The sequence below is a fragment of the Schistocerca gregaria genome, chromosome 3 (genome assembly GCF_023897955.1).
Source record: "Schistocerca gregaria isolate iqSchGreg1 chromosome 3, iqSchGreg1.2, whole genome shotgun sequence".
NCBI lineage: Eukaryota > Metazoa > Arthropoda > Insecta > Orthoptera > Acrididae > Schistocerca > Schistocerca gregaria.
In genome coordinates, this window is record NC_064922.1 from 844,073,304 (window position 1) to 844,361,661 (window position 288,358).

The 288,358-nt window shown below is 41.2% G+C and overlaps 2 protein-coding genes and 1 pseudogene across 7 annotated transcripts in view; 2 read left to right on the top strand and 1 right to left on the bottom strand.

Annotated features, from left to right (window-relative positions):
• Nucleotides 1–14,041, top strand: part of LOC126355621 (MTOR-associated protein MEAK7-like) — a 121,348-nt gene extending 107,307 nt beyond the window's left edge. The window contains exon 6 of the mRNA XM_050005984.1: nt 13,858–14,041. Within this exon, the coding sequence (XP_049861941.1) occupies nt 13,858–14,041 (184 nt within the window). The remainder of the gene's footprint in view (nt 1–13,857) is intronic.
• A 28,567-nt stretch (nt 14,042–42,608) lies between these two features.
• LOC126354738 (DNA polymerase subunit gamma-1, mitochondrial) lies at nt 42,609–185,349 on the top strand. Of its 6 annotated transcripts, XM_050004608.1 has the most exons (14): nt 43,096–44,095; nt 44,218–44,426; nt 49,215–50,694; nt 64,964–65,095; nt 76,654–76,995; nt 81,194–81,649; nt 100,173–100,428; nt 123,425–123,585; nt 126,069–126,297; nt 142,188–142,499; nt 156,947–157,167; nt 163,349–163,637; nt 175,077–175,368; nt 185,116–185,349. In XM_050004608.1, exons 3-14 carry the CDS (start codon nt 49,232–49,234, stop codon nt 185,190–185,192), a joined length of 4,230 nt encoding a protein of 1,409 aa, XP_049860565.1. In that variant the 5' UTR covers nt 43,096–44,095; nt 44,218–44,426; nt 49,215–49,231; the 3' UTR covers nt 185,193–185,349. The 6 variants fall into 6 exon arrangements, with proteins under 6 accessions (XP_049860563.1, XP_049860567.1, XP_049860562.1 ...); XM_050004606.1 differs by lacking the exons at nt 43,096–44,095; nt 44,218–44,426 and adding an exon at nt 42,609–42,750; XM_050004605.1 differs by lacking the exon at nt 44,218–44,426 and having other exon boundaries at nt 43,077–43,399.
• Nucleotides 185,350–206,558: 21,209 nt separating this feature from the next.
• Nucleotides 206,559–208,385, bottom strand: LOC126355622 (uncharacterized; annotated as a pseudogene).
• Between the last annotated feature and the right edge of the window lie 79,973 nt (nt 208,386–288,358).

Below are 288,358 nucleotides of genomic sequence, written 5' to 3' on the forward strand. Positions count from 1 at the left end.
CTAATGGAATGTTGTCTACTCCCGGGGCCTTGTTTCGACTCAGGTCTTTCAGTGCTCTGTCAAACTCTTCACGCAGTATCGTATCTCCCATTTCATCTTCGTCTACATCCTCTTCCATTTCCATAATATTGTCGTCAAGTACATCGCCCTTGTGTAGACCATCTATATACTTCTTCCACCTTTCTGCTTTCCCTTCTTTGCTTAGAACTGGGTTTCCATCTGAGCTCTTGATGTTCATACAAGTGGCTCTGTTTTCTCCAAAGGTCTTTCTAATTTTCCAGTAGGCAGTATCTATTTTACCCCTAGTGAGATAAGCCTCTACATCTTTACATTTGTCCTCTAGCCATCTCTGCTTAGCCATTTTGCACTTCCTGTCGATCTCATTTTTGAGACGTCTGTATTCCTTTTTGCCTGCTTCATTTACTGCATTTTTATATTTTCTCCTTTCATCAATTAAATTCAATATTTCTTCTGTTACCCAAGGATTTCTACTAGCCCTCGTCTTTATACCTACTTGATCCTCTGCTGCCTTCACTACTTCATCCCTCAAAGCTACCCATTCTTTTTCCACTGTATTTCTTTCCCCCATTCCTGTCAATTGTTCCCTTATGCTTTCCCTGAAACTCTGTACAACCTCTGGTTCTTTTAGTTTATCCAGGTCCCATCTCCTTAAATTCCCACCTTTTTGCAGTTTCTTCAGTTTTAATCTGCCCCTGGAATGTCTTACAATTTAAAACCTGGTGCCCAAATCTCTGTCTTACCATTATATAATCTATCTGAAACCTGTCAGTATCTCCAGGCTTCTTCCATGTGTACAACCTTCTTTTATGATTCTTGAACCAAGTGTTAGCTATGATTAAGTTGTGCTCTGCGCAAAATTCTACCAGGCGGCTTCCTCTTTCATTTCTTAGCCCCAGTCCATATTCACCTACTACGTTTCCTTCTCTCCCTTTTCCTACTACAGAATTCCAGTCACCCATGACCATAAAATTTTCGTCACCCTTCACTATCTGAATAACTTCTTTTATTTCATCATACATTTCTTCAATTTCTTCGTCATCTGCAGAGGTACTTGGCATATAAACTTGTACTACTGTAGTAGGTGTGGGCTTCGTATCTATTTTGGCCACAACAATACGTTCACTATTTTATTTGTAGTAGCTTACCCGCATTCCTATTGTTTTATTCATTATTAAACCTACTCCTGCAGACCTCTATTTGATTTTGTGTTTATAACCCTGTAGTCACCTGACCAGAAGTCTTGTTCCTCCTGCCACCGAACTTCACTAATTCCCACTATATCTAACTTTAACCTATCCATTTCCCTTCTTAAATTTTCTAACCTACCTGCCCGATTAAGGGATCTGACATTCTACGCTCCGATCCGTAGAACGCCAGTTTTCTTTCTCCTGATAACGACATCCTCTTGGGTAGTCCCCGCCCGGAGATCCGAATGGGGGACTATTTTACCTCTGGAATATTTTACCCAAGAGGACGCCATCATCATTTAATCATACAGTAAAGCTGCATGCCCTCAGGAAAAATTACGGCCGTAGTTTCCCCTTGCTTTCAGCCGTTCGCAGTACCAGCACAGCAAGGCCGTTTTCGTTATTGTTACAAGGCCAGATCAGTCAATCATCCAGGCTGTTGCCCCTGCAACTACTGAAAAGGATGCTGCCCCTCTTCAGGAACCACACGTTTCTCTGGCCTCTCAACAGATACCCCTCCATTGTGGTTGCACCTACGGTACGGCTATCTGTGTCGGTGAGGCACGCAAGCCTCCCCGCCAACGGCAAGGTCCATGGTTCATGGGGGGAGGTAAAAACATAAAGAGCAATGAATGACTATCTGTTCAAAACTGCTTGCCTGCTACGAGACTCATTATGGCAATTTTTTGTCGAACATTGTCACAGGCGGTGAAACTTGGGGTCATCACTTCGAACCAGAAACAAAGCGGCATCCATTTACTTGCGCCACACCACCTCTCTTCCGAATACAGCGTTCAAAGCTGCAGCCTCAGTAGGTAGTCATGGCGACGGTGTTCCGGGACTCTGAAGGAGTTGCTCTGTTTGAAGTGCCCACTCATGGTGTAACAATCAGATCAGAAGTGTGTTGTGCTACTCTCAGCAAACTGAAGAAACGACTACAGTGTGTTCGTCACCAAAAAAATGCAAACGAACTTCTCCTTCTCCATGACAATGCAAGGTCTAACACTAGTCTGCGCAACTGAAAAGAACTCATAAAACTTTATTGGACTGCTCTTCCTCATCCACATTACACCCCTGATCTCGGACCTTCCGACTTCCATCTGATTGGTGCAATGAATGATGCACTCTGCAGGAATCAATACATGGATGATGCGGAGGTTATTGATGCACCAAGACGTGGGATCTGACGTCGACCAGAAGAGTTGTACCATCCAGGCATACAGGTCCTCCCAATGAGGTGGCTTAAGGCTGTCGCACTGAACGGAGATTATGTTGAAAAGTAGAGTTTTGTAGCTAAAAGAGTGGCAAATAATATGGTGTATTCGTATCCTGAACTAAACCAACCCACTTTCAGAACCAAAAGGTGTTGCATTACTTGTTGAACGCCCCTTATATCTGATCAAAAATTTCAGGGCACCTATTAGTGGACGTTAATGTGGGGTGTATTCATCCCTTACATTCATCAGTGCTTGAACTTGGCTGGGGACATTTTCAACGAAGTATCTGAATGTTTGTGGATGAATGATAGCCCATTCTCTCTCAGGAGCCGAAACCATATAAGATATCCTAAAGGTGATCAGTTGAGTTCATGTCAGGACTCTTGGCAGGCCAGACCGTTGCAGGAATGTTAATGTCCACAAACCTTTGCCTTACAGAAGCTACTTTAGGACATGATACATTGTCTAAGGTGCCTCTTACGTGAGGAAGACATTTTTACCAGTTTTAATAAATTATTGTCTCTTATTGATGTATTCACGATAGTTAAGAAGTGCTGTAGTCCGTAGCAGGCCTTGAGTCGGAGATCATTTCCCACGCTGGCTAGGTGACGAACCGACCATATGTCGCGTGTAGTGGGGTGGGGTTCGGCGCTGGACCGTACAACAAGCGTCAACCTGGGAAATATACATGACGGGAAGTACCGCCATCTTGGCGCCAAAGTCACCGATTTTATTTATTGATACTTAATAATTAAAATCATTTATGACAACATGAATACTAGGAGGAGCCTCTGGATGTCTAAAACTATTTATCATAATTTTGCCTCGTTAAAATTCACACCCGTTCATTAACAAATGCATATCTTAGTGAGTACGAACTTGATCGGAAATCCACGAACTGTTTTTGACATCAGTGTTTCATTATTGATCTAATAGGAATAAAAGTGATATTGCGGCATTCTGAATGTTAATTTCAAGTAAATAGATACCCCAAAGTTGATCAACAGCAATTTCAGATAATTAGCTTCCACCGACACAGACATCCAATGCGCCAATGAAGAATCTGCACGGGACGACATTTACGAGAGCTGCACCGCGCACAGGTAGGAGGAAATCCGACGACACGACCCACAAAGGCGGATCAAGGAAGGTCCGACTTACACTCGAAAATTCCGGGTGCAAATGCTGTCCAATTACACTCCTGGAAATTGAAATAAGAAGACCGTGAATTCATTGTCCCAGAAAGGGGAAACTTTATTGACACATTCCTGGGGTCAGATACATCACATGATCACACTGACAGAACCACAGGCACATAGACACAGGCAACAGAGCATGCACAATGTCGGCACTAGTACAGTGTATATCCACCTTCCGCAGCAATGCAGGCTGATATTCTCCCATGGAGACGATCGTAGAGATGCTGGATGTAGTCCTGTGGAACGGCTTGCCATGCCATTTCCACCTGGCGCCTCAGTTGGACCAGCGTTCGTGCTGGACGTGCAGACCGCGTGAGACGACGCTTCATCCAGTCCCAAACATGCTCAATGGGGGACAGATCCGGAGATCTTGCTGGCCAGGGTAGTTGACTTACACCTTCTAGAGCACGTTGGGTGGCACGGGATACATGCGGACGTGCATTGTCCTGTAGGAACAGCAAGTTCCCTTGCCGGTCTAGGAATGGTAGAACGATGGGTTAGATGACGGTTTGGATGTACCGTGCACTATTCAGTGTCCCCTCGACGATCACCAGAGGTGTACGGCCAGTGTAGGAGATCGCTCCCCACACCATGATGCCGGGTGTTGGCACTGTGTGCCTATGTCGTATGCAGTCCTGATTGTGGCGCTCATCTGCACGGCGCCAAACTCGCATACGACCATCATTGGCACCAAGGCAGAAGCGACTCTCATCGCTGAAGACGACACGTCTCCATTCGACCCTCCATTCACGCCTGTCGCGACACCACTGGAGGCGGGGTGCACGATGTTGGGGCGTGAGCGGAAGACGGCCTAACGGTGTGCGGGACCGTAGCCCAGCTTCATGGAGACGGTTGCGAATGGTCCTCGCCGATACCCCAGGAGCAACAGTGTCCCTAATTTGCTGGGAAGTGGCTGTGCGGTCCCCTACGGCACTGTGTAGGATCCTACGGTCTTGGTCTGCATCCGTGTGTCGCTGCGGTCCGCCGACCACTGGCGACAACATCGATGTACTGTGGAGACCTCACGCCCCACGTGTTGAGCAATTCGGCGGTACGTCCACCCGGCCTCCTGCATGCCCACTATACGCCCTCGCTCAAAGTCCGTCAACTGCACATACGGTTCACGTCCACGCTGTCGCGGCATGCTACCAGTGTTAAAGACTGCGATGGAGCTCCGTATGCCACGGCAAACTGGCTGACACTGACGGCGGCGGTGCAAAAATGCTGCGCAGCTAGCGCCATTCGACGGCCAACACCGCGGTTCCTGGTGTGTCCGCTGTGCCGTGCGTGTGATCATTGCTTGTACAGCCCTCTCGCTGTGTCCGGAGCAAGTATGGTGGGTCTGACACACCGGTGTCAATGTGTTCTTTTTTCCATTTCCAGGAGTGTATACTGTACGTTACATATACTACATATACGGACTCGCGGCTAAGCCGAGTAATCACAGTATCAGATAGAAGCGAGTGGATCTTGCAATTGTCATGCTGATACGAACAATCATTGTCTCCAAACTGTTCCTCTACCGTATGCAGTGTAAATGCTGTAACATGTGTTCGTATCCTTCCACGTTTTCTCAAGCTCAGTAAGGGTAGCACACCCTAACCATGAAGAGCACCCCCATATCATAATCCATCTCCTCTGCACTTCACTGTTGACAGTACACATAACTGTTCTCTAGGCTTTCGCCAAACCAAAACTCCTCCATCAGAGTGCCCCAGGATATAACATGACCCATCCCTCCAAATAATTTGTTTCCAGTCATTCACTGTCCAGTGACGTCACTCTTTACACCGCCTCAAGTGTCGCTTATCAGTGCTACAGAAATGTGTGGCTTATGAGAAGCTGCTCGACCACTCCACCCCATTCCTTTTAACTTCCTACACCAAGTTGTTGTGTTAGCTGGACTGTCGTTAGCTCTTTGGTCCTCACGACCGTATCTTTCCCCTGATTTAGCGCAATTTTTACAACCATCATCCGCAATCCTCGACGGTTCCTAACCGGCAAACATGAGGTCTACTTGGTCTTCTTTAGCTGTGGTTCTTCCTTCGTGTTTTCACTTCACAATCACATCTCGAACAGTCAATTTGGGCAGCTTAAAAAGGCTAAAATGTCTCTGATGGATTTGTCACTCAGGCGACATCCATTATTCGAAGTCGTTGACCTGTCCTGACAGACCCCTTCTGCTATTACTGCTTCTCTGCTAGCAACACAAGACTCCTTTAACACCCGGTGTCCGCCTCTCGTGACATCAGGTGGTCAGTTCCGCACTATGTAGGAATGTGTGGACCCTTTCGATCAGATAGTGCAGTTTTGGCGCACTCATTCATTTTACAGTACTGTTCTTAGTCTTCATTTTATTGTTTTGATTTGTTTTCGTGACACAGTGCAAATGTTCAGTGGTTACCTGGGCAGCTCTTCCATTAAGTGTGCTTGTAAAAGAAAGCCAGATATCTGAAAGCGAAAGATAATTTAGGTTTTACAATACCTGTGTAAAGATAAAGCCTACCTTGTGTACAAATAAGAATATAATTTGTTAACCAGTTTTAATGCTTTTTTAACAGTGGTAAAGTCAGCTGTATTTAAGGAGGAAAATACATTAGTTTTTTACGTTATTTGGTACTTCGAGCGGAAAAGACATAATGACTAAATAAACAGACCCAATGTGTTCCGTTATAAATATAGTCCGATGAGTTCCTGCGTATAAATTGTTGCTATCAAATAATGCCGATAATTTGAGGTATTTCGACACCATTTTTCCTCTTGTTCCACGCCTCAGCAGTTTACCATAACAACTTTATTTATCAACGTCTGTTACATAATTTTATTTTATCGTTAATAAACTTTGATGATGCTGTCGCTTGACATTCCTTTGACGCCTAGTGTAAATTGGCTTTGTTGGGCAATGTATATAGAACTTACGAATTAGGATCCTAGTTTCTCTGTACATGCTGTAAAAGCTTATGTCACTTTGGATAGCATTTGTAAGCGTACCGCATCTACCTAGGTCACGTTGCCTGGTACCGGAGTCAGGCAGATTTTCGTTGAGTCCCGTAACAATGTGAGTTTTATGATTCGATCGCGCGTGCATTTTTATGTAGTCAGTGAACCGGTGCGTCACGCGGAGGCAGTCAGATCTTTGGGGTACAATGCTGCATTGAATATTATTAATAGAAAGTGTGGGATTAACGTAGACGAAAAGTATAGCATGGGGAACGTGATGAGGGGAAGGAAACTAACTAGTAATAAAGATGACAAGATAGTAATATGGATTTGTAAAAGAAGTAATGTTTTGATATGAAGTGACTGCAGCGGTTCCTGTAACAGTCTCGTGTGAACAATAGGGAAAGCTGATTTTCATCTACGACGTTTAATCTAAATTTTTTTGCGTTTTCGTGGGAAACAGTGGAGAACAGCCAGAATAATACTAAAACTATAGTGATGAGTGAACTGAAATTGTTGCAATTGAAATGTTGCCGAATAAAAAGAGACTTATTTTTGAAACTTCTTAATTCTGAATAACTGAATGTACATGTGAATTCTGTTATCTAACTGAACTGAGATGAATAATAAACAACCTATATTTAAATCAAAGAGGGAAACAGCATGGCACATGAGCACTGCTGTTAGCCTTCCCGTATTTACCGGTATGAGAGTTCTCTTCCTTCAACCAAACAGATTCTGACTGCCTTCATTAAACTTTCGACTGATAATTTTCTTGTATACTAGTATACACAGCATACTAAGCTACCTACAGTCATTGCTCGCCGTGTTTTGCCAGATGGTGGATGAAACGATGATATGATCACCATGTTCCAGAATTTGCCTTTAACGTTACATACGATATTTACACTTTTTACGACATGATATTCATGATATTGACACAACTCTGTGGGGATTTAACATTGAGAATGATAGCGGTGGGGCCTGATGATGATCTTTCACATTGATCGTAACATAATAATGGTGTATTAATACACCTGTGACGGTTCCTTATTAATACACTACTGGCCATTAAAATTGCTACACCACGAAGATGACGTGCTACAGACGCGAAATTTAACCGACAGGAAGAAGATGCTATGATATGCAAATGATTAGCTTTTCAGAGCATTCACACAAGGTTGGCGCCGGTGGTGACACCTACAACGTGCTGACATGAGGAAAGTTTCCAACCGATTTCTCATACACAAACAGCAGTTGACCGGCGTTGCCTGGTGAAACGTTGTTGTGATGCCTCGTGTAAGGAGGAGAAAAGCGTACCATCACGTTTACGACTTTGATAAATGTCGGATTGTAGCCTGTCGCGTTGCGGTTTATCGTATCGCGACATTGCTACCCGCGTTGGTCGAGATCCAATGACTGGTGGCAGAATATGGAATCGGTGGGTTCAGGAGGGTAATATGGAACAAGTGCTGGATCCTAACAGCCTCGTATCACTATCAGTCGAGTTGACAGGCATCTTATCCGCATGGCTGTAACGGATCGTGCAGCCACGTCTCGATCCCTGAGTCAACAGATGGGGACGTTTGCAAGACAACAACCATCTGCACGAACAGTTCTACGACGTTTGCAGCAGCATGGACTATCAGCTCGGAGACCATGGGTGCGGTTACCCTTGACGCTGCATCACAGACAGGAGCGCCTGCGATGGTGTACTCAACGACGAACCTGTGTGCACTAATGGCAAAACGTCATTTTTTCGGATGAATCCAGGTCCTGTTCACAGCATAATGATGGTCGCATCCGTGTTTGGAGACATCGCGGTGAACGCACATTGGAAGCGTGTATTCGTCATCGCCATACTGGCGTATCACCCAATGGTGTCCCATTGGTTACAAGTCTCGGTCACCTCTTGTTCGCATTGACGGCACTTTGAACAGTGGACGTTACATTTCAGATGTGTTACGACCCGTGGTTCTACCTTTCATTTGATCCCTGCGGAACCCTAAATTTCAGCAGGATAATGCACGACCGCATGTTGCAGGTCCTGTACGGGCCTTTCTGGATACAGAAAATGTTCATCTGCTGCCCTGGCCAGCACATTCACCAGATCTCTCACCAGTTGAAAACTTCTGGTCAATGGTTGCCGAGCAACTGGCTCGTCACAATACGCCAGTCACTACTCTTGATGAACTGTGGTATCGTGTTTAATCTGCATGGGAAGCTGTACCTGTACACGCCATCCAAGCTCTGTTTGACTCAATGCCCAGGCGTATAAAGGCCGTTATTACGGCCAGAGGTGGTTGTTCTGGCTACTGATTTCTCAGGATCTATGCAGCCAAATTGCTTGAAAATGCAATGACATGTCAGTTCAAGTATAATATATTTGTCCAATGAATACCTGTTTATCATCTGCATTTCTTCTTGGTGTAGCAACTTTAATGGCCAGTAGTGTATTAACAAGAATCAGCTGTGCAGTGCAAACCTATGATCAAGACGCAATAACTCACTTATCGTGTTCATTTACTTCTAGTTACGTCTACAAATGATGTATTCAGTTTCTTGAGTATATCGTTGCCCTTAACATTTCATATAAATTCTGTCCCTGTAATTTTCCAGTTTTGTCACCCAACACTGTCCATTCTTACACTAAAGAAACTAGTTGCTTAATGTCTGTTTCCCAGTCAATGTCGAGGGCTCCAACAAGAAATACTTCGGTTTCCTCTAGGACTGCTGCCCCATGACTTAAAGATGTGAAAGCGTCTATGTTTACTAACCAAGATTTAGTACATTGTTCTTGCTTTTATCCCTTCTGATTCTGCTGCCGCAGCTAGTACTTGAATTACTTAAACATGAATGAAATTATTCAGGACAATTTAATAATATAGTCCAAACTATTTTATTTTAAAACTCACCAATTTATTGACAGTAATGGTAGAAAGTCACGAGGGCACCTTTCTTACCGTTCGCTCTATCCCACGGCTAGCAGGAGAAGACGAGAAGCAGCTGCCGCTTCCTATCTTCACTTATTTCGTGACGAAAGAAAATCAGAGATGCCAACTGCCGAGTGAGCGCCTGTCAGTGCTAAGGAAGTACGTTACGAGTACAAAAACGAAAACTATACGTAACACAAAAAAGGATTACAAGAAGCATGGAAGGTGTAAAATGGAACGAAACCTGTGGAGAACACTTTAAAAAACCGGAAATCCTGCCACTTTCATGTGTCTATTTCTATGAGATGGAGCTGCTGTGTGAAAACACTTGCAATGAAAACCCCCAATCTCTTCCAAACAAACGAAAATATTCACTCCGACAACACAAGACAAAAAGGTAATTACCCAACCTAACCTAAACACCAGTGAAAATAAAAAAGGAGCCCTGGGGAAAGTTATTTGTAAAAATATTTCCACAGAAATTAAAGCCATAGATGACATGACAAAGTTCAAGTCAGCTTGTTCTCGATTTCCTTCTGGTAACAAACTGAATATTTTTACCTGTGCCCACTGATGTGTTACATAAATGTTACTAGCAATTAAGTACCTTAATGATCTGCTACATAGATGCTACTGTAATACCAATATCAATATACCAGTACAGTATGTGCTGCTTCTGCTTTTCCAATATGTTCTCTTTCCACTTGTGCAAAATATACCCTGTACATTATACCTTAATGCATATTTAATGTGAAAATAGTGCAACTAATGCAAAATTAAGTCACATAATATTATACACTCCTGGAAATTGAAATAAGAAGACCGTGAATTCATTGTCCCAGTAAGGGGAAACTTTATTGACACATTCCTGGGGTCAGATACATCACATGATCACACTGACAGAACCACAGGCACATAGACACAGGCAACAGAGCATGCCCAATGTCGGCACTAGTACAGCGTATATCCACCTTTCGCAGCAATGCAGGCTGCTATTCTCCCATGGAGACGATCGTAGAGATGCTGGATGTAGTGCTGTGGAACGGCTTGCCATGCCATTTCCACCTGGCGCCTCAGTTGGACCAGCGTTCGTGCTGGACGTGCAGACCGCGTGAGACGACGCTTCATCCAGTCCCAAACATGCTCAATGGGGGACAGATCCGGAGATCTTGCTGGCCAGGGTAGTTGACTTACACCTTCTAGAGCACGTTGGGTGGCACAGGATACATGCGGACGTGCATTGTCCTGTTGGAACAGCAAGTTCCCTTGCCCGTCTAGGAATGGTAGAACGATGGGTTAGATGACGGTTTGGATGTAGCGTGCACTATTCAGTGTCCCCTCGACGATCACCAGAGGTGTACGGCCAGTGTAGGAGATCGCTCCCCACACCATAATGCCGGGTGTTGGCCCTGTGTGCCTCGATCGTATGCAGTCCTGATTGTGGCGCTCACCTGCACGGCGCCAAACACGCATGCGACCATCATTGGCACCAAGGCAGAAGCGACTCTCATCGCTGAAGACGACACGTCTCCATTCGTCTCTCCATTCACGCCTGTCGCGACACCACTGGAGGCGGGCTGCACGATGTTTGGGCGTGAGCGGAAGACGGCCTAACGGTGTGCGGGACCGTAGCCCAGCTTCATGGAGACGGTTGCGAATGGTTCTCGCCGATACCCCAGGAGCAACAGTGTCCCTAATTTGCTGGGAAGTGGCGGAGCGGTCCCCTACGGCACTGCGTAGGGTCCTACGGTCTTGGCGTGCATCCGTGCGTCGCTGCGGTCCGGTCCCAGGTCGACGGGCACGTGCACCTTCCGCCGACCATTGGCGACAACATCGATGTACTGTGGAGACATCACGCCCCACGTGTTGAGCAATTCGGCGGTATGTCCACCCGGCCTCCCGCATGCCCACTATATGCCCTCGCTCAAAGTCCGTCAACTGCACATACGGTTCACGTCCACGCTGTCGCGGCATGCTACCAGTGTTAAAGACTGCGATGGAGCTCCGTATGCCACGGCAAACTGGCTGACACTGACGGCGGCGGTGCACAAATGCTGCGCAGCTAGCGCCATTCGACGGCCAACACCGCGGTTCCTGGTGTGTCCGCTGTGCCGTGCGTGTGATCATTGCTTGTACAGCCCTCTCGCAGTGTCCGGAGCAAGTATGGTGGGTCTGACACACCGGTGTCAATGTGTTCTTTTTACCATTTCCAGGAGTGTATTTTGCTATACACTGACTTATCTTACATCAGAATGGATCAATTGTGTGTTGCATGAATACCTGGACCATTAGTTAGGACTAAATTTTACGGAAACGCCGAAGATCTTACAGTGTGATCTTTGGAGGAAATACGACTTTCATTTCGCGAAACCTTATAGAGAAAGTCAAGAGAATCAACACTTGAGGCAAACTGCATCCTCTATCACATATTTACTGAATGGATCACAGTAGTACCCCAACAAGAGACCAGCTCAGACATCAGTTCAATTCCAATGCCAGTATCCCAGATATCGAGAGTCAGCTACGTACAGCAGTTGTTGGGCAGCTTATCTCAGCGGAAGATAATGATGATGATGATCGGAGGTGAGGGTATCATCTGGAGTGCCCCAGGGAAGTGTGGTAGGTCCGCTGTTGTTTTCTATCTACATAAATGATCTTTTGGATAGGGTGGATAGCAATGTGCGGCTGTTTGCTGATAATGCTGTGGTGTACTTGAAGGTGTCGTCGTTGAGTGACTGTACGAGGATACAAGATGATTTGGACAGGATTGTATAAAGAATGGCAGCTAACTCTAAATATAAATGAATGTAAATTAAAGCAGATGAATAGGAAAAAGAATCATGTAGTGTTTGAATACTCCATTAGTAGTGTAGCGCTTGACACAGTCACGTCGATTAAATATTTAGGCGTAACATTGCAGAGCGATATGAAGTGGGACATGCATGTAATGGCAGTTGTGGGGAAGGCGGATAGTCGTCTTCGGTTTATTGGTAGAATTTTGGGAAGATGTGGTTCATCTGTAAAGGAGACCGCTTATAAAATACTAATACGACCTATTCCTGAGTACTGCTCGAGCGTTTGGGATCCCTATCTGGTCGGATTGAGGGAGTACATAGAAGCAATTCAGAGGCGGGCTGCTAGATTTGTTACTGGTAGGTTTGATCATCACGCGAGTGTTACGGAAATGCTTCAGGAACTCGGGTGGGAGTCTCTAGAGGAAATGAGGCGTTCTTTTCGTGAATCGCTACTGAGGAAATTTAGAGAACCAGCATTTGAGGCTGACTGCAGTACAATTTTACTGCCGCCAACTTACATTTCGCGGAAAGACCACAAAGATACGATAAGAGAGATTAGGGCTCGTACAGAGGCGTATAGGCAGTCATTTTTCCCTCGTTCTGTTTGGGAGTGGAACAGGGAGAGAAGATGCTAGTTGTGGTAAGAGGTGCCCTACGCCACGCATCGTATGGTGGATTGCGGAGTATGTATGTAAATGTAGATGATGATGATGATGATGATGATGATGATGATGACGATGACGTCCCATACTCCGAGGAGCGTAGGGGACGATGCGGGACACCCGCACCGCCGTCTAGGTAAGGTCCTAGCGGAGGTAGTTTGCCATTGCTTGTTCTGACCGTAATGGGGATGAATGATGATAATAATGATGAAGACGACACAACAACACCCAGTCATCTCGAGGCACGGAAAATCCCTGACGCCGCCGGGAATCAAACCCGGGACCCCGTGCGCGGGAAGCGACAACGCTACCGCAAGACCACGAGTTGAGGGATGAAAACTCTCTTCCGATCGGAATCAGTGCAAACATCCAAAATCAAGGAGTGCACAACTTGCTGACAAGGGACCAGAACTATGCCAGCACTTGTTTATTTAATTTGTGTAATCGCTGAAATACCGCCTCACAACCATTCAACTGCGAAGTTTTATGCTCTCTCTCTCTCTCTCTCTCTCTCTCTCTCTCTCTCTCTCTCTCTCTCTCTCTCCCTTTTTTTTATTTTTATTTTTTTTTACTGAATGGGTCAGCACTTCCTGCCTTTTTTCCCAGCCCCCAGAAAACGTCTAACCTCCTCAGCATGGTGGTTACACTGAAGAGGCCTGCTGATTTCTTGTTTATTTTGTACCCAATCTGTGGTATAATGTTCATTTCAGCAACATATGTTCTTCTCGCTATTGCAGTTTTCACAAAAGTTAGCTTGCATGTGTTGTGTAAAGGTAATTGTACTAGGCGTATAGCTCACAGTCAGTCTTTCCACACTTTCCTGTCGAGTCTTCTAGAATCCAATTACACTGAATTCATATGTAGATCATTATTTACTCAATTGTCCCTTATTCGTGCCCGCAGGTCAAACCTGGACGCGCCGAGTTTGCTGACGATGGCAGGAGTGCGGCGGTACAGCGACGGCTTGCGAAGAGGTGTCGGTCGGGAAACAATACAGCAATTGTACAACACCGGACAACTGGAAGACCTAGAAGAAGACGAAGGCGACTCGATGGAGTCCGTCACCGAGTGGGTGCACATCTCGTGATCGCGCAGGAAACGGAAGTGTGTTCACCGCCCTGATACTTGTATTCGCAGAAACGCATCGACTCCTCTATTGAGGGAATTTTTTTAAACCACTTTAGCTTTCCTGTTTGCAGTGCTGTAATCTGTAATTTGTCTCGAAGATAGACCAAAAAGGTAGGTCACATAAAGGTCTCTAGCAAAAATTTGCTAAACATCTAACTGGTACTGCTAACACAGTGAAAGGAACTACAGGTAACCGCTCGCTTCAGAGGGGACTGTTGTACGCTTAACACACTCTCATCTACTATCGATATTAGGAGAGGGACTACGGTTATGAAACAGCAGCTACAGGGAAAAATGGAAGTGAAGTTTTTGCCGTGAAAGACGAAGTCACTTATTTGACTGAAAATATTATGCATGTCTGTGAAATTCATGAGAGGTATCGTTGACGTTAGACCAATGTGCATGTAACCTGAAACTTCAATTTTTGTACAGGTGTAACTGTGTGCTAATTTGTGGATATTCTTTACTGTTTTGCAGTTGTGTATTATTGCTCTCTCTCGCTGTGTCAGTAAAATTTCTGCTTCTTCCCTCACTTTTCTTTTTGTGATTGCCCTATGGGAACAGTGGGCTTCATTTCTTGAGTTGAATGTGTAAATAAATAAATAAAAAGAGTTAAAGTCATGTGTATATCCAATTAATTTTTATTGCATTGATTTATATATAGCAGTAGTTTTAGAGAGAGATCACTCTACAAGAAACGGAATAGCTCAGTGTTTCATGTCAATTGGACATCATCAGGTCTTAAACTGGCCATCAGTCTGACATCAATGCATTTGAATGTGGTCAGTTGGTAGGTTCCCGAGGTATGGGACACATCGCTTCCAAGATGCTGAATACTCATCCATGGTACTTTTCAGATACTGCCATGTCAGTTGTAGGGCAAATGGAGTTATTATGCATTTCTTTGTGCAGGTCGCATATATTCAGGGGCAAGTATACATTCAGGGGCAAATTTATTGTTCTGGTAAGTGGTTTTTCATGTGACACCTACCCTTCCTCAACCAGTGGTCCCTTAACCTATTGTTCTGTTAAGTGGTGTATTATCCTCTGGAGATAATCCACCCTTCTGAGTAACCCCCATCCAATTTCTCTCCAGCTGTTCCTCACCTGCCCCTCTGGGAAATCCCCAACAGTTCCTCCCCTTGCCGATAAAAGCACACTTTTGATGTGAAATTAATTGCCTAGTTAGTTAAATTGATCAATTAATTAATCCCTCTCCCTCTGGGAAATCCCCTAGTCCTCTCTCCTCCCCCCTTTCCGCCTCCTCTCAGCCACCTAGAAATTGGTGGGTAAAAACTTAGCCTCTGCTAGAGAAGAAGTATCTCAAGACATGAAACTGAAATCAATGTCAGTAATATATTGCTGCATATTCTTTATTTAATCAGTCTGCAAGATAAATGGCTCCTCTTTGGTGGCAAATAACTCAATTATGGTACCCCCACTCTTATGATGTTACCTTACATGCTATTGGTGGATACTGGTGCTCAAACTCCATACTGCATCAGTCCCACAACCCAATAGTTCCTAGCAATTATCGAGGTACTTTCAAGTGATTGCTTGCATATTTGATGATAAATATCTCATCAGATTGAGTGACTGTGTGAAATATTACAACTTGTGGGAAAACATTCGTTATATATCCAAGGTCCTATATGCACTGACAAGTGACTATACGAACACCTCCTTCCAGCACCACAACCCATACCTGGTGAAAACCCTTCCGATCATGTCTTCACACTGACTGCAGACCAGATGTGCTGGGAACCGTTGCTGCGCCTGCTACATTTTGTATTCTCATATGTGCAGGTTGCAAGAGAGGCCTGCACAGAGGGCTGGATCACGTGGCACCCCAGAAAGAAAGTCGCGCTAATCCCAAAACAAGGAGCCAGGAGGCAGCAATCCTTTGTGCCTTTGTGCCGACAGATAAGAGGTTCTAGGAAGCACTAGCTTTCTTCTGACACAAACATCAGATGTGATGTCCTGTTCTGACTACAATGCCACAGAGTGGCGGTGGGAATAACGTATCACAAAAAACATACCTAATAAAGACCGAAACATTCCACAAAGATCGCAAAAATCGTTGCCTAACAAGTATACTGTAAATAGACTCTGTAAAACAAGCACCTGCTAACAGCTCCGAGTAAGTGCATGGTGTCATAAAAATAGTTCCCTTACTGCCGGGACAGTTGCAGCAGTGCATCTGCTTTACATGACGTCAGGAAACCTTGTGTCCAAGCCTGCAGTAAACTAGTGAGTGATACCAGCGCCTCAAGCAACATTAGTGGGAACTACTGACTGGTGACAACATAAGAGTGATGTGGTCCGTTCCCATGTGTATAGACAGCCCCGTAACCCACACAAACACGAAATCAAATACTTACTGAACAGTAGTTTGCTATTGATTTACCCAGATGGAGCACCGAGCGTCGTCATCTGGACAGTCCAGCGATCACGGAGCAGAAGTCGGCGTCCTTTGATATTTGTAAATAAATGGTTCTGAGCACTATGGGACTCAACTTCTGAGGTCATCAGTCCCCTAAAACTTAGAACTACTTAAACCTAACTAACCTAAGGACATCACACACATCCATGCCCGAGGCAGGATTCGAACCTGCGACTGTAGCATTCGCGCGGTTCCAGACTGTAGCGCCTAGAACCGCTCGGCCACTCCGGCCGGCCTTTGATATTTTATACCTCAGGCTGAACATCAGCCAAAGCAAAATGAGAATAATGGAGCGTAGTCGAATTAAATCGGACGATACTGCGGGAATTAGATTAGGAAATGAGACGCTTAAACTAGTAAATGAGGTTTGCTATTTGGGGAGCAAAATAACTCACGATGGTCGAAGTAGAGAGGATATAAAATGTAGACTGGTAATGGCAAGGAAAGCGTTTCTGAAGAAGAGAAATTTGTTAACATCGAGTATAGATTTAAGTGACAGGAAGTCATTTCTGAAAGTATTTGTATGGAGTGTAGTCATATATGGGAGTGAAACGTGGACGATAAATAGTTCAGACAAGAAGAGAATAGAAGCTATCGAAATATGGCGCTACAGAAGAATGCTGAAGATTAGATGGGTAGATCACATAACTAATGAGGAGGTATTTAACAGAATTGGGGAGAAGAGAAATTTGTGGCACAACTTGACTAGAAGATGGAATCGGTTGGTAGGTCATGTTCTGAGGCATCAAGGCATCACCAATTTGGTACTGGAGGGCAGCGTGGAGGGTAAAAATCGTAGAGGGAGACCAAGAGGTAAATGCACCAAACACATTATGAAGGATGTAGGTTTCAGTAGGTTGTGGGAGATGAAGAAGCTTGCACAGAATTGAGTAGCATGGAGAGCTACATCAAACTAGTCTCTGGACTGAAGACACAACAACAACCTCAGAAACCACTTCTGCTCTGAGGCAAATGGCCACCGAGTTGTGGCTTCTGGTCGACCGCTTGCTGCAGACACTGCAAGACAAGCATGTGCGGCTTGGACATATAGTTGTAACTGAAATCCCACCCCGACCTACTCCCTCCAGCTAAAAAAATCCACTATACCGAATTCAAGACAGGGATGTTGTTGTCCATACACTTTAAATATCTTACGAAATATGGTGAGTCCTCCCTTTTATACGAGTTATTTTCGAAGACAGAAGAAATCGGCGCATTCACGAATTTTCACATCACTAAAGTATAGTTATTTGCTGTGAAAAACTTGTATAACAATATAGCACGGGGTATATATCCTCTAAGTATTCTCTCATCAGGTAAAAAAATACTGTTTTAGTCAGCTTAATATCTACTTATATGTAACTGACTTTTGGGTCATGACAGAGTACTAGGACCATGCTATTGCCTCTGTCACAGAATACTTCCTCACTTTCCAACTCTCTTAAAGTGACCAAATGCTTCGCCACCTAAGATGTCCCTTAAGGTAGCAGCACAAAGGAGTTGTAAATATTACGTTTATACTACTATCACTTTGTAAACTCGGTTATATAACTGATTTTACTACGACGGTCATCTCCCCCTGTGTAGGGGAGATTGAAATTTCGTTAAAAGATCTCGCACCAAAGAAAAAATGCCTGATTATTCCTCCAACTGGCGAATCATATTCGTGGTACTCTCGCCCTCGCTTCCACCCGCCCAGCGGTACGTCATTGACATCAAACTAACAGACTAAATTGATCACGAGAGTCACTTTGCATGATGAGTATTTTTTTTCTTGCACTCGGATTACACTCATCAGGTAACTCAGATGGGAATCCCTGGAGGGAAGAGGATGTTTTTTTTCCAGGAACGCTATTGAGAGCTGGCGTTTGAAATTGACTGCAGAAGGTTTCTCCTAACGCCAACATACCTTTCCCATAAGGACCATGAAGATAAGATACGAGGAATTAGAGCTCGTATGGAGGCACAAAGACAGTCTTTTCCCCGTTGATTTGAGAGTGCAATAGGAATGGAAACGACTAGTAGTGATATAGGGTACCCTCTGCCACACACTGCATGATGGCTTGCGAAGAATGAATATAGATGTAAATATAAATTTAGTCTACCTATTAAGATGTCACTCCTTCCGCTTGTAGACACACAAAACTCACGGAAGAATGTTGTAAACAGAGACAGAACTTTTGCTGCTGATTATCTCTCTGTGGAAACCTTCATAGTAACCCTAAATTTTCTCACTGCGTTCACTTCGCGATGTGGATGTGAGAGGTTGTAATATGTTTGAATCCACGTGATTGTCACGTGTACGAGATGTCCCCCACCAAGTCATAAACCCCTGCTAATTCTCTCGAAATCTCATTACGTTGAAACAGCACTTTCCATTAGAAGGCTGTCTAGTCGCCTACTTGTAACTGAGTAGGTAGGGAGCTATCACAACCAGAAAAATTAGCGCACCAACGTTCAGTAGAAAATTCAAAACCATGCAGAGTACACACGGACTGCACAAAGAAATTCAGAAGCATAATACCTGCACTTCATCAAACTGTCATCAAACTGTCTACAAATATCTCCCTGCCACTTGTCCTCACCTCCTTTATCGTATTCATATGATCACTACGCAAGAAATACGACGATGTAATGGTGTCAGGGTCTTCGTTGACAACACAGTCTGTCTTTCTCTCTCCCTCTCTCATCATTATTTTTACAGCATCCAATGGAGTAAAACTACAAACCATAAAAATCGCCAACATCACCTGGTAGAGAACTCAGTGAGATACACTCACGCTCATAAATTAGGGATAATGCTGATAAATGGTGAAACAACGCTCTGGTGGGCGGTTTGCGGGTTTAAATCACCTTGGGGTATGACCATGCGGTGCATTTGACCCGCACTCGTCGCACGGTGGCGCTGTAAGCAGTCCACATACGCAGAAGTGTGTTGGTGCATGCCTGAGTACGGTGCAGCGAGTAAGTGTGCAGACGTTATCAGACGTGCTAATGGTGACTGTGTGTTCAAAATGGCTCAAAGAACACATATTGATGGCGTTATTAGGGGTACAATACTAATACTAGGGCGACTGGAGGCTGGTCAAGCACAGCAGGTCGTAGCACGAGCCCTCCATGTGCCACAAAGTGTGATCTTAAGATTGTGGCAACGATTCTGGCACGCAGGAAACGTGTCCAGGCGCTACAGTATGAGACGTCCTCAGTGTACAACACCACAACAAGACCGATATCTCACCATCAGTGCCCGCAGACTGCCACAGAGTACCACAGGTATCCTTGCTCGGGACCTTACCACAGCCACTGGAACAGTTGTCTCCAGACACACAGTCTACAAACGACTGAACATTCGCCCGGAGACCTGCAAGGTGCATTCCATTGACCCCTGGTCACAGGAGAGCCCGTAAAGCAGGGTGTCAAGAACACAGTTCATGGTCATTGGAATAGTGGTCCCAGGTTATGTTCACAGAAAAGTCCAGGTATAGTCTGAACAGTGATTCTCACCGGGTTTTCATTTGGCGTGAACCATGAACCAGATACTAACCCCTTAATGTCCTTGAAAGGGAACTGTATGGAGTTTGTGATTTGATGGTATGGGATGGGATTATGATTTGTGCACGTACACCCCCTCATGTCTTTGACAGAGGAACTGTAACAGGTCAGGAGTATCGGGGCGTCATTTTGCACCAGTATATCCACCTTTTCAGGGGTGCAGTTGGTCCCATCTTCCTTGTGATGGATGATAACACACGTCCCCGCCGAGCTGCCATCGTGGAGGAGTACCGTGAAACAGAAGATACCAGGCGAATGGAGTGGCCAGCCTGTTCTCCAGACCTAAGCCCGATCGAGCATGTATGGGATGCTCTCGGTAGACGTATCGCTGCACGTCTTCAAACCCCTAGGACATTTCAGGAGCTCCGACAGGCACTGGTGCAAGAACAGGAGGCTGTATCCTAGCAGCTGCTCGACCACCTGATCCAAAGTTTGCCAACCCATTGTGCGGTCTGTGTTCGTGTGCATGGTTATCATATCCCATATTGATGTCGGGGCACATGCGCAAGAAACAGTGGCATTTTGTAGCACATGTGTTTCAGGGCGGTTTTCTCAACTTGACAGGGACTGATGACCTTAGCTGTTTAGTCCCCCTTAAACATCCCCCCCCCCCCCTCAACTTGACACCAATACTGTAGACTTACAGATCTGTGTCATGTGTGTTCCCTATGTGCCTATCCTATTAGGGCCCGTTTTGTGCAGTGCCACGTTGTGTGGCACCACATTCTGCAATTATCCTTCATTAATGAGCATGAGTGTACATTGGAAAGAAGCACTATCTGCGTGTTGACGCCGGCCAGTATGGCCAAGCGGTTCTAGGCGCTACAGTCTGGAACCGCGCGACCGCTACGGTCACAAGTTCGAATCCTGCCTCGGACATGGATGTGTGTGATGTCCTTAGGTTAGGTAGATTTAAGTAGTTCTAAGTTCTAGTGGACTGATGACCTCAGAAGTTAAGTCCCATAGTGCTCAGAGCCATTTTGCATGTTGACATGGACCACATGTACTGATCACATCATTTGTACTCTGGAGCAGGCAGTCAGTTATCAAAGTCACTTCCACAGACACATGTAAATTTTTTGTCACCTGTGCTGAAGGAAGACCAAATCCCACAGAATATCAATCACAACGAGAGGATTCTTGTGTTGTTGTTTCTTAAGCAGTTTGCTAAATTATTTTTTGCTGTAACACATCAAAGCAATGTATGACTACAGCTGTGTACACATCCATACATTCTGTTGTTTCTACCATCATTTTGAGATCTATGTCAAGTGCTAAACCGACATTGGCCTGTTTCGATCCATTGTCTCTCACAGAAAGCTGGACACCACATTGTGGAAAGTAAGCTGCTCCTAAAAAATACAGGATGGTTGTAATAAGAGACACAATCAGTGATTCTTATTGACAAAAATGTGGAAGACATCACAACATGTGGAAACTGGAAGAGTTTGCAGCTTTGTGAAGCGTTCCCAAACAGATCTCTGAAGTTGATGATCTCTACATTTAAACTCATGTTGCACAGTAATGGGACAGCAGATGTTTCGGTGTTCTATCTGTTCTTCCATTGCCTGAATCCCATCACCATCAAAATACATAGTCCTTAAGCTCTACAGACATGATTTGATTCAAGTTGACCACTCCCCAGGCTTAACTAATTTATTACAACAATATTTAAATAAAGGAATGTCATAAACTTTCGGTTACGGTCAGATCATTACAATAAATATAAGTAATAGTTGGTCTATAAATAAAAAATCCATCAATCTTGCCCAAGTGTCCTCACAATAAATGACAACAGATTGACCATAAGTATTGTTTAAAACACTATTTATGCTTTCTTGACAGAGGTGTCTTTTGATTATCTTTTCAATCGTGGCGTCCGCTAACACATTCTACTGACCACCTACAAATTTAACACAGTTTCTTAATAGCACTTACTATCAACATTTGAGTAAAGTTACTGCCAAAATAGTAAACTGATCATTAAATAACTACATAAGTGTGACAATATGAGGTATTGATTTTGTGTTTATTTACTGTGTAATTATGGCAAATTCATGTTCTGACAAACATTTGCATAATGAAACAGATATAAAAGACGCCATTAATCAATAAATAGAACAGGTACAGATATATAGCTTTGAGCGATGATAGCTATAATGCAGTGCTATCATTTGAGGTATCGTTTGTTGAAATCACATGAAGTCATTAAAGGTTGTTAACTCAGAGCGTCATTGTACAAATGTTTATTCGCTATGAATTATTAACTTTGTTATGTTATAAAGATATTGGAATATTGTTGAACTACAGAATGTGCGTAATGTTTCTCAGATCGCGGATGTATTGAGTTTTTCACTAATATTTGGCTGTAAATTATTATAGACTCTCAAAGAGCTGTAACTTAGCCATCTCTAGGACTCTCTGACACTCCGTCATTTCTTGGAGCATCTCTTCCACAAAGAGAATGCGAGTTACACCCGTCCAAATTCCCAGCTTCTGGATTTTACCCATTTTCGGCGATTCAGCTAGTCTTTGTTCATGGACTCGCTCATACCAGTCACCTAATTGGAGGACAGAACTCCCAAGGAGCGCCATAGGATCTGGTCTCATTTGCGTCCAGCTGCACAACAAATTCATCTTAACTCATACCAGTACTGGGTGGCCGATTAGCTTGTCTAAATGTATGTAACGCTGCATTGGATTAGACATGTTTCCTCAATAGTGGCGCCACCAGTTTCCTGTTGAACGTGCTGCTCAGAAGCGTACCTGATGCCTCCTATTGGCACCTGCAACAAGCTGTGTATCAACAGACTCTTTGTATTCAATACCATGTCCACAATATGTGAAGACCTTGTGGTATTTGTAAAAAGCCTTCAGACGAGAGTTCCCTTGGGTCGAGGGTAAGCAACACATGCGGCATAGACGTTCTGCTAGAAGCACAATGTAGTCAGCCTACAGCTGATATACAACACTCCTTCCTCATTAAGAAGAAGATGGCGAAACTATCTCATCAAAGGGTGCGGGTCCTGCGGTCTCTACTCCTCTCTACTCCCATTAGGGAAGTTGATGAAGCCACCAGGATAGAGCAGTGCTGATAGGCTTCCACAAGAATGGTGCTTCCACAGGGTGATGGCAGAGGTCCAAGGGGACACGGGGTTCAAGGGAGGCTTCATCCCAGTTCCAGGAGCCTCAGACTCGAGGTTGAGTAAGGCTGCCACTAAGGGTGGAGAGGAACTGGGCAGTGTTGCAAAGAGAAAATTCTTGAGATCTTTCGGCAGCGCACAGTTCAAACAGGCCTGAGCTGACCAGTGGCCCACAGAGGCAGTCATGTTACTAGCTGTTAAGAAGCCAGCAGTCAGTGGGGTCACAGCGGCACAGTACCATGAGGGGACTGGGAGACTGGACTCCACCAACACATGCGTCACAAGAATTAACAACAATAGATCCAGTGTCAGCTGGCTCTGGCAGCACTGGGAGGCTGGGAGCACAGCAGCTCCTACGCCATATGTGGGCAGCTGTCACTGGCTGAGCATGATCGGGTGTTCAGGGCACAGTAGATGTATGACGGTACGTGCAAGGAACGCAACTGTGTGTGTTAGTAGCGTAATAATGCAAGATGGAGCCGAGAGGGTGGAGAGGCGCTACGAAAAGGAGAGAAGAGACTAGAGATCCAGAAAGTTGTCAGTAAAGGTGATGCGCATAAGGCCACTGGAAGAAGTTGGCTGGATAGAGGCCAGTTAGCAGCAGGAGGTTCGTGGCTGTGATGCACACAAGAACCATTCGAAAAGTTGTGGGCTATGCAGACGCAAAGTAACGTATTGCTTTGCTGTCATCAGCAGGAGGATGCTGACCATGGCTGTGTCAGTGGGAAATGGCAGTGCATATTAGTGGGCAGAATCAGGCTCCACCATGGGAGGGCACCATCAGTTTCAGCAGTAGTGGAGCCAAGGGGTGACACTGTGACTGTGGACTGCATGTTTGGCAGTAGTGACAGTGTATGTCGCCCAGGAAAGGGAGACTTGCCAAGGCTGCACCATAGTGAAGATGAAGAAAAGAGCAGAATCAGGGAGCAGCTGGAAAAGGGCAGTGGGTGCACAGCAGTTGAATCATGTTGAGTTATGGCCCTGTGTGCAGAGCGCTGGTCATGATAATGTCATTGTGAATCCAGCATCAATCACAACTAAATTGAATATAAAATAGGACTGGAAAGCATGGTGTGCCACCATCATGATGGGTCATATTGAGTTGTGGCCCTGTGCACAGAGATCTGGTCATGATAATGTCATCGTGAATCCACCATCAACCACAACTAAATAGAATATAAAATGGGACTTGAAAACATGTTGTGCCACCATCATGATGAAGGCCGTTCATGGTTACATACTCATGGAAAAAGTGCAGGGTGACAGCGGCAGCATCTGGCTCTTGGCCAAAGGGAGCAGCAAGAGGCTGGCAACTGTGGTCAGGTACAATGAGAATGTAGGGACCTCAGAGAAGCGGATAATGTGTCCTGGGCTATGCCACCCTTATGAGGAAGACCAGCCACAGTTGCATCTTCATGGTGAAGGCACAAAATTGCATGGCAGAGTCAGGCACAACTGATGGGTGTGGTTGTAGGTGCCAGGCGAAGCAACACTGGCAGATGACCCATGAGCTGCAGCATGTGGACATGAACCTCATCAATAATGGATGTCCAGGTAGCGCAAACCTTGAAAGAAGAACTGACCATGCCCGTAATGTCCAGAGCAGCATCGGACATAGCTGTAGGTGTCAGAGAAATGTAGCCATCACTGCCAAATGTAGATGTTAGCATGTGGTGGAGGAATGTTGCACATGGATGGAAACTGTCAGGATGCACCATATTAAAACACAGCCATGATATTCAAGTGTTTTATTACTTCCAGCTACAGTGCTGCATTAATCTCTGTCTACATCACAGGGTCCCGCGATGCCGAGGACTCCACTTTGCTGTCTGCAAAACAGCTTGGTGCTGAAGGGCTACCTCAGTGACCCATGCAATGTACTGCACCGTGCCGGCCGTGTACAGTCACGGGGTTTTGACGACATCAGGATGCACCGGCAGCCGCCCCAGTGGCCTTCGTCCCCATTGCTTCAGCGCTGCTCACTGGGAGCCGCAGGGCAGCCCGCTGCATGCTTCCTCGCTGTCATGGTTAAGATAGTGGGCGATAACAAGCACCTGTGATCCGACAGCCAAATCTGTGACCCTCGCCTGAGGATGCCTCCGGCGTGTGTTGGGAGCCAAAAAGACTGCCCGTGGTAAAGAGCTGTCGAGTGGCCTGCCACTGGCTGCCAACAGGCCCCATGCTGGCCTCAGAGGGTCGAACCAGTGACCCGCTGTGGACCGGGATACTGCTGTCTGATCTGCTGCTGTGTGTAGCCAATGGTGTGACATGCCCCGCTGTCCAGGGGAGCTGCCACACTTGAATCCCCCTCGTTAGAAAACCAGCACCTATTTATACGTGGCTGTGCACCTTTGTTTTGCTAACACACTTCAACGAGTCATGTACTCATAACACCCAGGTTGCGCCAGTGGGCCCCTTCTGTCTGTAACTTGCGCCATGCAAACTGCTGCGTTTACTCTTTTCAGCGGTTCGACGGCCCTGTGGCCTCCATTCTACTTCGCAACCACTGGTCAGCGTAACCTACTGTCAACAGGCTCATGCCTTGCTGTAATTTGTGTGCTCAGAAATATTGCACCGAATCTAAGTTTCCTATCTTAAACGGTGGTGCCACTACAGAAGGTACTGGTGGGAAATCCGATGATGGATCAGCTCTGACACGTGGGCAAGCAGTAACAGCTACCTGTGACTAACCATCCCTGTAGGCGTTTTGCTACAGTTAGCTACACCAGTGATGAACTGCGCCTTGTGACATTGATGCATCACCAGCAGTGACCTCCAGAAACACAATGAGAATATCAAACAAACACTTGGTATTCAAATACACACAGTCCACAAACGTGTAAAAACTATATACACAGCATGAATTAGTTTATGAAGTACCCAACCCAGGCAAAAAGCAGTGTCTTCTGTAATGAGATGAGAGTGAAGTAGAAGAAACATTTGTATACCTGTAGTCAGTGTAAAGTCCTGTTTTTATCCTAATCACCAACTTTTAAAACTGGTGTTGGATGATGCACAATGTAGTAAAGATGGTTCCCAAGTTGAAGAAAGGAGCACTTTATTCATAGCACAAGTTCACAATAAAGTTTAGTTGTAATAACTACTGAAAGATAGTTCGCTCACTTGAGAATTAAGAAACAAATTTCTCTTGCATGATACTCATTCCAAAAGTAGGCTCATTCTGAGTTTGTGCAGGAGCGCCCTCCACGGGGGCTGCACTGTGAGAAATACCATGAAGCAGTGCAGAGATGGTGTGTTGTAGAGTAGAGCATTCAGTCTGATCTCAGTGGGAACCTACTGATAAGCTACAAGTGCATGTTTCCTCGATAGTTGAGCTGCCAGTTTCCTGATGCGCGTGCTGCTCAAAAAAAGTATCTGGTGTCATCTGGAGACGCCAGTAACAAGTGGAATATGAACAGACTGTCTGCATACACAATGCTCTTGTGATGTTTGTAAACAGTCTGTGGAGGAGAGACGCGTGCAACCCAAAGATAACCAGCTGACAGGATGACAATGTAGTACTGGCAGCTTACTGTAAGTGACCTACAGCTGATATACAGAAAGAAATATCACATATTTTCACCACATAAATTAATCGTTGTGTCCACATAAGTGTAAAATTTTCAGTTACCAGCAACCCTGAATGTATAATGTTAATATTACATTCCTTTTAAAATACACACCTTGTTGTCGTGGTTCAGGGCACATACCAATTACTATAAAAACACACACATCATGTTGTCAGATCACTTTATACTGATCATACATAATGAAATCATACTCCACATCAGTTTGTTATCATGATAGCTGTGCTGCATGCAACACGAAATGAACAATTTTTGTACTCTTAAGCACAGCAGTAGTATTATTTTCATCAAACTTTCACAACTATCTCATTTGTGCTTGAAATAAAATACGATTTTTTTTTCTAAATGCGTGCAAAAGAAACTAACAAGTGTTTAAGTAGATTATAATTTATTTTGTTTACAGTTATAGATAGCTTTTAGTTGCCAGATTGAGCCATAGAGACAACACTCTACTACTATTTTAAACCTTGGTTGTGTTTGTTGATGTATACATTGCGAATTCTTCTTGTATTAGCTTTTCCTGTGTGTAAAGGACAACTGGGGGCGCTTTCCACATAACATCCATAATTTCAAGCACTGTCTTTATAGTACTTGCTTTTGTGCTCCTATGCACAAGGTTGCCCCTTGTACAGTACAATAAACTACACAATTATTGTTAATAACCACTTTTTAGACGTTTTTTCGTGCTGTGTAACACTCACCTGGATCGCTGTGTGTATTAAAATGCCCACTTCCAGGAAGGCAAGTCATGCCAGTCCCATTTTGAATCCAGCTGGCAGTTTAACAATGAGAACAGGCATGCTGACCAGCCTGAATGTGGTTTCTAGGCAGTGAATACTATGTTGGTACCCATGTCCCACCTCAGATACACCCTGAGCAAACATTTAGAACACTTTCTCATTTTTTGACATAAAGTTTATTCTGGACACAGACAGATGGGTACACTGATACCATCCTGGGTGGTGATGAGGGGACTGACGATCTTAGGTGTTTCCTCTCCTTAAACCCATTATCATCAGCAGCAGCAGTGTACAGTGAAATACGCACATGGCAAAATTGTTAACACAAAAATCAAAAGTTCTGTGATGATGCTCTGAAATTCAGCTACAAAACGGCATTTAAATGAAACTACCTGGTAATGAGGAATGAAAGATTAGATTAGATTTGATTCAGTTTTCGTACCATAGACCCAATAAATGAGATGATTCTCGTGGGTGTGGAACATGTCAGAAAGTATAACATAAAAACATAAAACATTTGAGTATAATACTTACTACTCTGATCACTTGTCAGAAGATTGTCGAAATAGATGAATACAATATGGTACAATGGAACAGCTAATATTTACAGAATTAACACAATGTCAGAATGAAACATTATTATGCTACCATTAATAAATTTATCATACACAAAATACCTAATATTGACTGCTGTGACCAAGTGCTGTCAAAACTGAAATCTAACAGACATTTTTACTTAAGGTGTCTTAACAGTCTCTGTTAAGATATTTATCTACAGAGTAGAAGGAGTTGCCTATCAAAAAGTCTATCAAACTCTGTTTAAACAGTGCTTTATCTGGAACCAAGTTTTTAATGGTTGCTGCAATTTGTTGAAAATGTGTATTCCTGAATATTGGACCTCTTTTTGGACCAAGGTAAGTGATTTTAGGTCTTTACATAGATTGTTCTTATTCCTAGTATTGATACTAAGTATTGAGCTATTGGTTGGAAACAGAAATGTATTACTTGCAACAAATTTCATTAAGAAATAAATCTATTGAGAAGAAGTGGTTAGAATGCAAAGTTCCTTGTATAGATTTCCACACAATGTTCGTGAATTTACCCCACAAATGATTCTTATCATATGCTTTTGCACCCTAAAAACGTTTGCTCGGTTTGATGAGTGGCAACACAAAGTTAAAGTGATTTCATTCTTTTAGGCATGACTAAAAGTTGCGTAACTCAAGTGGCGCCATAGGATTGTGGTTGTTTTCATCCTCAACTTTACTCACACAATTCGAATGGTGGCCAAATGGCCTCACTTTCCTTGCATGTGGCAACCCAGCTTAAGTCACCCATGCAGCAATGCTCGTGCCACCCACAACAGAAGATCACATATGACTCAACAGTCACTTTTTGCACTCACAAAAGAGGTACTGCCTGTTATGAGACAGACAGTAGCTCTGTATTGCATTTACAACCTGAACCTATTTGGGTGGTGCAGAGCTTGTCTGATCTGTGGGTAGTCCCATGTGACTGTAGCAGTATGATGTTCTCTTACCCATCATCTTTCCCTATCACTCAGGAGGCTGTGCTCACCTGCTTATCTGCTGTCCCTGAACCATAAAGGTGTCAGAATTCTTCTCTCGGCAGGTGAGCACTTCTTTGCTTCATTTAATAACGGTGGGATAGCGGGAGAGTTACAGAACACAACAGGCTGTAACAAAATAAATTAGGGTTATGTTTTGCAGTAAGACACACGAATGGAGGGTAGCCCTGTTACAAGTTTTTCAACATGTACTCTCTAACCACTTTGCTGTTGGACAAAGAATATCAAATAAATCATAATAAAAAAACACCTCATGGGAAATGATAACTCATTCAATCGCTAGAGAGAGAGAGAGAGAGAGAGGAGGGGGGGGGGGTGGTTCAACGAGAGAATGATAAGGTGCTAGCCATGAAATCCGAATTACGAAAGCAGGTGCAGGGGTCGAACAAAAAAGCTTACTCATTAAATTTCACAATTCAGGATACTCACTGTAGAAACTGTGTAATGGCATAGTAGCAACCAAAATGACTGCTGCAAGTTACTGAATGCGAACTATGGCCACCCATATGGTTGGCCCTAACACAAGGCTGCTCATAAGCTCATAAAGACATGACTTGTATCACAAAATCGCGGTAAATTCAGCAATACTTTTGTCTCAAATATGAAGGTGTCTCACATTAGCAAACGAAGACTATGGGCTGTGACTGTCAGTCCTGATTGTAAACTCAGGTACTGATCTATAGTGCGCATCCACAGTTAACAAGTAGGTCCCTGCAGCCAAGGTGACAGAGAGAGGGAACGAACCATTGGTGCAGCTTTGTCCCAGGGGCAATCAGGTCTATTGATTCGCAGCTTGGGACACCTGTTTGAGTGTAAATTCTCCGAGCTAGGGAGAACTGCCAATCGTACATAACCCCGTGGCTTCAGCCAATATTCAAATGCAACAGCCAAGAACTGTAAAAGGAATTCGCCATTTTCATCATGGAGAAAGTGAAAATCACTCCATCTGATAGTCCTCCATGTAGGCAGGCACTTGTTGATACTAATTCGCTGAGGAAAATTAATGTAATGCCATAAAATTATTGGTTTAGTTTGATGAATTGTTTGTTTACAATCCGACTGGTCCCAGATTATTACCAGTGAGTTCAGAAATATGCAGGCAGCTCAAATCTGTGGTTGCAATTATCAAATTAATTTTATTTTGCTGTTTTTCTTTATGATATGTCGTCAAAAAGTCCCTGTGTTACAGGGGTTTACCCTTTTTCTGACAGGCTCTGGTACATGTTTCACATATTTGCATTGAATCAGGAGAGGGGAAACGAAAGTGCCTGTGAACAAGAAAACACTCCAGAGCATGCTATCTAGGAACGCCCTGGGTACGCAGACATGGTTACTGCTCTGTGGTAACAACTGGCTCATTTTGAGAGTGCCAGATAATAAGGAACTCCTGCATCGTGAGTCAGCCTGGCAGATCATTGGCAACATTACTGATGCAGCTTCCAAAAGAACCTGTAAGTGGGCTGCTTCTGTGTTGGCAGCGCTGTGTAGTGCTTTGCAGTGGATCTCTGACTGCATTTTCTTTGTAAGACTCTGTGGTGGTTGGACTCATTGTTGGAAGTTAATTGCCAGTAGTGTTGGGCAGTTGGAAGTTAGTCGCCAGGAGTAATGAAAGTGCTGTTGGGCAGTTGGAGGTGAATGGCAGGCAGTGAGGGATGTTAGATATGAGAAGCTAGCATTTATGGAGGTTAGTCTGAAGTGTTAGTGTAGGCTGACTATCTGTACATGTTCGACTTGAAGATTGAATATTATTCATGATTATATACGTTTTTACTAGATGTCAATGACGATTTATGTTTTTGTCTGAACTGGATGTCACATTATTAAGGTAAAAAATACATTATCTGCTTTGCAACAAAATCTTTCCTTTGATAACCACATGCCTATTAGTAGTTAGTGGCATAAGTAGTTAGAATCTTTTATTTAGCTGGCAATATTGACACATGCAGCATTGCAGTAGTTCCCATAACGAAGATTTTTGGAGAGTAAGTGCTGAATGAAATGTATGGGTTATTGTTCAGATTTCTTGTTAGTCATGGTCATTCTTTTTTGAGTAGTCAAATTGTGTTGCGCTATAATATATTGTGTGTCAGTGTTGGCATGATACGAATAAGTAAAGAGAAAGTAGATTCACTTGCATTTATTTCACTCAGCAGTTTAAGTAAAATATTTAATATAGAAGTTTCAGATCTAGGAGATGCATCTGAACTAAGCCACTCCCCCACTTCCATACAGTCTCTCCAGTGACTTCAGTAGTCGCCTACCATAGTAACGAGTGCTGTGATTGGCTAGAGGGGTCCTGCCATGTTTCCAGGCCAACACACTCTCACAAACATATTGAAACACATACAAATGCTGGATTTACAGTTAAATAACTTGAAATTAAATATATATTACTACGCCTGGACCATAAAAACGCTCTTACACACATTATTAAATGCATAAAAAATCAAATAAACATATATCAAAGGAATAGAAACAAAAGTAGGCCAGTAGCCTAATGTCTCTGTGATTTCTAAAACACAGTAAATATTTGACCAAATTCTTCATGAATAGTACATATCGAATATAAACAAAGATATAGACGAATAAATATATTTATAAGCATGCTGCTACCGTTTTTTCGTGTAACTGTGGAGTGCTTATGGCCTGATGCAATCAATAGTAATTGGCCACATTGACCTCCAATAACTCCTGTACTATTCAAGTAACATGCCTGTAATTCAAACCAATTCAGGTTTACACTAATAGCTTTCTCAAGACATGTTGATCGACACAATTGGATTAACCATTTAGATTTTGGAAATTCGTTGCTGGGTGTTACTTGTATAATTTCCACTAGGATACTAAACTTTAAACTAATAAAGATATTGAAAATCTGACTACACCATCAAAATCGTCATGGAAATAATGGTAATGCACGTATTTCTTTTTAAGGTATCGTGATTCCTCTGGCTGTTATTAATTTCTACATGAACTTTGAAATGTCTGCCATTATGGTTTCACAAAGTCCGCCATCTTTGGCGCTTCTGGCATACAAATCTCCTTCATCGACACAAAGCCCATTCCTTGACACAGTTGCAACATGGAATTCCCAGCCACACAGTCGGCCAGGACCACACGCTGGAGCTACCTCTCTTGCTCCAGCTAATGTTCGGCACCATGTGGTTGCAGATGAACCCCAGCTTGCCGAGCAGCCCATGCGGCCACGCCAACTCCGGACTTAGAATAATTTCAGGGCGCTAAAACTCGCCTTTTGCCTCATAAGAGACATGAAAGGGAAGGAGTGGTTGGGAAGGGATTGAGACAGGGTTGTAGCCTATCCCCAATGTTATTCAATCTGTATATTGAGCAAGTGGTAAAGGAAGCAAAAGAAAAATTTGGAGTAGAAATTAAAATCCACGGGGAAGAAATAAAAACTTTGAGGTTGGCTGATGACATCGTAATTCTGTCACAGAAAGCAAAGGACCTGGAAGAACAGTTGAACGGAATGGACAGTGTCTTTTAAGGAAGATATAATATGAACATCAACAGAAGCAAAACGAGGATAATGGAATGTAGTCTAATAAAGTCGGGTGATGCTGAGGGAATTAGATTAAGAAATGAGACACTTAAAGTATTAAAGGAGTTTTGCTATTTGAGGAGCAAAATAACTGATGGTGGTCGAAGTAGAGAGGATATAAAATGTAGACTGGCAATGGCAAGGAAAGCGTTTCTGAAGAAGAGAAATTTGTTAACATCGAGTATAGATTTAAGTGTCAGGAATTCGTTTCTGAAAGTATTTTTGTGGAGTGTAGCCATGTATGGAAGTGAAACATGGATGAAAAATAGTTTGGACAAGAAGAGAATAGAAGCTTTCGAAATGTGGTGCTACAGAAGAATGCTGAAGATTAGATGGTTAGATCATATAACTAATGAAGAGGTATTGAATAGATTGGGGAGATGAGAAATTTGTGGCACAACTTGACTAGAAGAAGGGATCAGTTGGGAGGACATGTTGTGGGGCATCAAGGGATCACCAATTTACCGTCCACACTTGAAGGGTAAAAATCACAGAGGGAGACCAAGAGATGAATGCACTAAGCAGATTCAGAAGGATGTAGGTTGCAGTAGGTACTGGGAGATGAAAAGCTTTCACAGGATTGAGTAGCATGGAGAGGTGCATCAAACCAGACTCTGGACTGAAGACCACAATAACAACAACCTTCTTGAGCATACTACTGCCTGGCACAGCAGGCTTTCCTACAAGATAGGTTTTCCACACTAACTCAGACCTGCAAATCTTCTCATCAGCAACATTTGTTGTTTCACAGATTTAAAAAAATCTGTGAGCATTTTTGTTGCCTCTGTGCTAAATTCATGTTGAATGACTTTATATGTAGATTTTCCAGAAGGCGCTAAATCACATTGACAACAAATGGGGTGCCCTGCTATGAGTAGGTAAGAGATCACATGTACTTGCCAGAAAACTAAAACTTAGGAAATGTGCACCAGGTTTCTGTATTAGAGATAGTGTTGGTCACATTCTGTTCAACAGTAAAGACAAAATTCTACTAGACTGACCGAGCATGGAAGATGAAAGGAGCTGGAGACTAAAAAGGAAAGTTTCCACCTCTCCTGAACATACCATGAATTAATCTCATTCATATGATATTAAGAGAAAAGGACCTTTGGTGAACATACCAAGGATGAAAGCCATTCTTATTTTATTAAATACGATGTTCTCCATAGAGCAAACACAGGCAGAAAACTGACCTTACTTGAAGTTTTGACTATCAATAAACACTAATTGCAGAATCCTTACCTAGTCTTCAATTGTAAAATACAGTTCCATTATTCACCTTTGCTAAAAGAACAGCAGCCAGCTAAAATTTTTCAGGCTATAATATAATATTTCTGTTGTATGTAGTATAAGTGTCACCCACTGACCAACTTACTCCTTTGTACCCTATGCCCCCTCCCTTTTGCTTGTTTATCACACTCACTAGTGGTTTGTCCATATAACATATCTGTCTGCACCAGTATTTACTTGTGTGCTGTTTTGGCGTATACATTTTTATACTTTTAATCTTCGAGCACAATCTAATATAAGGTAGCTTTGTTCATAGCTTCTCTGTGTATTTCACTATGCATGTGTCTTTTGTATAGATATATAATCATAAAAGGTCACATATCTTTGGAAAAACAATCTTTGTAAGGCTACAAAGCGTCAGTGATGTTGTATGGACTATCTATTTAGTATTAATTTGTGTGAGGATGACCTAAAAGCTGTTGTGGAACATCAGTACTGTGTATTTCAGTATTTGATTATAAATTCCACTTTGTTTGGTTGGAAATACTACACACATTGCTTTGAAATCATTTATGCAAAAATAAATATATGCATCTGCAGCTCATGGTCTAGTTGCTAACGTTGCTGCCTCTGGTTCACAGGGTCCCAGGTTTGATTCCCAGCTGCGTCAGAGATTTTCTTTGCAATTGTATGGACGCTGATAACTGCGCAGTTCAGCACACCACAAGCGAAATATCTTCACCATCATTTATGGAAAGATATTATTATATTTTCAATATTCAACACTACTTTGCTTTATAGCTCACCCTCCGCTGAGCTGTGCAGTTAATTGAGGTGCCATCTGCTTACATTCTAAGTTTCTGATTAATGATAATAACAAATAATTTGTATAGAAAATAAATTATATTTGTCCAAGTACTGATCCTTCAGGCACACTGTGTCTGACAGTTTGTGGTCTGGTGTGTAACTGACCTTATTTACCCCACTAGCATGTCTGATTTATCTACATTGGTACCCATTCATTATGCACTCATTTCCCTTGAATTGTGTACTGATAAAGTTTGTGCATTACCTTGGAATGATTTGTGTTGGAAAATGTTTTAGAGAGCTCACTAAAACATCCATGAGTCTTCTGTTGTCAGTCAAGGATATCAGAACATCTTCCACTACATTTGTTGTTGCTTTATGTTTATTGCTTCGACATTTCTGAAATCATGTATTAATAATTGTAATATTTTAAGATGTGTTACAGAACCTCCCATTCTGTTCCTCATTACTATTATTGTTTTATAGGCATTTACAAAAGTGGAAGTCTGTGATATGAGCCTGAAATATCCTAAATTTTTTTTCTTTTGCTTAAATACTGGCCCAAATTTATTTAAATACTGGCCCTACTTTACTCGATTGACAAATTATCTCTGTCTATTACTTCTTTCAGCACAAGCGTTAAATGTTGCAATGGAATTTCCCCCTCTTTCCTTTGCAAGATATGACGTATTTTCGACATTTAATACATTCAGTGTGCTTCAACCTTTTGTCTCAGTTGGTGTGATGCAAGAAAAGTTATTTTCTGCATTGTACAAAACTCATTTGGTTTTTTTATTTCATGTTGTTGGTTTACAAAATAGGAGGACGCAAGGGAATAAAATTGTACCATGCATACTGAAAACTGTTTCGTCTTTCACTGCCTGGAAATACATAGTTGAAACACAGTCTAACATAACAGCTGTGAAAGTTTTTGCCGTTTGACAGCTGGATCGACACTAATGCTCCAAACAACGAGAAAGTAGAACGTCAGATACGTCGTTTTGTATCCCTCTCCTAGGTGGTTTACGAAATGTTTGCATTATTTTTTTACCTCTAAGAATTTGTGTAATATCAGAAGACATAAGTGTTTCGAAAAATGATTCTAAAGTAATTGTAACTAGGGATGAAAATCATGAATCCAGTGGCATGCTACAACACATTCGTGAAGAAATAATTGTGACGTTAGATAGAGCTGCAGCTTACCACTTTGATAACAAAAGAACATAAACACACAGATTCACACGCAAGAAGCACAGACATGTAGCTCTATGTCGAAAAGGGACCGATGCAACTGTCAGATAGTGAGAGAAAAATGCTGTGCGTGTAAACCCTAAGTCCTCAGAACCAATAACACTGTCAGAAGTGTTGCCATATGTTAAATTTGCTATTACACATTTCATCAGCGAATTGTTGTACCTTATGCTTTAAAAAGTGGAATATACTGTCACCCCCACGTTTTGTTTGTATGCCTTCCACGTACCCTTGTAATGTACCCACTGATGGAAGCATAAAAAATTCTGACAAAGCCTGAATGCCTGAGTGCTAAAATACAATAAATTTAGAGCAAACAGCTTATTTTCGGCTTTCCATCTTGTAGCCTGCTTCTCTTTCAATGGCTTGCTGATCTGGCTTAACAACAAGTCAAGAGCATCTTTTCTTTTTTTTTTAAAAAAAAAAAGATCAGGATCCTTTAGTCTTCAAAATTTGCTTGTCCTTCTTCACTTGATCTTTCTGATACAGTTTCTGTTACTACCTGTGCTTAATATGATAGGCACTTTCCTTTTCCCATAATAGTTTCACACAAAGTCTAGTTATCTGCACATTCTGACACTTCACACGCTTTTCCAAGACATGAATAACTGAACTTGAAATAACCACTTAATCATCAAAGCAGGTCTATGTAGACGATTCGGATGAATCTGGCACTGATATATGGAGAGTTGAACTATCTGTTTCTGTGCCATAGGACTGTTTTACAGCTTTAGGCACATTGTCGAACCTTTGTGGCAGTTTCCTTTTCTTCGTCATTGAGGTGGATTATTTGGATGTCAAAGAGTGTGGGTACAGCATTCCACACAAGTTTATACTGTCTGCATTCATGAACTGGTTTGGTTCGAAGTGTAGCGAACAAAAGTTAACATTATTATAAAGGTAAACAGGATCTTTTTTCATAAGATCTTCTCATCTGCTATTCACTAGCCATTTTCTGTTCCTAAAACGAAACATTAATCATTAATACACATATAATTTGCATGTGACTCCTGACAATAGAGCTTAGTAACATGATGGTACATATCTCTCAGGATTAAATTAGATTAGATATATTAGATTAATTATTCATTCCATAGACCCGCAAAAGAGGGGATCCTCCAGGGTGTGGAACATGTCAGATAAACACATTACAAAAATGTAATTAAAAAAACTTGAGTTCATTGATTCTTAGTCAATAAACAGTAAAATTATGCACATGAATTAAAATTAAACTTCTAATATTTACAGGTTGAATACTTACATCTGCTTTCATTAAATCCATCATTCACACAGTAGCTAGTTACTTGGCTATTACAACCAAGTATTGTCAAAAATTAAAGTAAATTATTCATTTCAATGATCCTCAGTTAAAACAGTCAAATTATACACAAGATTTAAAATTAAACTTCTACTATTTACAGACTTAAGACTTACATCGGCTTTCCATACATCCATCATTCACACAGTAGGTAGTATGTGGCTGTTACAACCATGTATTGTCAAAAATTAAAGTATAATAAATTTTCATTAAAATGGTCTACTGCACTTGTTGAGAACTTCAAGGATGGAATAGTAGGAGTTGGCCTCCAAAACTCTTTTAAATTATGTTTAAATTGTGCCTTGTCTGAAACTAAACTCTTAATGGTTGCTGGTAACTTACTGAAAATATGCATAGCTGAATACTGGACTCCTTTCTGGGCAAGAGTAAGTGATTTTAACTCTTTATGTGCATTGTTCTTATTAGTAGTATTGATACTGTGTACTAAGCGGTTAGTTGGAAAAAGAGATGTGTTATTTACAACAAACCGGATTAAGGAATAAATATACTGAGAAGTGGGATTAGTAAGCTCAATTCTTTGAATAGGTTTCGACATGACGTTCTTGGATTTACACTATACATGACTCTACAATTTTCTTGTCAGTTTGTGGAGTTACCCAAAAATATGATACCATATGACTTAATGAAGTGAAAATTAGCAAAATATGCCAATTTTTTTAAAAATATTTATATCTCCTATGTCTGACATCATTCGCATTGCAAACACACACTTGTTTATGTGCTTTAGCTGTTCATTATTATGTCGCTCCCAACTGAATTTATAATCAAGTTGTAATCCCAGGAATTTTACACTCTCAACTTCTCCTATTTCCATGTCATCATATTTTGTACACACACTAGAAGGAAATCTCTTGGAAGTTCTGAACTGCATATAGTGGGTCTTTTCAAAGTTTAATGACAGTGAATAGGCTATGAACCACTTATTAATGTCAGTAAAAATTTGATTATCTGCCCTTTCTAAATTTATATTTGATTTACTATTTATTGCGGTATTTGTATCATCTGCAAATAAGATAAACTTGTCATCTGGTAATGTAACAGATGACAGGTCATTAATAGACACAAGAAAAGTAGTGGACCTTGTATGTAACCTTGGGGAACACCACATGTAATTTCTTCCCAGTCAGATGATGTCAGATTACCTACTGCTGCAGTGTTACATAATGATGCCCTTTGTTTTCTATTAGTAAGATATGACTGAAATCACTTTGTAGCACTACCAGTGATGCCATAATATTTTAATTTACTTAAAAGAATGCCGTGATTCACACAGTCAAAAGCCTTTGATGGGTCACAGAATATGCCAGTTGCCTCTAATTTGTTGTCTAATGAATTAAGGACATTTTCATTGTAAGTGTAAATAGCCTTCTCAATATCAGAACCCTTATGAAACCCAAACTGTGACTCTGACAGTATGTAATTTTGACTAAGGTGCTTAAGTAGACACTTGAACATAACATTTTCAAAGATTTTTGAAAAAGCTGGAAAAAGTAAGCTTGGTCATTAATTTGACAGCATTTCTTTGTCCCCTTTCTTGTGGAGAGGTATAACTTCAGCATATTTAAGCCAGTCCAGGAATGTTCGTGCGATAAGCGATTGTTTACACAAATAAGATATGACTAAGCTCTTTTATTAACTTTGTTGACATGTTATCATAGCCACTAGCACCCCGTCTTCAGGCCACTAGTGGCCCACCAGGACCATCCGACCGCTGTATCATCCTCAGATAGGAGAGGCATGTGGTCAGCACACTGCTCTCCCAGTTGTTATGATCATAATCACTAGAATGCTTTGATTTCAAGGATTATCATGGATTCTGTTTCTTTGGATGAAGTAAGTGTCAATTCCATTTTACTGAGATTGCTTGAGTGTACTGGTCTCAGGTATTCCATTGCATTATTTACTGAACCTGACAACCCTATGCTATCAGTAACAGAGACAAAATACTTGTTTAAATGGTTTGCAACACAACATGCATTTGTTACCAGGGTTTCGTTTATTTTTAGAGCTATTTGTTCCTCCTCATTTCTGGTCCTACCTGTCTCAGCCTTATCTATATCCCACATTGTTTTTATTTTATTGCTGGATGTATTTATCTTCTTCTCATAATGCAGGTGTTTAGATTTCTAGATAACCTTCTTAATATATCGCAGTAATTTTTGTAATGAGCTATAATGCTAGTATCAAAGGTGTCCCTACGTATCAGATAGAGTTTCCTTTTTGTCTCACATAATATCTTCATCCCTTGTGTGATCCATGGTTTCTTATTAGACTTTTCCTTAACTTGAGTTACTTTCAGGGGCAAACAATTTTCAAATAACGTGCTAACTTTAATAATAATTGTTTTGTATTTTCCATTTGTGTATTGGATACTGTAAACATCCATCCAATTAATTTCTTTGAGAAATCTCCTAAATTTCTCCGTTTTTGTCTGTTTTATTGGCCTTCTGTACTCAGTTCTGACAAATGTTTTACCCTGTCAATTTTCAAAATTTAATGTTATGTGTGGCATGTCATTGTCAGATACCCCATTTGCTACTGGTTTTGTAATGTGGTTTAGTTGCATAGAATTATCTATAAAGATATTATCAATGGCAGTCTTAGAACATTTGTATACCCAAGTTGGGAAATTTATACTAGAAATTAAATTGAACAACAATGTAACTGATTTCAGTAACTGTTCACTGACAGTGTTTTTCAAGACATCTATATTAAAATCACCAGAAACCAACAAGTTCTTTGTTTTTTAATTTTAGATGAGATAATAAATCTTCAAGACCGTTTATAAATTGGTTGGTGCTCTGTATATGGCTACTATTATAAAGGACCTAATAGGAAATTCTATCTCTGTTGCACATGCTTGTAAGTGCTGCTGTAAGCAAAATTGATTAATGGCAATATTCTTAAATTTAAAACTATTTTTAACAAATGGGGCAACTTCGCTGTTCTCCATATTTTGTTTACAGAAGTTAGAGGCTAACTTAAATTCTGTAAGGTTTAACATATCTATATATACCAGTGGTCACATGATGTTCAGAGAGACAGATTGTATCAACTGGATTCGATGGCTCTAATTCATCAATGCACATAAGTAGTTCTTTAATTTTCCTTCTAAGCCCTTTAATATTTTGATGCACTAAATACACTCCTAGAAATTGAAAAAAGAACACATTGACCCCGGTGTGTCAGACCCACCATACTTGCTCCGGACACTGCAAGAGGGCTGTACAAGCAATGATCACACGCACGGCACAGCGGACACACCAGGAACCGCGGTGTTGGCCGTCGAATGGCGCTAGCTGCGCAGCATTTGTGCACCGCCGCCGTCAGTGTCAGCCAGTTTGCCGTGGCATACGGAGCTCCATCGCAGTCTTTAACACTGGTAGCATGCCGCGAAAGCGTGGACGTGAACCGTATGTGCAGTTGACGGACTTTGAGCGAGGGCGTATAGTGGGCATGCGGGAGGCCGGGTGGACGTACCGCCGAATTGCTCAACACGTGGGGCGTGAGGTCTCCACAGTACATCGATGTTGTCGCCAGTGGTCGGCGGAAGGTGCACGTGCCCGTCGACCTGGAACCGGACCTCAGCGACGCACGGATGCACGCCAAGACCGTACGATCTTACGCAGTGCCGTAGGGGACCGCACCGCCACTTCCCAGCAAATTAGGGACACTGTTGCTCCTGGGGTATCGGCGAGGACCATTCGCTACCGTCTCCACGAAGCTGGGCTACGGTCCCACACACCGGTAGGCCGTCTTCCGCTCACGCCCCAACATCGTGCAGCCCGCCTCCAGTGGTGTCGCGACAGGCGTGAATGGAGGGACGAATGGAGACGTGTCGTCTTCAGCGATGAGAGTCGCTTCTGCCTTGGTGCCAATGATGGTCGTATGCGTGTTTGGCGCCGTGCACGTGAGCGCCACAATCAGGACTGCATACGACCGAGGCACACAGGGCCAACACCCGGCATCATGGTGTGGGGAGCGATCTCCTACACTGGCCGTACACCTCTGGTGATCGTCGAGGGGACACTGAATAGTGCACGGTACATCCAAACCGTCATCGAACTCATCGTTCTACCATTCCTAGACCGGCAAGGGAACTTGCTGTTCCAACAGGACAATGCACGTCCGCATGTATCCCGTGCCACCCAACGTGCTCTAGAAGGTGTAAGTCAACTACCCTGGCCAGCAAGATCTCCGGATCTGTCCCCCATTGAACATGTTTGGGACTGGATGAAGCGTCGTCTCACGCGGTCTGCACGTCCAGCACGAACGCTGGTCTAACTGAGGCGCCAGGTGGAAATGGCATGGCAAGCCGTTCCAAAGGACTACATCCAGCATCTCTACGATCGTCTCCATGGGAGAATAGCAGCCTGCATTGCTGCGAAAGGTGGATATACACTGTACTAGTACCGACATTGTGCATGCTCTGTTGCGTGTGTCTATGTGCCTGTGGTTCTGTCAGTGTGATCATGTGATGTATCTGACCCCAGGAATGTGTCAATAAAGTTTCCCCTTCCTGGGACAATGAATTCACGGTGTTCTTATTTCAATTTCCAGGAGTGTATAATTGGCATTTCACATTTACCAAGATGAAATCTGGAGGAAATAAAATTTCTGTTGATTACTGTAATTTTTTAACCAACAGCTGTGTTCGCTGATCCATTGTGCCAGGATTATGCTGTTTTATTTAATTCTCAAACTGAAGGTTTGTTTCAATCATTACTTCTCTCATAACTGGACTTCGTTTTGTCCTATCTATCCTAAAAAAGGTGCTGCTCCAACACCTATGACCACTGGTATATTACCACTCACGGCAGTGTCTCCCCACCCCCCACCTTACATTTCCTGCTATTAGCCCAGCCAGTTTACCCTTCCCTTTCGTGTTGAGGAGTCCTTGGAAACAAAAAAAAGACAGATGTGTTGTCTTCTTCTTGTTGTTGCTGTGATTTATTCCACTACAGACGCTCCCGTTTGTAAAAACTACTGTACAGCAACAAAATAAACAACTACTATTCGCTTTCACTTTCACAACCGCATGGAAGTTTTACATACGGAGCGCTTGGTGCGGTGCTGGCGCAGTAAGCAACAAAATCGACGCGAAGTGTCGCGACTGTTTTGTTAGATAGTGGTGGAAATATCTCTACTCTGCTTGAACAACACTTAAGCTATGTGAAGATAATGTATTTCGGAGAAATATGTAATGGGCTTTCAAATTACCGTTACCAGTCACAAATGGCTTCAAATTATTTCGGAGAAGTCAACTCTCTGCCCGATGAAGATCTTTGCTGGAATTAATGTTAGAGCGTTGGGATAGGTGTGAGAATGTAAACAAAACATTGAAGAAGCTGGAGCTGATTGGGAAAATAAGCGTCATTTCGGTGCATGCAAAAACTTGTTGACATCTTTGTTGACGGACACGGTGAAACGTTAGTTTGAGCTATAGCTACCATCTTACGTTAGTGATTCTTCAAACTGAAAGGTTTAATTTTTTTAGATGTTTTATTTGCTGCTACAGAAAAGAAAGAAAATCTCAAGTCGCGGTTTTTGCCTGTACTATGACCGAAAAATAATTTTCGGAAAGTTTATTATAAAAGGAGTAATCTATGCAATGACCGCAGAAATATCGCCAAAAATCAGATTGAAGATAAAAACTTAAGAAAGAATGATAGCACTTTGAAACTTTGAGAGTAATTTCATTAGCCAGAATAAATATAATAATATCGCCGACCATAGACTCATTTTAATTATAGTCATTCGTCTTATAATCAAAGAAATGAAACGATGCCGCTGGTGCCGCGAATATTGTTTTGAACCAAATCAGGATACTTTTTGTCATTTCATGTAAACTTTGTTAAATTAAGAATGGTGTATGCCTTTACTGTTAATCATAATGTTGTCCAAATAGTTCATGCCCAAATTAAAAACCCTGGCATGAAAAGATGACTGCTTCAGATATTATTTAGTTAATATCATGGTTCGTCATGTGTATAAAATTAGGACGGGTATGAAGATGAAATAATGTTTACAGATATATTTTATCATACTCATCTGTATTAACACCATATAAAACAGAATGTAAATACGTGATGGCAAGATTCGTTATAGAATGTAACATTTGCCTACAGCACGGTCTTTGATCCTTACCAAGTAGAATTACATTAATACTTGTTTCGTAAATCGTGGATGTGACATTTCGTAATGCTGTGGAACGTATTAGTTTAACCTAAGTTAAATACACCGAGAAAGTTCAAAGAAGGGTAGCACGTTTTGTATTATCGCGAAACAGGGAGACATTCACTGGCGTGATGCCTGCTTCACGGGGAGGACGTCATTAAAACAAAGGCGTTTTTCCTTGCTGTGGAATCTGCTCACGAAATTTGAATCATCAACTTTCTCCTCCGAATGCGAAAATATTTTGTAGACGCCGACCGACATAGGGAGAAACGATCATCATAATAAAATAACGGAAATCAGAGCTCACACAGAAAGGCATAGGTGTTCGTATATACCTCGTGCTGTTCGAGATTGGAATAATAGAGAACTATTGTGAAGGTGGTTCGATGAACCCTCCGCCAGGCACTTAAGTGTGATTTGCGGAGTATCGATGTATATGTAGAATTGTACGTAACATTATTTATTGTCACAGTTCATGAAATCTTTGATCGATTAAAATAGCATAACTAGGGCCACTACCAATATGTCAAGTTTTTTCATTTTTATTTATCTTCATACATCGAAGGATCACCTCTCAATGGTGCAGGATTTGTCAGGGTAATTCTAATCAAGACAGTAGATTAAAATATACAACATAATGTGTGTTTTGAGGGTGGGACTTGTAGTCATATGTGGCCTTGCTTAAGGAACTATTCCCAGCAGTTGCTCTTGTGATTCAGGAAAACCGAAGTCAGAATGTCCAGACAGAGCAGCTCTGTCCCCCCAAATATGAGTTCACTGTCTTAGCAGTAACACTGAAACCAAAATAAACTGAAAGAACAAACATTAAGACTGCAGTTTCCATATGAAGACATTTCATGAACCTCATACAGACTGCAGCAACTATGAACTTTACATGTAGGCATATATACACATGGTATGATATTAGGTGTGTATTGCAATATATATTGTTCTATTTTAATTTCAGACTAATATTTTACAGCTCAAGGCAATTCTTTATTCTTTAAAACCACTTACTGAACATAAATCTACCACGTGTTTTCTGACATTGGGATAATTGTCATTTCTCAGTCTTTATCTTTTGCCCATGAAAAAGACACCATCTTTACAACTCAGTCATTTTTCATGGGAACAGGAGAGTTTAATTTGGGGCAAGAGGTAGCAAAGGGCTAAAAATGGTATAGTTTCTGTAAGGTGTTCATAAACCCTAAGACTTATTTTAACATTACTGCATGTTGCAAAGTGGTGCTTGTCTGCTGTTAACTTTCTCCAGCTTCTAATATACCTAGTTAGCTATAGATGTATGGTAGCACATAAAAGTATTTTGTAGAAAGTGGCAGTTACAATTGCATAAAGATAAGTAGGCAATAGGAAAAAAAAACTGACAGTGGACATCTGAAAAGTATATAATTACCATCTATTTTGTAGGAAACTATATTTAGTTTAAACAAAGTTATCTTACATCAGAACACAAAAGACAATTCTTCTGGCTCAGAAGTAATTGATGGGTCTAAATACACAGAAATGAAACAAAACTGTTCAGCGTCTGAAGAACAAATCAGTATTGTATTGCACACTCATGGTTTTGATCACAGCTGCACATCTATTGGGAAGTGAATCCACAAGCTTTTGTAATAGATTAAGGGGGAGTTCTTACCATTTGTCCAGTAAGGCAGCAGCAAATTTATCCTTGTTTGAGTAGCTTCTGTGACAAACATGTCAATCCAATCCAACCAATTGGATTTAGATATAGGCTCTGGTTTGGCTATGGCAAAAGTTTGAATTTCTCATGTGAAAAGAATTATTTTAAATGGATGAAGGTGTGTTTTGAATTATTCTCCTGATGAAATATGCAGTTATATGGTGTATTGTTTCTCCCACATGGAACTACATTCTTTTCTAAAATGCCAGTGTATATTAAATGATCAAGTTTGCCTTCTGTTTGGATTAGACGTCCAATCTCAGTCTAGAAATACATCCCCACACCACGATGCTGTCACCACCATGCTTAATGGTCCATACTGGGTACTTTTTGTTACCCCTTTGGTTGATGTATATATTGCACTCTGTCAGAAGAAAATTTATTAAATTTACTTTCAAAACTCCATTAGACCTTAAACCAAGTTTGATGTTTCTTTGCAAATTCTGCCGTGGCCTTTCTACATTTTGAATTTATGGTTCTTGTCTACCATTTAAATCACCTTCTACTAGGCAACATTTTATAGTAGAGACATGTACATTCACTCCATGATGATGCTTTAGATCATACCTAATTTGTCATGCTGATTTTCTTGGATCAGCAGCCAACTCTTTACGAATCGGTCTGTGCTCCCTTCTTGTTGTTCGAGGGTGACCTGACCTGGCTACTGTTCCTTCCTGTTCCACAAATTTATTAGTTGTTGTTCCATGCCATGCTCTCTGGCAACACTAAACTGTGATTGCCCTTCTTCAAAGCGTGCAGAACAGCTTGTCTCATGTCAACTGAGTATTCTTTGCATTTCGGCATGCTTCTAGTTGTTTCTATAAATGGACAAACACATTCTAAGTAACAATAATTAGTGAATACCATACCACCAAAGCAAATTACAAAATACTTTTCTGCATAAAAGAATGTATGCTTACATTGTTACTCTGTGACCTTTCTTGTTTCTAGATACGTAACCACAGTTGTATTAAGCTATTAGTGTAGTGACACAGTTCTGTGTGCTTCTGTTGTGACTGCGCGCTAGCAGTACTGATGACATAATACCACAACTACAAAATACTTCTGAGCACTACTGTCGCTACAGGTTATGTGGAGTCCTCAGTGAACATGTAGAAGTTCTTGTTTTTGTGGGTATAGTGATGTTATCACGAGAGATCTGAGAGCCATTCAGCATTTTGGTGTAATTAATATATGCATGTCTCTGCAACTTGAGTCATTTATTCCACAGCTTGAAATGTGAGAGTTATCAGAAGTTAATGCTTTCTGAAGATTACAGAGTATGCAGTCGATACTGTTATCAAGTTTATCTGAGCCTTTGATTCTTTTTATGCTCTCTCGTTCTCACAGGTAAAGGTATTGGTCAGTGGCATGCACTTGAGTGACATGGGGGTACATGTCAGATATAATAAAGTTTGAAAGGAAGCAACTGAAACTGGATACTGTACAGCCAGTTAGCTGCATGTGAAATGGTAAAACAATGCTGACAACTGAATGGATCATTTTGCTCTCATAATTTTGCCACACCTCCACTGAAATCCATTGGACAGTATGTAGAGCAGTTCAGAAGCCAGCCTGTCACCACGTGAACTGAAGACTATTATGTATTTATAGTTAACTTAAACAGTTGAATATTAGTTGAATTAGTTTCACTGAAATGAAATGAATAGGTGATGAGGATGAGATTAATGAAGGTGCAATAACATGAATTTAAGTCAATGACAGAAGATCAGCAGATTGAGTTCACAGTATGATGTGTATGTCAAAACATGAAAATTTGTGCCAGACTGATACTTGAATCCAGATTTCCTGCTTTTTGCCAGCAGTTGGGTTAACCATTAACCTGTCTGTAGAAGCCTTCCACTGCCAAGTCACAACATATTCATTACACTGTGGATTTAGCAGCTCTTACTGGATTTTACTAACATCATTTTATGTCATTGCTGCTCAATTGATTTCACCCCAGTTGACTCCATTCATTTACTTCCAGTGGATGTAATTGAGATATCAATTATGGCAATATAAGCTATGGTTCTCTGCAGACTCCTTTCCTCAAGTGGTGCCATTCTCATTCTCAGTGTTTGAAAGTCATAGTGACAATGAGAGTCTGTAGGTATGGTCGGTCAGCATAATAATGTGGCTGCCCCCCCCCCCCCCCCCCCCCTCCATGAAAAGTTTGGTTGTGAGTTCCAGTACTCCGTAAATTGTCAGTAGTCATGATATGTTCATAAAGGCTTTTAGATTTCCTTGAATCATATATTGCATTTCCTGAAATACCAATGTCGTGTTCCTTCTTCATCAGATCCTTAGTTGAAGTCTCCTGAAGCGAGTTCAATGTTTAAAGAACATGCAAAGCTGAGTGGGTAACAACAGTACTTGTGTTTTGAAGGCTGCCATGTCTCTTATGGTAAACAGTTTCTCCCAGTAGAGTGCTGGCTCCATTAGAAAAGATGTAATTGTTTGCACAAACATACAACCAACATGACCACTGCTTTCACTTTTCACTCTTATTCCACCAGCAAGATTTACAAGCCTACTGTATTTTCAGTCTTAGCAAGTCTACACCTGGTATACATTTTCTCATTTCCATATCATTGCAAACTGCCATGTCACTCTCCGATGAAATCCTTTATAAAATTCGATGTCTTTCACATGCTTTCATCTCCCTGTTCTTGTCTAGAGCAACACAGAAATCTGAAGTGTTGTGAGTGGTTCACATTTTCATGTATGCTTTCTGATCCAGTACCGCCTGTTGTACAGTATATTCCAGTAATCCCCTGGCTAACTCTGAGGAACAATATCTCACATACTTACGATCTATCTATCTTTCTTTTTTTTTTTTAACAGAAAATTTATGTTTTAATGCATCTTTAATGAGTTATGCACATTAATGAGGGGCTTTTGTTATGGTACACAATACAACATATCCAACTTACATTTTTGGTGTTACAGTGCTTTGAAACCTAAGTGAGTCCTGTATTTGCATACAGGAGAATGATGACTCAAATCTCTGTCTGGCCATTCAGATTTAGGTGTTCTGTGGGTTCCCTAAATTGCATGAGGGAAATGCTAGGATAGTTCCCTTTAAAAAGGTACTGCGGAAATCATTCTCCATACTTCCCTAATCCAAGATTGTGCTCCATCTCTAATGACCTCTTTGTCAAAGGGATATTAAACTCTAATCGTCCTTCCTGAGTGTGCCTTAACAGTTGTTGTTTACCTGTGAGATTTTGGTTCCAGTTTGGATTTTGGCAACATTGGCTAAGTTTAGCAGCATCGTTCTTATGGCCATTGTGTCTACATGGTTTATTTATTTATTTTAAGTATTCTTGGTCTACCTCTGTGAAAACGTGTCAAGTGTGTGGTGTATTTTACTTCAACAGCCTCCAGAGCTTACGTTTGTGACTTGATCAATAATACATGGATGATCTTTGCTGTGAAGGTATGAAGCTTGCAGTGATTGTAATGGTGCTAAGGGCAGACTTTTTAAATAGCTGTTGTAAACTGATTTGCATGAGCCTTGAATAAAATACAGTTTTTGTACACTAGTTATCATTCATCTTCAGATGCTGGTGGTGTGTGTGTAATCCATAAATTACAGATTTCCTTTTAAAAAAGCTTTATCATATAAATTGTTTTTCAGTAATTGACCCATCATTCCTCAGTATTTGTCAATGAGATAACCTATAAGGTCGCATACTGGTAAGATAGTGGATTCACGTTCAAGAGGACAGCAGTTCAAATTCTCATCTGGCCACCAAGATTTACATTTTTTGTAGATCTCTTAAATAATTGGACAAATGCAGAAATTGTTTCCTTCTCTTTCTTTCCTTAATTTCACCTCATACTAGTCCCTAATGACCTCATCGTTGATCAGATGTTAAACTGTAATCTTCTGTACTTCCCTCTACTAAGATCCTGAAATGATCTGTACATAGATGTTTTTTGTGCATTTCCTTGCAAGAAGAGTATTACAATAAGTTTAACTAATAATGATATTACATTTTCTTACAGGGAGACACTGATCCAGTATGAGAAAGCATGGAGAGCACATTATTTTGTTGTGCTTACAAAAACTTCTTGCAAGCCGCATAGTGTCTCATGTTGAGTTACCAGTTCTAAACAAGAGGTACTGTAGTGCTTTCTGTAAACTAAGCAGTCATAGAGCAGTAGCAGCAGATGCAAATCACTCCGAGGAACCAGCTGATGTATCAAGGAGACTGAAGGCAGCAGAAAAGTGTCATTCCAGCAAGTCAGGTGGATTAGCAGGAAGGCCAGAAATACTGCAAGAAACACTAGGAAACTCTGAAAGCACCATTCAGCTAAAGAGCTTAGACTTAGCATTGTCAGAATGTCTGGAAGAGAATGACAAGAATTTGAACTTGTTTAACAGAACTCAGTATTCTATTGTAAATAAAGATGGGCTTAATAATGACAAAAATGATAAGTTACACAACACTGGGAAAATTAGAAGTGTTTTATCAGAAATAGCTTACACCTCCAAACGCAAAAATATTAAAAAAATGATCAAAGTTAAAAATTTGGATTCAGATACGCTTTTGGTTTGGGGCAAAGACTCTCATCCAGGTGATGCCTATAGTACAGAGTCTGCTGCAATTCATCCAGCAGCAAACTCATATCAAGAAACAAGTGCTACAGTGCCGCAGAATAGAATTTCGAGATATAGTTTCAAACGTGTTGCAAAGAACGTGAAAATTGCTCATAAACTATACAAAAATGAGGGAAAGAAGTGTAAAGGTATTACTCCTGGGCAACGAGAGACAGAAATAGGTAACACGAACTCTACCAAATTAAAGAAGACAATTTCAAAAAGGAGCACAACCACTAGTAAACGTTTCAATGATGTAAATATAGAAATGTTACCACAAGCACTGGGTGAACATCTGTTTGGAGCCAAACTAAACAGTAATAAACCAACACTTGAGCAAGTGGAATTATCTAGAAATGAACTTCAGAAACATAACTTACTGAAACTTAACTCGGGAGACAATGCAGTTGCCGTAGTGAATGACAAAGGTGGAGAAGTTTTTGAAGAGATGGAACTAAATGACTCTGTTTTGTCTAATGACACGGACAAGTTGCCAAAATCGGTCATTAGTGATATGGAAGGGAGTATGGGGAGAGAGAGAGAGAAAGCGTGTGACACCACACAGCCCGGTATAGAATCTTTGAAGCTGCCACCATTGCTTGGCAAAGACATTGAGGAACATTTCTGGGTGCTAGGTGAACAGCAAGCTGCACCATATCGGTCAATACTACTGAAGCTTGTGGAGGCAGCGAAACTGCTGCCCCGAAAGCCACAGCCTACCCAATGGCAGCTGCGAGCTGGATGGACTTGCTATGGCCCAGATGGGAGAGCCACACCTGTTGACTACCCACCAGAAGATGCACTAGTGTTTGATGTTGAAGTGTGCTGTGAGGAAGGCGTGGTGCCAACTTTAGCTGTTGCTGCTGCTCCTGAATCTCAGTCCTGGTAAGTGCCTTGTGAGTATTTTTTAAATGAGAACATTTAACATAATGGTTATATCTGTTGTGTCAGTAGTCATTGTGACATTTAACTGCAACACTTGACTGTGATATGCAGTATGGGCTCTGTTATGGTTTGAACACCCACATGATGAGCTTTAGCTGTTGTTAGGGCCAGAGTGAAAGAAAACTGAGCTGCAAGGTTTAAAAAATAATTCAGATGATCATGACTCAAAGTTGTGTGCACCATGTTCATTGTAAGGTGGAACATCATCTCAAATAATGCCACTACCACAGGTTTGGTGATGTCCAAGATTTGTTTTACTTGCTGGATTTGAATATGTTCCAGTTATTGTGGTCTGTATTGGAACAGTGGTTTTTGTCTTGTTACCTTCCTGTAGCAACTGAAGGAATTGGAGTTGCATTTAATTCAGTTCACCTTTGACAGTTCTATCCATTTAATGTCAGTGAATTCAGTTTAATGCAGTTGGATCCAAATCATGCCCCAGCATATGGTGAGTTTTCTCAGAAAAGTTCCACTCATCTACTTCTACAGATTACGGAAACCACTAAAATATGCACTTTTAAAAATTCTCCTCTGAACCTGCCTTGATGAAAGCACAGAGATTCTCAGTAAACCTTTTACTTTCAAAGAACTCATTGTAGCTTATAATAAGTGTGTCTTGCAAGTGAGGATTTGGATCATATATTGGATGAATCAGAACCTCACTGACAAACTTTCAAAGGTGGTAGTATGGACCAAAACAAGAAAAACACATACAGTAAACATAGACTCTAAAATACATATCTTAAAGAAATGTGAATGCTTGTTCAGTAAGAGAGACGTGTTTCACTGAAGTGAAGATGAAAAAGTGTTTGTAGCTCTTAAGCTATGCGCTGTAGAACTAAACCTGCAGAGTCCTCCATCCTGCCAAAGATTGTAATGACCCTAAAGATTACAAGCCAGTCTGTGTACTATCCCACTTATGGACATTTTGAATGAAAGCTGATGTATAGGTAAGTAGAGTGGGTAGAGCAACAGCTTTTGTCGAGAGTAGGTTTTCAGTCAGGAAAAGTTGCACTTTCCAAGACTTGTATTTTCTTCATTTTAGTGTGGAGGACTTGAAGGCACATCTGTACCAATTGGCTGTGGGCTGTGCAACTGATGATGGCCTGAGTTATCTTGTAGATGGGGATAACAATTTGCACAAATTATGTTGTTGCATACTTCAGCACATTTCAGTGGAGTAAGTTTAGGGATCCCTACAAATGACTGTATGGCTTGTGTAACTATAAAGAAATTTCATGTTTTTGCTGTGTTACATCGAGAACTTGAAATAAACAAATTACAACACTGGCAAATAACATCAGAGGCTCAGAACGATCAGACCTAGAGCGAATCTTGTCTTCTTGATGGGATATGCAGAACACAAAATATAATCATGGGTTAAATAAGTTCACACAGGGAGTGAAAAATGGCTAAGCGGGAATGGCTAGAGGACAAATGTAAGGGTGTAGAAGCATGTCTCATGAGGGGTTAGATAGATACTGCATACAGGAAAATTAAAGAGACTTATGGAGAGAAGAGAACCACTTGTATGAATATCAAAGGCTAAGATGGAAACCCAGTTCTAAGCAAAGAAGGGAAAGCAGAAAGGTGGAAGGAGTGTATAGAGGGTCTATAGAAGGACGATGTACTTGAGGACAATATTATGGAAATGGAAGAGGATGTCGATGAAGATGAAATGGGAGATATGATACTTCGCGAAGAGTTTGACAGGGCACTGAAAGACCTATGTCGAAACAAGACTCCAGGAGTAGACAACATTCCATTAGAATTACTGATAGCCTTGGGAGAGCCAGCTCTGACAAAAATCTACCATCTAGTGAGCTAGATGTATCAGACAGGCGAAATACCCTCAGACTTCAAGAAGAATATAATAATTCAAATTCTAAAGAAAGCCGGTGCTCACAGGTGTGAAAATCGCCGAACTATCAGTTTAATAATCACGGCTGTAAAATACTAACATGAATCCAATACAGAAGAATGGAAAAACTGGTAGAAACGGACCTCGGGAAACATCAGTTTGGATTCTGGAGAAATGTGGGAACACACAAGGCAGTACTGACCCTACAACTTGTCATAGAACGTAGGTTAAGGAAAGGTGAACCTACATTCTAGCATTTGTAGACTTAGAGAAAGCTTTTGAAAATGTTGACTGGAATACTTTCTTTCAAATTTTGAAGGTGGCAGGGGTCAAATACAAGGTTCAAAAGGCTATGTACAATTTGTACAAAAACCAGGTGGCAGTTATAAGAGTCGAGGGGCATGAAAGAGAAGCAGTGGTTGGAAAGAAAGTGAGATAGGGTTGTAGCCTATCCCCAATGTTATTCAATCTATATATTGAGCAAGCAGCAAAGGAAACAAAAGAAAAATTTGGAGTATAAATTAAAATCTGTAGAGAAGAAATAAAAACTTTGAGGTTTGCTGTTGACATTGTAATTCTGTCAGAGCCAGCAAAGGACCTGGAAGAGCGGTTGAACGGAATGGACAGTGTCTTGAAAGGAGGATATAAGATGAACATCAACAAAAGCAAAATGAGGAGACTGGAATGTAGTTGAATTAAATCAGATGATGGTGAAGGAATTAGATTAGGAAATAAGACACTTAAAGTAGTAGATGAGTTTGACTATTTGGGGAGCAAAATGGTCGAAGTAGAGAAGATATAAAATGTAAATTGGTAATGGTACGGAAAAGGTTTCTGAAGAAGAGAAATTTATTAATGTCGAGTATAGATTTAAGTGTCAGGAAGTCTTTTCTGAAAGTATTTGTATGGTGTTGGGACAGCAACCAACCACAAATTTACTTTGTCGCAACACATCAACATTTGTCTTCAAATAACAGCCACAGTCTCCAACCATGTCATCATATGACAAAATTGTATTTGTATGGAGTGTAGTCATTATGGAAGTGAAACATGAACCATAAATAGTTTAGACAAGAAGAGAATAGAATCTTTCGAAATGTGGTGCTACAGAAGAATGCTGAAGATTAGATGGATAGATCACATAACTAATGAGGAGGTATTGAATAGAATTGGGGAGAAGTTTGTGGCACAACTTGACTAGAGCAAGGGATCGGTTGGTAGGACATGTTGTGAGGCATCAAGTGATAACCAGTTTTTTATTGGAGGGCAGTGTGGAGGGTAAAAATCGTAGAGGGAGACCAAGAGATGAATGCAGTTAGCAGATTCAGAATGATGTAGTTTGCAGTAGGATGAAGAAGCTTGCACAGGATAGAGTAGCATGGAGAGCTGCATCAAAACAGTCTCTGGACTGAAGACCACCACCACAACAACAACAACAAATGCAGATGTTTACCTGCAAACAAATAAAAATAGCGGTATAATTTTAATTTTTCAGGGTGGTAATTAAAACTTTATGATCAGCCCTTCTATTCCACAGCCACTGTACAGTGAATGGTGAAGGGTGCATTGTACAAATATGAGTGAATGTGTTCTGCTGCATTCTCAAATTGAACTACAGGAAAAATTACTGTCTGTGTGCCTCTGTATACAGCCTGTATTCCCATCTTATTCTTGCGATTCCTTTGTGAGATAAAATTAGTGACAGCAACATGGTCCCGCAATCTTCTGTGGGTACAGGTTCATTAAATTTATCCAGCGGGATATCCCCTCCCCCCCCCCCCCCCTCCCATTTACCATTGACGTGCATCAGAGCAAGATCGGTGTGGTTATTAACAGATTTGCCATGATTAATTTAAGGGGTAGCTGGATATCCTACCTGTCACCACCTCATTAATCTGTGGGACACAATATGTGTAACCCAACTGCATGCATGTATGAAGGCATTTCGAAAGGTAAAGATACAATGACTCGCAGTCCTTAAATAGAACATGTACTTAGAAAGCATTAGTTACATCTTATTAACTGGTTTATTTGTTATTTTTCGACATAATCACCCCCATTATCCAAACATTTGTTAAGTCGGTGCACAAGCTTTTGCATCCCACAGTCATGGAAGGTTGCCGCCTGTTGTCGGAACCACATTTTAACTTCATCTTTGATCTCTTCATTGTCGTGGAATGATTTTCCACTAAGATGTGAGTTCAGGTAAAGGAAGACGTTGGGCACAAGGTCCAGGCTGTATGGCGGATGGTCCAATGCGTCCCATTTGAATTGTTTGAGTAGTGCTTTGGTTATGAGCGCTGTGTGAGGCCGAGCATTGTCTTGAAGCAAGCGGACTCCACTTGTCAGCATTCCCCTGCATTTGTTTTGAATTGCCCTTCGAAGATGTTTCAAAGTCTGGCAATATGCAGCAGCATTAATTGTCATTCCAGGAGGCATAAATTCCAACAGTAGAATGCCTTGTCTGTCCCAAAAAACAGAAGCCATGATTTTCTTCGCTGAAATCGATGTTATGCATTTCTTGGCTTTTGGTGAATTCGAATGGCGCCATTGCATTGATTGTTGCTTGGATTCAGGTGTATGGTGCTAAACCCATGACTCGTCACCTGGCCCAATGTGATCAAGGAACTCATCACCTGCTTCAGCATAGCGTGTGAGGAAGTCGAGTGCAAAGCCCATCCTTTTCTTTTTTTGTTCTTCCGTTAACAGTTTTGGAACCCAGCTCGCACACAATTTCATGTACACTAATTTGACAGTCACGACGTCATAAAGAGTTGTCATTGACACGTCCAGTATGATCTGATGCAATTCTTTCAATGTGAGACATCTATTTGCATGAATTACTTCTCCGTTCTCCAAAGAAGGGGATCAGAGATAATAGATGGCCTACCTGTTTTTTGTTCATCATGAACATTGGTCCTACCTTCAGAGGAATGATGACATCATTTCATTACACTTTGTCGGTTTATAATGTTCCCATAAACAGAAACAATTTCTTTGTGAATAACTGCTGGTCACTGACCTTTTGCATGAAGAAAACTTATCACGGAGCGCACTTCGCATTTGACGGGATTCTGAATCAGCACAGCCATTTTAAACACGACCTACTCCAACCAGAAGCAATGTTCAACTGCCGATCAACTGCGAGGAGAAAGCTAACGGTTCAAGGTTAACACCAGTGTTGCCAACTTGCTCGCCAAAACTCTTCTGTTCCTCTGGCGTACAATGTATCGTTACTTTCCGAAATACCCTCGTACAAGGGGCACTCAATAACTACTGGAACTTTTTTTTCCCCTGGAAGTAGGTTATTTTTGTTCAGGATTCCAATACATCATATTATTGCCACATCTTTTGGCTACAAAACCCTGTTTTTCAACATAATCTCTGTTCAATATGATGGGCTAATGGCACGTTTCTGGGAGGGCCTGTATGCCCACATGGTACCGTTGTACTGGTCGACGTCAGGGCCAACGTCTTGCTGCATCAATAACCTCCCCATCACACACATACTGCTTCTCAAGGGTGCATCCTTCGTTGGACCAAGCAGGTAGAAGTTGGGAGGTGTGAGATCTGGGCTGTAGGAAGGATGAGGAAGAACAGTCCAATCAAGTTTTGTGAGCTCCTCTCAGATGTGCAGACTTGAGTGAGGTCTTGCATTGTCATATGGAAGAAGTACTTCATTTGCATTTTTGTAGCAAAGAACATATTTAAGTCATTTATTCAGTTTGCTGAGAGTAAGGCAATAAACTTCAGAGCTGATTGTTGCACCAAGATGGAGGACATCGAACAGAATAACACCTTCAGAGTCTCAGAAGACCTTTGCCATTACTTTACCAGTTGGGCTGCTATTGTGTTTCTAGTTTGAGGTGATGAACCCTTATTTCATCATCTATGATGATCAACAAAACAATTGTCAAACAAGATGTTACATAACACAAAATTTGCATCTGGCTTTTACAAAGTATATTGTAGTGTGACATCTGAGTTGCTGATTGTACTGCCGTATTATAGCTTTAATTCAAACAATAACATTACACAGAAATGATTACAAATGGAGTTAGTTATGAATCCTTCCATGGCCAGGAATCTAGTGAAACTGAGAATTAGTCTTCAGAAAACAACAAATACAAGGCCACAACTTCAACATGGTCCAGAAACAATCACTATCCATTGTGGTGATTCTTCTGGAAAACCTGGAATTCTCAGAAAATTACATGTATTGCAATTGAATTTTTTTGGGTTTTATAAATCACAAATTTTAAAATACTTAATATTTCAAAGTTAGTTAATTATATGTGATTAAACCACTGCTTATGGCTGGTATGTATCTCAGTTGAGGGAAAAGGAAAGTCTTATTGTGGTATGCTGACCCCTCCTCCCCATCACCATCAATTTCCTTTAAATTATCAGGAAATTCTTCACGCCATCTACCTCATCACAACTGGAATTCTGAGGGAATTGTTTTTCCAAGTTTGAGTAGGTGACCTGTTAGTGCAGCATCCAGAGTTCATACATGTTAACTATACAGGGCCTGAGTGTTATAGCAAGAACAAACACTGTTTATGGAATATAGAGCAACGTACAAGATATGGGTTGTGCATAGCACTGAGCACATTGAGTGAACAACAGTAATACAGTGTAAAGAGTTGGGTTGTGCATAGCACTGAGCACATTAAGTGGACAACAATAATACAGTATAAAGAGTAGAGTAGGCTGAGCACTCATTTGTGATTATTTAAATATTGCTGTTTTTTTAATAAGCAGGCCTGTGAACTGTGTGGACGCACTCTCTGAAATCATCCCTTCTAGGTGGTGGGAAAACCACATGCATTCATATGTAAATAAAACACTAGGCACAGAAACATGCATGGTACAGAAAAAAAGCACTTGTACCATAAAAAAGAACAATTTTGATCTCACAAGGTACTGAGATTACGAGTCATGGAAAACACCCATGACCACGCTAACATCCCTTTCCTCACTCGACGGTGGCAGCGGCTGCTGCTGCAGCTTGTGACAAGTAGGCACCACCAAATAGTGGCGGAAGTGATCAGGGGTGCATTGGGGTGCCGTTCCCCCACTTGTGAGAGGCCACAGGGCAGGACCAGGGACAGTGTCTCCATAGTGATGCCCTCATCAGGGTCTGGGTTAGTGGCAGAGGCATCAGTGGGAGCATCAGAGATTATGGCCTCACAGGACCCAGCCACAGAGGTAACTGCGGCTGCTGCAGTGTCAGGTGGAGCAGGGGCTGCACCGGTGACTACAGTTGAGGAGTGGGAGCAGAGCAGGAACCCTAGACAGCGATGTGCCAGGCAGCGACCCCCTGTGGAGTGCGAACCGAACCGTCTGCAACACAGGAACAAGCATTGGTGGGGCTGGTGGTGGACTCTCCAGAATTCCCCGCCATTCCCGGCCACAGCTGGTTGAAGTGATAGGACATCTGCCTGTCAGGAATGCAGATGATGCTTAGGCACTGGCCCTAGTGACACTTGATTATGGCAGGAACCCAGTTTGGCTGGCAGCTGAAACCACAAGCGCACCTGGTTGGAATCATTGTGGAGCCAGCAACATGGGCAGACGTGGTGTCAGATGCAGTAGGTGAAGTAGGGTCTGTGCTTGGTGTCATTGTAGGAGCTCCACCGGACTCTTGTCCTCCACTGGAGCGAATTCGTATGAACTCAAAAAAATGGTTGAAAGCCGCTTCAGGGGATCTGCTAGATACATACTTCTGCGTCTGAGTTTTAAACGTCCGCACCATGCTTCTGGCCTCACTGTTAGATTGAGGATGAAATGGGGGAGCTGTGAGATGGTGAAAACCAATACCATGCCATAAAGATGCTAATTGTTGAGAAACAAACTGGAGACCATTATCGCTAACCATGGTATACGGAAGTCCCCGAATTGCAAAAGTTTTGGACAGGGCTTAAATATTGGCCACCATGGATGTGGATGGACAATGCGCCATGTAAGGGAACTTCGAAAAGATGTCCACTACAATGAGCCAATACTGATTTAGGAAGGGCCCAGTAAAATTGACATGTAGACATTCCTACAGACACTGCAGTGTGACCAGGGGGAAAAAAATGCCCGCAAAGCCTCATGTTGCTGAACACAGTGGGCACAAGTGGTGATAAGCTGTGTAATGTCCCCAATACACATGCCGCAGGCCAAAGTTTTGGTGCAAGAGGTCCCACAATGACGACATGGAGAAGCTGCAGTACATTACAGCGTAAGGAAGCAGGATTCACAACACAGGGAGCAGTGTCCTCCACAGCTGAGAAAAGAACCCTGTCAAATATAGAAAGACGATGATGGAGGGATAAGTAATTACACAAGTGGTCTGAGGCATGACCCAGGGCTTTTTCCAGCCAACCGTGCTGCACAAAAGAGAGGACCCAATTAGGTGCAGGATCTGCAGTGATAGCCAATGCTATTGTGGCTCTAGTGATGGGAAAACCATCGACTGATTCTCAATATCCGAATAGAAACAAAGCAACTCATACTGATTGAATGCCCGGTCCAGCCCAATCGGAAGGCAAGATAAGGCATCAGCGTTGGTGTGTTGCATTGTCTGCTGGTAATGGATCTTATAATGATAATGGGAGAGGAAGAGAGCCCACAACTGCAAACGATATGCTGCCTTGTCTGACATGGCAGCCATAGGGTTGGATCTTAGAACCATACAGGAAGATGTGAAATTTCTTGAGGACGAAATCAATTGGTAAAGCCTCCTTTTCAATCTGAGAATACTGCTGCTGAGTGGGAGTTAAAGTCTTAGAAATGTAATCAATGGGTCATTCAGACCAGTTCGTGTATTTGTGCTCCAACACTGTGCCGAGACTGTGCTCAGAGACATCTATAGCCAAGCCGAGATGCGGACCTGGCTGGAAAGTGGCCAAACATGGGGCAGAGTGGAGCTTAGATTTAAGCAGAGCAAACACTCAGTCACAAGCTGGGTACCAGAAAAAGGCACAGTTTTACACAAAAGTGCAAGCAGGGGCTGAGCAACAGTGGATGCATCTGGTAAAGTTAGTAGGTAACTTTATCTAGGAACACCAGCAGTTCCTTAACAGAGCTTGGCCATGGCAAAGTTGAAATTGTGTCAACATGGTGACACAGCTATGCTTGACACCTGTGTGAGAAAACTCCAATGCTAGACATTCACTTGACAGCTGAAAAAATTGAAATTTGACAAGATAGCACTTGAGACCCGCAGACTGCAAAATAGAAAACAATGATTAGAGATTGCTAAGGTGATCTTTGGTGGAAGTACCTAAAACAAAGATATCATAGAGGTGATGGAAGCAGCCAGGCACAGAGGCTGTCACCTGTTCTAAAAAATGCTGTAAAATTCGAGCACATTAGTGACGACAAAAGGCAAGCATTGATAGTACTATAAGCTGAATTGTGTGTTGACAATGAGAGGACAGCTAGTGGCTTCATTCAAGTGGAGCTGGAGATGCGCCACCAACAAATCAATCTCGGAAAAGTAGTGGCTGCCTGATAATTTTGTAAGCACCTTGTCAGAACAAGGCAAAGGGCATGTATCTATTATGGACTATGCATTAATCGGTAAACTGAAGTTGCACCAAAGGCAAAGCTTACACATCGGCTTAATCATGATGACCAGTGGTGTAGCCCATTTAGCAGAAGAAATAGGCCTAATGACATTGAGCAACATCAAATAGTCTAATTTGGCCATGACAGAGTCGCGCAACACGACAGGCACCTGTTGCGGAGCAGAGGAATTTCAGTTGCTGATACAGAACTTGATCTGACACTAAATTTGCTGTATTGGCAATGCAGAAACCGAAAGTGTTAAACGTATCCAACCTGAACAGGTCTGTGGTATGGCAATGATCCGCGAGGTGAGAGGGAGAACAACAGACTTGTAAGAGACAGGAGTAGAGAACTGACATAGGATCGGAATCTGCTGTTTATTGTACCTACACAACTTCTGTGAAACCTGGGTGAGTGGAGGGGAGCCTCAGTCCGCATATGTTGGTGCATTTACGAGTCACTGCTGCTCCTGTGTTCACTTGAATTTTTAGCAGTTTGTTAAACAAACACAAGCCAATAAACAATTTTTTGGGAAACAGTTTTTGTATATATACAGTATGTGTCCATTGGTACTACTGTACCCACCACATTTGAAGAAGAATTCCACAATGATCAGTGTGGCTTTTCTTTTAGCACTTGTTGCAGACTGCCCATTGCTTAGTGTATACAGCATGCTTTGTTTTTGTATTTTATTCATATTATAACATACATTTACAGATCATCCGATCATGCTGTACAGGAAACACGTCAGTTTTAGCCTTATGATATACATAATTCCCAAACACTGTTTTTTATCAGTACAGGTTGATATTGGTCATAGTAATATTATGATGTAACAGTACTTTATCTTTATATATGTATATAATATTATACACATTGCTATAATATTAAACAGTCACACTATTCAGATGATGATTTCATTTTTCCACTAGGAGATCATATAGTTTACTCTCCATGCTGCTTGTGTTGGATGACACAGTACAAGTAAGATGGCAGGAGGGGGGGTGGGGGGATTGGCGGCATGCAGCCACTGCTGCAACACGGCCTGTTGCTGCTGTGACCATAACTGACACTGCCCCATGCGACGCCAAGTTGAAGGTTGTATTGCTGTAATGGCTTCCCCACCATCCTGAACACTTGCAGTGTGGCAACTACTGATACCTGCCCCCATACAGCAATCTGATCACCTGTGGTTCTTGACACGTCAGAGGACTGTGTTATGGGATGAGAAGTTCCGCCTTATGCAAGACACCTTTTTTCTTTTGTTTCACCCAAACATGTTTCAGCACTTTTGTGCTATCGTCAGTGGGTTCTATTTTTATTTTTAACTGTAAATTTGTTATTAAAATATTAACATTTGCATTTTTTACAACATTATGTAAAAGTTGCATGGGTGAAACAAAAGAAAAAATGTGTCTTGCATAAGGCGGAACTTCTCATCCCATTTTCTTAGCAAGCACGGAGACAACAAGAAGAACTGTTCCACAAGAGGACTGTGTTATATTGAGCACATCCATAAGCATCGGATTCTCACACTGAAGTGCATTTTCGGAGACTTCCCTATCTGGGGCCAGACAAATAATAACAATCACACACCACATGATCTATGTAGGATTCGTGATGGGTACTAGTGACAAATTTACAGTGATGGCTCAACCCGCATAATTCTGTAGCGCAGGCTTTGCAAGATAGGTTTGGGCATTTCTGACAGTGGCAAAATTCTGCATGCATTGCAATGACGTGTATTCTGCCACGGTAATAGATTGAGAGAAGCTTCTACATTTTATCAAATGATAACCTGGCTGTTTCTTGCAAATGCCCAAGTTGACGCTACACTGATACATTCATGTCAAAAGTCAGGAAAGAAAGAAAGCCTTAAACAGGTTTGCATTGCCCGCGCAAAAAACCTGGAAATGTTGGCATAATTGTGGCTTGTAGGAGTCCCAGTCTTCAGCTGATTCATCATACCCTGGAAAGGGTGGCAGTTGCAATGGCGGGAGAGTAACGTGCCATGAACATGCAGATGCTACTTGATTGGAGTGGTGGCATGAGCCTGCTGTTGTTCTGTGAAAGCTTGCTGCTGGGCAGTGAGATGTTGGAGCATTTCTTCCATCAAGATGTTTGTTGGGTGATTTAGTGGTGACACTAAGATGTGGGGTAGACATAACCCTCACTTGTCATGATTTATGGAACATAGTACTTTATAGAGCAACATGTAAGATGCAGGTTGTGGGTAGCACTGGACACATTGACTGGACAACAGGAATACAATGTAAAGAATAGGCTAAGCACTTGTTTACGATCACTTAAATAATTCTGTTTCTTTGTCGGCTCACCCGAGCACACCACGGATCCAACACAGGTGGCCTCTAAAGTGGGCCTGTGAACTGTATGGATGCACGCTATTTGAAATCATGCACGTCATGCGCGAAGGTTCATTGCTGAGATGTGGCAAAAGTTATATAAACAGACAAGCGAATGCAATAAGTTGTTGTATACATGTGAAGCAAACATTAACAAGGAAGTCTTCACTTTATGCTTTGATTTTCAAAACCTTCCCTTTGTTGTATGAATAGCCTTAGTTATTCGTGACCCTGTGGTCTGCACTCTGTATATACTCTGCTAACAGCTGTGAAGTGAATGTCAATGTTAAGTTTCCTTCTCATTCCAGCTGTGTGTAGTGCGCAACAAAAATGCATCTGTGTGGTGGTATTAGTCTAATCTTGCCTTCACTGTCCTTGCTGAAGTGATACACGAAGCTGAAATATATTTCTAGGTTCTTCACTTTAAAGTGATTCTTGAAGATATGTAAGTAGACTTTCACATGATAATTGGTGCATATCTTCAAATGTCTGCCAATTCAGGTTTTTCAGCATATTTGTGATGCTCTTTCATGATTCAGCAAATCTGTAACCATTCATGCTCAATCTGCCCATTTTGAATAAATTCAGTGTTCACTGTTAGACTGGTCTGAATAACATACACTTTAGCGCTATTCTAATATGAGATGCAGAAATGTTTGTAAGTAGTCTCTTTTGTAGACTGGCTGCATTATTCCAGTATCATACCAATGAACCAAAGTCTGGCTTTATTTACCTATGAATGAGCCTACGTGATCGTTCAGTTTCATATCCCCACAAATTGTAATATTTTGATAATTATATCAGTTGAGCGATTGACTCATTGATATTACAGTATAGAATACTACTTTTCTACATTTTATAAGGTGTACAGTGTTAAATTTGTGAAACTTTAAAGCAAGTTACCAATCTTTGCACCACTCTGAAATGTGACTGAATATTTCTCTTTCCAGATACTAGTTCATTACAGATAAGTGTTTCATCTGAAAAAAGTCATATGTTACTATTAATATTGTCTAATATGTTGTTCATATACAGCATGAACAGCAAGGGCCAAAACACACTGGTGTGTGGCATGCAGGAAGCTAGGTTCACATCTATCGATAACTCTCAGTCCAAGCCTAAATACCAAGAAAGTGTTAGTCCAATCACAAATTTTGCTTAATACTCGATATTATTGTATATTTGATGATAAGCATAGGTGTTGAGCTGAGGCAAATGCTTTTCACAAGTGAAGAAACACTGTATCTACCTGTCTTGATCCTTGGCTTTCAGGAAAGTAGGAGAAAAGTGCAATCGAGTTTCACATGGTCGATGTTTTTGGAAGCCTTGAGCTCATAATATGCTGGAGCTCATAATATGTTGGAAGGTGTCATCTGGTGGATGCGTCTCCAGGATAAGGTGTGGTCATTGAAACTCTAAATCGTGATGATGGTGCTCTCCTTCCACCACTGTGCTAATGTATTTTGTTGCCATTGGGAACTCCTCCATGTTATTCAGTTCCAAAAAACATCTAGTCGACAACGCTAGATCCTACTTATATAGTGAGTCTGTGCAGCTCCCACAGTTTCTCCTTATTCTGTTCAGTGCAGACCAGATCTTACATTGCCCCTGCAAGACTGGTTGAGATTCAGGGCTTCATAAAGAAAAAGCTGTTTAGCTGCAGCATTAGACTACGATGATACCTTCCTTTGTTTATTTGTACTGCTTGCACTCTCACTGAGTGTGTGTGCTATATTTTCAGTAGAAAATTGTGAATGAAGCCTGTTTTTGTTATTTGTTTTGATGTTTTCATATTTCGGGCAACTTTTAAACTTCCTAATCAGAGCATATTCTTGTGCCAGGGGAGAAGTATTATGTGGTCATGTATTGGCAGCCAGAAAATTTGAATATTTCCATCTGGTCATGGTGATAATGTACATGGTCTTGATGTAGCTGTTTGTCAATAATTCTAGCATGAGCAGTGTTGAGCCAAACTGGGATGCAGTATTTTGCCACAGATTACACCAGTCCAAGGGCGAAAGTTCTCATGTTTGATGCATGTGAACCATTTGTAGTTAAACACCCTCTTTAAGATGATGATCCTAGTCCAAGATGATTCACATCTGCAGCATACCACAGGCATCACGTAGTGCTTGTGTGCTTTAACTAACTGTCAGTACCACTGGCTCCAGATTATTCTGAAATCTTTTGCCACTTATTGTGATTCTAAAGAATTGCTGTGCTGATCCTCACTCACTCATTTTAAAATAGTGATTAAAAAATTATCATGTGGAAATGCTGTTGTTCCTACTCTATTCTGACACCAGCCAAGCACAGTACAGAGTATTCAGACGACCTCTGTACTTCTGTGCATTAACCTTTTGCTAACAAAATTTAGATCACAAGAAATACTACTTGTTTATTTTGAACTGTTTGTTTTTCTCAGGTATGGTTGGGTGTCCCAGTCACTGGCAGAGGGCACTCATGGTTTCAAAGGGGCTGGAATGCGAGTGTCGCCTGATGATATGATTCCACTGGACTGTCGAACTCGTAGGATTCAGGGAAACAAACAAGGCAAGTAAGTTTGCTTCTGACTCAGCTATTTTCTCTTGTGTGCAGCCTCGTAAATAACTGTTTTTCTGATATATTGAAAGCTCTTTGGGATTCTGTGTCAGTACTTTTGTATAAAGAATGTTGCCTGTAACATGAAACCTGCTTTCTGTTTACACCACCTCGTACAGAAATGGAGCATATGCTTACTAGTTACTGAAAAGTACATATGGAGTATGCCTGCCAAATGTGTAAATGAGGAAACATATATTCTCTGGCTTTAATACCTTATAAAGTAGTTCCCTGATTAGACACTAAATAGTAAAGTGCAAAGGAAATAGTTATGGGAGCTGTTAGAAAAGAGAAGTTGATTCTTGTTGTCTCTATTGCAACAGTTTCATTTGCACAAAAAGTATTAATATTTGTTTTGTACTTTCTGTTTTGGCTTATAAACGTACTGTTTTGTACCGTCCTAAGACAAACATGTATATTTGTAATGAAAATGATTTTGTCTGTCTGTCAGAACTTTGCTATGTGTATATCTGAAACCAGCTGTGTTGAGTTCCTTGGAGGTGAAACATAGTAGGATGGGATTACTCAATTTGTTGCAGTTCTACTCCTTATATAATTTTTTTTCTTGTTTCCTGTAATTTACTAGTAGGTACTGTATTGTATCTGTAGAAAATATTGAAATTTTTATTGAGGTAATATTTTATTTGGACCTTTCATCCAGTAGTTCGTTCAAGATATGATGATTCCAGCGGACCATTTGGTTTCACAGGAAACCCTTTCTGTTTAGAAATATCGGTAATTGACGATTTTCACATGCCATGTGGTCGTACAAATGTTGTGAATTCACAAAAAGAAATAGCCCATTTGATAACCTTAATTTTGTTCTTTGCAATAATCAGTGTACTTTATCTAAAGAGTTATTAACTAAAAAATTATTCGTAACTAAATTTTGGCCCAACTGAAAATACCTCTGTTATTTGAACTTTTAATATTGTTTTATTCTCAGCTTTGCTATTGTGCTTTCTTTACCCTAATTTTGCTGAGTCAGAGAATACATTTGATTACCTGAGTAAAGTGCTAATTAAGAAAATTAGGAAAATTAAGGAGCTGGGAAATTTACAAGAAACTCGATAAACTATTGTGGAGGTCTATATTGTATCAGTGAAATAGTACAAGGAACTTTTATTGCTTTTAAAGTTATCTAGCATACAATTAAACAAAAATATTAATTTAATAGACTGACACTACTACTAAATTTGATCCTGCTATCATTACAAAATAAAATAAAATTACCAATTCCTCTAACTATTCTTAAACTTGTCTGTATATTTGACTGTCAGACAATAAGTCACCAATCTGCACCTAGCCATCACCTAGCTCACATTTCTGTATTAAAGTCATTTAGTAGCATTCACTACAAAGATATCATGTATTAATTTGTCTTATATTTTTTGTGAACTTATTTTGAGCTCATGGATGACAATTACTCACTTAACATCTCTATCAAAATTTGCATCTCAGTGGAAAAATTTGCAGTTAAAATTTGTTATTGCATAAAATACTGAGTGTAAAAGTCAGCCTTAGTTACTCATGTGACCACAGTCACTCAATGTGTATACTGTATGAATTTATTTGGAACAGACCAGCAGCAGCTGTCAGTGTAGCATTTTGTGTTTATAAACAGGTGAGAGCCCAATGACTGACTCCGAGAAACATTTGTAATTCTTTATCTTCTTTCATCTGGTAGTTGTTGAAGACTTATCCGTGTTCATAGGACAGGGATTTCCAACCTGGGGGTAATTACCACTTCACTCCCTCCCCCCCTTCCCCCACCCCCTCCGAAAAGGGTTGGATTGTGTTTTGGTCACAGAAGTAAATTATTTGTGAAATATCGTTGCTTTTATCACTATTTCATAAGATTGTAAAATTGACCATGTACAAGGGCTTTTTTTTTTTTTCCCAGCCGAGAAAAATGCTATGAATGCGAAATGTTACATATGTGTTATCTGAAGTCTCCTCAGTGAGCGTGCCAAGTTTCTGTCACTTCTGACACATGGCATAGCTGCAGGACAGTTACAAAATGGCATCAGTAGGTAACATAGGTTACAAGTAACATGTCATCATTGAATTTCTTACTGCAGAGAAAGAAACCATGGGAAATATTTACAAACACTTGTACTTTGTCTGTGGAGCATCTGCTGCTGACAGAAGTACAGTTAGTCACTGAACATGGAAGGTGAGGTCATCAGAAGGTGGTTCAGCAGAACTCCATGATTAGCATTGGTTGGGGAGACCATTCACTGCTGTCACACCTGACATGTTTCAGCAAGCTGATATAATTTGCAAGGACAGACGTGTTATGACTTGGCAGTTGGCACTGCATCTATGAATGCTGAGGTGAGTCACAAACAGTGAAGCACTGGCTCTGTCACCAGTACAAGGATTGGTACCGACAGGGCGTACATGCACTTGTTTCACGCTGGAGGAAGGCCATAGAACGGGATGGAGATTATGTGGAAAAATAAGTTGTGTAGATGAAACAGCATTCTTTCGTGTGTGTAATTCTCATTTTGTTCAATAAAGAATTGTTGAAGGGGGAAAAAAGTTACAATTACATTTTTTACATACTAGCATTAATGCATGACACACTGTGGTGGAGATCACAGCTTGTGAACTGAATGTGTGAACATCTTGTTTCTCACACAGTTCACCCAGTACACACCACAATACAGTGATTCTGTACTTTGTACCATGCATATACAACAGAAGAATTGAGACATATACTTCACATGTGCTTAAATATCTCATGAAAATTCCTTCTCCATGTTGTAGGTAATTGCTGCAATAGAACAGTAATTGTTTCATTATTCACTTCACAACAGACAAATGAACTGATTGAAAGACCAAACAACAGTAACTATGTAGTAGGTACTACACTGCTGCAGGGCCTACACAGTATTATTATTAGTGGCAGTGATCATACACAAAGTGTTGGCAGCCTGAAGTCTTCCAATTTCTGCCAGTTCAAAAATAAGGAGTCCAAGAATCAAGTGATATACAAAAAGTGTAGTCCATACATTTTAACTTCCTTGATTTTAAATGGGGGTGCAGGCTGTGGATGAAGCAGTTTTCGCTAGGGAGAGGAGTTGTGAGGAGGAAGCATGTTTTTTAACAAGTGTCTACCCTCGATATGGATAGTCAGCTTCTTTTCCAAGGAGTTGTAAGTAGTGTGCTTGTGAGGCACTGATGATTGCTTCATCATTCCTTAAAAAGAGACTGTTAGAAATAAGCTGTACCAATTGTCTTATTGACTCATTAGTTTGTGGTTTAAAAAAAATATATAAATTATCTTTTGTCATTTAGAAAGGAAGGTGTTCACAGAAAATTCTGCTTCATTCTAGGTTAGATGACAATGTTGATTGGGGGGGGGGGGGGGGAGGGGGGGATGGCAGCAGAGGTGCTAGCTAATATTTGCTTGCTTGCACTTCGGGCTGATGATCTCAGGAAGGTTGGGAGCATAAGTGAGGACTTCAATAAGGGATGTGCTTTGGCCAACAAACTGTCACTGTCTATGACTATCTGTTAGCAATCCTAAAATACTGTGTATAAATGGGTCATCACCAAAGTATTTTTAAATATAAATGAATGTGAAAGGATCTCAGACTTAAATCAATGGTGTTGCATCTGTTACTGAACTGTGAGACCACCTACTAAAACAATTTCAATTATGTAACTTCAATTTGTCATGTGCCGCCGAGAATTTGCAGTGACACAACCAGGTTAGTGCTGTCACAGAGGAAATGCCAAAAGATGAACTCCTTGATATCGATGAAGCACTGCTTCTTGCATGTTCCTTAAGTGATAGGAGGAAAGCTGAAATCTTTGAAAGGGATGGGGAAAGGAAGAGGGGTGGAGACGAGTGCTCCCAACATAGTGTGCGCCAAAAGTGTAGTCCTTTAAAGACCCAACCAGCTGAGATTTCAAAATCTGTTCACCTTTGAATAATTTAAGTAGCAATCATGAAACCAAGGAAAACATGTTGGGTGCATATTGAATAAAATTTTGCAGAACGGCCTGTGAGCAGCTTAGATAGGTAAATATCATATTGGAATATTTGGATATAAAGAAGCCATTGGAAGCTTGGGTTCCACAATTTTCACATTTCAGCTAAAGGCAAATAATAAGCCCATTTTACAGCTGTCTGTGGACATACAGTTTAATTTTGTAAAATCCCTAGCACTAGAGTAAAACACCATCTACCATTACCATACTTGCACAACATACTATAAAATTTCACCCACTCATGCGAAGTTGCTTTGTGACTCATACAGAAGAACAGAAATATAAGAAGGAATACTCCCAGCTGCTAGGCACAAAGGAAGTAACAAGACAAATAAAAAGAAATGTCCTTTCACTCACAAACTTGGAGGTCCTCTTCAATGACAAAACTGTGCAAAATATCGTCAAGCCAACTTGCACATCACAGGCATGAATCGCCAACTGATCTTGTACTTTCCTGGGGAGGAAAACCCTACCTCTGAAGAAATAGAGGAGGAAGATACACCTACTTGCAGAACCCTGTAGTCCAGTGGGTATGAAACCAGGTGTTCCAAAGTAATCACACCTAATGCAATAGTCATCTCTTGTCCTAAGATATGGGAATCCTTTAATGGATTATACGTAGCAGATTGCATAGTGCAGAACTGCAATTGCCAATGCATTCAATATCTCCAGTTGTTACACACTTGCAAGAAATGGAAATACATCCTCGAGACTTCTTGGATCTTTTCTATCTCACATTGGTACATTTCTACCTACCACTCAAGGAACAGATTTCAGTTCACTGAAGAGTAACGACTCTCATCTGAAAAAAAGTCCATTGCCAGATCATTGTGTTGAACACCCAGTTAAAAGCTGCTGCTGTCCGTATTTCCTTTCCTGCAATTACATTTTCTTTTTGTTATATCTGTACACCTCCATCTCGTATTCTCACCATGGCAGACATACTGCAGCTTTTTGCTCAGCTCTGAACATAGTTATTGTTGTTCAGTGACTGGGATGATCACGTTTCCATTTAGAGTACCCCCAGAGACTGCATGAAGGATATGCTCCTGGCAGATATTCTGTACCAGCATAATATTGTTTCTCTCAGCATTGGTGAACCCACACTTCTTTCAGTTTCTACAGTCATTGTCACACCTGGATCTCTCCTCCTACAGTGCACAACTTCCTCACCATCTAGAATGTTCTGTCATCTGAGACACATTCAAGTGACCACTTCCCATGCATGTCAAGACGTAATTCACACGTGAAGATATCCTCTCTTTGTCTTTGAATGTCATGGCATGGTGGAGAACTATATCCATTATAACCAAATGCATGCAAAAGTTGTCAAATTATCTAAGACAGCAAGAAAGCCTCTTGAATCTCTTGCATTAATTCTTTTAGCCATTTTACCCTCTTTTATGTTTGGAACAGGCTTTGACTCATTGCTGGGAAGGAAGTCCATCTTCCAGTGTCTGGTCTGACTGTTGAAAAAGATATCATCAAGGATCCTGTCAGTATCTCCAACACACTGGATTAGCACTTTGCAGAGATCTCGAGCTTCATCTATTACCATCCTGCCTTCCTATTTTGGAAGTGAGTGGTAGAGGCTCGGGAGACTCCATTTCTGATAGTTACGAATGCGGCAATACTGTTTTTACCGTGAGGGAGCTTGAGCATGCCCTTTCATCATTGAAACCCTCTGCCCCAGGACCAAACAACATTCACATTCATTTGTTGCAGCACCTATTTCCTGGGGGCAAGAGCTTTCTCCTCCATATGTGCTATTGTATCTGGAAGGACAGCATGTTTCCCACACATTGGTGTGCAGCCACTGTAGTCCCTGCACTTAAGCCTGGTAAGATCACACACCTTCCTTGCAACTATCAAGATTTTGACACTTCACTCACCTGTAGTATATCTGCAAGTTGATGGAATGAATGCCTGTTGGGGGACTGGTATGATGGCATGAGTCTCAGAATTTACTGCCAAATGTTCAGTGTGGCTTTTGTAGGCATCATTCTGCAGTTGCCCATCTCATCACCTTGTCGATTCACATAATGTACAACTTCCTGTTCAAGTTCAAGACAATAGCAGTAGTTTTTGTTTGTAAAAGGCCTATGACACATGCTGCATGGTGGACATCCTTTGTACAATGCTATATGGGACTTATGAGGCTGCCTCCTCCACTTTATTCAGGAATTTTCAGAAGGCCAAGTTTTTAATGTATGCTAGGGTTTGACTCCATTGGACACTAATATTCAGGTATTCAGGAGAGTGGTGTACCTCAGGGCTCTGTGCCGAGTGTAACCTTATACGCTACAACAATCAACCACATTTAATTGTCTTCTTCCAGGCATCTGAGGGTCTATTGTTGTCATTAATTTTGCAGTTTATTGCAGCTCTTGGCAGACCTATTTATTTGAGTGGTGACTTCACCACTATCTTGATCACATCAACTCTTAGACATACGGTTGTTTCCAGATTTCCACCAAAAAATGTTTGTACAGAATTCTGGCAGCAAAAGGAGTTTCATAATCCCAGTCCCCTTGCTCTTATGTTCATCAAAACCACAAAATTCTTGGGGTTAACACTTGTTTGTTTCCCCATATATCCTACCTGGCAGCCTGCGGTGTCCATTTTCCCAGTATCACACACCTTCCATGTGGCACCTCATGGGGAGCAGACCAGTCAGCCCTGCGTCTGCATTGATCCATAGTCCAATTGAGGGTGGAGTATGGATGTATAGTATGTTAGTCTGAATGACTGCCCTTCTTATGTTGCAGCATTCATTTGGGCAATGGTACATTTCCCAATAGTCCAGTTAAAAGTCTGCTTGCCAGAGTTGTCGGACTATCACTGTTTTTCCAGCACAATATTCCCCTCTTTATATACACTTGCTGATAGTACTGTGTGTCCAGACATCCATCTTGTGCCTTCTTTTTTGAGTACTCCCTTGACTAGCAGTATGAGACAGGATCTGCTTCTCAGTTTCCTCCCAGTCCTCAGTTTTGTATCTGCTTCAAAAGCTTCATGTCATGTTACCTGCTGTATGCTAAGGGGTGAGAGTCTTTTCCCTCTTTGGCTCATGCTCAGTGTCCATCTTTGACTACATCACTTCTGAAAAACACTACTCTGGTTTTGATAAGTTATTCTACATTTTTTAAGCTTCACATACTGCTTAGGACAGGACTTTCATTTATGTTGTTGGCTCTAAGAATGCCTACAATGTGGAAGTGTTTTAGGTATTGCCTTTTAGATGTGTGCTTGATTTTCTTCTGCAGAACTTCTCGCCTGTTATCAAGTCACACTGTCCATCTGGTGACACAGATTCTCTAAATGTGTTGTATGCTCCAATTTCCTCAGTGGTCGCAGAGCCTCAGTGCACTGCACACATACAACCCTTTAGTACCACAGATCCATGACCATCTTCACTCACTTACTGATGTGGTTGCCAACGTGTTGTTTGTATGAGTTCCTAGAAACATTGCCATGTCAGGAAATGAGGCTGCTGTTTCTGCTGCTAAGGTTCGAATTGTAGTACTGCTCAGGCCTTTCAGCTATTATGTTACCTTTTATAGTCACTGTATCACTATGCATAGGAACATTATACCATTCTGCCATAAATATTGGTCTTCTGTCCATAGGAACAAACTCAGAGAGACTTAACACTTCCTATGCCTTAGGGAACTTCCTCTTATCCATCTCATCATGAGAAGATGATTTTAGCTAGATTACACATTGGAGCAGTCTCTTCAGCCATTGTCATCTGATAAAGAATGGCCCCAAACACCTCTGCACTCACTGTAATGAACTATTGATGGTGTGCTACTGTCACTTTTTAAGCAGACACGGCACAGGATGGATAATACCTTTTCCTCTTTACTTTACATAGCAATATGGCAAAAGAGATTTAGTTTTTGACACTGTATGCTGGTGTCTTAGAATTTTTTATCAAGTCTCCTCTTAAAATGATAAATTATTCTTGTTGTTCATTTCACTTCTTCACTATAACTGCTTCTTTTAACTAGTGTTCCAGGTTCACCATCATTAGTTCTTATAGTTTTCTTCACTTAGGCCTACTAATATCTTTTATACTCTTATGTGTTGCCTAACTTCAATAATAATGGAGTGCCTTACTTGGGAAACAAAAGCTATTTATTTATTTATTTATTTTAAATAGGAAGATTTGTCAAGGAAAAATATCTTTGAGTAATAATCGAAACATTCTGAGTTCTTGGTCTAATTGCAGTTACAGCTTCCAATTTGAATGAAAATAATGAGCAGTGACCGCAGAAGACTTTCAGTGTAAGCAGTCACCCTCATTCGGCCAATGGCCTTGTCAAAGAGTGCAGAGGAGCTGATAAAGGTTCACGGACGCTCTTGCTCTTGAGGTAGGAAATTGTCCCTGTCAGGAGAATTGCTAATGATCAACACCATGAGGAGGCAGAATGCTACAGAAACCACTGTGTCAAAATACATAATTTGTACCCATAGGAAATGTGGTTTATAATTCATGGCTTGAGGAGTATAAATTTGGATCTAGATATTGAGTTTCATTCAAATGGTCCCGCCAAACTACCTGACCTAAATCATTTGAAGCAAATGCATGATTGGTTCCTTTGTCAAGACCATCTACTCTTACACCTACATCCATACTCAGCAGACCACTGCACGGTGCATGGCAGAGGGTACCCTGTACCACAATTAGCTGTTTCCTTTCCTGTTCCAGTCACAGGTAGAATGATGGAAAAATGACTGTCTATATGCCTCCGTGTGAGCCCTAATTTCTTGTATCTTATCTTCATGGTCCCTCGGCAAAATGTATGTTGGCAGCAGTAGGATTGACTGCAGTCAGCTTCAAATGCCGGTTCTCTAAACTTTCTCAGTAGTATTCTTCGAAATGAATGTCTTCTTCCCTCCAGGGATTCCCACTTGAGCAGTAACAAATCTAGCAGATTGCCTCTGAATTGCTTTGATGTCTTCTGTCAATCCGACCTGGTGCAGATCCCAAACACTCAATCAGTACTCAAGGATAGGTCACATTAGTGTCCTATATGCAGTCACCTGTACATATGAGTTACACTTTCCTACAACTTTCCCAATAAACCAAAGTTGACGATTCACCTTTCCTATCACAATCCTCACATACTCGATTCATTTCATATCGCTTTGCAACATTTTGATGAGCTATTTAAACAACATTACTTTGTCAATCAGGACACTACTAATGTTGTATCTGAACATTACGGGTTTGTTTTTCCTACTCATCTTTACATTTTTCTACTTACGAACCAGCTGCCATTTATCACACCCACTAGAAATTTTGTCTAGGTTATCTTGTATCAGCCTACAGTCACTAATCTTTGACACCTTCCTATACATCACAGCAGCATCAGCAAACAACTGCAGGTTGCTGCCCACCCTTTCTACCAGATCATTTATTTATTTATTTATATAGAAAATAGCAATGATCATATTACACTTCCCTGGGGCACTGCTGATGTTACTTGTCTCCAATGAACACTCACTGTGAGGACAACATACTGGGTTCTATTACTTAAGAAGTCTTCAAGCCAATCACATATCTGTGAACTTATTCCATATGCTCGAACCTTCATCAGGCTTGCAAAGGGGCACCGCATTGAATGCTTTTTGGAATTCTAGAAATGTGGAATCTGCCTGTTGCACTTCATCTATAGTTTACAGCATATACACTCCTGGAAATTGAAATAAGAACACCGTGAATTCATTGTCTCAGGAAGGGGGAACTTTATTGACACATTCCTGGGGTCAGATACATCACATGATCACACTGACAGAACCACAGGCACATAGACACAGGCAACAGAGCATGCACAATGTTGGCACTAGTACAGTGTATATACACCTTTCGCAGCAATGCAGGCTGCTATTCTCCCATGGAGACGATCGTAGAGATGCTGGATGTAGTCCTGTGGAACGGCTTGCCATGCCATTTTCACCTGGCGCCTCAGTTGGACCAGCGTTCGTGCTGGACGTGCAGACCGCGTGAGACAACGCTTCATCCAGTCCCAAACATGCTCAATGGGGGACAGATCTGGAGATCTTGCTGGCCAGGGTAGTTGACTTACACCTTCTAGAGCACGTTGGGTGGCACGGGATACATGCGGACGTGCATTGTCCTGTTGGAACAGCAAGTTCCCTTGCCGGTCTAGGAATGGTAGAACGATGGGTTCGATGACGGTTTGGATGTACCGTGCACTATTCAGTATCCCCTCGACGATCACCAGATGTGTACGGCCAGTGTAGGAGATCGCTCCCCACACCATGATGCCGGGTGTTGGCCCTGTGTGCCTCGGTCGTATGCAGTCCTGATTGTGGCGCTCACCTGCACCGTGCCAAACATGCATACGACCATCATTGGCACCAAGGCAGAAGCGACTCTCATCGCTGAAGACGACACGTCTCCATTCGTCCCTCCATTCACGCCTGTCGCGACACCACTGGAGGCGGGCTGCACGATGTTGGGGCGTGAGCGGAAGACAGCCTAACGGTGTGCGGGACCGTAGCCCAGCTTCATGGAGACGGTTGCGAATGGTCCTCGCCGATACCCCAGGAGCAACAGTTTCCCTAATTTGCTGGGAAGTGGCGGTGCGGTCCCCTACGGCACTGCGTAGGATTCTACGGTCTTGGCGTGCATCCGTGCGTCGCTGCGGTTGGGTCCCAGGTCGACGGGCATGTGCACCTTCCGCAGACCACTGGCGACAACATGGATGTACTGTGGAGACCTCACGCCCCACGTGTTGAGCAATTCGGCGGTACGTCCACCCGGCCTCCCGCATGCCCACTATACGCCCTCGCTCAAAGTCCGTCAACTGCACATACGGTTCACGTCCACGCTGTCGCGGCATGCTACCAGTGGTAAAGACTGCGATGGAGCTCCGTATGCCACGGCAAACTGGCTGACACTGACGGTGGCGGTGCACAAATGCTGCGCAGCTAGCGCCATTCGACGGCCAACACCACAGTTCCTGGTGTGTCCGCTGTGCCGTGCGTGTGATCGTTGCTTGTACAGCCCTCTCGCAGTGTCCGGAGCAAGTATGGTGGGTCTGACACACCGGTGTCAATGTGTTCTTTTTCCATTTCCAGGAGTGTATTATGTGAGGAAAGAGCAAGATGGGTTTCACACAAGTGGTGCTTTCTAAATCTGTGCTGATTTGTGGACATGAGCTTTTCGGTCTCTAGGAAATTTATTATATTTGAACACAGAATATGCGCTAGAATGCTGCAGCAAAGCAATGTTAAGGATATTGGTCTGTAATGTTGTAATCCTGTTCTCTTACCCGTTATCCTTTGTCCTTTTACAGTATCTGATTCTTCCCTCTTGTTTCCCCAGCAGAGTTAGTGCTCCATCTCTAACGATATTGTTGTCTACGGGATGTTAAACTATAATGTTTCCTTTTTTGTATCTATTTGTAAAAGACCTTAACATTACAGTCTGATCACATATGTAAGTTGAAAGTTACATGCTCTGTTAATTTGTTGCAGACAGTGCCCTCGGGTAGTCGTTGCACACCACGCGGCCTTTGACAGAGCTCGTGTGAGGGAACAGTACAGCTTCCGTGACACTGGCCTACGCTTTGTCGACACACTTTCACTGCATGTGTGTGTCAGCAGTGTGACAGATGAGCAGCGCATGCAGCTGCGGGCTGGCTTGGCAGAACATGAGCCATGGAGCCAGGTAGGATCCCTCAATGCATTGCAAGACATCGCCCAGCTCTACTGTCCCGACAAGCCGCCACCAGAGAAGAGCCTGAGGGACGTATTTGTAAAGGGTTCCTTGGATGATATTCGGAAGCAGTTTCCACAGCTCATGGATTACTGTGCAGGGTGAGTGGTCAGTCTACGAATGATGTTTTACATCTACATGTATACTCTGCACATCACATTTAAGTGCCTGGCAGAGGGTTCATTGAACCACCTTCACAATTCTCTATTATTCCAATCTTGTACAGTGCACGGAAATAACGAACACCTATATCTTTCCGTACGAGCTCTGATTTCCCATATTTTATCATTTTATCATGGTGATCGTTTCTCCCTATGTAGATCAGTGTCAACAAAATATTTTTTCATTCCGAGGAGAAAGTTTGTGATTGGAATTTTGTGAGAAGATTCCATCACAACGAAAAATACTTTGTTTTAATGATCCAGCCCAAATCCTGTATCATTTCAGTGACACTCTCTCCCATATTTCGTGATAATACAGAATGTGCTGCTCTCCTTTGAACTTTTTCGATATACTCTGTGAATCCTATCTGGTAAGGGTCCCACATTGCACATCAGTATTCTAAAAGAGGACGGACAAGTGTAGTGTAGGCAGTCGCCTTAGTAGATCTGTTACGTTTTCTAAGTGTCCTGCCAATAAAATGCAGTCTTTGGTTAGCCTTCCCCACAACATTTTCTATGTGTTCCTTCCAATTTAAGTTGTTTGTAGTTGGAATTCTTAGGTATTTTGTTGAATTTAGGGCCTTTAGATTTGGCTGATTTATCGTGTAACCGAAGTTTAACGGATTCCTTTTAGCACTCATTTGAATGACCTCACACTTTTCGTTATTTAGGGTCAACCTGCAAATTTCCAAACCATTCCGATATCATTTCTAAATCGTTTTGCAATTTGTTTTGATCTTCTGATGACTTAATTAGTCGATAAATGACAGCATCACCTGCAAACAAGACGGCTGCTCAGAATGTCTCCCAAATTGCTTTTGGGTATCTGGCTGAGTAGTTCTTTTGATTTCCGTGCATCATTTTTCAAATAATCATCCAGTCATCTTCCTCGTGAACTTTAAAAAGAGGGCCAGCTCCTTTTCCTTGAGATGTTAGGGAAGAGAAGAATGGGTGCATCTATGGGTCATTGTGTATTTAGAAAACTCGCACACATTGACCTTTGTTCTCCATACCTTGAGCCATTACCATCTGTCACTCAGAAATTCTGCACTAAAGACTCTGGCCATAGAGCTCAAATGCTCTCAGACAAGAAGAGCCTCACTGAAGAATTAAAACAGGTACTAATAGTGTTCTGATGGAATGAGTTACTCAGATTGACAAATTGAGTGGTGTTGCAGTCAAAATTGATGCCTGAAGAAGAGCTTGAGACTAAAAAAAAAGAAAGAAAAAAATCAAGGATTGCGTATCTGCCTTTTGCTGGCCCAGTCCCCTATGGTAATGAGGTGTTCACTGTATTTCTGTCCTGTTAATGTATATGTAATGTTAAGATGGTCTAGGTCTCTGAAATTCGGTGTGAATGAGTCACGTCTTACTTGGGATAGACTAGTAGAACAGTCAATGGGATGTGCAGAGAATATCTGCAGATCACCCAGCTAAAGCAACCAATAAAATCAGTTGTCACTGAGCACTGTCTTGAGTATAATCATCAAATGAAATACCAAGTTTCTGGGACAACTTGATCAAATATGTTGGAAAATTTAATGAACCAGAAGAAAGATTTCAATTTAAGCAAGGTTGGGATTTGATACTGAATCTCACCAGCTGTATCATCCATCAGAGCTATAAAATACCGAGAGAATGTTTTGTCATGGAATAACAATGTGGTCTTCAAAACCTGAATGAGCACCTAATGGCATGGTCACTTTTGATACTATTCACTAACGTACCTATTGAGGAGACTATGCTCATTCTACATGATTGGATCCCACCAGATATCTGTGATCTAGTGCGCTTCTGCCTGTCATCTACATACTTCACCTGGTGGGGAAAATATTACAAATAGTTAGATGAAGTGGCAATGGGTTCCCCGCTCTCCCCTGTAGCTGCGGACATCTTCATGGAAGCCTTTGAGCAAACGGCCCTAGCTTCTGCTCCGTTACGTCCCAGTTGTTGGCTACAATATGTAGACGATACATTTGTTATCTGGCCTCATGATGAAGCGGAATTAAGAAACTTCCTCCAGCACTTAAATAGCCTACACAAAAATATAAAGTTCACACATGAGACTGAAAACAATGGTACCTTGTCATTTCTGGATGTGGAAGTATACAGAGCCACTGAAGGTAAACTAGGACACAAAGTGTACAGGAAACCAATGCACACTAATCGGAACGTGCACACCATCCAGATCAAAAGTATTCGGTTCTGCATACGTTAACTGCCCAAGCCTACCGGATAAGCAATGAAAATATCAAATAATAATTAAAGGAGCTACAACTCATGTTTCGTGCCAGGGGCTATGATGACAACATCATAAGAAAGGTAGCTAAAACCAAAGGGAGCAGAACATGAGAAGAAGGCAAAGAAGAGTAGCTTCCACAGGTACACTTACTGTATGTAAAAGGCGTCAGTGAATGGCTAGGCAACGTCCTCCACTGACGAGGTTTCAAACTAATTTTTCGAAGGAGTCACAGGATCCACGAAATGATAGGTTCCTCCAAGGATGTAGTCAACAATCTTAACACTGCAGGTGTTTACAAACTACGGTGTGAGTGCGGAGCTGTCTACGTAGGAGAAACAGGGAGACCTGTCAGCTTACGAGTAGCAGAACACAAATGCTATGTACAATTACAACAATATAATAAATTGGCGATAGTGGAACACCACCATGACTGTGGACAACCTGTCAGGTTCCAGGAAGTCCGAGTACTGGTGAAAGAATTGTGGATGCGAGAATGCAAAATACGGGAGGCGATTGAAATTATTAAGCAGCCTGAGAACATCAGCAGAGAAGATGGCTACAAACTCCTGGCATCCTGGCTGCCGGCCATCCCAGTCCAACGGTCGCGGGGCAGAAGCTACACAGGACACAGACGTATCTGCACAAACAGCTGTAGAGCAACTGTCAGCAGTACAGACAATTGATACATGCTGTGGGTCCCTATTACAAGAAGGTTTGTTATTCCCTACTTCAGTTTATGGGTGATTTTGAATTGTTCCTGCCTACACTGAGAAGATATTTGTAATTAGACGCTTTCTGTACAGTACGAGCTTGATTCATGCTTCCCAGCTGGCCTCACCTTCAGTTGATCACTTATTGTCTTCTTGTTGCCTCCTGTGCTCTTCTAGCTACTGTTGCTTCCACTGTATTCTGTTTATTTAGTTTTCTGTTTTCGTATCTCTTTTAGATTTACCATTTTTTCTTTTCTTTTTTGGCTGCTTTTCACTCTTCACCCTCTTTCTTTTTTATGGTAAGGTGCTGGATTCACGTATGGGGGGAAGCTGGTTCAGATACTTGTCTGGTCATCTAGATTTATATTTTCCTTACTTTCCTTGAATTGTTTAAGGCAAATACTGGAATAGTTATTTTGAAAACACCCATGGATAGTGCTTTCTCCATCCTGTCCAGAACTAAAGAAGAATGAATCTGTTATGACTTCCCATCAATGGGATGTTAAACCTCACTCCCTTCCTTTCTCCCTTCTTTCTGTCATTCCTCATTTTCATCTCATCTTTCTGATATTTTTACTGTGTCCTATTCTTATCTTTTACTGCCATCTATGCCACCACTAACCACTATGGTTCTCAAATTTGATATATTGTATGTGTTCCATTGTTCATTTCACTTTTCTCTTCAATTGATGTTTCTACCTGGCAAGCTGACTTTGACTTTGTACATTATCCTCAAATTGCGTAGAAAACTCCAATAATCGTATCCTCTCTTTTTGCTGAATGAAAAAAATCTCTAGTTATGAAACCTAACATTCAAGAATGTTTTGTATGTGTCTGTATCTACATTTATTGGCAATTAAAAAGTATGTATCTTTATTTACTTAAATTTTCAATAGTTACTGTAAAACTGATTAATAGTTGTAGTTGTGGTAGTATGTATTATATTGTCTGTGAGAATAGAAGGAAATGTACGAGAGTTACTGGACATTGGGGAAAGGAAGAAAATCAAGTGTTTTATGTTGTTTATAAATTTGAATTTGTTCATTTCCTACACTAACTAATTGTTTCAGTAGCCTCTTCCGGCTTTAGTTTTAAAGGTAATAGTTGAAAACTATAATCTGATGAACAGCTGCATATTTGTTGCATACACTGTGTCAATAACACTAACACATTATTCCATTTGCAGTGATGTGTTGGCCACTTTGTCGGTACTGGAACAACTTCTACCACTCTTCTTGGAAAGATTTCCTCACCCAGTTACCCTAGCTGGGATGCTGGAACTGGGCACAGCTTTTTTACCTGTTGATGACTCATGGAATCGTTACATCATGGAAACTGATGCAACTTTTGAAGAATTGGATTCTGAGATTCAGTTCTTACTTGCAAAGTGCGCCAACACTGCATGTGAACTCATGCACAATGATGCATATCAGAGTGACACCTGGATGTGGGATCAGGACTGGTCACTGCAAGAGCTCAAGTTGAAACAGCAAACCAAGAGGTCTCGAAAGAGTAGGGAGAATGAAACACCTGTACAGCAAGATGATGATGTGAGGATACCAGAATTACAGAAAGAGAAGGCACAGCAGAGCAATAGTGGAGAGGGAGAGAAGGAAGAAGAGGAGGAGAGCTTTATTGTTAGGTAAGTATCCATTCAGTTTTTTTTGCAGGGAAAAAAGTTTGCTATCCTTGGATTTAGTCGTAATTTAAATTTAGTTTGCACATTACACTGTGTATCAACAGTTCTGTCATAATATATGGCCATCTCATTATAGTCATGTTGAAATTGTTTTCTTCATGACATCTTTCTGAAAGACCGGTTAAATGAACCAAGGGAGGAATAGAGAGGCAGCCCCATTACAGTTGTAACTAGTAGATTAGTGAGCAATGTATCTTAGAAGTATTGTTGGTAATTGATAACAGGTTTGTCATATCATTAGGTGACTTGTCTTTTTGCCTTTAAGTGCAGCTACCATTTTATCACGTGTGTATCATTGGAGGGTACATAGCCTTGATTAAATGTTCACCTTAAATTAGAATTTATCTTCGCATCTCAGTTAATTCACAATCACCGGCTGTAATACTGCAGACCCAATCTAACCATACTGATTTGTGTTGCCCATAGTTTCTTTAAATAGCAGAATGGCTCTATCTGCCTACCATGCTTCACAAAGCCAATACCCTGTTTCTAATGGGCTTGGTATGGCATGAACTATGATAGTTTTCCTTCTCCTCCTGACTTGTTTGATCTGCTTTTGTGTCAGGTTTGAAAATATTGTGTAATCATCTACTATGAATTACCTTTTGCTTTTGTCCCTGTTTGTTTTTCAGTTTAAGTTATGGAGTTAATGTCCAGTTTATCCTGTATGAAGTCCTATTTTCTATCATCACACGAATCTCAAAACTACTGCCATTTCACAGCACACTGTTGTTAAGAGAGTGCAATATCCTTTAGATGGAACACTGTTAAGAGGACATTTATTTTATAATCCCTTATCTGGTACAAATCACTGTTTGTTAGAGTGAGACACTGAGAAAGAAAGCCAAAAGATATTTGCTAACATTCTCGATGATGAAGAAAGAAACATTAAAAAACATCAAAACATAATTTGAACATGATGTAAAACTCGCACTCTTTTCTGTCCACCATTATATTGTAGACAAGGAATTGTGGAGTATTCCAGCCGTTTGGTTTGCTTATGCTGAATCTAACATAGTGACTCATCTGATTGTTAACACCAGTTAAGCATAGTGTTTTCCTACATGATTTAAATCATAGCAGTTTGGTATTACAAAATTTGACCTATCATCCACCTTCTGTAATAACCCTCCAGTTATTATTTATACCACTCACAGAGGATGTAAGTCAGGCTTCTATGGCAAGCATAATACACACCGATGTTCAGACATCACACCTGCAGCTACTCGAGGCAGCTATGTCACCTACTACCATCACCAGGTCCATCTTGTGTGCACAGCTCTACATTAGCAATACCTGATGTGGATAGCATCTTTATAAGGGGATGCACGGGCCTCCGGGCCCTCAGTTGTTAGACATGTTAAAAAAAAAGTAAAATACTTCCATTGTATTTTTGTGTACATCACTCGATGAGTCAATAAATTGTATCTCTTTTACAAGTGTGTGTTCCCTCATCTTCCTTGTTAGAATACCTCCAAATGGTGATATCGAGGGTCAAATTTTCATGTAGGTCAGATTCTGTGGTTTTTCTGTCATTTGTCTCTTCATGAAGGCCTCCAGTCACTTCTACTCCAACAGCAGGTGCATACAGCCGCATTCGAATAATTGTTGGCATTTTTCATGCAAGCTCATCTGCTGGTTTTTAACGTCCCCCCCTCCCCGTTTCAATCCCCTATTCAATCCCCATGCTGAACGCTCAGAAGACTGGGATTTTTATGAGAAGTGGATTCACCAACATTTTTTGGCATTCCAGATGGTCTATGCGGTAAGTCTGTAAGGTTCTTTTCTTATTGTGGAATAGATGTATTATTTACTGTGGCAGTTAGCTCATCTGCAAGAATCAGTGTCACCTTCTTTTGATGACCATGTTGTTTGCTGTCCTCCTATCACCACAAGCTTACACAAGTGGTCGCTGTGCATGTTGAATTCTACCAATGTCACAGACAGCTGCAACAGTTGTATTGACCTAAGGCGACTGAGCTGCATGGCCTCAGTCATAAGTGTCACATCATCATGACTAGGTCTCAGGGGTCTTATGTGGACACTATGGTCAGAGATGAGATCGTTCGTATGGGCCCAAATAAGGTGCGTCAGCGTGCCCTTCAGTTTGAGGACCATATGTTAGAAGAGGTTCTGAATGCTGTGCAGTCATTTGAGGTTTCATGGGCTGCCAATTAGGAGCTTGGAGTGATGCCACTGTCACTGTTACTGTTGTTGTCAGTGTGCAGCCCTAGTGCATAGAGCTTAGTGTGCTTGGGGAAGTGGAGGTAGCCGCAGTACAAACAAGCCAACCAGGCTGACACGAACAAACATGTTGTTGGCAGCAGGAAAGGTGAACGCTGCTTGCTTTGTTCCCCTCGTTTCATACAGCAAGAGTAAACAGTGTGCGTCAAGCGTAGGACATCTTGCCATAAAAAAAAAGAAAAAAAAATAATATAGCAGTGGTATGTTGATCTCTGTCTGCCCCACAAGTCATTGCAAGAATCAGTGGGCGTCGATATTTACTCAGCGTAGTCAATGGGTTCATCATTATCTGTAGGTAAGAACAAATTTTCCATTGAAATGCGGTTGGTGGATAAGCCACTGATCCTACGAGTCAACGCAGGGGCTGTAATGTCCTTACTTAACTCAGATATGTGTGCCAGGCTGGGGTCCCCCATCTTTGGCATGCATCAAGCATCAGTTGGTAAGCTATAACAAACAGCAGATTCGTATTCTTGACCAGTTCATGGCTGACAGTTCACAAGCCAGTTTATAACCACCCCCTACATGTCCAGTTAATTAGGACTTCAATTAATTGTGTATCTAAAGTTTCCTGTTGCTTGGGACAGGTATCTACTCTGAAGAATAAATGAAATCTCTGAAACGTAGATGCAGTTGCAACCAAATCGCCAATCTCAGTGTTTGCAGCAATGACGACAAGAAGGAAAACTCAGTTAAAGCAAGCAAATGTAAAATTGGGCTGTATGGAATTACAGAGCTTAGTTAAATTTGGATAATGTTATAAATTTAAGTAATGAAACAATGAAAATTAATGGTTGTCAACTCACTACATGAGCATAATTTGTGTCCATTGATATGAGGAACTTATGTAAGAGTGCTTGGTTTTGCTGCAAGGTGAAAACAGCACAAAATTGGTAAATACTGCCGTGGCATAATTTCAAATGGGTATGTCACAGTGACCAAATACCTTTCAGTTAAGTAGTAACTCATAGAAATTAATAATTGTCAAAGAACAACAATATCTCATCAGTAGTAAACAGTTAGGTAAATGAAAAAACTTCATGATCTTACTCACTGTGTTTACTCTCTTTAATTTTACTCAAGAGATATATATTAGTTTGAAAATTATCATAATGATTAGTGTCATTCGACAATCACTTTTCTCTAAGTTGCAGTTAAGAAATTTTCAGAACCAAAATTGAAAAAGAATAGATATGTTTTACTGAATCTTGCTCTGTTATGTGCTGTCTTCCAATTTGCTGTTTACAAGACTTGAGCATTTCTGTTAATTGTAGTTTTGCAAATTATTAAAATTTTAATTACTGTTATTTCTTTCATAAAACACTGCAATAGTTTTATCAATCATGAGGACTCTCTTGGATCATCAATACTTTATGGGATAGATCCTACTTAGGTATAGGTAAAATTTTAGATCAACACTTTAGTATAATTTGCTGTTATTCAAACACAGAATGATCTATATGTATGACCAAGGAATTAGTTGGATCTTACTTCAGGTTGAAATGTCATTGGTGTGATATAAGGAATTGTTCATTGATGTAGATGTAGATGTAGATGTAGACAACATGTGGCATAGGTTCTTCTTCTTGTAGCTCCATAACAAGCAAAATTAGGCCCACATACTTTAGCACCACTGCATTACAACTATTTCTCAACAAAAGAGCTGCTGCGTGACTCAACTGTCTTTCTCAGCACACTCCTATGTTCTCCTCTGCTCTGTACTGAATTGCTCGTGTGCCTAGTGCTAATGCAACTGTCAATTCACTATACTCTCAGACAATATAATATCCCCCCCCCCTCCCCCTGTCACCAGTCCTGTCCACCAGTCATCCTGGGATGCACAGACAGTGGTGTGCCCATGTCCCTCTCACTTTCGTATGTGTGTGTAGTTCTGAGCAGGTCAGGAAATTCTGGTGCCTGTGGTTTCCGCCCACTGCACCACCGTGAATGCTGGGATATATCTCCAGTCCCAGCATTGTGGATGGCAATGCCTGGTCTTTCCCATGCAAGGAAGGAGAAGTCTAGTAACCCACTGGTTACTATACCTACTGCCCACAGTGGACGTAAGAAGGCCCGCTATGCCAAGAGTCAAGTGTGTAAGAATTGAAATGGCGTACCTGCAACTACTGGAGGTGGCTGCCAGGGGCAGCCTTATCACCGACTGCCATCACCAGGTCCACTGTGCATGCATGGCACTATGCCAGTGACAACTGATATGGATAGCATCTCTATAAGGGCATGCATGAATCTCAGTCGCAGATTGTATTTGAGATGTGTGTAAGCTGCTTTTATAGTATTCTTGTTGAAGTCACTCCATAACCCAGTAAATTGAATCTTTTTTATAACCATGTCTTTCCTGGATTCCTAGCTAGAACACCTTCCTGTGTTCTTAAAAACTTTTGAGAAGTTAGCTTACAACAGATTATTGAACCACATTTCTATTCATTAAATTTTAACTGCAGCTCAGGTTGGTTTACATAAATGCTTCTCTACAGAGAAAGTAATATATATTCTCACGAACTCAAAGAAGAAAAAATACTCCATTGGCATTTCCTGTATCTTACTAAGACACTGCAGGCTGCTTCTGCAATTATGACTAGTGTTATTGGATCACATTGATAATTGTGGCTAATATGTACAGGTAAAGCAGAAACACAGCTATTTTGAAGAAGGAAAAACAGTAAATCTATCAGCTGTCGATGTACTGGAGAAGTTAAAGCCTATTTGGAATGGACATCAGTGTTATCTATAACTTGTATGTCTAAATCCAAATATTATTTATGATCCAATGGACCCACAGCATTGAAGATATCTCTTAGAGACATTATGTAATAATATGCAAATTGCTGCTATAAAAAAATGCCACAACAGAAATCTGGATTTTATGTCTAAATATTATTGTTGATTATGTTAAACAGGTTTGTTTATAGCAGTTTAACATAATGTTACCTGAGATTTCCATGACAAATACATTTTAAATTCTTCTTGAGTATTCTTCTTGGTTGGATCATTTGCTTCTGCAAATATTTTCAACAGCAAGACTTGTAGCTATCCTCATGTGCCTGTTGAAAAATGATGGGCTGATCCACTGTGCCATGCTTTTATATTCATATCATCAGTACTCCTGCCCACAAACAGTTGGTGACATTGTGGAGAAATGAGGCCATGCTCTGGAGGTACCAAAAAATATTGAAAAAAATCCTGCTTTTAGGAGTAGTGTGCTTAAAGAATCAGTAGAAATCTGATGTCAACAGAACCTTATAAACAAAGACCGTGATTTTCCCATAGCAAAGCGTTGAATCCTGCACTCGGCATACTGGGGGCACAGCACAAAGCTAAATATGAACCAGTGATGGTGTAGCAGAACTTTAGTCTCCAGAGCATGGCCCTAATAAGAATGCAAAAGTACTCAATAGATGACTAGCTCATCATTCCTCAGCTGAAGATAACAAGAAGTCACATTGCCAAACGTTTTTGGTGAACCAATAATTCGACCCAGCAGAACACTCGAGAACAATTTAAAATTATTACACAACAGTAATTGCTTGTTAATGCAGTTTGTAATAGCTGCTTCACTTTGTTAGTGCATATTTTAACTTGTCCCATGTCTCTGACAATTCTCATTCACAAAGTGATCTGCAGAAACTGACGAATCAATCAATTACCCATTAATTAATTATGCCTTACTTGTCAAAATACTATTTTCTGAAGTTAGGAAATGAAATTTCCTTTCTTGGAACATATTATTGAGAATGTATGTTTTATGTTGGTGTCATGATAATGAAAACATATCTTGATCACAGATGCATTCACATTAATGCATCTGCAAACTTACAATACTATATCAGCTTCGATTGAGCAAAAAATTTAGGTATTTGTGAGCTGTATATGTCAATTTTAATATTTGTAGGTGCTCACATAAAACACAAAATGTTCCAGTTCATAGTTATATCTCAACAGTGCTCAGTGTGTTTAAGAAAGTAACCACTTTCATGAGTCTTCTGGAATGTGGTACTATTTTTTGTGTTTTTGCATATTCAGTGTACTGCAAAAGTCTCATATCATGACAAAAACAAAAGGTATGGTAATGTTTCAGGAATTACAGTCTGCTATGTTGTATTTTAAAATGAAGATAATGTCTTCAAATACTGCCATACAATGCTTATATAAAAATTGTGACTAGTGGTAGCAACAGCAGCAGGAGTTTTTGCTTCCAAAACAAAACAATTGGCTTTTCAAGGCTCATTGAATATTGTAGACATTTTTATTTTATTTTGTTTTGAACATGAAACTTTGGTTTGTAGGATATTAAAACTGAAATCTGGAAACTAAATCAGATTTTGTGCGAAAGTAGCAATTTGAACTGAGAGGCTACTCTTTGTGTTGGTTCATTGCACCTAAGAAAATTTCCTTTTTTAGCCACGAAAATGTAGACTCTCCTTTAATGCAAAGAACATTTATTACTTTGATTACTTTCTTTAGCCCTTCACTCCCTGCACCATTACTAATAAATAATGCAAGAACAAGTTTCGTAGTGTGGCCACGATCAGAGTTACTGTTTTATACAGTTTCATTCCTTAACTTGGCTGCAACCACATCTCTGATTTCGTCTTAGTGTTACAACCTTCTGCTTCTGTTGCAGTCTTTCTGCTGACTAACTCTCAGTGAGCCTGTGTTCTTATCAGGCTCACTTTAACGTACATCGTGGGACTCCTGGTGTGAACATATCATTGCATATGGAAATGTTTTTTTGTCCCATACTGGATAATATGAGAAATGGTTTGTGGCTGTACTGCAGCACTTACCTTGAAATGTAAACTGAATCAGTTAGGTATTCAGCAATATTGATAAATTCTGTGTCTTATTTTTTCTCAGTAAACAGTCCCAAGTCAATGGAAAAAAGTACAAATTCCTCCTGCATATAACAAGGACAAAAGTATGTATGCACAAAGTTATGGACCAATATCTGTAATTTCAATCAGCTGTAGGTTCTTGAGTATAATTGTAGCTTGAATGTAATCAGTTTCCAATTGTGCCAAACTGGAGACTGTTGGAAAATGTCTGAGCCCAAAGAATATGTGACTAACTCAAATATTGTTTAAGTTATAGTACCCAGTACGTTGACCTGAATAGCAAGTGTTCTTTAAAGTAATGTCAAAAACACCCCTGGGAAATGTGACATCACTGCTCCTGCTTTCCATGTACAGAGGTGCACAAAAATATGGAAACACCTAAAAACAAAACACATCACTGTGCCTAATATGGTTTAGGAAAATCACTAGCATTCAAAACAGCTTCCAATCATCTCTGAATGCATGTGTTTTTTTTGCCACAGAAATCGTATACCATTCTTCTTGCAAAATTGTTGCACTTTCAGGTAACAGTGATAGAGGTGGGTAGTGATCATGCATTCTTCTCTTCAAAGTAGACAACAAAGGCTCAGTAATATTGAGAGCTGGTGACTGTGGTAGCCGGGAGAAATGTGACAGTCCATAATCATGCTCTCAAAACCAGTACTGGACAATGCAAGTTGTGTGAATAGGGGTGCTATCGCCTTTTAATGCTGCATCGCCATTGGGGGACAAACATTGTACCATGGGATGGGCCTGATCAGCATAAATTGTCACATAAACCTTGGTAGTAATACAATCTTGCATATTACAAATGGGATGCATGGAATACCACAGTATGGCTGCCCAAATTGTCGCCGAACCCCCACCACATTTAACTCTTGGTGTGTAAACTCGGCCAGAAATTGGGAACAGTGTGAAACAATATGCATCTGACCAAATGACTTTTTTCCATTGCTCCATGTTCCAGGTTTTATGGCTTGGCGTCATGTTTTCCTGTTATAGGCATTTGAATCACTGATGAATAGTTTTGGAATTCCAGTTCACCTTGCAATTCCCAGTTTCTGTAACTCCTTTCATATTGTTTTGGTGCTGACAGGATTCACGATTGTGAGATTCAGTTCTGCAATGACTTTTGCAGCTGTTGTCCTCTTATTTTTTACCACTGTCCTTTGCTGTTTGCCAAGATCATTCAGCACACAGTTTATTCCATGTTGTAACTTAGTGTATGATGTTTTTCCAGTTTCCCGGTGTGCAATATAAATCTTTCCTGTGGTGCCTCTTGAAACAAGAGACACTTCAGCTACCTTAGTTGCGGAAGGACTTGCCATAGGAGCATGAGCAATTTGCCTGTGTCCGAATTCAGTTGGCTTTGACATAATGCACTCACAACACCACAGAACACTCCCTGTTCTGACCATGACTCATGCTTGCAACATGTTGAAGACATTGCACGGCTGCAGTTCGCGGTCAAATACAACTGCACAACAAGCAGGCATGGCTAGGATTCGCATTTATGTTCATGCATGTATTTCTCCCATTAGGCTGCTCTCACACTGGCAATGTAGACGTGGTGATTCAGCCACATAGTTCAATCGATGCAATGCGCAATTATGCTATTGAATCATGCAACTGACTTACTGGACACACATATGAACCACTTAGCTGAGGCTTTGCGACAAGAGCTGTACACTTGTGCAACCCAGTCACAAATTGATGAAAAGATGTAAATATTTCATCATAAAAATGTGAAAGAGGATTTCCATACAGTTATAATAATTTAAGTATGCAGCATTCTGCGCAGCTCTTGTCACAAAAGAGATGGATTCTACTTGGATGAAACTTTAAAAATAGTAGGCCTAGAAGACGTATGAAGCATCACACCTACACAAACCTGCTGTGCTGTGAGTATACAAGACAAATTTGCAGATTCTTTTGTTAGCACTGATGGGGATCCCTTTTGCAAATGAACATGATGTAAAATGTATTTTAATAATACACAATACACAAAATTGCATGTGAGAATTTATTTTTTACACAGTTTTATTTTTGAAGAACATTGTTATAACGTCAAGTTGAGCATATATATTTCAAAACGACACAACACATATAAGTCACTGAGCAAGTTGACAAAGCAAGACATGTGAACAAGGTAACATTCGAATGAACACTGAGTCCAAGTCTAGCGGCCTGGCTGGCCGCTTAGGTGGCGCAACTGCTGCATGGCTGGCAGACAGCGCCGCATGTAGAGGACGCGCGTAATTGCACGGCGGCACTTTGAATGATTGGCAAGTCACAACATTCCCCCCCCCCCCCCCCCCCCCCCCCTCCTTTGAAATGTTTGCACCTGTCATGATGGAGGTGGCCTGGAGATTGCTAACGTCCATAGGCGTTGGTTGACTGCCCGTAAAGTCTGGAGGAGGAGGCTTCCCGTACAGACGGAAGTGTCCCCGATGATAATGGCTCGAGATGACAGGAAATGTAGGGGTTGAATCTGCTGGGGCCCCGTGCACCAATCTGCCTGTTGCGGCAAGTCCAGTTGATATAACAGGAGACATGGGCGATGTGTCGGCATCTGTAGTAGAAGGAGGCGAGTAGATTGGCTCCGACAGATGATGGTCATCCGATTCCTGCATGGGCACGTCTCCTGGTGGCGTCCGTTCTTGTGCTGGCACTGAGATGATGGTGAAAGGGCTGCGTTGTGAGTAATGAGAGATGCCAAGATCTCGAGCGTCAGGTAGAGCCGAAGGTGGTGTAGCGGCGTTCGGAAGAGGCGTTGCTGGCACACGAGGCCGAAGCTGGTCCGAATGACGCACTGCAACACCCGTGTCCATCTGGATTTCATACAGACGTCGGCCACGGTGGCTTAAGATGCGGCCCAGACTGCATTTTGGCTGCCTTCCATATCCCCATACCCAGACGAGGTTGTCGGCGGTGAACTGGCCAAGTGAAGGCACCCACGGCCGTGAGGTGGAAGGCCGCAGAAAATGAAGGACCGTGCGGGGCGGTTGGCCATGTAAGAGCTCAGCCGGGCTGTAGTCACCCATGGGGGTGAAACAGTAAGAAGGCAGAAACTCGAGAAGCACATTATCAGCAGCAGAAAAGTCAGAAGTTTCCGCATCTCAGCCTTATATGTGCAGACCAGTCGTTCAGCCTCACCATTTGATTGTGGATGGAACGGAGGGGTTCGTGACATGCATAACACCGTGACAAGCACAAAAATCCGCAAATTCAGAAGAGGCAAATTGGGGACCATTATCAGTAACAAGAGTAGAGGGAAGGCCTTCCAAAGAAAAAATGCGGGTGAGAGCACCTGTGGTTGCCGCGGTGGTAGGCGACGTGCAACAGACAATGAAAGGAAAGTTAGAGTAGGCGTCAATTATGAGGAGCCAATAAGTACCTAGAAACGGTCCCGCGAAGTCAGCATGAATGCGCTTCCAAGGCATCTCAGGCGAAGGCCACAGTGATAAAGGTGGCTTCGGGGCTGCGGACTATGACTCACAAGGGCCGCAGGCAGTGACCATGTGTGCTATTTCAGAGTCGATGCCAGGCCAGTACACATGACGGTGCACCAGAGATTTTGTGCGAGAGACACCCCAGTGCCCTTGGTGAAGGAGGCGCAAGACCAAAGCATGCAAAGACACAGGTACCACAACACATGGCGAAGCATTGTCGGTGGAAAAGAGGATAACACCATCCCTAGCCGTGAGGCGGTAGCACAAAGTGTAGTAGTTCCACAACGGGTCAGAAGTCTTAGCGGACAGACAATCTGGCCAACCCTTCTGAATACAGCGTAAAACCCGGGAGAGGGTAGGATCAGATCCCGTAGCAGTCGCCAGCCAGTCTCCGGTGATGGGGAATCCGTCCACAACCCGTTGCTCGGCAACATCCAGATGGAAACATAAAAATTCATCTTTATAGAATGCCAGATCAGGACTCGTGTGAAGGAGAGACAGCGTGTCAGCATTCGCATGTTGAGCCGTCAGCTGGAAATGAATCTCTTAATTGAAACGAGACAAGTAAAGAGCCCAACGCTGGAGGCAGTGTGCAGCCTTGTCGGGTAGGGACGATGATGGATGAAACAAGGAAACAAGTGGTTTGTGATCTGTAACAAGATGAAATTTGGATCCATAGAGAAAAACACCAAACTTATGAAGAGCATAAGTAATGGCCAACGCTTCTTTTTCAATTTGAGAATACTTTTGTTGGGCATCCAGGAGCATTTTGGAGGCATAAGCAATCGGTTGTTCAGAGCCGTCCAACAAATGGTGCACAAGGACTGCACCGGCCCCGTATTGAGAGGTGTCTGTGGCAAGAACAAGATGTTGGCCAGGTCGATAAGTAGCCAGGCACGGGGCCTGTTTCAGCATAGTCTTCAATTTTTGGAAAGCCGCACTGCATGATGTGGACTAGTGAAAAGGCCAGTTTTTATGCAACAGGCAATGCAACGGCTGAGCCACTGACGCAGCAGATGGTAAAATCTTGTGATAGTATGCTATTTTCCCCAAGAAGGCCTGCAGTTCCTTAACAGATGTAGGGCGAGGAAGGGGAATCGATCGCAGTGACAGTTTGCTGAAGCAGACGAATACCATCTCGAGAGAGTTGAAACCCCAAGTACGTGTTAGATCGCTGAAAAAATTGTGATTTCGTAAGATTACACTCAAGACTGGCAGTCTGTAAGACATGAAAAAGAGCGCGGAGATTTTGAAGATGTTCTTCAGTGGTGGAGCCAGTGACAACAATGTCGTCCATGTAATTTATACACCCAGGGACAGGGAGCAATAATTGTTCCAAGAATTGCCGAAAGAGAGCAGAGGCGCAGGCAACCCCAAATGGCAATCGTTGGTATTGATAGAGGCCGAAAGGCGTGTTAAGGACCAGAAACTGCTGGGAAGCAGCGTCGAGAGGAAGTTGATAAGCTTCTGACACGTCCATTTTAGAAAAATACTGGCCTCCTGCAGGTTTAGTGAACAATTCTTCAGGTAGGGGCATAGGGTAATTGTCGATGAGGCATTGGGCATATACAGTGGCCTTAAAATCGCCACAGAGACAAATATCACGATTGAGCTTAGCAACGACAATGACAGGAGAGGACCACTCACTGGAAGTGACAGGAAGCAAGACCCCTGAAGTAGTGAGACAATCACGAAGGGCCACAGGAATGGGCCGAGCTCGAAAAAACTTAGACCGAGCAATGGGTTTGAATGTGGTATGAGCTTCAAAGTCGTTTGCACGGCCTAACCCAGGAGAAAAAAGGGACAAAAATAACGTCAACAAGGAATCCAATTAAGCATACAGAATAGCGTCAGAGATGATATTGACAGATTCATTTCATCTATGGAGAACCCAAAAACGCGAAAGGCATCGAAACCATAAAGATTCTCTGCATTACTCTGGTTGACCACAAATATGGGAACAGTGCGAAGGATGGATTTGTAAGAAACCTCAGCATTAAATTGTCCCAAGATAGAAATCTTCTGTTTATTGTATGTCCGTAATTGCTGAGTGACAGGTGATAGGAGTGGAGAACCCAACTGAAGATACGTCTGAGAATTAGTTATAGTGCCAGCAGAACCGGTATCCACCTGCATGCGAACATCCTGACCAAGGATTTGGACAGTGAGGAATAACTTCCCTGAAAGAGAAGAAGTGCAATTGACAGACAACACAGAAGCAGAATCAGAGTCACGGTCATAAACATCGTGTATGCGGTTGGATTTGCAAACGGCAAACACATGACCCTGTTGTTGTTGTTGTTGTGGTCCTCAGTCTTGAGACTGGTTTGATGCAGCTCTCCATGCTACTCTATCCTGTGCGAGCTTCTTCATCTCCCAGTACCTACTGCAACCTACATCCTTCTGAATCTGATTAGTGTATTCATCTCTTGGTCTCCCTCTATGATTTTTACCCTCCACGCTGCCCTCCAATACCAAATTGGTGATCCCTCGATGTCTCATAACATGTCCTACCTACCGATTCCTTCTTCTAGTCACGTTGTGCCACAAACTCCTCTTCTCCTCAATTCTATTCAATACCTCCTCATTAGTTGTGTGGTCTACCCATCTAATCTTCAGCATTCTTCTGTAGCACCACATTTCGAAAGCTTCTATTCTCTTCTTGTCTAAACTATTTATAGTCCATGTTTCACTTCCATACATGGCTACACTCCATACAAATACTTTCAGAAACGACTTCCTGACACTTAAATCTATACTCGATGTTAACAAATTTTTCTTCGTCAGAAACGATTTCCTTGCCATTGCCAGTCTACTTTTTATATCCTCTCTACTTCTACCATCATCAGTTATTTTGCTCCCCAGATAGCAGAACTCCTTTACTACTTTAAGTACCTCATTTCCTAATCTAATTCCCTCAGCATCACCCGACTTACTTTGACTGCATTCCATTATCCTAGTTTTGCTTTTGTTGATCTTCATCTTATATCCTCCTTTCAAGACACTGTCCATTTTGTTCAACTGCTCTTCCAAGTCCTTTGCTGTCTCCGACAGATTTACAATGTCATTGGCGAACTTCAAAGATTTTATTTCTTCTCCATGGATTTTAATTCCTACTCCGAACTTTTCTTTTGTTGCCTTTATTGGTTGCTCAATATACAGATTGAATAACATCGGGGATAGGCTACAACCCTGTCTCACTCCCTTCACAACCACTGCTTCCCTTTCATACCCCTCGACTCTTATAACTGCCATCTGTTTTCTGTACAAATTGTAAATAGCCTTTCGCTCTCTTTGTTTGACCTTGCCGCCTTCAGAATTTGAAAGAGAGTATTCCAGTCAACATTGTCAAAAGCTTTCTCTAAGTCTACAAATGCTAGAAACGTAGGTTTGCCCTTCCTTAATCTAGCTTCCAAGATGAGTCGTAGGGTCAGTATTGCCTTCCGTGTTCCAACATTTCTACGGAATCCAAACTGATCTTCCCCGAGGTCGGCTTCTATCAGTTTTTCCATTCGTCTGTAAAGAATTTGTGTTAGTATTTTGCAGCTGTGACTTATTAAACTGATAGTTCGGTAATTTTCACATCTGTCAACACCTGCTTTCTTTGGGATTGGAATAATTATATTCTTCTTGAAGTCTGAGGGTATTTCGCTTGTCTCATACATCTTGCTCACCAGATGGCAGAGTTTTGTCAGAACTGGCTCTCCCAAGGCTGTCAGTAGTTCTAATGGAATATTGTCTACTCCGGGGACCTTGTTTTGACTCAGGTCTTTCAGTGCTCTGTCAAACTCTTCACGCAGTATCATATCTCCCAGTTCATCTTCATCTACACCCTCTTCCATTTCCATAATATTGTCGTCAGGTACATCGCCCTTGTATAGTCCCTCTATATACTCCTTCTATCTTTCGGCTTTCCCTTCTTTGTTTAGAACTGGGTTTCCATCAAAGCTCTTGATATTCGTGCAAGTGGTTCTCCTTTCTCCAAAGGTCTCTTTAATTTTCTTATACATAGTGTCTATCTTACCCCTAGTGAGATAAGCCTCTACATCCTTACATTTGTCGTCTAGCCATGCCTGCTTAGCCATTTTGCACTTCCTCTTGATCTCATTTTTGAGACGTTTGTATTCCTTTTTGCCTGCTTCATTTACTGCATTTTTATATTTTCTCTTTTCATCAATTAAATTCAATATTTCTTCTGTTACCCCTGCTGCCTTCACTATTTCATCCCTCAAAGTTACCCACTCTTCTTCTACTGTATTTCTTTCCCCCATTCCTGTCAGTTGTTCTCTTATGTTCGCCCCTTCTTTTTGCAATTGTGACACACGGCCCAACATTGGGGACAGTCGTCCCGTGAATGTTTCACAAAACACCGCGGACATGAAGGAAGTTGCCGGGGGTTTTACTGCAGTTTCTGAGAGGGTTGTTTACGGTTAGGCCGAGCTGCGCGTGGGAGCGTACTGCGGCCACGTCGGCCGGCGGGGACGTACCACACGCGTCATCAACAGCGCACAGAGGTTATATTTCCCTGACGCCACCCCACGCATCTATTTGCGCCCCAGCATCGCGAGAAATTGCAAAAGACTGCACGATGGATTGGACTTCATCTAGAGTTGGATTTGCCAACTGAAGGGCATGTTGCTGAACTTCTTTGTTGGGCACCAACCGGATAATAGCATCCCGTACCATGGAATTGGCATAGGATTCGTTGTGAACGTCAGTAACAAATTGACAGTTTCGACTGAGGCCATGAAGTTCAGCAGCCCAAGCGCTATAGCATTGATGCATTTGTTTTAGACACCAATAAAAAGCAACACGAGAGGCTACCACATGCGTTTGCTTTTGAAAATAGACAGACAGAAATGAGCACATTTCAGGAAAGGACAAAGACGCAGGATCTCTCAAAGGAGCCAATTGTGACAACAACTGATACATTTGTGGTGAAATCCATGAAAGAAACAGAGACTTACACGTTTGTTCGTCCGTGACATGAAATGCCAAGAAGTGCTGTCAAAGACGTTTTTCGTAATCAGACCAGTCTTATCCGTCTCGTCATAAGGAGGAAAAGGAGGTATAGACAATGGCGAGAAACGCCCCACATTTGATGCCGATGTGAGAAGCGTTTGCCATTCAATGAGACCTTGCAATAGTTGCTCGACAGTAACCATGGAAGCCTGTGGGTCAACAATGAAAATGGAAAATCCACTACTTCGTCACCAATTGTTATAATGTCAGGTTGAACACACATATTTCATAACGACACAACACATATAAGTCACTGAGCAAGTTAACAAAGCAAGACATGTGAGCAAGGTAACATTCGAATGAACACTGAGTCCAAGTCTAGTGGCCGCTGCCTGGCTGGCCGCTTAGGTGGCGCAGCTGCTGCATGGCTGTCAGACAGTGCCGCATGTAGAGGATGTGCGTAATTGCGCGGCGGCACTTTGAATGATCGGCGAGTCACAACAAACATAACAAATTTTTTCTCTTCTCTGGCATTACATCTTACTGCTATAATCCTTCTTTCCCGATTCCCAAATTACAGGATAACTTTCTACTGTAATGATGAAAAGTTCCACAATGAAAGTCATTTTTGCAGTGCAAAAGAAAAACAAAAATCTTTAAACCAACTCAGGAAAATTACATCATTGAACAATAATGAAGCGCTGACAAACAAATGCACATGCCTGTTGAGGCAGCAGCTGTTTACCCCTTCTCTCTGTAGTTGTCTTACAAGACTGCCACATGTGGAAGGATTGAACATGGCTGAGTCGCCATGACTAGTCATGGGGAGCAGTATGTGCACAGAAAGTTATGTAGTCAAATCACCAGTGTGTAAGGGGTCTTAGAGTGGTCAACATTCTGAGAATCTTCACTGATGGTTCTGTTGTGTGTGGAAAATTATCATTGTTGAGTGACTGTAGGATGATTCAGGCTAACTTTGGCAGAATTTATATTTTGTGCACTGAATACATGTTGTCTCAAATGTAAGTTAATGTGAATGTATGGGAGATGTGTGTCAGTAGTATTGGAATCCATTATTAATTGTAAACTGCTTTACTTAGCACCTCGTTTAAATACTTTGATGTAAAGCTGCGGAACAAGTTTTAGGTGAGGCAAATCGTCAACTACAGTTAATAGGGAGAATCCTGGTAAAGAATAGAACAGTGCATGTAATTAAAGAGATTGCATACAGAGCACTTTTGATACACATTCGTGAGTGCTGGTACAGTGTTTGCGATCCTCACCATATCACAAAGGAAGACATAGAAGCTCTCCAGATGCATGCTGCCAGATTTGTAGCTGGTCCATTTAATCTGTACAAGAATGTGATGGAAATGTTCAATAAATTGGGATGGGTGTCCATGAAGGGGAGAATTCAGTCGAAACATTTTCCTTGTGTTTGTTTTTTCCTATGTCAAGCTTCTCCATTCATTTCTGTCTGTGAACTGTGAATCTAAAATCTCAGCAGAGGAAATGCAGTGAAATATGTTAAGGTATGCATGTTAATTACATAGACTGACATGTGGTACTGTTATTTATGGGCACTTTTTGCCTAGAGAATATATAATCTTCATGAAGCAAGATGTTATTCACTAATATGATTTCAAAATACATACACCATAATAATTGTTCACTGTTCAGTTACATACACATTTATAGTTAAATGTTCAGTACGTAATTTTGCTCACATTCAGGAGGATGACAGTTCAGTCCCGGATTCGGCCATCCTGATTTAAATTTTCTGTGATTTCCCTAAGTCATTCCAGGCTAATGCCGGGATAGTTCTTTTGAAGGGGCATGGCCGACTTTCTTCCCCACCCTTCCCCAATCCGATGAGACTGATGACCTCGTTGTTTGGGCTCCTCCCCCAAAAACAACCCAACAACATAACAACTTAATTTTGCTTGCCTGCCATTGTCATTACATTAACATCATTGTATTACGTTAGCACCCCTAGACTATCCTGATAGTGTCATTGCAATACACTTTACATAGGCTTTCGTCCTAGTCAGTGCTCTCATGAATTCACAGTTGACTGTCTCATTTTGGGCCCATGTCTGGCTATGTATAACCTTATGCTTAAGGGTAATGCATCACTTTATGGTTTTTAGTTTAAAAGAAAATGCTACATTAATTAATGATACAAAAGAGGGAAATTATAGAGAAAACCAACCTGGATTTCTAAACACATTTGCTTCATATACCTAATGTTTTGCAGCCTTAGGTTCTACAGAAACGTAAGGTACTATTTTCTGATGTTGCAATGATACCATAACTTCATGCTCATTGAAAATTCCTCAGCTTCTAAGATAGTCAAAATGTATAATTTATTTAACAAAAGTTTCAACTTTGAATACTTGTTTTGAAAATCAAAGTGTGGAAAATCTAAGAAAATCACTGTGTTTGGAAAATTTGGGCTTGAGTATTATCAGAACAAAATTTTGAAATATTACAAGATGTAAAAATGGCTGATGTCTAGAATTCATATATTAACTAATTAATAACTTTTGAGTTGTGGACATTTAAGCTAAACTAACCATTTTCTCAGAATTTCGAACAGTTGGTCCACAAAGCTAACTAGATCATTGGTTCTTGTTACATGGTAATGAAATTACAATATCTCCATATCCTTTATGCCGTGAATTAATAAACTTCAAGTGGAAACCATTACACCATAGTGTTCATGGTTGGAAACAGGATATCTGTAATAATAAGAATGCGAAATTCCTTACTAAATGTGGAAGTTGATAAATTTGTAATCTACTGTAAACCCTATTATCTTTTATTGCATATTTGGGAAACTATTTATTGGCATTTCTGCAGTTGTCTTGCTTTCATTGTCAGAGGAAATCTGGATATCTGTGGTGATAGCTTTCTGTTATAACTATAATTTTCTTATGAAGAATTTGCCAACAGGTTTGAAAGGCTGGCTAAGGAAACAGCAGCGAGGCTTCCCGCCCGTCCACCGCACATGCCTGGGTATCCAGCCTGGTACCGGAAGCTCTGCTCCCGCAACATGGATTCTGAAGACTGGTGCCCAGGACCCCAGCTACTCACCACCGGGATGCAGATCACACCAAAACTCTTACGGCTGAGTTGGGAGGGATACCCACTTCACTTTGTGAGAGGCTATGGTTGGGGCTTCCTCCTGCCTCAAGCAGACCATGTGTTAGTAAGTTGTGTGTTGAGGTTATGTAGCTACATGTTCTAGCAATTTCACACAGTAAACCAAAGGAAGAAACACAGTAGTTAATTTACTGTATTTCTGTGTGGTCATTTACCATTGGTTAGGCAGGTGATGTACTCGCATTGTAATTTGTGGAATAATATGTACTTGCACCACTAAGCAGCTTTATATTCTAAGTATCACATAGATTTAACTGGGATGTGCCCCCGGTTATTCATTCATTCTCTCTCTCTCTCTCTCTCTCTCTCTCTCTCTCTCTCTCTCACTCACACACACACACACACACACACACACACACACACACACACACACACACACACACACACACACACACACGGTACTTTTCATTATGAAGAAGGGTCTCCAGGGATGTGAAAGAACCACATTATACATTGAAGGGCAGAAGCAGTCCTTGCAGGATATGTCTGTAAAGTACACTAGCAACCAATTGAGGAGAGTGGCGTAAAGGAACAGGAACTGTTATCCCCTTTGAAGTTGTGCAATGAATGAAGCCCTAATGTTAGTTAGTTTCATGTTCCATGGATCATTTGCATGATGAATCAAAATGTGGAATAAGCCATTTTACATACACATCACAACTTAAATTTTTTAATGTGGCTACAGGCTGAAAATTTATAAAGTAGTTATTTTAAATGTAGAGATGTGAGCTAGTAATTCATACCTACCAACTTTTGCACAGAATGGTAATAGAAATTCTTCTACAGAATAGAAGGAGTTGCTATGGAGAAACTTGTTTAGTTTCTTTTCAAATTTCACTTTGCTACCTGTCAGACATTTTATATCCCTGGGTAAAGTATCTAAAATTATTCTTGCACCATTGTGCATCCTTTTATGTGGCGTAATGAATGTCATTTTTCCTTCTGGCATTATAATTATGTACATCATTGTTCCTTTTGAACTACAGTGAATTATTTACAACAAACTTCATGAGGGAATAAATATACTGTGAAGCAGTAGTCAGATTGCCCAACTTCTTAAACAGAGAACTACAAGATGATCATGGATGTGCACCACATATTACTCTTACAGCACGTTTCTGCGAAATGAAGACTTCCTTTGATTTTTTCCTCTCCAATATTTGCAACAATTTTAAGTGCAAATGCAGCTAAACTAGATTGTTTTAGAAGTTCCAAAATGTGATTTTTCCAGTTTAAATTCTCATCAGTATAAAGACCTCAGATTGTTGACGTTTCCACCCCATTTATTGTTTCCTCACCATGTGTTATAGTCATCATTGGTGTAGTACCCCTAGATGTGCAGAACTGAATCCACTATTGTTCCTCATATATTGTATGTAAATGATCTTCTCTAATATACAACAAGCAAAATTATTTCTTTTTGCAGATAACACTAGCATACACACATAAACAGAAGAAACAGTAAATAATGTTGTTAAAAGTATCATTGACTGGTTTTCTGCAAATGGTCTCACCCTCAATTTTAAAAAGACACAACATATTCAATTCTGCACATCTAGTGATGTCCCCCTAGATGTGCAGAATTGAATATGTTGTGTCTTTTTAAAATTGAGGTTGAGACCATTTGCAGAAAACCAGTCAATGATACTTTTAACAACATTATTTACTGTTTCTTCTGTTTATGTGTGTATGCTAGTGTTATCTGATAAAAGAAATAATTTTGCTTGTTGTATATTAGAGAAGATGATTTACATACGATATATGAGGAACAATAGTGGATCTAAGATTGAGCATTGGAGAACCTTTACATATTTCTGCCCCATCAGAATAATGTTCCCAAACTACATTGGCTATATTATGTGAATGGAATTCTCAGTAGAACAACTCTTCTGGAATCCAGACTGATTCACTGAAGACATTGTTGCTCAAGCAAGATACTATTGTAGAATTTTTCATCTAGAGGCAGCATATGGTGTGAGTGTAGACCAAGTTTCTGCTGTTTCTTTATCATGATATTGACTGGGTAAGGTAAAGTCTGCTCAGGAGGTATGAAGCCTATTATCCTATTTTGCTCACTTTTTTATTTCTTCATATTTGCCAGTATCTCTTGATTAGACTTCATTTTTTAAAGTGCTGTTGTTATTCCTGGAAGTTAAGAATACAGTCCAACATCCAAGGGAGGGATAGGGATAGCAGGGTAGGGGTGGTGGATGGTAAAGTCGTGCTTGTAGGAGCACACAGGGACGAGGTAAGGAGAGGGTAGGGCAGCTAGGTGCAGTCGGGTAGTTAGACAGCGAGAGTGGGGGAGGGTGGAAAAGGAAAGAAATAAAAAGGCTGTGGGTTGTTTGGTAGAAATGAAGCCTGTGTGGTGCTGGAATGGGAGCAGGGAAGGGTACAGGTGGATGAAGGACACTGCACAACAAAGCTTGAGGCCAGGGGGGTTGTGGGAACATGGTATCTATTGCAGGGGGAGTTCTCACTTTGCTAGGAGGGATCCAAATGGTGCAGGCTATGAAGCAGTCATTGAAGTAAACCACATCGTGTTGGACAGTGTGCTCAGCAACTGGATGTTCCAGCTGTCTCTTGGCTACAGTTTGTTGGTGGCTATTCATGTGGAGAGACAGCTTGCTGGTTGTCATGCCCATGTAGAACACAGCACTGCAATTCCAGCTTAGCTTGTAGATCACTTGACTGCTTTCACGTGTAGCTCTGCCTTTGACGGGATAGGTGATGCTTGTGACTGGACTGGAATAGGTGGTGAAGGGAGGATGTATGGGACAGTTCTTGAATCTAGGTGTGTTATGGGGATATGAGCCATGAGGCAAGGGGTTGGGAGCAGGGGTAGAATGGGGATGAATGAGGATAATTATGTAAGTGAGTAGCAGTCAGTCCCTTTCATAATATTGTCATTATTCCAGCCTTGATTTTTCATTGTTTTTCCTAATTGCTTTTCTTACATCCAATAATGCAGTACTGTTTTCATTTATTACTTTTTTAGTGCATTACTGTACTCAGTGTACATCCTTTTGTTTCTCTTCTTTCCTGTGTTTTACATGTTGCTCTGTTCAAACCATACTACATACTCTGCCTTAAGAGCCACACTGTATCAGCTGTCTTGTCTGCACTTAACACACAGCTACATGACTGCGCTGATTGTTGGTACTGCATCTCATGTCCCACATTACTACCACCAGTATCATTAATCTTAGACCTTCATATTGATCATGCTTCCTGCATCACTCTTGCATATTTTTGTGTGTTATTTTCTGTATCTTCCTGTGCCACATGAACTTGTACCTTGTCCTGCCATTTCACCCTCACCCCCACCCCTCGTCCCACCAACCACTCTTTCACTTCTCTTATTCCAATACGTACATACTAATGTCACCTAATCCAATCACATCTGTTATGCTCCTTCTTCATACAACCTGTCCACCAGCGTGCATCCCACATTTACTTTTGTCTTTGATCTTGTGTTCTCATGTTGGTTTCAGTTCGTTTCTACGTTTCACTATTGGCCCTACTCCTTCAGGTTTCATTTTGTTTTCCCATACTTCATCTGTTTCATCTTATTTGTGATTTTTACCACATTTTTTGCAAATTTTTTCCATGTATTCCTGTGTAATTTAAGTATATTTACACCTTTCTATCCTCCCACGGATCCTTCCTACTTCCATGTGCGCCAATCCAGAAAAGTTTCCTTATCTCTAGCCAGAACCCAGTCCCACACATTGTTTCTGTGTTGTTGCAGGGCTCATGGAATCCTGCAAGTGGCCTTACCATGAGATTGCCAATCTCTGGCTGTAACCCTTCCTTCCAAAATGACCTCCATCTGTTCAGATACTGCCAGTCCTTAACCCTCACCAACCTAGTCCTGCAAAACCATGTAAATCAGATCCAAGCCTCCTTGCAATACCTCATCTGCATCCAAAATTCCCCTGCTCTGCAGTCCCAAATTCCTGTATCCCATCTCTCACAGTGAAAGTCTTGCGCTCCAGGGACTAAAAGCAACATGCACATCACCACCTCAAAAAACTCTCCAACTTGTTTACCTCCTACTCCACCACCTCTACAACAGCCTTCAAAACTCTTTCACATCCCCTCATAGCTGACAAACCCTCCCTCGCAGATCTACAACGTTTACACACTGTCAGAAATTCTCTCCTACCATCATACAGAATCCAGAACCTAAACAGACCTGAATCACAGTATGAACCTTTCCTCCAAATGCCCTAGTTTCATAGAAGTTTCAGTCCTTTCCAAAGGCCTTACTTGTTGCCCCACTCCCAAATTCAATCATGCTTGACTTGTTAGAGACCTGCTCTCCTTCTCCCAGTCCCTACAATGGAAACACTTTTCTGCCAGCAACTCTACCAATGTTGAACACTACCTGACTCACTTGACTCCTCCATCCAATTGTGATCCACCACCACTGCTCCCAAATCATCGCCTGTGAAGTGGGTAGTTTGTGTGTGCATACCACTTCCTCAGTGGCTTATATGCACCAGCACACGCTGGTGCAATGGGGCTATGTACTTTTTCTCTCACGTAAAAGTTTCCCTTCATATTTTCATTTTTGAACTTCAATTGATATTAGGTGGGAATGAATAAAATATATTCCAGAAAATTGATTTTTACGATATTACAAGTTGTGTTCAGTACCAAACATTTTAAAGCAAGGTGCTACAATCAAGAAAACTTTGCATTCTCCTCACTGGTATGAAATCTCTTTGCAAAGGCCTTTCCTTGCTAGTCTTTTCTTCATTTTGGGCAGCAGAAGGTCTGGGAAATGTCTGGCTATAAGGCATATTGCTTCCAGTGTTCTCGGTGGGCATCTTACTGATGTCTCTTTTTTGAGGTAAAGATACGGACAACTGTTCACCAAGACTAGTCATGAAGCCCATTCTACTTTGTTTGCCACCATGCTTCTTGTAAAGAACGTATGTAGTGAAGCATGCAATGTCCGACAAGCGGCAGAAAAGCATCTAATAATATTTTTTCAGCCTGCTCCTGGGCTTCTGCAATCTGTGCAACTGAGAATCGCAACTATCCATGCCTCCCATATTCTTTTTGTAATCAACGCCATATGGTTTTTGAACAATTCCCTTCTTTCAGTTTACATTTAAAAATGTATTGGCATGGAAGGTGCTGACCATAACAATGTCTCTCTTGTCCCATTTCATTACCATCTGCTTGCCTCTGTATGCTGTTAGGTACTCTCCTTTATCCAGTTTTTCCTTTTTACACAGTTAGGGAATCCCTTCCCATCTTTCCACAACAATGTCAGTAATTTTACTGGTTAGTTTGTCCACCAAATCTGGACTGGTGTAGCAGTTGTCAAGATAAATGCAGTGACCTTTCCTGAGTAGATCATTTGCAAGCTTCAAAACAGTTTGAGAGGTTTTTGTTTCTTCTGGATAGTGGCTACCATAATTAGTGTCCTTTCCAGTGTGAACAATAGATTCCCATACATACCCAAAGTTGCTTTCATTGAGTTTGTAAAATTTGATACTGAATCTGCTGCACTTCGATGGAATAAGTTGCCTGCATCCAAGGTGCAACAGTTCATCAGAGGTTCTGCTCTGGCGTGTATACTGATCTGAATTTACGCCACAGGTGTTCGATAATCAGATGAATTTTCAATTGTTTTCTGCTGATAGTCCCTAGTGGGTCATACAAGGGATTGTCAACAAAGTGGACAAATTTCAATAAAAGATGAATTCACTTTTCATTCATTTGTTTCCTGAAGAAAGATGTGTCAACTGATTTTGTGTTCTACATTTGCATGTACATAGATACTCTGCAAGACACCATATACTAATTATTTCCTTTCCTGTCCCACTCAAAAATGGAGCAAGGGGAAAACAACTGTCTATATGCCTCCATACGAGCCTTAATTTCTCATATCCTGTCTTGGTGGTCCTTGCACACAATGTATGTTTGCAGCAGTAGAATCGCTGATCACGAACTGAACTAACACGCAGAAATGCAGTAGGTCTCACTGCTGCAGTAGTGTCTCATCAGATGTTTCTGAATCTGTCACTGAAATTATCATCACTTTCTAAAAGCAGCTGCTCTGTCTCCAAATCTGATAAATGACTTCTTTTTGCCATTGAGAAAGATTACTTGCTAACACGGCAGTAAACATAGGTGAAGAAGACAGGCTTTTGCGGCTGCTTCACCGGATGCTTGCTGTCAATGCACGCTTGAGTGGAAAATGTTATAACTAGACCAGAATGTGCTGTGTTGCCTGAAGAGAGCTGCCATCTAGTAGACAAAACTCACCTCATTCCACAGTTTCAATGGCAGACCGAGAACTCATCATTATCATTAGTTACTAGCTATGTAATGCAGTGGATGGGTATATCTGTCTTGCCCACTGTGAATTAAGAGAATATTCACAGACATATCTGTCATGCCCACTGAAAGGATTAACATTCTAGAATTTCTTAATCCCACACCTTGCCTCATCATCATTCCCCAAATCCCTCCACATGCAAGCTAACCTTACATTTTCAGAAAGGACTGCAATCACCATCTAAAAATTGATTCCGACCTTATAACCCTACCTGCTGACAAAGGCTCCACCATTGTTGTTTTGAGCCGCAGGGATTGTGTGTTAGAAGGACTCCACCAGCTGTCAGATATGTCCACGTATAGACTCTGCCACAGTGACACTATTCCTGAAATCCAACAATCTCCAATCTCTACTCAAATCCTTAGGCCCATTCCAGAACATCTTCTCTAAGTCTATCTCTTTTGTCACCCCTACCATTCCTCACACTCATACCTTCTACACGGTTCCTAAAGTCCATAAACCCAATCACCCAGGACGACCCATTGTGGCCTGTTACTGTGCCCCCAATAAGAGAATCTCTGCTCTTGTAGACCAACACCTTCAGCCTATTACTGCAACCTATCCCATACGAAACACACTAACCACTTCCTCCACCAGCTCTCCACAGTTCCTGTTTGCTTATCACATGGTGTCATGTTTTTCACTATTGATGCCATCTCCCTTTACATTAATATCCTTAGTTCTCATCGCCTTGCCCTTTCCCAATACCTGGCAGATTCCAAACCTACAATCTCTTTCCTGGTCACCATGACAGACTGTATTCTACCCACAATTACTTCAGCTTCGAAGGCATCATGTACAGACATGCATCGCATCATCCTGTTGCAACCACCCCCTCACTTATCAACCTAAATGACAGTGAGAAATTAAACCGCGTGTACCTAATGGAAATTTGGGAAAAGCAATTGTCACCGAAGTTAATCTGTCGGTAAAGAGGGAGGAAAGGGCTACATCTAAATGAAAGGAAAAATGCAAATGAAATTGGTGGAAATTAATTTTGAAAAGGGGTAAAGTTAATAAAGAAAGTAAATGTGCGGTTGTTACATTAACAATTAATTGACGTTAATTACATAATTGAGATTTGGGGAAAATTACGGTCGCCAGTCCCATGGACAACTGCTATAATAACTGAAAATGAAAGATTAATGCACATATATTTAGCACTAATAGTGTGGCAACTGAAGGTTGACACATGTTGTGTGAAAACTGAATGTTTGTCAGAAGTAATAAATTTCGCTACACTCTGACTTAATTTAGCAAAAGAATTAATAAAACTGGAAAATTGAAAGTTAATTTAGTGACTGAAATTAATAGTGAACTTTGTTTCTGAAACACTACGAAATTCAATAAAATAAGGTTAGTCTTGGGCTGCCTCAACAATCATTTCAAAAGCTACTTGAATCTACACTATTTAGAAATAAGAGATTTAACTTTGAACTTGAATTAAATGATTTGAACAATTAACAATAGTAAAATTTAGTACGTACCAAGCTGAGCTGCAGTCACAGGTAAGCTAAAATTTGTTAACAAAACTCGCACTCTTAATTTGTGCTTGTGTAATCTAAATGTTGTAGCCAGCTATGAATACTTTAACTGAACTTTGAAATTAAAGCAGTGAAATGGAATGATATTACTTTAATGCTGGCATTTGAATTTCAACGACACTCAGGTTCATTCCGGAAAAGGAAGGGACCCTGCTTGGTAATGCAACTGGGACAATGAGCAACAAAGGTTCATGCTAAGTTGCTGTAATTTTGTGAATGGAACAATTTTAAAAGCTGAGGTCTGCCATACAGTTCTAAAACTTTACGTGCTTCCAGTCTTCCTTGTTGGCTGATTGAAGATTTGAAGTCGTCGGTCGAGGAGGTCGACAGTCACTCATTGTCGGCCGTCGCTGTTGCAGAAGCTGGATGTTGGCGCGCCTTCTTCTCAACACGCTCTCCAGTCGAAACAGGCTCTTGATGTGTGCCAGCTAACGCGTCCCATCCGCGACACCATGTCAGAAACTAACATAGCAAGTTGAGCACAATTACATGCTGCCAAACCTCGAAAGCGCACAACTCGCGGGAGCGTCACACAACACACCTGCTCCACTGCCCTACTCCCACCAGACTCCCTCTGCCCGCACTCCATGCGGCCGAGTTAACACTACCAAAGATCCTAAACACTTTGGTTCTCCACACAACCTATCGATGTAGTCGTTCGATAGCATAGTTTTCCCAGGCAAGACCCAGCATAAAAATACAAATAATATTTACAAAACAAACCAAAACAAAAGTGCTGGCAGGTCGATAGATACACAAACATACACACAAAATTCAAGCTTTCGCATCCAGCGGTTGCTTCTTCAGGAAAGAGGGAAGGAGAGGGAAAGACGAAAGGATGTGGGAGAGGGTAAGGAATCATTTCAATCCCAGGAGCGGAAAGACTTATCTTAAGGGGAAAAAAGGACAGATATACACTCACGCACACATACACACATATCCATCTGCACATACACAGACACAAGCAGACATTTGTAAAGGCCTTTACAAATGTCTCCTTGTTTACGAGGGTACCCCTGTGGGAGTCGCTAGAATTGATTAGTCAGAAGTTTGGCGAGAAGACCACTGAACTTTTTAGGCATGTCTTGACTTCCACGTATTTTCTTTTTAATGGAGAATACTACGAACTTACGGAGGGAGTCGGCATGGGTAGCCCACTCTCACCGGTGGTAGCGAACTTGTGCATGGAGAACTTCGAGGAGGAAGCCCTGTCATCATCCAAATGGAAACCTACTTGCCTTTTCTGTTACGTGGACAACACGTTCGTCATCTGGCCACATGGTATGGATAAACTCCTTGACTTTCTTACACATCTAAACTCCATACACCCCAACATCAAATTCACTATGGAGACTGAAACAGAGCGTAAATTACCTTTCCTTGACGTCTTGGTCAAGAGGAGGACTGACGGCACCCTAGGTCATGGGGTGTATCGTAAGACAACGCACACTGATCTGTATTTGCACGCAGACAGCTGCCACCACCCTTCACAGAGGAATAGGGTACTTAAAGCTCTAGTACACAGGGCACGCACTATCTCTTGACTCTGAGCACTACGGGACTTAACATCTATGGTCATCAGTCCCCTAGAACTTAGAACTACTTAAACCTAACTAACCTAAGGACATCACACAACACCCAGTCATCACGAGGCAGAGAAAATCTCTGACCCTGCCGGGAATCGAATCCGGGAACCCGCACTATTTCTGATGCAGAGAGTCTATCCCAGGAATTGGAACATCTGAGAACTGTATTTCGAAAAAATGGGTACTCAGAGTGGCAGATTTAATGTGCTCTCCGCCCAACCACTACAGCACAACCTGTGGAGATGGATGAAATCACAAGGGAGGAGGTAGGCACTGCGTTTATTGCTTATGCAGGTGCACTCTCGGGGAAAATCGCCCTCATTTTGAAGAAACACTGGGTCGGAACTGTGTTTTGTCCTCCAAATAAAACTCATGCACTGGTGCGGAGCGCCAAAGATGACCTCAGTTTGAGGAAGGCCGGCATGTACCAGATTCCGTGTCAATGTGGCAAGTTGTATATTGGTCAGACGATGCGTACCATAGAGGATCGATGCCGTGAACACCAGAGGCACACTCGACTGATGTGTCTGAGCAAGTCGGTGGTCGCTGAACATTGCTTGTCGGAAAATCATGCTGTGGAGTATGAACACACGCGGATTCTGGTACAGACGTCGAGATACTGGGACAGCGTTGTTAGAGAGGCCATCGAAATTCGCACCAATGGCGACCTCATAAACTGTGACTGTGGCTATAATCTTAGCAAGGTTTGGGAACCAGCGATTGGGTTAATCAAGAGTAAATCGAACAAATGTATAGTTGTGACGACCACGGCGGACAGAGCCATCACACCGACGTCATCTCAGACGCCGTCACAATCTGTTCCACCGCGTGAACATGGCGTGGGGTGTGGACGGCGGAGGGAGTGCGCCGTGGGCGGAGGGTATTTAAATCGGCCACCGCCGCCGCGACCGAACCCAGTTCCCCCTGACCAGCCATAGTGTACGAATCTCCGTACCAGCATGTTCACAGGAACTCAGTCCGTCAGTTCACCTGATGATGGCGACATATATGATCGCCGAAATATTGTGCCTGTTGGACACTGTAGATCGGCAGTACACCCGTGGATATTTTGAGTATTGTTGATATTAGCTGACTACATTGCGTGTCCTGTAGTCTGATTATCCGTTGTCATTGGCTGGCGGGATCACGCGACATGAGCTATGACTGACTTAACAAAAGCACATTGCAGTCTCGAGTACAATGGTTCGGAAAGTAACATGCGGTGTTTATTTGAATTCGAATTTACACTTTTGTAATACGAAAATATGCAGCGTACATGTTGCTGCACATCAAAAATCTTTCCCAAAGGAGATTTTTCCATGAGTTTCGTTTTCTAAACTGCCGGGAAATTCTACACCCGTGTATAAAACCATAAGCATTCAAAGGATTGATAAGTTTTACAGTTCCGAGGGAAATATATATCATCACTTAACAACACGGAAAAAGTGTGTTTTCATCCAGGAGAAAGTGTATTTTTAACTGGGAAATCCGGAAAAAATCCGGGAATTTTTTTTTTTCTTGTCCATGTATACACCCGGTATCCACACTCTTCCAGAACCTCAACATCATCATCTCCCAATCGCTTCTCTTGGCCCTCCTCAGCCTGACAAGGCACATTGCGCAATGTTGATTTCCATCTCATAGGTGGCTACATTGGTACCTCAGTCCATATCAAACTTACCAACCACCAGCAATACCTCCACTTCATCAGCTGCCATCCATTCCATACCAATAAGTCCCTTACATTCAGCCTAGCCACCTATGGCTGTTGCATACGTAGTGACGAGCAATCCCTCTCAAAATACACCAAAGGACTCGCTGAGACCTTCACAATCTGAAATTACCTCCCAACAGTGTACAGAAACATATCTCCTGTGCCTTATCTTTCCAGTCACCCACCACCACCCTAAGTCCCACCATCCAGTCACACAGGAACATTCTTTCAAGACTCAGCACCACCCAGCACTGGAGCAACTTAATCACTTTCTCCACCAGGATTTTGACTACCTCTTGCTGTGCCCAGTATGATATTCCACCACTCACTGAACCTACACAATGTCCTCATCCATCCCTGCTCCCAACACTTTGCCTCATGCCTCATATTCCTGTAATAGACCTAGATGCAATACCTATCCCATACATCCTTGACCCACCACCTGCTCCAGTCCAGTCACAAGCATTGCCTATTCTGTCAAAGGCAAGGCTACCTGTAAAAGCAGTATTGTGATCTACAAGTTAACCTGAAACCTCAGAGCTGCATCTTACATGAGCATAACAACCAACAAGCTGCCTTTTGGCACCAATGGCCACCGACAAACTGTGCTCAAGAGGCAGCTGGACCACCCAGTTGCTGAGCACACTGTCCAAAATGATGTGGTTCACTGCAGTTACCACTTCACATCATACACTGTCTGGATCCTTCCTACCAACACCGGCTTTTCTGAGTTGCGCAGATGGGAAGTCTCCCTGTAATATATCCTATGTTCTTGTAGCCCCTTGGCCTCGATCTTTGTTAGTCTCTGTCGTTCATCCAACTGTCCCCTATCCTGCTCCCACTCCAGCACCACACAGCCGTCAATACCACCGACTCATCCAGAATTCTTTTTCTTCTCTCTTTTCCCCTCTCTCCCTCTTCCCCTTCTCCCATCTAACCTGCCAACTGCACCTAGCAGTTGTCTACATTCGAATAAGGCCTTTTGGTGGAAAGATCGCTTGTTTAGCAGAGTTTTTCTTGTGACTGTCTATGACTCAGCATCTTCACTATACGATGAGTAACAGTCTATGTTTTTCATAATACTGTCATTATTCCATCTTGGATTTTCCATTGTGTGAACACTATTTTTAACCATGATAACTAAAAGTATTGACAGTTTTTGTATATGACGCATGATCACAGCTGTAGTTGCGTCTCATTTGGAATAAATATACTTATTCACGTTCATTACAGATGGAATACAGCACAATGAATTATAAACCATTAGTCATAGGCATGTGATTGTCTAATCTCACTTTGATTAAATCTGTTTACACCCCTGCCCAAAAATATTTATTATCAATATGGATCATTAAACAGTATACAGTATCTCCTTATTTTATACTCATAGACCATTCATTACCAGGACCTAGAGGTCCAGTAGCCCTTTTAGTCTAATAATCTATATTTCACTTAACCAACTACATTTCTCACAGAATTCAGGCTGTACTAGCTGTACTTTTAGTGGTCTGAGTTCACACTTCCCCTTTGAAGAGTGTATGAAAGTCTACAAAACTATAATTGGATACTGGCCTGTGTATGTTGTTATCCATTTTTATGAGGCTGATTTCCTGATAAGACACCTTCAGCATTTGTCAGGCAGGTGCCAAATCAGAAGAGCCATATGTTTTGAACAATTAACAACTTTTGGTTGGCAGCATTCAGTAACTGGTTATCTTTATTTTCAATCATGGAGAATAGTGGACAAAATTCTGACACTTGCCTCTTTATTATTCCATCTTTAATTAGCATATGTAACACATTACCAAACTCAGATAAATTCATGTACTTTTCCGCTTTTTAGGGACCTCGGAACTAACGGTACCTGCCTATGTAGTAACTGTCAAGATACACCTCTTTCCACAGAAATATTACCTCTATACAATCATTTAACTCTCTACAGTGTGATAGTGTCCCTTTTTATATTTCACCCTTTTTCTCTCAGTTTTCGTCTTCCTTTTCCCCTAGGTTCACCTATCCTTTTCAACAAACCACGTATACACCAAGTGGCGGAAGAACACCCACACAAAAGACTGTTGTGATTGGCCAATCACAACATTCTTTTATGTGTATGTTCTGCTGCTGCTTGGTGAGTAGATTTTTTATCTATCCAATTAAATAATTTGGATGATGTAAATAAAATAGAAAGAAACTTCCACATGGGAAAAATATATTAAAAACAAAGATTCCATGACTTACCAAGCAGGAAAGCGCCGGCACACAAGCACAATGAACAAAACACACAAACACACACACAGAATTACTAGCTTTCGCAACCGATGGTTGCTTCTTCAGGAAAGAGGGAAGGAGAGGGAAAGAGGAAAGGATGTGCATTTTAAGGGAGAGGGTAAGGAGTCATTCCAATCCCGGGAGCGGAAAGACTTCCCTTAGGGGGAAAAAGGACAGGTGTACACTCGCACACACACACACACACACACACACACACACACACACACACACACACACACACACACCCATCCGCACATACACAGACACAAGCTTGTGTCTGTGTATGTGCGGATGGATATGTGTGTGTGTGTGTGTGTGTGCAAGTGTACACCTGTCCTAGTTTCTGTCTTCTGTGCTGTATTAATTGTACTTCTTTGTACATATTAACCCATTATTTACCCATATAGAACTGTAACTTAGAATGCCCTCCCCTATTACATGTTTCAGCAATCATACCTGGATGTTAGCTTCATATTTTACACTTTATAGCTAAGGGTATATCCATCTTTCTTCCCCTTTCAGAACTTCAGAGCTAACAGCCAGTCCAGTGCTTCTTAGAAGAAACAACTCACTTAGGCTCACCTAGGTTGTGCAAACAACCTGCTGTGCAATGTTTTATATGTTATGTGGTTTAACATCTATGAATAAAACCCTCTGTCATTCATTACATCTAATTATCTCATTATGTATGCATTAATTATTTTGCAAAGTTCCCTATAAAATATGGGACAGTTAAAAGTAATTACAGTTTTAAAGGAGATAGGTAAAAGAGTGAGAGACTGCTACAAAGAAATGTAAGGTAGAAGAAATATAGTAGACAACACGATACCTAGCAAGTGTCATTGTTGTTCAGTCCAGAGACTGGTTTGATGCATCCATGCTACTTTATCCTCTGCAATCTTCTTCATCTTCAAATACCTACTGCAACCTACATCCTTCTGAATCTGCTTAGTGTATTCGTCTCTTGGTCTCCCTCTTATGACTTTAACTGTCCACACTGTGCTCCAATACTAAATTGGTGATCCCTTGATGCCTCAAAACATGTCCTACCAACCGATCCCTTCTTCTAATCAAGTTGTGTCATAAATTTCTCTTCTCCACAATTCTATTCAGTACCTCCTCATTAGTTAGGTGATCTACCCATCTACTCTTCAGCATTCTTCTGTAGCACCACATTTCAAAAGCTTCTGTTCTCTTCTTGTCCCTAACATGTTTCACTTCCACAGATGGCTACACTCCACAAAAGTACTTTTAGGAAAGACTTCCTGACACTTAAATCTATACTCAATGTTAACAAATTTCTCGTCTTCAGAAATGCTTTTCTCACCATTACCAGTCTACATTTTATATCCTCTCTACTTTGACCATCATCAGTTATTTAGCACCATAAATAGCAAAACTCATGTACTACTTTGTGTATCATTTCCTAACCTAATTCCCTCAGCATCACCGGATTTAATTCGACTACATTTCATTATCCTCATTTTGCTTTTGTTGATGTCCATCTCATATCCTACTTTCAAGACACTGTCAATTTCGTTCAATTTCTCTTCCATTTCCTTTGCTGTCTCTGTCAGAATTACAGTGTCATCGGCAAACCTCAAAGTTTTTATTTCTTCTCCATGAATTTTAATTCCTACTCCAAATTTTTCTTTTGTTTCCTTTATTGTTTGCTCAATATACAGATTGAATAACATCGGGGATAGGCAACAACCCTGTCTGACTCCCTTCCCAACCACTGCTTCCATTTGATGTCCCTTGACTCTAGTTTGCAGGCGAACATTCACATAATGCTGCAATATTTTACTATTGAACATCTACGAGCAGTAAAAGCGCTTATGTATCCTCACAATATTAGGTGATGAAACTACATATTGTTCTAAGTTAATTTACAGAAATTACAGTTAAAACTTAACTCATTGAATTAACTGAATACATTGAAACATTTGTTTTTTTAACAGTTTCTTCTGGTACAAGGTTTAAGCCGAATTATTTGTTGAAGTGATGAAATTAACAATTATCATTATACAAACAATACTTTGGACAAAACTGTTAATTACTTTGGAATTAATTAAGAGCTGGCTTTGCTAACATGTTTTCAAATAGAGCCGAATAGATCCTTTAAGAATACAATTAGTTGTTCCTGCAGATGTTTATAATTAGCACACAATTTATATTTGCTTATACGTCAACAACAGAATTTAAGTTACGTAACAATTACTGATATCAGCCTATAACAAAAGATACTAACTAGGAATGGTCAAAATAAATTAGAAAATCAATTAAATACATAAAACTAAGCACAAAATTAGATCTGGTGTTATATTCTTTAAAACCGTGAGCCAAGCTTTGTTTTTTATGAAAATGCAGATGATACTCACGTATGTTAATTTTAATTAGTTAAAATTGAAAAATTGAATTTTAAGGAGGCAGATGGCAAAACAAGAGAGTAAGTAAAATTTTCTGAGCTTGCTTCGTCACATCGCCCCCTTATTGGATTGACCAGATAGATATTGAAGATAGCTAACTGGGCAATTCAGTGACCACAAGTTACCCCAGACTGTGAGTTAAAATCTACACACAAAAAATATTACAAACAAAGATTACATTTTAGGATACATATCACTTTGTACAAGTCCTGTCTTGCCAAAAATATAAATGCTCATAAGCTGCAAAAAGTTAAATTACATTGCACATTGCAGTTCACTTAGACAGAAAATTTAACTTGCTCAATGTTTAGTATTTTTCACAAGCACTTTCACACTTTAAATGAGCTTTTATGCATTTTCTCACCAATTTGTCCACGCCTTCAACAGGTCCAAGTGGCAGTTGGTAAGGAAATGCACTGCTATTAGTTCCTTTGGAGGTGTTTCCCCTCCACCACAGTACATAAAAAAATTAGTCAAAATAGCTACTTTAGTACACTTACTTTTACTTCTAACTTAAGTCTAAGAAAAAAATATTTTAACACTAATGGCAAATGATAGTCATGACATCACAGATAAATACGTAGTTCTCATAACATTACAATAATTAGCACTAACTTTGACTATAGTACGAAAGGTGCGAACTAGAAGAATTTGTAAATCAAGTGCACATTACACGACAAAACCTTACTTTAAGTCATAACTGACTGAAACTGGTTAAACTTGAAAGACTTTTGCTTCTTTCCCATTTGCAAAATAGCAAAAACTCAAGAAGTGCAGTAGCATAGATTTACTAATCATTACATTGTGAAAAAAGAATAGAATGACCATCACATAACTTAATTAATACTCAAATCTAACTCAAGGGGATGGATGTTGTACCAAAACATTGCCCTGCTTCTTCACTTAACTCTGAGCAGTACTCTCTTTCAACCAGAAAATTAAATCCTCACAAAATGTTACCAAATAGTTGACCTGTCAGAAATATTCACATCAGTGTAGCACCACAATTGTCAGTTAATCACAAAATTGTTTTTCTTCATTCCAGTATTACCATTTTAAGCTCATAATTCCTCAGAACACAAATAGAAGTTTAAAGTTAATGTTTAGATCCGATATGACTTGTAAATATTGCTCTTTCTGTTAGTCTCTCATTCCCATCTGCAATGTCATGAATTGCACAATATACACAGTTTCCATTGTTGCCTAGTTCACAAATAGATCCTCAATACAGTTACCCCACATTTGTCTTTTGCATTAGTCATGTCTGTCAGTTCCATTATTTTACTTACCTTTCTCACTTAGTTAACTAGTGGAGTGCATTCTGAAAAATGCGCATACTGCAGAGACAGACTCCCTAACCATTAAGACCCTAACATTATTCGTTATTTCATTATCTAATAAATAAATACCTGCACTGCTTATCCAATGCAAAACTGACTCTACTGAAAAACACTCCACAGTAACAAATCCTTATGCTAAGGAAAACTTAACTCTCATTACTGATCAGACAAAATTATCACATAGAAACAATTTTATTTCACTGTATTCCATCAAATTGATTAATATTCTAGCCTGAAGGGTGATATACCTACAAATTTTGTTTATTCTTTCCACACATTACTCCAGGCAACTATTTTTAAAGTTGTAATTCCTTAATGTTAGAAAATGCTGTACCATGACACACTTCTGTGCATAGGTAGATATCTCCATATACTGACTGCACTAAAAACAAACACTTCTGCTGTTTTACAATTAATATTAAGACTTGGTATGCAAGATGCAACTACAGATAGGATAGTAGAAGAGTTTGACTGCCTCAGGAAACATTAGGAATGAGACAGACAGCTGGTTTAAGCATTATTGCCACATAATGAATCCAACACAGAATGCTAAACATCCTAATTGCTTGTAGGTCTTTCTTCTGGTTCAATGTCGATATTTTGAATTACCAAGAAATTTGCACTCCCACAGCTGTCGTGCCAATTCCACAGTTAATACTACCTCTTGGTTCTCACTCTTTGATAGCTTACCAGTAGCACCAACAATTTTTATTCCAGACACATGCATCACCATTACCCTCTGTGAATTGCCACCTGCCCAGTAAACACTTAGCATGTATCCCTTGTACCCTTCTTTTATACTTACTATATAATCTTCTTCATACAACAAATCCTCATTAATCCTTTCCCTGAAAAAACTGTCATCCTGCTTATCAACATGATTTTCAGACACAGTCAAATAACAGATAGCATGCTCCTCTTCCTCATTACCACTCTCAAACTCTAACACTTCATTGGGCCTAATATTGTCTTCCTTTATTCTTTCTTACCACATGACCATCATTATCAATTATAAACTGAAGAAGAAGAAGAAGAAGAAGAGAAATTTGTTAACCTCGAGTATAGATTTAAGTGTCAGGAAATCGTTTCGGAAAGTATTTGTATGGAGTGTAGCCATGTATGGAAGTGAAACATGGACAATAAGTAGTTTGGACAAGAAGAGAATAGAAGCTTTCGGAATGTGGTGCTACAGAAGAATGCTGAAGATTAGATGGGTAGATCACATAACTAATGGGGAAAAGAGGAGTTTGTGGCACAACTTGACAAGAAGAAGGGATGGTTGGTAGGACATGTTCGAGGCATCAAGGGATAACAAATTTAGCATTGGAGGGCAGTGTGGAGGGTATAAATCGTAGAGGGAGACCAAGAGATAAAATACACTAAGCAGATTCAGAAGGATGTAGGTTGCAGTAAGTACTGGGAGATGAAGCAGCTCGCACAGGATAGTGTAGCATGGAGAGCTGCATCAAAGCAGTCTCAGGACTGAAGACCACAACAAAAGCAACAACAACAACAACAAATTTAAATACCTCATCCTTATCACTACTGGCTTTGTCATTGCTATCATCATTACAACTGCTGTCAGAATCTGATCCACTTTCACTTTCTCTATGCTTTAGATTTTGTACCTCTTCCATCTTTTTCTCCATTTCAGTCAATTTGTAATCTATGTTTTTATTTACTTTTACCAATTTTTCCTCTACCACTACTGCACACTTGGTTTCTACCTCTGTTTCTGCGTCATTTTTAATTGGATCGTTTTGGTTCTCAAGTTTAACCCAGTTTTCAGCAAAAAAATTCCTGGCAGCTTTGACTTCATCTTTACGCTGTTTTTCAGAAGCCTCCACCCTCCTACTACAGTCATCACCAAGCTTCTTTCTCTCTCTCATTTACTACTCATTAATGTTAATTTCTCAATAGTAGTCTGCTCTACTTTCTTTATCTTTTCAACACATATCTTTAACTACCGCTCAGTCTTCTTATTTCATTCTGGAAGATGAGAGCTGACTACCTTAATCTCCTATTTAATTTCTTTCTTCAGTTCATCCTTAAAGTTAACCTTGTCAGTCCTAATGCTATCAGTTTCATTTTCCACCCTGCTAATGTGTTCTTTTACACTACTAATGTCTTCTTTCATACACATTCTACTTAGACTACCTATAATTTGCATTACCATCTGTTCCACTTTTCCATGTGCCATAAACTTTTGCCCATGTGGATTTTCGCTACTAGGTTTCTCCTCCTTAACCTTAACGATCTCATCCACTTCAGTATTCTTTTCATCCATTTCGCTCACGTCACAATACAATGTATGTGATGCTTTTATCATTCCACTTACAATAGGCCTTTCATCCCCATCATTCGAAGTTACATTCATGTTTGATTTATAATCACTATCGTCTACAGAACCAGTCCCACTTACGTCTTTCTGATCATTTAACAACTTAACCTCTACAACTTTGTTCTCAGTCACATTGTCTTGTTCGTTAAAGCCACTCATTATGTATAACTTAAAACAACTTTTGCTATGAAATTACCTTATTCTCATTCACTCTTCTTTTGCTGCTCTTCGGTTGTCATCTCGATCTGTACAGTTGCGGCAATGCGAGGTGTGTTTATCTCTGGTCAGCTGTGTCCACGTGCTGATAGGCTGCTCCTGTACTCAGTGGCTGCTTCCATCGGACCCACTCACTGATTGGTTGCTGCTATACTGTGGCCATGAAACCCATGTGCTGCACTGTAAACCGCTGTTGAGTTCACTGTTTGAAGTTCGCGAGTCCTGTTTTATTGTGCGTACATACAATAGCCCCCACACGGGCCACCAAATGTGACGTTCACCTGCTTTATTTTTTCGTTGATTGTCATTGGTGTCAACATACTGTGCTGCTACACTGGCTTAAAAATGGGGTTTGTAATTTTGACACTGACTACTTTAAATAATGTAGCCAACAGGTCCACAGTTGCATTTCACAGTTGTTTATTTATCACTGTTCACCCCCCCCCCCCCCCCCAATTAATACACAGTTTAATATGTGCCCAGTGCTCTATTGTTTAATTTTCAATAAGCCTCATTGATAGTTTGCAGGCAAACATCCACATAATGCTACAATACTTTTCTATTGAACATCTACTAGTAGAAAAGCCCTTTATATCATCACAATAATAGGTGCTGAAACTACACATTGTTCAAAGTTTAATTTACAGAAATTACAATTAAAACTTAACTTATTAAATTAACTGAATACATCAAAAAGTTTGTTCTCATTAACAGTTTCTTCTACTACAATGTGTAAGCTGAATTATTTATTTAAATCATGAAATTAACAAATATCATTATGCAAACAATAGTTTTGACAAAACTGATAATTACTTTGGAATTAATTATGGGCTGGCTTTACTAACATGTTTTTGAATAGTGCCTAATAAATACATAAAGAACACAATTAGTTGTTCATCCAAATGTTTATAATTAGTTCAGAATTTATATTTGTTTATATGTCAATTGAAGTTACGAAACAATTTCTGGTTTCACCCTGTAACGAAAGACACTAACTAGGCATAATCTAAATAAATTATAAAATCAATTATATAAATAACTAAGCACAATATTAGATCTTGTGTTATATTCTTTAAAACTGAGGGCCAACCTTTCTCTTTTATGAAAATACAGATTATACTCACATATGTTAATGGTAGTTAGTCAGGCATGAAAAAATGATTTTTAAGGAGGCAGATGACAAAACAAGAGGGAAGTAAAATTATCCCAGCATGCTTCGTCACACTGTCTCACTGCATTCCCAACCACTGCGTCCCTTTCATGCCCCTCGACTCTTGTAACTGCCATCCGGTTTCTGTAAAAATTGTAAATAGCCTTTCACTCCCTGTATTTGACCCCTGCCACCCTCAGAATTTGAAACAGAGTATTCCAGTCAACGTTGTCAAAAGCTTTCTCTAAGGCTACAAATGCGAGAAACATATGTTTCCCTTCCTTAATCTATCTACTAAGTTAAGTCATAGAGTCAGTATTGTTCTCTGAGGTTATCCAGGTCCAGCTCCTTCAATTAGCTCCTTTTTGCAGTTTCTTCAGTTTTAATCTACAGTTCGTAACCAATAGATTGTGGCCAGAGTCCACATCTGCCCCTGGAAATGTCTTACAATTTAAAACCTGGTTCCTAAATCTCTGTCTTACCATTATATAATCCATCTGAAACCTTCCAGTGTCTCCAGATCTCTTCCCAAAAATACAACCTTCTGTCATGATTCTTAAACCAAGTGTTAGCTATGATTAAGTTATACTGTGTACAGAATTCTACCAGGCGGCTTCCTCTTTCTTTCCTTACCCTCATTCCATATTCACCTACTACTTTTCCTTCTCTTCCTTTTCCTACTATCGAATTTTCCCCATGACTATTACATTTTCATCTCCTTTCACTATCTGAATAATTTCTTTTATCTCACCAGACATTTCTTCAATCTCTTCATCATCTGCGGAGCTAGTTGACATATATACTTGTACTACAGTGGTAGATGTGGGCTTTGTGTCTACATTGGCTACAATAATGCATTCACTATGCTGTTTGTTGTAGCTTACCTGCACTATGATTTTTTTATTAATTATTAAGCCTACTCCTGCATTACCCCTATTTGATTTTGTATTTGTAACCCTGTATTCACCTAACCAGAAGTCTTGTTCCTCCTGCCATCAAACTTCACCAATTCCCCCTATGTCTGATTTTAATCTATCCATTTGCCTTTTTAAATTTTCTAATCTACCTGCCCGATTAAGGGATCTGACATTCTACACACTGTTTCACAGAACACCATTTTTGTTTCTCCTGATAAGTGTGAATCAGCTTAATTCACACAGGACGTGAAATTATATGAGCTGTGTTTATTATGACACACATCTTTTGATCATGTCTATATTATTTAGATGTGCAATCCCTACAATTTTGTACATACCTTCATAAAGATGGAAAAACTTGCTTGTTTCTTTGTTTAATTGTGAACTAGGATGAAAGACTTTTATTAGCACCATGTCATTCAGTTTAAAATTTGGGGTGCTTTCCTTCAAATTATGTTCTCACACTCAACATTGGGCTTATTGTTTTAAATTCCTTTCTATCTTACCTTATAAATTGCAATTTATTATCTTTCTTATTTATTGCCAAGAGAAGAACTTTAACATTGGTGGAAAGCAGAGAAAAATGGACAGACTGTGAGTAATGTAATGCAATAGACAATAGTAACAAAGAAAAACAGCACAGGGTTGTGAGATGGAAGAGAAGCCAATTGGCAAAATGAAACAACAGAAAGTCCACAATGGAATAACAATATGAAAAGGAGAGAATGCTAGTCACAACAAAGAGAAGGCATTGAGTCACAACAGGCACAATGAGAAAGAATGATAGAAATATTTCAGACTTCAAAGTCCTTCAGAAGTAGAAAATACACACACACACACACACACACACACACACACACACACACACACACACAAACACACACACACAGTGACCATTGTCTTCAGATGACAAAGCCTGCGACCGGGTCATGGCGCCCAGAGACAGTAGCCATGTTTTTGTCAGTTGTTGGTCTTTGTCTCAATGCTGCAATATTTCTATCATTCTCTTTTCATTTTGCACATCTACAACTCAGTGCCTCCTCTTTGTGGTGAGCAGCTTCTTACCTGAGTTGTGTGTGCTATTTGAAACATTGTTACCTTATTAACACTGATGTTTTAAACATAGTGAGCCTGCTATTCATACAATTTCTGTTGATTATTTGAACTGCTTTTTACTAGACGTCAAAAACCGAAGACTTGCCTATCCCATTGAAAGAAGATGAAAGTGAAGAAACTGAGCACTCTGCAGTATGTAAAGGGCACGAAGATGGCAAAAGTTGTCCACCAGAATGGTATCACGGTACTGGAGTGTGGACAGGGATTGAAGTGGAAGGACACTGGTGAGTATCGTATTTTAAGGATTTTTCAACTACATTGATATAATTATTCTGCAGTTCACACCTAAATGTTCTGAAGAGGCAGCAAGATGTCACAGCAAACTATATTTACTGTCAGCTGCTGGTTAGCGCATGGAAAAAATCAACACCTAAATATTTTTGTGAAAACTCTGATTACTATCATTTCATCATAATTCTAATTCCTCTTTTTGTAAATATGAGCCAACAAAGTATTGTGGTATGTGGTGGAGAAATATCTTGTTTGAAATTCAGGAAAATATTGTGCTGCAATGAAGAAAGCCTTTGTTTCAGTTATAGCCATCCCAACTTGGTTCTCATATTACTGACACACACTCATATATTTTGTGATAATACAAAACAAACTGCTGTTCTGTGAACTTTTTCCATTGTCTTGTATCAATCCTATATGGCAGGGATCCCATACTGTACTACAGTACTCTAGAAGAGGACAAACAAGCATAATGTACACAGTTTGTTGAGTGGTTTTGTTGCATCTTCCAAGTGTTGTGCCAATAAAAGACAGTCTTTTATTCACTTTTCCAACAACATGGTCTGTAATATCATTTCAATTTAAGTTGTTCCCAACTGCAATTCCTAAATATTTAGTTGTATATACTGTATGTAAAATTGTGTCATTTATCATGTGACAGAAACTCAGTCTTAGTTTTCATATGGGGGGATTCTCACTTTTTATTGTCTAAGGTCAATTGCCACTGTCTGGAACATTCATACATCTTGTATAAATAATTTTGTTTTTCATTTGGATCTTCTGTTGACTTCACTAGATGGTAAACAATAGTGTCATCTGAAAGCAGGCTAAGAGGGTTGCTAATATTGTCATCTAAATCATTAATGTGTATCAATAATAGCAAAGGCTCTATCACACTTCCTTGGGAATGAAAGATAAAATGTCAGTTTCACTGGATGAGATCTTGTTAATCTCTGCGTACTGTGACCTTTCTGAGAAATTCCTAATCCAGTTGTGTAGATGAGATTATATTCCATATGTTTGCAGTTTAATTAGAAGATTTGTGACGTCCTGCCCACTCGTCTCTTATAGGGTGTGTAAAGGATGCTGCTTTCTCAGGTATCTATACAGCAATTAAAGCAAATCTCATTAATGGTTTTTATTACAATAAATAAGATTGACAATACTTAACTTTGGATTTATAATGATGGGCGACGTCCTTCACTATATACAATGTCCATGTAAGCATTCACACTCGCTCATATGTCACTGCTGTCATTAATACCACTGCTCATTTAGGTCTCTCTGTTAGTGCCCATCTTTTACTCTCCGGCTGAGGCTGGCAGAAGCAGCACTTATATTCTCCTCAGGTAGAGGCCGCTCCTGTCAAGGTGCAGTCCTAATCAGAACACCATTGGCTGTCGTCGTCTTACTGCCTTCTCTACTCTTGCGTTCATCATCTTCATGCCAGTGCTTGCGATTACGCTGGAACAAGATGCTTGTGAAGAATGGTGTAACACAACCTGCTCCAAATCTAGGAACATGCAAACAGCTTAGATCCCCTGCTGGTATCACTCATTATTTTGTGCAAGTAATGCTGGGTGTGTTTCACAAAAATGATTTTTCTGAATCAGAGCCAGTTATGTGTCAGTATCGCATTTTCTTGTTCGAGTGCCTAGAATAAAATATTGGTTTATGTAGTTTCAACATACTGATGGGGGATAGGACCAGCAACTTGGGTATTAAATTTTTATTTTCTTCCAATATCTGTCACAGTTGCGGAACTAGTAATTTCGTTGTGGAGACTAGTTTTGGACTATCACGTCCATTTTCAAACCATGGCCTTAGACGTAAGTGTAATCATATAGTTCCCTCCAATGTACATGTGAGTAACCAAAATATTCATTATTCATCACTACTAATCATTAATTAAATACTAAACTAAACTAAATTGAACTCTGTCGGAACAGAACACGAAGGCCCAATGGGACTGGCCAGCTGCCATATCATCTTCAGCTGACTGGTGTCACTGGATGTGGATATGGAGAGGCATATGGTCAGCACACTGCGCTCCTGGCCGTTGTCAGTTTTTGTAACGGAAGGCGCTAATCCTCAATCACATAGCTCCTCAATTTGCTTAACAAGGGCTAAGTGCACCCTGCCCACCCACAGCACTAGGCATATTGGGTGGCCACCCATTCAAGTGCAAGCCAAGCCCAACAGCACTTTGGTGATCTGATGGGAACTGGTGTTACCACTGCGTTAAGGCCATTGGCCACTACTTTGTTTGTACTGCATACTAATAAGAAGCTTATCATTTTACATTACTGAAATACAGAATAATAAACTTTATATCAGTATACAATGCAATGTCTTTACAAACAAACACTGTGTTACAGTTACAGTTATTTGACGAGATTTTTCATTCCCCCCCCCCCCCCCCCCCCCCCCCTCCCTTTTTGTAATTTTGTCTGAACTAACTGTGTGCAAGTTACAGGTTTATGAAGTTGCCTCACAAAGATGGAGCATCAGCACGTGTTGGCAATCCTTTGTCACGGGACTTCATGGGGAAATTTGCAGAACACGTTCTGACTGGTGACTGGAAAGGAGCCCAGCGTGTCCTAGAAGTGGGCCGAATGCTCACCTACTGGCGCAATAACCGCGACCGCGTGCTGGGCCAAATTGTTGCCTGGCATTCTCCCGACAGAGGTGTTCTCCTTCCACAGGTACAGAAGCACTGTGTTAGTAGGAAGTTACGCCCTGCTGCACATGTCAAATTTCATGAAATAGCTTGAAAACGAGGTGAACATCATACTCTAGACAACATAAAAGTAACAATATTCTTGTTTGCTTCAGAACTCTACGACTGTATGGAACTTCAGTGATGAGAAAACACTGGAACAAAGCATAGTTTTGTCAGGCAATCAATTTATTTTTCTTTAAGTAGTTTAGTATCTAAGCTATCTTCAAATTTCACATAACTAGTGCAGTTAGCACATTTCGAATGAAGACAGAGCATTCTTTTGGTACTGTGTGCAAAATATGTCAGTTTCACAAGAAATGTATACCACCATCTGAACATGAACTCACATCCCAAACCAGTTATGGGAAAAAAAGTTTGTTAAGAAATTTATGCCTTTGTACTCTGTTTAGAGAAGGGGAAAACATATATAAATAGCAAATAAGGAGTCTTTTTTTTTATTTCACAAACTTGCACCTTTTTGGAAATTATGGGTGTTGAAATGTTTCTTAACATGTCAGATGGGTTCTTGCAATTGTTGATCATTTTGCAAGTTGTCGGCCAATTCATGGGGTGGAGCAATGAGTACATACAACTTGGTTTTGGTGTTCAGGGACTTAGAGGAAAAGTTTTGGTTGGTTGGTGTTTCTTTTGGCTATTATTTTTTTAGTTTGTAGTGGAATTCGTTGTTTTGAAACTTTGGTAGATTAAGATTGTGTTGCAGGCTGGAACACAAACTCGTGCCTTCCCTGAGCATTGCTCTTACTTTCTGAGCTACCCAGGCTTTAGTCACAGCCCCACTGTAAAGGTTTGGTCTGCCAATGGAAGCTATCATGCACACTGTGCTGAATGAATCAAATGTAGTGGAAAAAGGCTCAGTTACAAAATATAATTTGCAACTGCACTGTGTGCACAAGTCTTTTGGGTTTGCCATTTAAACTGTTAGCTGGTGCCAGATTGTTATTAGATCAACACTTGAGCTCTCAACCCCTCTGAGATCAAAAATACAACAGGAACAGATCCCAAAATTTGTTCAAAGGAACTTGTTGTGCTGGACTGGGCTGACTAAGTTTCTGTCAGTCAAATTTTCACAGCTTCTTTGAGCACTAAATTCTAGAAGATCCTACACACCAAACTTCTTACAATATTCAAAGTACGAGAAAGATGATCACAGGTGGATGCTTGCAGATAGATTTCAATGTGTGTGGGTTTCCAGTCAACTCAATACCTCCAGTAAGTTAGTACTTCCAGAAATGGTGAACATTGGCCTTTTTTGTTCTACAGTGAGACCGCTACGGTCGCAGGTTCGAATCCTGCCGAGGGCATGGATGTGTGTGATGTCCTTAGGTTAGTTAGGTTTAACTAGTTCTAAGTTGTAGGGGACTAATGACCTCAGAAGTTGAGTCCCATAGTGCTCAGAGCCATTTTTTTCTATAGTGAACTTAATATTCTACACCTAAATATATAATCCACAAGCTATTGTGCAGTGCACGATGGAGGATACTTCATTCCAGTATTAACAATTTTCTGTTCTATTCCATTCTTGTATTGAACAAAGGGAGAAATGGTTATCTGTCTGCTCTGTATGTGCCATAATCTCCCTTTATCCCATTCTCATTATCCCTACGTGATATGTATAATGGCTGCTGCAGAACTGTCACACAGTCTTCCTCTAGTACTGGTTCTCAGAATATACTCAAAAAGGTCTCAAAAGAACAATGTCACCTTTCTTTCAAAGATTCTCCCATCATGCATAGTAAATTTTTATATGGGCTGTAATTACCTGTTACAAACCTATTAGTGCACTTCAGAGTTTATTCAGTGTTTGCTATCATGCGTTACTTGATAAGGATTTCAAATACTAGCGAAATGCTCAAGAATTTGATGCACTAGCATCTCGTATATAATGTCTCCAGCAGATACACTGCACTTTCTCAAACTGTTCCAACAGACCATAGTTTTCCATTTGTGTTAGTGTTACTGCTTTTACTTATCCATCCCATTTCACAATACTCCATAGTATAACTCTTTAATATTTAAAATGATGTGACATCCCCAGATGTTTACCACTAATCACGTTATCAGACCCTGTTGGGTCCTTTGTCTTAGTTATGGGTATTATATTGAATTCATCACTAACAAAGGTAGTAGCTATTCATTAAACAAAGTGGATTTTTTCCATGTCTCTTGTATTCCCATATAATTGCCCAATGACTAAGCTGTCATGCAGACAACAGCATCATCAGCAAACAATCTGATGTTGTTGTTGATCCTGTCGCACAAATCAGTTCTGTATCATGAGAATATTAGAAATCCTATTATGCCCCATTAGGACATACCAGACATTACTTATGTTTCTGTCGAACATTCTTTGTCCACAGTAATGTAGTGGTTTTTATTATTTTAAAAACCATTGAGCAAATTATATGTCTGTGGAGATACTTCATATTAGTATTTTGATTATTAGTAAATATTGTGGTACTGTGTTGAAGACCTTTCAGAAATGTGAGAGGACAGATTCTACCTGATCTGTTAAATTTCGGGCATGCTGTTACATAAACCCTGTTTAATTTCCTGAATTTCTGCTTTATACGTTTCAGCCATCTTCAAAGTGAGCTGACAGACCAAAGCCACAGCTCTCTCTCAGTCCATTTAAACCCACAGACTGCACCATTGCACCTGTGACTGCAGGTATATAAACAATGCATACTGACATTGATTGTTGGTAAAGAAATATGCATAAACTTAACCTGTTATTAAATGATTGCTCCATTCTTGGATATTGATGAATGATTATGAACTGTGCTGTGGTGATGTCTTTGAGGGTTTCCATGGAATCCGGCACTTTTGTTAATAAACTCACAAAAATGTCAGTGCAATGCAGCTTATAATGATACAATGATACCCCAGCATAGATTGACCACATGAAATATGCTCACTATTTTTATATACTTGAATTTAGCATATTTCGTGACAGTAATCACTTTTCCGTGGATGTTTATAAGATGATATTTGACTTTTTTGTGTTGTCTAGTGAAAGTATGAGTCCATAATGCTGTTTCGTCGGATGCGGAAATGTCCTGGTTCAATGTGTTTGCCTCATTTTTGGTGCTTCAAATACCATTTTTCCGAATGTGCTTCCTTCTTGATATTTATATAAAAAGGTAGTAGAATAACTCATTTTTGCTGGTCACTTGCAAATTATTATAATGGGGACCTGTACATTGTTCCACCGTCACACACTGAGTGTTCACTGCCGACTGACTACGGTCAAAGACGGCTCCAGTGTCAGACATTTCACACAACACACAAGCTTCCACTTGTAACCAGTCTCTTTGATATTATATGTCACATCTACTAATATTAATCAATATGCCGTCACTCTCGAACATATAAGAAAATTAGCATAAAATAAGCAAATTACAATTCACAAAAAATAGTCTGACAAAAATATAAGAAAAGATTTACAACCTTCCTCATTAGATTTGGTATTGACAAATCCGGTATAAAATAACACATCTCCCAGATCCATTACACACGTAACCCCAGATTCAGTTTCTTCATACTTCTTTGCCACTGATGAAAGTCTCTGGTGCTTGTGTATCTGGGGCTGCATGCACAGTGGCACAGTCCGCCAGTTGAAATGTGTGACGTCAGTGTTGTAGCTTCAGTTGTCACCTCACTCTGAAGATGGCTGAAAAAGGTAAGACCAAAATATTAGGAGAAGAAATAGTGTTTATGTGGCTGCATGCCCAAAATTTAATTGATCAGTTAATGCCCTCCAAAAACATGAAGCTGCATAGAATCTACCTGTTTTAACTACTACAACTACTGTTTGTCATATACTGGGTGTCCCACCTAACTTTGCCTCCTCAGATATTTCCAAACTGAAACAAAATGTGGAAAATGCAACTGGCCAGGGATGCCCCTACTTCAGGAACTCACACAATGTACAGCAGTGCAGAATCACTACAAGTAAACAAACATCACTTTCAATACAAAGTTAGTTTTTTTTTTTAAGGCACATGTTTGTTTTTTCTACCAAAATTAAAACTTGAGGTACAATTAGTGGTATTAAAAACAAAGATTCCAAGACTTACCAAGCGGGAAAGCGCCGGTAGATAGGCACAATAAATAAAACACACACACAGAATTTCTAGCTTTCGCAACCGGCGGCTGCTTCATCAGGAAAGAGGGAAGGAAAAGGAAAGATGAAAGGATGTGGGTTTTAAGGGAGAGGGTAAGGAGTCATTCCAATCCCGGGAGCAGAATGACTTACCTTAGGGGAAAAAAGGATAGGTATATACTCGCGAGAGCGCGCGCACGCACACACGCACGCACGCACACACACATGCACACACACACACACACACACACACACACACACACACACACACACACACACACCACATATCCATCCATCCATACATATTCTTTTAAAACTGAGGGCCAACCTTTGTCTTTTATGAAAATGCAGATTATAGTCACGTATGTTAATGGTGATTAGTTAAAAGTGAAAAACTGAATTTTAAGGAGGCAGATGGCAAAACAAGAGGGGAAGTAAAAATATTCCAGCTTGCTTCGTCACTGGCCAGTTGCATGTTTCACATTTTGTTTCATTTCAGAAATATATGAGGTGGCGGAGTTAGGTGTGACACCCCGTGTAGTGTAGAATTAAAGCAAACTGTTCACATTAGTGTTTTTTTCCCCCCATACTAATTCTTTGAGAGAAGCTTATCCCCCCCCCCCCCCCCTGCCCCAAAAAGATTATAATCTTTGAGCATAGAATCTGGACACTGCAACAGACTAGCCATTGCATTGTTTGTCTGTGATTCAATGCATGTGTTCATTTACAAAAGATTAGCCAACGCCATAATTCAGTCTGCCAAATAATGTACACCAGAAGACTACCAAACGCAATAGATACCTGGCTGGTCCAAAAACAGTGAGGAGTTGAACCAAAACTTTCTTAAAAATGGTGATCAAGAAATAGCAGATGAACAACTACACAGTTTAGATGTAACTAGACATTGAAAGTAGGTGGAAATAGTGGAAAGCCTAAATTTTCTGATGAGCATGGACCTCGTTATGGAAAGTAGGATGCAGGCCCCCCACATGAGGAAATGAGACAACAGTTAATCAGAATGCCATTCCTTCATATCTAGAAGCGACACCCAGAACACCAAACACAACACAGTCAATGTGAAATTAGAACTCAAAACCCTAAAAGCAAAAGCCCCAGAAGCCAACCAATCCTGTAGCTTTACTTGTGAAGAAAACTCAACAGCACTTAAAAATGTTAAGCAAACAAAAGCACGATGACTTGACAACGTCCATCCTAAATTCCTAACTAGCAGTGAGAAATACTCAAAAGTGTGACTGTCTCAGTTCTTCAGAGACATTATGCAAATCAGCAATGTCCCACAAGATTTGAAATGCCTGAAGATGATTGCTGTATTAAAACCTGGCAAACCAGCTATGACTAAGAGCTGCAGAACAGTAGCCTGGTATCTGTGACTTCAAGCTACTAGAACAGTTTATCATAGTAGAATAAGTACAAGATTACTTGAAGCAATCTCTGTCAGACAAACAGGCTTCCAGCCAAAACAACGCTGCACAGTTTAGTTCTGTAACTCACCATGTACATCGAGGTAGAATTTCAAAGAAAACTTAAAACCACAGCTGCATTCATTGACTTATCAGCAGTCTATGATACAGTGAGGAAAGAAGACATGATATACAAGCTTCTTCATACAGTTCCTTACAAACCAATCGCTTGCATAACCAACAATGTGCTACATGGCCAACTGTTCCAAGTAGTCATGGAGCATCAGCAGCTCCCCAACAAAATTAGAAAATGGTTTATCAAGGCATAAGCTTTTCTCTCCTTTTCTTCAGCTTGTACATTACAAACATGACAAAAACAAAATTAAGGAAATTTGATTATGTCAACCCGAGAACTTCAGTGAAGTGGGAAAGTACTTCCACAAATGGAGACTCCAACCAACACCACCAAAACAGAGGTTTCTTGTTTCCGCCTAAATAATAAACATGCTGGAAGATCATACAGTTTGAAAACACTATACTTATTCACAGTAAAACATAAAATGTCTTGGTACAGCCTGTGATAGAACTCTATATTTCAGAGAGCATCTGACAAAAACAGTTGAAGTATTGAAAATAAGGAACATCATTTGAAAACTTCATGGTACAATCTAAGAAGCACTGCATTCACCCAATGTTCTTCTGCTCTGAGTCTTGTCTTCTCAACCACTGAATATTGTGCTCCAGTTTTGCTAAACAGCCCATATATACAAAAGATAGATGTCCAACTATATAACACCATGAAAATGATGGCTGTTGTTATCAAATCAAAGACTACAGAATGGTTGCCAGTACTAAGCCACATTCCACACTTTCATTTACAACACATAGACGCTCTCACAAATAGTACAATAAGATCATGAACGGTAAAAACCTACCAATCCATCAGAATGTCAGTGATGCAAATCATAGCTGACTCCAGTCTAGACGACAACTAAAAGTAACAGCAAGTGTCACTGCGAAAGGTCCGTAGACCCAAGAATGTACTGGGCGACAAGGTTATAATATGCCATGTATCACCCAAAAACACCAGGACTTGACTTGCCACACAAAACATGGTTAATGATGAAGAGAACTAGAACCTAACACGGCAGATGTGCATTCATTTTTTACACACGTCTGGTAAGCAGCCACTCCACTTTGTGATTCCGGAGACAAACTGCCTATGAGATACCTCACAGAAGAATCCCCCACAAGATCATACTTGGTAGATCAGAAGACTACCTGCTGGAAGCTCAAAATGCTCTAGATGTTTGTTTATAAGATTTTATATTGTATATATTATCCTCTACACTCTTTGTATCATTGTTTTAGTCTTGATCTTCAGTCTAGAGATTGGTTTGATGCAGCTCTCCATGCTTCCCTATCCTGTGCAAGTCTCTTCCTCTCCGAGTAACTGCTGCAACCTACATCCTTCTGAATCTGCTTTGTGTATCCATCTCTTGGTCTCCTCCTATGATTTTTACCCCCCCATGCTCCCCTCCAGTAATAAATTGGTAATCCCTTGATGCCCCAGAATGTGTCCTATCAACCAATCCCTTCTTTTAGTCAGGTTGTGCCACAAAGTCCTCTTCTCCCCAACTCGATTCAGTACCTCCTCATTAGTTATGCGATCTACTCATCTTATCTAAAGCATTCTTCAGTAGCACCACATTTCGAAAGCTTCTGTTCTCTCCCTGTCTAAACTATTTATCGTCTGTTTTTCACTTCCAAACATGGCTACACTTCATACAAATACTTTCAGAAAAAATTTCCTGACACTTAAATGTATACTCTATGTTAACAAATTTCACTTCTTCAGAAACAATTTCCTTGCCATTGTAAGCTTAACTTTTATCTCCTCCCTACTTCGACCATCATCAGTTATTTTGCTCCACAAATAGCAAAACTCGTCTATTGCTTTAAGTGTCTCGTTTCCTAATCTAATTCCCTCAGCATCACCTGATTTAATTCAACTACATTCCATTATCCTCGTTTCGCTTTTGTTGGTGTTCATTTTATATCCTCCTTTCAAATCACGGTCCATTCCACTCAGCTGCTCTTCCAAGTCCTTTGCTGTCTCTGACAGAATTACAATGTCATTAGCAAACCTCAAAGTTTTTATTTCTTCTCCATGGATTTTAATTCCTACTCCAAATTTTTCTTTTGTTTCCTTTACTGCTTGCTCAATATATAGATTGAATGACACGGAGATAAGCTACAACCTTGTCTTACTCCCTTTTCAACAACTGCTTCCCTTTCATGCCCCTTGACTCTTACAACTGCAGTTTGGTTTCTGTACAAATTATAAATAGGCTTTCACTCCCTGTATTTTACCCCTGCCGCCCTAATAATTTGAAATAGAGTATTCCAGTCAACATTTTCGAAAGCTTTCTCTAAGGCTACAAATGCTAGAAACATAGGTTTGTCTTTCCTTAATCTATCTTTTAAGATAAGTCATAGGGTCAGTATTGCCTCACGCGTTCCAGCATTTCTGTGGAATCCAAACTGATCTTCCCCAAGACCATCTTCTGCCAGTTTTTCCATTCGTCTGTAAAGAATTCGTATTAGTTTCTTGCAGGCATGACTTATTAAACTGATAGTTCAATAATTTTCACACCTATCGACACCTGCTTTCTTGGGGACTGGAATTCCTCTTGAAGTTTGAGGGTATTTCGCCTGTCTCATAGACCTTGATCATCAGATGATAGAGTTTTGTCATGATGGAATGTTGTCTAATCCAGGGACCTTTCCTTGGCGTGGATCTTTCAGTGCTCTGTTAAATTGTACACCCAGTATCATATCCCCTATTTCATCTTCATCTACATCCTCTTCTATTTCCATAATGTTGCCCTCAACTACATCACCCTTGTATAGACCCTCTATATACTCTATGAAGATGGTATCTGTTCTTTTGGACATATCCGAAAGAACAGATACCTTCGGTGACCATGCTCTACTCTAGAATGAAATCATAATTATATTAAGACCCTATGCTGTCGACAGGCAGTGATATACATCAACGTGGACAGTTGAAAATGTGTACCCCGACCATGACTCGAACCCGGGATCCCCTGCTTACATGGCAGATGCTTTATCCATCTGAGCCATGGAAAGCACAAAGGATAGCGTGACTGCAGGGATTTATCCCTTGCATGCTCCCTGTGAGACCCACATTCCCAGCTTAATTTCCACACACTACATTCATAATGCTCCTGCCCATTACACTCATTACTTCTGGTAGACAATCTTACTGATTCCCGTAAGAGTTCGGGCAGTACGTGTGCATCCGCACAGAAGAGGGAGGTCAATGGCCGGTTAAACTACATGAAGATGGTATCTGTTCTTGCGGGCGTGTCCGAAAGAAAAGATACTATTGGTGACCATGCAGCACTCTAGAATGAAATTATAATTAAATCAAGACCCTAAGCTGTCGACAGGTGTTGATATACATCAACGGGGACATTAAGTTGGGAATGTGGGTCTCACAGGGAGAATGCAAGGGATAAATCCCTGCAGTTGTACTATCTGCTATGCCTCAGTGGCTCAGATAGAGCATCTGTCATGTAAGGAGGGGTTCCCGGATTCGAGTCCCGGTCGGGGAACTCATTTTCAACTGTCCCCGTTGATTTATATCAATGCCTGTTGACAGTGTAGAGTCTTGATTTAATTATCGTTTCACTCTATATGCCCCTTCCACCTTTCTGCTTTCGCTTCTTTGCTTAGGACTGGTTTTCCATCTGAGCTCTTGATGATATTCGTACAGGTGGTTCTCCTTTCTGCAAAGCTCTCTTTCATTTTCCTGTAAGCAGTCTCTCTCTTACACCAAGTGATATATGCCTCTACATTCTTATATTCGTCCTTGAGCCATCCTTGCTTAGCCATTTTGCACTTCCTATCAACCTCATTTTTGAGACGTTTGTATTCCTTTTCACCTACTTCGTTTACTGCATTTTTATATTTTCTCCTTTCATCAATTACATTCAATATCTCTGCTGTTACCCAAGGATTTCTACTTGCTCTTGTCTTTTTACCCACTTGAACCTCTGCTGCCTTCACTATTTCATTTCTCAAAGCTACCTGTTCTTCTTCTGCTGTATTTCTTTCCCCTGTATTTGTCAATCGTTCCTAATGCTTTCTCTGAAACACTCTACAACCTGTGGTTCTTTCAGTTTATCTCCTGAAATTCATATCTTTTTGCAGTTTCTTCAGTTTTAATCTACAGTTCACGACCAATAAATTGTGGTCAGAGTCCGCATCTGCCCCTGGAAATGTCCTACAATTTAAAACCTGGTTCCTAAATCTCTGTCTTACCATTATATAATCTATATGAAATCTTCCAGTGTATTCAGGCCTCTTCCACATATACAGCCCTCCTTCATGATTCTTAAACCAAGTGTTAGCTATGACTGCTGTGCTCTATGCAAAATTCTACCGGGCAGATTCATCTTTCGTTCCTTATGCCCAGTCCATATTCACCTACTACTTTTACTTCTCTTCCTTTCCCTACTATCAAATTCCAGTCCCCAATGACTATTACATTTTTGTGTCCCGTAACTATCTGAATATTTTCTTTTATCCCATCATACATTTCTTCAATCTCTTCATCTGTGGAGCTATTTGGCATATAAACTTGTATTACTGTCGTAGATGTGGGCTTCATGTCTATCTTGGCTACAATAATGCATTAACTACGCTGTTCATAGTGGCTTATCCGCGCTCCTATTTTTTTGTTCATTATTAAACCTACTGCTGCATTACCCCTATTTGATTTTGCATTTATAACCCTGTATTCACCTGACCAGAAGTCTTGTTCCTCCTGCCACCAAACTTCACCAATTCCTGCCATGTCTGACTTTAATCTATCCATTTGCCTTTTTAAATTTTCTAACCTACCTGCCCGATTAAGGGATCTGACATTCCACACTCTGATCCGTAGAACGCCAGTTTCGTTTCTCCTGATAACGACATCCTTCTGAATAGTCCCCGCCTGGAGATCTGAATGGGGACTTTTTTACCTCCGGAATATTTTACCCAAGAGGATGCCGTCATCATTTAACAATACAGTAAAGCTGCATGCCATCAGGAAAAATTATGACTAGTTTCCCCTTGCTTTCATCCATTCGCAGTCCCTGTACAGCAAGGCCACTTTGCTTAATGTTACAAGGCCAGATCAGTCAGTCATCCAGACTGTTGTCCCTGCAAGTACTGAAAAGGCTGCTGCCCCTCTTCATGAACCATGTGTTTGTATGGCCTCTCAACAGATACCCCTCCGTTGTGGTTGCACCTACGGTATGGCTATCTGTATCGCTGAGACACGCAAGCCCTCCCACCAACAGCAAGATCCGTGGTTCATGGGTGGGGGGACTCTTTGTATCAATGTGTCAAAAAGCCACAACACACTGCTTACTGTACAAAAGATTGTTTGTAAATATAAGTTAGGGAAAGGGGCTAATTTCAAATTGTAATCTCTGTAAGATTTAGTAGAAATACCATCAGAAACTTGTGCCTTATTCCTTATTCACTTTGAACACTCATAATTGTTATTTAACACCAGTGGCCTTTTTTCAGTATTTCTCGTTCGTGTGGGTGTGTGTGTGTGTGTGTGTGTGTGTGTGTGTGTGTGTGTGTGTGTGTGTGTGAGAGAGAGAGAGAGAGAGAGAGAGAGAGAGAGTCAACATTGGTGTAGCATACTTATGTGAGAACACATTTCTAAATTTAGAATTTAATTTCAGCTTCCTTGACTCCTCTCTTCAAATTCATTATCTGAGTGGCACAGGAGGAACTGGATACAGGCTTGAATCCTTTGGTTACTTATGACCAGAAACACTTTGCCAGGATCCGACTTTGGGAAATTTTCACATCCTTTGCACATAACCCTTCCTACAGATGCACAGGCCGCTTGTTAGTCTTCTCGATCAGTTTCTGTTCATTCACTGATGTAACGAGAATATAGTAATCTCTGTTTTTACGAAGTGCTTTGGAGGGAACATTTAAATCAAGGTGAGCCTTTGCCATCTTTTGTTAGTTTACTTGGTTTATAATGGCTTTGAGCTTTAACCACAATTGTTCTGTGTTTGTAAAATTTTAACTGAATATTCTGAGTTTATTTGATCTACACCTATAGTTCACCAGCCACATCATAGTGTGTGATGGAAGGTTGTTGGTAACTGTCTGTTAGTTCAACCAAACATACGTTCTCTTAGCTTTTTTAATGAGTTTATTGCCATTGGGTATCCTCATATCCATAATACCACCATGATTGCTAATCTGTGTTTCATTGGTGACACTTGTGCTAAGATCGAGCCTGTTTCTTTCACTAGTGGGCCACTGGACTAGTTAGTTATCTGCAAATTAGTTCAGTATTACTTCATAAAACTGTTTGTCATTGCTGCTGATTATGTATCTGTAGTTTCCCCAGGTGTTACAGAACAAGCTAAAGTCATTACCTACTGTTACAATAGCTTGGGAAATTTCCACACTATGAAGTTTCATATGTCTTTGAAAGACTCTATGACTGATGTGTCTGAATCTGGTGGCCTGTAGAAACATTCGATTATTAATCCAAGCCCACCCATTGCATTTACTATTGGCAGTAGTAGCTCACAGACAGACTCATTTTGGACCTTGCTAGACCTAATGTTTCTGATTCTTACCATAACCACTGCTGCTGCTGCTCTTGAACAGTCTAATCTATCTTTTCTATATCAAACAATGGAAAATCAGGGATTAAATGTAACAATATTATGAACAGGATAGTTGCTATTCACCATATAGCGTAGATGTTCTACAGCAGATAGGCACTACAAAGAGACTGTCACACACACACACACACACACACACACACACACACACACACACACACACACAGCCTCAGCTGCCAGAGACTGCAATCATATGTGTGTGTGTGTGTGTGTGTGTGTGTGTGTGTGAGATCTGTTTTTGACAAAGACCGTGTTGGCCAAAACCTTATTTTGTAGTGCCTATCTGCTACGCAGCACCTCCGCTATATGGTGAGTAGCAACTATACTGTTCACAATATTGTTACTATTTTTCCTATATACGTTTTACATGTTGATAAAAATTTCTCTACTCTCTACAGTGGATTTGAACCAAGTCTCAGTTCTAAAGATGGGGTCGAGTTGACTGATATCTAGAAGGTTCTTGGACATTGTTGTGAATGCTCTAACAATTCTTCTTCTTCCTAGTGTTTTCCTGTGCTTCCACAAGTTTGGCATGTTATTTCAGATGTGATAATGTTAGTTGTAATGGGTGGCCATATGTCATTCCTGACACCATCACTTCTCCTGGAATGGAATCTGTGTACCCTATCTGCCTGAGTCTAGTGTACATAATGTTCAAGTGCGAGAATGTTTTCTAAATGTTCGCATAGCATCTATCTGAGGTGAGACATAGGTACGAGCCCAGTATTTACCTGTTCAGATGTGGGAAACCACCTAAAAGGCTTGACAGCACATTTGGCCTCCATGATTAATCCAGCCGGTGGATTCGATTCCCAATCGGCATGCTACCATGTACCCCAGGAGCAGGCACTTTAATATGCTTGGCTAGCTGGGCAATTAACAAATAATATTTTAAGAGCCTCACTCTCCACATTTTCATCCTGATCTGTTACAGTAGTTGCTTTGTCTGCTGCTGGTTTTTCTACTAGAGGTCTCAGTGTTTCTCTTAAGTCTTAAAAATATTCACATTTCATGCACACACTGCCACGTTCATGCCCATTCCCAATGTATACTGCATGCCAAACCTATCCATGATGACTTTTCAAGTGTAGTGTAGGTTGAGGAATCAACATCAGAGCTCATAGCAGAACTAGTGAAGTCTCTTTAGACTCTCCACACAGTTCCTGACATGAGGGCCTTCGTAAGTCTTCAGAATGATGCTGCTAAAACCCCAATCTTAGTGAAGATACCTGTCATCACCATTTCCATCACACTCTACAGAGAAACAAGTATGGTGTCATATCCTGAACAACAGATATTATTGGTGCCATAATCAGTGATGATATACAGCTGACTGCAACTCGTGCTCTCAATAGTTCGTGGGATAGTCACTTTCAGATGGAAGATGATTTCTCTTGATATACAAAGTGAATGCTTGCTGAGATGGTCCTCTTTCATGAGAACATTTCTCTAAGGCAGACCCCCACCCACACCTAAAATTTAAACTGCCTACAACTAACAGGCCCTTCTTGTGCTTTAATAGGTGCCTGACCTTGGCAGAGGGGAGGCAGGATCCCACAGGCTCTGTCAGTGGAAGTAGGTGCCACAAATTTGTTTGTTAGAAGTATTGGGGTAGCCCTTTGGCCAACCGCCACAGACAGCCTTGCTTGAGAAACAGCAGGTGACCACTTTTTGATGGACAGTAGTTTGCTCTGCACTGTGAGTTGCCTCATGATGTTACAAAATTTTCAGTAATTGTTCCTCGCCATGTAGCCTCAATGTGAAGATGTCATCAGGTAATTACTAAAACCACAATCTCAAAACAGTAGCTAGTGGTGGCTTCTGTAGGTCCTCTGTCTAAAGGTTTGCCACCCAGGGTCAAAAGAGGCTTCCCCTTGCCACTTTGCAACTCTTCCAAATATTCATTCTGAAAAACTCATACCTCAGTAATGAAGTTAGGTAATTCTCCAACTAGTGCCATTTATGCTAAGAAATTAGTAAGTGCTACACTGATAAACAATATGTTAACATCAAATTAATATATCCAAGTGCTTAAATGAAGTAATACAGCACTTATGATTCTGGTTTATTGTTTTGGAAGAGTGAAGTTCATGTCACTTTCCAGCCGTCCAGTTTTGCATTTGTTGTTATTTTATAAATTATTTTAGATGAATACTTGAATGGTTCCTCTCAGCAGACTTTTCCATCTAGGAGTTAGTATTCTATGTCCAGTTACTTCAATTTTGATGGAATTCTAAACTTTAAGGTAAACTTGTTAACCAAAAATAATTATTTGGAAGGGCAGGAAAGATCAATTACAATACTGAAGGTATCGGTGTTTCAATGTGTACCGTTTTTTCCATTTACTTATTAGTTATGGAATCATCTTCTGGAGCAATTCATCGCCATAAAAAAATTTTCACACTTACTGGAGTTATGTGTGGAATGTTTTCAAAATTGTTTTGCCATAGTCATTTTAAGCAACCACTACCTCACAGTATCTTTTGTATTATGACTTTCATACCTGACAACCCTTCTTATGACGAAACAAATGAAACATACTAACATAATAATACAAGAAGTAAATGTGACCTACACTGTAACCTAAAGAATTTATCTCTAATACAAAAAGGTGTAAAATGCACAAACACCAAAATCTTACTCGTTTCCAAATAACATGAAATCCTCTGTGGTATTAACAAATTATTTGAAAGTGATTTAAATTATTTTTCCTCATGATGAATCAATATCTTTAACAGACAGAGTTGTTTCCCACACTTTTTGATTTTAGTGTCCCAATTTGTATTTGTTTTTCTGTTTTATTTTTATATGAGTAATGATGTTACTGTAATAAATGTGGAAAATATGGGTAGTATGTTTAGATTTTGCAAGATGTAAAAGTCGCACATTGACCTGACTTGGAAATTTCATTTAAAAAAATTCCTGAGTAGCTACCATTATACCATTTATTTAATATAGAACTATTTTCTGGATTTCACCTCTCATTATCAAATATGATGAAACTCACTTGGTGTGAACACAAACATTGTTGCTGCATAAAAACATATAAGAGCATTATCCATATGATGGTGCCTATCTGTGACTCAGCATCTCCACTATATGGCGAGTGGCAACTTTCCTTTTCATAATATTGTTACATATGATGGTGCATGTATACATAAGAATGTGGTGGTGCATGTATACATCAGAGTGCCAACTGATGAGCAGGGGTACTCGTACTATCCACTAGCCAAGCAATCAAAAAACAGACTGCTTATGAACTGGCACTTGGATGTTTACTTGCATCACCATGTGTATAGTCTCCATGCTCTGAGATGGTTATACATGGCAGTGGCATGTCACATTTCTTCTTGGTGACCTCACAGCAGGTGATCTTTGTTGCAAGTGGGAATGAGAGGTGAACTCTTGAGACTAGTTGTGTCCTAAATAAATGATACATACTGATGTCTGTTTGGAGACGTCTAAAATTCCAAGCTGTATTACCTTATCCTAAATTCTTTATCATGATAAATAAGATTGTACACTGATTTGACGTTTGAAGGACAGATGTCATGTACATTTGTTTAAGAGCACTCCTTACTCTGTTCAGGTGATAGTATGCGGAACACTTACTCGGCGTGCAGTGGAGCCGACATGGATGACTGCATCAAATGCAAGGAGTGATCGTGTGGGCTCAGAACTGAGAGCAATGGTGCGAGCTCCACCAGGCTACTGCATCGTTGGTGCAGATGTGGATTCTCAGGAGTTGTGGATAGCTGCGCTGCTGGGAGACGCTGCTCAGACACGAATACACGGTGGAACACCACTTGGCTGGATGACATTAGCTGGGAAAAAGAAAGATGGCACAGATATGCACAGTGTCACAGCCAAGGCAGCTGGCATAACTCGTGATCAGGCCAAGGTATGTGCAGTCCACAATTGTCCCCTTGTTTAACTGTTTGTGTCTTGTGACATGTAATTTTACATGCAGGAGCAGTGTGAAAATATGTACATACATAATAATGTTATGAGAAGAAAAGTTGCTTCTCACCATATAGCGGAGATGCTGAATCACAGATAGGTACAACAAAAAGATTTTCACACTTAAGACTTTTGTCAATTGCCTTTGTCAACACACACACACACACACACACACACACACACACACACACACACACGTGTGCGCGTGCGTGCGCACAAACACAACTCATACATGACTGCAGTCTCAGGCAACTGAAACCACACTGCAAGCAGCAACACCAGTGACTGGGGGGAGGTAAGGAGGAGGCTGGGGCGGGGAGGGGATGGGTAGTATGGTGGAGATGGCACTCAGTGAAATGTTGCAGGTCAGGCGGAGGGCTGGTGAGAGTTGGGGAGGGGGGCAGGGAAGTTGTGGAAAAGGAGAGGGAGGGGGAAAAGACTGGGTGTGGTGGTGCGATACTAGCTGTGTAGTTCTGGAATGGGAATAGGAAAGGGGCTGGATGGGGGAGTACAGTAGGCTTACGGGAACGTAGGAGGTACTGCAAGGAAAGTTCCCACCTGCGCATTTCAGAAAAGCTGGTGTTGATGGGAAGGATCCAAATGACACAGGCTGTGAGGCAGTCATTGAAATGAAGGATATCACATTTGGCAACAGGGTGATCCACTTGTTTCTTGGCCATAGTTTGTTGGTGGCCATACATGCAGATAGACGGCTTGCTGGTTGTCATGGCTACATAGAATGCAGAACAGTGGTTGCAGTTTAGCTTGTACACCACAAGCAATGCTTCCTCGACCTTTACAACTGTCTCTGGGTCGAGGGGAAGTTTCCGTCGCAATGGTGGGAAAGATGTTCTTTGCAAGCTTCTCTAACGGATGGTGAGCTGGCGCTTGAATTGGGCACTAGAGTCTCGGGGCCTTCTGGCTCCGTCTCAAGGTGGGTTCTGTGGTTCTGTAAAGGCCGCTCCGCCACCAACAATCTGGTGAGTCTGGAGTCGGCCATCTGTACTGCCTTTGCCCACTGTCAGCACCTGGTCGCTGTCTTTTTCGACATGCGGAAGGCGTACGATACGACCTGGTGTCATCACATACTTTCTACGCTTCATGGATGGGGTCTTCGGGACCCTCTGCCGATCTTTATCCGTAATTTTCTGTCGTATCATACCTTCCGCGGGCAAGTCGCGGCCCCTCATAGTTCTTCCCGAGTCCAGGAAAATTGGGTACCACAGGGATCTGTCCTCAGTGTCTGCCTGTTTTTAATCGCAATAAACAGGCTTGCTGCAGCGGTGGGAAATTCTGTCTCCGCTTCCCTGTATGCTGACGACATCTGCCTTTACTACAGCTCTACTGGCATTACAGCTGTTGAACGTCAGCTACAGGGTGCTATCCGCAAGGCGCAGTCTTGGGCTGTAGCGCATAGTTTTCAGTTTTCGTCTGCCAAGACCCGCGTTATGCATTTTTGCCGGCGCCGAACAGTCCATCCTGACCCCCGGCTTTATCTTGCCGACAAACTCCTTGCTATGGTGGAGACCCACAGGTTTTTGGGTGTAGTTCTTGATACCCGGTTGACTTGGCTGCCTCATAATCGGCAGCTTAAACTGGTGTGTTGGCGGCATCTAAATGCTCTGAGATGCTTGACCCGCTGGGACGCCGACCTATCTACCCTGTTATGGCTCTACCAGGCGTTAATCCAGTCCCACCTGGATTATGGGAGCCTGGCTTATGGCTCAGCATCCCCCTCTGCGTTGCGGGTGCTGGACCCAATCCTCCACAGCGGGATACGCCTTGCCACTGGTGCTTTCCGGATCAGCCCAGTGGACAGCATACTTGCGGAGGTAGGTGTCCCTCCATTGCAGTTAAAGCGCCAAACTTTACTGGCTGCTTATGCTGCCCATGTTATTAGCTTGCCTGGGCATCCAAACTATTGCCTCCTGTTCCCGCAATCGGTCGTCCACCTGCCTGCACGTCGGCCCCGGTCAGGATGTACGATCGCGGTCCACGTCAAGGCTTCTCTCCGGGCTTGGGGCTTTACCTCTTCCACCTCCTTTCCGGGCACATCTGCGTGCACCCCCGTGGTGTGTGCCTCAACCCTCGCCTTGAGCTGGAACTGGCACAGGGCCCGAAGGACTCAGTCCCTCCAGAGGCCTTCCGCCGCCGCTTTTATTCCATCTTAGCCCCGTATCAGGGCTCTGGCATTGTTTACACTGACGGCTCTTTGGTAGCTAGTCGTATTGGTTATGCGCTAACTCTATGGATCCATTCCGAACAACTTTCCTTGACGTCTGGCTGCAGCATTTACACTGCTGAGCTGGTTGCTATCTTTCGAGCCCTAGAGTATATCCGCTCCTGCTCAGGTGAGTCCTTCGTTTTCTGTAGCGATTCCCTGAGCGGTTTATGAGCTCCCGACCAGTGTTTCCCTCGTTCCCGTATGGTGATGCCTATCCAGGAGACCCTGCATACTCTTGCACGTTGCGGCCGCTCTGTGGTGTTTGTGTGGACCCCCGGTCATGTTGGGATGCCCGGCAATGAAAATGTTGACCGCCTGGCGAAAGAGGCCACCAGTAAACCACCTCTGGAAATTGGCCTCCGGGTGACTGATTTGCAGGCAATCCTATGCCGAAAACTTTTCGATTTATGGGACTCTGAATGGCGCAACCTGCCTATGCCCAACATACTTCGCCCTATCAAGGTGACGACGACTGTGTGGCGGTTTTCCATTCGGATCTCCCACCAGGAGTCTGTTGTCCTCTGCCGGCTGCGCATTGGGCACACTCAGCTGACGCACGGCCGCCTCTGTGTCGCTGCGGCTCCGTTTTATCTGTGGTCCATATTTTATTGGAATGTCCACTTTTAGCTGTGCTCAGGCAGACATTCGCACTGCCTGACACACTCCCTGCCCTTTTAACAGATGACCCTGCTATGGCTGGCTTAGTTTTGCGTTTTATTCGGGCAGGGGTTTTTTATCATTTAATCTGATTGTTTCTGTTTCATTTTATTGTTTTGTGTTGATTCTGGCCTTTAACGTACGGTTTTTATACTGAGTTTTTAATGTGTTCTCGATGGTTGGCTTTTCCCTTTTTTTTTCCCTATGGTCGGCCGACCACCGTCACACCCTGTGTGATTTTAATTTGTTTTTTCTGATCTGTCGGAATATTTCTTGTCCTGTGTTGTCTGATGTCTTTCCTGCTGTTCGTTTTTATTCTCTTTGGGTGGTTTTCATTTTTTGGAAAAAGGGACCAATGACCATCGCAGTCTGATCCCTTTAATCCCACAAACCAACCAAATGACTGGTTTCATACATAGCTGTGCCTTTGGCGGGATAGGTGATATTAGTGACCGGACTGGAGTAGGAGGAGGTGGTGGTGTTGGTGGGGGGGGGGGGGGGGGGGGGGGGAGGAATGTATGGGACAGGTCTTGCATCTAGGTCTATTACAGGGGTATGAGCCATGAGGTAAGGGATTGGGAGCAGAGGTTGTGTAGGGGTAGACGAGTATATTGTGTAGGTTCAGTGGATGGCGGAATATCACTGTGGGAAGGATGGTGGGCAGCACATTTCTCATGTCAAGACAAGAGGTAATCGAAACTCTGGCGGAGAATGTAATTCAGTTGCTCCAGTCCTGGGTGGTACTGAGTTACAACAGGAATGGTCCTCTGTGGCAGGATAGTGGGACTTTGGGAGGTGGTGGGAGACTGGAAAGATAAGTCTTGTTTATTTGATGTGTGTGACAATCGCTGCAACATTAGAAAGGCTCATTTCATTTGATCTAGCAGACAGTGACAAAATAGATTTAATCATATTGAAAAAAAGCTCCAATCTTGGGTACTATTTGCATTAACAGCTTTTTCAGTATTAGACAATGACGTTTCAATTTTTCATGTCGCAAAACGTTTGAACTATGATGAGTTAATAGATTCCTTTGCAGAAAGGAAAGCACACCATGTAAAGCTGTAGCAAGATTAGAGAGAAAAAATTGCTAGGACCTAATGATTGTAGAAATGTGTACTATTTTGCTTGTCACTTGCCTTTACTGGTTTTGTGTAGCCTATATTTAATTATTACCTAAAAGGCAATTAGGAGTGCAAATTTTCTGAAGAGTTGTTGTTCTCCCAGTTACAAATAATCCCATAAAGCATTAATTGCGAGTTTTTTTAAAGAGGAGTGGGAGAGGCACCACTGGACATTTTAATTTCCACTGTACTGACTTTAGTTTACATGTTTGAATTCCACAGAGTAAAATGCAGTGACGTGCGGTAGAAGAATTCTCTGTGAAGGGACGTGGCATTGCACTTTGGCACACTTAAGACCAAATAACATGTCTTACGTTTCCTCAAACATATATGTTTTATGTATCAGACTCTAAAAGATGTGTGCTACAAAATGAACATACTTTTGAAAAGTCCTATCTCAAACGCTCACAGGAGGGGGCCACTATCTAGTATTGCCTTGGTTCACGAATATCGTAAATCCGGGGCTGATGTGCAGAGTAATTTGAGTTGTAGTGGGGAGGTGGGTACTCTCCACATGAATGATGTTTACGTTTAGTGATTTTGCTGCCTCCTCTTCATTTATGCTCTCACATCAAATAAAAGCAGAATGGATTTCTGTGGCCGGGAGCTGTCAAATGAATCAAAATACATTCACATAATCACGGAAGGCTAAAATGTGAACAATGTCTCTTTATTATTATTATTATTATTATTATTATTATTATTATTATTATTATTATTGTCCGTTTGCTACAGAAATTTGCCTTTTATTAATCTTTTCCGCTGAAACAGTCAATTTATATGAAACAAAGTGTTTAGTTCCACACTATTGGCTAGTTTCAACTGTTCACTGCATTTCAAGTGCATGTTTTCATTGTCTAGCACGTATGGTGTTATGCTGTAATAAAAGTACTGCCATAATAAAGGTACTGGTGCCCCAAGAAAATTTACATCTTGAAAATCACACTGAAAAGCTTAATATCAGGTCGAGGCCTACTTCATTGAGAATCTGGACATACAAATGTGCACGTTAAGCTGAATTATGCATGTTAGTGTAGTTCATGAAATTCTGATGCTCTTGGAGTATCCTCTGATATCTTGTTTCTTTTATGACATAATGTAAGATCTTTTAATGCTTTACATGTATTAATATATGGGCTTCCTACATCACCGTAGCCCCGCAAGTGCAGTGATGCCTGTTGTCTAGCGCTCTCTGGTAACTGCTGGAACAAACCTGTTTCTAACAGGTTGTGGAAAAATATTGCGAATGGTGGTTTGAAAAGAATTATTTTCAAAGTAAATTTCCTTTTATGCAAGATGAACTATGAGCAAGAATGTATAATGAAATTCTTAAATCACAGAGCGATTGACTCTCATTTAAAAATCAAGTCTTTAATGATAAGTTATTGAGAAGAATTTCGAGGCCAGAAGGTCAGACATTTCTGTGGTTATTAAAAATTTTACTGGCACATTTGTGTGATGTAAAGTGTAACACGCGCAAAAAAGATCAACATTATATGTGAAAGCTTAGCTTCTCTTGCAGCTTATTAATCTTAGAGACTAGTATTATATGTGAAAGCTTTTCTTTTCTTGTGCCAACACTGTGTATATTAATTTAAACCATTAACTTTACCTATTCATGTGTTCCTGCTGCTTAACAGTGATGTTGCTATTGACTGAACGATGTCACGTGTCCTATGCTAAACTGGTGTATAAAACTATAACCATTCAAAGGATTGGTAAGTTTTGCAGTTGCAATGGAAAGCATACTGTCACTTAACATGAAAAAAGTGTATTTTTTCCCAGGCGGAAGTGTATTTTTAACCGGGACATCTGGGAAAAACCCAGGAATTTTTTTTTCCCTTGTTCACGTATACACCCTGTTATAGTTAGAAGAGGGCCTAACTCAGCCACAAATTGAGTATAGAATCTGATAGGGATTTCTTTGGGCCTAGAACTTCGCTCAGTTTTAATTATTTCAGCTGTTGCTCAGCACCACTGACACCAATATTACTTTCATTCATCTTTACAGTGGTGCAAGGATTAAATTGGGACAATTTTCATGGGTTTTCCTTTGTAAAGGAACATTTGAAAACAGATGTAAGTTTTTCAGATTGTGCTTTGCTACTCTCAGTTTCAGCTCCTGTCTCCTTTGTTAGGTACTGGTCACTAACTTTGGGGCTACAAATAGCCTTTACATACGACCAGAATTTCTTTGTGTTTTGTGAAAGATCATCTGACAGTATACTGCTACAGCAGTCATTGAAGGCTTCATGCTTTGCTCTCTTAACAGCCAAACACGTTTCATTCAGCATCTCTCTGTATACAGTCCTGTGCTTTGTTTTAAACCTGCTATGCAGTAGTCTCTGTTTCTTTAGAAGTTTCTTTACAGTGACTGTCTACCACAGAGGCTCCCTCCCATTATGAACTGTTCTACAGGGTATGTAGCTATCCAATGCATGGTCAACTATTCTTTAAAAGTTGAGCCAGAGTTCCTCTGCATGCCCCTACCCAATGCTGGAAGTTTCAAGTTCCTCATTGAGTTATGACACTACTGATTTTTGTGCAGTTTACTGAACATATATCTCTTTTTGCTTGTTTTGGTTATCCTTTGTACTTTGGTAATCATTGTTGTCACAACCGCATCATGGTCACTGATACCAGTTTCGATGTGGACGTCCTCAGAGAGGTCAGCCATATTTATTGCCACTAGATTCAGTATATTACTATCGTGAGTGAGGTTCCAAACTATCTGTTGTAGGGACTTTTCAGAGAAGGCGTTAAGTAAAGTTTCACAGGATGTCTTATCGCACGCACCAGTAACAAAACTGTAATTTTTCCGAATTAACTGTTTGATTAAAGTCTCCTGATGATTATAGTATGATTGGAGAACTTACATACAAGTGAACTGGGATTTTCTCTAAAGATTTCAGTTACATCAGGAGATGAGTCTGGTGGGCAATAGAAGGATCCAGTTATCATTTTATGCCCAAACTGAGTCTTGCCCAAACAATCTCATATGCAGCTTCAATTTCTATCTCGGTGGATTTGAGTTTTTGTCTACTGTGACAAATACACCACCTCTGTTTCCTGTTTCAACCAGCATTCTGTACCTAGTATTATGTGAGCTTCATTGCTTTTCAGAAGCACTGAACTCTGGCACTTTGTTGCAAATGCTTCGGCAGTTTACCACTAGGATTTTAATAGTCTCACCTGTGGGAGGCATTTCCTTCAATCTTACACTGATGCTCGTGGTTTTCCTACACTATCGTTATCTGGGTTGGATGGAGAGTTATGCAATCTAAAAGACCCTTGTGCCATTGTGTGCACCCTTTAAACAGTCAGCCACCTAAGTAGCAACAGAATTGCAGCAAAGGACAACAGACCTTTAGCATCTAGAGTAGCACTGTGGGACAATACCTAAAATGAAAAGGGTTTTTATTTTGCAGAAGAGAGCCATGAAGAATTGTAGCAAAGGACACAAGACAACAATCCTTCATGGTTCTCTTATGCAAAACAAAATACCTTTTCACATACACACTGTCCAACCAACAATTTCGAGATGCTATCTTTCACTGAATCTGAAACTGACCTAGTGGGATGCACTTCAAGTGGGATGCACTTTTCACCTATTTTGGAGAAACTATTTCATCCAGTGTCAAGAGGAGGCAAATACAAAAGGGTAAGGGTCTATTAATCGTCGGCAGTTCAAACACACTGTGAAGGTGGTACCTGTTAGGGAAATGGCAGCAAGGGACAGTAAAGTACACCAGGTGCACTCAATGTGTATGCCTGGAGGCCTCATTCAACATGTTGAAGAGGCTGTTCCAGCAGCCATTGATGGAAAAGGGTGCAACCAACTGCAAACTGGGCTCAGAGGTCATACTTGTGCCATTCCAGCAACTGGGAGGGAAGTTTGAGAAGACTGGCCTGTGCACGGAGTTTCAGTGAAGCTCACAATTTACAACATTGTCCTGTTGATTCTGAGTCGAGTTCTGTGACAAGCCAGGCTGCGAATTCCTGGACTTACGCTTTAGGGTTGAGAACTGTAGGGTCCATCTAAATGGGTCAAGTGTACACTACACATGGCTCTTGTCTGCAAAATAAAAACCGTTTACATTTTTGGTACTGTCCCACAGCGTTATTCTAGATGACAAATCTGGATGTATGAAGCTAAGATACACAAACCATAGTGTTTCAGTAGCTTGGTTTTTTACTAATCATCATAATATTTATAGATTGTTTGTTGTTGCGTACATGATCAACTTTATGTCTCCGTGTAAGCTTTTCACATATGTTTATATTCGAAACTCAAAAATAACACATGGAAAGTTGTTGTTGAGAATTACCAGATTCCTAGGTAGAAGTGCTGAATCGTTGATAGGAGCACCCAAAATACTTGCAGTCCCTCCTAGGGTGGTGTTCTGCCGCACACCCAACCTCCATCCCTATGCCACTCCCACCCTCAGTCCCCTGTCACAGGGATCATGTCCCTGTGGAAGACCCAAGTGCAAGACCGGCCAAATCCACCCATCCAGTACTACCTACTCCAGATCTGTCACTGGCTTACCCTACCCCTTCAGGGGCTGGGCTACCTGTGAAACGAAACATGTTACACACCAGCTCTGCTGAAAACACTGCACAGTGTTTTACATTGGTTTGACAATCAACCAACCATCAACTAGAATGAATGACCACCACCAAACTGTTGCCAAAAACAAGGTGGACCACCCAGTGATGCAACGTGCAGCAGAACACAACATGCAAGGATTCAGTGGGTGCTTCACAGCCTGTGCCATGTGGATCCTCCCCACCACCACCAGCTTTGCTGAGTTGCACAGATGGGATCTATCCTTACAGCACACCTTTCACTCCTGTAATCTTTCTGAAGTAAACTTAAGCTAACTCACTGCTCCCCAACCCCCACCCAATAGTGTGTGTGTGTGTGTGTGTGTGTGTGTGTGTGTGTGTGTGTGTGTCTACACACACCATCCCCTGCCTCAGTACCCTCATCCCATTTCTCTCTCCACATCAACTAGTTGTGTGTGCTATCTCATGCTCTAGTCTGTGATATCGCATGCCACTGTCTGCCACTTACCCCCTCTATCTGGACCCCTATCTAGCCCACGGACAGCTCTCTACTCTCCCATGAGCCACTAGGCGCTCTCCCCCTCCCCAGCCTACTCCCTCCTTCCTGCCCCTCTCCATTCCCCTCCCCACCCCACCCCAACCCAACCCAACCCAACCAAACCCCCACCATGATCTCAAGATCATTCCTGCTGCTCAGTATTTGTCATTAATCCTTTTAACTGCACAATGAGAAAGGTGTATTACTGTAACAAGTATGTTACATTAACCAAAATTCATGTAGCAAGTGTGGGTTCAGATATAGCTTGGCATGCATTTCACCACAGGCAATTAGGCACATTCCGTAGTACAGACATAGATCTTTCACAGTTTACTGAATACTTCTGGCAAATTAAAACTGTCAGATGGGCCATGAAGCTGGATGGGCCTTTCAGAGGCAATCCTCTCACTGACTGAACTGTCCATGCGCAACTCACAGTCACCCCTCACAGCTTTACTTCTGCAAGTACAGCATCTGCTACCTTCCAAACTTCACAGAAGTTCTCCTGCATCCTTTGTGAATCTAGCACTTTGGATTCAATTTCTGACATGGGATGCTATTTTAATCTGCCAGGAAGTTTCAAAATGTTTAAATGTGAGTGAATTCCTAAGGGACCAAACTGCTAAGACCATCGGTCCCTAGATTTACACACTACTTAAACTAACTTATGCTAAGAACAACACATACAGCCGTGCCTGAGGGAGGAATCGAGACTCTGGTGGGAGGGGCCGCGCACTCTGTGACTAGGCGTTTCAAACCGCTAAGCCACTCTGTGCGGCAGGAAGTTTCAAAATGAGTGCACACATTGCTGCAGAGTGAAACATTCTGTGAAGACAGTTCTCTGAATTTCTTTAGTTCACTGTTGTCAATTATTCCTTCATCCAAACCAATGTACTAACATCCTAAGACCTCACAAGTAAGAGGACATCCAGCAACATTATCCACGAAATACTAGTCTGTTGGACCCAAGAGGTTTGTCGGACATGTCATCAGTGATAAGCATCAGTAGGCCAAGAACCACAGCAGTTTCAACCTGTATCTGACTGTAACTAGACATCAAGGACAGATCATCTATTCAGTCAGTATACATGCTGACAATCTAATTTAATGTTATAATTTAGTATTGCTAGCACACTTCAGTCAGGCTGTTTCCTTCCACAGAAGGCAACACAGTCTATTTGTAAGATTGCAGACATTTACTCTTTGCTGTCTGTATTTACAATTGGCGATAACACAATGTATATTTATTCACTTAATGAAAGCTTACTCAAGACATTACGATGTGGGTCTAGAGTGAGATAGACGTTGGGGACATGAAAATGATAGTGTGTAGTGGAACACACTTGTTTCTTGTAACTAGTTTGGAAGTGCTATTAGCGATCTCTTAGCTGCATGCGCTCTCCCAAACCTCTCGCCAAACATACACTGCCCCATTAAGTTTGTATCAACTAAGAAAACTAAGATGATGAATTACTTATCTTCTGTCATTGACAAATAATGCAGTCTCAGTTCTGTTGTGTAAGCATCCTCTGCATAAGAGATACTGAACAGTTATTAGCAATACAGAGAAACTTAAGAATTTTTGTTTAGCAGTTGCAATTAAATTAAATAACACTAATAAATGTAACAATTTTTGACAAAATATTTAGAGTGTGCTAGTTGTCTCGTTCACGATCAGATGTTCACAGCACTGCTTGTTTGTGTTCCTATGGGGCACTCTTCTGCAATGTGTTATAGTGGCTACTGTAGTGGGCCCCTTGATGGGTGTAAAATTACCAGTATATGGGAACCATCCTGTCCTGCCAGAAATATTAATAATTTCTGGGTACCCGAATGCTGGAGGTAAATGAACAGTAGTAAAAAGTAGAATGTTCAGAATAGATTATACAAAGAAAATGTGGGTAGCAGAGAACCATATACAGTGTGTTTGTTTATAAATAACTTTCCTGCTACCAATCCAGATTTTCTTCTACATATATTTTACACAATATGTTCCAGGAAATGATTCCCATTTTCAAGTGTGTTTTCCTCTTTGTACTATCCATTTTTTATTAAAAACTATGGAAAAAGAAAAATTATGAAAAATTATGTAGTATACAGGCAAACACACTGGAAAGTGAGTAATTTCCCAAAACCGTCAAGTCAAATATAAATTAAACAATGTGCCTGGTAGCAGGAAAGTTATTTATAAACAAACGTATCATTTTCACAGTTGCAGGCTTTCAAAAACCTTATCTAATGGATAAAATCAGAGAACCATATATGCGAAGACAAAGAAATACATTATTAATTTGTATTTTCCTTTAAATAAGCCAATTAAGCATTTGTTGAGTACATCACAGAATCATTTGGCCCTGGTGAGGGATATTGTGTTCATTATTCCATACAAGCCCATAAATGCAGTTGCATTAATACCTTGCAAATATTCATCAAGTAGCTTAAAGAAGAGTAGTTTGGTCTACAGTGAAAAGTGAAAGTTCCTACACGGTCATTCTGAGGCCTGTTGGCTCAGAATGGGGCACATCACACTTTCTGCAACTAGGCCCTCATAAATGTATTAGACAGTCGGTCACAGCAACTCAGTGCAGTGACTGCTCACCAATCCTCCTAGCAAGTCCACCAGTGAACGATACAACAGAAGGTCTGTGGTATGTGGTAAACTTCCTGTGACTGCAGCCCATTTTAATTGTTCACGTCTCCGATCTTTTGTACCTTCTGAGATTGCATTTCTCATCAGTTTTGGGTCATTGGTCAAAAGTTGTGTGTTCTTCATCCAGTGGGGCAAGCTGTTACTCCTGGTTAAAATTTCTTTCTTCTCTCAGTTCACCAGCAATGGTTTTCAACTCTACACAGTGTGTTAGATTTCATCCTGTCATCAAAAATAAGGTGGCATCATGTACCTTTATGTACTGGTAACATGGACTACATCAAGGTCTGGGCTTTAATTGCAGCCCACAGATCCATTGTCCTAATATCTGTGCTAAAACTGTTAACAGTTGTAAAGAGGATGAGGAATTCAGCAGAATGACCTAGGCTCCAATAAGTAGAGGTGATAGGTAGATTTTGAGGAAGGGACCTTGGTGGAAATGGTTTATTGCCTGCCTAGTCAATGGCAGGTATATCAGATACCTGCCTATATCAGATCTATTCTTCAGTGAGTGAAGAATGTAGCAAACTTTTGTGACTGTTCTCGAGTCCTTAAAATCATGGGATTCGCTGATTCTGAGAAAGGGAAGCTGGAGGGCTGCTTTGACAAATGATTTATGGAACTGGATTTATGGCAGCCCCCACTAAAAGCAGGCCTTGCACAAATGTGCAGGCATTACAGTGTTGTATGATCTTCTTCCTTGCACCAAAGTATCACTTTTCTGGAAATAATTTCCACTACTTATGCAGCATATCTGCACATTTCCTATGTTGAGTATTTGTTCAAACCACTTCTAATCATATCCTTCAAAGTAAATCAAGGCTACATGAAAACATAAATATACACATCATGTACCAATAGTTAAAAGTAAAGCATGGTGTCCAACTGTCTTTTCAAGTATCATTACAGATAAATCCATTGTTCATGGGTATTTAGCTGTTAGTTGACATGGTTGTATTGAAGGAAGTTGATTAGCATAGCTTAGAGCAGGGACGGGCAGGAAACCTGCTTGTGTGCGGTGCACTTGGATGTGTGCAGTTAATAGGTGTTCTGTGTGCACACAAGGGCAAGATGGCCACCCGCTTATCACCCCTCACCAACATACTATCTCTCTGCTCCTTCCTGCAATGCGTTTTTGTTTCCTAGCTTGCTTTATTGAATGAAGGAATAAGGTTATTGAATGAAGGAATAAGGTTAGTAGGAGTGCTTGAAAGAAATCATGGTTTGAAAGAGTACCTATTACCTACGACCATTTTATTTAATTAACGTATTTTACAATACGTTTAATGTCTGGAACAAAATTTCTACGTACAAACGCAAGCAGTTACATAAATTGTCATCACGGATGTTTGCTCTTAATTAATTTTCATAACAGAAAAAACTCTCTCAAACATATGTCGAGCGAAACATTGACATTATCTTCGCAGCTTCACGATGAAGACAAGGAAACTCTTGCTGTGGAAAGTCGTGGTAAAAGCCTATTACACGCCTTGCCAAAAGGAACTTGTCTCTCAGACTAGAGTTACACTGTAGATCTATTAATTCCATTTGTAAATTGAGATGAATATTATCTACAGAAACAGCAAATGGTCTCGAGAACTATTCAGAAGCTTGGAATAAATACGATATATCCCCAAATCGCTTGAGAAATTCCCCTTTTATTCCACTAAGCATGGAAATATATTCTTTGAAATTCTGTTCTTGCACAGCAAACAGAGTAGGAATGCACTGCATTCCCTGACGAAAACTGTTGTTTCCACAGTTAGATGAGAGACATGACAAAAGAAAGTCGCAGATCTCTCATGACAACAGCAACTTACGTCAGATTTATCTAGTATCATCAGATCGCTCTTCTTAAGCTCAGTCAATTTCCCCATCCGCTCAGAATCGACAATAAATTGTACTTGCCCTTGTGAAATTTATTATAATGACGTTCAATACTAAACTTCCGCTGACCAGCAAGAATACTGCCATGTATTAAACATTTCGAATTTTCACATTTTTGCACAAAGAAAAATTGATTCTCCCACTCCTTTTTAAAAGATAGCAAATCTCTAAATCTCCATTTCCTTGATTCACTCTGCATTTTCTGGTTCTTGAAATACAACATTCACTACTTAGTGGTCACTTTACATCAATGATTGCAACTTAGCCTGGTACTACACTGCCTGGTACTACACTGCCGGCTGTTGCCACTACCCCAGTCGACGATTGCACGCGAGCAGCACACTTGCACCACTGTAAGCTCATAAGCTACGTGCAACGTTTGCCTGCTCCTGGCTTAGAGGCCTTGAATGGCTTGATGAACAGGGAAGTCTTGCAAGAGTAACTTCAAATTTTTTTTAGTTATTATGCTCACTCTGATCAAGATGGTGTAGTAATAAGACTTTGGACTCATATTCAGGATGATGACAGTTCAAATGCTGTGGTGGCTCCTTTGAAGGGGGACAGCTGACTTCCTTCCTCATCCTTCTCAAAGTTTCTGTTCTGTCTTCACTGACCATATCATCATATGAATGTTAAACCCCAACCTTCCCTTTTTCTTATTTTCACAAACTGCTCCATTAAATTGGTAATTCACTGTCTTATTGAAAGATTGTGTGCTAATAATGAATTTTTGTGTCTGCAGGTTTTGAACTACGCACGGATATATGGTGCAGGCTCTGCTTTTGCCGAGCGTGTGTTGCAGCAATTCAATCCAGGTATTTCAGAGAGTGAAGCTCGTTCTTCTGCAAGGCGCATGTTTAGTCTGACCAAAGGTCGTCGGCTATTCAGACCGCTGGAATCTTTAGTTGATATCTTGGGAGAGAAACCCGTATCCAAGACTGAAGCTCTTCGGTGTGCACGAAGGTGAGTAAAATAATAATATAGTGACAATTTCATTCCTTATAACATTTATGAACCAAGATTGGCACTGTTTAAGATCTCTGGAACGGTGCATAGAAGTGACCAAAGTGTTTGAAGTGGTGGTGATCAGCTATCTTGCTGGGAGGTGGATGTTATAGTTTGTGTTCAAAATAACAGAGAATGTAGCACACTGTCATTTAACATGCATCACGCTATCTACATGTGAGAGCTCCAGTGCTGTGGAGCCACAAAGAAGTAGCAACTGCTGGGGAGAATATTTTGGCAGCATAATACCACATCACCAATGTTGCCAGTCTTCAGATCTGCACAAAAACAAACAAAAGTCCTATGAATGTAAGTTGTGTGCCAACCATCAGTACAAACATCAAGTGTATCATTGACTACTGCTCTGTACAGATGGTATTTAAGGAGATGCTATTGGCAGAGGATGACACAGCAGTCGGTCGGTACCAGTGAACCTGCCGGGGTCTGTGGATAGAGTTTACTTTTATGATTAGAAAAGTTATGCAGACTAGTTCAGGGCTCTCAGGAGGAAACTTTAGTAGGACAGCAGAAATGAATAGATGACTGACCCTTTGATCTCATCCAGGATTCACTACTAAGAAGTAGCACTATGTGATGTCATTAATTGTGTGGAAACTGGTAGGGCTGGGAAGCACCCTAAAACCCCAGTGACACTCCAACTGTTGATGCGCACAGTGAGCATTTTACCCCCAACTCTCCCTCTCCAAGGAAGACAGAATTGCATTCTGTCTTATACTTTGCAGTTACATCTTCTTTAGTAAATCAGATGAATGTGATGTCTGTTTTTGCATGCTGTCACCATTTGCAAACTCTCTCTCATCTGGGTAATTGAGGGTCCTAGTACCAGAGGAAGCTATCGTCCATATGACTGTATCTGAGAAAAACAGTGTTTCATATAGATCATTGAGGGGTAAAGGAGAGCAGTCACTGGATAGTATAACTGTGGAGTCCTCAACAGGCACAGACAAAAGAAAAAGAGAACTTGCTAGCTTTTCGAATAAGTCTGTTGTCGAGCAAAAACATATACATGCACATACGCATGCATTGTAAGGGCACAGGAGAGGGAGGGGGGAGGTGTGCACGCACATTCTCCACACTAAATAACTAGAAAATACAATAAATTTTTAAAAAAATTATTACTTTTCATGAAATTGATTTTTGCGAAGAGATCTCCACCCTCTTGTACTCCTACACATTTATCGACAGATCTTTAGTATTCATGATGTCAATTCCCTCCAGCACTACTTCAGACATTCAAGTCATGCCACATAATGTTGCAGCACTTCTGTGTGCTCGCAGGGGCCCTACACAATGTTGGGCAGGTGTACCAGTTTCTTTGGCTCTTCAGTGTATAAAGATGCATCTGTAAGGTGATATTTAGATCTCAAATAATTGCACTTTTTTCCTTTCTTTCAGCTCCAGTCTGATATTCTTAAAGAATAAGGCATTTACATTTTTCTTAAAATGACTGCTGCAAATTTCCTGATTACAAAAGTTTTGCATCTCCATTACTTTTTCCCATTATTATTTTGTGGTTGACTGGATTATAATTCTTGAAGTCTTCCTTTTTCACTTTCACACCACAGATAGCTGAGGAATGTGTGATTATCGAATTAAGTCATACCACTGGTCTGGTATGTACATATGAGTCATGTATCCTCTCTCTTATCAAAATCAATGTTATTAAATAACAGGATATGCCCTGTAGGAAGATATAATGCTCAGTATCATCATACAAACCCAATCAAACAAAGGCATACTGTAAGGTGATCATATTACCTTTGTTTTGTTTGTAACCCTGATAGGCAAATTAAACTAGCTGCCTTGCATGAAATATGTTTTGTGTTACCTACAGTATGATATACGAACAACATGCCACTTCAGAAAGCCTCTGTATTACTTGTTTGGTGGCCATATAAACGTAAAGACATTTTCTCTTTTGTGTTCATGAATGCTGAGAGTGATACCTAAAGATGTCTGAGACAGAAGCTAGCTTGAATAGAAAAATGGGTTGAATCAAGGGAATACTGTAACCTCCCTACTTTTCATCACTGTTATGGATGAGATAGTGGCAGAGGTGGCAATATAAATAGGAGATGAAGATATAAAAGCAATGGTGTTTGCAAATGATTTAATGCTGTGGAGAAATGGAGGAGGAGACAAATGCTAAATGTATGTGAGGAAGTGTGGTCGAAATTTATGCAAAGAAATGAGGAGGGATTCTGACAATGAGGAATAAGAGGAGAGCAGCAACAGATAAAAGTATTAGAGGACATTTACTAAAGAAAGTGGAATATTTCAAGTACCTGGGGAGCATAATACAAGACAATGGGAGGAATGATAAGGAGGTGCGTGAAATGGGAAGGCAGGCCCATGGTTTTCTGCAGAGTGAAAGAAGCCTGATATAGAGCAAGGATGTACCACCAAAAGTAAGCAAATGTTATACTGAGATTATGCTCCAGTACCCAAGTATGCATTGGCAATGTGTGTAATGAAGAAAAGGCCAGTTAATGGCTTGCGGGGTCAGATTTCACAGCAGCAGACTAGGACTTACTAGCATAACTAGTCTAAGTGAGACAGTAAGAAAAATATTGAAAAGAAGACCAAGGAAAAAGACAAGAGTAAGATAATATGGCTCTGTTACTAGAATCAGAGTTGGCAGAATACTAAAACAGGCTCACGAAATGACAGTGAGAAGCAAGAGACATAGAGGAAGATCAGGAGACAGAATGTGTGATGAAGAGAGGAAAAGACTGGGACAGAGTGGCATGAGGAACATGGTGGAAGGACAGGAAAATATGGAAAGACTTACACCCCAGACACACAAGTCAGGCAGCTTGAAACTGTATAAGATGATGATGATGATGATGATGATGATGATGATGATGATGATAAGCGCCATCCTCTTATAATGTCTCTTAAAGTTTGTATGGTGTGGCCGTCCCTGCTCTGTACTCACCAAAATATAATTTTACATTATACTCAAAAGTTACTTCAATCTGCTTACTGAGGAATCACTTTAATCATGTTTATAATCATGAGTACACTGTTTCTGTGTAATTTTTCCAGATGAAAATTGAATCTGAATCGTAAAATCATTTAATTTGTAAAAGTTTCAAAAAAATCATAGTTTTGTGTCCTCAACTAATGAAGCATAACAGCAGGACGTGAGGTTAGATTTTGCTGCATGAATGTTACACACACAGCCAGCACCTCGCTGGTAAGCACAAACTTTTTGTATGCCACACACATTCTTCACTCTTCATTCTTCTGTGCATTTTTCAAGACTTTTTATTGTATTTTTGCTTCTTCCCAATAGTAGCAGCAGCAATTGTCTCCATTTTGTATGCACATAATTGTCAACTTTGTGATATCTACTGTTTCACATTCGAACTTCCATTAATGTAATTGGCATCAGGATTACATTTATTTTATATTAGATGTCCCTAAAATAATGTTGTAATAAGAAAGTTTAACAAATTATGTTAACTTTAGTATTAAAGAATTGAAAACAAATAATTTCAAATATTATTGTATTGACAGATTATTGTTACAATCCAGTCATCTTTCGATGACTGAGAGTCTTGTTGACTTGAAATCTGTGGCTTTGAATAAATGGCTTAGATGGCATGTGGACTATATTATTTACCAGAGGTTTTGACACATGATAAGGAACAGAATGAACTGTTCAGACACTATAAACTCCTTTTTTTTCCATACGTGCAGGACAGCTCCCTCTGCCACAAGGCCTATCAACTGTTCACCCATAGGCATGTGAGAATGATGGAAGAACTGGTATTCAAAAATGTGCTCTTACTAATGCATCTTTTTCATATACATTTAGCTGTTTACACAAGTGTAACAGATATTAATGCTGGAAGCATTATGAAAATAATGATACTCAAAAAGATATTGCAACATGCCTCCTGCGTGTAGTTAATTGATGTTACAGAGGTTAGTACTTAAAACAAGTGTAGCTTGATTTTTAGTCTAAGCAGTTTCCTCATAATCAGATGGTATAATTGTGGATATAGCATACATTGATTTCTATTTTCTTGTGTCTAAAGATAGAGCCATGTGGCTTCAGAATCGATAGCAATTAAACTGAAAAACAACGATGCAGCTGAAGGGATTTATAAATTTAAAAAAAGGGAATAAATGGTAATTATTTTTCTTGCTGAAAATGTTGTTGTATGGTTTGGCACCACAACTGTGGATGTAATATCATAATGCAAATGTTAAAACAATTAACATTAAGTCACTCTGAATCACTTAACTATTAGTAAAAGGATAGATTGCTACTTACGATGTAGGGAAGATGTTGAGCACACACACACACACACACACACACACACACACACACACACACACACACACACACACACGACCAGTCTCTGGCTGCCAGAGGCTGTGGTCACGTGTGTGTGATTGGTGTGTATGTGTTGTCTAATTGTGATGAAGACCTTTTGGCTGAAAGCTTACATGTTTGACAGTCTTTTTTTTTGTGCCTATTTGTGACTCAACATTTCTGTTATATGGTGTGTAGCAATCTATCATTTCATAATATTGCACTATTTCATCCTGAATTTTCCACTGTTTGAATTATAGAACTCATTTATATATGGTGTCACAAATGTTACGGCATTAAATAATGTATGTTTTAATCCATTAAATTTTGGGCATGCAGCCGCGCAAATAAAATTTCTTATACTGATATTTCGGCCACGTATCGTCCGGCCATCTTCAGAGCGAGTCACAAGACTGACGACAAGGTGCCAAGCGCGGCCTTATATGCTCCACCGTGGTGGTAGTGCGCATGCGGGCCACAGATGCTGGTTGGTGACAGAGACATACGCTTACACATGCGCCGCTTGTGGCGAAGGCATACAGACATTAGATTCACTTATCTATGTTGATCGGCGCGGTGACACGATGACAACTTCTCTGCCGTTTAATTATTCCAAGAGTTGGATTCCATGCTTTGTCTAAATTAAAACCATTATCTCTGTTTATTAAATTGTTCACTAATCGAATTTCTATAGCTTCCTTGAATACAGATTCCCAAAAAGATGAGGTGGATGTTAAAATCTTCATATCACTGTAATTCATAGAATGACCCGTATCAATACAATGTTTGGCCACAGCTGACTTGTTTGGTTGTAATAAGTGTGTGTATCTTTGGTGCTCCACACACCTCTCATGAACGGTGTGTGTTGTTTGACCTATATATGACTGCTTGCAATTTTCGCAAGGAATCTGGTACGCACCTGCTTTATGAAGCAGTAAATCATCCTTCACAGAGCCGAGTAAAGCAGCAATCTTTGTGGGGGGCCAGATCACCTTAAAACAGTGTTTCTCAAGAATACGGCCTATCTTTGAAGAAAGAGCACCCACTTAGTGCAAAAACGCATTAGATCTGAAGAAATTACTATCTTCTTCCCCATCACATACCTGCTTTTTAGGTCTCTCATCGAACGCCCTACAAATTTGTTGCGGAGAATATCCATTCGATTTAAAAATGCTGTGTGTTGGTTTCCGATATACGGCATGTCCTAATGTGCCATCACTTTTACGGTGAACGACAACATCCAAAAAGGGGAGCAGCCATCTTTTTCTATTTCCATAGTAAATTTAATGCTAGCATGGATGGAATTCAAATGCTTAAGAAATCGATGTAATTCATCCATACCATGGTGCCATACCACGAATGTGTCGTCCATGTACCTCCAGAAGACCGTAGGTTTAAAACATGCTGAGTCCTGTGCCTTGTCCTCGAAGTATTCCATGAATAAATTAGCTACCAGTGGAGAGAGAGGGCTTCCCATGGCAACACCGTCAATTTGCTCATAAAATTCACCATTAAACTGAAAATAAGATGATAAAAGCACATGTTCAAATAAGGCCGTAATGTTCTTATCAAACTGTTGGCTGATAAGAGATAAAGAGTCCTTTAAAGGTACCTTGGTGTATAATGATACCATGTCAAAACTAACAAGCACATCCATACTATTTAGCCTGACATTGCTAAGTCTCTGAATAAAATCCATAGAATTACGAATGTGGTGACTACATTTTCCTACCAATGGTTTTAATAAGGAAGCTAAATATTTGGCAGAAAAATGTATGTTTTGTTCAACAGGATGGGAAAACCTGTCAGTGAACTTTTTCACCCACCTCAGTGGGAAGGAGGAACTGAATCAGCCATGTTCAATCGCCTGGAGGAGATTGCTTGCAGTGCAGAGCCTCGAACCCCTTTCCTCAGCGGCCGCCTGACACGTGCTCTCGAGGAAAATGACGATAGGACACTGCCGACAAGAGTCAACTGGGTTGTGCAGAGTGGGGCCGTCGACTTCCTCCACCTGCTGCTTGTTTCTCTCCGCTGGCTTCTGCCACCGAGTGCTCGCTTCTGTCTGAGCTTCCATGATGAGGTATGTGATTATAGTTTCAGAGTTTAATGTTGGTTTTTAAGTTAGCTGTTTGCATATTCCATAGACTATAGCTAAATTGGTCCACACTGATAGGGTCTGAGTCCAGTTGATTGACGTTTGAGTAATATATATATATATTAAAAACAAAGATTCCAAGACTTACCAAGCGGGAAAGCACCGGCAGACAGGCACATGAACAAAACACACAAACACACACACAGAATTATTAGCTTTCGCAACCGATGGTTGCTTCTTCAGGAAGGAGAGGGAAAGACGAAAGGATGTGGGTTTTAAGGGAGAGGGTAAGGAGTCATTCCAATCCCGGGAGCGGAAAGACTTCCCTTAGGGGAAAAAATGGACAGGTGTACACTCGCGCACACACACACACACACACACACACACACACACACACACACACACACACACACACATCCATCCATCCATGTCTGTGTATGTATGGATGGATGGATATGCGTGTGTGTGTGTGCCGTTACAGGGTACCCTCTGGCTCCTACCCTTGTAACCGCCCCCGGTGTAAAACCTGTCCCATGCAGCCTCCTACCACCACCAGTCCTGTAACCCAGAAGGTGTACACGATCAAAGGCAGAGCCACGTGTGAAAGCACCCACGTGATTTACCAACTGACCTGCCTACACTGTGATGCTTTCTATGTGGGAAGGACCAGCAACAAACTGTCCATTCGCATGAATGGACACAGGCAGACAGTGTTTGTTGGTAATGAGTATCACCCTGTGGCTAAACATGCCTTGGTGCACGGCCAGCACATCTTGGCACAGTGTTACACCGTCCGGGTTATCCGGATACTTCCCACCAACACCAACCTATCCGAAATCCGGAGATGGGAACTTACCCTTCAGTATATCCTCTCTTCTCGATATCCACCAGGCCTCAACCTCCGCTAATTTCAAGTTGCCGCCGCTCATACCTCACCTGTCTTTCAACAACTTCTTTGCCTCTGTACTTCCGCCTCGACTGACATCTCTGCCCGAACTCTTTGCCTTTACAAATGTCTGCTTGTGTCTGTGTATGTGCAGATGGATATGTGTGTGTGTGTGTGCGAGTGTACACCTGTCCTTTTTTCCCCCTAAGGTAAGTCTTTCCGCTCCCGGGATTGCAATGACTCCTTACCCTCTCTCTTAAAACCCACATCCTTTCGTCTTTCCCTCTCCTTCCCTCTTTCCTGAAGAAGCAACCGTCAGTTGCGAAAGCTAGAAATTTTGTTTGTGTGTTTTATTTATTGTGCCTGTCTACCGGCGCTTTCCCGCTTGGTAAGTCTTGGAATCTTTGTTTTTAATATATAATATATTTTTCCCATGTGGAAGTTTCTTCAGAACCCTAGAGAATACATCCCTAAGTGATGGATTGGGGATTGGCTGTCAGCAGCTCCTATCTATTGAAATGCAGGACAGAAATAAAATGTCTCTTGTAGACCAAAAGCACTGGAGTGAAAAATCCATTAACAAATCCAGCTACGATAGACCCGGCAAGTGAATAGTGGATAAAATACATTCTTTCAAACACAGAACAAGCCTCAGAAAGAATGGAAATAATGGAAGATGACCCAGCTTTTACCAAGGAGAAAGATTTGGTACATTGAGCATACAGAAACTGACACGGGAGGTAGAGGAAGTGGTGGACTTGATGAACAGGAAGAGACCAGATTTTTAGAATTGTGGAAGGGTAAAGGAAGTAGGTAATTGTGGAGCAGATATGGGTTGTACGTAAGTGGGAATGATGAAAAAGGAAGGAATACACAAAGTGGCAGTAGTTATGCAAGGAGGGTTGAAAGAGGAACTTGAAGGGAATGAGTGACAAGATAGTGATAGTGAAAGTGAAAGGATAGGAAATGGAAATGGTGCTCATATATGTGCCACAAGTTTGATGTTCTACATAAGAGAAAATGGGGAGTTTGCAGACAACTAATTGGACAGGTGATCATTATACTGGTGGACCTAAATGTACATGCAGGAGAGGAAAGATAAGGGTATGAGGAAGTATTGGGAATGGAAGGGTGGAGAAGGAGAAACACAGGACAGAAATTGTTAGACTTCTGTAAAAGGAATGAACTCGCAGTTGCCAATAGCTGGCTTAAGAAGAAGGAAAGTCATAAGGTAATGTGGTACTGCCTTAATTTGTCAACTAAATCCATGGTAGACTACGGATGTGACCAGGACATGAATAGGGCAGTTCTTCTTCTTCCGCATCCGGATGCACCAATTATATCTTCCCTTCCCAGTAATTAGCAATGTAGTTTGTTTTGTCATTGACTTTCAAAATATCATCTTTAGTGCATGTTATAGACATATCTGGGCAAATCAGTAGGTGGTCGAAGTCCTGTATTGCTCCGCATTCACACCTATTGCTATCACTGTAACCCCATTTAAACAGGTTTGATTTGCACCCAGTTACTCCAGTGCGCAGCCAGTTTAATGACCTCCGAGTTGTAAAAGGTAGTTGAAATCCTGCAGATTCCTCCTCAAGTAGTTCCATTGTGGAGTGTGGCACCATTTCTTCCCAAGGAGAAGACTTCCTTGCGACGGGCTTGGTGGTGAGCTTTTCAGTAGTTTCAGTGAAACTCCTGCGGTATTTCAGCCGCACATCGGGTGTCGAGGATCATTCTTTTGTTTTGATCTTTCGATCTTGGTGGCTACGTGTCTGCGGATAGTGAGTGGTGCTATGCCTATGATGGGATAAATGATGTCTGTGGGAGTTGGTTTGAGGCATCCTGTGGCAATACGTACAGTTTTGTTTACGGCGACGTCAACTTGCTTAGTGTGAGCAGAGTTCCTCCAAACTGCCTCCGCATATTCCGCTGCTGAGATACTCAGCACCAGACCCGTAGTGTGCAAAACATGTGGTTGATCTCCCCACGATGAACCTGTTAGCTTCCGCAGTATGTTGTTCCTGGCACAGACCTTTTTTTTTAGTGTTGTGACAGTGCTGCTTAAAAGTAAGTGCTCTGTCCAATGTTACTCCCAGGTATTTTGGGCTGTTTGTATGTTTCAGCTCTTCCCCTTGCCACATGACTCGGAGTTTCTGTTTGGCTTGTTTGTTCCTAAGATGGAAGGCGGATACTTGAGATTTACTAGTGTTTGGTTTGAGATTATCGCCGTCATAATAGGCAACAAGTTCTGTTAAGGCTCCTGTGAGATTCTCCTCCACTTGTTCAAAGGTTTTATCCTGCATCATCAGCATATATGAACATTCGTGTCTGGTGGCTGATGGGAAGATCATTGGTATAGATGTTAAATAATATTGGAGCCAAGACACTACCCTGTGCAAGTCCATTTTTCTGTGTCCTCCATCGGCTGTTTTTAGATTGTAAGGTTACGTAGTAGCGTCTGTTCTGTAGCATGCATTGCACGAACATAGAAAGGGTGTAGTCCTTAGTGACATTATACACTTTCTGGGTAAGCAACTTATGGTTAACTGTGTCATATGGAGCACTGAGATCCAGGAATGCGACCCCAGTTACTTCTCCTCTCTGATAGCCATCTTCAATGTACTGTGTGAGATTAAGGATTTGGCCACAGCATGATTTTCCTGGTCGAAATCCAGCTTGTTTGTTAATGAGGGCTTTGTCCACATAATCAGCTATGCGTTTGAGGATCATTCGCTCCAGCACTTTAAATAAATGACAAAGCAGTGAGACAGGCCGGAAATGTTTTGCTTCAGCTGGGTCTTTCCCTGGTTTTAGTAACGCAATAACCCGAGCTTTCCTCCACAGTTTAGGAATTTGCATTGTTGTAATACAGTTATTCATTAGCTCTAGGATCCATGCTTGTACTCCCGGTCCAAAATGTTTAATTTGCTCAGATCTCAGATTGTCGAGGCCAGTGGCCTTATTGTTTTTCAAATCGTTGATGGCATCTTGTAGCTCCTGAATGAAGAACGGGCGAGCTAGGAAGCTAATCTCCTTGTTCAATTTTCTCTTTATTTTGCCATTCCTGATCTTCCTTTGTTTTTCCGTTCATGAGTAGTTGGTGAGCTATCTGATCAGGTGTAACTTCACTGTAATTTGGTTGTGGTTCTGTTGGGTTGTTGTTGAGACTTTTGACCAGTTTCCATGCCTTCCTATTGCTGTGCTTCATGTCCGTCTCTTGTAGGAGGTTACACCACTTTTCCTTTCTCGCTTCGGAGATACCTGACATCAGTACCTCACCCGCCTGGATCGTTTCCTCTGAGAAGGGGGTCCTTGTTGTACAGTTCTTCATACTTTTTCAGAGCTTCCTTGCTGCTACCATTGAGTCCAGCGATATACTGGGTACGGCACCCTCTAGGTATGCGCCGTCGAGAGATTTTCTTGACAAGGTCTATGAAAGTTTCATAAGATTGTATCTCTGGTTTAATTTCCAAGATCTCCTTATCAAGGTCCTCCGTGAAAAGTTCCCAATGAGCTTTTTTGAAATTGAAGCGTCTCTTGAAGGGCATTACATCTGATTTGATTACTGCAGTAATGCAGCAAGTTATTGTTCTGTGTTGTGATCTTGGAATTGGGTCCTCGATTTGCTTTACAGTTTGCAGGGATACCTTTTTGGAGACAAAGATGTTATCTGGATTATATCCTCATTTCCATCTTCCGCTGTAAAATGATGCAGGCAACTTTGGGTCATGTATCAATTTCAGTTTAGGCTGGTCTGACCAGATCTCCAGCATTTCGCCATCGTCATCGTCTCTTTATAACCCCATGTGAGACCATGACAGTTAAAATCTCCTAGTACAACTTTAATGTTTTTTGAATGGAAATTTCCAGGCTCCGTAAATTTGAACCTCACACTGGGTGGTTTGTACACGGATGTTACAGTACATGAATGTAGCTCAATAGTTAAAATTTCTATATTTTCTTTGCAGGTCAGAGCACAGGAGCATACGTCTAAGTTTAGTTCACAAATATAGCACTTCTGTACCTTTGGTGTGGTCTCTCAAGAACTAATTTCATGTATTTTTGGTCTATGGCTAGTTGGTGCTCTGTGTGTTTCTTGTAACACTAAAACATCGCTGTTGTTTCGTTCGCACATGTCAGATAATAAAATTTCTTTATTTACAGATAAGCCTTCAATATTGCAGGAAGTTGTCACTAGTGATGGTCTTGATAAAGGCCTTTTTTGAGTCTCTTCGGAGAGTTGTTTTGTCATCTTTTGGTTTTGGTGCTCCGGTGTTTGCAGAATTGGCCGACTAGGTCATTTCCAGGGGACGCCCGATTGCGTGTTGTTAGAGTGGTGAACGCACTCTTCGTGGGGGCTCCTGCAGTGTCCCCCAATAGGGCAGTGAAAAATGTTAAAGTAATACCTTCTTAAGCCCTAGATAGTGATCACTATCTTTTAGTAGTGACAGTAAGAGGTATTAAAGAGGAAAAGGGAACAGGAAGGTAAGAAAGGAGGACAAATGTGTGGAACCTGAAAGCAGAGAAATGCAAAGAATTATTTCAGAAAATAGTAGAAAGAAACATACCAGGGGGTGAAATGCAGTTAGTAGAGGAAGAATGGAGAAGCAGTTTTCTTACCTCTCTCAACTTTGTGGATTTTATTGGGACACATCCTGTCGGGTATGCCAGGTTGGTGGGTGTATTGGGTAGAGGTTGTCCTGCTGGAGGCACTTGGGAAGAATGTCTGATTAAATCACCTATGAGATCTCTGGCAAGAATGCAATGAAGCAACAAGTCTTGTTGTAATAAATTTGCCAGAAAGTTTTAAAATCAAAAACATCAGATATCTGCACTTGCTTGATGAGAAACTTGTTGGTTTTCTGCTGTTAACAGTAATTTTGAAATCTGATCCATTAGTGTAGATTTGGTCATTCTTCATTAGTGATTGTTTTACAAGACTGAAGTTCCTGTTTTCAGAGAAGGAAAGAAATATCCTTGACTGAGAAGTAGGAGTCTACTTTTTGAAAGCAACCTGTGTCAGTCAGGGTGAGGAGCACACTAGTCAAATCTTGGGTTTTGTTGTTCCACTACTATTCTCCAAGAACAGATGCAGTTCATGGAATGGAATATCATTATGAATGTAATCAAGATGGGACGAACACACATTGTCAGACTCTCAGTTGTACTGATTATCAATGTAAATCTTGTTTTTCTTCCAAGATGTGTTTCTCTGTTTCTTTTTGGATGTTAAATCACTTTCAGTATTTGCTAAATAGCAGAGGTTGAAAATACAACTTCAGTTGTAAATGACTTTATTTTCACATGACCGGTTTCCGACTGTTATAAGCCCATCCTCAGGTATCATAGCTGTGCTGTGGCCCCTGAGCGTCACATGTGCCGGGCACGGTGTGCTGCCTATGAGTGCAGTTCTGCAGAGATGATGTTAACTATAAAAAAAACTAAGTTTGCCAAATTACCATATTTAGGAGTAGTATCAGATAAAATTGCAAATGTGTTTAAGAAAACCAACATAGGAATCGGCTTTTACACAGACAATACATTAAGAAAAAAAATCAGGCATGGAACAAGTAGAACAAACCAGTCTGCAAGATCAGGGATTTACAGAATAGAAGGTGGCTCATGCACAAAATGTTATATAGGACAAACTGGGTGGGCATTTAATGACAGGCTTGAAGAACAAACCAGGCAGACAAAGAGCAATACCTCTTCCTTAAGCAAACACTTAAGTGAGAATAAACATATGGTCAATAACATAGATTCATCCCTTAAAAGTAGAACCATGAATATTCTAGAAGAAATAGAAATTTACAACTCCATTAAAAATCGTCCTAGTGACCTGCTTAATGATCAAATGATTTAAAAAATAAAAGATTTTTAGATAACTTCCAGTCTGTTGTATGTACAAATAAATTGACTGTAAAATAGCTTATGGGTGCAATACCTTTGACATCTGATGGGAGTTTACCACCCTGACATTTTGTACAGACAAGCATGTGAATGAGGTTTTATAAAAAATATGTGGATACTTCAAAATTATATTAGTTACTGTGAAGTTTCATATTTGCCACCACTTGCAATGTATCAATTCTCTTATTTTATGTATTTTAGGATCACCAATTTTATGTGATGTATCTGACCAATTTTGTCTCAAATCATAAGTAACAAATTTTATGAGTAATCCCAGTGTTTTTACTGTAAAGAAAAGTTTATGGACAATAACGAAGGAAAAAAAAAAACATACTCCAATGTATTTTATTCTTGTGTAAATGAAATGTAGCCTCGACATTTCATTGTATCCGAAGAATGTGATTTATTGTATCAATCTACTTTAACAGTGATTCATACTGTATAGTTATTTTATGACACTTATCGAAAACATTTTAAGCAATTTCGATGGAATAGTACACGCATTTACTTAGTCTTGTTTGCTATAATAGAGCCTGGTTGAAGAATGCATCCTGTATTTGTGCTGAGGCATTGTGATGTTTTGTCCCGATTTGTGGTGCTGTGCAGTCAATTGGATTGCTGGCGAGCATTTTACGCCATTCATATCTGTAAAATGTACGCACACACAGTGTATTATATATCAGAGCTCTGTCTTCATCTCATGTACGACCACTGAAGTCATTGTGAGAGCTTTTCAACAGATAACACATGTATTATCCCCTATTATGTTATAAATAAATATTCCCATCCTGTCCTACTGCTCCTTACAATCATAGCAATATTTAGAAAGCTGTATGATGTCGACAGATGAGAAGACTTTATTATATAAAGCTTATAAGTTGTATCCTTGGTGTGCCCTATCTTTGCTACGTGCACAGGCAGTATCTTTAGTAAATGTATTTTCACACCAACAGACTTAGCTCCACATGTTGTCAGTGCACCTGAGCTTTTATTTGTGATACATTATTAGAACAATGGTAACATTGACAATACAGCACATATTTAACAACATTTTACAATGTAATAAGTGTCGTACTCATCGGATCTTGTGGGACTCTCGCAGTCAAAAGGCTGCATTTTGATGGCGACATGTACTCATGTCAGATAGTCTTATATTCTGACAGAATGTAAGTTATGTACATTTATCACCAATTTTTATAATTACACTGCTATCTTAATGACATGTTTGTTTAATTATGTATATAACCCTGTGCTTCATTTTTGTGTTTAGGTAACTTTTGCAGTGTTACTTGAAAATGGCCATAAGGCAGAAATTGCAATCCTAATAATAAATATTTCATACAGTCAACGGCGACTGTGATTTCTTTTTAGAGAAATTTATCAGTCCAACCCAAATAATTTTCACATCCTGTACAGTGACTGACCCACAGATATTCGCGAATTACTACATCAAACCGTTCAGTGGGCTTCATAGAAAGATGTGCTCACCATAATGTCTCAAGCTGTTCATAAACATGCCACACAGAGTTTTAGGTATGAGAAGAAAATTCAATGCAAATAATTTCGAAACTTAAGTTATTCCAAATTCTGAGATCTTCTCTAAAATGTTCAAAACTGTAGTAATTTTACACTCAATAAAAAACCAATAAAATATAGGATTTTCCTCATCTTAATAAGACAATGTGTGACATGATTCCACATTGATCTGTACAGTAAGACTGTTCCTGCGCGACTCCTAGAGACACAGAACTGTAGTACAAACAACTACCCGAAGTGCAGGAACTGCTTGATCCCTACTGGCTGATGAGTTAGGCAACCATCCAGAACAGCACCTGCTCCTAAGTACTCAGGTAATTTCTAAATCAACCAGAAGCATTACAAAGGGCAATTTGTAAAAGGAAGTTTGAATGTATGAAACCAACTTTAATTTAAATAAAACAAAATATGAACTATATGCAGAAATGAAATTCTACCTGATTTAACACTTAGCATTTGTTCTGGATGCTTTAATACAAAAGATTGCACATTCTGCGCAAGGACTTTCCCACACGTCCCTTTCACATAGTTTGTAATAAAATAAAACTTCCACACTTTATGTATATTCTCCGTACGCTCTCTCTCTCTCTCTCTCTCTCTCTCTCTCTCTCTCTCTCTCTCTCTCTCTCTCTCTCTCTCTCTCTCTCTCTCTCTCAACAACATTCACACAACAAAACATAAATAAAAAACAAATTTGAAAGTAATTATTCTTATGGCATTAGGCTATTATAATAAAGCAAGAAAGTCCTAGAAAAACAATGTGTATGAAATGATCTTTGTAGTTGTAGTTTCAATTGATATTGTAAATGAATACGTGAGAAGCTTAAGTTTACAGGTAAACTTGTGTTGGAGATAATGAACTATGACTTTTATGGTATAATTGTAGTATCGATACAAGTCTGAATATGGAGTATGAAAAAGACTGAATAAAATTTAATGCTGTTTCTTTATATTCATTAGGAGTGTGCATAACTGATCATAATCATGATAGACAGCTCACACTGCCCCAGTGGCTTAAACAATTGTGCTTATGTGAGAACACAAAAGGCTGCTCTCTTTCTGGCTACACGGCAAGTCACTCTAAAATTGTGTATTTTGGTGCATGGTGTAAAGACTCTGAACAGTCTGCTGTGATACATAATGAACAACAATAATTGCTCACTTGTTGTCCATGACAAAAAAGCAATGTGGGAGGAGCAAGTACAAATATGAGGCTCCTGTATTTATTGTTGTTGCTGATATACACAGGAATGGCGTAACTAACAGACTGAGACCTGTTCTTCGTGGAATTGCAAAATGTGTGTATTGATTTCTCTGATTTGTGAGCATGGGGCTGCAGTTTTTTCATCATATCACATCAGTTTGGTTCCAGTGAGTATTATTGTGACTGAGGCCCTTTTGGTATAAAACAGTATAATTACAATGACTTGCTGTGTTGTGGAATGATTGAGTTGATGTGCAAATGTAATGTGGTGTTAAGTAAAAAAATATGCCAATAGTGCGAACATGCTAAGCATTTAATGCCGGGGTAATCAACATTTTTTACCTATTGCCCACTTTTGTACCTCTGTTAGTTGTAAAAATTCTCTAAACACCCACCAGTTCCACAGCGACGGTGGTTTATAAAACGGGAATGTAACTTTATAAAAGCTATAAAACAGAATTCTAGCAAGTTAAAACTTACAATAATTACTTACAAAATAATTCATGTCAAACTTTTATGAAAATGCAGTGAGATTTTTTTAAAAACCCCTACTGCATACCATCCACCATGAAAGCTGGAACACCTAGTAGTGGGCAGTAGGGACCCGGTTCACTGCCACCTGTAGCAGTTTGCCTTCTTTTATTCTTTGCTTGTTGTCCTTGGTGTCGACATACTGGCTGAAAAAATTGGGGTTGCACGTGCAACCATTGTGTACTGTACATGATATAGCCAACAGATGCACAGTTGCGTTTCACAGTCTTTTACTTTCACTGTTCACAACCCCCCCATATTACACTTATATGGCCAGTGCACAATTGTTTTAACTTTCTATAAGCCTCAAAAATGCAGGTGAACATCCACATACTGTTACAATAGTTTACTGTTGAACATCTACGAGCAGTAAAAACCTAACCACAAAGTTCACAGTTCTTGAAGAAAAGAAAGGTACATATAGAGCAGACACTGTCATAGTTTTAACACACAGCCTAATTGTGTAACACTTCCCACAGTTAAGTCGAAGCATGGTTGTTGTTCCAACCAACACAGGTTTCTTGTCTGAAACTTGGCAGTGGACTGACTGTCTTGGGACCAAAAATTAGGCCCACATCCTCGTAATAATAGGTGCTGAAACTACACATTGTTTGATGTTTAATTTACAGAATTACAGTTAAAACTTAACTCATTAAATTAACTGAATACATCTAAAAATTTCTTCCTTTTAACAGTTTCTTCTACTACAAGGCTTAGGCTGAATTGTGTGTTTAAATCGTGAAATTAACAAATGTAGTTCCACAAACAATACTTTTGAGAAAACCATTAATTACTTTGGAATTAATGAAGAACTGGCTTTGCTAACACGTTTTCAAATAGGTCTTTTAAGAATATTATGAGTTGTTTCTTCAAATGTTTATAATTAGTACAGAATTTATATTTGTTTGTACATCAACAGTAGAATTTAAGTTATGAAACAATTACTGATTTCACCCTGTAACTAAAGATACTAACTGGAATAGTTGAAATAAATTAGAAAATCAATTACATACATACAGCACAAAATTAGATCTGGTGCTATATTATTTAAAATTGAGGCCCAACCTTTCTTTTTTTATGGAAATGCAGATTATATCCACGTATGTTAATGGTGGTTTAATGATTATCTTTTACATTACTCATAGAGTGTATCCTTACAGTGGATTTTCTGTGTGTTAATGTGAAATGAAAAGTTCAGAGATGTCAGGTTTGATCTCCTGTCAGTTGCAGAATTTTTTTTTTTTTCTTATTCATGTTGTAAAGGAATATATTCACACATGCACCTAGAAGACGTACATTTAACAGGATAAATAATCTTATTGTTGTGTGAGTAACCTCTTTTTTTTTTTTTCAGGTGCGTTACCTTGTCCCTGAAAGAGACAAATATCGTGCTGCAACAGCAATGCACATTTCCAACCTAATGGCGCGTGCTTTCTGCAGCAGCCGTGTGGGCATGTATGACCTGCCCCTGTCTGTTGCATTCTTCTCATCAGTCGAAGTTGACAAAGTGCTTCGCAAGGAAGCAAGTGATGACTGTGTCACACCGTCCAATCCTCACGGGCTGAGTCGAGGATATGGCATCCCACCGGGGGAGTCACTTGATTTAATAACTGCTCTTCGATTGTGCAATTATAAACCATGGACAGGTCAGTTGGTAATTAATTACATGTATGTCTAAATGTAATTTACACACACATACTTTTTGGTCTAGTTGTTTTAAGTAACATCTGATCCACAATCCATGAAAATACTGATTTTTCTCATAACATTCTGATTAAAGATTTTCATTATTTCATTGCATCACTAAAGGTTTAATATTAGGATTATTACTTTTTAAACACCACACATATATGTATTGCTGTTTTCCTTCTGATGTGTGCCAGTGATAGAATCGAGATAGAATCCTGAACCCATAAGTGCCAACCCTCCCTTTCCCCCCTATACATACACACTCTTGGGGAAGATGTGAGGGGATGACATAAAACCAAGGAGAGTGAAGAGGAGTAGGGACAGAGAGTGAGAGAAGGAAAATGTGATCATCACAATTTCTACACCTTCATCTTCCGCAGTCAGTGAGATTAAGCACACAGGAGAATAATCCTAGTATCCCTCCCCACAGTAACACTTAATAAAATAATATTTTAGGAGTGAAGGAGACCACTCACCGAAAGCAGAAGCAGCATTGAGCTGCCAACAAGAACAATAAAAAGAAAGAAAACTTGTTGGCTTTTGAAGTAAATCTTTTGTGGTGCTAGAGTACACACGCCCCTACATTATGCTCTCTGGACATGTAACATCAGGACTGCTCTTCGTCGTCTTGGACTATGGAATGGTGGGTAGAAGGGGAGTGGCATGGGAGGCAGAAAGAGGGCTTAAGCATGGGTAGTTGGTGGTTTGGAGGGAGGCAGACTGTTTATTGACAAGGAATGCAGGAGGTAGAGGTGTCAGGTGAATGGGCTAGGTATGTGGGCATGTGTATTGGAGCAGGGGAAGTACTGCACAATTAAGTTGATGTGAACTGTGAGGGGTGATAGGACAGAAGAAGAGGAAACTATTGGGTGGAAGACGTGGCAACAGTTTAATGCAGAATGATAGTTGGAGCTAGAGGCATGGGACATCACATTTTGGAAATTGTTTGGGAATTCAACATTCGAAGATCCACAGTGTCAAGAATACCAAATTTCAGGCATTACCTCTCACCATGGACAGTACAGTGGCTGACAGCTTTCACTAAACAACCAAGAGCAGCGGCATTTGCACATAGTTGTCAGTGCTAACAGACAAGCAACACTTCATGAAATAACAGCAGAAATCAATGTGGGGTGTACAACAAACATATCTGTTAAGACAGTGTGGCAAAATTTGGCATTAATGGGCTATGGTAGCAGATGACCAATGTGAATGCCTGTTGCTAACAGCACGGCATCACTTGCAGCACCTCTCCTGGGCTTGTGACCAAATTTGCTGCACCCTAGATGACTGGAAAACTGTGATCTTGTCAGATTAGTCTTGTTTTCAGATAGTGAGAGCAGTTGGTAGGGTTTGAGTGTGGCGCAGGCACCATGAAGCCATGGACTCAAGTTGTCAACAAGGCACCGTGCAAACTGGTGGTGTCTCCATAATGGTATGGGCTGTGTTTACATGGAAAGGACTGCATCCTCTGATCAAACTTAACCAGTCATTGAATGGAAATGTTGATGTTCAGCTACTTGGAGACTATTTGCAGCCATTCATGGACTTCATGCTCCCAAACAATAATGACAATGCACTATGTCACTGGGCTGAAATTGTTCATGATTGGTTTGAAGAACATTGCTGAGTCCTTGGGCGAATTATTTGGCCACCCAGATCGCCCCAACATTAATCCCATCAAACGTTTATCGGACATAATCAAGAGGTCAGTTCGTGCACAAAATCTTATACCAGAAACCTTTTCGTAGTTATGCATGGCTATAGAGGCAGCATGGTTCAGTATTTCTGTAGGGGACTTCCAACAACTTGTTGAGTCCATGTCACATTGAGTTGCTGCACTAGACCAGGCAAAAGGAGGTCCAACACAATATGAGGAGGTACCCCGTGACTTCCACTCAGTGCAGAAAGCTGTGCAGCTCTTGCAGCATAGCTAGAATATGACATGGCTGCTTTCAAGGAGGCCATGTCTGCTGGGGTGGATAAGGCTGTGACAGGACTGGAGTAGTAAAATAATATGCATTTACATAACTTCCAAACCAATATTTGAATTGCAATACAAAAGAACACCATATGCTTATTAATCATGGTAAGATTGAATGATTACTGCCTTCTACTAAGTAAACAATTTCACTTCAGCATATACATACATTTGCGTTTTTAGTTATCCAGATTATACCTTTGGTCTGTCCGCCCCCCCCCCCCCCCCCTCCCTCCCTCCCTCCCAAATCAACCATCCAGATTATACCAATCATTAATGTTTACTTGATTTGTTTTGTGCCTCAGCTGTTTCCTTTGAGTTGATTGTCATATTATTCTTCCATCATATTATTGTTTAGCTACACAGTTTAATTAACACATTCAAGAGAACAACAAAAATAATTGTTACATTTAGAAGGCCGGGAAAATCCAACTACACACATTACTTTGTTTATGAAAGGAAATAAATATAATTACAAATTTTTGGTCTCAAATGTCTGAGGATAAAAAGAAGATTAAGGATTATTGCATCAAAATATTGGAAGGTTTAAAAAACTCATTTAACGTCTGATTTGTGGAGATGAACTGCAGCCGGTAAATCTTGTAAACGTAGTATATTTTTCAAACATCATTTGACCACTGATACAGAAATGCTTAATATGTATGGTTATAACTAAAAATGCAGTTATTGCGGTTAGGTACAGAGAAAGGAGGAGTTGTCGCATACATTAAGATGTGATAGAAAGAGTTGATACTTATAGATATTGCAGTGATCAGCATTTTGAAACATGTGCTCAGAAGTAGATTTTGATGTAATGTTAATAACAATAATCACAATATACAAGACACCATCTCATAATTTTGAGTTATTTACAAAACAGTTTGATATGTTGTTTCTTTTTAGAATTAATCAAGTGTATTAGTTCAAATATGTTCTCAGTATATGAGATTATTGGAATCGGTGATTTGAAAATGGAAAGAAAAACTACTGTATTCTAAATATTTCCATTTACTAATGAGTTATGGCATCATCATCATCATCATCATCATCATCATCATCATCATTAGGGAGGTCTTCCAGCAAGCTGGGTAGGATGATTCTAAACAATCTGCTTCCATCTGTTCCTGCCTTGTTAGATTTTTTCCTCTCATAACAACATTCCCTCTCCTTTCGGAGTCTTTGTCAGTCTGGTCCAGTTCCCTCTTTCTTGGATCTCCAGCTGGTCTTGATCTTGGTAAGCACTGGTGGGGAATTCAGTTAGGCTGCATCTGTTTCACATGACAAAAGAACTCTGCTTACTGCGCTGACCCTTCCTCCATGCTCACTTCCACAAGCAGGTATCTCCTTGTGTGCTCATTGTGTAATTTGTCTCTCCCTGTCGTTTGTAGAAGGAACCTAAGGAATTTCATTTAACAAGCTTGTAGTTTATGTACATTTCTTTAGCATATTACACAGCTTACGAGACTATAGCACATGATGGTCACCTGGAAACTTTGGAATGCAGTCACCTCGGCCTTTACAAGGGGATCCTGTCTGCTAATCATCAGTTTCGTACAGATTTATGACATATATAGGACCTGACCAGAAATGAAAGTAACAGAATTTTTGGCATGGGTCAGGAGAGGCACGAGATGCTGCAGTGGAAAAATTATAGAATGGTAATCTGAGGGTTGTGGGGTCAAATTCTCGTGTGGAAACTTTTTATTATTTTCTATTTTTATGTTAATTACACTGCAAATAAACTGAAATAATGCTCAATATATAGTATTTACTAACATTTTCATAAAAAGTATAAAAGGAAAGGCAAAGGAAAATTTGAGATAGCAAATAAATTTCCAAGGAAGGATTGTAGTTACAGGTTCCCCATGGACTCTGTAAAGTAAACAAATTTCCAGGAAAGGATTGTAAGGCATAGACAACTAGTTAATTTATAAAATTAGATCCCATGTTTGGTGGTTACACTCTTTGTAAAATGGGAAGCAGTGATTTTCTCGGCATCTTGCACATGTTATACACATAAATGCTGAATTTTTACAATTACGTGGTTGTTTTAAAGTTGTTTTTAAAGTTAGGAACATACACCAGGATCTTTATGTCAACATTCTTGTGGCCAAATGTTGCACTTTCTTCTACACCTTCATGGTGATCATACTGTGGACACTCCCATCTTCCAAGATGACTACAGCTGTGTTCACAGGACTGCATAGATCAGTTCCTATTCAACAAACACTCAGGCACCCTACTGTACCATAGCTCATTTGCTTGGTCAGCCAGTTTCCAATCCTACAGAAAATGTCAGGGACTATTTGGAATGGTGGGTGCAACAGAGCAGTTAACATTCCCACAGTTGTCTGTGAGTGCCTTCAGGTGGGTATGGCCTACCTGTAGAAAAGTGTGGTCTCCTTTACAAATTGAGGCTGGTGCCTAGGCTGAAGGAAGTGTTTCACCGTGTATTTGAGAGATGTCTCCTGAGGGGCAGGCACTGATTCTTTGTCCTCTGTGGTTTTCTTCATTACTGTGCATTGTTATTATCAGTTATCTCTGTTCTCAAAAAATAGTGAAAATTGTGGGTCTAACATTTGTACTAAAACCAACCTCTATAAAGACGTCAAGAGGGGTTAACATTGATACAGAAATGAGTTAAATACATGGGTATATATGTGCTTAATAACCTGTCAGAGTATATTAATAGTTATGTGAGTAATGTGATGGAACTGAAGTCAGTTAAAGATCATTCTGTTATGCAACTTCTTCTACTGTACTGAAGGGTATCTTCATAGAAACTGATAAATATAATGTTCTAAATATTTTATAAATGAAGTTAACACTGTAATACAGTAGGCTTTAGTAATGGCAAGTAGCTTCATTGTATTGCTCTTAAATTAAATTTACATTGTTGACTACTTTCCATGTTTGGAGACCTCTCTCTGTGCAATCAACGGAATATTAACTACAAGAACTGTCTCAAAAGTTCTCGACCTTGCTCAGAGACTGCAGAACCTCTCCTGTCATTTTGCCCCCTTACGTTGGTACACATTTCAGTAGACACCACAAAAAATTGCAAGACACAACAGGCAGCAGTTCACTGTAGGCAGGCAGTCACCTGAAGCAGTTACGATGCACATGATGCTGAAAATGGAAAAAATAGAGTATCATACCATGATTAAATTTTTCATAAAAGAGTTTTAACACTGATCAGAATTAATTTGCAGCTTGTAAATGTACAGGAGGGCTCTTCACCTTCAGTTTCCAGCATAAAGAAATGGGCTGCTGAGTTGAAACATGGCCATCGAAGCGTGCAAGGTGATCGACATGGAGGACATCCAAAAAGTGCGAGCACACTGAAAAGCATCTACAAAGTGCCTGATATAATTTTGAAAGATTGGCACGTAAAGGTGCATGAAATTATTAATGCCCTAGAGATATCAAAGGAACACATTAGTCATATCATGCACCAGGAACAGAACATGGAAAAGCTTTGCACAAGACGGGTGGCAAGTATGCTCACTGCCATGGATGCATTCACACAACACTTTAAAAAAAATGTTTAGTGTTTTTTTAAGAAAAACAGAAGTGACTTTGTTCATTGGTATGTGACTCTGGATGAAACATGGATTCAGCATTACACGCCCGAATCCAAACAGCAGTCTATGTAGTGAATAGAAACTGGTTCTTCAGCTTCAAATAAGGCATGTACAGTGCCATTGGCAGGAAAAATCATCATGTCAGAGATGTGGGATGCAAAAGGAATTTCATTCGTTGTCCTGAAAATTGTAAAACCATAACTGGAGACTACTACTCTCAGCTTCTAACGAAACTGGACACAAGCATTTGTGACAACAGATGTGGATTTTTAAATTTAAAAAAGGGGGGGGGGGGGGGGAGGGGGGCAGCTTCCATCAGAACAATGCATCTGCCCACAAAAGTGCCTTGACAATGGGAAAATTGAGGGACTTGTACTATGATGTGCTGGAACTTCTACCCTGTTCTCCAAATTTTTTCCCTCAGACTTCCATCTATTCGCAAAACTGAAGAAATTCCTTGCAGGTACTTTGCAGCACTTGCAGAGGAACAATAAGAGAGGGGATGATGCCATTGGAACACCACTGGATAAAATGTATTGCAGTTAGAGGAGATTATGTTAAAAAATAAAACTTCTTTGAAACCATAAATTGTCATTCTCATTATCAGACCATCCTCATAGTATAATGTGCACCATCTTCAATAACTTTTAAGAGATACATTTTTCAGGGAGTGGGATTTATAGTGCAAATTTTAGATGTTGCCAATGGCTTTACAGGCAGCAGGCAGGTACAGTCAGCAGCACTATAAGACTGTGCACTGATGATGCAGTTGTCTGCAGGAAAGTATTATCATTGGACAGTTGTAAAGAAAGATGGAAAGACTTGTACAAAATTTCCACTTGATGTGGCAAATGGCAGTTCTCTTTAAATGTGGATAGATGTAAGATAGTATCTATAACAAAGAGAAAGAACCCAGTAGTATCCAATTGCAAAATAGTGGTGAACATCTTGTGCATAAGTATTTAGAGGTAATGTTAGGAAGCAATATGAAATGAGATGGTAATGTAAAATCAGTATTACAGCAGACAAAAGGCAGACTCTGATTTGCTAGAAAGGTTCTGGGTAAGTGCAACACACCTGTAGAGGAAATAATAAGAAACTAGTGTAACCAATTCTGCGGTATTATGCCAGTGTTTGGAATCCATATCAAGACACTGAATGAATTATAGGAAAGTGTAACACAAATGCTTGGAGGTTTTATATGGAAATCAATGGACAAAAGATGACATATAATCTGATTCATGAACAATTGTGCTTCACACAGGTGGAGATACAGACAGGAATTGTTGTTGGCTTCAAGCGATAGTTGTACTATGTGCAGACACATGATTTGCGCTTAAAAAAAAGCATGTATCATGCAAATCACTTGCTTGTGTAGAAAGAGTATGTATTTGAGAAAGACGTCGCCATTAAGCTGCCACTCCCTTTGCATCGTGCATAAAGATTATGAGAATAAGATAAGGGAAATTAGGGTATGTACAAAAGCATATGAGCATGTGTTTTCCCCTCACTCAATGTACAAATGGTCAGAAAGTTGGTAATATTGATGCAACACACCCTATATCATGTAATGTTCAGTAGTTTGTGGAGTACATAGGTAGATGTAGACTGGATCAGATGATTACAATAAGTTTATCAGCACCACCAGGCAGTGAAGTCTGATAAAGGTGAAATGCTTTTTAGAATCACACATGGACGTAGCATCTCACAGTATGAGTACAAATGTAAGCCCACACTTTGTCACACCTTGTCTGTTAAAATATGTTGGCACTGCACCACAAATTCAATTGTAGAGCAGCAGGTAGCTACACAGTACCTTATTATTATTATTATTATTATTATTATTATTGTTATTTTACTTGTGGTCTTTGGACTGGGGCACTGGGAGAGTTTGCAGTATTTGAGCACACTACGTACTGCAGTCTTTAACAGAAGCAACAACAAGAGTCTCACAGCAAAGCAGGAGGATGCAAAAGCAACGGGAACATCATTTGTTGGATTTACAGCAAACTATAAAGTGTAGTGGAATTCCACAAAAGCACTAACATCGTACTGAAAGAAATCGTGTGCTGTATGCTGCAATGTAATTTGTTTGTTTAGAAGAAGGTACAAAGTGTAGTGCATGTTCACCAAAAGCACTGAAATCGAATTGATAACAGTGTCATGTACTGTGCATTGAGTGATCATGTTTTGGATTTAAAACAAATGACAAAATGTGCTGCTTTAGTCAAATCGACTTACCCCCACAGGTAGATAATAAGCTAATATTTGTCTTTGAACATTTTGCAACATTCAGCTATCAGTGGCGAACTGGTTTAGCAGCAAAGTACAGCACAGCATACTTTGACTGCTGTGGCAGGCCTTTACAGTCAAAGGGCTAAATTAGCCTATTTAACACTTTCATTCACCCCCATAGTAGCTGATAATTATTTTTACATTGGGCAAACTCTATCCAACCATGGACATGACATCTAGCTCATAATAGTAGCCACTCTGCAGTTAAAACATTTTCCTTTCTCCCCCTTCCATATTCAGTTTACATAATGAGAGATGTGATTGGAAAGTTTTAGAACAGGCTTGTAATTGTATGGTGGTACTTACATGCTGCTGTGATGCATCTCCTTCAGAATAGTCCCCTTCTGACTGAACACAGTGACTCCAAAGGTTTGTACACTTTTGGAAACATTCCTGGAAATTTTTTTCCTCAAGTTTGTTGAGGATGCTCTCCATATTTGCCTGGATGTCTTCAGTCGAGTCAAATTGCTTACCTTTCAGTGAAAATTTCAGTTAAGGAAACGGGTAGAAGTCCACAGGGGCCAAACCAGGGGAATATGGCGGTTGTGGAAGCCAGGAATTTTGAATTTGGTCAAAAATTCAACGATGGAGAAGGCGTGATGAGCCGGAGCATTGTCATGGTGTAGCACCCAACTCCTGACATTCCACAATGCAGGCCTTTTCTTCCGCACCTTTTCACGCAAACAAAGACACATTTGTATTATTCCTGGTTAATTGTCTGTCCTCCAGGGATAAATTCATGATGCACAATACCGGTAGAATCGAAAAAAAATCACCTACATTGTCTTCACATTCGACTGATTTTGCCATGCTTTTTTCGGTCATGGTGAACCTGGAGTCTTCCACTGTGAAGACTGCACTTTGGTTTCTGGATCATATCCATATACCCATGATTTGTCACCTGTAATTACCCTATTTAACTAATCTGGGTCATTTTTAGTCCAATTAATAAGTTCTTGGCACACTTCAAGTCTATATTGTGTTTGGTCACTTGGCAACACTTTTGGAATGAATTTTGTGGACACTAGACGCATGTTCAGATCTTCAGTAAAAATTGACTTAACTTCATAGAAACTTAAAATAAGTCCATCAGCCATCTCCCTAATTGTAAGTCTACGATCAAAGCGCACTAAGTTGCGAACTTTCACATTTTCATTCATTTTTGAGGTGAAAAGACTTCTGGACCTTGGTTCATCTTCAAATGATTCGCGGCCATTTTTAAATTTGTTTAACCAGAAAAAAACATTTGACTGGCACATACAATTATTTCCAAAAACCGTTTTTAATAGTTCGAAGGTGTCAGAAACTGATTTCCTGATTTTAAAACAAAATTTCACACAAACTGGTTGCTCTGTTTTTACGTCCGTTTTCACGCAGACAGAATCGGGCAACAAACCCTAACAGACCCACACTCAACCAGCTGAAATAATGAACTGAATAAAGGAAACACAGTGTCCTGTCAGAGGGCGTTCAAGGACAACCTCCGTGTACCTGCCTGCCAAACCAGTGAGCAGTAGCAGATCCATTCTTAAAACTTTCCAATCACACCTCATAAAACATTTTAGGCAGTCCTGCTGCCACGAGAAAAGCTTTTTCACTACTGAAATAGCAGTATGTTCATCAAGTTTTTTCTCTCCTCATCTTCGCAATAGATGGTTCCCTCTCATCTTACGTTAAGAGTGACTTTTGCTTCCTTATAACTTTCCTCAACCCTTCCTTCTCTACTTCAGGAAGAAACTGTCAGTTTTGGAAGCTAGGATAGTTCCCATGTTCTTTGAAATAAAATATATTTTGTCAGCTAATACATTTTACTGATGTTAATGAATTATTACTCATATTTTCAGGTCTGTCTTGTGTAAGTAAATCGGACAATAACATGAAGTGCAAGAAGAGAGAAGAGGATGAAACTCAAAGTGTTTGACAAAGAAGACTCTCATAGATGGAAAGAGGATGGAATGTTACAAATACATTTATCTGGATGAATTTTCTGTTTATCTTTGTCCCTTATGGAAAGAGAGTGAAGTGTATTATATATTTTTGAAAAATATGATTGGAAAAAAAATTTGAGTGCAATATAAGTTTTGTTGTTATAATTACCTTTGTTTCCTACGCTGCTAGAAACACATGGTCCAGACCTCATGAGTAAACCTTGTGATGTAGTTGATATTTATTTATTTTTTTATTGAGATAATTACTGAAGAGTATTCCATACTAAGTATAAAAAGGGCCAAAGTTCTTGTCTTCGTATTGCATTTAATTTTGACATTCTGGTTCTTAAAAGTTTGTAGTTGATTGTTGACAGCTGAGACAGTGTCCAGTTACAAGCTTTAATGAATGTAATACTCTATTCATGGTGACTTTTGTGGCCTGTTCTTGATACATTGCTTGGAGGCGTCTGTTTCAGCTCCTTTGATGACTGATTGTTTGATTATCTTAACATTTTGCCTAAGTGGCTGCATTCTCAGAGAATTTTTTTCCTTGGCTCATTATGGACTAATGTAAAGTTTGTTTACAGAATTTGTAGTATTAATACTCCCAGTGGAACTGTCTGGAAATCTTTCTCCTGTTGTTATTGGCATGTTTTCACACTTGTCGCCTGTGGTCATCGTTCTCTGAGAGATAGGAAGCTGTCATCCACCTATACCCTGAAGCTTTCCTCTTTCTTGTTGAAGTTATTGTTGTGCTTGTATATCTAGACGGCCCCTCAGAACAAACGAATATGTGTTCCCCCACATAGAACTTCTGTTTCATTGAATTTTGTACAATATTACTCATCACTCAATGGATGTTCATGAACAGTAATTCAGTCAAACCATCAGAAACAAAGCCAATGCCTTGGCAGAAGTCAGGAAAGGAGCTTTTATTTTTTTAGCTCAGTCATGTAGTTGGAAGGATTGGAAAACCAAATTGTGCCAACAAAATTTATGGTTGCTAAACTTGTAGTAGTCAAAGTTTGAAAATTTTGGATATTTTTTATTATTTTTATTTTTTTCTCTTTGTCTTGTGCTTTTAGCCCTTTGGCGTCTATTTTCTTTTTAAAGGAGCACAAAATTCTTTGCAAATTTGAATACAACTTTCTGCACCCAGTATCAAGAGCACTACATTTTCTCAAATAATACTGTTTTATCAATCTTGGTGTAAAACTGCAAAATACCTTGTTTTACAACACTTTTCACTTTCTGTTTGTTATAGTAGAAATATTTTATGGTAAACACTGGAACTGAACATTTCACTTTGCAGCATGGCCACCATATATAGCACCGCTGACATTATATTCAGCACTTACTATCACATTTATGTCAGATTGTGTGAAACTTTTTTTTCATATAAGAGTAACTACTTGTGTAAATGTGCCGTACATGCTTTATAGTTGAATGATGTCAATGATCAGTTGTAAGGAAAAGTGTTTAGGAATTGTTATTTAGTGGACAACATTGCATTGATTCCTTGGTGCATGGAGCGCTATTTTCTTTGGTGTTAGTTTTTATGTGAAGAAAATGAAGAAGAAGTAGAGTTTATGGAAATTATTGAGGAAGCAGATGTCAGAATCAACAAACTGAAAGAGGCTGACTTCAGGTTGGAAGCACAGGTCAGTCTGAGACCCACACAATCTTTTCAAACATGAGAATGAGTTAAAAAAATAATGTAGGAAAAGACAGATTACTACTTACCATAAAGAAGACGTCTTCTGAAGCAGTGAATGCTTATCACTGATTCCATGATTGGCCAGTATTCTATCTTTATGCTATGTTTACAGTGTGTGCTGCCTATTCTGTCACCCTGGGGATATTTAGCAGAAAGATATTGCCAGAAATTCTTCTTTAAATAGAAATTCTTCTTTAAATATAAATTCTTCTTTAAATATAATGTTTTACCAGGTGTTGCACTTTGTCGCACTTTTGATAGCCTCCATGGTTTCTCTCTTCTTTCCAACAACACGTTCGAAAATTGTCAGATGTTTCTCATTTGTGACAGTCTTTTGGTTGTGTCTGTCTGCGTCTAAGCATCTCCACTATATGGTGAGTAACAACTATCCTTTTCATAATATTGTTTCTCATATATGTTGCAAGGGTATCAGTTGTGCTTTTCTTTTGGCTCAGATGTTGGTTCAAGTATCAATCCATATGCGTAGTTTTGCAGTATACGGTATGGCATATTGCCTTAATATGCTGAATGTAGGGTAATTAGCACAAAGCCACTAATGTATGCAGTAATTGCAGCAGGTAGGAGGAATAACAAGACTGAACTGAAACTTTGAGGATACGTGTAAGCCTACCAGTGAAAGACTTTAAAAATACGGCATGCACATAGGACCAGTAATTTGTCTAATCAGTATTATTGTCATGTTAAGATTAAGCGTGTGAAAAGCTGTGAAACAAAGTAGAAATCTGAAAGCAGCTCTTAGTATGCCTCATCAGTGTTGAAAGGTGCAACTCCAGTGAATGTATGTGAGTCAAAATATTAGCATGTACAAGTTTACAAAAGTGATACCATGTGAAATGGGTAGTATGAGGGTAGTTCATAAAATTTATACCTTTTACTATAAATAGTGTGAATATTTTAATGTGAGCATATGCAATGGAAGCATGCCTTGGTGTTCTGTTGTATGTGCAGTTCTTGTCAAGTTACGTCGCTTTGTAAATTACCTGCTCTGGTTATTCACCTTTGGTCATCTCATTTTCTATAATTTTGAATCATATCCCGTTTATTAAATGGTTGGATTGAAATTCATTTAAAAAACACACACACTGCACTGCAGAGCATACTTTTCAGTTCCTTCACATTTAGCCACAATATTCAAACCAGACAACAAAGAATCTCACAATTGATTGGTGGTTGATTACACCACAGGTTCACAGATATATTGCAAGAAGATACTTCTTCCACACACTTATTCATAGTTACACGATGTTCATGTAACATCTGATACTCATGAACTAATTATATGACTTAATTCCTTTGGTTCCTATGGGGGCATAGGGCATCCAGGAGAACTTGCCATCTGTCTCTGTCTTTGGCAATTTGCCTCAATTCTGCCCAAGTCTTGCCAACTCTTTTTGCTTCCCCATCCACTGTCCTCTTCCAAGTGCCCCTAGGTCTTCCTCTCTTCCTTGTTCCCTGGGGATTCCATTCCAATGCGTTTTTCTCGGTGGCTCCATTGGTTTTCTCAAGATGTGCCCCAACCAACCCCACTTTCTCTCTCGTATATGATCTTTTATAGGTATCTGGTTTGTTATTTGCCAGAGCGCCTCATTACATATTTTTTCTGGCCACCAGATATTCATGATGCTTTGAAGACATCTATTTATGAAGATTTGTAACTGGGATGTTATCTTTTTATCCATTTTCCAGCTTTCAATGGCATACGGAAGGACAGCCTTCACATTTCTATTAAAAATATGGATTTTTGTTTTGTGCGAGATATTTCTATTTTTCCATATTGGCTACAATTGTATGAAGGGAGCATTTGCCTTTTCAATGCAGCTTTTCATGTCATCTCCAGCTCCACCATCTTCCGTCACTAATACTACCCAGTTACAGAAATGAGTAGACAGTCTCCAACCGCTGCTCCCCTTTTAGCAGTGGCTCCTCAATGTTCCCTGAATTTACTTTCACTTCCTTTATTTGCCTGTATTTATCTTGAGGCCAAAAGTCTCTGCTTCTTCTTTCAGCAAGTTTAATTTAGCTTTCACATCAGTCAGCCTTTGAGATAATAAAACTATGTCATCTGCAAAATCCAAATCCTCCAGACGTCCATGGATCCCCCACTGGTTTCCTCATCTCCTGCTTGCTATGACTCTTCTCATAACTGAGTCTAGAACAAATAGAAAAAGTGTTGGTGATAAAATGCAACCCTGCCAGACTCCAGTTGTTACTTTTATGGGCTCTGTCACATTTTCCTTGTGGAGTACACAACATTTATAGCCATCATATAGATGGAATCCCCCCCATGAACCATGGACCTTGCCGTTGGTGGGGAGGCTTGCGTGCCTCAGCGATACAGATGGCCGTACCGTAGGTGCAACCACAACGGAGGGGTATCTGTTGAGAGGCCAGACAAACGTGTGGTTCCTGAAGAGGGGCAGCAGCCTTTTCAGTAGTTGCAGGGGCAACAGTCTGGATGATTGACTGATCTGGCCTTGCAACATTAACCAAAACGGCCTTGCTGTGCTGGTACTGCGAACGGCTGAAAGCAAGGGGAAACTACAGCCGTAATTTTTCCCGAGGACATGCAGCTTTACTGTATGATTAAATGATGATGGCATCCTCTTGGGTAAAATATTCCGGAGGTAAAATAGTCCCCCATTCGGATCTCCGGGTGGGGACTACTCAGGAGGATGTCGTTATCAGGAGAAAGAAAACTGGCGTTCTACGGATCGGAGCGTGGAATGTCAGATCCCTTAATCGGGCAGGTAGGTTAGAAAATTTAAAAAGGGAAATGGATAGGTTAAAGTTAGATATAGTGGGAATTAGTGAAGTTCGGTGGCAGGAGGAACAAGACTTCTGGTCAGGTGACTACAGGGTTATAAACACAAAATCAAATAGGGGTAATGCAGGAGTAGGTTTAATAATGAATAGGAAAATAGGAATGCGGGTAAGCTACTACAAACAGCATAGTGAACGCATTATTGTGGCCAAGATAGATATGAAGCCCACACCTACTACAGTAGTACAAGTTTATATGCCAACTAGCTCTGCAGATGATGAAGAAATTGAAGAAATGTACGATGAAATAAAAGAAATTGCTCAGATAGTGAAGGGAGACGAAAATTTAATAGTAATTGGTGACTGGAATTCGGCAGTAGGAAAAGGGAGAGAAGGAAACATAGTAGGTGAATATGGATTGGGGCTAAGAAATGAAAGAGGAAGCCGCCTAGTAGAATTTTGCTCAGAGCACAACTTAATCATAGCTAACACTTGGTTTAAGAATCATGAAAGAAGGTTGTATACGTGTAAGAACCCTGGAGATACTAAAAGGTATCAAATAGATTATATAATGGTAAGACAGAGATTTAGGAACCAGGTTTTAAGTTGTAACACATTTCCAGGGGCAGATGTGGACTCGGACCACAATCTATTGGTTATGACCTGTAGATTAAAACTGAAGAAACTGCAAAAATGTGGGAAATTAAGGAGATGGGACCTGGATAAACTGAAAGAACCAGAGGTTGTACAGAGTTTCAGGGAGAGCATAAGGGGACAATTGACAGGAATAGGGGAAAGAAATACCGTAGAAGAAGAATGGGTAGCTCTGAGGAATGAAGTAGTGAAGGCAGCACAGGATAAGGTAGGTAAAAAGACGAGGGCTGCTAGAAATCCTTGGGTAACAGAAGAAATATTGAATTTAATTGATGAAAGGAGAAAATATAAAAATGCAGTAAATGAAGCAGGCAAAAAGGAATACAGACGTCTCAAAAATGAGATCGACAGGAAGTGCAAAATGGCTAAACAGGGATGGCTAGAGGACAAATGTAAGGATGTAGAAGCTTATCTCACTAGGGGTAAGATAGATACTGCCTACAGGAAAATTAAAGAGACCTTTGGAGAAAAGAGAACCACGTGTATGAATATCAAGAGCTCAGATGGCAACCCAGTTCTAAGCAAAGAAGGGAAGGCAGAAAGGTGGAAGGAGTATATAGAAGGTTTATACAAGGGTGATGTACTTGAGGACAATATTATGGAAATGGAAGAGGATGTAGATGAAGACGAAATGGGAGATACGATACTGCGTGAAGAGTTTGACAGAGCACTGAAAGACCTGAGTCGAAACAAGGCCCCCGGAGTAGACAACATTCCATTAGAACTACTAACGGCCTTGGGAGAGCCAGTCATGACAAAACTCTACCAGCTGGTGAGCAAGATGTATGAGACAGGCGAAATACCCTCAGACTTCAAGAAGAATATAATAATTGCAATCCCAAAGAAAGCAGGTGTTGACAGATGTGAAAATTACCAAACTATCAGTTTAATAAGTCACAGCTGCAAAATACTAACGCGAATTCTTTACAGACGAATGGAAAAACTGGTAGATGCGGACCTCGGGGAGGATCAGTTTGGATTCCGTCGAAATGTTGGAACACGTGAGGCAATACTGACCTTACGACTTACCTTAGAAGAAAGATTAAGAAAAGGCAAACCTACGTTTCTAGCATTAGTAGACTTAGAGAAAGCTTTTGACAATGTTGACTGGAATACTCTTTTTCAAATTCTAAAGGTGGCAGGGGTAAAATACAGGGAGCGAAAGGCTATTTACAATTTGTACAGAAACCGGATGGCAGTCATAAAAGTCGAGGGGCATGAAAGGGAAGCAGTGGTTGGGAAAGGAGTGAGACAGGGTTGTAGCCTCTCCCCAATGTTATTCAATCTGTATATTGAGCAAGCAGTAAAGGAAACAAAAGAAAAATTTGGAGTAGGTATTAAAATTCATGGAGAAGAAGTAAAAACTTTGAGGTTCGCCGATGACATTGTAATTCTGTCAGAGACGGCAAAAGACTTGGAAGAGCAGTTGAACGGAATGGATAGTGTCTTGAAAGGAGGATATAAGATGAACATCAATAAAAGCAAAACGAGGATAATGGAATGTAGTCAAATTAAATCGGGTGATGCGGAGGGAATTAGATTAGGAAATGAGACACTTAAAGTAGTAAAGGAGTTTTGCTATTTAGGAAGTAAAATAACTGATGATGGTCGAAGTAGAGAGGATATAAAATGTAGACTGGCGATGGCAAGGAAAGCGTTTCTGAAGTAGAGAAATTTGTTAACATCGAATATAGATTTATGTATCAGGAAGTCGTTTCTGAAAGTATTTGTTTGGAGTGTAGCCATGTATGGAAGTGAAACATGGACAATAACTAGTTTGGACAAGAAGAGAATAGAAGCTTTCGAAATGTGGTGCTACAGAAGAATACTGAAGATAAGGTGGATAGATCACATAACTAATGAGGAGGTATTGAATAGGATTGGGGAGAAGAGAAGTTTGTGGCATAACTTGACTAGAAGAAGGGATCGGTTGGTAGGACATGTTTTGAGGCATCAAGGGATCACAAATTTAGCGTGGAGGGTAAAAATCGTAGAGGGAGACCGAGAGATGAGTACACTAAGCAGATTCAGAAGGATGTAGGTTGCAGTATGTACTGGGAGATGAAGCAGCTTGCACAGGATAGAGTAGCATGGAGAGCTGCATCAAACCAGTCTCAGGACTGAAGACAGCAACAACAACAACATAGATGGAATACGCACCCAAGAAACTCTAAAGTGGAACAAGCTTGTAAGCTACACAGCTGCACATAACATACAAATGGGTTGCAGCCAGCTGGCCATAATGCCCCATGCAGGGAATGTGTTGCTAGCAATTCATTGACTGCTTGGGAATTATAAGCTATCAGTGATCCATTGCTCATTAATATTACACTACTGGAAATACATCAAATACTAGAAGAGAGTAAGCAGCAAATACTTTTCGTAAGAGTGTTTTTTATAGGCCTATCCAACAGAGAAGAAAGAAGCGTCAAAGGTTATTGGATGACTAAATCCAAAATTTTTACTGATATCCCTGATTATATTTTAACAAAAAGTGCAGTAATTGAACAAAGTTCCACACAGGTATTTGAAATTCCTCACTGTCTATGGGTGTCTTTTCTGAAAGTGTTGCTATACCATTGATTTTTTTTTTTTTTTGTCATCAGTCTACTGACTGGCTTGATGCGGCCCGCCACGAATTCCTTTCCTGTGCTAACCTCTTCATCTCAGAGTAGCGCTTGCAACCTACGTCCTCAATTATTTGCTTGGTGTTTTCCAATCTCTGTCTTCCTCTTCAGTTTTTGCCCTCTACAGCTCCATCTAGTACCATGGAAGTCATTCCCTCATGTTTTAGCAGATGTCCTATCATCCTGTCCCTTGTCCTTATCAGTGTTTTCCACATATTCCTTTCCTCTCCGATTCTGCGTAGAATCTCCTCATTCCTTACCTTATCAGTCCACCCAATTTTCAACATTCGTCTATAGCACCACATCTCAAATGCTTTGATTCTCTTCTGTTCCGGTTTTCCCACAGTCCATGTTTCACTACCATACAATGCTGTACTCCAGACGTACATCCTCAGAAATTTCTTCCTCAAATTAAGGCCGGTATTTGATATTAGTAGACTTCTCTTGGCCAGAAATGCCTTTTTTGCCATAGCGAGTCTGCTTTTGATGTCCTCCTTGCTCCGTTCGTCATTGCTTATTTTACTGCCTAGGTAGCAGAATTCCTTAACTTCATTGACTACGTGACCATCAATCCTGATGTTAAGTTTCTCGCTGTTCTCATTTCTACTACTTCTCATTACCCTCGTCTTTCTCCGATTTACTCTCAAACCATACTGTATACTCATTAGACTGTTCATTCCGTTCAGCAGATCATTTAATTCTTCTTCACTTTCACTCAGGATAGCAATGTCATCAGCGAATCGTATCATTGATATCCTTTCACCTTGTATTTTAATTCCACTCCTGAACCTTTCTTTTATTTCCATCATTGCTTCCTCGATGTACAGATTGAAGAGTAGGGGCGAAAGGCTACAGCCTTGTCTTACACCCTTCTTAATACAAGCACTTCATTCTTGATCGTCCACTCTTATTATTCCCTCTTGGTTGTTGTACATATTGTGTATGACCTGTCTCTCCCTATAGCTTACCCCTACTTTTTTCAGAAATTCGAACAGCTTGCACCATTTTATATCGTCGAACGCTTTTTCCAGGTCGACAAATCCTATGAACGTGTCTTGATTTTTCTTTAGCCTTGCTTCCATTATTAGCCGTAACGTCAGAATTGCCTCTCTCATGCCTTTACTTTTCCTAAAGCCAAACTGATCGTCAACTAGCGCATTCTCAATTTTCTTTTCCATTCTTCTGTATATTATTCTTGTAAGCAGCTTCGATGCATGAGCTCTTAAGCTGATTGTGCGATAATTCTCGCACTCGTCAGCTCTTGCCGTCTTCGGAATTGTGTGGATGATGCTTTTCCGAAAGTCAGATGATATGTCGCCAGACTCGTATATTCTACACACCAACGTGAATAGTCATTTTGTTGCCACTTCCACCATTAATTAGAATAGCTCTAACAATATTTTGGCCCAGATGGGTAATTTGTAAGTGTGTACTGTTACACAAGCTGATCACATCAAGATTTTATATTAAGAAGACTGGAACTCCAACCTTTGGTCACAGATTGCTAAATGGTTTAATTTGTGACTATCTCATCAATACGTAATTAAATACAAAATTTAAAATTACTAAATATCTATTATCCACTACAAAATGGATGGTTGTTTCAAGGAATCAAGTTCGACACTGAAATAAAATATGGACTATCTAAAATTATTGAACAGATTGAAGCGGACAAAAAAAGAATATAAATAATTCACAGTTTGGTGCAGTGCAAATTTTATATTTTCACATGCATTAATATCAGCTACCATCACATCTGCCTGTTCAGGTAAGCGTAGCTGTGTGTGGGGAAAAGCACGAATCTACATATCGTGCTGTTGAAATATATTGTATACAAAAAATTTAATATTATTTTGACAAGGTTTATGTTCACTGATGTTAAAAAAAAGATGTTCAATTACCTACTTCACCCTCTTAGAGGTCAATTTCTTTTTTCCCTTTCTGAGTAACCTATGTTCTTTCTCAGGCTTCAAGTTTTTCCACTCCAAATTTCATCAAATGCTGTTCACCAGTTTAATGAATGAAAATGCCACAGACAGAGTTATTTTTTCATATATAATAGTGGAATTAGTATGGAGTGAATGACTTTGTACTGCCAGGGGCACTTATAATATCATCTAAAACATGTTCTCGTAGTATCAATCGCATTGAAACTTGATGGATCCAATTTCTCTTTGGGCCCTGTACAGAAAAGAACCAATAACCAAACATTCTGCAATTAGTGCACACAGGTACCATCTACAGCATGGCGTAGTGACTGACTGCTGCTATCCTCCTTAGCAGGCACTTGAAGGCTTAATTCAACCCTGCTACACAGGAGTGACTTAGCAATTAATATCTAAGAGTATTTTGGGCACCACTGTGAGAAGTTAAAGCATCTGCTGCTCTCAGCACCCTGCCCTACAACCTTTTCTCCATCGTGTCCACTGATTTTGGCTGCTGGGCTCCTTTCTGTGTCATGCGTGCAGTGCTGGTGCATAGGAATGACGACGGTGCTGAGAACCAGTTACCTAGCAATGATGCTGCTCAAAAGAACAATTCACAGATTAAAAAAGAAGCTTTGGCTATAATCCTTGCAATGTAGAAGTTTCATGTTTATCTATTCATGACGAAGTTTACCCTCATTACAGACAACAAAGCATTGGTAGCAATCTTCATGCCCCACTCTTAGCTTATACAGCAGATGGCACAACAGCCTCAGTGTTGGGCGCTCTTCCTCAGCCCCTACAATTATATCATTATATATAGTCCCATGGCACAATATGAAAATGTGTATGCCCTCTCTCATCTCCCCACGGGACCCAACCTCACTTCTGACCAACAGGAAATCTTGGCTCACCTCTACCACCACCTGTTGGGTGGGTAATGTTCTCCTACATGATGCAGAGGCGGGTTCTCATCATGTTGTCATCCCATATACCCTGTGCCCTCAGGTTTTGTAACTCATCCATTGTGGACATGTCTACTGGCTGAGACTGAACAAAGAGATGGAGGTCATGGTGCATAGCTATTCTTATTGTTCCTGGAACCAGGCTGCTCCTAGCCAACCTTTCACAGCCTGGTGCATGGGATTGGATTCACCTGGACTTTTCTGGCCATTATATGGCTTATTGTCATGTACTCTTATTGTAACTACCCGTATGTGTTCAGCATGGCGTGCACCACCACTGACGCCACCCTCAATGTCCTCATCCAGTTTCTGCTGTAGAAGGGCTTTGCTGCACTACTGTGTCAGACAAGGGCCTCAATTCACAGTCATTGCTTTTGAACAGTTCTGCAGCTCCAATGACATCAAGTAAAAAGTTGTTGAAAGCTGTTGGGACTTCCACTACCACAGTTTTGCTCACGATTTTTCTGAGCACCTACATGATCACTCTTGTCCACGACCATAAGTCACCAGAATTCCTCCTTGGACAGCAGCCATGTCCTCTCCTCCACTTCCTGGCCCTACAGCCCACAGAACCTTGGACCAAGTTCACTGGCACCTTAAGCCAAGTTCAGCTGTGGAGGCACGCTCAATTGGACAATACGTTACGGGTGCCAGCTGTGTTGGTTGCCACCCACGGGTGGCACCTTATGACAGTTGACACTCCATAGGGTTTGGAGTGCTGACGTAGGAGTCAAGTCCGTCTGTGCCTACCGACTGCACTGCTGCCACCAGCACAAGCAGACCTGGAGCACTTGCCCCAGCTGCTCCCACACTTGCACAAATACAACTAGCGCTCTACGGCACCTGCGGCAGTTGCCGAGGATGCAGGCGTGGACTTGGAGGTCTCAGTGCACCCTTTGCCCTTATGGCCAATGTTGCCTGCTCTGTCATTGCCTAACCGTCTTAGTTCTTTCCCCCTTGCCACTGGGCTTCTATGTGGACCTAAAACTGTGCCACCAATTCACATTCCCAAGAATTGTCTGAAACGCTTCTGGCTGCATGCCTATTTCTAAGTGAGGGATCTCCCAGCCCAGTGAGTTGGAAAGCTCACCGGAAGGTACAGAACTCAATGACAGCCACTAGGTGGTGTGACATCAATGACATCTGCTGGTGCTGGTATTGCTACCGCCATTAGGACATGCTCGCCTTGCCAGCCTATCGGTGCCAGCAGTGGTCCTTTAAAACCAACAGCACAGTAGCTGCACAGTCGGTCGTGATTTCTATGGACTGTTTTATTGATATCGTTACACACCATTACCTTGATTTTGATTTCACTATGTCTTAGGTTCCGATCTTGGTTTACGTGCCTGATATGTTATTCTACCGTGCTCTCTCTGTTGTTTGCCAATATCTAATTGTTGTTGTTCAACTGTTAACTCTTAAGGCGATTTGCTTGAGGCCCTCGGCTGGTCGGCCTGTACTGCCGGTTTTCGAGTTCCTGGTCTTGCAAGATTTCCGGCCACCACAGAAACTGAAACGCTTTGGTTAACTGTGGCTATAGTTGCTCTGCATGAATCAACAAATATACGTTAAAGAACCCAGACCAAAATCTAGTAAAAGAGAGAAGCTGCCCCATACTAATACATTGAAAGAATTTAGGTTTCACCCTAAGGACTAGCGTAATTACATGGACATGACTGAAAGTATATATGTGAAGTTATTGAACATTGTTGCATCAGAAACACAAAGAAGTGAAACAAATGTGCAGCAAGTGATATCGGCTCATGAGCACCTCAGTGTAGCTCTAAGGTTCTTAACAATCATCAATAATGCCCCGATTCTTTAAAGTATGAATCTCCCATGCATAAAATAGCTTCAAATGTCGCATTTACTTTACAAATGAGTTAATTTACTGAATATTTGACCTTCAGCCCGTAAGATAGAAAAAGTTTAGAAAAGGCTTGAAATTATGTTTAAAGTTCCAGAATGAGAGTTTCACTCCGCAGGGGAGTGTGTGCTGATATGAAACTGCCTGACAGATTGAAAATGAGTGCCGGACCGGGACTCGAACTCAGGACCTTTTGCAGGCAAGTGCTCTAGAGCTAGTAGAGCACATGCCCGGGAAAGGCAAAGGTCCTGAGTCCAAATCTTGGTCCGGCACACAGTTTTGATCTGCCAGGAAGTTTCATGCTTAAAGTTTGTTGGAAGTCGCTAAGTGCTATCATTGTCAAACAATGGATGAATAGAGTCTGGGTAATTGCCATTTCATTTTAAGCGAAAACTAGTTTTTCACACGTCTTAAAGTTTATAGGGTCATATCTCTTTTCTTGTACGTTCAGTGATGTATGTAGATACCGTTTGCAATGTGTGTTGCCAATAGGGTTATTAGTAAGGAAATAAATTGATAAATTGAAATGTCATCCTTGATGCTGAAGTTTGACCCTTGGGGGAAGGGGGGAATCAGTGAGAAAAGTTTCATAAATGTTTGACATTAGTATAAAGTTTTTTGAAAGTCGCTAAGTGCTCTCATTCGCATATACTGGATGAATATCATACTGACATTTGCACACCGCCAGTTGCGCTGCCTCAAGAAAAACACAGATTCCAAGTGTATAACTTGTTTTACAGTGTTAAACTTTTAACATAAGATTACAGCTCTTAATGAGCAGGTTATAGCAGCATTTTAAATCTGGTCAGTAATCAAAGTTTTGTGGCCCCTGGAAGTCGTTATATACATAAGCAGCAACTGGTATTGGGTTCCAGGATAGCGATTTACTATTAAGTGTCCAAAAGGGGTTGGGGCAAGAGGTGGCATTCCCTACCACCCACCCCGCCCCCAGAATCTAGAGTACAATGATTTTATTAGCATATTGAGTGGATAGCCATCAATTCTCTGGGACGTAAAAAGTTTATCGTGGTATCTATAAAATTTGTAGCTTGACATATCCGGAAATTGACCAAATTGTTTGAATGGCAGTTTTTAAGTTTTGCACCTGTCCCTCTCGAAAAATTTATTTGGACGCCCTTGTTTAGCAAATGGAAGACCTTAAATTTTTGGCAATTACATCGTCATAGTCCCTGGGGACGATTCCTGCAGAAACATGGGCAGCCATTCACAGAAATCTAAGAAATTGTTATAAGGTAAATGACAGAAAAGAAAATTTTCAGTTTACTAAATTTTTATCGAAAAAATTTACGATTTAAAAATGAACGGTAGTGAAAACAGGTCACATACAGGGTTGAGAAAAAGTGTGTCACAAAATTTTAAGCCTGGGTAGCTGATGCCAATAGGAACCAAACTTACCAATGTTGCATAGGTCAACAACGCAGAATTTTTAAATTATGGAAACTTTGCGCCATGTGCTTTGATTGGCTATGGGATTGCCCTGTTGCTGGATGCTCTGTACAACGCATGACCATGAATACTTTGCCTGCCAGAGATTGCAATGTATCCAAAGCCTCCAGCACATTCGGTGGTAGTGTGCCAGCCTTCCACTCTGGGGACGTATCCACCAGGGTCCCAACACATCCATTGTAGTTTCATGATAAGATGTACTGGGAACAAACCAGTCAACAGCTGTTAGTTCGCGTACAGAAAGTCTTCTACAAATTGTATAACCCCTGCAAAGAGCCTTTTTTGTAGCTAAGACATCGCTTAATTAAAGCAGGTGTTCGAACTGGCAACCCTTTGACGCGACACACGCTTGGTAACATAAAATGGTGTTAACCCGAACTCTTTCAAGGATTCCACGCATAGCCCTGAAGTGATTGGCAGCATGTTGAATGCAATCCATTAATTCCTCTTCGATTCTTGGTGGTTTGCATCAGTGTGGATGAACTAGAACCTTGAAGAATCCACCCAGGAAAAAGTCCAGTGGCATGAGGTCTGGTGATCGCAGGGGCCATGTCCTACAAGCACCTCTGCCAATTACCCAGCCATCAAAGAGTTCATTTAAATATCCGCACACAGCACGACTATTTGGTCCAGGCGCTCCATCATAGTGCAACCACATGTATAGCCATATGTCCAGGGAAACATCTTCCAGCAGGACAGGTAGAGATTTTAGTAAAAATTGAATGTAATTTGCCCCGGTAAGTCGAGGAGGTAAACGGACTGGCCCAATCTAATGGTCACTCACAATGCCTGCCCAAATGTTGGTATCTGTAGACGTACGTAATGTGAGGATTTCCCCTTGAGTAGTAATGAACATTTCGAGTGTTGTAAGGGCTATCCGGATGGAAGGTGCACTCGTCGGTAAACAATACAGTGGTGGGGAAATCGGGATCTTGTGCAACACATTCCAGAAACCACCGGCAAAACTCTAGCCTGTGTTCACAGTTTGCCACAGGATTTAGGTCTTGGACAGGTTGGAAACTAAATGGATGCTGGGCATCATCCCACAAAACCTCCCAGACTAACCAATGAGTGACCCCTATGTCATGTCCAGCTGCTTGAGTACTTGTCATAGATGCTTCCTCGAAGCACTTGAGAACAGTCTCTTCGAATGCAGCATCCCGTCGTATTCGTGGTCTTCCAGCATCACTATGATATCCTGCTAACGAGCCTGTTTTGCCAAGCAAGTCACTGGTGAATTGATATGGGTGGCGTCTTGCTGGGTACCATACCTCATACAACCGTCAAGCTTCATGTCCATTACCGATGGCTAGCCCTTAAACAAAAGCCATATCTCGTTGTCCTTCCAACGAATACCATACCACCATGCATACATATGACTAAATCACAGATGGCGCGCGCGCGTGTGTGCGTGTGCGTGTGTGTGTGTGTGTGAGTGTGTGTGTGTGTGTGTGTTCCGAAACGAAGCTTACATGTGAATGCCAGCTGGTGTGGCCGAGCGGTTCTAGGCACTTCAGTCTGGAACAGCACGACCGCTACGGTAGCAGGTCAGAATCCTGCCTTGGGCATGGATGTGTGTGATGTCCTTAGGTTAGTTAGGTTTAAGTAGTTCTAAGTTCTAGGGGACTGATGACCTCAAATGTTAAGTCCCATAGTGCTCAGAGCCATTTGAATGTGTGAATGCCTCTGACGTGAGGTGGAGACAAACAGCTAAACTTATTTGACACATGTGCGTATCACTTTGAGTGACGGGGTGAGGAAGGTTTGTATGTGTGAACTGACAACCATAGCACTGTTCGCAACCAACGAACGGTAACAGGGCAATCCCAGGGCCAATCAGAGCTCTTGGCGCCACGTTTCCGTAGCTTAAAAATGGTGCGTTGTCGACCTACACAATATGAGTAATTTTGTTTTCTATTGGCATCAGCTATCCACGATTAAAATCTCGTGACACAATTTTTCTTCGCCCTATATTTACAGCGTGGTCAGAAACAGTCCCAAAATCTTGTAAGCATGTTGCAGGACGATTGTACTGAGAAATAATTGTTAAGAAAAAATCAACACATTGCACCGTTTCCGATGTGATTAGCACTGACGTTCGCCAATCAGGCCGTTGCCCACGCAAATTCAAGCGGCCCGCCACATCGCCAGATGTGTTTTTCGTTTGGTTTCCTTAAATCAAACAAGTGAGCGATACAAAAATTTCACATGGAACATCAGTAAGGATCGAAAACCAGCAAGGGCTGAGCAATCTTGTGTGCAGTCATCTTCGATATGAGAGTAATTGCCACTAGATGTATCTTGTGGGGCATTTGAATTTACGCGTGCAACGGCCTGATTCGCCAACTTCAATGCTAATTAACTCGGAAATGGCGCAACGTATAGCATTTTTTCTTAACAATTATTTCTCAGCACAATCTATCCTGCAACATCACTACAAGTTTATCGGCCTGTTTCGGACCACTTCGTATACAATGTTTTTTATATCCGCATTTACGGTAATTTCACTGTTGACTATCTAATTATTTGTTTTAAAAAAAAAAATGGCTCTGAGCACTATGGGACTCAACTGCTGTGGTCATTAGTCCCCTAGAACTTAGAACTACTTAAACCTAACTAACCTAAGGACATCACACACATCCATGCCCGAGGCAGGATTCGAACCTGCGACCGTAGCGGTCGCGCGGTCCGAGACTGAAAAGCCTAGAACCGCTCGGCTACAACGGCCGGCCTTCCTTCCCCACACCCAACTGAGAGCTCTGCTGATGTGTGTTATATGTTTGCGTTTCCTGAAATTTCATAACGATACTGTATTGTATTCGTTGTAGTTCTAAGGCGTTTGAAATTAGGTGGAATTTTCATGTCTGGGAGTAATTGTCGGAAAAAGCATGTTAAACTATTCCGCCACATACGAGGTCCGTTCAAAAAGTTCCGGAATTTTGTCCACAGATGTTTCTGCCCTTACCTTTTACTTACTGTGCATGGTCTCCTTCGAAATAATCTCGTCCATAACTGATACATCATTCCCAGTGCCGTTTCCACTTCCAGTAGTAATCTTGCTGGATCACGCGAAGCGCCGTCTGCTAATTTTCTGGCCATTTTTAAACCGTGTGAAACATTCGTAACACCGAGTATGGATTAAGCACTCATCAATGTAGGTTTCGTCCATCATTTGCTGTGTCTCTGTGGAGGTTTTCTTTGGCTTCACGCAAAATTTAATGCAGACGCGTTGCTCCTCTAACTCTGTCATTTCGAAATTCGCAAACTGTGCGACACAACGTTCTAGTCAATATTGCACTTAGCAATAACTAACATGCATACAACAGTGAAACTTTCGACAGTTTCACGTTAAACGCACATGTGCAGGGATGCCAACCACATTTCGCTCCAACACACCATTGGCGCGAAATTAGAAATGTTCTGGAATTTTTTGAACAGACCTCGTATTTGGGATCTTAGTTTCTCAACTACATACATATTTAGTCAGGTGCGCTGTACCATTGCCTACTGTAATTATGACCTGATTAACTTCATTATGGTACAAACGGACGTATATCAGACGGTGATGTAATGAATTCAGACATCCACGGGAAACTTCTGAATGGAACTTCGTAACTACCTTCACCATCTATAGTCTATGAGTACACACCACCCTTCGTATATATCGAAAATGAGGCTTTCTCATTAATAAAACGTTAATGAAGTAAGTCAGTAATAATCAGCTGAACAGAGAACGAATGGTCTCGTGATAGCCATTCATGAAAAACGTACTTGGGACAGTGATTGTAAGATTTAAAGTGCTTAAGAGTCTGGTCAGTTTAAATCTAGAGAACATCTATTCAGTCGTAATGGTTTGGTGTACGCTTTACAATTTCTTACGCCAAAGCAAGACAGACATGCAGGCCTACTTATCATCGATACTTTGGCAGAGCAAATTATGACAGAAGAGTGAGCGAAACAGGATCTCGCAATCAGTGCGACTTATTATGGATCTAGAGAAGCAGAACTGTGTCAAATGCTTCCCCTTACCAGTTTCGAGAAGAATGTCGAAGGTTTCACTGATTTAGCAGAGAGGCGTGGCAAAAAGCTTTCTTTTCAGAAGGGTAGCCTACATATTGCGCTATATTTGTTCTGTTTTCTCATTTGATATATTATGTACTGAAGTGTTTGCAATCGATGAATTAAACATGAAAATGTTATGTTAACTTTAAATCACTTCTACTTCATTCTCAGTTTGGTTAAAAACCATTATTTTTTTTTATTGATCCCAGAATTACTGTTGCATGTTGTTTGTTATTCATATGATATTGGACAAGTCATATGACGACAAATATGAATTAATTTGGAATTTACTCACCTCACTCAGCAGACTTTGTGTAGCCTTTAGTAAAATGCCCTGCATAGTCCTTCAGAAGTAGTAAGTTGTTGTAAAATAGCTACGTTATTTCTTGAAAACACGCCTCAAATTTAGTATTTTTGTTGTTTCATCTGTACTTCGTGGTTTCTTGGTTTTTTGAGTATCAACACTTATCTCTCTTTAATTCGTCATGATACTCTTTAAGTTATTTTCTCCATTATTCACAGTGCTTCCTGTTCTAGTAACAATTTAATAAATGCAGACGGAAACAGACTGTTTAAATTAGGTTTATGATGACGAAGCACTCGGATTTTCAGTTACGTTAACATAATTTTATTTCGCAGACAAGCTGTTCATTCTGTAAAACGATTAGCAATTTATTTAAATTAGACACATGATGGTGCAGTATCACAGATTTTTAATCACGATGTGCGATGAGACTGATGATAAAACTGTTTTGTATAAGAAATAAAAAATAAAACTTGCCTCTGGCAGCAACCCATATTGACATTGACGCGCGAAGCGTCGCAGGCGGTTCAGCAGATTGACTGGGAATTACGAGCGATAGATGTTCGATTACTGCGATCTGCTAATTGCCCATATTCGTATTATATACGATCAGATCGCACGATCTATCTACAGATCGTTGTTATCTATCTACGACAATAAAGCAATAATTAACAGGTATGGAGACGACGTGGTTGATAATATCATTATTTCACCAAGACACTTCTGCCCACTGCTATGCTTCATGCCAAGTCGATTGACAGAATAAGGTCATAAAATATATTACACACACACTTGTTGCACTTCAGAATCTGCGTTATGTCAAATTCTTGAGCTTCATTTGTCTTCCACGGATTTCATTGCAGTGCGTTGACGGTGATAAATAATTTTTGCACTTCTTGAGCTTCATTTGTCTTCCAGAGATTTCATTGCAGTGCGTTGATGGTGATGGTGATGGTGATAAATAATTTTCGCACGGAACACAGTGTTTCCTTCCTGACAGTAAGGTAATTTCAGCCTGAGTTGAAGTGCATTTTACCAATTTTTATTGTTTGTTTACTGTAATGTAGTACAACACAAACCCTTAGCCAGCATTGTGGCATTCTGTGATATCCGTTTTCTTATGTCTGGTGTTGCACGTTTCTGTGTTGTACCGAATATAGCGTCCCTTTACTTCACTACAATATTTTTTTATTGTTGTGCTGTGTCGTTCTCGCCTAGTTCCCATCTGGTGCAAATTCCATTTATTGTAGAGGAACACTGGGTATTCTTATGGACATGCAGAATTCGTATCTGAAATACCTTGTGTAGATTCATGGTTAGCTTATATCCACCATTCTCAGGGCGGTGTAACCGAAGGACTAGGCGACATTAACGTGAAGGAATTTGCAGCTAATGCAGAAAGCACTTTTGATGTCAACCGGTTAACCAGAAAGAACATTTGTTAATTTACAAGCACAGTTTTAATTGGCATACATAATGACTAAAGCACTAAACAGTACAGCTGTATAACATCAATACAATAATCACGATGAATTTATTTGGGTTTTATCTCATGGATCGTAACAGAATTCTGTCTGTACGTTGCGTACTGGTATATTGTTCTTGCCCATATGAAATAATTCTGTAATTCAAGAACTTCTCTCTGATTTTTGTTCTCTGTTGTAAAGGGGTAGCTAAGATTCAGCAACAGTTGTTGAAAGTTGCTTGCAGCATTAGAGGATGGGGGGGGGGGGGGGCAGTAATTTGTGACACAGTGGTGGATTACGGTATTAAAAGTCATGTTACAAAGATGAAATCGCGATTTCTTTGTTTTTGGTAATGGATTTAGGCAATATGAACACTACTGCAGCAATATAACTTCCACTGTGAGGCGACAGCACCGATGAAATAACAGCTTCTGGTGTTTGGTCGTATCGTCCGAGAACCGAATTACAAGTATATTCCATCCTCTGTTTCCAAATCAGCCAATTAGAAACACTTTGCTCGGTCCTAGGTCCCTCGTATTTGACTGGAAAGCTTTGAGCTTTTATGGTCCCGATCTCAAACAGTCTGATCCATCCTAATAAGTTGCGCACGATTTTTTTAAAAAAAATCTCGATTAAAAATCCCTGTACCAATTCCAGTTCGCTGTGCTCTAGATGCAAAAGACCAAAGATCCACAGTGGACTAAGATATAAAGCAGTCCCCTATGGCCGTTTTGGCCGGGAACGAAAAGTAACTGAATACTCACGCAGTGAAAAAGTATGTCTTAAGGTGGCACATAGGATCGTTACCATTTGAAGTAAAATCGCCATTTAACTATATCCTTAAAGAAGGCAAGTAAGTAATAAGATTCCATTGCAAGGGAATCAGAATCGAACCCAGGACTCTGGTCTGGGGAGGGGGTGAGTTCTTAGAAATTTAATGTCACCTTGCCGTCTCCAAATTCTGTAGAATAAACGAAGATTGTTTTCCTAATTTATGATAATACTAACTACAATAGTGAGAAAATTTCCGATTCTCTGAAAGGTACGCTGCAAAGATCTTTAAGATTAAAAAGAAATGGGGTAGTTTTAAGGGGGCCTGCTGTTTCATAACCTCCCTCCCTCCACCTCCAATCAATCTGTAGTTGCATCTGAAAGGGACACATCATGAGTCCTGATAGCCAGTATTCACAAGCTGGGGCCCACACCACAAGCTCCATGGATAAAATTGCATTTATTTAGGCATTTTTTCACCTGTAAGATTAGGGCCCTCAAGCCTTATTTTACATCTAACCAGATATCCTTAGGGAGGTTAACATAGCAACATGCACGGATAGGCTGTATGCAGCAGTGGCTCATAGCTAAAATTAGTGGCGATGCTGCTCCAAAGACGTTTTAGCCTTTGTTACAAAATTATGTAGAAGGAAACAATTAAATCTACGTAGAAAATTATTAAGAACTTGATAAAATCTTAAAAGAACAAAAACAAATATTTTTACTTAGTTTAAAAAATACAGTCCATTCTTCTTATTTTAATTCAATAATTTTCGTCTTGATCTCTGGATGATAACTGAGAAAATTTATCTCCGTGGAAAGCGCTGCAAGCACATTTAATCTTCCCAAACTCATTCCCGTTCTTACTATTCCTCTCAATTATGAGAAACAGCGCCCTGCCTCTATGTACATGGGAACTGTCAAGAGGATTTTTATGTTTCGTAATTTCAATATCATCTAAACTGTTTTCCGAGATAAATTTCAGCAGCTCATTTAATTTTCAATTTTCATGAGTATGAAACCCACTACTGAATTCTTTTAGCTCAGTTTGGAGTTTATGTTGTCAATCACTGGACACACTTCAATTATTAGTACTACCTTTCCTGTAGGATGTTCAGTCTTAAAACTAGTGAACAATTTCTTGTTTAACAATTTAGCAGCTACTAAGTGTTCACTATACGTTTATCTGCCCAGTATGTCATCACACATACAACCACACACTTTTTTAGTTTCTGCCATGAGCGTCTTTGAAGGATTCTCTCAGTACTTCGAGTTTGTTAATTGTAAAATAACAGTTTTGAACTTCATTGTATATTCATTAGATTTAAACGCACCAATTTCCCAAGATTGCATTTGGTTATAAATTATTTCGACGTGAGACATAATCTGATTAAGAAAGCACTAACCAAAACTTGAAATTATCATCATTCAGGTGTCGTAACATACCTGCTGCTTCTGCAGAGATTTGTACTGTAGTTGATGTTGATAGAATTTCAGTATGGCAGTCTTTTAAAGGTTGGAAATTTTCATGAATTCCGTTTATTGTCCATATGTCGAAGTTCCGCCTCGTGGAGGCTGGACGTCGAATGGTGAAGCCTATCTGGTTCTTGGGAAGGGACAAATATATTACAAGGAAAAGATAGTGATACGAGACAACAAAATAAAGACAATATGGGTTACAGTGGAGGAGGAGACCGGTAGAACCAGACATGAAGAGGGGCAAATAGCATTAAGGGTAAATGATACATCGGTGACAATGGGTATAGTGTTGCAGAACTTTTTAACAAACATTTTATAACTGTTACTGGAAAGATGATGATGTTAGGTTCTGTAGATGCTGTCATGGGGTACCTCAAACCAGACATTTCAAGTAACTTCCATAATATGAATTTGACCCTCACTACCCCAGCAGGAATAATGTCCATCATAAAATCTTTAAAATCAAAATCATCTAGCGGATATGATTAAATAACCACAAAGTTAGTTAAAGAATGTGATTCTAAGTTAAATAAAATACTAAGCTATCTGTGTAATCAGTCGTTTATCAGTAAAATATTTCCTGAATGGTTGAAATATGCTAAAGTTAAACCACTGTTTAAGAAGTGAGATAAAGAAACAGTGTCAAATTTCCGCCCAGTTTCACTTTTGCCAGTATTCTCAAAAATTATAGGAAAGGTAAGTACAATCGGCTTTATAACCATACTGTCAAAGTCGCAGTTCGGATTTCTAAAGGGTTCTGATACTGAGAAGGCTATCTACACTTACAGTAAAAATGTACTTAATTCATTAGACAATTTATATATTTTGTGATTTGTCAAAGGCATCTGACTGTGTAATTCACAATATCCTTTCAAGTAAATTAGAATATTATGGTGTGACAGGAAATGCTGCAAAATGGTTCAAATCTTATATCTCTGGAAAGAAACAAAGGGTGTTATTAGGAAAGAGACATGTATTAAGCTATCAGGCAGCATCCAACTGGGAATTATTGACATGTGGGGTCCCACAAGGTTCCATCTTATGGCCTTACTTTTTAATGTGTATATAAGTGACTTTTCATCAGTACCATTACGGGATGCCAACTTTGTTTTCTTTGCCAATGACACAAACATTGCAATAAATAGCAAATCAAGTGTAGTCTTAGAAAGATTGGCTAGTAAAATATTTGTGGACATTAATCACTGGTTCTTAGCCAATTCTTTGCCACTAAACTTTTAAAAACACGCTACATGCAATTCAGAACTTGTAAGGGATGTCACATGCGTATATTCCTAACAAATGATAAGCAGATAGAAGAAGTGGGCAGTGTTAAATTCTTGGGATTACAGCTTGATAATAAATTCAACTGCGAGTAGCACAACACAGAAGTGCTGAAGCATCTAAACAAATCTCTGTTTGCAATGCGAATTCTGTCAGATGTAGGGGACATAAAAATGAAAAAGCTGGCATATTATGCTTACTTTCACTCCATAATATCATATGGGATTATATTTTGGGGTAATTCATCAACCCAAGCCAAAGCTTACCGAGCACAAAAATGTGCAATAAGAGTTATAGATGGTGTGAACTCAAGAACATCCTGCAGAGGCCTGTTTTGGGAACCCCCAAAAAGAATGACCCAATTGTAAATAGAATTATTTATTAGGAAGAATGGCTTAACACCAACAAATTGCATACTATATTACTCAGAAAAGACAGACGTTTATAAAAATCCACCATAAATGTTCAATATGTCCTCTATTGGCTGCACGGACGACAGCTAGGTGATAGCCGAATTCATTCCAAACTGAGCGTAAGGTGTCTTCTGTCACTGAAGCTACAGCAGTTGATATTCTTGTTTTTTGTTCATCAATGTCAGTAAGTAAGGGATGAATGTAAACACATTGTTTAACATATCCCCACAGGAAGAAATCACATGGTGTTAAGTCAGGGAACCTAGGATGCCAAGAATGTAAAGCCTGGTCTCGCGGTCGCCATATTTTACATTTACATTTACATTTATACTCCGCAAACCACCCAATGGTGTGTGGCGGGGATTACACGAGACTGGCTGCACGCTCCAGGTCGGCGATCGTAGCGACATCTAGTGGATTTTTTCTGAAACTCTAGACCATGCCGATTACATCTAGCGCTTTAATGAGATTTTCACTCTGCAGCTGAGTGTGCGCTGATATGAAACTTCCTGGCAGATTAATACTGTGCGCCAGACTGAGACTCACACAGGCAAAGGTCCCGAGTTCGAGTCTCAGTCTGGCACACAGTTATAATCTGCCAGGAAGTTTCACATCTCGCACTGTTTCAGCTACATAGTGAAATTTGTCTCAATATTATTACAAGTTAAAATCGGGTCATTCTTTTTGGGACATGCAATGAAAGTAGATCTAATCTGAACTAATCTAATCAAGCGCACAACTGCGAAACACCACGCCGCTGGAACGAAAACTTAGGATAGTTGTCGACAGTGAGGTCAAGGATTGTATAATGTACAAATACAAAGAAAAAATAAAAGAAGAAAGGACTCATTAAATGTTATCATTAATATCAAGTGGAAAAAGGGAGTGCTGCAGTTTCACAGTGCAATCACTGGCTTTATGTAATAATAATAATAATAATAATAATAATAATGACGATAATAATAATATGTATAGAAATGAAAATACAGGCAAAAACCAGCAGTAGTAATTAAAGAGTAATGGAGTGTTTTTGAATTAAGTCAGATGACATCAAAGGACTTAGATTAGGGAATGACACTAAGAATAGTAAATTAGTTTTGCTATTTGCGTAGTATAATAATTGATGTTGAGTAAACCAGAGAAGAAATAAAATGCAAATTGACAATAGCAAGACAAAAGTTTCTGAAAAGGAGAAATTGGTTGACATCTAATATAAACTGAAGTGTGTGGAAGTCGTCTCTGAAACTATTTGTCTGGAGTGTAGTCTTGTACAGAAGTGAAACTCGGGCGATAATCAGTTCAAACGAAAAGAGAATAGCAGCTTTTCTAATGTGGTGATACAGAAGAGTGTAAGAGAATAGATGGAGATCTGGGAGAAAAGAAATGTCACAGCGTGATAGGACTGGATGAAACACACCCTGATGCTTTAAGAAACTGTCAGTTTGACAGTGGAGGGAAGCGTGGAGAGTAAAATTGTAGGAGGAGGCCTAGGCACTATTAGTCTACAGTAAGCAGGTTCAAATGCATAGCTGTGCAGAGATGAAGAGGCTTGCACAGGATGAACTAGAATGGAGGGCTCGATCAAACTAGTCTTTGGAGTGAAGACCACAACCACCCAGCTAGTCATATAGGACTGCAGCAATATCGATCTTAACGACATTGTAAGTAAGTTTCTAATACAGTAACGATCCTTTTGAATGGGAGTAACAAAGTACCAATTGAAATGCGTAGCAACAATACGGAAGAATCGAATCCGGAGGAAAAGTTGATCAGTACAGGGAAGAGCGAGTAGTAATAAGATAAAATTATCAGGCAATGTGAAAGAATAAAACAGAAATAGTTAGGGAAGAGGAAAGCTGGGATAGTGTGGACAGACACGTATTCTTATTTGCTCTTGGACAAAAGGAAGACACCTGGCATATACCGAGAGGACAGCTTGCCTGTGATAGCAGGCAAAGTTTTAACCTTCTCTAGGATATAACCTTGATTTGAATTCGCCGCGCGGGATTAGCCGAGAGGTCTGGCGCTGCAGTCATGGATTGTGCGGCTGGTCCCGCCGGAGGTCCGAGTCCTCTCTCGGGCATTGGTGTGTGTGTGTGTGTGTTTGTCCTTAGGATAATTTAGGTTATGTAGTGTGTAAGGTTGGGGACAGATGACCTTAGCAGTTAAGTCCCATAAGATATCACACACATTTGAACATTTTTTGAACTCCAAATTACTAAGGCGGTAATAAAGGTGATTACGAGACCTGTTCAGAAAATTCCGGAACTTTGCCCACAAAATTTTCTACGCTTACCTTTTACTTGTTGTGCATGGTCTACTCCACAATAGATACACAGCTCCAAACGTCGTTTCCACTTCCGGAAACAGTCTTGGTACCCCTCTTCTTGGATCGCGCGAAGCATCATCTGCAAATTTACTGTTACCTCCTCTATCGTTGCAAGTTTTCCTCCTTTTGCGACGTAACGCAAGATCAGTTATTAATTTTTATAGTTCCAGAGAATGTATCTACTCTGTAAGCACCTCTCTGCTACTTTCACACACTGCAGTCACGCCATATGGCCATGACGCTCGTCTGCAGGACACAGCTCGCCCGTTGCAGATCGTATAAGATTCTGACTGCTTGCGCTGGAGCCCACATACATTCGTACAAGAATGCTTTAATAGAGAAATTGGCGATAGCTCCCTAGCTGTGACGCCTCATACCTCTTAAAATGTTTTTGTTTCTTACAAAATTTTCTATAAAACTTTTACCCTAACTAGTCCGATACTTTCAAGCTCGAATTCAATTAAACTTTCCTAAGTATTAATATATGACATTCTTATATGTGTATATACATCATTCATTATTGTCTAGGGCTGATGACCTACAATCAATTAATTCTAAACATACTTATTACATCATCATTCGATGTAAAGAAAAACAAAAACAATCTTCACAAAAATGTTTAATCGCTCAAAAAGAAACAACACCTTCAATCTTAATATTTTATAACATCGCTTTTTCTTCTTTACACATCGCTATGGTGAGTGTCTGTGTAAAAACATTTTACTCTTTGTACATCACACGCACACTAACAACAACATTGCTTTGGAGAGCGTCTACCTATGAACACTTACACCTTTTACTTTGCTAGCACTCGTTGTCCAACTCATCTTTCTCTGGGTCCTAAGTCATGTGGGCATCCCAGAGAATGAACTGGCTGACCGTTTGGCTAGAGAAGCATATATTTACCCCCTTTCACGATTCCAGCTGCTGATATGTGGATCTACGTCAGGTCTCTTTTTGCTCGAATGTGGAATGCCATCTCGAGCTCTACTGCTCATGGAAATAAACTCTACAATCAACGGGTCTACTGCAGGTTGTGGCTCTTCCTTCTGTTCCTCTCAGTTGGAGTCCACTGTTTTGTGCCTTTAATGCACTGGTCACACCCGGCTGACCCACTGTTTCCTCCTATGTAACGACCCAGCCTCACAATATGGTTGTGGAGCCAGACTGACGATATCTCACATATAGGTGCAATGTCCCCTTCTTTCGGCTCATTATGTTAAGTATAGTCTTCCCAATTCCTTAAATTTAATATTAGCAGACAATCCATGGATGGTTGAACTGGTCCTCAGTTTCCCCTGTGGAAATGATTTTTATTTCCGGATATAAGGTTCTACGTTAGTCTTGGAGCAGGGGTAGGTTGACTGTGGTTAGGACTTCTTTTACAGTCTTGGTCTCACTTTTTATGCCTTTACTGTGTGTATTTAATATTATTTATTTTATAATTTAATTCCCTGACTGGATCCGCCCACTTTTAGCCGCCCCTCTTTCTTCTCTGACCCCATTTGGATCGTGGGACTGATGACCTCGCCATTTGGTCCCATTAATCAATCACTCAGAAGTTGTGACGATTTTATTTCATACAGTCCACTAATTCAAAAAATGGTTCAAATGGCTCTGAGCACTATGGGACTCAACTGCTGTGGTCATTAGTCCCCTAGAACTTAGAACTACTTAAACCTAACTAACCTAAGGACATCACATACATCCATGCCCGAGGCAGGATTCGAACCTGCGACCGTAGCAGTCGCACGGTTCCGGACTGCGCGCCTAGAACCGCGAGACCACCGCGGCCGGCAGTCCACTAATTGTCAACCTATAAAAACACAATTTGTTCATTGTGGTTCCTAAGAAAACCATGAAAAACTATGATTTTTGGGTACCTAAAGCACCAATTATTGGCATGGTTTCCTCTATAATTACTATTCATGGTCAATCTTCGTAATTTTTATCTTATGTTCTTAGGACGACATTTTCTGAGGACCCTGAAATTGTTTTCGATATCATTATCCATTACCGAGATTCAGAGGTTATAAGTTGGCATGACTGTATAGGTAAACTACACGTGTAATATTAGTCAGAAGCATAAATGTAGATTTAACTGATGTGGTGAACATGAGACAAGGGTTCTGATATCGCCAAATTATGTTTTAGTCGCCATATTTTCAGCAACAAAACTTAACGATGTGCTTTCTCTTTGTATTGAGCACTTCGCTTCTATATGGACTGTCTTGACCTGGAAATTATTCGATGGTGCCATGAGGCAGCGTAAGCACCTTACAAATAAAAAAAATTCTTTGTCATATGAAACTCTTTGCACTTTCAAATCAAATACTGCATGTTTTGCATACTATAGGTGCAACCTAAAAATGTTGTGTACTTTAATGTAAAGTAGTGTAATGTGTACTTCCACTGAAAGGGAGAAGATTTTGTGTTAACCTTGTATTGTGCATACGTATTTGTTGTTTATATCTGTCAAAACATGTCAATGTTTCGAACTATGTAAATTAATTGTCAAAACCTTGCTGACTTACAGAATTCTTTTTTATACAAGCAGCACACACCGCTACAACAGCGGAAAGAAGGGAACCAGCTGAAAAATACTTCTGTCAGAGCACAAAAAGGCGTATATGTTCATCTTTAAAGACTGACTGCCTCAATCGTAATGCCACCTTCCTGACCAAAAATTTTGGCATGCAGATATTTTAGCTTTTTTTTTTTTTTTTTTTTTTTTTTTTTTTTTTTTTTTTTTGCTGAAAGAGAATAGCTGAGAGACAGATAGTCAGTGTGAGACAGCGGCAATAAAAGAGAAAGAGAGATGGATGGAGATAGTAGCAGTGGGAGCAAAAGAGAGGTGAATCAGTGAAAAGTCAGTGAAAAGAGACATGAGTGGAGATAATGCATAGCTTGGCGGGGGGACGAGGCTGGAGGGGAAAAGAGGGTTCCTCTGCCCCACTTAACTGGCGAACTTAAATGGGATACAAATTTTCCGCCTTCCTCCTTTCTTAATAGCCACATGTTAAGGTTATACAGTCTAGGTATCAAAACCCTAAACAAACCATCCCCAAGGACATGTGTGGAGAGGGGACAGTGGTAGTTAATAGAAACACAACTGACTGTTTAGTGAGAAACAAAGAGGCAGTGACTGGGGGGGGGGGGGGGAGAAAAAGAGTCGAACAAAGACAACAGCAGTGGGACACTGGTACAGTCAGAGTGGCAGAGAAGGAGACAGTGGTGATGAAGAGCGAGGGAAAGGAATGAAGACAGTGACAGTAGGAGAGACAGATGGGTGAAAAAGAAGAGGGGTGAGACAGTTGCAGTGAGAGGGAGATGCTGAGTATGAAGCCTTCACTGCAAGGAGAGGTTGGGTGAAAGGATTTAGAATGTGATTATGTTTGCATGCCAAAATTTTTAACGAGGAAGGCGGAATGAGGACTGGGCAGCTGGTTCCCCACTTTTCCATCACGGACTTTTGAAGAGGAGAATATTCGCCTTTCTTGTGCTACGACAGCAGCATTTTTCAGCTGATTCTTGTAAATAATTTTACTTTTTTGTATAGAGACATTTTTCAGTGCCATGTAACAGCTATGCATTACTGAAAAAACTGGTTTAGTTTTTCTATTCATATTGATATAAGCATTACAGGGACACAACACTGATTCATTTCTGCAACACTCCTGAAGTATTCTTACTTCATAACATTTACTTAGTTTTTTATTCAGAACATATAGATGCTTTACCCATCTCAAGTGCTCATCCATGATATGCCTAGAAGATTTGTATGTGGAACTATGCAATATCGTAGTTCCATAACTCGGCTATTATGCTGCTTCTGATTTTACTTCAGATATTACTGAAATGCATCCACACAGATGTTTTCTTATTTATGACCAAAGTACTTTATCCCTAAATCATTTTCCTGCCTCGTTTATTGCCTAAGAAACTTTGTCGTACAGGTCATCGTCAGTGTATCCTTTTAGAAAAGTGCTTACTCGCCATAAGCAAACTACCCTTCATCAGCTGCCATTAAATGGTTTAGAAATCATTTAAGTTTAAGTCTGAAACGTATTCCTTGCCTTCATGACATATTTGTACTCTCTGTTATCTGTCGCCGACCAGCGGTTCTAGGCGCTACAGTCTGGAACTGCGCGACCGCTACGGTCGCAGGTTCGAATCCTGCCTCGAGCATGGATGTGTGTGATGCCCTTAGGTTAATTAGGTTTAAGTAGTTCTAAGTTCTAGGGGACTGATGACCTCAGAAGTTAAGTCCCATAGTGCTCAGAGCCATTTGAACCATTTTGTTATCCGTCAAAGAGAAATGACTTGAAGCATTTAAAAGTGAGGCCCTGGACCATAACAATCTACTTGCTGTCCAATGGCGTTTTTGGAAACAAGATTGATGTAGACTGACGGAAAAAAATAGTAACACCAAAAAATAATTAATACAGAGTAATGAAATTTCGGAAATACATTTATCTAGATAACATATTTAAGTGATTTACATTGCAAGATCACATGATAACCCTCTAGGACCCACAACAATAATATTAATTGTAGGTTGATCTTAGTAGAGTATTATTTACAGTTAGCAATATGTTGGAAGACAAATGTACAACTTTTGGCTTGTTTTCATTTTTGAGTCCTTTTTTTACAATGCATTAAACATATGTAACATCGGATTTCTAGGTAACAAATGGGTAAGATAAATGTATAATCACAGTTTTGCGTTCTGAATTAGTTTATAACAAAAACTCATACAATAATGCAACAATAAACGTATTTACACATATTTATTTTAGTTTTGGAATATTCTGAAGCAGTTCTGTCTTTGTTGAAACACAGAAAAACTTTGTATTTTTGGCATTGAAAAAAAGTATTACGTTTCTTGCAAATTTTACACTTTCCTCTTGTGTTATTCCACTGAGGAGAGCCATCAATTTTGTCCTTTTTGCATTCTAACTCTGGAGTTACTGTAGAAACAAGTTTCTTGATTTTTTTTGGAGATATCTTCAGTACTTGGACGTCCCCTCTTGATTTTTCCTTGTCCAGCAGATATCAATGAACTTGCAACATTAGCTTGGAACTGTCTGAGAGAAACATATTTTTCAGACAGGTCCTTGAAGTCTTCTCTATATTTTAGTCAACTATTGACAACAGCTATTGTTATTGTATGCCAGAAGATATACGGATATCATCTTCTGGATTTTATGGGATATTTGTATAGCGATGTCAACATATCATGAAGTTCTACTCCTCCCACATTGCAACTGTATATTTGAACAATGGATGGTCATGGGACAAGAATATGTTCTTTCTTACTTCTATCTCATCTTTTTGCCATGTCCTTTGGCTCCACACCTGTTAGTGAAGTTAACAATGTAACACATTTATTATCATACCATTTCACAGTGATGAACTAGCCCGTTGTGTCAACTTGTGAAGCTGTAGTATCTTGTCCTTGTGCTGCCATCTGCTTTTCGTCGGGAAGAGTACACTGCTTGAATCTTCTAGCTTTTGTTGTGCCGGTATAACATATGCCCCTCTTCAGTAGTCTCTCAGCAACATGATATGATGTGAAGAAATTGTCTGCATAAATCTGAAAAAAGCAATTGGTTTCCAATGCTTCAGTTAGCTTCATCACAACATTGTAACCAAGACCTTTTCCAGGTATATGCTTTGTTGCCTTAGAAGCTGCTCCTTAGTAAACGTCAAAATCATACAAAAATCCTGAGGAACCAGCTATAGCCCACATTTTGAATCTCCATCTTGTTCGCTTGTTTTGTATATATTGTTGACAACTGCTGCGTCCTTTTAAAGGGATCATTTTTTCGTCAATGCACTGATTCTACTCAGGTAGTTTTCTCAGGCAAGCTTGTGAGAACAAAGTAAGTCATGGTCGAATTTTTCATAGGTTGTCTTCTTTCTGTGTTAGTTGAGTAACAATAAGATTGTCCCAGAAATGCAGCAGAGATACTAGTTTCTGAAAGTGGCCACAAGCCATTGTATCATAAACTAGATTATACGTCTTATGTTTTTCCCAATAACGTTGCACACTAGGCATTAGAGCCAAACCCATGACAAATAAATACCTAAAAGCTGCTCCAGCTCAGGTCGGGTAATGTCAATAGTTGTACCCAATTTCTGAATACTAGAAATATTCGTTTGTTGAACACAGAGTTTCAGCATTTCACGTGTCACCAGATATCTAAAGTGCTGCAAAGTGGTGAGCACTTCTTCAGGTTTGTATTCTGGAAGCTGCACAAATGAATGAATTTCTGGAGTAAAGTCACCATCGATCCATGACAACTCTGTATCTTCTGGAACATGCTCAGGATTTACTGAATCAAAAACAGCCGACTCTTGCAACACCAATGGAGTAGAACTTTTTCCACCTTATGATACTTGCTACCATTAGTTGGAATTTCATCATCATCAAGTTCAGAAACATCACTTTCATTGGTATTATTTAGAACCTCAAGAATCTCCTCAATCGTTAACTGGAAGTAAAAGAAAATTCCCAAATGTCACAATACGAACATTCATAAACATAGCCCTAAATGCCCACTGCTACACATATGTAACATGGTTTCATTTCAACATTCCTAGGGTATTTCAATGCGCAGAACCAAAAGAACGTAAATAATTGGTCTACTAGTGCTCATTTAAAGAGAAAATATACTGATTAAAAACATATTATCCACACGAAAAGAGGATCTCGCATACCTTGCGTGACATTATGGCAACCATCTTCTGCCCTGGAGCACCTAAAAAGTTTCAAACATGGCCAAAGATAATGTTTCTACAGTTGTTCCGATTATTCCTCACAGAATCCGCTGCATGGCTTGTGCAAATATGTAACAGTTGGCGTTGGTGAGCTAGCATTGGCTAAAGACCAGTAAAATCCATATAAAACTTACGTTATGTATGTGTAACCAACAGTACTAGAGGATTAATGTATGCACGAAATAAGCCATTGCAAATGTGAAATGCTGGTACATTAATAAATTGTGTAACAGCAGAATGTTGAATGCAAGCAGGCAAATGTGGATGCATTGTGTTGTGCACGTGCTGGTTGTCAGTTTGTGGGATGGTGTTCCATGTCTGTTGCACTTGTTCAGCCAACAGAGGGACAGTTAATGCTGCTGATGGATGATGGTGGAGTTGGCGTCCAATGATGTCCCATATGTGCTCGATTGGAGACAGATCTGGTGATCGAGCAGGCCAAGACAACGTGTCGACTTTTTGTAGAGCTTGCTGGCTTACAACAGCAGTTGCGGGCGAGCGTTATCCTGTTGGAAAACGACCCCCAGGATGCTGTTAATAAATGGCAGCACAACAGGTCGTATAACCAGACTGGCAAACAGATTTGCAACCAGGGTGAGTGGAATATCCACGAAAGTGCTCCTACTGTCATATAAAATTGCAGCCCAGACCATAACGCCAGGTGCACGTCCAGTTTGTCTAGTATGCAGACATGCTGGTTTCAGGCCCCCAATTGGCCTTCTTCTTACCAACACTCGGCCATCACTAGCACTGAGCCAGAACCAGCTTTCATCAGAAAGCACAACAGATCTCCACCATGCCCTCCAATGAGCTTTTGCTTGTCAGCTCTGAAGTCGCAAATGGCGGTGGTTTGGGGTCAGTGGAATGCACGCTACAGGGCTCCTGGCTTAGAGCTGTCCTTGAAGTAACGAATTTATAACAGTTCATGGTGTTACTGTGGTGCCAACTGCTACTCAAATTGAAGGTGCACATGCAGTACACAGCGTCACAGCCATACGTCAAACACGATGGTCTTCCATTTCGGTCGTACTACATGACCATCCGAAGCCCGGTCTTCTTGCAAGCATACATTATCGCGACTAACGCAGACAGCGCTCTTATACAGTGGCTACATTTCTTTCAAGTCCTTCTGTAACATTGCAGAAGGAACATCCAGCTTGTCGTAGCCCAATTACACAACCTCCTTCAAACTTAGTGATTTGTTGATAATTGCGTCTTTGTCACCTTAAAGGCATAGTTGGCTAACATCAACTCACTACGTCCAATCTCATAGGTAACCAACGCTCACGATCGTTACAGCGTATATTTAAAGCAAATCTGATTTGCATCTTCGTGACACACTTATGCGCCTGGCGCTAAATTTGAGTAGACATCACCGTTCTGATGTAGAAACAAGCCTGCCAACTTTCGTTTATATCGCTCAACTGCTTCCTGATGTTGCAATTTTTTCCATCAGTGTGTGTTATGGGTGTTTTAGGAGCTAGTCATCTGTTCGTAAACAATGTACTCTGATGCTTCAGAATTAGATACTCTGTGGAGGTGGACGTCAGAAGAAGATTTTCGCATTGGGAGAAGAAAGTTAGAGATCGAAATTTCATGAAAAGACATCGCCGCAACGAAAAACACCTTGATTTTAATGATAACCAGCCCAATCTGCTATCATAGCCATGACACTCTCACCTCTATTTCGCGATAATACAAAACGAGCTGCCCTTTTTTGAATTTTTTAGATATCCTCCGTCAGTCTTATCTGGAAAGGATCACATACTGCGTAGCAGTACTCCAGAAAAGGACAGACAAGCGTAATGTAGATAGTCTCTTTAGTAGACCTATTGCATCTTTTACCTGTTTTCCAATAAAATGCAGTATTCGGTTCGCTTTTCCCACAATATTTTCTACGTATGTGATCGTTCCCGCGTTCCATACGCAATCAGAAAGAGGAAAAACGCTAACATGTGATAACATGTTACATGTCTTCTGTCAGACCCTTGAAACGATTTACAGAGTACGTCGTAGATGTAGATGGCTTGCCATATGTTACATGTAGAGAAATCGTTTAAGGAAAAGTGATTCTTGTGGCTGATAGATGGTCATAACTAAGAGCCGGTTGGAACCAAGGGAAGTTTTCAGTGATGGCTGACAGATGCTTACTTTAATCCTTTGAATCCTAGCATTATGAAAAAATAAATAATTTTAAAAATTTTCATAAACAACGAAAACAACTAGAAATTGTCAAAAAGCAAATACCCGATTTTTTTATGGAGGTGGTTTCACTTTGCAGCATCCCATCATTTCCTATAGGAACAGGCTGAGGGTTGCTACCACGGCAGATTCATTGCTTGGATCATCATTTGGTCTACCTCTTCAGAGGAGTCATGCACAGCTGCTAATTTATAGGACGTAAACACGGCGAGTTTATCGTGGTAGGCTCATCTTAATTATCGTCATCAACATCGTCGTCAACTGCATTTTCAGTGAGTAGTTCGGAATCTAGCAAAGGAACAGAGGTTCTTGGCGTACTTGGCTGATGGAGAATATTCACAGAAACACCCTTACGATCACGTTCTTCCTAGATGTCTCTGAATCCAAATCACTCGCAATCACTTCTTCTAAAAGACAGACGTTTAGATTGTGGGTGGCGTCTCGAAACTTCCATGAACACATAAGGCCTAAAAGACATTATACTCCTAAATAACAAGTAAAACATGGGCCAAAAATTTAATAAATTTACGTCCACATACAAAGTTTTATAAAAGTACTTACAGCCAAAAATGCACATACAGTAATTGTTTACTTAGGCCGGTATTACACTATCAAATTTCTTTGTCAAAGATTTGATCAAAGATGTGACCAAATATTCCGTCAAATATATTTGACAAAGACTTTGACGTAGCGCTAGAAATATTTTTCGTCGAAGTTCAAGATGACAACTTGAACTTGTTATTCACTGCAGCAGTTGAATGTACCACAATTGCACTGTGTGCACATGCGGAAGAGAAGCGGGGAAAAAAAAAGGAAACACACCTGGGTGAAGCCGTGGGTTTTACGACTACACGATAAAAGCATTCAACAAGACTTGTTGCGTGAGCTTATAGTAGAAGACGTCAAGTCGTACATCAATTACTTAAGAATGGATGAGCCTACATTTCTGAATGTGCTCAATGAAGTGTATCCTCACATCATAACGTACAATATTCACATAAGAACTGCTACATCTGCAGAAGATAGGCTCACTGTATCACTCTGATCCCTTGCTGCAGGAGAGGGTTAGGTTAGGTTAGGTCAGGTCTGGTCTCCAATCTTCGTAATCTATTTTTGTATTCAATGTGCCTCACGTTGTAAAGCGCCTCATCAGCTTCATACATCTCTATTAATTTTGTAGTTGTCGGCACACACCAATTGTATTTACTGGCAATGTTTATAAAAACACTACAGACGACAGAATGCAGCGATGCTCGCGCTCCAAGTGGTAACATGTCACATTGCAGTCAACAGAAGACAAGCGACTTCCTTGATCAAATCTACAGCTAGGCCCTAGATTTGATCAAATATTGGACGACATTTGATACAGTTCCCTATTACACCATCAAATACCTTTGACAAAGATATTGAACAAAGATATTTGACAAAGAAATTTGATAGTGTAATACCGGCCTTACTTCCATTGTATCATCTCCTCAGTATCATTACTACGCAAAAACAACACGTCAGTTAAATTAGATAACAAAATTTTTGAACACTGTAAGCGACTGCTGCATTGCAGTTGCACTACATTTGTGGAAGTGCTTCAAAAATTATAAAAAAATAAAATAAAAATAAAAAGTTAATATATAAAATGGTGCTTTGAAGCAGACACCACTGGGACTCAAATGCTTTTTCGTGAGATCTAGCTGTTTCATTATTGGCGATGGTGACTGTTGCAGGGAGTGTAACGTCACTAGTTGGCAGCCATGGCGCGCAAGGATGCTCTGCAGCTGCAGCTGGAGATCAACTCGGACGAGGAGTGGAACGAACTCATCAGCAAGAGCGGTCTCATAGGTAGGCTGCCATCTCTAGAGGCGAGTGAATGGTGCTGGGGGAAAAAGCTCCGGCTTGTGACGGATACCACTCCTTTCTCTGTAGCCCTGGAATGATAGTCTAGGTACGGTTTCGAAAGTTCGCGTCTCACTGGCTCGAGAGCGAGAAAATAATCTGGAACCTCTTTGCATCGATGTTATTGCTGGAAAGGAAGGGAAGCAGTGTATCAGATTATTCATATCTTCAGTTCTTATTAATTATATATTGGCACAACTGCAAAAAGCGTCGTTTACCGTAGCTTAGACATAGCAAACGCTGTGTGGTACTAAACTTAGGAGAGATTGCTTGGCAAGCGAAGTATTTTGCCACGCAAAAAAAGCACTCTATTCAGTTCGGTGATATGATAAGAATGAAACTATAATCTAGGGACGAAAACCTTATCCACTTCAAAAAGATTTAACTTAACTCCGCCGGTAATTCAATTTCGGGACAGATTTTCGACGTGCTTAGAGGCACTGTAGTGGTACACACCATACCAGTAAGGGAATTACGGATTGTTTACCGATGTTTTTAGGGGACAGGGACTTAAAGATGTTGCTCTGTCGCCAGGGAGAACAGAGCGAAGCCCACGAGAAAGACAGGCCGTGGCGCGTACGTCACAGCACGTCACTCTGCGGGTCTAACGAGTGCCAGCAGCCATTTCCGGCGGGGAGCGAGTAACAATTTCCAACTAGTTTGATAGTTCTTGACTGCGCTTTTAAACGCATGCAAGCTCTCGATAGCACACGACAAAGTTAAGACCTTTTGTGAGTACTTTTTCATTGACATAAGGTAAACCCGGGAGAGAGAGCGCACATTTTCAAAATCGCGTATGTAAAGTGCCGTGGTGCACTTGTATAACTTATTTTTGGACAACTAGACACACTAGTTGTCTATGACATACAATCTTTTTGGCTCTTTCAATGTAACATTTAAACATAATATTTGACCATGAAAACATCTTTACATTAAGGCGTCTGTTCCCTTTGATATGGATAATGTGGCGTATGCTAAAAACTGCAAAACGACCTTGTTTTTTACGTCAAAACCTTTTTGTGTACACTTATAAATACATTTTCGTTACAAATGTGTTGTGGGGCGAAGAAAAAATTTTAAAGTGCTGACAATAGTTTTTTTAATATCTTGATTACATATCTGCATAGTTCATTGGTGTGCGAATTTTCATTCAACTCTATATTAAAAGTTTTTGTTTTGTTACTTCCTCTTTTTTTTCTTTGCAATATTCCAAACAGCCTTCATGTTATTGGATGCATTTCTTATGTATCTCTCATTTTCCATCATTTTGGCACTTTTTATTATTTTCCTGAGAATTATTTTATAGTTTTCAAAATACCTATCGGCAACGGCCTTGCCTCAGTGGATACATCGGTTCCCGTGAAATCACCAAAGTTAAGCACTGCCGGACGTGGTCGACTTTTGGATGGGTGACCATCCAGGCCGCCATGCGCTGTTGCCATTTTTCGGGGTGCACTCAGCCTCGTGATGCCAATTGAGGAGCTACTCAACCGAACGTTAGCGGCTCCGGTCAAGAATACCATCATAACGACCGGGAGAGCGGTGGCTCCTATCCGCATCCTCGTCTGGGGATGACACGGCGGTCGGATGGTCCCGGTAGGCCACTCGTGGCCTGAAGACGGAGTGCTAAAATACCTATCAAATTCTGACGTTGTGTGGCATATTTTTGTAACTCTGTAAAGGAATCGTTTCTCTGCACATAATTTTTTGATATCTGCAGTGATCCATTTGCTTGTGTGTGAGAGTTTTGACCTTTTAAGTGGAAATGCTACATCGAAATGATATTTAATTGTATCCATAAAGATATTAAATTTGCCAGATATATTTCCAGCACCATAAATCTGCTCCCATGATTTTTTTAAACGATTTCTAAATATTTCAATATTCTGATCATTGTAAGATCTGGTTGCATATGTACTTGTCAGTTTGATCGCCTGATCACATCCAATATTGAAACTTATGGTTTGTCCATAATGGTCTCCAAGTCCAGTCTTCTGCTTTGTAATGTTATTGATTAGAGTTAATTATTATTTGGTCAATTCTGGATCTTGAAGAGCAAGTTTTCACGTTGGGGAACGTATTGTGATTTTTAAATTATAAGAGACTAAGAGATCCAGTAGGTCTGTTCTTATTTTACGGGACACAGAACCTACTAGGTAGCAATGAACTGGAGATTTTTCCGTATGACCATTTCACGAGTGTACCGTGAATATCAGGAATCTGGTAAAACACCAAATCTCTGACATTGCTGCGGCCAGTAAAAGACCCTGGAAGAATGAGACCAATGGCGACTGAAGATAATCGTTCAATGTAACAGAAGTGCAACCTTCCGCAAATTGCTGCAGACTTCAATGCTGGGATATCAACAGGTCTACTCGTGTACCCACCCTTGACGACTGCACGACACAAAGCTTTACCCCTCGCCTGGGCACGTCAACACATTGGACTACTGATGACCAGAAACGTGTTGCCTGATCAGATGAGCCTCGTTTCTAATTGTGTGGAGCAGATGGACGTGTACAGGTATGGAGACAACCTCGTGAGTCCATGGACGCTGCATATCAGAAGGGATAACTTCAAGCTGGTGGAGACTTAGTAATGGTGTGGAGCATGTGTATTTGGAGTGATATGGGACCCTTGATACATCTAGATACGACTGACAGGTAAATAAATGTAAATGTCGTGCGACTAGGACCTCCTGTGGGGTAGACCGTTCGTCGGGTGCAAGTCTTTCGATTTGACGCCACTTCGGCGACTTGCGCGTCGATGGGGATGAAATGATGATGTTTAGGACAACACAACACCCAGTCCCTGTGCGGAGAAAATCTCCGACCCAGCCGGGGATCGAACCTGGGCCCCTAGGTTTGACATTCTGTTGCACTGACCACTCAGCTACTGGGGGCGGACATTCTGACAGGTGACACATACATAAGCATCCTGTCTGATCAGCTGGCTGAAGTGGCCAAGCGGTTCTAGGCCCTACAGTCTGGAACCGCACGACCGCTGCGGTCGCAGGTTCGAATCCTGCCTCGGCATCGATGTGTGTGATGTCCTTAGGTTAGTTAGGTTTAAGTAGTTCTAAGTTCTAGGGGACCGATGACCTCAGAAGTTAAGTCCCATAGTGCTCAGAGCCATTTGAACCAAGCCTGTCTGATCATTTGCAGCCATTCATGTCCCTTGTGCACAACGACGGACTTGGCAATTCCTGCAAGACAATGCGACACCCCAGACGTCCAGAATTGCTACAGAGTGGCTCCAGGAACACATACGGTGGTCACCAAACTCACCAGACATGAACATTATTGAGCATATCTGGGATGCCTTGCAAAATGCTGTTCAGAAGAGATCTCCACCCCCTCTCACTCTTACAGATTTATGGACAGCTGTGCAGCATTCATGGTGTCAGTTTCCTCCAGCACTACTTCAGAAAGTAGTTGACTACGTTCCACGTCGTGGGGGCCCTACACTATATTAGACAGGTGTACCTGTTTCTTTGGCTCTTTAGAAATACATTTTTGGTTACAAATATGTCGTGAGGGGGAGAAAAAACTGTGAAGTGTTAACAATAGCTTTTTAATATATTAATTATATATCTAAGTATTTCACTGGTTTAGATAACTAATTTACTTACTGACAATTGAAAACATTAAAACTAACACATAGAATCCAATTATCTTTAGTTAATACACTCAATAAGTCCTGATGAAATATTAATACAAAAACAAAAGTACGATTGTAATCTAGCCCTTCCTCACATCATTGTTGATTGTCACTCATTTCGTAATTAGCTCTTTTAATAAGCTTCAAGAGGAGTAAGATTTACAATAAACTTTTTACTTGTCTTCTTTTCTCGTAGAGGGCTCCACTTCTTCACGTTTAGTAGTTGCTTCTTGAAACTGAATTCTTTTTATATTTCAGGTTCTAATGGTTCCAATTGACATAACAACTTTGGAAGAATTGCCTGAGCAGTAATTTCTGTTTCTGTAATTTTTATTTTTCACATTTTTCTATATCACACTGTCTTTACACTTTACACTTCAACACCGAAAAATACTTCGTTATTGCCAGAAATAAAAACACACCCAATCACATCAGCGGCATGCCCACTACTCATCCGTTCTGCGGTACTAACAGTATTCCAAAGAGTTTACAAATTTTCTTGACAAATGAATCTCCCCTCCACCAATTTATTTCATTATTTTGTAAATGAATCCAGGAGTAAACGTAATAAATATGGTCAGATTGCACAGTTAATAACAGGAATGTTAAGTGTGCCAGATATTTCGTAATTTCAAATGTTTCTAAAAGAAAAGGAATTTTAACTATACATACAGAGTTAGTACACATCGATTGTAACAACGCAAATTAAGTAATTTCTTTTTATACACTGTAGCTGAAAAATACCACAGCGTATACAAAATTATATTAAATTCTTTTAGAAAAACAGATAAGGTAATATTAACCTGTTTAAAAAGATTAACTTGTTTAAAAAGATGTACTTATGTTTGGTATCGCCTACTTCTGTTGAGGAAAAGTATTGCTAGGGAAGGGTGTCTCTTTACAAGATTTATAAACTTAGTTCATTCCATGCTCTTTGTATTTTCTGGCCACAACCGAAACAAAGCGTATCATAAATTCATGTCCCAAAACGTATAAGCAGCGCAACATAACCAATCGTTTTTTGCTTTTTTCAGGTATAATTCTATATACTCTTTACATATATCTATAGATATGTTTTTGATTCTTTTCTGTCGTCATGTGGGTCATCGAGATCTTAAATGTTGTACATACTAACTCACTTGAACGAAAATACAAACAAAATAGAAATGTTTTCACTTATTTAAAGCTGTTATTTGATCTGTGTGGAAAGAATTCCAAACAAAAAAATTGTGCAACATGTGTACTGGATTTTATTGCGGCATGTATCCCCGATCTGTAGGAGAGTGCGTAACACCCTACAAATTCATGACCTAGATAGCTAGATTCAAAAAAAGGCCCAGTATAACTAACGATTAATACAACTGTTCGGACATTTGGATATATTTGACTGTTTACCATACACTGAGAACTAATCATGATGCTGAAACAGGCTTTGAAGGGATATTTGTAGACTTACCTCACCTATTCCGCCGGAACTTAAGTAAAACTTCCTTGGCGAATAGTAAATACTTTTATTATTTCCTTGCGTTCATTGCCGGCCGGTGTGGCCGAGCGGTTCTAGGCGCTTCAGTCTGGAACCGCGCGACCGCTACATCCGCAGGTTCGAATTCTGCCTCGGACATGGATGTGTGTGATGTCCTTAGGTTAGTTAGGTTTAAGTAGTTCTAAGTTCTAGGGGACTGATGACCTCAGGTGTTAAGTCCCATAGTGCTCAGCGCCAGCCTTGCGTTCATTGATCAACTGTAGTGTCGATACGTCCACACTGTGTCGGTGTTTGTTGCAAGAAGGACGGGTGTGGAGTCTATACGGCATGCGGAAGCTCAGTATGATTTACTCTATTGACTTCCCATGGGCCTTGCATGGAGCTGAAAGCTATCTAAGTATGGCAGAAAAGCGACTAGTGCGACGTCAAAAATTCGTTTTGGTGGTCCGTATTTCTACTGGGTCCCAGAATGGAGAGCTGTGACGGTCGTTTGCGGACACTACTTGTCACGGCAACGTTTCAGCTTTGGGCGTAAAATGTTAGACGCCAACTGATTTAAGTCATATTATAAACTCTTTGGTTGCTGGCAGTCAGTAGTGAACGACCAGAATGACTCAAAACTGGGACACTTTCCGACGCAATGCTCGCTGTAATGGTGGTGAAGGGCAGCTTGAATCGCTAAAACTCAGAAACACTTAAGGCGTAATGTTGTCCCAGTCAATTGCTCAAGAGAATAAATAACTGAAGTAGCTCTGTCATTCACCATAATTGGGCAAAAATATGTTGCCTGTGACTGGAAAAGAGCACAGGTCAAAGTCATCTACTGAAAATTATGCAGAGTTGAGCTACAGAAGTACCCTCGTATATAACTCACACCCGTGCAACCCACCTGAAAATATTGTTCAAATGTGTGTGAGTCATGAAAATAGAAATAACACAAACAAAGAATGGTAGCATGAATGGCCACAGATTTGACGCCTGAGAGAGCACTAGGGAAATACTGTAAAAAACATAGCATATTGGCACGCGCTTGTAGATAGGGATCAACTAACCTACGGAAGGCTAACTACAGTATATTAATTATTTAATCGATAGAAGTCGCTTAACGTCGGAAGGCTTTGGCCCGTAATCATATTTGTTTTTGGCTGCAGCCAACGTTACGTAACTGACAGAACTGCAAGAGGGTTTAATGCTATGTTGTAGTTCACTCTACTTCATTCTGTTTCCTTTCCTGGTGATCTGAATACCAGTGATAGCAGCTAGGATAGCTTTGTTAAACATGTCAGTAGATAAAGCGTTTTCAGTTTCGATTACGAACAACATTTAAAGAATCTCTACCTCCGTACGTAACTTTTGCTTTCGTGGATGTGTGAACCACAGCTGAAGTTGTCTACATTGCGGGAGGCATGCAAGGGTTCCCCACACACGGTTCCTCACCCAGTGAAAGTCTATATTATCTCCTCATATCTATCTGCACACATTAATATGAAGTGTGGGCACCATTCACATTTACGGTAGCTCGAACTCTGCTGGAGACACTTTCAATGAAGTATTTGAATGTCTGTGGAGTAACGGCAGCCGCTGTCCCTCAAAAGGCGAAACCATGGAGGGTAGTGATGCTGGATGCTGGGGTAGGAACGAAGTAGACAATCTATCTGATCCCAAAGTGTTCCATTGGGTTCAGTGTGGGACTCTTAGCAGGCCAGTCAATTTCAAGAATGTTATTCTCCACAAACCACTGCCTCACAGAAGAACCTTGATGACAGAGTGCGCTATGAGAGTCATCGCCTCTCAGCTGTTCCTCTACTGTATGATGGACACAGAGCTATAAAACGTGGTCGTATCGTACCTCGTTTAGCGTTTTCTTAAACACAGTAAGGGGACCACATCCTAACCACTAAAAACACCCTCACGCCGTAATACCTCCTCCATACTTCACTGTAGTACATATGTGGGAAGCAATGTTCTGCAGGCATTCGCCAAATCCAAACTCTGCTATCAGATCGCAACAGGTTGTAGCGTGACTCATCACCCCAAATTACTCGTCCACAATCGTCCACCGTCAACTTGCGTCGCTGGCTACACCACGTCAATCTTCGCTTAGCGCTGGCTACAGAAATGTGTGGCTAATGAGGAGCTGCTTCACCATGCTTCTTAACAGTCTATGCACAACCATTCTGCCATCTGGACTGCTGGTAGCCTTTTGGAACTCACTAGTGATTCTTTCCACTGAATTCGTGCGATTTTATATAACTGCCCTCCGCAACACTCGACGGTCCCTGTTCTCCAGTACAAGAGGTCTGCCTGGACGTGGGTTAGCTTTGTTTGTCGGTTCATGTCTCCACTTCGCAGTCATGTCACCAACAATCGACCCGAGCAGCTTTAGAAGGGTTGAAATGTCCTTGATCGATTTGTGCCTCAGATGACATCCAGTGATTAGTTTAAGTTGGAAGTCACTGAGTACATCTGACCGAGTCATTCTGCTGTTAGTTCTCCTGTCCCGACGACACAATACTCTCCACCTCCTTTTAAATAGGTGGGACCGCCTCTCGTGACATCTAGTGGTTCAATGCGTGTGACATAGAGGTGTCCAGACACTTTTGTTCAGCCAGTGTAAGCGGGGGCCAGGCTTGCTTCCTTCACTCCACCAACCCCCCCCCCCCCCCCCCCCGCCCTCCCCTCTGCCATCGGCGAACTTACAGTAAACACTTTGCACAAAGCTTTGAGAAGCATAAGAAGTGAGAGATCAGGAAATGTACAACAGCCAGATACTTGTCACTCCCGTAGGCGCTGCGAGGGAAAGATTGGTATAAATACAGTGCCTGTGGATGCATTTTGACCCTCTCCCAAGGTGGCTTCCACCAACTCCCCCCTCCTGATGATGTCCTCACCTCCTCCATCTATCCCTCCTATCAACTTTGATCCTCCTTATCCCCTCCCTGTGGTTCCTTAGGGCACCCTGTCTTACCTTCTTTCCTCCCCCTCCCATCTCCACTGCCACAGGCATCTACACTCTCCCCCCTCTCCCTCCTTCCCCACCTTTTTCCCTTTTGGCAGGTCCCCAGACTTGCACACGTCGAGTGAACATTCGCGCGCTGGAGATCGTCGCCATCGGTTCTGTGTGTGTGCCGTCGTGTAAGTGCTTCAGTGTTTCCACCGCACCAAGGACCATCGTTCACGTGTGTTATCTAAGTCTTCAGTGTTCGTGTACAGTGCTGACTGCTTTTTGTATCTTTTTACTACACCTGTGAACTGCTCCGTGTATTTTACTCGTGTCTACTGTTTTTTGTCCAGCGTTATGATCTGTTTTTCTGCGTCGTCATTGTTTCTATTTGCACTGACAGTGGCCGAAGAGCGGCGTACTACCTTTTGTACAAGTTGTTGAAATAACAAAAAAGGAAAAAAAGAGGCATTTTGAGGAGCCATCCTTCCCACTCGTCATACGGGAATGGAATGGGAGAAAGGCTGAACACGTGGTACCTTGAGAAGTGTTCTCTATCATGTACTTCACAGTGCTTTGCGAAGTATGCTTGTCCGTAGGGACTTAGAAAGTACGTTGTATGTTATACATGTCGTCTCAAGTCTACATTACGTGTAATACTTATCAAAAAATGTGTAAAGATGTTGACACTAGCGGTGTAACTTGCAGGTTAAGATGCACTTGGCGTCTAAAATATGACTGTGGACTGTAAAATTAAGTATCATAATGCCATTCTCACATCCAACGTTGCAGCACTAAAGAGTGCAAATGGAATACGTTCTGTCATTTTTTTCATAAAACGCGTTTTCAATGCCGTTGTGTTCTTGGTACTCTGTTGCAGGTGATTAGAGTTGATCCAGTTGCCAAATCACGGTGATAGTCTTTCAGACATGCGTTAGCAGATGACGCCTGGTCTTTCTGCCAGGCTGTGCTTCCTTCTGGAGTACCGGAATTCATAAGATTTCGGAAGTGGATTTTACTGACCACAGGTCTACTAGTTAAAAAACTAAAACTGTATTGCCGTACTTGTACTGTCACAAATGATAGGTAGTGTCTCAATATTAAAGACACTTAAAACAAAAACAATCTTCCTGCTGTTTTTCGAAACCATGGCTGTGTACAAAATACGAGTTGATTCTTGCAAAGAAGAAAACAGTAACCGGGTATTTATTTACTCAGATAGTGCTGTTACTTTCAGACGGCTATGCAAGTTTATATTAAATATGGTGTTGTTCAGACTGACTGTTAAAACAGCCACGAGCTAATGAAACAACAACAAATCTAAACCAAACGTGAACAGCCGTCTGCAGATGTTCACCTGTCGGTCGAAACTGGTAACGGCGTTATTTGTGTAAATAAATTGCTGGTTGTTGTTTTCTTCTTTGCAAGAATCAACTCGTAAAAACTTTCTTATTGACACTTAGGACCTATCACCTTCATGGTATGACACTTAGAGCTTTCTTAATAAAGCAGTTATTTTCTAATCTGGAGCCTTTTTTCCCCTGTGGTGAAGCAGTCAGCTACATAATTCTGTCGTATCAGAATACCTTCTCAATTTTCTGAATACAAATAATTTAGGCACAAATAAAAACACTCTTTCTTTCATTCTCCTGCAAATGTTAGATTTAGGACTTACAACTTTTTTTGCCTTATCGCTCTTCATTTGACATTGAGCGTATAGAAAGAAGGGACACGAAGTGGTTAGAGACAGGTGCAGATTCAGGGTTAGGTCACGAGGGGGTTGGAGAGTGTTAAGGGAGCGCTCGTATGGTTCATAGTTTTCTACTATCGCCCTCCTCTCCCTCGACATAATTTGCCGTCACCCATATTTAGAACATGAATATTAAAAAGTGTAAAAATTTTTGAGGAGTTCCTAGATAACAGAACGCAGCATGTCATTCTCAATGGACAGAAGTCTTCCGAAGTAAGAGTGATTTCAGGTGTGCCGCAGGGGAGTGTCATAGGACCGTTGCTATTCACAATATACATAAATGACCTTGTCGATGACATCGGAAGTTCACTGAGGCTTTTTGCAGATGATGCTGTGGTGTATCGAGAGGTTCCAACAACGGAAAATTGTACTGAAATGCAGGAGGATCTGCAGGGAATTGACGCATGGTGCACGGAATTGCAATTGAATCTCAATGTAGACAAGTGTAATGCGCTGCGAATACATAGAAAGTTAGATCCCTTATCATTTAGCTACAAAATAGCAGGTCAGCAACTGGAAGCAGTTAATTCCATAAATTATCTGGGAGTACGCGTTAGGAGTGATTTAAAATGGAATGATTATATAAAGTTGATCGTTGGTAAAGCAGATGCCAGACTGAGATTCATTGGAAGAGTCCTAAGGAAATGCAATCCGACAACAAAGGAAGTAGGTTACACTACGCTTGTTCGCCCACTGCTTGAATACTGCTCAGCAGTGTGGGATCCGCACCACATAGGGTTGATAGAAGAGATAGAGAAGATCCAACGAAGAGCAGCGCGCTTCGTTACAGGATCATTTAGTAATCGCAAAAGCGTTACGGAGATGATAGATAAAATCCAGTGGAAGACTCTGCAGGAGAGACCCTCAGTAGCTCGATACGGGCTTTTGTTAAAGTTTCGAGAACATACCTTCACCGAAGAGTCAAGCAGTATATTGCCCCCTCCTACGTATATCTCGCGAAGAAACCATGAGGATAAAATCAGAGAGATTAGAGCCCACACAGAAGCATACCGACAATCCTTCTTTCCTCGAACAATACGAGACTGGAATAGAAGGGAGAACCGATAGAGGTACTCAGGGTACCCCCCGCCACACACCGTCAGGTGGCTTGCGGAGTATGGATGTAGATGTAGATGTAATTGGAACATTTGTATGTTTGTCTAAATTACAGGCCCATATCCTTAACGGCGATACGCAGCAGGATTTTGGAACATATATTTGTTGGAACATTATGAATTACCTCGAAGAAAACGGTCTACTGACACACAGTCAACATGGTTTTACAAAACATCGCTCCTGTGAAACACAACTAGCTCCTCATTCACATGACTGTTATTGTCAAGGGATTTCAGATCGATTTCGTATTTCTGGATTTCTGGAAGGCTTTTGACACTGTACCACAGAAGCGGCTCGTAGTGAAATTGCATGCATATGGAATATCGTCTCAGTTCTGTGACTGGATTTTTGACTTCCTGTCAGAGATCTCACAGTTCGTAGTAATTGACGGAAAGTCATCGAGTAAAACAGAAGTGATTTCTGGCGTTCCCCAAGGTTGTGTTGTAGGCCCTTTACTGTTCCTTATCTACATCAACGATTTGGGAGACAATCTGAGCAGTCGTCTTCGGTTGTTTGCAGATGAAGCTGTCGTTTCTCGACTAATAAAGTCATCAGAAGATCAAACAAACTCCAAAACGATTTAGAATAAATATCTGAATGGTGCTAAAAGTGGCAGTTGACCCGAAATAACGAAAAGTGTGAGTTCATCCACATGAGTGCTAAAAGGAACTCGTTAAACTTCGGTTACACAATAAATCAGTCTAATCTAAATGCCTAGGTATTACAATTATGAACAACTTAAATTGGAAAGAACACAGAAACTGTTGTGGGTAAGGCTAACCAAAGGCTGCGTTTTATTGGCGGGACTCTTAGAAAATGGAACAGACCTACTAAGGAGACTGCCTACACTAGGTTGTCCGCCCTCTTTTAGAATACTGCCGCGCGGTGTGGGATCCTTACCAGATAGGACTGACGGAGTACCTCGAAAAAGTTCAAAGAAAGGCAGCACGTTTTGTATTATCGCGAAATATGGGAGTGTCACAGAAATGATACAGGATTTGGGATGGACATCATTAAAAGAAAGGCGTTTTACGTTGCGACGGAATCTTCTCACGAAATTCCAATCGCGAACTTTCTCGTCCGAATGCGAAAATATTTTGTTGACGCCGACCTACATAGGGCGGAACGATCACCACGATATAATAAAGGAAATCAGAGCTCGTACGGAAAGATATATAGGTGTTCATTCCTTCCGCGCGCTATATGAGATTGGAATAATAGAGAACTGTGACGGTGGTTTGATGAACCCTCTGCCAGGCACTTAAATGTTATTTGCAGAGTATCCAGGTAGATGTAGATGCAGCTGCCTGAAAACTTCACAAGTTCGTGTGTCACGGAATTGCTTTAAGAATGAAAACAGCAACAGAGTCCCACAACTTTTAACGAAATCATAAAGTACACGACATACAATCGGAGGGTGCACTCACGATTATCAGTATTTTCAAGGAAAGCGAGATCTAACATAAGAGACGAAATTAGGTAACGTGAAGACACAAAACATCGATGTAATAGGACGAAAAACACACGCTTCAGTGACCTATTGCTATATTTCCCAATTGGGCTTAAAATAATTACACTGTCTGAACAAAAAACTTTTTCAGCCACCTCGTCAGGGTCGCACAGCTATTGATTCTCCAAAGTGCAGGTGTGGGATTTCAAAAATGTGGACAAAGCAAAGTGGAACAGGACAAAATCTACATACTAAAGTCCACTTTTTTCAGTTATAGCATCACTTCTGCATTCAAGAGACCAATATCAAATCTCGTACTAATTACATTGTCCGACGTTACTTGCGTTCTACAGTCATCGAAATGTCCATAAGCATACATGCCTTCACAGAAATTAATAATGCAGTGTATAACGTTAAAAGTATATGCGACATTGTGTGGCAGGAGGCAGGACAGGCAGTCAGTATGCAAAAAGCCACAACAGTTAGATTAAATGACAATGTTGTGACCTATACATCACAAGTTTCAAGTATTTTTAACGGTCACTTCCTAAATGTAATGGCTAAAATAAGATTATCTGTTTCATTTGAAGAACCAGGAAAATATTTTGAAAATGTCATCCCACAAAGCTTTATACTATTACAAGCAGCCCCAATATTCTTTGTTGAATGTTATAGAATTATAAAAACTCTAAAGAACAAAACCTCATATCGTGCTGATGGAATTTCAATCAGAATTCTGAAAATTTTTTCTACCTTATTAAATAATGTCCTTTTTTATATATGCAATGTATCATTGTCATAGAGAATTTTTCCAAACAAATTAAAATATTCAATCGTTATGCCTCCTTATAAGAAAGGCGACAAGACAGACTTACATAATTATTACCCAGCTTCCTTACTGACGCATTTTTTTCCAAAATATTTGAAAATGTAATGTACTCAAGAGTAGTCCTCTCATTAACGTTTCTCGACTGAGAATCTTATTTATACGTTCACTCGCCAAATATTACAAGCCTTAAATACTAGAATACCGCCAAATGGTATTTTTTGTGATTTTTCCAGTGTTTAATTGTGTACATCATGTTTCTCTCTTAGAAAAATTCAGGTTTTATGGAATTAATGGCTTTTGCACGGTTGATTTGAATCATACTTAACAAACAAAATGCATAAAGTTGTGCTGAATAATTCTTACAATATTGGAAAGGTAAAAAAATTTAGTGACTGGGGAGAGGTCACAGAGGGTGTCCCACAGGGTTCAATATTGGGTCAATTCCTATTAATAATATTATATGTGAATGACTTTCCACTTAACATGCAACAAGCAGACATGAAAACTTTTTGCAGACAGTACTATTACTACAATAATGTCCATCAAAGAGAAAGAAACATAAGAGACTCTAAATGATATTTTCAAAACAATTATAAAGTGATTATCAGAAAGTGAACTTTCACTAAATTTTGAAAAAAAAAGTCCTCATACTGTATTCAGATCTGTTCTACAAATAGGGTCCTACCAACAACTGAAGTAGGATATGAACAGAAGTCAGTAAATAGAGTAGAACGCTCCATATATGTAGGTTTACATACTGACGAAAAACAGAACTGGAAGAACCATATTACTGAACTTCTCAATCAATTAAGTTCAGCTACTTTTGCTCTTTGTATAATGACTAATCTTGGAAAGAAATGAGTTAACCTCTTGGCATATTTCGCATATTTCCACTTTGTAACACCTTATAGAATAATTTTTTGGGATAGCTCATCACTGATCGAACGAAAGCTAGCAGTAAAAATAATATGCTGTGCTCGCCCACGGTCGTCGTGTAGGTACCTGGAAATGGAAATGAGCGTTTGGCATCGTTGGCCAGGAGGCCCCATCCGGGGAAGTTCGGCCGCCAAGTGCGAGTCTTATTTCAGTCGACAACAACGTGGCCGAGTTGCGCTCCTGTGATGAGGTTGAAATGATGACGAGGGCAATACAATTGTGTCAAGAAGTTGGGTATTTCAACTACCCCATCAGAACAGAAGTATTTCCTAGTGAAACTTCGTCACAAATAACCCATCACAATTTGAAAAGAATAATGATAAAAATGATCTTTCTTACTCGCTCTTATTGCCGTCAGCGGGTCAGGAAGCAGTTCCACTTGTAGCAACAAAAAATTTTCATAATTTGGTTGACCAATACCATAAAATGTCTGACAGGTACCACAGAAAGTTTAAATCTAACGTAAAATCGTTTCTCCTGAACAAGTCTTTCTAGTCCAAGGATGTATTTTTATGTAAAAATTGTTAGCCTGTTAAAAAAGTTTAAGAAACCACCCGTGTTGTATTGGGTTCAAGAGCATCGGACAGCAGTTGGTCAATGAAATGTAATAATACTGAACTAACAGTTTTGTTTATTAGGCAACCAGTTGCGACATTCCAATCATGTCATTTTCAAACTTGTCGCATGAATGACCACTCACGCATCTATTAATCAAGGCACCAATAATCGTACCGTTGGTATAATATTATTACAACATTGTTGAATGTTGCATGCTTTTGACTAAAAAGTTGTATGTTCACTAATGTTAACAGTAATCATATATACATGTCCTATAAACTGACCCATTTCATATCATTCCAACAAGAGAATCGTTCAAATGATCTATGGAACTTTTGGATGTAGATGCGGAAAAATAAGTACTATTCACGTAAAACGAAGTTCTTTACTGAGAGATCAAGTGGAATGGGTGACAGTTAAAAGCAGACAGAGGACACCACTTGCTCCGTGTGTGACGCGCGCGCGACGCTTTTGTCTGTGTCGCAGTGGTGGACGTATACGGAGACTGGAGCGGCCCGTGCGCCGCCATGGTGAACCTACTGCGGAAAATCAAGATGGAGATTGGCGGAGACATGCTCGTCCTCGCCATAGTGAGTACACAGATTTTTCCTCCACGATTCTTCATAGTAGACAATTCCTACGTAATATGCGTACCACCCAAGATGTTTTCCTCTTCTGTATCATCCACTTGAAGTTATTCTTCTCTCCTGCCCTGCTCAGCACCTCCTGATTTCTCATTTTGTCGATCCATTTCACGTTCTCCTTTCTTCTCCATAACCACATTCCATAACTTTCCAAATATGTTTGTTCTTTCTGTCTGACTGTCTTTTTTTTGTGTTCTTTCTCTCTGACTGCCCATGTTTCAGAACAATAAGACAACAAAATGCACACAAAACATTTGGCGAACCTGTTCTTAAGTACAGGGGGAATGTTTCTGGCTCTCAGCAAGCCTTTCACTCTACCCAAAGCTCTCTTTCCCATGGAGAGTCCTCATCTCACTTTCTCTGTACAACGTCTACTGGAAGTTATCAAGTTTCCCGAATATTGGAATCACTGAACCTGTTCTAATACCATTCCATTTAGTGATATATCAATTGTGTCGTCTTCTTTTCCGATTCTCATCACTTTGGCCTTGCCCATGTTCAGTTTCATTACAAACTCTACGCACCCTTACAATATTATTCATCATTTCCTGGAGCTCTTCCCCCATTTCTGCTAGCACAGTCTTACCATTAGCGTACTTGACAGTTTTTATTCTTTCTCCTACCACTACAAGTCATTTTCATTTTTCCAAAGCTTACTGATGCGCTTTCCACCATATACATTGAAAAGCGGTGGTGACATACAGCAAGCCTGTGTCACACTTCTTCCAGTACCCACCTCTTTAGTTTCATCTTATTCTACTCGAACAACGACTTTATGTCCCTTGTAGAGTTGCTTTGTGAATCTTCTATTCTTCCAGTCTATCCCCCTATCTTCCAGAATCTTCAGTAGCATACATCAGTCAATTCTGGCAAATACTCGTTCCCAAATGGCAAAACAAACATAAATTTTTCCAATCGTTTCTAGAAATCTTTATGTCAGCATCCTCAAGACACAAAATTGCATTTGTGGTCCCTCCTGCTTCTCTAAATACGAACTGAACTTCTCGTATACTCCCCTCTATTTTCCTTTCTTTTCTTTTTCAGCATTATTCTGGTTACAGTCTTGGTAACATGGCATATAAAATAATTGTCGTATAATGTTTACATTGACTGGCAGTGAATTTTTTTGACAAGGGAACCGTATTGGTATTACGGAGGTCTTCGCCTCGCAATCTGTGAAGAGCTTTTGGATCGCGCAAATGAGAAAGAGATGTTCCTTAAAAGAATCATAACTGGTCATGAGACACGGGTCTACAGTTATGATGTTGAGTGAGATCTTAGTTTTGGGAGGTATAAATAAATTGTTGCTTGGGCACAAACTTCATGATTAACAGCAGGAATGCAGTTATCTTTTTATCTTTAGTTTTACTTCTTGAATTGGTATAAAACTTGTAATGGTACTTGAATTACGTAACCATTACGACACCTCACCTGAACCTCTCGATACCAGTAATATTCTACTGTGTTTCTGTAAAGTAGTTAACATATTTTAACATATTTCTGAGACAGCACTCAGATTTGATTTCATTAATGTAGAGGTACTTTGATACATCGATATGTTTATGTTCATTGATATTATTCTTAAGTGTATTCTTTCTTTTGTCACTATGATCTTTGACGTACAACTCTGATTTTTGGGCGCGTAAGCGATTATTAGTTAGTTGTTAGAGAGTTAGAGACTGAGAAGGTCAAGTCTTGGACGTTATGTTGGAAAGACGCATATTGTAGATGGCTTATAAAATGTGAGGAAGATGTTTTCAAGTTTAATCTTCAAGAATGTTTTGGGAAGCGCATCTACAAAACTTTTGAATATCGCAGAATAAAACCTAAGACTCTATGCTTCCGAGTTTGTAATCATCACCACCTAGATTTTCGACGATTGAGCCATGATTTTACAACGAGACCAGCGTGGGGAACACGAAAAGATGAGTGCCTAGTTTATTCATTATTACATGAAATGATTTTATTAACTGTGCTCTAATGACACCTGCCACATAATAACATTGTTGCCCGAAAATGCAGAATTTAGCAGCGTGAACAACACCACAATCGTTATTAAATTTTGACCTTTGTTGTGGTACGGTTGTTAGAAACTTCAACAACACTATTCATTTAAATATTCTGAAATGGTTGGTTGGTTGACTGATTTGGTGGAGGGGACCAAACAGCGAGGTCATCAGTGCCAGCAGATTATGGAACGATGACGAAGGAAGTTGGCCATGCCCTTTCAAAGGAAATGTCCCAGCATTTACCTGAAGCGATTTTAACTGAACTTTTCCGTAACTTCACAGATTATACATTGCATGATCTGAAATAAACTAAACACATCTGAAAAATGGATATTGCTACCATCGCTGCCCTAACATGGAGAAAAAAATCGACTGACTGAGAGCTCTGTCACCCAAACGTATACCCTATGAATACTAGAGCAAAACCTTGTAAGGCCTTATTTTGTCGACTACATAACTGAATTTAAGATTTCCCACAAAATGTTTGATACAGCATAATACCTTACAAAACTGAGTAAAACTTTTGATATAATTACGTTGTTGGTTAGCATACATTTCCAATTTGAGGATCACTGAAACAAGATGTCCAGACAATCACATGTGAACAATTCTTAATTATGTTTTATTTACAACATTGTTTTGTACTAAGACTTAAACAGAATCTTCATCTACTATAGAATATTATTCATTAACATTTATGAAATGAACAAATAAGAAAACCCCTTGTGAGGAACTGATGATATGCCAATCTTCCTAGAATATTATATGACAGGAAATTTGCATAAAATTAAATGAACCGATAGCCAAAACTATGTCTTCATGGCTATAAAATAATTAAATAAAATCGTATTCAGATGGAAACGAGTGGACTTGTTAACCATTACCTATGATGTATGTGTTGTTCTGTACATGTGTAGCAGGTAGGATTAGTCACCAGTCATAACATCTATAATTTCATTATGTTCTTTCTCGTCTGCCATGTTACGTTACAAGTGGCTGCTCTGACCATGGGCGTTCCCAGTATGTGGCAGGGAGGGCAGCCACTGGCTCCTCCACCACCTCTCAGAATATGCCTGGTAGCATGTGCATCTAGAGACATTTGTCATGATATCTCAAAAGTATTTCGTCATTTGCTCATAACTAATTGCTGTCCACCCACAGCAGTGAACCTGGACTCACTTTTGACCCCTATCGTCAACACACCGTTGGCCATGGCAGTTAACTCTGGTGACTATGTTTTTCTGCATAGTGATGAACTCACAGCACATCTTGAAATGGTAGCAGGTACTAAGCCCAGGGCTTGCTTGTCATCAGAGATGAAATATACCATGAGCTGGGTACACACTACCCACCTGCAATCGAATGTGCTGCTACCGTACATCTGGGGCACCCTGCATCCACTGTCATGCTGGCTGTATTGCTCATGTCTAAACCGGTAACACTCACGCAAAGAAGGAGCAAATCGACCCGCATGAACGAGAGCAAGACGATCGATTTCACACTACTGTGGCTGACAACAGAATGAGGGCGACTGGAGGTGGAGTGGTCTTTGTATACCTTCTGACCCGTCCAGCCATCACTTCCCTCAGGGAGCCAACAGGAATGCAGCATTCCACCCCGCCAGCAAGTGAATGCTGGTCAGAGCACTCTGGACGGGTCGGTGCTGGTCTGACCACGCTGGACAAGTCTGTGCCGGTCTGTGAGCATTGCCTGTGCCCTGCTGGTTGTGGAATTTTTGCTATTCGACAAAACCGAACGTAAGATTAAATCTAGGTAATGCTCGCCCCCATTTAGTGATAACTTTATGTTCAGCTTCCTATGAATCTAGAGTTGCCACAATTTCTGGCTGGCAAACCAGAACATTTCTCTCAAACTGAAAATCGGGGGAAAGTGGGCTACTTCTCTTCAGCTTGAAAAAATTGGAAGAAATGCTCCTTTTGTTTGACATATCGGACGCTAAGAATTACGAGGGTCACTCCAAAAGAAATGCACACTATTTTTGTAAAAATACAGTTTTCATTCTGCATGTGAGAAAGTTTTACAGTGTGTAGATACATCCTTCCCGCTTGCTTTCAAACTTAGTTTAACCTTTTCCCGTGAGTGGCGCCATCACAGCATGGCTTCAAGATGTGTGCTACACTTGACGTTCGTCAGAAGCAACGTGCTGTAGTAGAATTCCTGTGCTGTGAAAACTAGACAGTGGTAAACACCCACAAGAGGTTGATAAGGGTGTATGGAGATGCTGCTTTCGATCGCAGTACAGTTAGTTGGTGGGCAAGCAGGTTACATGATGAAAGCGGGCACGGCAATATTGAGGATTGTTCTCGCAGCGGCAGGCCTCGTACTGCACACATTCCAGACAATGTGCAGAGTGTTAACAAATTGGTGACTGCTGACAGACGCATCACAGTGAACGAATTATCACGCTACGCTGGGATAGGGGAAGGAAGTGTTTGCAGAATACTGAAAGTGTTGGCGTTAAAAAAGGTTTGTGCAAGGTGGGTTCCCAGGATGTTGACAGTGGCTCACAAAGAAACAAGAAAAACGGTATGCAGCGAACTTATGGAACACTACAAGAATGGTGGAGATAAATGTCTTGGAAGAATTGTTACAGGTGATGAAACATGGTTCCATCTATTTTCACCAGAGATGAAGAGGCAATCAATGGAGTGGCATCATGTAAATTCACCCAAGAAAAAAAATTCAAAACCACACCTTCTGCTGGAAATGTTAAGGCTTCGGTGTTTTTCGATTCCGAAGGACTGTTACTTGTGGACATCATGCCAAATGGAACCACCATAAATTCCGATGCATATGTGACGACACTGAAGAAACTTCAAGCTCGACTGAGTCGTGTTCGACCACATCGGCAAAAGCAGGATGTTTAGCTGTTGCACTACAGTGAACGACCACATGTCAGTCAAAAAACCATGGAAGCGATCACAAAACTCTGATGGACAACACTGAAACACCCGCCTTACAGTCCTGACCTGGCTCCATGTGACTATCATCTCTTTGGGAAACTGAAAGACTCTCTTCGTGGAAAAAGGTTTGAAAATGATGACTCCCTTGTGCACGCTGCCAAACAGTGGCTCCAACAGGTTGGTCTAGAATTGTACCGTGCGGGTGTACAGGCGCTGGTTCCAAGATGGTGTAAGGCAGTTGAGAGGGCTGGAAATTAAGTGGAGAAATGAAAATATTATTCGTAAAGGATGTATCTACACACTGTAAAACTTTCGAACATGTAGAACAAAAGATGGATTTAAAAAAAAAATAGTGTGCATTTCTTTTGGAGTGACCCTCGTATTTAACAATTGTCTAACGTCACTCTGTTTTGCGACTTCCCAAACAGAAAGCAGTTTGGAGCTTAGAGTGAAAGTATAGTTCACAGATTTCAAAGGACATGGTATGACAGCACATCGCTAATTTCGCTGCTGGTACTAATTTCTCCTGTTTGAATGAATTCGAAACGAAGTAACTGTCCAATTCTTTTAAGTGCTTTCGAACCACGCATCTGTTACAGTCGCAGGTTCGAATCCTGCCTCGGACATGAATGTGTGTGATGTCCTTAGGTTAGTTAGGTTTAAGTAGTTCTAAGTTTAGGGGACAGATGTCCTCATATGTTAAGTCCCATAGTGCTTAGAGCCATATGAACCATATAAGTGCTTTCAGAGTGGCTGTTTGATTTGTGCTTTACGTCAGCTAAATGATCCTTAATATCTGATTTTCCACCATCCACAACATATTCTCATAACACTTACAAATTAGACCTTGTGCTTCATAGCCACACTTCCCTCGTTTTACGAAGAACCAAATGTCAGAATATTTTTCTTGAAATGGACAGTTCCTATTTGGCACTACGGGATCACTTGGAGCAATAAAACACCTTATTAACAAATTAATCGGTGCACTTCTCATATAAACAGAGAATCACGTTGCTGTAAAGCTTAAACTAGGTTGACATAAGGGACAAGGACAGTGGTCCATCAGTGTGACATCGCGCATTCGAGTCATAGTGCTGAAAGTGGGGCTCATACTTTGAAATATGTCGGGTGGCGAATAAAATATGTATCACATAGTAGTGGTACCAGTTGTGTAGGGAACATGTAGCAGTCAAAAGCATTCACCCGGCGACGACTCCATCACTTTCATGTAAATATCCAAGAGCACATTACACACGTTTCTTGATTTCACCTGCTCAAACCCGCTGTAAGCAGTAACATTCTCTTTTCCCGCGAATCCGTAGTCCTCAAGGTTAATTGTCATAACGTATTAAGGAAGTAAGATGGTTCAAATGGCTCTGAGCACTATGGGACTTAACTTCTAAGGTCATCAGTCCCCTAGAACCTAGAACTACTTAAACCTAACTAACCTAAGGACATCACACACATCCATCCCCGAGGCAGGATTCGAACCTGCGACCGTAGCGGTCGCGCGGTTCCAGGCTGTAGCGCGTAGAACCGTTCGGCCACCCCAGCCGGCAAGGAAGTAAGAGCTGTGGAATATTTCTTCTAATGTGTGGCTACAGCTCTGTTGTTAAACAAGCAGAGTTGCGCAGTCACTATTCCACTTTAATAACGATAACTAATGCATGACCATTCTTTGCACACTACACTCACTACCACCTGTCAGAAGTATGACATCACCTTATTCACAGATATCAGCACACATCTGAAGTTGAATAACTGAATAACGATGGATTCATAGTTATTATTCATTTTCATAAAGCTAAGGCACTGAAAAAGACAGACAAAAGTCTATTGAATGCTTGTAATAAAGCATTCCTTGCATTCAGGTCTATACGAGGTTTCTACATAACATGATATTCCTTTTTGAAAATTCAGTTCCCGCACACAGGTTATAGGATCTAAACAGGGCTGTATCACTAAGTCACCATTTCTCGTACAAGTAACCAGCAAAATCTTTGTATGACGCTCTAACAGCCTCTTTTGTTTGTTTGTAACAAACTCAATTTTGCCACTTGGAACAACAGTTCCATCTCGCGGTGATCCTACTCCAGCTCCAAAGTGTTAAACTGGCACAGTACTTAGCAACAGGAACATAAAAATGCGCTTAGACTACAAACAGTTTTGCAGTTTCTCCACCCACCTGCTCTGCCCATGAAAATTAACTCCGAAAGAACATACTCTAGTATATTTTGCACTCATAATGATTTCTTAGTCAGGGGAGAAGTGTGGAATTTGGGTGGTGGAAGCTGTGCTTGGAATGCACTGACACAAACCCCAACTTGGTGGTCTGAATATATATGCATAAAAGACGCCACTGTGTGTTGGCTGGATTAGAAATATCGAAAATTCCAAAATGTTTCGTGGAAGTGATGAAATCGATAAACCGAAAAGACTCTAGGGCTTTTTAAAATTGTAATTACATCCTTTAATCATCGACAAATATGTAATGACTGGAGGCTTTTTTGTAGTACGAAAATGATACCCAGTTGGTGCAAGTGTGGACGTATCATATATTTTTTTTATACACCTATAGTTGATAGTCAGAAATGTTATGCTCCTGTTTGAAATAAAGGTACCGTGGCTTATGATCTGACACGCATTTATGGTAAGTAATCAAATTACTATTCACATAAAAACGAAAGAAAATTACGTATGTATAGTCATAATGGAAGGATAAATTGGACATGGTGGATTGTGATTTCAACGCACTTAGGAGTACAGAGTGTGTTTCATAAGTAATGCAAGCAATTTTTTTCTGACGAACGGTACACCAAAGCGTGTTGTAACCGGCTGGGTAAGTGGAGGGGGGTGTTAGCTTCAAAACGCTCTTTGTCTCATTCAGCTGCGAGCTGTCGGAGAGTAAGGACGTTCGTTTCTGTCAACCCCGTTTTGAGTTTATGTAACACGGCACAATGGATCATTCTGTAGAGCAACGGTACGCTATCAAATTTTGCGTTAAACTTGGTAAGTCAGCATGCCTTTGGGAATGATTAGTTGTCCAACTCACAAGTTTTCCGATGGCACAAGTCGTTCGTGGAGGGCCGAGAGGAGATCACCGACGAAATTTGCAATGGACGTATGTGCGCGATTGTTCGAACTCTGACAGACGGCTGAGCCTTCAATTGATAGCACAAACTCTAAAAATGTCAAAAACAACCGTTTTCCGCATTGTGACCGAAGATTTGAACATGAGAAAGGTGTGTGCCAAACTCGTCCCAAAAGTGTTGACCGTGCTTCGGTGCCGAGAAATGTTGGAAATATGTGAAAATGATCCTCATTTTTTAAACTCAGTTATCACTGGTGATGAGTTGTGGATTTTTGAGTATGACCCTGAGACAAAAAGGCAGAGTTCAGAGTGGCACACCCCATCGTCGCCCCGCCCCAAGAAGGCATGCATGAGCAAGTCCAGGATCGAAACCCTGCTCATTGTCTACTTTGACATCAGAGGCATTGTCCACCACGAATTCGTACCTACTGGGACTACAATAAACTTAGCTTTCTACTTGGAAATGCTCAACAGACTGAAAAGGCGGGTCTCACACTGACGAAGCGACATCAAGGACACGCGGAAAGTTCGCCATGACAACGTGCTGAGTCACAGTGCCTTCATTGTCAACAACTTCCTGGCCAGGACCAAGACCCCATTGGTTCCCCAGCCACTCTACAGTTCTGATCTGACTCCCGCTTATTTTTTTGTTTCCTCGGTTAAAAGGAGTCATGAAAGAAAAACATTGAGATACAATTGAAAACATCCAGGTGTATGTTACGTCATCTCTAAAGGACATCCGGAAAAGGCATTCCAGGATGCCTCCCAGGTATGGAAACAGCGTCTCCAGAAGTGTATCGACACAAATGGGTGCTATTTTGAAAATTTTTGATTATTTTTACGAATATATTCAATAAATGATTTTTTATGAATTTGGCCGCATTACTTATGGAACGCACCTTGCATAACCGAATGTTAGTGGTGATAGATTCATTCCGTAAACAACTGCATATTATAGCAGTGCAAGTGTTCAACTGGAACTGCTATAGTGTACAAACAGAAAGTGCAATAAGGCTGCAACAATACACCCCCTCATCGGCGCCCTTAAGAGTACCCTCACATTATCCTTGTTGTTCTATTGATAGTAATGTCGATTACAGCACACCAACCTGCGTCAGTGATGTCTTTCCAGGCATTACATACCCATGTGCAGTATTCATTATCACATAGTGCTGGACGACTGTCCTTCATAATACTTGTTTGAGAGAATCTTGGCAGGATGCAGCACCTTCCAAAATTGCTGATTCGAAGACTTTGTCAGATAATTTCCTAGGATTGAGGAGAATCTAGACATATCGCTGGTGTGAGTGTAGGCATACCAATTTTTTTTCAGGCGCTGTACAGATTTAAAAGATAACTGCACTGTTTGTGTAATATGTGTATATATTGTGGTGTAATGTTAATGTGGCTTATGTTGTGGCAAGGCTAGAGAAAATGAGTGTATGTCCCATCATGAGGGGTGTATAGATTCAGCGCATCAATAACCGGAAGGGTATGACAGAGACTTTAACATGGAAAATTATATGCGCTATAGGTGGTGAGATTCATTCCTGTCAAGAGGAGACATAACCTGTACATCAGTCAATGTCAGACTGCAGCAGCAATCGAAATATTTAATTGTAGTTATACTGGTAAATATGTTACTGGTTCCCAATGTTCTTGTAAGTCTTTTGTGTATTTGATGATCTGTAGACAACTTTTGTGTGGTTTAACTCTCAGTACAATGTGACGATCTATACAAAATAGTTTTGCCAATGAAAGTCTCGTCTGCAGAAAACAATGGCAGACAATGCTCCCACACCGCCAGCAGCAGCAGCAGCTGTTTGACGGGTAAATCCAGTGACGAATGGGCTGTCCTGTTAGGACTGATAGGAAGAATGCATCTTGTGTTATTCTGGGAAGCACTCCAACAGATCTCTATGGCGCATCCAGAGGGGGGACTTGGCTGTTATTTACATAGATATGTGACGTCAGTACAACATTGAGAATCTTTTAGCTGCTATGCAAACATCTCCCTCTCCGCTGGACGTGCACTGTAATTATGCGTCATTGCACCAGCAACAATACCTAGGTGAACATGTATTTCGAGAGGAATTTCTCAGTTGTCAATTATGAAAGGGATACCACTGTCTCATACTTGTGGGACCCGATCGAACACCTGTGCATGGATCGGCAGGTGATGGCTGCACCATCACTTCACGGTGGCCAACGGTGCACTCCAAATTGTGGGGGTGTGTTATATCAACATGATATCAGCGGTACAATAGTTAAGGGGAGAGTGTGTGTGAGTGGGTGACATGGAACAGAACAGCAGGTTAAGTGCAGAACACTAAGTTAATTTGCATAAGTTTTATGTAAAATGCAGTACAATAGTTTAAGGGGATGGGTGACAAAGAAGAATGCGCTACAAATACCATTCAAAAGCTTGTGAAATTGGAAAAGAGTACCAGAAAATGGTGGAAGGACATAACTAATTACTTAATTTCGTATCAAATGTGGTAAAATAGTTTAAGGTAGTGCGGCTCCATGGAAAACCATTTAACAGAACAATAGATTAAGTGCTGACAAAGGGCCGACATTTGGTTTGCCCATGTATTTTCTTCTTACAAGACCTACATGTTTCCAAACAGCAGGGAATGGTGTGCAAGCGAAATCCAGCTCCCACAAACTGAATTTTGTGTAAATAAACAATGTACCCTTGAACTTCCTGTTATGAGATCCTTTCTCTCCACCAAAGGGCCATAACTTTTTATATATTGCATACACTGCCTTGAATCCCCTAAATTGTTTAAATAAACAATATTCCACACATTTCCTAAATTGTTTAAACAATATTCCATACATTGCAATCGATTTCTGGACAAATTCTTTAACTAAATAAATAAACTATATCCATACACTGCCATAAATAATAAAATAATATTATATACATTGTCTAAGGTGTTTGAACAACCTTCCACACACTTCAACCGAATTCCCTCCAAATGACCGATCAACTGAGACTTTTTCCTGCCAATTTCTGGGAGGGAGGGTTCAAGGGGAGGGGGTTCACCAAAGGGGTACAGATTAATTAATTGATCAATTTAATTAAGTAGTCAGTCTAATTGAGAAGTGTGAGAGGGACTATTCCAATAACTCAGACCTGAAAGTGTACCTGTAGCAGCGAGGGGGGGGGGGGGGCGAGTTCCTTAGTGGTGGTGGGGGGAAGGAGGGGACAGGAAACAGTGGGTTAAGGACCTGTCAATCAAAAAGAATTTACCTTTTAGCAGATCAATACGTTAATGGCCTGTCAATCAAAGGAGAACAATTGTTTTGTCCCTGAGTGCATACCAGCCCCTTATGTAGGCAACCCGCACTAACGAAATGCGCTGGCGTCATTTTTGCCCTACTACTTATAGTCAGTGGTGACTGCAATGTACCCTTGATATGCTTTAAATTATACGTTTAAAGCCAGCTACAGGCATAAAACGTCATCCAAAATTGTACTGAATGCTTTCTCAGAAAAGTGCTTTGAACAATTAAGTCATGAGCCTACTTTAAGAGTAAATGGTTGTGAAAGCATAAATGACCTCCTAGCAACAAATAATCTTGGAGACATAGTGAGTATCGAGACGAATACAGGGATTAGCGACCACAATGCAGTTGCTCCTAGGCTGAATGACGTAACACCTACACCCATCAAAAAGAAACGCGAAGTATTTCTATTTAAAAAAGCTAATAAAAATGCTCTTTACGCCGTTTTATGAGACAGTCTTCGCTTCTTCTGATCTGACCTTGTAAGCGTAGAAACGTCCTGAAGTGATTTCAAAGAGATGTATCGACAGAAATTGAAAGACATATACCACATAAATTAATAAATGATGGTATTGGTCCCCGATGGTTCACAAAACGAGTCAGATCGCTGTTGTAGAATCTGCGAAAAAAGCATGCCAAATTTAAAAGAACGCAAAGTCTCCAAGACTGGCAAAGGTTTACAGAAGTTCGAAATATAGCGCGTACTTCAATGTGAAATGCTTGCTACTAAAGAAGAGTTATTGAACATGGTTTTCTGATACTCCTTCACCAAAGGAGTCGAAGTAAATATTCCTGAATTCCAATCAAGAACAAGTGCCAAGGTGAGCAATACAGAAACAGATATGCACGGTGTCGCGAAGCAGCTTAAATCACTTAATAAAGGCAAGGCCTCCAGTACAGATTCTATACCAGTCAGCTTCAGCATTGGAACAACCTGCGTTCAGCGCCAAAGTACCGTTATCCAAGATGGCGACAATGACATCATCCAAATTGCGGCAATGACGTCAATCAAGATGGCAGATTTTGGTGGAAATTATGAATTTTCGCCCCCTCTCCCACCAAAATGGCGCGAAGTTCAAATTCCAGCAGGATAATGCATCACACCCAAGTTAAGCAAAGAAAATGACGGGAAAAAAGGACTTGTCTTTATTATTTAACCAATATCAAGCAAATTTGTTCTCCACTGGGTCTGGATTCCAACTGGCTTAGTTCAAATCCATGCCATCGTGACGTCAGATCATGACACAAGTACCGTCGTTCAAGATGGCGGCACCCACTTCGTTCACCGCGAGGTCCACAGCCAAAATGACTTAGTTCATATCGTGACCACCATAGGGCACTACCGTGAAGTCGGGTTATGACACAAGATCGTCTGATCACTCACGCACGCGCGTTACAGCCGGACACGCACTGTGTCAGTGGCCCTCAGGCGACCGCTTACATCAAACCCTCAAGCCCACACCTTTATACTCAAGCCGGACGTGGTCTTTTGTAAATTTGCTAACTAAAGTAACACTCACATTCCGCATCTAGCCTATCAATTACCTAAGTACTTATTCCATTTCAATTTTAATCATATTCAATAAGTCAATTTACAAGTTCAATATTCAATGATCAAATGAGAAGTTCCACATTTTCCCACTATCAGCGCAGTGTTCATTCATGACCTAACACCCCCTCCCCCATCCCTAGTATGCTGCACTCCTATTGGCTACTGCGTTAGTCACACGATTCGACTTCATAGAACCTAGGACTTGCAATCAATTTTCACTAATGTCACACCCACCTGGAATTTGAATCAAATAGTTAAAGTCTCCACCACAATACTTAACCCAGCACCACGCCTCCTAACTGACCCATGTTGGTAGGCTGAAGTGTACTAACGTCCACTAACCAGTACTAACGTGCACGGCACATGACATCATCCAAGATGGTGGGGCGAAATGGCGGGAAAACAGATCTGAACACAAGTCTTTATTTTAGAGGCAGTGTCTCCACCTTGAGATTTGCTGTCCAGTTGACATAGTACACATTGCTGCCATCAGATCGTACTATCATCCCTCCTATGACCTAATCCCAGATTGTGGTCTGTAGGGGCGAGAATTATGCTAAAATTACTTAGGTTGCGCTACATTGCTGTGAAAAATAAGGAAGGAGTCCACTATATTTACTTTCGAAAATTTTATTTAGAGATCGACTGTATTTATCACACTGAGGCAAAGCACTGTCTTATCTTTGCACTCACAATATACACCCTGCAGACATGCAAACAACTCCTAATTTACGCAAATAATTTAATTAGAGACATTCACACTCATCCTAAATAGTACTGCACAGGTAGGTCTAGACACGTTCAGTACTCGTAAATTGTCCAAATAACTCATAGCTCAGCCTACACACCTGCCCGCAAAATAATTCAGTCAACGCCCGCAAGCACCCTCGGCCAACCCCTATCCAGTAGAGCGCACAGACAGTCCCAATGACATGGCGCAGCCGTCGACTGTCAAACCACACACAGGCCCCTGCCCGCGTCCCGCAAGCAGCGACATCTCATTTGTACTTCATTTCTGAGAAATTCCTATCCAATTACGTATTCACCTAGACACATGTGCTGACGTGATCGGGCGGGAACGCAGCCGCGAGCTGACCCCGAGATGTGATCAAGTCGAGGAGCTTAGCACTTCTTATTGACGTATAGTAACAGATGTCAAAGTGCCGTTATGTAATAGCATACAGTTAAGAAGAAGAAGAAACGACTGATTTTTATACGCGATCGAGTTCCAGAAGAATGGAGTTCCACAAATTTTTACGTAAATCATCCAAGCTGTCAACTCTAAAGTATTCTTCTAGAGTCTAGGCTCGGTGTCTGGAAGGTATTGGTAAGAGAGAGAGAACATAAACACACAAACTCCTAAGACTACAACGTTCTGCGCCCGCATCGACGCCTAGCGGACCTGTAAATAGGATGAGCTTTAATAGTCCGTAATTTTTCTATGTTGGGGTGGGTATAGAAGAACGAAGATAGCATGCTGGGTATCTGTAGTACTTATATCTAGTTTGGGGACGTACCACATTGCGCGCATTTCCACCGTATGCTCTAAACACGGTCCTGTTGCAGTAACTCAGCTCCATCTGTTTCTACACGGGTTGCATAAAGGCATTGGATATGTCTTAGCCCGACGTAAATTGGAACTAGCACCTGTGTAAAGCTGTAGAAATGTGATCAGTTGCAGGACATGTAAGGGGTGATTAAAATGATTAAAACCAGGTTGTAATTTTACTGTAGCAGACAGATTCGAGGAAGGTGATTCGTTTAGAGGTATGAGAGTGCGTGAAATATGATTGGCGTGTGGCTGTGAGCCTATGCAAGTATGTGTTTGAATGGACGTGATTTCTAATATATAGCGTAAGGCTAGAGATCTGAGAAGTTCGTTTGTATGTCTCATCTTAGGACCTCAATCAGCACATCATCTACTACTACTGTCTGTAATCGCCTATAACTCAGCGGATATATCGCGGAACGTCTGATATGGTCTCGAGACAGACTGCGTTGCAAAAACTAAGGAAATATGTAGTCGCTTGCGATGTGATGAAGTCGAAAATAGCGGTTGCATACCACGTTCCTTAGCTCAATCACTTTCAAAGTTCATTGAGTTTATCGCGAGGTTGCATCGTTGGATGTTAATACAGACATTTCTACGATCACCGTGACGGTATTTGTCCAGAAAACACCACCTAATTCAGAGGTAAGTCGTACCTCGATTCGTAAAGCGCTTATACGTTTTAACATAGACATCATTTCGAACATATAGCGCAACACTAGAGATATGAGAAGCTAATGTACATTTTTCTTCTTACGACCTGTCAGCACATCATCTACTACTACTATTTGTTTTCCTTCTCAATCAGTCATCGCCTATAACTCGGTGGAATTATCGCACAACCTCTGATATGATGTCGAGACAGAGTGCGTTACAAATACTAAAGAATTATCTAGTTGGGTGCAGTGTGATGGAGTAGCAAATACCACGTTCATACCACGTTCTTTAGTCGAATCACTTTCAAAGTTCAGTTCTAGTCTGCATCGTTGAATGTTAATACACACATTTCAACGATCACCGTCACGGTATTTGTCCGGAAAACACCACTTCATTCAGAGGTAATATCGTACCTCAATTCGTAAAGCAGGTATAGTTTTTAACATGGATACCTGTGTGCACCTGTAGAACCATGACTGATTGTGAGAGTAACATGCAGTAGTTGTTGGGATCGGGATCTTTTTCTTTAACATCTGATCGATTACGTCTAGGACGCGGTAGTAGGAGGCGAAAAAAGAACTTAAGAGACATGCACACCCATCGTTGATTTTCGGCCAGTATTATTTGGTATCGTATGTATCCAGTTATTGAGGAGGTAATATTATAATTACTATTAGTGCTGGGTGTGTGATACGTTCGCATTTGAGCATCAGGTTTACAAAGTACATGTGTTTGTGTAAAGGAATTGTCTGTGTGCTGTTGTAGGGAGGGTATGGCTTGATATGGAGTACTGTGATAGCAAAGAGAAGAGTATGTTTAGTCGTAAGGGAGGTGTAGCTATTTCTAGAGCCACTACCGACAAGAGAGTGAATACTTTGCTCATTCTAGAATGCTGTTCAATTGAGAGCGCGATCGTAACCTTTAAATGTTAAGTATAATGATAAACATATATGCGACCGGTTTTCCTGAATTAATCGTCTATGAAAAGTCCGTGGTGGTAATAATTCAGGATCCTGCTAACAACAGCATCCGTGCAAATGTAGAGGCCTGTTGGATTGTAGGAATTTGCTGTTTCCTTAGTGGATAAGCAGAGGAAAAGTGTGGGTTCAATTCGAGGAAGTACTTAAAAAAAAATGGCTCTTAGCACTATGGGACTTAACATCTGTGGTCATCAGTCCCCTAGAACTTAGAACTACGTAAACCTAACTAACCTAAGGACATCACACACAACCATGCCCGAGGCAGGATTCGAACCTGCGACCGTAGCAGTCGCACGGTTCCCGACTGCGCGCCTAGAACCGCTAGACCACCAGGGTGTGAGGATATGCAACACAAAGCAAACAATTAGTAATAACTTGTATTAAGAGAAATAAACAGATTACATAACTTCTGATAGGTTGAGCAAAGCAAAGTGCAGGATACAATGTTCGTGGGTAATTTGTTCTTCTCCGCTGGCTAGCTGGTGTACGTCTGCTGTATGGCTCGTCGTCTTCTCAGCAGGAAGACTCGGTGCTCTTCCTCTGTTGGCTGCCGCGTGGCGGGGCGCCCTCGTGGCGGCCCGCACCAACTTTGCTGCCAACCTGCGTTTCGTCTCGTAGCAGGCGCAGTACCGCAGTTATCGGTACTGCATAATGTATATGAGTTAACTTTGCCCTTCTCTAGATGGCCACATAGCGAACTAATACTTAGTATGTGTTGGGCGGCTTTCGTGACCAAGTGAAACGTCGAGAAGATGGTATGATTGCGATGGAGTGTTATTGCCGCCCATGTAAATTGTTCGGTTGACTATTTGTGAACATTTCATGTCTTTATTTAGTTGAGACAAGTTCGAATGTGGTGTGTGGAAGATACGTTTGTCTGTTCTCTAGACAGGGGGAGGACCTTAGTTGGCTTGTAAATTATATGGATGATTTGGAGTATGTTAGATCAGCGAGATTGGTATTTTCGGTTGGAAAAATCATTTTTCACATCCCAGAGCACTTTCCCGCGAAAGGCAAAGGTCCCGAGTTCGGGGCTCGGTCGGGCACACAGAAGTATCTGCCAGGAAGTTTCATATCAGCGCACACTCCGCTGCAGAGTGATAATCTCATTCTGGAAACATCCCCCAGGCTGTGGCTAAGCCATGTTGTTGCAGTATCCTTTCTTTCAGGAGTGCTAGTTCTGCATGGTTCGCAGGAGAGCTTCTTTAAAGTCTGGAAGGTAGGAGACGAGATACTGGCAGAAGTTCCCGAGTTCGAGTCTCGGTCGGGCACACAGGTTAGCCGGCACAGTAGCTCAGCGTGTTTGGTCAGAGAGCCGGTTGGCCTTTGTAATAAAAAGCTGAGTGGAAGGATCAACCACCGAACTTGAACAGGATGTCTTGCGACGTCCGCAACGACCAAACACAACGATATCAATAACGAACAAAAAAAAAAAAAAATGGTAGAGCACTTGCCCGCGAAAGGCAAAGGTCCCGAGTTTGGGTCTCGCTCGGGTACAGAGTTTCAATTTGCCAGGAAGTTTCATTTTTCAAATATTTGTTTCTACACTCCTGGAAATGGAAAAAAGAACACATTGACACCGGTGTGTCAGACCCACCATACTTGCTCCTGACACTGCGAGAGGGCTGTACAAGCAATGATCACACGCACCGCACAGCGGACACACCAGGAACCGCGGTGTTGGCCGTCGAATGGCGCTAGCTGCGCAGCATTTGTGCACCGCCGCCGTCAGTGTCAGCCAGTTTGCCGTGGCATACGGAGCTCCATCGCAGTCTTTAACACTGGTAGCATGCCGCGACAGCGTGGACGTGAACCGTATGTGCAGTTGACGGACTTTGAGCGAGGGCGTATAGTGGGCATGCGGGAGGCCGGGGGGACGTACCGCCGAATTGCTCAACACGTGGGGCGTGAGGTCTCCACAGTACATCGATGTTGTCGCCAGTGGTCGGCGGAAGGTGCACGTGCGCGTCGACCTGGGACCGGACCGCAGTGATGCACGGATGCACGCCAAGACCGTAGGATCCTACGCAGTGCCGTAGGGGACCGCACCGCCACTTCCCAGCAAATTAGGAACACTGTTGCTCCTGGGGTATCGGCGAGGACGATTCGCAACCGTCTCCATGAAGCTGGGCTACGGTCCTGCACACCGTTAGGCCGTCTTCCGCTCACGCCCCAACATCGTGCAGCCCGCCTCCAGTGGTGTCGCGACAGGCGAGAATGGAGGGACGAATGGAGACGTGTCGTCTTCAGCGATGAGAGTCGCTTCTGCCTTGGTGCCAATGATGGTCGTATGCGTGTTTGGCGCCGTGCAGGTGAGCGCCACAACCAGGACTGCATACGACCGAGGCACACAGGGCCAACACCCGGCATCATGGTGTGGTTAGCGATCTCCTACACTGGCCGTACACCTCTGGTGATCGTCGAGGGGACACTGAATAGTGCACGGTACATCCAAACCGTCATCGAACCCATCGTTCTACCATTCCTAGACCGGCAAGGGAACTTGCTGTTCCAACAGGACAATGCACGTCTGCATGCATCCAGTGCCACGCAACGTGCTCTAGAAGGTGTAAGTCAACTACCCTGGCCAGCAAGATCTCTGGGTCTGTCCCCCATTGAGCATGTTTGGGACTGGATGAAGCGTCGTCTCACGCGGTCTGCACGTCCAGCACGAACGCTGGTCCAACTGAGGCGCCAGGTGGAAATGGCATGGCAAGCGGTTCCACAGGACTACATCCAGCATCTCTACGATCGTCTCCATGGGAGAATAGCAGCCTGCATTGCTGCGAAAGGTGGATATACACTGTACTAGTGCCGACATTGTGCATGCTCTGTTGCCTGTGTCTATGTGCCTGTGGTTCTGTCAGTGTGATCATGTGATGTATCTGACCCCAGGAATGTGTCAATAAAGTTTCCCCTTCCTGGGACAATGAATTCACGGTGATCTTATTTCAATTTCCAGGAGTGTATGTTCCTGGCTTGCAATATTCTTGAGAGTCTGATATGTATTTGATAATGGGGATAAAATTTTGTGGGTTTAACTGTGAATGCAATTTAGCGATCTGTGTAATATAACGGCTGAAAGCAAGAGAAAGAATAGGTGGATGGTGCTTCGATACCGGTTGAATAAGTAATTCGGCGTGTAATTTCGATAAGAGCAAATCAGAATGCTCCATCTTTTGTGCTGGGATACAAGGGGCTGTACATAGCGGAGGGAACGTTTGTGTATGTTGAAATCTGGTGGGGAAAGACGTTACGAGTGGTGGGATGAGTGCATTCGATGTTATCTACATAAGGAGGTTATGTTAGAGTATGTATTTCCGTTGATATAGAATGCTAGCGTTAACTATTTCTGGGAGAATATACAATTCTGGAGTGGTCGAGTTGGCTTTTTTTTTTTAAGCAGTGTGACGTAAGAATTAGATTAGGAGCGTTGTTACAGGGCAAGCCGCGATGCGGACGTTTCGCTGTTCCGTTAAATGGAAGCATGCTCCGCTATTTTGCCATATGTGGAAGAGACAATGCTGGCCTGAGGTGTCACGTGGGGATAAGGGAAACTGTATAGAAGCAACTTTCTCCTGCGTTCGGGGTCAGCTCGCGGCTGCGTTCCCACCCGATCACGTCAGCACATGTGTCTAGGTGAACACGTGTTTGGATAGGAATTTCTCAGAAATGAGGTACAAATGAGATGTCGCTGCTTGCGGGATGCGGGCAGGGGCCTGTGTGCGGTTTGACAGTCGACGGCTGCGCCATGTCATTGGGACTGTCTGTGCCGCTCTACTGGATAGGGGTTGGCCGAGGGTGCTTGCGGGCGTTGACTGAATTGTTTTGCGGGCAGGTGTGTAGGCTGTGCTATGAGTTATTTGGACAGTTTACGAGTACTGAACGTGTCTAGACCTACCTGTGCAGAACTATTTAGGATGAGTGTGAATGTCTCTAATTAAATTATTTGCGTAAATTAGGAGTTGTTTGCATGTCTGCAGGGTGTATATTGTGAGTGCAAAGATAAGACAGTGCTTTGCCTCAGTGTGATAAATACAGTCGATCTCTAAATTAAATTCTCGAAAGTAAATATAGTGGACTCCTTCCTTACTTTTCCCAGCAATGTAGCGCAACCTGAGTAATTTTAGCATAATTCTCGCCCCTACAGACCACAATCTGGGATTAGGTCATAGGAGGGATGATAGTACGATCTGATTGCAGTAATGTGTACTATGTCAACTGGACAGCAAATCTCAAGGTGGAGACACTGCCTCTAAAATAAAGATTTGTGTTCAGATCTGTTTTCCCGCCATTTCGAGCCACCATCTTGGATGATGTCATGTGCTGTGCACGTTAGTACTGGTTAGTGGACGTTAGTACACTTTAGCCTACCAACATGGGTCAGTTAGGAGGCGTGGTGCTGGGTTAAGGATTGTGGTGGAGACTTTAACTATTTGATTCGAAGTCCAGGTGGGTGTGGCATTGGTGAAAATTGATTGCAAGTCCTAGGTTCTATGAGGTCGAATCGTGTGACTAACGCAGTAGCCAATAGGAGTGCAGCATTCTAGGGATGGGGGAGGGGGTGTTAGGTCATGAATGAACACTGCGCTGATAGTTGGAAAATGTGGAACTTCTCATTTGATCATTGAATATTGAACTTGTAAATTGACTTATTGGATATGATTAAAATTGAAATGGAACTAAGTACTTAGGTAATTGATAGGTTAGATATGGAATGTGAGTGTTACTTTAGTTAGCATACAGGGTGATTCAAAAAGAATACCACAACTTTAAAAATGTGTATTTAATGAAAGAAACATAATATAATCTTCTGTTATACATCATTACAAAGAGTATTTAAAAAGGTTTTTTTCACTCAAAAACAAGTTCAGAGATGTTCAATATGGCCCCCTCCAGACACTCGAGCAATATCAATCCAATACTACAACTCGTTCCACACTCTCTGTAGCATATCAGGCGTAACAGTTTGGATAGCTGCTGTTATTTCTCGTTTCAAATCATCAATGGTGGCTGTGAGAGGTGGCCCAAAACACCATATCCTTAACATACCCCAATAAGAAAAAATCGCAGAGGGTAAGATCAGGGCTTCTTGGAGGCGAATGATGTAGTGCTCTGTCACGGGCTGCCTGGCGGCCGATCCATCGCCTCGGGTAGTAGACGTTCAGACGATAAGGTTACATAACTAACCTTTTTCGTAGGACTCTCCATACAGTTGATTGTGGAATTTGCAGCTCTCTGCTAGCTCTGCGAGTCGATTTTCCTGGGCTGTGAACAAATGCTTGCTGGATGCGTGCTACATTTTCATCACTCGTTCTCGGCCGTCCAGAACTTTTCCCTTTGCACAAACACCCATTCTCTGTAAACTGTTTATACCAACGTTTAATACACCACCTATCAGGAGGTTTAACACCATACTTCATTCGAAATGCACACTAAACAACTGTCGTCGATTCACTTCTGCCGTACTCAATAATACAAAAAGCTTTCTGTTGAGCGGTCGCCATCTTAGCATCAACTGACGCTGACGCCTAGTCAACAGCGCCTCAAGCGAACAAATGTACAACTAAATGAAACTTTATAGCTCCCTTAATTCGCCGACAGATAGTGCTTAGCTGTGCCTTTTGTCGTTGCAGAGTTTTAAATTCCTAAAGTTGTGGTATTCTTTTTGAATCACCCTGTATTTACTAAAGACCACGTCCGGCGTAAGTATAAAGGTGCGGGCTTGAGAGTGTGATGTAAGCGGACGCCTGAGGGCCACTGACACAGCGCGTGTCCGGCTATAACGCGCGTGCGTGAGAGATCAAACGATCTTGTGTCATAACCCGACTTCACGGTAGTGCCCTCTGGTGGTCACAATATGAACTAAGTCAGTTGGGCTCTGGAGCTCGCGGTAAACGCAGTGGGTGTCGTCATCTTGCAAATGGTATTTGCGTCTTGATCTCACGTCAGGAAAGGGCCCTCTGGTGGCACCAATTGAGTCCAGACCCAGTGGAGAACACTCCTGCTTGATATTTGTTAAATAATAAATGCAAGTCATTTTTCCCGCCAAAATTCACTCTCCGCCAAAATCCGAGATCTTGATTGACGTCATCGCCACCATCTGTGATGATTTCATCGTCGCCATCTTGGATAGCGCTACTTTGGCGCCGAACGCAGGTTGTTCCAATACCAGCTTCCTCTCAGTGTATGCTGATGCAATAGCTCCATATTTATCGATTATATACAACCGCTCGCTGACATAAAGATCCGTACCTAAAGAGTGAAAAATTGCTCATATAGCATCAATACGCAAAAAGGAAGTAGGAGTAATTCGTTGAATTACATGCCGATATCACCAACGCCGATTTGCAGTAGGGTTCAGAAAATATGGTTCTAGCGAAACGCAACTAGCTCGTTGTACTCGTGAAGTAATGAGTGCTATCGACTTGGGTTGTCAAATTGATTCCATATTTTTAGATTTCCAGAAGGCTTCCGACACCGTTCCTCACAAGCGTCTTCTAACCAAGCTGCATGCCTAAGGAATATCGCTTCAGTTGTGCATCTGAATTAGTTATTTCCCGACAGAAAAGTCACAGTTCGTAGTAATAGACGTTAAGCCACCGAGTAAAAGAGAAGTAATATCCGGCGTTCCCCAAGGAAGTGTTATAGGCCCTCTGTTGTTCCTGATCTATATTAACCATATAGGAGACGATCTTAGTAGCCAACTTAGATTTTTTTCACATGATGCTGACATTTACCGTCTTGTAAAGTCATCAAATGACCAAAACGAATTGCAAAATGATTTAGATATCTGTATGGTGAGAAAAGTGGCAATTGACCCTGAATAAAGAATAGTGATAAGTTATTCACATGAGTACTAAAAGAAATCCACTGAATTTCGATTACGCGATAAGTCACAAAAATCTGAAGGCTGTAAATTTAACTAAATGCTTAGGGATTACAATTAGAAATAAGCTAAATTGGCACGATCACATAGATAGTGTTGCGGGTAGAGCAAACTGAAGACTGTGATTCATTGACACGACACTTAGAAGGTACAATAGGTCTGCTAAAGAGACTGCTACACCACCCTACCCTATTCTGGAGTATTGCTGTGCGGTGTGGGATTCGCATCAGGTGGGACGGATGACATCGAAAAAGTAATAAGAAGGGCGGTTAGGTTTGTACTATCGCGAAATAGGGGGGATAGTGCAACAGACATGATACGTGAATTGTGGTGGCAATCATTAAAACAAAGGCGTTTTTCGTTGCGACGGGATCTTCTCATGAAATTTCAATCATCAGTTTTCTCCTCCGATTGCGAAAACATTCTTTTGGCAAGCAACTAAATAGGCCGAAATGATCATCACGATAAAATAAGAGAAATCAGGGCTCACACAGAAAAATTCAAATGCTCGTTTTTCCCGCGCGCCGTTCGAGAGTGGAATGGTAGAGAGACGGCTTGAAGATGGTTCATTGAACCCTCTGCCAGGCACTTTATTGTGAATAGCAGAGTAATCACGTAGATGTAGAAAGATGGTATGACCATGTGATTGGTCACCACTCCGAAAGAAACTTGGTAAAAACAAAAAAAAGTCTCCCAAAAAAAGTCACGTGCTCTTCCCAAACTGTGGTAATTAACTTTGCAGTGTACGAAACATCACATGGACACAAAAATCACTCAGATTTAATCTAACAGGTGGCCACTGGTGTGCCCACATGGTTGGGAACAACTCAAAAAGGAAACGGCAGAAATTAAAAATTTCCGCACGAAACGACGGTTGCCTGAAATATATTGAACCGATTAAACTCCTGCTGGAATGAAATTACTTGCAAACGTAATCTAAGCCAAGTTAGTTTAGCGCAAGACAAATGGCGTGATGATGTCGTCGAACACAAATCACAAAAGAAACATCAAAAATTCGGTAAATTTCCCGTGGAACCATAGCATAGTAGCAATCATTTTCACTCAATATGAGCACGACTGGAAATACAGTAGACGAGATTTCAACGTAGTTGAAAAAAATTCGTGGCAAGTAATGCCACCAAGTGGCTAGGTACTGCATACAAAGAAAATCCTGGGATTGCTAAAGCAATGAACCAAAATTATATCGTTCCAGCAATAAATGAAATTTTACACCCACCGAAACTGAGAAAACACCCTGTTAATTTTTTCAAACTGTTGCATCCTTGAGCCCCCGGTTCGCGATGTACTTCCTCTCCGAAGAGCTGAATTTTAAAATGCAAGTCCTCGTCGCATCAGGAGAGGGAAATTAGGAAGTAGCTCGGTAGTAGAATGGAAAACTTACGATTCCCACATATTCGACCTTTTACTTACCACGATACTGAGACAACTCGATTAGATACGTCTTTCTCGCGCCAGCTCAGAAGACCGACAGACACCGAGATCGGTGAAAAAAAGACAAACGACTTACATAAAATAATTGCTATTTCTATTCATCAATTTTCTGTCGGTGTAGATATAATCATACATCCATACGATAACTATGCCGAATGGAGAAGGCGTGAATATTTATTTATATGTGTACGCCATTTAGAGAACCTACATGATTTTATCACGGATTGATTTTTATTTCTTTTATCGCATTTTCTACGTTCTAACCACATTGGTCTGTACTAATTTTCGTATGGGCGCTGATAACATCGTCGCTAAACGACGCTAACCCACAAAGAAACAAACAAACAAACAAACAAACACACACAACACACACACACAATCCGGCCGTTGTGCCCGAGAGGTTCTAGATGCTTCAGTCCGGAACCACGCGGCTGCTACGGTCTCAGGTTTCGAATCCTGCCTCGGACATGGATGTGTGTGTTTAAGTAGTTCTAAGTCTAGGGGATTGATGACCTCAGATGTTAAGTCCCATAGTGCTTAGAGCTACACACTCACACACACACACACACACACACACACACACACACACACACTACAGTTACTTCTGCATCTATCGATCTTTCTGTATCCAATAAAACATCCTGATTTCGTTATTCTAAATACAAATTCAGTTTAGCTTTGACTGAGTGGTAGTAGATAATAAGTAACATGTGCAGAGAAGCTCTATCGTTTGTGTTTGTGTGTGCAGGCGAACTGCGACAAGATTGAGGCGTTGAAGCGGTTCCGAGACAATTGCGAGCCGACCTGGCTCTTCATAGCGGTGAGTGGCCTAACAGTCATGCGGAGCGTGTGTGGTCTGTGCTTTCCCAATATACGAGGTGCATTCAAGTTCTAAGGCCTCCAACTCTTTTTCTCTGGACCGGAAAGAGATAGAAACATGCGAATTGTTTTAAAATGAGGCCGCGTTCATTGTCAATACGTCTCAGAGATGGCAGCACCGTACGGCAGATGGAATTTTACCGCCAGCGGCGAGAATGAGAACTGTTTTAAATACTTAAGTGGAGATGTTTTCCTTGCTTGAACAACGTGCAATCATTCGCTTTCTGAATTTGCGTGGTGTGAAACCAATTGAAATTCATCGACAGTTGAAGGAGACATTTGGTGATGGAGTTATGGATGTGTCGAAAGTGCATTTGTGGGTGCGACAGTTTAATGAAGGCAGAACATCGTGTGACAGCAAACCGAAACCACCTCGGGCTCGCACAAGCCGGTCTGACGACATGATCGAGAAAGTGGAGAGAATTGTTTTGGGGGATCGCCGAATGACTGTTGAACAGATCGCCTCCAGAGTTGGCATTGGTGTGGGTTCTGTGCACACAATCCTGTATGACGACCTGAAAATGCGAAAAGTGTCATCCAGGTGGGTGCCACGAATGCTGATGGACGACCACATGGCTGCCCGTGTGGCATGTTGCCAAGCAATGTTGACGCGCAACGACAGCATGAATGGGTCTTTCTTTTCGTCAGTTGTGACAATGGATGAGACGTGGATGCCATTTTTCAATCCAGAAACAAAGCGTCAGTCAGCTCAATGGAAGCACACAGATTCACCGCCACCAAAAAAATTTAGGGTAACCGCCAGTGCTGAAAAAATGATGGTGTCCATGTTCTGGGACAGCGAGGGCGTAATCGTTACCCATTGCGTTCCAAAGGGCACTACGGTAACAGGTGAATCCTACGAAAATGTTTTGAAGAACAAATTCCTTCCTGCACTGCAACAAAAACGTCCGGGAAGGGGTGCGCGTGTGCTGTTTCACCAAGAGCTAGCGTTACCCAACAGTTTCTTCATGATAACAACTTTGAAGTGATCCCTCATGCTCCCTACTCACCTGACCTGGCTCCTAGTGACTTTTGGCTTTTTCCAACAATGAAAGACATTCTCCGTGGCCGCACATTCACCACCCATGCTGCTATTGCCTCAGCGATTTTCCAGTGGTCAAAACAGACTCCTAAAGAAGCCTTCGCCGCTGCCATGGAATCATGGCGTCAGCGTTGTGAAAAATGTGTACGTCTGCAGGGCGATTACGTCTAGAAGTAACGCCAGTTTCATCGATTTCGGGTGAGTAGCTAATTAGAAAAAAAATCGGAGGCCTTAGAACTTGAATGCACCTCGTATGTCTCTCAGATCCATTCACAAGTTTCCTGATAATGGTTTCGAAAGACTTTCAAGTCAAATTACAAAGGTTGCCCAGAAAGTAATGCACAAACTTTTTTCCTCAGCCGGAAACAATGCTACGAATGCGAAATGTTACGTATGTATTATTTGAAGTCTCCTGAGTGTGCGCATCAAGTTTCCGTTACTTCCGACAGATAGCGCAGCTGCAGGACAGTTTCAAAATGGCGTCTGTAAGTGATGTTGTGTCGACATCATCATATCATCATCATCATCATCATCATTAGTGACGGTGGCTCGATTGGATGGTGTGAAAAATTGGATTGTGTAAAAATGACTGAGCTATGGAGTGCCTTACAAACCAATCATCATCGTCAGGTTATGTACATAACAAGCAACAGGCTATCACTAAATTTCTCACTGTAGAGAAAGAAACTGTGGGGAATATTCACAAACGCTTGTGCAAAGTCTATGGAGCATTTGCTGTCGACAGAAGTACAGTTAGCCGCTGGGCATGGAGGATGAGGTCATCAGAAGGCAGTTTGGCGAAGCTCCACGATTTGCAACGTTCGGGGAAACCACCCACAGCTGTCACATCCGACAGCTCTGACCTAGCCCCCTCGGACTTCCACTTGTTTGGGCCATTAAAGGACGATGCCATTCATGGAAGACATTTTGAGGAAGATGGGGAGGTGATTCATACAGTGAAGCACTGCCTCCTCCTACAGGACATACAAGCCCTTGTTTCTTGCTGGAGGAAGGCCATAGACGGGATGGAGATTATGTGGAAAAGTAGGATGTGTTGATAGAACACTATTCTTTTGTGTGTGTAATTATCATAATGCTCAATAAATAATTGTTAAAGAAAAAATGCGGTGTATTACTTACTGGGCAACCGTCATAATTACAGTAACAGTTGTTAAGAAGTCAAACGGCGAGTCAAATTAGGACAGTGTTGCGATCATGGATTTGTACTTGATCGAAGCAGTCAAGTAGGTTACTTCAAATTTCTTACCGTACCGCCATTGTTGAAAAATGCAATGAACATTGATATTTTAACTTAACAGCGCCTGTCGACAGTAGAAGTATTTCGAGAAAAGCGTTCTCAAAAGTATTTAGTAATGGCAAACGCCGGAGACATTCAAGTAATTATTTATTGTGTAACTGAGATTTAGAAAAACGTTTTGAGTACATAGTTTGTAACATACAATTGAACAATTTAGTTGAAACTTGGATATACCGTTCTCACTTCAGTATCATTCCTGATCGTTGAAAGGTTACCGGTGGGTCTCCGTAGAAGTTAGCTTTAATAACTCAGCATCCATTTTGCTTAGTGCTACCTGAAAACTTGCCTACTATTTATTTGCGCATTACAAGCCGAAACTTGGCGCTGTGGCTCAGTCGATACAAATCGAAGGTATCCTGCAGCCAGTGCCAACTTTCCCTTGTGGAGTTAAATGACACGCGAAACAAAATTCATCACTGCGAAGGCAACACAGAATGGCGACAATAGTGCAGGATGGGGTTAGTAGCGGCCCGCATTAAGTGAATATCACTCGAAACTCGTACACCTTCCCGTGATGTGACCTGTAGGTTCTGCTTCTCCCACGAGCGATGGCGCTGAGTGTGTTTTTCGAAATAGGACATTTCTACACAGACTGTCGAACGATTCTCATTATACGTCACTGCATGGGCCTCCTGCGACTGCAACTTCCTAATATGCCTGAAGTACTTGTGTATAAGGATACATATCGATCAGTCTGGCACAGCCGTTCCAGAGCTTTCTGAGTTCAATCACAGGTTAGCTAGCACCCCAACCCCTCTATTATCTTCCTTGGTCTGTAATCAAACTTTACAATGAAAATAACTTTTTAAATACTTTTATTTTTAAACTAACGAAGTTAAATAACATGTAGTTTTTGTGGCTATTTTATTAAACTATGAACTAATGAGTTAATGAGAGAATTCGTAGTGCGTATTACAACACATATTTAAAAAATGATGAAACAGTTCTCTCTTCATACAACTTTTCAGGAAAGAAAGCTAACTGTCCACTTTGAGGGTAGATACTTGTTATAGAACATGTTATCTCTGTACCACTCCTCTCCCTATGGACATTTGCTTCTCTCACACCCTGCAATCACATTTAAAATCAGCCAAGTCAAAATCTGTGCACTACATTTACTATTTGTAAATCACTTGATTGCTGGAGTGCTATCTGTTCAACTGGCGGGAATTGGAAGGGTTCATGCTGCCATTGCTAATGACTGACCACTGCCACTAATATAATAATACGGCAATGCTTGTGTTTGACCACTGTTGCAATCTTACTTTTCTTTAGTGTTTGTCCCGCCTGGCAGCAGGGTCTGCTGAATGGATTCGCTGTCTCCATTTTGTTCCACAGTGGGCCATATCTGTATGAAAAATTACAGTCTTCAGGTCGTTGTGCAGAGTGTCGGTCCATTATAGTCTCTCTTTCCCATAACTTCCACTCTCTATACTGCCTTTGTAATGGTATCGTCCTTTCCACACAGCACATGTCCAAACCATTGCAGACGGCTTTCTCGCATTTCCTTCTGCATCGGTTCAACCCTGAATTGTTCCCCGATAGTGTCATTAACACATGATCCAGTCGACTGATCGCACCTGTCCATCTAAGCATCTTAGTCTCCATAATACACAATCGTCATTCCGCCCCTTTTGTAACTGGCGAACACTCGGTGCCATAGAGAGCAAAAGGTCAGATGACAGTCCTATAGATCTTTGACTTCAGACGATCCTTAATCCTACGATTGCAGGTGACACCTACTTCATCCAGCCTGCTGCGTCCTTGCATTTACCTCGTCTGTAAGATCGCAGTAGGGGGACAAGGGCGGCACCAGCGCATTTTGTTAGTGCAGGTTGCCTACATCAGGGGCAGATATGCACTCAGGGGCAAAGCTATTGTCCTCCTTTGATTGACAGGTACTTAAGCTATTGTTCTCTTTTGATTGACAGGTACTTAACCCAATGTTCTGCTAAAAGGATCCTTCCTTTTGATTGACATGCACTTAACCTATTATCCCCAATCCCTCTCCTTAACCTCCCTCCCCACTTGCTGCTACAGGTACACTTTCAGGTCTAAGTTACTGGAATAGGCCCCTCACTCTCTTATCAATTTGATTGAATACTTAATTAAATTGATCAATTAATTAACTTCTCACCCACTGGTAAACCCCCTCTCCTCCCCCATCCCCTCTCCACCCCAGAAAATGGCGGGAAGTTCAATTTCCATCAGGACAATGCAACACACCATGGCTACCTCCACTAATCTAAGAAGATGGCGGGAAAAAAGGGCACTTTGGCTGCGTCCACTAACCTAAGTCATCAGACCACCACCTCTTCCTAGAAATTGGCAGGGAAAGGACTCTGCCTGTGCTGGTGTAAGTCTTTATTTTCAGTCTTTATTTAAACATTTAGAGTCAGTACCGCCATCAAGTGTGTTCACCCCGAAGTCCAGGGTCTAACTGACCTAGTATACAGTACTGCTACCAGAGGGTGCTGTCATCCCTTTCATGACATAATTCGATATGGCAGTCTGTCTGGTGGTGGAGAGGAAGGATCTTATAGTAGGGAATTCAAGGGTATATTGTTCATTTACAAACAAAAAATCTGTTTTTGGGGTTTGGATTTCTCTTGCTCATCATTATTTGCTGTTTGCAAACATGTAGGTCTTGTAAGAAGTAATTACATGGAGCAAAAATGTTGCATAACCTAATGTACAGCATGGTACTCTAGGTGTCTTAACTAAATGTTTAACCTTTTGTTGGCACTTAACCTATTGTTCTGTTAAGTGGTTTTCCATGACACCCGCATTTCCTTAAACCATTGCACTGCCTTTGATACCAAATTAAGTTAATCCTCCCACTATATTCTGGTACACTTTTCGAATTTCACATGCTTTTAAACGCTATTTCTGGCGCATTCTTCTTTGTCGCCCACCCCCTTGAAGTATTGTAGTGGGTTTTACATAAACATTATGCAGATTTACCTAGTGTTCTGCACTTAACCTGCTGTTCTGCTCCATGTCACCCACTCACACACACACTCTCCCCTTAACTATTGTACCGCTGATACCATGTTGATATAAAAAATCTATACAAATTAATTAAATCGATATTCTTTACATGTATGGGGTAGTTATTTTTAATTTGCAACATCCTATTTGTCTGCAAAATGGATGGATTTTAGTTTAAACAAAAGATTGCTAATAAAAAACACATCCCGCCACTCTGTGCCCGATACCGCTGACTCTACACACGTCCCCAGGAGTCAGGATACATCAGTGATCCCCGTGAAGTGAACACGCGGCCGTCAGCTGCCAAACCATGCGTAGGTGTCAGTTCGGGTCCCGCCAGGATAAGGTGGCAGCATCTCTTTCATGCATGATACCCGAGAAATACCTATCAAAACACGTGTTGACCTAGGCACCATTTCTGATGCGATGATGCATAGCTGTGGTGTGGGTCCAGCCCAACGAGAGATGTTGCAATGCTTCCCAGAATAGCACAGCGTGCATTCTTCCTAGCAGTCCTAATGAGACAGCCCATCTGTCACAGAATTTCCGCATCAAACTGCTTCTGCTGCCGGTGTGTAAGACGAGACTTTCAGCAGCAAAAACTATTTAGTACTCATCGCCTCATTGCACTGGCTGTTTGTGTATGAGCAAACCAGTGGTTCAATCACTTCTTGGTCCAGCATTACTTGTACTTCTTTACGTACTTTTCTTTGTCCACAAGCGGAGTAGCAGGTGCTTGTGTGAAAACTTGGTGTTGTTTCTCACAGAGAATTTACATAGAAAAAGTTTTATGGCTCCTAGCTTTCGAAAGAAAACAGACACATTGGTGTTCAGTACATCGTGCAGTATTTCCTTCTCTTCCATCCCGGCATCTCTAATCGCTTCTACCTTCTCCTTGGTTTTCTATTTGATTTCGTCTTCTGTTGTGGATCGATCACTTGATGGATAACCATTTCTACTTTCAAAACGTCTCTCTGATTCAGACTTCAGCTCTTCTGATTCAACACAAAGTTTCAAGCAGTTTTTCGGTAGTTGTTTGTGTGGCACGTGATCTTCAAACTGTATATGTACCGAGTGTGCTTACATAAGATAAATTTTACGTGACCTAAGTCAGAACTGCCTGATTTTCGCTTAAAAAGTCCATGCCAAAAGTCTGTGGTAGCGCTATCTTTGGCAATCCAACTAGTTTCCCAGGCATCAAAACTCAGGTTGAACTTGGCTGTCACATCTCCGTGCTCTTTCCTGTTAGCGTTCCTTGAGCTTCCGTTTTCTATAGTATTGTTGTTGTTGTTGTGGTCTTCAGTCCTGAGACTGGGTTGATGCAGCTCTCCATGCTACTCTATCCTCTGCAAGCTTCTTCATCTCCCAGTACCTACTGCAGCCTACATCCTTCTAAATCTGCTTAGTGTATTCATCTCTTGGTCTCCCTCTACGATTTTTGCCCTTCATACTGCCCTCCAATACTAAACTGGTGATCCCTTGATGCCTCAGAACATGTCCTACCAACCGATCCCTTCTTCTAGTCAAATTGTGCCACAAACTCGTCCCCAATTCTATTCAATGACTCCTCATTAGTTATGAGATCCACCCATCTAATCTTCAGCATTCTGCTGTAGCACCACATTTCGAAAGCTTCTATTCTCTTCTTGTCCAAACTATTTATCGTCCATGTTTCACTTCCATACATGGCTACACTCCATACAAATACTTTCAGAAAAGACTTCTTGACACTTAAATCCATACTCAATGTTAACAAATTTCTCTTCTTCAGAAACGCTTTCCTTGCCATTGCCAGTCTACATTTTATATCCTCTCTACTTCGACCATCATCAGTTACTTTGCTCCCCAAATAGCAAAACTCCTTTACTACTTTGTCTCATTTCCTAATCTAATTCCCTCAGCATCACTCGACTTAATTAGACTACATTCCATTATCCTATACGATTAGTAACGACAAATTGATGGTTGTCACAAGTCTTCTAATGCAGACTCCGATATCACCGACAACTGTCTTCCCCTATCTAGAATAGCCTCCAGTCCCACATCTCCTATGAATGCCTTGGCAACTTGGTACAAATTTTGTGTGCTCGCATTCTCCTTTACTTCTAGTATTGGTTTTCACAAATCTTCATACCGGTCAGTGTTTATTTCGCATGACCTAATGTCTTCCACCAGTCGATCCACTATTGTTCTCGCGCTAGCTCCTTGTCACTGCTGTGTTAATGGGCCAGCAATCGGGTGCGATCAAGGGTCTCAAGATCGAACCTGCTGTTGATGAGGTTACTCGTGCTTATTTGCACCCTGTCTAAATCTCGGGTTACAGTTTTACTGGTAACGATTCAATCCTCATCTGTTTGTTTGGTATGGCTGGAAATGACTACGGCCATTGGTTTAGAAACGGTTATTACGGTGCTCATTATGAGGTCACTCTGATCCTTTAAAATTTCGTCTCCTCGTGATGACTGGGTGTTGTGTGAGGTCCTTAGGTTAGTTAGGTTTAAGTAGTTCTAAGTTCTAGGGGACTGATGACCATAGATGTTAAGTCCCATAGTGCTCAGAGCCGTTGGACCATTTTTCTCGTCTCCTACCGGTACCAGATGTAGTCTCCTCTTAGCATAGACGCCACGCCGTTAAAGGCCTCGATATCTTCACCACAAAGCCTGGTGAGAATGTGTTGATAATTTTCAGGTCGCATCTGATAGCAAAAGCGAATGACTTCTAAGGAACTGTAGGGAACGTACAGGAACTGTTTTTTCTTCATCATGTGCTCTAAGAATTTCACTGCACTGCGGACCCGGGATCGCTCCAGATCGTGACCCATGATTATTTCTGCTTTCAATCTTTCCTCTGCAGCCTTTGACCAGTAATCGTCTAGGAAAGCGTATCTGAACTCTTTATCTGGGGTGCAGCCAGACGCATCCTCAACCGCCATTTCGCAGGCTGTGGATAAACTCAAAACGGTGCATCAGCGACCATGACGGTTTAAAACAATGGTAACATTCCTCCAAACAAACCTCGAGATGTAGATTGTTCCTTCTATCATTGAACGTCTGGAAATTGTGTACAGATAGGTAATGGTAGTAGTGAAATTGATCCGACTCAGATGACATCGTCTGCCCTTTGGTTACCAAAAATTGTCCTACCTCGATCCTAGGTCACGCTGCTGATCCTAACTGAATATTTCTTACCTCCTGTACATAGTATTCGACCCAACCTTAAACTTACGCTATTTTCGCCTTAAAGCCACCATGATCCCATTCTAAGTGTTCAGCCTCCTTCTGCTGTTATTTGCTTAACCCCTACTGCTGTTCTTTGAATGCAAGAAGTGCTTGCACTTCCAGGGCTTGTCGTAGTGGCACCAATGTGTCCGACAATTTCTTCCTCACATTCTTTATTCCTTCCAGAATTATGGTACAGTTGAAAATTGCGAACTGATCTATGGCTGCGCATAAACGTTGTTCAGTTTCATCAGATGTTTGGTTAGCTTCCTCTTCAAACTTACTTATGCGTTTGTCAGTCTTTTTGATGTGGTCTACTTGTTCTTCTTGACAATGTTCAACGTCCGTAACCTGTCTTACTACCAGAATTTTCTCTAACTTTATGCCCATTTCATCAACCTCTTGCGTCTTCCTCATCTCCTGCCCAGCTTCTTTCCTCGTTCCTTCAAATTTTTCCTTCATATCCTCCATTGCCTTCCTTACTTCCTCTCTTGCAAATCAATCCCACTCTTTCGCACTCTTATCCATTTTCTTTAGGAAGTCAAGGAGTCCTGACAGTGTATCCCGCGGCTCAGAAAGTGTGTATAGAGATGGTATTGTCGACCTCAACTGAATATTTCAAAGAGGTGTGCTACGCATTTCTGTATTATCATCTTCTTCATCGCTGTGAATCATCACGATTACGTCTACTGGATGTGTTACTATTCAGTCCGCTTAGGCATTAACATCCTCTCTCACTCCAGCGAATTCCAAATAATCTCCTGAGTCTCAGTTTGCCTATCGTTTGAAATCTCCTGCTCACTGGGGAACAATGCCTAATCTCTGGCTACTACTCCAACTCATACTTATCGCCACCGCCCAACAGGTTCCCCATCTGATTATTTTGCTCCAGACTCTTTATAACCTGGCCTGACTTCTAGTGCACATTCGACAAAAGTTAATTTCAAAGGAACAAGATTCTCGCCATTATATTCTAGCTATACCCTGGCATAACACACAAAGAAACTCATTTAAAAATTTATTCGCAACAATGTAAGAACACTGAACAGAACAGACAAGTAGATCGGGTATGGACAAAAATCAAAAATAAAATAAAATCTGAAAATAAGCACATCTGAATTAAATAAATACAGCAGCTACTTAAACTGTTTCTCCACCGATCTCCAAAATTCTGTAATATGAAACTCAAAATTCTCCTATGAACAGAACATAATTTTCCTAAAATTTCCTAATTTTCACTTACTCGTTATCTATTTTGAAATCAAACTGCATGTACAGTGCTAATGGCATCCCTACAGTCGAAATGATGTAACCATCAGGTTTAAAATGCGGAAAAGAACGAAAGAAAAGAAACACAACTTAAGAAGTTATGAATTTAACTGGCGCACTTGGAGAATACCTACCGTCAAGCATCCCGAGAATGTCCACAAATTAATGCATGAGGAAAATTATCTGACGCAGTCATAAGATTACGTACAAGAAGGAATCCTGGCACAGTCTCTAGTTTAATGCAAGACTTCCGATGGGAGTCGAGCTTGGGAATTCGTAGCTAGGTCCAAAGCTGAGTCTTTGATCTGCATCAAGTGCGCCTCTCGATATGCTGATATTCCCTGTCCGACTATTAACGACCCTGACGAATGAGTCGTGGGTATGGTCCTTGCCTAAATTAATAATATGAAAGGAGTTAATGGATTAATGTAACTATTGAAATCAAAGTTGGGTCCACTTTACCAACACTTATTGTTATAAAAAGAGGATGAAAAGAAATCAAATATAATATTTATATATGAAACAGTCACTTCTGCAACAGGTAAGTGGAAACTGGACTTCAGGCTCCACACAATATTCAGTTAAATTGAAAACAGTACAGTATGGCAAAGTCTATGGGAAAGGGAGAGCATTTGGACCTAAACTTGTGTTTAACTGGAAAGGATTAGACACATGACTCTGAATCGGGGACTTGACTGCACTGACCAGTGTGGAGTAAAGGAAAACACATGCAGGAATCCAACTACTTGAGTAACGAGCAAGCCATTGTTCACAACGTAATTCGAAACAAGATCCACTCAGCTTCAGAACAATGCAGCTAAGAGTGACTTGACGGTATCAGTCTGCAATCCCATTGGCAGTGTCAACAACTATGATGCTGTACTACAAGAAGCTAGACTGCAGCATAAGTAGTTCCTGAGGCTGAAGATAATATCATCAGTGATCAAAGAGTCTCAACAGACGTTCTCGCAGATGAGATCTCAGAAACGAATCTGTCCAAGAGACGGCCAGAGTCCTCGCAAAGAGCCATCAAGAATTACGTTCCTCAGAGCTCTACTCAGAGAAGCCACCAAAAGCTGCCTGTTTTATAATCTGCAAGATTGTTGGATAAGCTCCCAGTGAGACGCTGCGAAACAAAGCTTGCCCTTCCTCCTCCTAAAAGTTTAGCAGCTAGCCAGTCTCTGAATTTTGCAATTTTAAACAAAATGGTAATAATTTGATACAGACTCCTACTCTTGAAATGTCACTGCTCAGACTGATGCAAGCAAACCCACACTTATTTTTCCCGGAAATAAGGTGCCTTGTTTCTCACTCCATCTACTTTTTAGGTACCAACCAACCATATTGTCTCCGCTCTGTACAACTTGTGATGATGTCTCAACAACCTGTGAGTGTGGGTGACAGAAAGATGCCAAGGAACTTCTTCTAAAAACGGGCCGATATTCTGCAAGTTAAACACTCCCACAGACCTGACAATGTTATCTCGTGAGTTGGCTATCCACACTCTGTTCGTTTATGACTGGCATCTGTCCTGTGGCCAGCAAACGCAATAGAGGGCAATTTGGGTCAATAGAAGAGACCGTTGTGCGGACCATCTGCTTGATATCTGCTCAGTTTCTGCAAACAACCTGCCAGCGTCGTCACATTCGCGCCCTGCACACAAAGCTCGGCGGACCGATGACTCACGCACACAAAGCTCGGCGGACCGATGACTCACGCACACAAAGCTTTTCGGACCGGTGACTCACCGCTGTCCCTGGCCCAGTGGGTGTGGGATCCCTACCCTCTGCTGCGGCAAAGTTCTTACAAGGGAAACTCCCCATCGCATCGCTCCTCAGACTTAATGGTAATACAGCCCAGTGGATAGTCCGTCAAAACCTAAACACAGATCACACATGAAAACAGGGAGAAGTTGTACTGAAAACGTGATTAACGAAGCAAAAGAGAAACCGTGAACAGCCCAAACTCAAGATGAGTCACGGCGTAGTGCTTGTCTGGTCACGGTGTTGCACTGCAAAGCGGGAGATCTGTGTCAAAATCTCCCCTGTGCCCTATGTTTTTCACAAAGTTATGCACTTACCATCTGATCATTGACGTGTCTGTTCTCCTTCTGCAGTCTTGTCAATTTTCGTACTATACATTGGTCACAGAATAAGAGTCGCGTGGTAAGAATATATTACCGTCGCAGGTAGATGTGATGAATAGCGAGAGCATCCGCATTGACCTCTCACAGAAATGAAAAAAACAATTAAACGGGTGTGAACTATGTTACCACAAAGTAATCCAATAGTCAAAACTTCCAATACGGAACGCAAGAGTCATAATATGCGTACTTGTGTAGAACAAATAGGAGGTACATACATCTGGTGGTCCCTTCCTTACATATTACTGTTGCAAATGGGCGTTACGCCACGACACAGACACAAATTTGAATACAACGGACAGGCACGTCGACCACAAGGAAAGTTCACAATTAAGTGAAAAAAAAAAATGGAGCTCAGGGGCGATTTGAACACAGATCTCCACCTTTGCAGTCCATCTGCGCGATTATGTAACCACGATGCCATGACTATTGATGGTCAGTCGATGTTCTACAACTTGAGCTTGGGCTGTTACTGTTCCTATGTTACTTCTTTTTTTCACAGTTCAGTACACCTTCTTCCTGTTTTCACGCTCGATCTATTTTCAGTTTTTTGACAGGCTATCCAATGGGTCATAATATTACGACTAAATCTGAAGGGGATGCGATGGGGAGTATCCCTTCTAAGTAGTGAAAGTCGGTCCCCACGGAGCTGTACCGTCCAGCCAACGGCACCCAAAGCTGCATGGCTTGCTGAGACCTGGCCAATTTAGCAGCCTAATACAGCATGCAGACCTAATACTAAATTGCTCGGAATCTCGTAATTAGAGGGATAGTATGACATATGCAACCGCCTGTGTCCCAATTTGAATATAAGATTTTGCATCACTTAATAAGGGAATAGAAAAACAAATGTAATTACTTTATGATTGAGGAGGGAGTAATACTAATGAAAATGAAGAGGCAGAATGGCTCCCGCCCGATGCGTTTCAACTTCAGATGAATACTCAGGAAGTGGCTCAATCAAGACCACGGTCAAGTTACTTCGCCATTCTTCTCTGCTAATAACTAAGTTTCAAGTGAAGGAGATGACACTTCAGCTGGCCGGCGGACATTACTTGTCAGTCACTGAGGTTCGATCGTTTTTAAATTCACTTATAAAAATTCCCGTGGTTCATACAACTTTCACCATACTGTAACACCAACGAGAAAATATTTTGGCCGATATTTCATCTGTAGAAATAACAAAACGGAACACTGAACGTTCTTCAGCTTACGTAGAAACTTACGCGTAATCGTTAAATGCGATATTGAGGTCATAAACAAAACAGTTTTTATCTCTCAGCTGTTATGAGCTCGTCCGAGTGATACCAACCTAAAGTCATGAAATTATAAAACTCCTCCTACAAAATGTTTCTTTTCTTCATCAGTTTATTTTATTAGTTGTTGAATGTCGCTCTATATTGAGTTCCGCAACATTACTTCGCGCTGAACTATCTACTTTGGGTAGTTTGAAATGCTGGGAAGTGCGACTGCACTTTGACCTCCCTCGATACCTGGTATCTCCAGTTAAGGACAGTTAACATTGTGATTATACCAGCAGCTGACTAACTCATTAGGTCTTACGGGTAGCCGAAGATTACCAGGGGATGGAACGGTCGAGTACGTCGCAAACTGTGCGATAGACTGTAACTTTTGCCACTGCTCCCTTCCTCACGTGTTTTGTAGCAGAGTCAGGCCTTCTGTGTTATTGACACCACCTTTGGCTCATACTTGTGACTTCTACTTGGCACTTGGCACCGAAATCGCAGGTAGACAAGAAGTTCAGAGGAAGAAGTACGCAATTCCACCAACAGACAGCAAACGGCGTTGCTACTTGCGATTGTTTTTTTTTTTTTTCTTTATTGTATTTCAATTCCCCATCGGGGCGGGTTGGCAGCAGCATATGCGCTGGTCTTCAGCTGAAAGACATTGAATAAACAATAGAAGACAGTGAAAAATATACAAAGGAGAGAATATGGTGAACATAGATATAAAAAAGGGGGAACATCATGGAAGGCAATAGACAAAAAAGGGGCGACTGTAAAATGGAGATAAGAAACTGAAAAAAAGTAGCACACACAAACAGCCACACACTGCGACAATTAAAAGAACACAAGACACAGTAGGACCGGAGCATAAAAAGTATCGACGGATGGCATAGCACATAAACACTGACAGCGAACCTCAAGGCAGTACACAATTAAAATCACACCTCTTGATGCACAGGAGACCCAACACTAAACACAACACTGACGATGATCAAAATGGAGGATCTGCCAGGTGCAAGGAGATGAGTGAGACTGGAAGAAGGGGGGAGGGGGGAGGGGAAGAGAGGGGGGATACGGGCGGGGGGCGCGCTGAAGAGGGCCAGGTAGGGAGGGATGTGGGAAGGAAAGAGGCAAGTATGGGGTGCAGGGTCTCGGGGGGGGGGGGAGGGAAGGAGGAAAATCCGCTCTGCGAGAAGGAGGGGAGAGGAAAATGGGGGCCCATGGGAGGGGGGTTATAGTTGGTTATAGTTGGAAGGAAGGGTAGATGTCATGATGAAGTTCGTCATCCAGGAGGGGAAGGCGCTGGAAATTGCTCTGATGAAGGAGATGGTGGGTGTGGAGGTGGAGAGATGGAGGGATACAGCGATAGAGGTGCAGCAACGGGTGGGGGGTGGAAAGGAAGGAGGAAACCAGAGGGTGGGAGGATGAAGCCTGCGGACAATGTAAAGGATGCGGAGATGTTGGAGGAACAGGAGGAGGTGAGGGAAGGGGATCAGTTCATACAGGAACCATGTGGGGGAAGGAAGGTGGATATGGAAGGCAAGGCGGAGAGCATGGCGTTCAAGGATTTGGAGGGCCTTGTAAAAGTGGGTGAGGGTGGAGATCCAGGCAATGCTGGTGTAACAGAGGATAGGACGGATGAGGGATTTTTAGGTGTGGAGGATGGTAGAAGGATGCAATCCCCATGTCCAGCCAGAGAGGAGTTTCAGAAGGCAGAGGCGGGAATGGGCTTTCTGCTGGATGGTCTGGAGATGAGGGGTCCAGGTGAGGTGTCGGTCGAGGGTGAGGCCAAGGTATCTCAGGGTGGGGGTGAGCTGGATGGGACGACCATAAAGGGTGAGATAGAAATCATGGAGACGAAAGGAGTGAGTGGTGCGGCCTATGATGATTGCCTGGGTTTTGGAGGGGTTGAGATGGAGGAACCACTGGTTACACCAAGTGGTGAACTGGTTAAGGTGGGTTTGGAGGGTACATTGAGACCATTGAAGGGTAGGATAGAGAGCCAGGAAGGCAGTGTCATCAGCATACTGGAGAAGGTGGACTGGTGGGGGTGGCTTGGGCATATCAGCTGTATACAAAAGATAAAGGAGAGGGGAGAGGACAGGTCCCTGGGGGACGCCAGCCGTGGGATAAAAGATAGGGGAGTTGGTGTTGTGGAGGGTGACATAGGAAGGATGGTGCGAGAGGAAGGAAGCGACCACATGGACAAAATTGTTAGGCAGGGCGTAGGTTTGGAGTTTAAAGAGGAGAACAGGATGCCATACACGGTCATAGGCATTTTGGAGGTCAAGGGAAAGAAAAATGGCGGAGCAACGGGAGTTGAGCTGGAGGGACAGAAGGTGAACAAGGTTTAGCAGTTGGTCTTCAGCAGAGGAGGAGGGTCGGAAGCCACACTGGGTAAAGGGAAGGAGGTGGTGTTGAGTAAGGTGCTGATGGATACGGTGGGCGAGGATGGATTCAAAGACAGGTCAGAGTAGAAGCCAGTAGAGAGGATGACATTATAGAGATGGGCAAGAACAGTCAGGAAGGAATAGGGGCTTTCTCGAAGGTGGCGGCAGGTGACACAGTCGTGACCAGGGGCCGTGTTGCATTTGGACTGGAGGATAAGTTTAATGTCTTCTGCTGTGATAGGAGTGTTTATGTCAGAGGGGGACAACTGCCCCAAGTACTGGAGACTAGGAGCAAGTGGAGCGACCAAGGTATCGACACGTTCCATGACGGTGGGGAAAAGAGAATAATCAAAGTGGGGATCATCTGGGATGGAGAAGACCTCGGAAAGGTGGGAATCGAAGTGGTTGGCCTTACTGAGGAAGTCTGGAAGGGGGCGATCGTTATGGAGAAGGAGGTAGTGGGGAGCTGAAAGGGAACCAGTAAGGCGATGGAAGGCAGACCAGTACTTTGAGGAGTTGGTAGGGAGGGTGGCGTTGAGTCGTGTGCAGGTCTGGCGCCAATCTCGGCGTTTCATTGCTGTAATAAGGTTCTGTACGTGTTGTTGTATTTGCCGGTGGCGTTGGAGTGTATCCCTGTCACGAGAGTGCAGGAAGGAGCGATAGAAGCAGCAGGATTCACGGAGGAGGAGGACAGCCCGCAGAGTGAGAGTGGGATGGTGTGGGTGGATTGTTTTAGTAGGAACATGGGCATCCACAGTGTCAGTAATTACCTTCTGAAGGAAGGACGAGGAATGGATAATGTCGTCGGGGTGGTGATAGGTAAGAGGGTGGCTTTCGACCTGGGTGGAGATGGAGTCCCGGTAGGCATCCCAGTTGGCACATTGGTAGTCATGGACGACCTTGGGAGGGGGTACAGGGTGTGGAGCTGGAGGGGGCGGTGAGCAGATGTTATGGTGAGAAGGACAGGGAGATGATCGCTACCTGTGGGGTCAAGGACGGCGACGGCAATATGCCCAAGGAGGTTGGCGGAGGCAATGACAACATCGGGGGTGGAGTCACTTTTGGGTCTGGCGTGCTGGGGAAGGGGAACAAGGTCACCTTGGATCGTGGAGAGGAACTGATGCCACCGCCGAAGGGCGGCAGGAGTGCGGCTATGGATGTTGAGGTCAGCGGCAATCACATAGGTGGAGAAGGTGCGGTCAATGTGCAAGATGAAGTCATAAGGAAGAAGAGCAGTGGAGTGGACATAGATGGTGGCACAGGTAATGGTGAGGGAGGGGAAGGAGACGCTGAGGATAAGATGTTCAGTGGGGTCATTGAGGAGAGGTTGTGGCTGGATGGGGATATGTTTAAGGTGGCCAATCATGACTGCACCCTGCGCACGAGGACCAGGAGCGTCATTGTGGTGGAGGATATATGGAGAGGTGCAGATAGAATGGTGGGGCTCGAAAAAGGTTTCGTTCAAGAGGAAGGTGTCGACCTGGTGGTGGGAGAGGGTGTGCATGGGGAGGTATTTGTTGGAGCGAAAGGAGCGAATGTTCTGGAAGAGGATGCGATACTCGTGCCATGCCATGGTGGGAAGGAAGGGGGGAAGAGAGAGAAGGGAAGAGGCTTAAATTAGGGTGTCGAGGGGGGTGAAGGTGAAGTGGGCTTGGTTGTGGGAGTAAGTGGCGAAGGTGTTCAGGTGGAAAACGGAGCGAGCGGCAAGGGAGATTTGTTGGAAGGTGTGGGGGCACTAAAAAGGGTGAATGTTTTGGAGTACAATGGTAAGGAACCGGATGATGTCCTTGGCCGTGAGGGGTGGACGGAGGGAATTGTTGGGATGGACAAGGGGATCGATGGGACGAACAGGGACTGAAGCTCAGGGGTAGCTGGATGGTGTTTAGCTTTACACTTGTGGGAATAGGTGGGATGGGGGCCATTGCAGATGTTACAGGAAGGAGGAGCAGCGAGGTTGGGGCAGTTCTTAAGAAAGTAGGAGGACTTGCAATGGGGACAGGTGGGGCAGTTTATGCAGTTGGGAGTCAGGTGGTCATTGTACACCAGGCACCGTTGGCAACAGTACGATGGGGAGGGGTTTGGAGGGTTCAACAGGGTGGCGACGGCGGTATAGCAGGGCACCCTGGGTGAGGAGATGGTCAATGGAGGGGGCAGACTCAGAGAAGACCGACACGAGGTAGGTGGGACCAGAGGCATTGTGGATACAGCGGGCAGAGCGGATTTCCAAGTCTGGGTGGGAGTTCAGTTCTGCCAACACTTCATCCTCCATAATCACCGGGCTGAGCTTGGTGATCACAGCGGTGTAGGTGGGGGGAGGGGGCGATGGGGAGGCTGGAGCTGACGAGGAGTGGTAGCGAAAAGGAAGGGTGTCAGAGAGGCGTGGGGGCCAAACATAACTCGTGGGAGCTTACAGAGGAGGTCCATGTGAAAGGATGGGGATGGGGACTCGATAAGGACTGAGTCCCTGCGGGGGATGAGTTGGGAGATGAGAGCACCAGGTAAGTACTTTCGTATCTCCACGGTGAGGGTATGAGTGTTGAGGAACTTAGGATCGGGAGTTGACAGGACAAAGGTGTGGAGGGTGGGGGCCGGGGTACGGGTGGCTGGAGGGGGGTGGTGTCCGTGGAGACAACAGGAGGAGAGGGAGGTGGCGGGTGACAGATCCCTGTGGCGTAGTGGAGGTGCTAGGAGAAGCAGCCGGTTCAGTGGTGGTGACAGTGGCTCGGCGCGACGTGATGCGTGCAGGAGATGCAGATGACGAAGCGACAGGGTGGGTGAGAGAGGGGAAGTTGACTACCTAAGGGGTGGCAACAGAGGTGGCAACAGAGGTGTATGTGAGGGCAGGGGTAGTAGTGGGAGCTGTTGAGGGTGTGGAGGCTGGAGGAAGGGTGTAGAGGTGTGGGTATACAGCAGGGGAGGAGTAGGGGGTGGGTAAGTGGGGGAAGGGTAGGTGAGGTGTAAGGAGGAAGGCCAGGGGCGGCACTCCAGGAAGTGACTGTGGAAGAGGGGGAGGTGTAGATGACAGTGGATGTGGGAATACTCATGGCGGACGAATGGCGACGAACAGACGGACAGACAGCAGGCAGCGGCGGCGCCGATGACGATGGACGGCGAGCAGGCAGGCGGACGGACGAACAGCTGCAGCAGCGAGCAGCGGGCGGGCAGACAGACAGACAGACAGCCCTACAGACAGACACAATCTTCGAAGACGGAGATTCCACCCTGAGAGTAGCCCAGGCTTTGCTTTCGAAGGAGGGGATCCAACCCTCTAGATGGCTACTTGCGACTCGTCACTGAAATCGCACAGGAAGAAGTGAGAAATTCGGCCAACAGATGGCACAAGGCATTACATATTAATGGCTACTCTAATTGTGACTGAAATTGCAACTACATTCTGTATAGTTGTTACTGCGATATCTGTGACTTCTCAGTCAATGTGATTTATAACAGATATGCGATTTCTTGCTCACCACTATTCGGCTGCCCTGTCGGCAGGGCGGTGGCCTGGTGAACCTCATGTTCGGGGCGAACGCGCCGCAGCTGCGAAGACTCATTGTGGCCGAGCTGGAGATTCAGGCGGCTGTGGAGGCGGGAACTGCAAGGAGGCACCCGGTGAGTCTGGCCGAGTGCAACACTGTGACTAGCAAATAGTAAATGCTGTCTGGTGGCACTGCAACCGCGTGCCGTGCTAAGGTAAGATTGTAAGCGGAACAGAGACGAACCGGCTAATCTTCTCGCTACGATATAGGCTGCAAATGGGCAAATACTCTGACATCAGCCACTGTAACAAAGGTTGCCCTCCATTCAGAGGCTGTTTGCATGCAACTACTGTTATTGACTTGTAAATAATAGATTTCAGTTATTAGTCGTCCTTTTGATATTTTATTGGCAGATCTAGATTTCAGCTAGAAACTAGACATTCTCAATGCTAAGAATACAACAGTTACATAGTTAGATGATGTCATAAGAAAGTTGCAATTAATGGCTTAACTCATATGGTTTGTATGTTATATACCACTATCATTTTTGATGAATGCATGTAATGCCTGTTGGTCAGGCTTTGTTCACAGTTCTTGAATACTAATGTTTGCAGAAGGCGGGCTGTGTGGAGAACACCTCGGTCAGTGATGATGGAGGGAATAAGGTAACACCTACAGTCTTGCCAATATGTAGTAACCATTTGCATTATACTATACGAGTACGGTGAGTACAATTCTGAACCAACAGAACTTCTTCCATGATATGTTAGGTCAGGTGCATAAACAGTATTATTAACAGCAATTCCATATATTGGTTGTTTTACATTTAGAAGGAAAATCAGCTTTAAGGAAGAAAGAGGTTAGCAACCTCTATATCTATAGCGGAATAGCCAAATTGTACTAACCATCCATCTGACTGATGTTTGGCGCCATCTATGAACTATTTAGTAAATCTGACGAACAATATACTTATTACGTTTTAATAAAGGGAAATATAATATAAAAATCAATATATTTAAGCCATATCAACCAATAGATGTATACAGCACGTGTCTTACAGTGTTTTACAAATTTAAAAAATGTTTTTAAATAAAAGTTTTACCCACCTGACGTAATTTAAATCTTTTAATAATAATAACGGACTCACAAGGAGTGAACATGGAAATTTTATTACTTGATGATAAATACGAAATAAGTCTGACGAAAATGTAAGAATTTTACTTATGTTCCATTTTATGTAATTAAATTTGAAGTGGTTTACTTCCATTGAGGTTTATATGTACTTCACATAGAGGGCGCCATGTAACCAACAGAGGTGTTCTCCTTCCGTATTCGATGAACTGTGAATGAAGCCCGACCAACAGGCATTAAATGCATTGATCAAAAATGATAATGGTATGCAATATACAAACCATACGAGTTAAGACAATAACTGCAACTTTTTTATGACATCATCTAACTATGTATCTGTTGTATTCTTAGCATTGAGAATGGCTACTTTCTAGCTGAAATCTAGGTCTGCCATTAAAATTTCAAAAGGACGACTGATAGCTGAAGTCTGTTATTTACTGTAACAAAGGGCACGTTGTTATCTGTCGGCATGAAGGGACTAGCGCACGGAAACGACGAAGCTGCCCGGCTCTTCGCGAGATATCGTCGTGAGCTTTTATGGGAACCGGCTGAAAGACAGGAAATTACTAATAAGCGATAACGTACTGGACGTCCACGCCTCGACGCAAAGTGTGAAGGTTGGAGGCTTGCCCCCTCTATTATGCAAGGTAGGTGGCGACTGTGGCGGATCCGCTGGTCCAGGCACGAGTGTTTGGGAGCACAGTGCTCTGCACACGTTGTTCAAGACGGGGCTCCACAGTACACAACCGCTACCGGTTGCCTTGCTGGCCCAACGCCGTCGTCAGCTGGGATTGCAGTGGGCACAGGAGCATCAGTTTCGGTCGTGGGGCGGATCGGTCTCTCACTATCCTTTAAATAATCGGTCCACCAACCCGGATAGGTTTCAGATTGTCTATCCCTTCACTCTGCGTTGGTAGACACTAGTTTAGCCGGCAGACTCAGCGTTGACGAAAAGTCGACTAAATACCTACTACGCAATGGTCGCATAACTCCAGTCCAAGGGCAACAGCTGAAACTTAGTTAAACTATCGAGTGTTCGTGATTCTTGCACGAGTAGCTTGGAAAAAATGTCTTAATTTCCTTTAAGTTGATTTTTGTCCTCAAAACACTGAAAATGACTGTCAAGTCCTCATTTAATATCCCGACATCAATTAATGCAATGTCGGGCTTTATTACAAGATCATGCCCAAAAACAGGCAGAAGGTATTTAGTCCGACCGGATATTCTGAACGTCCTGAACAGTCACTGACTCACGGCTGCTTGCGAGTTAATGCATTCAGTCGTTCAGTAGACTCCTTGTTAAGAAGTGCACGCCATAATGTCTCTTAATCTGCACGAAACACACCGCGCGGAGTTTATGTACAACATGAAATGTTCACACGCGAATATCTCCTAAAATAAACCACTCACAGAGTTCAAACTTTCACTAAATACTCAATACTGTAGTTGCTTTTTGTCAACGACACGAGAACTGATTATACGCGCGAATTTCTACAGTTTGGTACATATGTGATCAGCGTGGTTTAACCCGGCGCATGTCGCGCTCCTCGTGGTGAAGGGAGCCGTCGCACCGGATCTCACAGACCCGAGAGTCATTTTAGCTGTTTAATGTTGTATATTTAGTTCTCCTAAGTCATGTTTACCATTGTTATAGAATGCAATAAAATGAAACTCAATATAATAATACGTATCATACACTTATTTGCCAATTATATTTATAAAGAACTATCATAGGAAATATATACTAATAAACAATGTTTATAAATGAGGAACAAATTTTAATACTATGCTTTACGTTTGAACAATATTTACTCATTATTTATTTCTAAATAATAATTATAACAATATTTACAAACGAAAATGGAATGGTTCTCTATGCAAATGTACTTTTGGCATTTCATACATTGGTAGTACGTTTTCCTATCAATATTACTCGAACAATCGTAACACCTTTTCCTTCCTAGGTTCGATATCTTAGAACTGGTTCCACTCGATGGTTGTGGATACAATATTGCAAATGTGTTTCCTATCGATGATCTCAGTTGCTTGGGAAGATTTTGCGTGTATTTCCTCCATTTCACCTGCTCAGCAACAAGACCAAAAACAGGTTCTTTCGAAAAGGTACACCTTCTTTTTGGGAAGAGTATCTTTTTGCTAACTGAACACTACAATTGCATTAATTCCACTAATATTCAGCAATGAATAGAAAACGGTCACTGGCCAACGTCGAGTGTTTCTGGCCACATTCACAGAATTACATATCCTATCCACTGTGTCAACCCCAGATTTGGTGACATTGTAAAAAGAAATTATTTCCAGCCTTTTGGCGAGTGTTTTACTTTCAATGACAGTGTCATCATGCATAATAGATAGAGGATAATTGTTTTATTTAATTTTTTTGGCCTGATATGCAATAAGAATTTTTGCGTCATCAAACAAAAATTGGGTGCAATACAAATTCTGTTTATTTGCAATTCCAGATGGTAATTCTTTTTTACTTTTTATTACCGTCCCAACCATTGTCAACTTTTTACTCAAAAATTCTTCCACCAGTTAAAAGCTACTGAACCAGTTGTCCACAGTAATATTTGTGCCGGTATTGTGTATAGGCTTCGTCACACGCATCACCACTTCGTGTGGAGACTGTTTCCAGGACAAATTTCCAAATTGAGGGTATAAAAGAATCGTGCATAGGTAAGAGCAAACATCTTTACACCGTACCTTGCGGGTTTCTAAGGTGTATATTGCTTGAAAGGGCATCTTCCTCTGAAAGCCTCAAGCTTTTCGTCAATTGTAGCATATTCCCCAATACTATAGCACTTTTGGAAATTACCAGCTATTTGTTCAAAAAGTTCTCTAATTGGAGCTATTTTATCACCTTTTTCTCTCTCTTTACGAGTTCGTTTATCATAGAATCGTAAATTTTGTAATAAAAATCTAAACCTCTGCATGCTCATCACTGCTCTGGCAAATTCCTCATCGGTTGTATCGTTAGCCCACATTTTCTCGAGGTTTGTACGATTCAGTTTTTTCAAACCAAGCCCACAAATGACCTCAATTTTACAGCGTCTGTATCCTTCGCATCCTTATCTTTTTTGTGCTAATTTGGAAGTTTGTGCACTGAACTATAGTATTTATTATGTCGGCCTCAAAGAAAAGTTCCCAACAGGCTAAATGGGTCGTAGCATGCTGTGCTTGTCTTTTCACACCAGGTAACTGTGAAATAATGTTCATTTCCAGGGTTGTCCTATTTCCAGGCGGAATTTTCTTGTTTCATATAATTTCACCATGATGACCAAGAATAATATCGCCAATGTCATCCTCGTCCTAGGAATTATCTTGTTCCGTGTCAGGTGTTTCCTCCTTCGATTCTAAATAGTCGTCCCTCGCAACACCTTCCGAATCCTCATCTTCAAATTCATTCTCACCCTCGAACTTAGGGGTGTTGCGTAAGCCCAGCTCAGGAAGATCATCAATGAGCATCGTGTGAATTCGTCGTACACTATCGTCGTCCTCAGGTGGTAATATAAATCGTTCTCCCTCCATACCTAAAAAGGCAAAAAAAAATATGTTGACGTCTCCATGCATAAACAAAACTATTGTGAGAAAAATAACATGACTAGTCGTATGTGTCTGACAGACCCCTGAGCCTCAATGGCTTATTTAGAAATCCTATTACGCAATAAACGCATTACATAATGTCAATAGTCGATATGATAAAAATATTATACTCACAAGAAAAAATAAATAAAACTTACTGTGACAAGGAAGGTAAGGGGGGGCCACAGATGAAAACTCAACAAAGATAAGTACACTTAGACAGCAGGGTGAGAACTGCAGTAGTGCTGTGGTTTTCCACTTGCACAGGATGAGTAGAGGGACAGACCCACCGGGCGTCAGGTTACTATCTCGACACGTGCTATTTCCTGTAGAGCATGTCTGGAATTGTCGGGTCTGTCAGACCCATGCGACCGCAGCGGGGTTAACAGAGCCGTTTACCAGAAGACAGCTCCCGAGCGACCATATCGACTCTTAGATCTGAGGCACAAAGCCCTACTGAAACGAGCGGGAAATGCTGAATTTCTATTGGGTAGTACGTTAAGCATCCAATCAGATCATCTCTAGACCTTCTATACTTGCGGTATTCATGTCAGCCTATCAGATTACCACACATAATTTCGACTAAAAATCTCGCAATTCCGAAAGTGAATAAAATTTAATGAAAAAATACGATTCCTTTCCACAAAATAAATTACTAATAAATTTAATACTCTTTGCCCCTTTTGGCTACCTTTTATAAAATCAAGATCACTCGGGCATACGAGGTGCGACAATATTGTAATGAGACTGATTTTCTTTGGAAGATGTGGCAACCCTGCAGGCTTGCATAGGTACAATATCTTAGACCTTCGTCTATTAGCTGCTTCTAGTCCAAGCGGCACATTGATGCAACTGCTCAGTTGTGAGTTGTGCTGTAATAAGTTAACATGCGGTTGTGTCTCTCGTCACGGAAATGGAACTACATAAAATTTCGCAACAGTATGCCATTTCTTTTTGCGTTAAATTGGGTGAAAACGCGACAAAAGCTTACGGTAAGCTTCAGAAGGCTTTTGGAGAGATGGTTATGTCAAGAGCTCCAGTTTTTCATTGGCATAAAATGTTTAATGATGACAGAACGAATTGTTGAAGATGAAGACCGCAGCGGACGACCATCAACCTCACGGACGGATGTTAGGTTGGCCAGGGTGCGTGAACTCGTATAATCTGATCGAAGATTATCCATGAAAATGATTGCAGAAGAACTGAACATCAATCGAGAAACGGTTCGTCTAATAATAACTGAATATCTTGGTATAAGAAACATTTGTGCAAAAACGGTCCCCAAAAATCTCACACTACAACAGCGAGAAACACGGTAAAATGTGGCAGCTGATCTGTTTGAGCAAATGGAAATCGATGCAGAAATGCTGAGCTGTGTTATCACTAGTGATTAAAGTTGTTTTTTTCAGTACTATCCAGAGACAAAACGCCAAAGTTCACAATGATGCTCAAAGGGATCACCCAGACCAAAAAAAGCTCGCATGTCAAAGTCAAAAGTGAAATGCATGCTTGTGTTTTTCTTTGATTCCAAGGGAATTGTTCATAAAGAGTGGGTGCCTCCTGGACTAACAGTTAACCAATATTACTACAAAGAAATTTTAGAAAGACTTCATAAAAGAGTTCTTGGTGTCCGTGCCAACATTGCTGATAATTGGATTCTGCATCACTATAATGCGCCATCACTTACTGCTCTGTCACTACAGCA

What these genes read in the sequence shown, in the direction of transcription:
- LOC126354738 (XM_050004606.1), top strand. Translation starts at nt 49,232, where the DNA reads ATGAGAAAGCATGGAGAGCACATTATTTTGTTGTGCTTACAAAAACTT. An exon ending in CTCATGGATTACTGTGCAGG is followed by an intron (nt 76,996 to 81,193) that starts GTGAGTGGTCAG and finishes TTCCATTTGCAG; the next exon opens with TGATGTGTTGGCCACTTTGT. An exon ending in TAACTCGTGATCAGGCCAAG is followed by an intron (nt 142,500 to 156,946) that starts GTATGTGCAGTC and finishes TTGTGTCTGCAG; the next exon opens with GTTTTGAACTACGCACGGAT.